Below are 288,358 nucleotides of genomic sequence, written 5' to 3' on the forward strand. Positions count from 1 at the left end.
GATGAGCTTGGAGGGTACTATGGTGTTGAATTCTGAGTTATAGTCAATGAACAGCATTCTTACATAGGTGTTCCTCTTGTCCAGATGGGATAGGGCAGTGTGCAGTGCGATGGCGATTGCATCGTCTGTGGATCTTTTGGGGCGGTAAGCAAATTGAAGTAGGTCTAGGGTGAGGTAGAGTAAGTAAGGTAGTAAGGAGATAGAGTAAGTAAGGTAGAGGAGATATGATCCTTGACTAGTCTCTCAAAGCACTTCATGATGACAGAAGTGAACGCTATGGGTTGAGGCGATCATTTAGCTCAGTTACCTTTGCTTTCTTGGGTACAGGAACAATGGTGGCCATCTTGAAGCATGTGGGGACAGCAGACTGGAATAGGGAGAGATTGAATATGTCCATAAACACTCCAGCCAGCTGGTCTGAGGACTTGGCTAGGGATGCTTCCTGGGCCAGCAGCCTTGCGAGGGTTAACATGCTTAAATGTCTTACTCACATCAGCCACGGAGAAGGAGAGCCCACAGTCCTTGGTAGCAGGCCACGTTGATGGCACTGTATTATCCTCAAAGCGGGAGAAGAAGGTGTTTAGCTTGTTCGGAACCAAGACGTCGGTGTCCGCGACATGGCTGGTTTTCCCTTTGTAATCCGTGATTGTCTGTAGACCCTGCCATTACGTCTCGTGTCTGAGCCATTGAATTGCGACTCCACTTTTTCTCTATATTGACGTTTTGCCTGTTTGATTGCCTTACGGAGGGAATAACTACACTGTTTGTATTCGGCCATATTCCCAGTCACCTTTCCAATGTCAAATGCGGTGGTTTGTGCTTTCAGTTTTGCGTCGTGTGAACAAAGGACTTGAGTTCCTCTATGTTATCACAATCACACCATGAGTAGTTAAGCATGAAACATGTACCCCCACCCTTCCTCTTCCCGGAGAGATATTTATTCCTGTCTGCACGATGAACTGAGAACCCAACTGGCTGTACGGACTCAGACAGTATATCCCGAGAGAGCCATGTTTCCGTGAAACAGAGTATGTTACATTCCCTGATGTCTCTATGGAAGGAAATTATCTCCTTGAGCTCGTCAACTTTATTATCCAGAGATTGAACATTAGCGAGTAATATACTCTGAAGCGGTGGGTGGTGTGCGCACGTCCTGAGTCGGACAAGAAGTCCACTCCGAATACCTCTTCTTCGCCGGTGGGGTTTTGAATCAGCCTCTGGAATCAGCCTCTGGAATCAGTTCAATTGCCCTGGGAGGTATGAACTAAGAATCTGATTCGGGAAAGTTGTATTCCTGGTCATAATGCTGGTAATGCTGGTGAGTGACTGTCGCTCTGATATCCAAAAGTTCTTCCCGGCTGTATGCAATAATACAAAACATCTGGGCTAATAATGTAAGAAATAACCAATAAAAAAATTCAATACTGCAAAGTTGCCTAGGGGCTAGAAGCACGGCTGCCCTATCTATGTGCGCCATTGTCTGTTTCTTCCTGCATGCTTACACCCATCGAAGTTCATATAGATTTTTTTAAACAGGATGTCATGTACTGAGGTCGCACCCAAATGGCTCTTATCTGTATGCCTAGACTTATGACTAAGTCACATAACACAATCCTGTATTAGCAAATAATACTAACATATAACAATGGACAATTCTCAGGGTCAAAACAGCATAGTAGTTAATTAATTACTAATTAAACAGCACAGTATAGTTAGTGGGGAACCATCAGGGCCTCTATGCCCTCGGAGATGGCATAGAGGATAGATACAAATCTGTATATATTTTTATATATTAATATAAATTGTAATTTTGTTTTAATTGACTTAACCTTTTTTTAATCTATCTTAATTGTAGTGATCTTCCTATTGAATTTCTTCAGTTTGTGTTGGAAAAAGAAGGGTTAATATCAAAGAGAAAAAAATATCCAATATTTTCTTTGCTAGTCTCTTGGTAGAAATAATCTAGCTGGGCTCAATGCTCATTGGCTAGGCCCTCAGGCTTTGAATAGAAGGCACCAGCCAACTTTTTTAAATTGTACCTTTATTTGACTAGGCACGTCAGTTAAGAAAAAAATATTATTTTCAATGAGGGCCTAGGAACAGTGGGTTAACTGCCTTGTTCAGGGACAGAACAACAGATTCTTACCTTGTCAGCTCTGGGATTTGATCTTGCAACCTTTCGGTTACTAGTTCAAAGCTCTAACCACTAGGCTACCTGCCGCCCCAACGTCATTGACATTGCCTTCAATTATAGCAGCATTTTGGAATGACAGTAGAATCAACCAATCACAAATTGTCTTGTAGGTGGAACAATTGTATGATACCTCAATGCCCTCTAGAAGGACGAAGTATACATCACTAATTCAGAGTCAATAGCGAGCCTTATCTTGTTTTCTCACGCTTGAGCCTAGCTAGCTGGCTAGCTTTTTGCAGTGAGTATATGTAACGATGGCGATGGCAACTGCAGAGAGAGTAATCGAGGACGATGTGGTGGCTAAATTGTTAGCGTTGCCCTTTTCAAGACTAACTTTTAATGAAAAGTTCAATCTTGTACAGACCGGGACACCAACTCCTGCATAACCTGATTTGGTGCAACAAAGAAAAAGGTTTTGAAAGGCATTTTCAAGTTAATAATTATGAGCGCTATCTGTGGATAACTGGCTGTGAACTGACAAAAAAGCTTTACTATTGGAATTGCCTACTCTTCAGCACCGATAACAGCTCAACCTGGACAACTGGTTTGAAAGATTTGACAAAGTCAGCACTTTGACACCACAACTCAACTTCACACCTGCGAGCCACAGTGAGTTTAAAAACACCTGGAGAAACAAGAGTAGACCTTTTTAACGAGCAGTGGCAGAGTGAGACACTTGCTCACAATGATAAAGTCAGGCACAACTGGCAGATTCTAAAGCGCCTTATTCATACGGTTGTGTTTTTAGGCAAGCGAGAATTAGCATTCAGAGGACATGTTGAGGGTAAAGAATCGGCTAATAAGGGAAACTACTTTGAAATACTGGATTTCTTGGCTGAGTATGACAGCATGTTAGACTGGCATTTGGCTACGGCTACCGTGTTCACAGGCACTTCCAGAAAAATCCCAAATGACCTGATACACGAGGTCGCGAATGTAGTGACAGATGTCATGAAGGAAGAATTGAAGAAAACCCCCTTGGTAACCATCGTAGCTGACGAGACGACAGACTTCAGAAATGTAGCCCAAATGTCTTATGTGTTGCGTTTCACTACCGATGGTGGCGTGGAGGACAAGGTTTTTCAAATTTGATGATGTAACAGGATAAACGGGCAGAAGCGGTTGCTGCCTGATTTATCAGCTTTTTAGAGGAGTTTAAACGCTGTGGCCAAAGTTGTGGCACAGTGTTAGGATGGGGCCACAGTCATGGCCTCTGGTATAAACGGAGTACAAGCCAAAGTGAAAGAAACTATCCCGCAAGCTCTGTTCATTCATTGCTTTGCGCACACTGACTATCTGGTGATGTCACAAGGTGCTGGTAAACTAAAAGAGAGTTTGACATGCAGTTCTGATTGTCCAGGGTGGACGACTTCTGCAACACCACAGAGAGAGGAAAAAGGAACATTCGATTCCATCTACGAGGACCCTGTGAGTGAGACCAGAGTTCCAAGGGGTTGCGGGACACATATGCAAGGAGACGTTAGGGCAGTGCCAACAGCTACACAGTGCGATCATCGACAACATTGTCACTCAGCTAAGGAACAGGCTCAATGACCATGACCATGTTCCTTGCCCTCCTTGACCCACAAAATCTCCCCAAAAACGCCAAACGTTCCAAACACTGCGTACTCAAGTCTCGAGGAAAGCTATGGCCCTGATTTTGATTTGCCGCGGCTTAAAACAGAACTCACCGCTATGTACTCAATGTCTGACTTCCAGGGTAAGAGCCCGGCTGATCTTCCCCACTTTCTCCAGCAGAAGAGACAAATTGATAGTTTGCACCAATTGTATTTGCTTACCTGTCTAGTTTTGACCACTACAGTGTCCACTGCATCATTAGAATTAACATTTTCTGCACTTAAAAGGATCAAGACATATTCCAGGAACACCACTGGACAGGCCCGACTTTCAGCCCTGGCTTTGATCTCAATCGAAAAAGAAGTTATTTTGGATTTAAAATCAAAAGACAAGCCATTACCCATTTCATAAAGAAGGACTTTAAAATATATAAATATATATTTACCCCCTTTTCTCCCCAATTTCGTGGTATCCAATTGTTAGTAGTTACTATCTTGTCTCATCGCTACACCTCCCCTACGGGCTCGGGAGAGACGAAGGTCGAAAGCCATGCGTCCTCCGAAACACAACCCAACCAAGCCGCACTGCTTCTTAACACAGCACGCATCCAACCCAGAAGCCAGCTGCACCAATGTGTTGGGGGAAACACCATGCACCATGATAGCATGGCTTAGGACCGTTTGACTCTGTCATCGAAGAATTGCTTTTCCTACAGAGGTCTGCAAAAGAAAGGTCTCAAGTCATGCTCTGTATACACAGGCATCCGAGTTCTCTATCTATATGTATGACGTCAGATCTTTTTCTGCAACTGAGGCTCCAATAGTCACAGTCACTGAGTATAGTCCACCACAGCTGTCTTGTAGCCTGGTCCCAGACCTGTTTGTACTGTTTTGTAGCCAGGTTCCAGACCTGTTTGTACTGTCTGGTAGCCTGGTCCCAGACCTGTTTGTGCTGTATTGCTCTCTGGTCCCAGGCCTGTTTGTTCTGTATTCTCCTCTGGTCCCAGATCTGTTTCTGCTGTCTTGCCAACTCCTATGGTCATTATTATTCAAGACAGCACAAACAGAATTAGGACCAGGACATTCACTCCTGGAAAACCAGTCTTCCAGACAATCACTGGGCTTTATTGAAAGCTATCCAAGCAAGCGCCTAGGCTGGGAGATGAACCAAACTCCACAAGGAATTCTCTTAAACACCTGGGTGGGAAAATCAGAAAAGATATGGTGGGGCTAGAATACCACGATCCCACAGGGGATTCCCTCCCTGTTTTATGCACTCTGAAAGACACGGCAGCTCTACAGGGACAGACAAACTATTGACTGTTCCGCTTGTAAACCATCATGACCTTAAGCTGTCTTTTAACAAGGCTCGTAGAATATCATTACCACACCAACGCATTACAAAGCCGTAGACGATTTGCCGACGGCTGTTCTGACTGCAGTACGTGTTCTATGACACAATGTAAACACGAGCAGAACGTCAAGCTGGAAATGTACAAAACATTAGGAACTTCTGCTCTTTCCATGACATAGATTGACCAGGTGAATCCAGGTGAAAGCTGCGATCCCATTTTTATATATATATTTTAAAAAAATGTATTGAATATTTAATACATACAATATACTTGCAGTGAAGCCACTCAACAGCTACATCACATTAGTCATTTAACAGCCTTTCATCGAGAGCGACACACCAGGGTCAACGCCCTGCTCAAGGGCATGTCGACAGATCACCAGCCCACCAAAACCTCCAGTCTCCAGTCTCCAAATATCCACTATTTCTAATGTGTCCATAATATTTGTGATTTCCTTATGGGCACTGTGATGATAGTTTGTAGAGTGAATTCCTTTACGGTCCATTGAGGTACTCAACACGGTGTTATAGTCTCCTACCATAATGATTAGATCATTTGTTGCCTGTAAGTTCAATAAATTGGAATAAATATTTTCAAAGAAGTATGGATCATCCTGATTTGGACCATATAGATTAATGAGCCAAATCTGTTTTTTCATCCACTTTCACATTAAAAAAAGATCCACCTTCCTTGAGAATCATTCCTGACTATTTGCACATTCAGATCAACATTTTGTAAATGAATATCATCACACCTTTTGAGTTCCTTTGTCCATGGCAGAAAATGATTTCACCACCACATTCCCTTTTCCCACACAACTTCATCTAAGCATGTAGAGTTTACTGTAAACACTATGTGTTATATTCCTTTTCTTTCAGCCACGTAAAGACAGATCTTCTTTTTTTATAATCTGCTAAACCAACTGTCTGATATTTAGAACAGGTTCTAGCAATATTTATTTTATTCCCTTGCCTGTTTGCCTGTGAGCCAATGCCACAGATGTTAGAAAATTTAGTCAAGATATTATGTGTGTAGTAAATCTGAGTAGGTTGATGTGTATGATATTGGATGAGATATAATGAGAGTGTGTATGATGTCTGGATAAGAGTACGACTATAATGTGTGATGTCCAAATCAATAATAACCCAGACAATTTCCATAGTTGGGTGTCTGTGTGTAACATGAAGTGAGTATAGCCTTAATATTCAAGATGATAACTGTAATCCACAACGCATCACCATCATAGTTGCGTCGTAATTACCTTTAACAGAACTTTCATAGAAAAACAAACACATCCCAACATTTCCATAGCAATTGATGTTTCACAAGATCTTGAAAGAGACCTTGCATTACTATAGAGATGGCTTCACTACAGTACAAATGTATCCCGTACAATATGTTATTATTCACCAATGTCCCTGTTCTTCCCCTTGCTAGTTGTAAGCATAGGTAAACATGTAGACGAAGACATAGAAAAGATAGATGAACAAAAAACACATTATAGAAAAGTTCTCGACAATAGAGAGAGAGGGGAGAGAAGAGAAGAGAGAAAGAGAGAGCGAGAGTAGAGAGAGAGAAGAGAGAGAGAGAGAGATCAAGTGGGTGTGTGTGTATGTAGAAGTCCGTATGTGCAAGTGAGCATGTAATTGAGTGTGTGTGTGTTCATATCAACTTCATAGTGTTCAGATATTTTTATATACTTTTTTTTTTTCAGGACCTCCCCATAGAATTTAGTACAGCCATGGTTCATGGAGCTGTCCATCTATAAAAAGTTTGTCCACAATGAGAAAGGCACGCTTACTCCTCTCCCTCTGTTGCCTCTGTATGGGGTACAGCCTCTACAGGGTACAGACGTTCGTTTTTTCTCCCGGGGAAATTGGTCATTGAGACCAAATTTGGTCCCTTTAATCTCCCTTCCCCTGCTTTTGATCAGCTCCTTTTGTTGGTTGTGTTCAAATTTTGCGATGATTGGTTGGGGATTCTTGGAAGTTTCAAGGCGGATTGCATGAACTCTCTGATCGACCCATCTGGATTACTGGATGCGTCCTGGGGAATCCCCCGAAAATATTAGATTTTCACGCATGCTACGGCCTTGTATGTCTAGTAGCAACTCCCTCATCACCCTGTTTTCCCTGAGCAGACAATCCATGTTGGAATCAAGGGTCTTTACCTTAGCTGTGAGTGCCTTGTTCTCTCCTTGGAGCGTGAGAATTCACTCCAAATTCCCCCTCAGCCCTGCTACCTCCTCACACAACTTTTGAAGTGTTGCTGGAATCCAGCAGGAGCACTAGCCTCTACTTCAACGGTAAGTAAATCGTCCGTGTCTGTAGATGAATCTGTCTTTCTTCTTTTTTTTGTCGGGTTAGAGTTCTTTTGTGAGTCAGATCGTTCCACGATGGAGCATGTCGATTTCCCTCTCCAGGTTGTCTCTGAACCGCAACCAGTTGTTTACAAATGTTTTTAAAGCTGTGTCTTTCCCACGACGACCGAAGGTGTAATCATGAGTTGGAAAATGCGCAATCCCACTTCAATACAAAGTTGCTTTCGCTGTTTTGTTTGTAATTAACAGGCCGCTCGCGTTTCAGCGATCATTGCCTTTACTTGCCGACTATAAAATAAAAGTGTGCAAACGGTAGAAAACAGGAGCGATATACCCAACTCAACACGAGGCTGATCTACGGTCGAGACTATCCTACCAACGGGACATTATAAACTGTCATATCTTATGTTTCACCGAGTCGTGGCTGAACGACATGGATAATACATGGATAATATAGAGCTGGCTGGGTTTTCTGTGTAGATGAAGGGGAGGAGACAGGTTAATGAAGGGATTTTAAGCCTTGAGACAATTGAGACATGGATTGTGAAAGTGTGGCCCAACTGCGGGAAGCATTGGAGTCAACATGGGCCAGCCTCCCTGTGGAATGCTTTCGATATCTTGAAGAGTCCATGCCCTGAAAAGTTTAGGCTGTTCTGAGGGCAAAAGGGGGAGTCCAACTCAATATTAGGAAGGTGTTCCTAATGTTTGGTGTACTCAGTGAAAAGAGAAACAGTAAATTAACAAAACAATTTATTTAAACATTGAACAAATATCTCTTTAGTTGGGCCAGTTTCCAGTTCGAACTGGGCCAGTTTCCCAGACACATATTAAGCCTGATTCTAGAGTAAAAATCATGCCATTAAAAGTGTTTCTCACTCCAGGACTAGGCTGAATATGTGTCTGGGAAACTGGCCCTAAAGGCTTAATTACATTTCTTAGTTAAAAACCCAGTCTGCAGGGACAGTTTTGGGACCAAATCTTGTGTTGTCCATACTAAAAGCACATGGGACCACATTAATGCTTTTCCAGCCCTGCGGCCGTCTCCTTTCATAACATAATAATTAATCAATGAACCGTGAATCATAAAGTACGGAACATTGTTATGCAGAGCTTCTTTATTCTGTTACATCCTCAGCCGCATCCCAAATGGCACCCTATTGCCTATGTACTGCACTACTTTTGACCAGGGCCCATAGGTCTGGGGCGGCAGGTAGCCTAGTGGTTAGAGCGTTGGGTCAGTAACCGAAAGGTTGCTATATTGAATCCCCGAGCTGACAAGGTAAAAATCTGTCGTTCTGCCCCTGAACAAGGCAGTTAACCCACTGTTCCTAGGCCGTCATTGTAAATAAGAATTTGTTCTTAACTGACTTGCCTAGTTAAATAAATAAAATGTTTAAAAATATATAGGGAATAGGGTGCCGTTTGGAACACAGCCCTCGTCTTCAACACTTGAGGGTTTTATAGAATGCTTCACTTTCAAAAAGTAATAGCTCTCTCTTCTCTGCCTTGTGAGCCTCTCTTAGAACACAAATCCACTCCAAACGGTGTGTTCTGCAGTCCGCAACGCTTCCACCGTCTCTCAGATTAAGGCGGAGTGATACAAACAACTTGGCAACACTCTTCCTGACACTGCACTGATTTGCAAACTGATTACCATCAGGAAAAAATAGAACCAGCACCCAGGTCGGATCCGACGACGTGTCACTTTTTGGCTGAAAGAGATGTATAACATAGAGAGGGGGAGAGAGGGAGGGAACGAGGGAGGCGGAGGGGGAAGACAGGGACAGGGAAGAGGGGGAGGATGAAATGGAAAAGAAAGAGATATACAATAATACTGATTGGGACAGCACGAGCTGACAGGAGAAAATAATTGACAGGGTGATGTAGAAAGATCAAATCAAATCAAATTGTATTTCTCACATGCGCCGAATACAACAGGTGTAGACCTTACAGTGAAATGCTTACTTACAAGCCCTTAACCAACAATGTAGTTTTAAGAAAAATGTGTGTTAGGTAAAAAAAAAATAGATAAGTAAAAAATAAGAAATAAAAGTAACAAATAATTAGAGCACACGCACACGCACGCACACACACACGCACACACGCACACACACACAGGGCTGACATGAAGACAACAACATAGATAGGGCCTCTACTCCAGCCTCTCTGTCCCTGATCTGCCTCTCAGACCCCATGGTCAGCCAGGAGAGAGGCCTGGATAAGTGTGTGTGGGGGCGTGGGGGTGGCTGAATGGAGAGGGTGGTGGAGGCAGAGAGGAAAGAGGTCAGGAGGTGTGTGTGGCAGGGAGGCAAGACAGTCCGAAGGAGGAATATGTGCAAGATGCTTGGTTTTGTCTGACTCAGGTCTGGTCAGATCTAGGTGACCTTTGTGTGTCTGTGTGTGTCTGTGTGTGTGTGTGTGTGTGTGTGTGTGTGTGTGTGTGTGTGTGTGTGTGTGTGTGTGTATGTGTGTGTGTGTGTGTATGTCTGTGCATGTGTGTGTATGTGTGTGTGTGTGTGCGTGTGTAAAAGACTGTGTTTGCATCAACAATCTATTCTCCATTTTTATGTTTTCTCAATTATCATTTTGACTTCCTCTTGCACTGCATTATTACAGTACCTCCCTGAACTCTCTCTCTCCTAACCCTCACTCATTCCCACTGCCTCCCCTCCTTCCCCCTTCCTCTCCCCCTCCTCCTTCCCCTTGTTCAATCTCTGCACTGTCAGTTTGTGGCTAGCGCCTCTCGCTCAGCCATTGATCACAGTAGCAACAGCGTTGTGTGTGTGCTGGTCTAGAAAGCAGTGCAGGGGTGGTGTCTCCGCAGGGAGGGAGGGAGATCAAATACTTTAATTACACCAGACTTGTAGGTGGTGCCAGCTACAGGCACCAGTCATGTAACAAGGCCAGGTGGGGAGAGAAGACACTGAGGCACACACACAGACAGACAGACAGACAGACAGACAGACAGACAGACAGACAGACAGACAGACAGACAGACAGACAGACAGACAGACAGACAGACAGACAGACAGACAGACAGACAGACAGACAGACAGACAGACAGACAGACAGACAGACAGACAGACAGACAGACAGACAGACAGACAGACAGACAGACAGACAGACAGACAGACAGACAGACAGACAGACAGACAGACAGACAGACAGACAGACAGAGGGAAAAACATTTCACACACCAGACACTCTCTTACATGTGCACTGAGGTATAGAAGAAGGAAAATAAATAATTTACATACAGAATGGAAGATATTGATTACGCATGATTTTTCTATTGAATTAAATGGGGGGAGACACATTTCAAACATTTCTCAGAGTCATTGATATGCACACGAAAACACACACAGACACATGAACGCACATGTGCATACAAAAACAGGATTTACAAAACACAACCCAAGCATCACTGATTGTATACAGAAACCCTCTGATCCCCGAAGGCGTACATTGAATGTCAGAACAAAACCAGCTTCGATTGCTATAATGCTCTATATTCGTTCATTTGTATGATCTCCATTGCGTGGATCCTGCAGATAGCACCATCGAGTGTGGTGGGGGAAAAAGCTGACACAAGTGGTGTCGTGTTGTGATTGATGCCCCGTCTCATCCGGAGCCCAGTGCTGATTCAGAGCTCCTAGGCATCGTGGGAAGGGAATCTGTTCTCCACTCGACTGGGCCCAGTCACACCAGGGATCTCCTCCCTGTCACTCACCGCCCAATCGTGACCCAGGACAGTCCCACAGCAGCCAATCATCTGTGTTCCCATGCTAAGGCCTGTCAACTTGGCAACCCGAACCCAGCATAGCATGCAATAGGTCAAAGTGCGTCTGGAGATCAACAAAGAAGAACAGGTAGGATTGGCCCCAATTGAATCCATTCTTCCTTCCCCCTTCCTTGAAGTAAAGTGATTAGACATGATTTTACAGGTGAACATCAGGGCTCCAACACATTGTTTTTACCTGGCTACTTATTTCTAATCAGTGATTTCTTCATGAAAGAGAGGAAGGAAGGATGCCACTTTAAATCATTTGATCAAGGCACAACAAAGATGGATAGGTAACAGCATTGTGAGATCAACAAAGAATGATAGTCTCTATGTACAGAATAAAATAAATAACATAGGAATTCTCTTGAGACCCTATACTTGGAATGAATCTGTTGTAATTGTGCCAATCGCTTTGTTTCTTGGTTTCGGGCTTAATGAGAACAAATTAACTCCTTATTGAATTTCAGTTGATTATGAGAGATTGAATGCTTTTCTTCCTGGGAGAAAATGTATGCAGACAGGTAAAAATGTAAGGAAGGGGCATTCTAGTTGATTTTGTTTTATGAGCTCAATTAGTTTGACACTGTTCATACTGTACACACTGTCTTGGCAGAGAGAATGAAATAGGGAAGGTAATTGGACTGATAAGTGAAATAAGAAGTGTAAAGAGATGACTTGATTATGCTGGTCTTTCATCATGTCTCTTTTTGCTTTGAATCTCTCCTTTATCTGCCTCAATGTCCTGTTACTCATCGTCTCAGTGAAACACATCAGCCTTCCTGCACTTTTCTCCGGGCTCCCCCTGTAATAATGGATTCCTTTTTTATTTTCTTTAAAAGGTCTTTGATATTGCGGATCAATTTTTCAGAAGTGTTTTCTTTCATATGAAGACTTTTTTTCTCTCTCTCTCTCTTTCCCCTCTCTCGCCGCGAGTGTGTTTGGACCGAGCCCAAAGCAGGTTGGAAGGAGAGCAGTCAAAGAAATTATGGAGGAAATTAAGGGCAGGAAAAGAAGAGAGAGTGGGGGTCTTGGTGAGGAACAGATGGAGATGGAGGCAGAGAAAATAATAATAAATATTTATGTCCTGTATTGTTTCTGCATGGCAGAGTCTATATCATATTTGAATGCTGTACGTGCCACATCTCAACCATGAGAAATGTGTTGGCAAGGCGTTGTTACACTGCACCAATAAAGCACATTTGGGATGTGGAATGTGTGAGAGAAGGAGAGCGGGAGCCGCATTAGGGAGGAGAAGATGAAAATGAGGGAAAGGGAGAAGGAGAGAAAGAGGGAGAGAGAGAGAGAGAGAGAGAGAGAGCGAGAGAGAGAGAGAGAGAGCGAGAGAGAGAAAGAGAGAGAGAGAGAAGAGAGAGAGAGAGAGAGAGAGAGAGAGAGAGAGAGAGAAAGAGAGAGAGAGAGAGAGAGAGAGAGAGAGAGAGAGATAAAGGAGTATGAGGAAAACAACATGGAGACAGCCTGGTAGGATAAGCAAAGAAGAAAGAAAGCATAGAAGCCTACCAGAAATAGATACACACAGGTACTGCATAATGGGAAAGCGTGTGCGAGGTAGCATGAGAGCAAAACAGAGAGTGAGAGAGAGAACGAGAAAGACAGAGAGAGCGAGAGAGAGATAGACAGAATGAGAAGGAGAGAGGCAGAATGAGAGAGAGAGAGAATGAGAAAAAAAAGAGAGTCAGAGAGAGATATGTGTGTCCAGCGGATTGAAGGGCATGAAATAGAGAGGGAGTGTATTGGGGGGTTGGGGGGTGGCAGGGTGGGCCAGACAGGGTCCACAGAGCCAGAGAGAGGAGAGGGACAAGGCCCATTAACTCGGGAATAGTACACCTGACCAGGGGGCCCAGAGGAGGGTCCGGATCCCCAGCTTGAGGGTGTGTGAGAGGGTATGAGGATGCCTGGAGTCAGGAGTGTCTGGACGACACGAAATGACAAAGGATATGTATGTCTGTGTTAAAGTTAATGTTTTTCTCAGTCGCTTTGGTGCATTTTTCACATCATCCCTAACATGTGCAAAATAATAAGTGCATTTCTCAGAACAATTTGTACAAACTGCAATATACAATAGATATGTTTCTAATGCTAGTCAGTCACTAAAAATCCTTAGTACATCTCTCAAAAGTAAATATTCATGCCAATGATCATGTCAGTGTCATCGGAATGATAAGTCATTGAGTCATTGTTCACGAACAAGGTCGTCAAAATGTTTAGGCATGTTGTCAATGTAACTGTGTACTTTGACAGTATTACCTGATGTAAACTTAGGCTACAGTTTGGATGACAGTTACTGTATTGAAAATGCACAAGGCATATATCATATATCAATTTCAACAGTACTATTTACATATTACTGTATGTGGGTTATTGATTGAAAGAGACTGGACAACCCAAGGGGCACATAGGAATAAAAACTAAATTAGAAAGAAACACAGGAAACCACCCCTAAGGCTGTTGTGCTGTCTCTACACATCCAGACGTTCCTGTCGGCCCACATATTCTCATCCACATCACACCGGATATTTTCCCTTCCAATGCAACGTGGAAAGAATCTTTTGGAATGCCTTATCCATCCTCTGCAGGCGTCTACTGTGATGTCCTCACATGCTGCATCCATTGCAGCCAGCAGGGTCATCTGTGTGTGTGGCTGACGATCGTACACCTTCCACCTCCATGCTGAAAATAACTCCTCAATTGGGTTAAGGAATGGTGAATAAGGTGGGAGGAATTCTATGAGCATCCTCGGGTGGGTCACAAACCATTGCCTTATGATGTTTGTTCGATGGAAACTCACATTATCACAAATGACCACATACTTTGGCAAATCCTCTCTAAACAGACGCCTCTCATCATCAGGGATGAGAGCCCTGTAGAGAGTCTCTAAAAAGTTGAGTAGATGCTGGGTGTTGTATGGCCCTATAAGGGGGATATGGGTTAGGACACCATGCTCCGAAATAGCAGCACACATGGTGATATTTCCTCCCCGTTGGCCTGGCAAATCCACAGTAGCTCTGTGACCGATGATATTCCGACCCCGCCTTCTGCATTTGGTCAGGTTGAAGCCAGCCTCATCCACGTATACAAAGTTGTGAGAGGGTTCACTTGATTCCAACTCCATTATACGCTATATCCCAGAACACACAGTTGAATTTGTTTTGGTAAGGAAGAGTGACATAACATTTACATATATTGCATGTTCCTTCCACAGCAATGGAAATGTGTGCAGTTTATGCTTACTGTACTATGTATCACTATAAAATGTTGCTGTAAAGTAGTGACATAGATATATGTTTTACCTGTACATACTGGTACCGTAACTCCTTAACTCTGTCCTCATTCCTTTGGAATGGTACACGGTACAGCTGTTTCATACTCATCTGGTTTCTATGCAGCACCCTGTCGATGGTTGAGATGCTAACCGTATGGATATTTTCAAAGACATCGTTGTCTTCTATAATGGTCCTTTGTCATTTCCCTGAGTCTTGTGGCATTGTTTGCTCGGACCATGGTGCAAATAGCCTCCTCCTGTTGAGGTGTGAAAAGGCGTCCCCTGCCACCGGTTTGAGGTAATCTTGCAGTCCTATGTGGGGGAAAATGCAGTGATGCATCGCACACTTTCACATCGACAAAAACTATGCGAACACACATTTTACTGTAAAACATACAGGTGGGGGCATGTAAGGTGCAGTATGTATCTGTATAGAGTATATTTCTGTATTCTGTGAAATACAAGTGGACTACTGTAATATGAAGCATTGTAGGAAGTATACAGTATACTGCTTATATACAGTAACAGTGCACTGTACATTGGTGGACATACCTGTTCTCTCTTCGAAACGTTTGAACTATTGAGGACACGGTTGATCTCCCAATATTTGGCTGCACCCTTCGACCCGCCTCAGCCATTGTAAGGCCATGATTGACAACATGGTCTACAATAGTGGCCCTTATGTCATCAGATATGCGCCTATGTCCTCTTCTGCCTCTTCCTCTGTTTTGCCTTCCACCACGCATCCTTGCTCCTCTACTTCCTCCTCTTGGCTGTTGACCCTGTTCATTTCCTGGTCCATCCATTATTGGAAAATTGCAACTCTGTGTTGTGGTCTGTCTATATATGCTTGCCAATTGATTCTTCATGAGATGCACCTTTGAGCAATTCAGACAACTGGTTGATTGTTGGTTGAACTAACACTTTACATTTGTTCATGCGTGAGGGTCAATTTCACCTGCACGATTCATCAATTCAGGTTTTTGTACAAAAGGTCTAATAGAAATGTGTAAAACTATGCTTGACAGTTTATGACAAATAGTTCAACAATTTTGCATGTAACGGCTTATGCAAGGAACGAATGCCTAGATGTTTTGAGGGGTAAGACTATTCAACAGAGAACCATCTACTATATTTTGCTCAACATGACATGAGCAATTGATAATGTGGAAAAAAGCTGACACTTGTACATTATCAATTGCAATTTGTTCAAAGGAATAAGAAATTGCTTTAATGATGTGCACAAGTGACTAGATGATTTGGAATTTGTACAAGTAGTATCAAGAATTGCACATTTGATCAAAGAAATGCACCAAAGCGACTGAGAAAAACTGTAACCAGCACTGCGAACCAAAATCGTATGGTAATCTATGACGCAATACCAAACAGTAAACAGCACTGTATGTCCATTTGTTGTTTGCCAGCATGTGTGCTTGCGTGCATGCACACTCACAAACAATGAAGTGTGGTCCATGTCATAATATGCTGTATCGTTTCAGCCAAACCGGCTCCTCTCCCCAGCAGCCCACTATGATCTGGCATGGTGGTGCACTGGGCCGTATGCATGTCACTGCCTTAGTGCTACACTACAGCATTGATCAGTGGCTCATGACAGACAGACAGACAGACAGACAGACAGACAGACAGACAGACAGACAGACAGACAGACAGACAGACAGACAGACAGACAGACAGACAGACAGACAGACAGACAGACAGACAGACAGACAGACAGACAGACAGACAGACAGACAGACAGAGACAGAGACAGAGACAGAGACAGAGACAGAGACAGAGACAGAGACAGACAGACAGGCCTCGCTACTACTGCTGAGATGCAGCAGCCGCAGCAGCATCAGTGGAAGTGACTGCTGTGCTCCTCCTAAATAGGGCCCGACGGAGACGAAAACACCGGCTGCAGATTGAATCCCGCAGACGGACAGGGACGGAGAGGGAAAGTCAAAGAGGTTGTGCCAAAGTAGTTGGTGCTCTGACTGAGTGTGTTGAAAGGAGAGGAGGAGGAAGGCACAGAAGTGGCGAGGAGGCTGGCGAGGCTAGCATGTGACAAGCCAGGGGGAGAGAGAGCGAGGCAGACCCCCTGCCTTCAGTGTCATCTGTCGCCATAGGGAGGGGGAGAAGATAAGGAGGGAAAGAAAGATGGAGGGGGTAAAAGAGAGGAGAGGGAGGAGATAATTGAAGATGGGGAGAAAAGGCTCTATTGGGGAATGGAAGAGACTGAGGCAGCAATCTCAGGTTCAACACAAAGCGTCAGTACTTACTGTCAACTGGCACTATGATTTGACACTTCTGTGTTGAAGGAGAACTCAACTCAGAAGATGCTCTCTCTGTCTCTCTGCGTCTCTCTCTGGCAGCTATTGTAAAGCATATTGTGGTCTCACTCTCAACCAGCATCTTGTGTTTTTGTTGTTGTTATTTTACCATGAACACCACAACAACACCACAACAACACCATAACTTATCTACAGATACAATCCTGCAGCAACAGGAAATTTGAATTATTATAATGAATTGCCGTGCAGGAAAATTCTTAGCAACAAAAGAATGATCAAATGAAGACCCTACATCTTCAGGCGTATGGTGCATGACCGTCAATGCAGTGTTCTCAGATTAGTTGTAACAAACCTGTGCTTTCCTACAGGTCCCCAGAACCAGAATAGAAAAATACAGCTCTTTTGAATATGGAGATAAAGTTGAAATAATACAATTGATATGCATAATAATGTAGTGCAGACATTTTATCGAGTAGATATATTTTATTTGTATTTCTTCACTGAGGTTATCATCCGACATTTTTTGGACTATTTCCCATGGCAGCCAAATCGTAAACACCAGAGGACATTCAATAGTCGATAGGCTCCCAATCTGTAAAACAAAATACATTGTCTCACTTTCCCACTGACTCTCAGTGTGCATTACTCCGTCGCCACAAGTGCCTCATTTCAGACAGGGAAAGAAACCGATTTCATTACACCTGATAAAAGTGGCCCAAACAGAGCAGAACATCACAGGATCACATGTAGCAGAGTAGCATGTCCTCACCATTCACAACCATTCACAACCATTCACAACCATTCACAACCATTCACAACCATTGTCCTTCAAATGGCTTCCCAAATCAAGCTTTCTTCACCCTGCTCTTTCCCCTTTTGTTTGAGACCAGTGTTCATACAGTTTACGTAAGACAGACATTTATTCAGCTCATCATATTATTGTATTGCACATCGGCGGAGATGAACGGAGGGGGGGAGGCAGACTTATAACCCGAGGGTTGTATATTTGATTGGATTCTGTTCCAAGGTAAGGAGACTGATGTTTAGTCATAAGCCAGGTACTTAACCTGACGCTGCCTCTGTATGTATAAACACATGAAGAGGACGAAGAGAGAGAAAATCAATCGCTCTATATGCTTGGGGCCAAGGGTAGATGCATCGGCTTAACAAGTGAAAACCAATCTTGACATGTGGAGGTTATAACGGTGGGTAAACACGAAGCCCATCACTGCTAATAGAAGAATAAACGAGGGCACTTGTGTCATGGAAGGAATGTGTATTTTAAAAATAAAAAAGATGGCGTACAAAATCAAACCAACCCCCACCCAAAACAAAACCATGGCTCTGAAGCACAAATGAAAAACAAAAACAATAAAACAATAAATCCAGAAAGGGCAAACCTTTTAATAAGGAAAGACCTTACCAGTTAAGTTGATCGGTTCAGAAAAACTACCCAAAGGAAATCCACAAAAGCCCAAAAGGTATAGTAGGCTGTAGAAATAACTATCAAAAACATTGTCCTTTAAACCGAGTGGGATAATCCACCGAAAGGATAACTCTTCTACATACTTCAATACACGACAATTCTCACGAGTATATCATGATACACACTAGGCGTTCAAAGCCAACATTGGTCCCCATCTTCATGATGCTCTGCAACTGCTCGTACATGTCTAGGAAGGGACCAGGGCGGAGCCTACAGCCTAACACATCACGCAACTATGGAACTTTGGTTTACAAGGTCTTGTTGATTGATGCTCTCTCTCTCTCTCTCTCTCTCTCTCTCTCTCTCTCTCTCTCTCTCTGCTCACTTTTCTTTAGCTGGCTGAGAACTCCCTTAACTCAACTCGTGAGACGTTTTGTTCCATCCCTAAATGCTTCTCTCTGTCTGTCTCTGTCTGTCTCCTAGCAGGGTTTTTATTTCTGAACGTGTTGTGGCGTAGAACGAGGGTGGGCAGAGGGAGTGACGTATCTGGCGTATCTGCGAGAACACAGAACGGCCCACCATTTCACTCGCGCTTCATTATCAAGCCGATCGCACATCAAGATATTCCACGCGGGTGTCATGGTATGTCGCTTCACCTGAACTCTTGCTGTCACCACCGAACGGCAAAACACGAGGGACGTTTCAGTCTAGTTTCAAGGTGGAGACGAGGCAATCGGATATCAATTATTCACGCCGTTTTTTACCATAAACTCCCCTTGACTTTTCCGTTTTATTTGTGGTCTTTGTAGGTAATGAATAAATCAAGGTTTATTCATAGATTAATGATAGATTAAGGTTTGTCTGTCATTTAATCAATTAGAATGACGAAACAGACAAAAATACAGCAATGAATAAAACACACAAACCCTTTATGTGAACTACTTGCAAACAAACATACATCTCTGTGCTTCTACAGCAGCCTTCATGAATACATGAATACCTTTAAAACCTATTGCATTTCACGTAACAATACTCACTTAACAATATGTCTTATACCAGAGTAAATACAGGGTAATAACCTACACCATGACTCTTCAATAAGCTAGTAGCCTAAGTACACGTGGTTACAGTGTCACTCCCCACATTTGTCTATAAAGTGATGCCCATGTAAACTAAAGAGTTACCAAAAACACTCTCCGGTCTGAGAAAGAGCCAGTGGTTCAGTTTTTCAGTCAGGTTGTGAGAAACCCCTATAAGCCTACAAAGCTAAAGCTGACCGCATCAAGAGCTAAATCCCTAAGCATGCCGAGTGGAATAAACCATCCTCTAGCTAGCCTGGCAGACAGGCCCAGTGTAGTTGGTAGTGGAGCCATGGAGCCATCCAGTCTGCAGCAGGGGAGCCTTAGGAGAGAATGTCACACTGCTCCCTTCACTGTATGGCTCCTAACTGGGTGTGAATGAGCAAACATGGCTTCCTTTTAAAGGTGCCTACCCAGCATCCGACACCACCTGTTGTCTCCAGCCACAGGTGCATGTGGGGATTTGAAGTCAACGGGCCAAATGTTCAGGGTCGTATTCATTAAGGCACACTGTGGCAAAAGGTTTCAAAATGGTCTGTTTACTACCGTCCCATGCCTAGTGAATAAGACCTTGGTGATCAATCAGAGGCAGGATGGCCGATCAAGAGTAGTGTCCAGGGCCTTGACTTCATGAGTGTCTGGAGGCACCTAGGAGAATGCTATAATACTTCTCAGAGGCAATGAAACATGTTGATTAAAGTACAGTGCCTTGCGAAAGTATTCGGCCCCCTTGAACTTTGCGACCTTTTGCCACATTTCAGGCTTCAAACATAAAGATATAAAACTGTATTTTTTGTGAAGAATCAACAACAAGTGGGACACAATCATGAAGTGGAACGACATTTATTGGAAATTTCAAACTTTTTGAACAAATCACAAACTGAAACATTGGGCGTGCAAAATTATTCAGCCCCTTTACTTTCAGTGCAGCAAACTCTCTCTAGAAGTTCAGTGAGGATCTCTGAATGATCCAATGTTGACCTAAATGACTAATGATGATAAATACAATCCACCTGTGTGTAATCAAGTCTCCGTATAAATGCACCTGCACTGTGATAGTCTCAGAGGTCCGTTAAAAGCGCAGAGAGCATCATGAAGAACAAGTAACACACCAGGCAGGTCCGAGATACTGTTGTGAAGAAGTTTAAAGCCGGATTTGGATACAAAAAGATTTCCCAAGCTTTAAACATCCCAAGGAGCACTGTGCAAGCGATAATATTGAAATGGAAGGAGTATCAGACCACTGCAAATCTACCAAGACCTGGCCGTCCCTCTAAACTTTCAGCTCATACAAGGAGAAGACTGATCAGAGATGCAGCCAAGAGGCCCATGATCACTCTGGATGAACTGCAGAGATCTACAGCTGAGGTGGGAGACTCTGTCCATAGGACAACAATCAGTCGTATATTGCACAAATCTGGCCTTTATGGAAGAGTGGCAAGAAGAAAGCCATTTCTTAAAGATATCCATAAAAAGTGTCGTTTAAAGTTTGCCACAAGCCACCTGGGAGACACACCAAACATGTGGAAGAAGGTGCTCTGGTCAGATGAAACCAAAATGGAACTTTTGGCAACAATGCAAAACGTTATGTTTGGTGTAAAAGCAACACAGCTCATCACCCTGAACACACCATCCCCACTGTCAAACATGGTGGTGGCAGCATCATGGTTTGGGCCTGCTTGTCTTCAGCAGGGACAGGGAAGATGGTTAAAATTGATGGGAAGATGGATGGAGCCAAATACAGGACCATTCTGGAAGAAAACCTGATGGAGTCTGCAAAAGACCTGAGACTGGGACGGAGATTTGTCTTCCAACAAGACAATGATCCAAAACATAAAGCAAAATCTACAATGGAATGGTTCAAAAATAAACATATCCAGGTGTTAGAATGGTCAAGTCAAAGTCCAGACCTGAATCCAATCGAGAATCTGTGGAAAGAACTAAAAACTGCTGTTCACAAATGCTCTCCATCCAACCTCACTGAGCTCGAGCTGTTTTGCAAGGAGGAATGGGAAGAAAATTCAGTCTCTCGATGTGCAAAACTGATAGAGACATACCCCAAGCGACTTACAGCTGTAATCACAGTAAAAGGTGGCGCTACAAAGTATTAACTTAAGGGGGCTGAATAATTTTGCACGCCCAATTTTTCAGTTTCTGATTTGTTAAAAAAGTTTGAAATATCCAATAAATGTCGTTCCACTTCATGATTGTGTCCCACTTGTTGTTGATTCTTCACAAAAAAATACAGTTTTATATCTTTATGTTTGAAGCCTGAAATGTGGCAAAAGGTTGCAAAGTTCAAGGGGGCCGAATACTTTCGCAAGGCACTGTAAATAGTTGGAGAGTGGTAAAGGGAAATAGAAATGGGGAGAGTGGAAATATTTTATCTGCATTATTAAACAACCATCTTATAGGCATTCAGCGAGATATTCAATGCCGTGTGCATACAATTTATAATTCAAAATGTCTTCAATGGGGAAGGAAATATCAGCATTTCGATCACTGAGGGTGTTGTCATGGGGAATCAGCCTGGCCCTGTCACAGGCCACGAAAATATCTTGACTACAACAACCTTGAGAGTGCTTTTCTCACGACGTGCCAGTTTTATAGCCTCTTTTCACAGGGAGAAAGCAGAGACAAGGCTTTCACAGCTACCTAGCGCTAAGTGCCTATGTCTAAACACAGAGGGCAAGCCCCAGTCATTCACCCACAGACATACACATACTGTCACACCCTGACCTTAGAGAGCTTTTTATGTCTCTATTTTGGTTTGGTCAGGGTGTGATTTGGGTGGGCATTCTATGTTCTATTTTCTATGTTTTTGTATTCCTTTGTTTTGGCCGGGTATGGTTCTCAATCAGGGACAGCTGTCATTCGTTGTCTCCGATTGGGAATCATACTTAGGTAGCCTTTTCCCTTTGTTATTTGTGGGAAGTTGACTTGGTTAGTGGCACTATAGCCCTCTTAAGCTTCACGGTCGTTTTGTATTGTTTATTGTTTTGTTGGAGACATTAGAAATAAAGCAATGTACGCTCACCACGCCACACTTTGGTCTACTTCTTACGACGCCTGTGACACATACAGTACACGGACAAACACTCAAACAAACACAGCCATGTTTCTTTTCTCTGTGCCATCTTGGTTAAATAGCACAGAGCATCAAAATGCTTACTCGGTTTTGTTTCAGTCAAGACACAGGGTCATTCAACTTAAAAGGCACTGTCTTGGAGAGGTCACATCCACTGCTCGTCTGTAATGGAAGAGTTCTTTCTCTCCTTTTCCCTGCAAGGACTTTTAAAGGTCATGGTAACCATTCACACACCAATTTACATTGATAAGCTCTGCCTCTCTCTCCAAAGTTGTTTATCCACTGAGTGCGTGTGTCCCAAATGTCACCCTACTTATGGCAGGAGCGCTATTGGCCCTTTCATTTTTACATTTGTTTATTAATCTTTTTTTTAAATAAACGACTATCGCCCCCGTAGCACTCACTTCCGTCATCATGAAGTGTGAACAAATGAACATATTCTTATTCATTCCTTTACACTTGTGTGTAAAAGGTAATTGTGAAATTGTTAGATTACTTGTTAGATATTACTGCATGGTCGGAAACTAGAAGCACAAGCATTTCGCTACACTCTCATTAACATCTGCCAACCATGTGTATGTGACAAATAACATTTGATTTGATTTGAAGTCAGTTAAGAACAAATTCTTATTTATATTGACGGCCTAGGAACAGTGAGTTAACTGCCTTGTTCAGGGGCACAACGCTCTAACCACTAGCCCACCTGCCGCCCCTTTAAAGTGAATAGGGTGCCATTTGGGACAAAAGCAACGTTTCCCACAGAACCTGACTATAAATCACCTGGAGGTCGAATCAGGAGGCAAAGAAAAACCTGAATGTGTTTCTTCTTGAAAAAAAAAAGAAACCGCATTCTCACGCATAGCTATTTCTCTCTCTCTCTCGCTCTCGCTCTCTCTCTCTCTCTCTAGTTCTCCATGTACCTGATATACACGTTTGTTTTTTCTTCTCCAAAATCCATGTGCATTTGAAGTAGACCAAAGGCCATGTACATTTCCAAAACAATCAACCGGTGAATCCCAGTGGTCATTTGAAAATGCCGGTGAAATTAATATATTAAAAAAGAAGACAGAAATGAAAATTCTCTCTGACACGTATTTCAGATGTTCTCCGTATCCAAGCTGTGTTGCTGTTTGTTAAAGGAATAGACCAACGTTCCAAGGTTTAACAGAGAAAGTGTTTATAACGAGTGTCTTAACCTCCGATCTGCCAGGGATGATGCCGTACACACACGGCTGAGCAGCTCTGAGCTACACCTGGTGTGTGTGTGTGTGTGTGTGTGTGTGTGTGTGTGTGTGTGTTAGAGAGGGAGAAAAATCAACTCCTTGAATATTGGATTTCATTTTGAGGGTGAGAAAAAAGCAAGCCTTGCTCAAGCTCATTCTTTAAAGACCTAAAATCCACACGCATGAATCTTTTAGCAGTGGCTGTCTGTGTGATACGGGCCAAGGCGTAGGGGGAAGAGAGGACGATAAGGAGGGGGAGAGAGGAGAGGATGGCTCATGTGAGAGTGAGAGAGTGTCATTTCCCCAAATTTGAAAGCCTTATTCAAGGGACTTTGTCCCCCCATGTATCATGCACAGGAATGTGACATGTTATTTATATGTTTGGATATTTGTTTTGTACACACACACACACACACACACACACACACACACACACACACACACACACACACACACACACACACACACACACACACACACACACACACGTGGTGTGTGTGTGTGCATACCTGCATGCATGCTTGCGTGTGCGTGCAACCGTGCGTACACGTCTATTTCCAGTATATTTATGTATATCCATTGTATGTGTGTCTTATTACATTGTTTAATTGAGATTGAGATGCAAATTGTGAGCTGTGATGTTCAAGCTGCGTCAACATGACACACACACACATGACACTAATGAACATTGCAGTGGCTGACTGACAACCCTGTGCTTACCTTCAATACATTCAATTCTTCATGTCATGGAAGAAAATGAAACATCATGATTCTATGAACCATTCAGCTTACTAAGTCAGGAGAGAAGTGTATGTTGAGAAGGTGGCTACTTCCTATGCTTGCGTCCCAAATGGCACCCTATTCCCTATACAGTACATTCGGAAAGTATTCAGACCCCTTGAATTTTCCCACATATTTATTACCTTACAGCCTTATTCTAAAATGGATTACATTGTTCCCACCCCCCTCATCAATCTAAGCACAATACCTCATAATGACAAAGCAAAAACAAGTTTCTAGACATTTTTGCTCATTTATTGCAAATTAAAAACTGAAACATCACATTTACATAAAGAATTCAGACCCTTTACTCAGTACTTTGTTGAAGCATCTTTGGCAGCGATTACAGCCTCGAGTCTTCTTGGGTATGATGCCACAAGCTTGAGGAGGAGTGGCTTCAGTCTGGCCACTCCAAAATAAAGGCCTGATTGGTGGAGTGCTGCAGAGATGGTTGTCTTTCTGGAAGATTCTCCCATCTACACAGAGGAACTCTGGAGCTTTGTCAGTGACCATCATGTTCTTGGTCACCTCCCTGACCAAGGCCTTTCTCCCCCGATTTCTCAGTTTGGCCGGGCGGCCGGCTCTAGGAAGTCTTGACGGTTCCAAACTTCTTCCATTTAAGAATGACAGAGACCACTGTGTTCTTGGGAATCTTCAATGCTGCATAAATGTTTTGGTACCCCTCCCCAGATCTCTGCCTTGACACAATTGTGTCTCGGAGCTCTACGGACAATTACTTCGACCTCATGGCTTGGTTTTGCTTCGACATGCACTGTCAACTGAGAGACCCTACATAGACAGGTGTGTGCCTTTCCAAATCATGTCCAATCAATTGAATTTACCACAGGTGGACTCCAATCAAGTTGTAGAAACCTTTTTAATTTTATATTTTTTTCATTTAACCTTTATTTAACTAGGCAGGTCAGTTAAGAACAAATTCTTATTTACAATGATGGCCTAGCCCGGCCAAACCCAGACAACGCTGGGCCCTATGGGACTCCCAATCACGGCCGGATGTGATACAGCCTGGATTCGAACCAGGGACTGTAGTGACACCTCTTGCACTGAGATGCAGCACCTTAGACATGTCGAGGAAGATCAATGGAAACACGATAAACCCGAGCTCTATTTCGAGTCTCATAGCAAAGGGTCTGATTACTTATGTAAATAAATTATTTCTGTTTTTAATTTGCAAAAATGTCTAAAAACCGGGGTTTTCACTTTGTCATTATGGGGTATTGTGTGTAGATTGATGAATTGAAACATGTATTTTCTTCATTTTAGAATAAGGCTGTAACGTAAACAAAATGTGAAAAAGTCAGGGGGTCAGAATCATTTCCGAGAGCCCTGGTCAAAAGTAGTGCACTATAAAGGGAATAGGGTGCCATTTGGGACGTACCCTATAACTACGTGTCATACTTCTTACTTATGTGCCGTATAAGGATGCATAATACATTATTCTAAAAGGGACAATAACATGGTAATGAGTGTCACGCTGGTTTGCAAATCTGTTCACTTCAGAATGAAATGCTGGAACACTTTATAACAGGAACTCCTGGGCAGCAACCCTTGTCTCCTCATGACAACTCAACTGATAAGGACTGTCCTTTCTCAAAGCAATGGGCTATCAGACCTGGGTTGAAATACTATTTGAAATCTTTGCTTTCAGCTTGTCTGCAGTGCCAGGTCAGAATCTGAATCTGGGTGGGGTTTGCACTTATGAGACTTTTCTAGTTGTTCTATTGTGCTAGGCATGCTCAATCAAGCCCAGATAAAGTATTTAAGAGTACTGTTATTTATTCTCCCCAATTTCGATCTTGTCTCATTGCTGAAACTCCCCAATGGGCTTGGGAGAGGCGAAGGTGGAGTCATGTGTCCTCCGAAACATGACCCGCCTAACCGCGCTGCTTAACACCCGCCAGGTTAACCCGGAAGCCAGCTGCACCAATGTGTCAGAGGAAACACCGCTCAACTGGCGACTGGGTCAGCCTGCAGGCACCCGGCCCGCCACAAGGAGTCGCTGGAGCGCAATGAGCCAAGTAAAGCATCCCTGGCCAAACCCTCCCCTAACCCGGACAACGCTGGGCCAATTGTACACCGTCCTATGTCCTATGCCATGGCCTTTAGAATGATATTAAATCGTGTTTGAACCTCGGCCTGTTCTAGGAGCGATGATCTATATGGGAATGCGTGCCCAGGTACACAGACTAAACAGAGACTTTACTAAGAACATGGTGAACAGGGACTAAAGGACAGTGGTGCTTTATGTCGGACACAGAGAGCTATGAAAGGCAAGTCAAAGGAGAGGGAGAGAAAAGTCAAGAGAGCCATGGATAGATGAGAGGGGAGGGAGAGGGAGATGGAGAAGAGAGCGGGGAGGTGGGAGAGGGATAGGGAGGAAGAGAGAGAGGGAGAGGGAGGGGGAAGAGAGAGGGAGAGAGAGATAGAGAGGGGGAGAGGGAGAGGGAGAGAGAGGGGGTAGAGAGAGAGAGGGAGGGAGAGGGAGAGAGAGAGGGGAAAAGAGGGAGAGGGAGAGAGTGTATGGAAACTACTCGGCATCCATAAGGTGCAACAGAGGGTAGTACGTACGGCCCAGTACATCACTGGGGCTGAGCTCCCTGCCATCCAGGACCTATATACTAGGCGGTGTCAGAGGAAGGCCCAAAAATGGACTAAGACTCCAGTCATCCATGTTCTCTCTGCTGCTGCACGGCAAGTGGTACCAGAGCGCCAAGTCTAGGTCCAAAAGCCATAAGACCGCTGAACAATTAATCAAATGGCCACCCAGACTATTTACATTGACATCCTCTGCTGCTACTCGCTGTTTATTATCTATGCATAGTCACTTCACCCCTACCTACAGTACATGTACAGATTATCTCGACTAACCTGTACCCCGCACATTGACTGTATATATCCTTGTTATTGTTATTCTATTGTGTTACTTTTTTTTGTGTTACTTTTGTTTATTTTGTATATATTTTCTTAACTATTTCTTGACCTGCATGGTTGGTTAAGAGCTTGCAAGTAAGCATTTCACGTTAAGATATACGCCTGTTGTATTCGCCGCACTTGACAAATACAATTTGATTTGATTTGAGTGAGAGTGAGAGGGAGTGAGTGAGAAAGAGAGCGATAGAAAGGGAGGGAGAGTGAGAGAGAGCGGTTGGGTGGGTGGGAGAGAGAGAGAGAGAGAGAGAGAGAGAGAGAGAGGGGAGGGAGAGGGGAGGGAGGGAGTAAGGTACTGAGAACGAGAGAACGAGAGAGCTATGGAGAGAGGACTAGAGGTAGAAAGTGTGAGAAAGAGGTAGAGAAAGAGAAAGAGGGAGATGCATGCAGAGTGACACTTCATTGATTGGCACTCCGGCAGAGCTGGGATGGTGGCCCACGTCAGCACTGAAGCGTTCGATTCAGAGTGCATCGACAAATGGGTCCGGGGTGCTCTGGGGAGGGGACATGTTTAATTAATGGCCAACTACTTCTCTGTTAGGAGATTAACCAAGAGCAGGGCCCAGGGGCGGGGCCACAGGGGTCCAGAATAAAACTCTGCTCTATCCATCCATCCGGTTGGGAAAAAGAGAGGGATGGGGAGGCACCGATCAATACATAAATTGAACTGGCGTGATAATGGTGATGACCACACCGCAATGCTAATGACAAAACCGAGTCGCTTAATGATTTCCCTGAGCGGCCAATCGGAGTGTGAAGGCGGGATGCGGTGCGCAACACGCTCGTGTCATGCTATTAAGTGGAACTTATCCGCACTACGACTCTCTAAAATGTATTGATGAACCATGATAAATGGGGTAAGAGACAGTGCAGGAAATGAATGACAGCATGAGGGTCTAAACAATCTGCTCCCGAGTGGCGCAGCGGTCTAACGCACTGCATGTCAGTGCAAGAGGTGTCACTACAGTCCCTGGTTTGAATCCAGGCTGTATCACATCTGTCTGTGATTGGGAGTCCCATAGGACGGCGCACAATTGGTCCGGGTTTGGCAGGGCTAGGCCGTCATTGTAAATAAGAATTGGTTCTTAACTGACTTGCCTAGTTACAAAAAGGTTATATTTGACAAATGATATGTTTTTATTCATCATACATTTCATTAGTCCATTGTTGACATACTCCCAAAATGTTTAGCTTGTCAGCAATCATGTTTTCAAGATGTGTAACTTTCAAAATACAGAAACCATCCCCGTCTGATGCATTATGCAGCATGAAACTCAGCATCAAACTTGATTGCTGGCAACAAAACCTTTTGGGACAACACTGGACTAGTAAAACAAATACCAAAAGGATCGTTTTTTTTTGGATGGAGTTTTCCTTTAACAGTGCAGATGCGGCAGAAAAAGACATTTTAAAAGCCACCCAGTCAACTCTCTAGTGGTCCTGAATCGGCTCAGGGATAAATGTCATGTGCAAGCATTCATTTGAGAGTTATCTCAACAATATCGAACCCTGAATGCCTCAACTGTGTCCAGAATGATTACGTTTCCACGACTCACACGCTCTCTCTCGTTCTCTTTTTTACTTCTCAATCCCCCCTTCCTCCCTCCTTCTCTTAATTACCAACCAAGCCCAGCCAACGCTTTGAGAAAATATGTATCAACCAAGATTGATGATACGCGGCGCTCGTACACTGGAGAGGGTCACATTCTCGCTGTGTTGTGGCTTCGCCAAAGATGGATACCTCTGCACTGTCTACACCCCATCTGATTATGCAGTACAAATAGCTGACTACTGTTACTCGGCATGGCGTTTTGTAACGATTTGCATATTAACACCTCCAACTTCACGGAAAACCTCAGCCAAACCCTGATGATTTCAATTTTTCTTTTGCATTTGATGATTTCCTTCCATACCTGGGATGAAATGCTCTTTGAAATCTTTGAAATACTTTGAGTGTTTTCTCTAGTCTGTCTATATTGCCAGATAGGCGGGGTTAGTAGTTTTAGGACTATTTTATTGGTCCATTAAGCCAGGCAAGTTCAATCGAGTACTAACCTAACGTAGCAGGCATAAAAAAAAAAACTCTTAAGCGTTCTTTCTTTCTGGCTGTTACGGGAGGTTCTCTTCTACACTGTCGAACCAATCCAGTAAATGTGGAGGAGGAGTTAACATGGAGAGTCGCCTTGTTAACATCCAAAAGCGGAAGTCGCATCACGGCCTCTTCTATTTCCCCGGAAAACCAGATGCATCCGGTCGTCGTCCGACGCCGCAGAGGGCGGTTGAGTCCAGATAGAGTATTTGAAATGATTTCAAAGAGGATTTGAAACTTCTCCGTCAGTCTCCGAGTAGACAAAGTCCTCGGACGTTTCTCCGTCTAGCTGGCCCCTTCTCCCTCGACACCGACAACTATTTAGCAATTCTCTTTCATTTCCCCATCAATCACAAGACTAACACTTCATAACTTCTTCTTTGGGGGGGAAAGATGTTTCTGTGCAGCTGTTGCCAAGCCTCACCAAGGGAGGACCATCAAAGAGTGAACCAGAGGAACAAAGAAACAATTGGGTTTGATGGTCTTTCACTATCAAATAAATTGAATTGATACTCGCATTTTTTTCTTACAACAATGTTTGTTCATTTCACAAAGAAGCTGTTCTGAGGTTCATGATGAAACATGGAAAGGCATTTGAAGTTAGACATCATGGTTCCAGGAGGAAGGTAGCCAGTCTATGTAAACATTCTCACTGTAATCACTCTGTTCTGCAGTGAAAGCCGATAAATATCCCGGCTGGCTATCCTAAGTCAAAATAATGTGCCATTCGGACCCATTTGTTATTGCACTGTGAATGTCAAAGAATAGCACAGGCTCTACTTGGGGTCGGAGTGACTTATGAATCGTTCGGAGATAACAAACTGCCATACAGTGTGTAGACCGAGCCGGGGTAGATAGCGATTCATCTCGACCCCACAATAGCATATCGTCTCACAATACGTAGCAGTATAGCAGTGTAGCATATTTCAGAGTGCCAGACTAGTAACTCTATATCTTATGCATGACGCCACCTTGTGCGATGCAATTTTCCGGGATGGAATAGTCTGTGCCCTGGTATGCCATGCACATCTAATCAACTCATTGTTCCTCAACTCTGGGGAGTGAACCCTGGAAGAGAGGAGTGCAAAAGAAGACCATTCTAAATGAGTTGCTGTGGAACAGACAGAGGGAGCAAGGGAGTGAATGAGAGAGAGAGCGAGAGAGAGAGAGAGAGAGAGAGAGATGGAGGGAAGATAGCGTTGACGTGGAGAGGGATGGGGGGACGGTGGGATCAACGGTAAGAGATGGCGGAATGAATTCCCAGACGAAATGAGAACGATTGATTTGGGAACGCAACAAAGGAAACAGGGATCAAATGAGGGAGAGAGAGACAGAAAGAGAGAGAGAGGAAAATAGTGTGAACAAGAACAACAGGGTGTCTGCATTAGATGGAGTAATTGGCAGACTGAGTGGGGGAAAAGGAGAGAGAGAGAGGAATAGAGAGAGAGAAAGACCTGCTAAAATGAGGATGACAACTCCCATCACATTCTATTCAGTGCATCAAAGGCACCATCAGGCTAAGTTTAAATGAGGACATCTCTTCTGCATGAAGGACATCTTTCCCCTAGACACCCACCCAGGCTTCCGCTCTGTCTTCCTTCCTCATTCACTCTAAGATTATCCCTTTGATTATGCACCACGACCCACATAACCTCCGTGGCATTTACAAGCGCCGCAATTAGAAACAAATGCATTTGTGAATTGACAGAAATAGGAATTACAGCAACAAATGGGAACATCCGTCTCTCTGTATGTTTCTCTCTGCGTCTCTCTTCCCCCCACGTTTTCTCTCGCTTTCAACCCCAGGCACAAACCAAGGTCGCTATCCTCATTAACTTACTGGCTTACTCCAGCTCACCTACAGCAATCCCCACCTTCAGCTGCTGCACTCATTACAGCCGAATCATCGGAGAGGAGAGAGAGAGAGAGAGAGAGAGAGAGAGAGAGAGAGAGAGAGAGAGAGAGAGAGAGAGAGAGAGAGAGAGAGAGAGATGGAGGTTTTAACCAAGCCCTTCCCTGCGTAGCTATTCAATTTGTCTCTGACTATTGCCAATGTGCTATTGTGAGAATGCTTGTTGGGAGATCTCCAGAACGAAACAACAAATTGACAATACTAGGGTTTCAAGCTCTAGTTAATTTAAAAAATGGTGCTATTGAATTGTGTTTGGTTGTCAACGCAAACAAAAATCTCCAACAATTAAAGTTCAAGAATAGCACTAAGTCAAAACTGTATATACACTTTAAATAAAGTTTGATTTGATTTAGTCCTGTTCTTTAACTTAGATTTTTGGTTAAGATGGAGACGTGAATCCAACATATCATTTATTAATTTGTAGAAAAACTGGCATTAAAGCCAAAATAAGTCAGTGGTACCGATGGAACTACCCAAGCAGAAGATACACCTCCTTCACATGGTGATATCTGGTTGCCTTGGCAGCCAAACACATTTCAATATCATATTTGAAATACAATAAATAACCTATTAACTTGTCGACAAGTTAACAAATAATGTGTTGAATTCATATCTCCAACTCATCCAGAAATAACAGCTAATGAATGGGATTAAACCAGTGGCTGAGATGGAACTATCCAAGCAGTAGATACATTTATTTTATATGTTGATATATGGTTGCATTGTCAACCAAACACAGTTCAATATTACGTTGTAATACAGTAAATAGCCTAAAGTTAAGGCTCTTACAAACTAATGTAACATTCAACCTTCAAATGAGCAACATCCATGGCCACATTTTGAGGTTACTGTAACTATAAACGTCTTCTTCTGTAATCATATAAAGCGTGCATGTTCAAAACAGTGTGCATAGTTTGTCACAGGTCAACGGAGATCTTCACAATAGCTATAATAATCTGTGAAGAATCCTGATGCACCATGTACCTGACTGTAATCTCAACTGCAATCCAGGTCATTTGGTTGTGCTATTAGGTGAAGCAAAGTGAAAACACACTCAGTTGTTGTATACATACACATCATGTCTGACGTTGTTTTCCCAGTTGAACTTTACTGTACAACTAAACAAAACGCCTGAGAGGTTTTTTCCCCATTTGGAATGTTCTGGCGCTGTCAGATGATTGAAAGCGCAGTGATTTGATTGGACGTTCGGCTTAACTTTTGGCTGTCCTGTTCGAGTGCGTGAATATAGGTTGTTTATCTCATTGATCAATGTCTCCACCAAATATTATCCAATTGTCCACGTCGAAATGGCGGAGTGTGCCCAGTGGGAAGTGAGCATGAAAGAAGAGGAAAGAGAAGGAAGCCGAGGAGATGTTAAGGAACGAGAGGCCGGGAAAGAAAGGGAGTGAGAGAGAAAGAGAGCAGGCAGACAGAAGGAAGGACAAAGAGAGGACAGAGTCAGAGAATCCATTAGGGAACAAGGGAGGAGCTGAGAGAGATGAGAGATGTGTGAGCAAGTTATAAGCCCGGGTGCTCAGTCCTTATAACTATAGCACTTGGCATGGTGTGATTTGATAGATATCTACTGCCCAACTCGTGTTATTCATCACTGCCATATTTCAACAGGCCTGGGGAGTGGCAATTCAGTGCAGAGGAGAAGTGTAAAGATTCCACTTTCAAGAACATTGACTAAATCCTAGCCTTAACTGATTTAACAGAGCTCTCGCTCTACAGCTTTCTGATGGCTGAGTCAGAGTTCAATAAGCTCTACAAGCACACCATTGATTAATGAGCGAGCTCGGTTTAAAGTGCAATGTCTATGGAAACCAAATAGTGGATCCTACTTTAGGAGAAAGTTATTTGATTTGAAATGAGCAGATAGAGCTATGAATCTTTCCACAGTCAATGTCATTATTCGTATGCTTTCCAGCCATTTATTCCTTTGGGAAAAATAGTTACTCAATTCTATTTGATTCTTAATATATGGAATGGACAGGGGTTTATAAATGGAACAAGGCCTTTTCTATGTATTGTTCATGGTAGGGTTTTACAAGAGGAACATGTTTGTGAGAGGAGATGATTGTGGACTTCAGGAAACAGCAGAGGGAACACCCCCCTATCCACATCGATGGAACAGTAGTGGAGAGGGTAGTAAGTTTTAAGTTCCTCGGCGTACACATCACAGACAAACTGAATTGGTCCACTCACACAGACAGCATCGTGAAGAAGGCGCAGCAGCACCTCTTCAACCTCAGGAGGCTGAAGAAATTCGGCTTGTCACCAAAAGCACTCACAAACTTCTACAGATGCACAATCGAGAGCATCCTGGCGGGCTGTATCACCGCCTGGTACGGCAACTGCTCCGCCCACAACCGTAAGGCTCTCCAGAGGGTAGTGAGGTCTGCACAACGCATCACCGGGGGCAAACTACCTGCCCTCCAGGACACCTACACCACTCGATGTTACAGGAAGGCCATAAAGATCATCAAGGACATCAACCACCCGAGCCACTGCCTGTTCACCCCGCTGTCATCCAGAAGGCGAGGTCAGTACAGGTGCATCAAAGCTGGGACCGAGAGACTGAAAAACAGCTTCTATCTCAAGGCCATCAGACTGTTAAACAGCCACCACTAACATTGAGTGGCTGCTGCCAACACACTGACACTGACACTGACTCAACTCCAGCCACTTTAATAATGGGAATTGATGGGAAATGATGTAAATATATCACTAGCCACTTTAAACAATGCTACCTTATATAATGTTACTTACCCTACATTATTCATCTCATATGCATACGTATATACTGTACTCTATATCATCGACTGCATCCTTATGTAATACATGTATCACTAGCCACTAACTATGCCACTTTGTTTACATACTCATCTCATATGTATATACTGTACTCAATACCATCTACTGTATCTTGCCTATGCTGCTCTGTACCATCACTCATTCATATATCCTTATGTACATATTCTTTATCCCCTTACACTGTGTATAAGACAGTAGTTTGGGAATTGTTAGTTAGATTACTTGTTGGTTATTACTGCATTGTCGGAACTAGAAGCACAAGCATTTCGCTACACTCGCATTAACATCTGCTAACCATGTGTATGTGACAAATAAAATTTTGATTTGATAAAAATTATTTGATTTGATTTGATTTGTTTTCTGGGACAACGCCAAGGACAGGAGTAGATGGATAGAGTGAGGCTCAGTGAGGCTTTTGGGCCAGAGGGGATGTAGAGGATTAAAGGGCTACTCATGAGACTCACCCAACCCATCCATGAGACTCACCCAACCCTTCCATGAGACTCACCCAACCCATCCACGAGACTCACCCAACCCATCCACGAGACTCACCCAACCCATCCACGAGACTCACCCAACCCATCCATGAGACTCACCCAACCCATCCATGAGACTCACCCAACCCATCCACGAGACTCACCCAACCCATCCACGAGACTCACCCAACCCATCCACGAGACTCACCCAACCCATCCATGAGACTCACCCAACCCATCCATGAGACTCACCCAACCCATCCATGAGACTCACCCAACCCATCCACGAGACTCACCCAACCCATCCATGAGACTCACCCAACCCATCCATGAGACTCACCCAACCCATCCATGAGACTCACCCAACCCATCCATGAGACTCACCCAACCCATCCACGAGACTCACCCAACCCATCCATGAGACTCACCCAACCCATCCATGAGACTCACCCAACCCATCCACGAGACTCACCCAACCCATCCACGAGACTCACCCAACCCATCCATGAGACTCACCCAAACCATCCATGAGACTCACCCAACCCATCCACGAGACTCACCCAACCCATCCACGAGACTCACCCAACCCATCCACGAGACTCACCCAACCCATCCATGAGACTCACCCAACCCATCAATGAGACTCACCCAATGAAAATAAAGGGGGGAAAAGGAGTCAAACAAGAATGAAGTAGGAGCATGAGATAAAGAGATATCTTCTCATTTTGAGCTCTGTGGCTATGTTTTATGCACTTGTCCAGTATGGTGTAGGATGAAGTTGCCCCCAGACGCTGATCTTGGGTCAGTTTAGCATTAGGATTGGTGGAGCAGATCTGATCCTAGATCTGCATCTAGGAGATACTTCAGTATAGTTTATGGTTACGTATGTGTGAGTGGGGGACAATGAAATACATAATGGTCTGGGAGTTAAACATGCTTGATTTGGATGTTAAAAACTTGTGTGGGTGCAGATCTAAGAAACAATGGAGCAATGTATTTTAGTTTTTTTAAAATGTTTTTCCGATTCCTACCATTGTAGCGTTTGGTTTGGAAAATAGAAATATGGCTAGCAAACAAAGTTAATAGGGAACTTCCTCTTCCTGGTTAGACCTACTCATGTAACATGGGATTCACCCGTCAGTGTGCTTGACAGGCTGCTGTCCACTGTCATGTGGGGCAGAACTTCTGAATTCCGACTGTCGCTGCACAATTCAAGGCTGCTAAATCTCTGCTTGCAATGTTAGTGGCCTGTGATTCTTGTAAAACAATGAGTGTAACCATAGTATCACATGTAGGGTTTACTAAAGAGCAAGGCAGAGAGAGAGAGAGAGAGAGAGAGAGAGAGAGAGAGAGAGAGAGAGAGAGAGAGAGAGAGAGAGAGAGAGACTGATATGGCTCACAAGAGAGCGAGAGAGAGAAAGAGAGAGATAGAGACAGAGAGAGAGAGAGAGAGAGAGAGAGACTGATATGGCTCACAAGAGAGTGAGAGAGAGAAAGAGAGAGATAGAGCCAGAAAAGAGCCGTTAAATTCTACAACCACCTAAAAGGAAGCGATTCACAAACCTTCCATAACAAAGCCATTACCTACAGAGAGATGAACCTGGAGAAGAGTCCCCTAAGCAAGCTGGTCCTGGGGCTCTGTTCACAAACACAAACACACCCTACAGAGCCCCAGGACAACAGCACAATTAGACCCAACCAAATCATGAGAAAACAAAAAGATAACTACTTAACACATTGGAAAGAATTAACAAAAAAACAGAGCAAACTAGAATGCTATTTGGCCCTACACAGAGAGTACACAATAGCAGAATACCTGACCACTGTGACTGACCCAAAATTAAGGAAAGCTTTGACTATGTACAGACTCAGTGAGCATAGCCTTGCTATTGAGAAAGGCCGCCGTAGGCAGACATGGCTCTCAAGAGAAGACAGGCTATGTGCTCACTGCCCACAAAATGAGGTGGAAACTGAGCTGCACTTCCTAACCTCCTGCCCAATGTATGACCATATTAGAGAGACATATTTCCCTCAGATTACACAGATCCACAAAGAATTTGAAAACAAATCCAATTTTGAAAAACTCCCCTATCTACTGGGTGAAATTCCACAGTGTGCCATCACAGCAGCAAGATTTGTGACCTGTTGCCACGAGAAAAGGGCAACCAGTGAAGAACAAACACCATTGTAAATACAACCCATATTTATGCTTATTTATTTTATCTTGTGTCCTTTAACCATTTGTACATTGTTACAACACTGTATATATATAATATGACATTTGTAATGTCTTTACTGTTTTGAAACTTCTGTATGTGTAATGTTTACTGTTAATTTTAGTTGTTTTTCACTTTATATATTCACTTTGTATGTAGTCTACCTCACTTGCTTTGGCAATGTTAACACATGTTTCCCATGCCAATAAAGCCCTTGAATTGAATTGAATTGAATTGACAGAGAGAAAGAGAGAAAGAGAGAGAGAGAGAGAGAGAGAGAGAGAGAGAGAGAGAGAGAGAGAGAGAGGCGGTAACTAGACATGATTAAACCCTATCATCTATTGCAGCTTGGTGCTTTGATCCGTCTTCAAGGCCGCACACTCCGGCTTTGCTCCCCTCGCATTAAAAGGTGACTAGTCTCTCCCCACCATGTTTCATCATAGATTTACCATACATAATTTACAGTAGCCCCAGGGGAATCATGGGATTAAACACACACATTTCTGGGTAAAAATAATCAGACAGAAGTCTTCAGACATATCACAAAATTAAGTACAAATGGGTATTAGGGTGGCCATTTTGGACACAAACGGGAAAGAAAACTCCTAAGACTCCTCCTTTTCGTTTTCTTTGCCTTCCCATCTTTCTTTCCTGATCTCCTCCTCCTTCCTTATACCCTCTCTTTCTATTTCCTTTACTTCCTCCTTCACTCCCTCCTCTATGCCTCCTTCAGTGGATCCTTTTTTCTCTGATTCGGATTCAGATTTTCAATTTCAAGGTGCTTTACAGGCATAACGTGTTGCCGGGGCAATCAGCAGAGAAACAATTGTACGCTTAAAGTGGTTGTAACGACATCAAATTGGGCCGTTGTAACAGCAGGCATGGTATCAAGGGTGAAAATGAACAAGATTAATACAGCGAATAAATGTTTCCTCTACATGTTGAGTAGGCCTCTCCTCTGGCTGTGGGGTGTAAGGGGAACCTCGGTGACACACAACCCCATTAGAGCCACAACAGGTGGGAATCTGTGGAAGATTTCTAAAAAGTTCAAGTCCTTTCACGTTCAACCACAACTCTCTCAATCTCTCTCTCTTTCCCAGTTTTTCTTCCCCCCTCCTCTTCACACTCAACAAGTGAGATAATCTCTTGCATGATTACCCCCTCTCTTTCTTTACTCTTTATCCTCTCTGGCCCTCCTTTTTCTGTTCACAGAGCAATGCCAACGATCTCTCTCTCTCTTTCTTCCCCCCTTCCTCCTCTCTCTTTTCGTCCCCTCCCACTCTCTGTGTCTGTCTCATCCGTCCTCTCTCTTTCTCCCTATCTGTCTCTCTGTTCCTCCCTCTCTATTCTCTGTCTCACTCTAGCCCTCTAGGGACATCTGGTTTCAGGGGGCAATCTCAACGGGACCCAAGGATTTTTCTCACTCTCTCCCTACCTCTTTCTCTCCCTCATCCCTCTCTCTATCCCCCGCTCCCTCCCTCTCACCGTAGGGCTCTGAGGGACAGTGCATTACAAGCATGTGTTGGTCCCCTATGCCATGACAATTAATGCGGGGGGGTTAATGGGGAGAGAGAGAGGGAAAGAGAGCCCGCATTTCAATACATTACCATACTAAACAGGCTGGCGGCGGTGCGTCTTATGCCCAGGCCCTGGCATAGACACAGACACAGACACACAGAGAGAGAGAGAGAGAGAGAGAGAGAGAGAGAGAGAGAGAGAGAGAGAGAGAGAGAGACTGTTAGCGCCATGCACAGCAGACACTTGAAGGAAAACTTCCCTGGTGAGTCTCATTCTAACCTCATCAGATGGGGTGTTTGGATAAGGGCTGAGTCCCAAATGGCACCCTATTGCCTATATAGTGCACTATAGTGAACTACTTTTGACCAGGGCCCATAGGGCTCTCTATAGGCAATAGGGTGCCATTTGGGACTCAGATAAGCTGCAGCACTGAATTCTGATCAACCCGGGTTTGACTCAACGTGCCAAAATGCGTGGATAAATTACATTACTGCATATGCCTTTATAATCGGTTAATTGGCAGTGAAATTATCGTCACTTAGGCTTTCAATTGTTCAATGTTATTAACTTTTGCTCACACACGCATACACACACACACACACAAACACACACACACACACACACACACACACACACACACACACACACACACACACACACACACACACACACACACACACACACACACACACACACACACACACACACACACACTACACATGTCTGGCAAAATGCAGAATGCAGAAGCCAAGTGCTAACTGGGGAGTGGGATTCCCAACGTATAACAAACTTTTGGTGATATATAATTAAACATTCTTCAGCTCCATTGCCATCCTAAAAAAACAGAATGACAACTCCAGGGAGCTTTGGAAGAATTAGGGTAATAGGCTTTGTCAAATTGAGTCAAAATGCTATTTTTTTTTGTCAACATCTTCTCAGGTGTGTCTTTTATAAAAACTAAAACAATGGAATACAAACAAACAGCAACTTTTGACAGGTTTATAAATAAATGCAGAGCCTGTGTACAGCAGCCTGGTTGAATTACTGATTACTATCATGAATTCCATTAACGGGGTATTGACACTGCATATCTCTCTATCAAATCTGTTCCATATATAGTCAATGTCTTTCTATGCTAATGAAGAACCAGCTTCGTATCCTGCGGCATTTCAATGCAAATGTCTAGAAGTGTAGCTATGTGGGCAAACTTTTGAGAAAATACCATACTGTCGGTCTACATTGTGTTCCATAAACAGATTAATATAGAATGTGAGCCCACAGTGTGTTATACTCAAATGCTGGCAAATATGAATATGGTAATAACACCATGCAAAAGCGAGAACAAGTTGTGTACTAATGTATAGCCTAACTCCCTTAAAAGTATTGTGTAAGGTGTTTTGGAGCAGGCTATGGACTCATGGGTCATTATTAGAGTAGGTAACAGCGTTCCAGGGTAGGGTATGTAACTTTCTAAATGTAATTCATTACAGTTACTTGATACCTGTCCAAAATTGTAATCAGTAATATAACTTGTGCGTGAACCAAATTCAGTTACTTTTACTTTCGCCTTAAGAGGCATTCGAAGAGAAAAATGAATATTATCAATTGAATGACATCTAATGCAGGATAAATGGCTGGCTTTAAATGGATGTTGCATTTTACTTTATGGGTTATGTAGGCTTCTTCTAACCCATTGCTTTCTACTTCAATACAGATGGTAATACGATTAGGATCTATCTTTACATTAAAAACCCTAAATCTGTCAGATTTCCAGTCATTCCAAATGATTTAATACCCCTTAATCGTCAAGAACAGGACTTGGAATTATGGAAATAGAGATTAGCCAAATTGTTTTACCTGAGTATAACCCAAAAAACGAAGGACTTATTAGCCTGCTCTTTTGTTTATGATATTGTTGTTTTGGAGGACTGATTGGGCTCATTGATTCGAGTTCAAAAATAAATTCTGCTCTTATGGAATGGCGTGCTTTGAGCACTACTGAAAAGTGCTATTTGCATGTGAAAAATGAATACCATATGTTGCATTTTCTATAGACCTATTGTTTACCTGTTTTTATCAGCACGAATTAGATTGAGCAATAAAAGCCCCACTTCTGGTCTTCTTTAATGAAACTCGTTTTTGACTGTATTTTTAGCACAATACCAAGGAGGAGTTCAGAACGGAGGAACTCTCTCAAACTTGTATTCCAACCCACAGGCCTGTTCAACGTCTAGTTTTCATTTACATTTAGTTGAGTTGTCAACTCTAGCGCGATTTCAACGTTAAATCAACAGAACATGTCACCCTTTCATTGGATTTAGGTGAAAAGTTGGGTGAAAGAAATATGAAATTCCCTTTTACGTTGATGACTTTTTGCAAATCCAATCAGTTTCCCACGTTGTTTCAACGTCCTCATATTGATTTATGTTGCTGAAATTACGTAGAAACTACTTTGATTCAACCAGTTATTGCCCAGTGGGATAGGCTGAGTGGGATCCGCACTACGCAGCTGCTGCAAGATCACATTTTTCACTGTCTGTCCACTGGTCGCAAAAAAAAAAAGATTGATGGGCTGCTTAAACTTATTCAAAACAAACATTATTGGGTTAAAATACACATATAGGCTAAATCTGTGAACAGTCATCCACAATAACCACAATCCGTAAGGCGCAAAAAGCTAAATGAGAAAGCAGCAGTGTGATTCACATAATTGCGCTAAGTAGATATTAATAATAAGTTATATCCGTATCGCCCGTAGGCTATACACCACTGCTGTCGTCCTTACCTCCAAGCGTTTATTAAAGTTGGAAGTATAATCTTTGAAGACAGACAACAGTCGCACCATTGGAAGACAGACGCATTTGCTGTGTCATCATAGTGGTCTCTGACTTGTGGTCAGACTCCCTAAGGCGGAACAAACTTAAACTTGCGCCTTTTTTCAATGCTGATTTGAATGTAATTGAGAAAAAAGGAAAGTGTCATACATTTGTTTTCCCCGCAGACATATTTTCTGAATTTAAAAGTAATCATCTAGTTTTTCAAATGTATCTGTAATCGGATGACAATATGTTTGCTGGTAACATAATGGCTTACAGTTAAAATGTTTTGTAATCAGTTACATGTAACCGATTACACTCCCCACCGCTGCAGAGTTCATAGGGGAGCCTCCCCCTTCCTGGTTAGGCTTACTCTCATTGTAAGAGATTCCCCAGTAGGGAAACGCCGCTGTTCACTGCCCAGGTGCTTAATTTTCGAAATCCGATTCTGTCGCTGTCCACTTCAAGGGTGCTGAATTTCCAAATTCCAATTATGCCGCTGTCCACTTCAATGGTGCTGAATCTGAATCTCCGTTATTACAGCTTGTTGGGTGACTGTGACTCATTTAATTTGACTTTCAATGGGATATATGATGTGTATGGAATATCAGGTGTTGCATGCTTCAACACTGCAGAGCAGGTAGTCTGTCATCACGTTGTACCCATATGCTACTATGGTGTTAATCCCAGTCATCTCACACACATATGGTGTGTAGTCATGTGCATAAACTCTACTTAATGCAGTTTTTGTTTCTAGAAGAGTAGGCCTAGTGATATTCCAAAACGCTCATGTGGACTCAATTGCATGGTCTTCCAAAAAGTGCAGTTACAGTGATCAAAATGGTTTGCTTTTCCATAATACGAGTTCACTGGTCTATTCAGTTTTCACTGTAGGATGTCTCCTATTGTAAGGTATTGGAACTCCATCCAATCTCTGGTCATGTGGGCAACCCCTGGGCACAAGCCCAACAAAACAACCCGAATAGAACATTCACCCTTATTCACCCTTTATCCAATAGCCTATAATTCAGATACTCTCCACGCACTTATTCCTCATAGCTCCACCTATCGCGCTCTCACTCTACCTCGGTCCCTGTACTACGGTTATTATGTCTGTCCCCTGTGGTCCACTGTTTCTCCGAGTACTGCAGCAACACTAAGCTTGCTATAAATCACATTGCATTATCACCGCGCCGTTTTCGCCTCGCGCGTTTACCCGCCTACCATGCACCTCGGATTGGCCAGCCCGCCTACTTTCCCACCCTCTCCGAAAGTGGCTGCAGTGCAATTGTTGCTCCCGCCCCTTCCTTGGTGGCGATGATTGGAAGAAAGGAGTCCTCATTGAACTGTCAATCATGCCTTTTCTTGTGCGCTTCGCATTTATTGTTTCTCGGAGCGATGCATTGAGTGCGGGGCGACAAGACGCGTTGCATACCGACAGAGATCGAGGAGAGTAGCCTAATTACGGGACGAATTGTCTACTACAGAACGCATATATTGTATCCATTAGTTTGCAATGTTCTGTCGAATATTTGGCAGAAAGCAGTTGAGTATTTACCTTCGTGTTCAGGTGCGCATTTGAGCACATTTTCTCTCCAAACCATTGAAAACAACATTAATTCAGTGTCTGGAATATTTGCGGATATTTTGCACCAGGATTTTGTGTCATTTGGTATTCCCTCTACGTCTACGAAAACATCAACAACCCCTTCTTTGGTTAAGGGGTGGGGGGGGGTCATCAACGAGAAAAGTCAAGGGGATAGACTCATGTTTTTGTTCAGTCACATGTAAAAGCAGTCGGTTATTGCTGTTGGACATAAATAAAGCACACGAGGTAAATCGTTTCACATTTTACCTGCAAAGGCTCCATAGAAGAGGACTACAACGGTATTCTACTACGAAAACAACATCGAAATATCTATCGAAACATCAAAACATGAGCTGCCCAGTCTTACGAAACGTGTTCGCTGGTTTGCTCCTCGCTTTGCTGTCGAAAGGTACGTTCTAGTACGCTACTTTGATTTGATGTTGCCGCTGGATTGGATCCATACATGCATCTTCCCCTTCATTCCCACTGATACGGTGCTGTAGGTGAATACTAATGCCGAGGCTTCGTGATGGGGGTCTACCTGCTTATGAATCATGCGTGTGTGTGTGTGTGTGTGTGCTACAGTGCACACTCGGTTTTCATTTGCTCACAGTTTGGAGAGAGAGAGAGAGAGAGAGATATAGGGAGCGATAGGGAGCGCGCGCGAGGGAGACAGAGGTGTGAGTGGATGAAACAGTGAGTGTGCGTTAGCATGTGGTAGGTATAGGCTACAGCCTTTGCGCAGCGCACGGCTCAATCTTCAGCTTGCTTGTAGCCTACGAGTGGTGCATGTTAACATATTTCACTTCAGAATTCGAGACACCCCATTCCCATCCTCTCTGGTCTATCAGAAGGCGGGCGCATTCCAATACGTGACATGATTGATCTGGTGGTAACCCGCGCACATGACGTTCGTAGTATGGCGCTAAACTGCTACATAATTTCCGATGCAGTACAAGCAGTTGAGAAGAGTGTAGCAAAAAAACAAACATTTTCTGCAAGGTTGAGGGATAATAATAGACAGCGAAATAGATCTTGGGGCATCCCAACACGTATAGGGCACTCTGTACAGTGTACCCTAGTAACCTTCACTACTTCCCCCACCGCCGTGGCTAGTTATTTATCCACCACATTGTCTGTTGCTTTTAACGTTCTCTCACCGGGCAAAGATAATTGCAAGATAATTAAGGTCATCGCCTGTACATCCGGATGACTCATAGGGATTTAAGTATGCTTCGTTATTAATTCCACAAAGAACGTAGGCGCGTCAGAAATTGGACAATGGTTTATTCTGTATGTTGTACAATGTGCACCGCAGAGGAAGGGAAACTTGGGCATCACAAAAGTGCCAAGTCATATGGAGCGCCTGAAGATCAATAGCATTGCAATATAAGTTACAGCCCTAATGCTTTTTCATTTCCTACCGTGAACGATATTATAACCATCTTGCAGATTTGTTTTATCTCAATCCACGCACTGTTGATGTTGTTGTAGATTCTCTTATGCCCCCCGCGCTCCTTCCAACATCTGGTGCGCCCCTTGCGCACGTGCATGACGCAAACCACATATTAAACCACATTAAACCACACATCACACATGCGTGCCTCGATAACTCTCCCTCATTACCTTTGGGAAATCATTCATTAAATAAATAACCTGGCCTTAATAACAATAATTGATGTGTCAGTGTAATAAGATGCTAGGTTAACTGCTCACAGATGCAGGCAGGGCTGGTGTAGATTCCTACTCCCATGTTCCTTTCCGGGCAGGAGTAGTGGAGTACCCAGCTGGTTATGGTGGGATTCGAGTAGGGCCTAGGCTACACCAGGAATGGGGCAGATGGACAGCCCTGCAGGACACAAACACCAAACAGAACAGCATGAAACCATCTGATTATAGCTCCTTATTGGGTTAACAATACCAATTCACAGCCTCCTTTTAAGATTCTAAGGACAGATGACCTTTTTTTGAACGGATTGAACTAAAATGGCATTTTACAAACCTGCCAAATCCACATGTTTGAGCACTAAACTGTACCGTTGATGAATGTAGCCCAGAGAGGCCATATTCTTACTTTAAGTGTGTAGCACATTAAAAGCTACGGTTTGCAGTTGACTGAGAATACTGTATAATCAGCGTCATCTTTGTTCTGTGTGGTACATTGACACTAATAGTATGAAGTTGACTGAGAGTATATCATTGCCATCTTTAGAAAATGATGTAGCCAGGTTCCCGGCTGCTGCTACCGCCACACACCCACTCATGTGGAGGCATGCATGAATGATGAGGGAGGAAGGATGGAACACAGCCATTCAAAGCCTGGTCAGCTCCCTGTTAAATCATGCAAGGTGCCCCGAAGACGTGAGCGTGTGTAGCACTCATTGGAGTGTGTCAGATGGAGTTCCCACTCCCAAATTGAACCCTTAAATCAAATCAAATCTTAGTCCCTATAGTGGTTACAACCTATGCGCTTGTGTAGATCTGCGAGGATTGAATGGGTTTAAGCAAAGTATGGAAACGTACTCTTATAGCTTGTCAGGGAGCTAGGAAGGGTCCATATTGCTTAGACCTATGCAGTCCTCTCGGATCTAGACAAATGCACAGGGTATAAGGGCTAGGGGGGCGATTTTTGGATTGGGCATATCATTCTCATCTCCGTTGCTATTTGAGTCATTTATAAATCAAGTTTGCACTGCTTGATTGAAGCTACATCCATTTAGTCATTGATCAGCACTCCTGTTAGGCTGCTATGGTCATTAGCTACTATGAAGTGTCAATCCTCAAGTTGCTTTCTGCTGACCTGTGCAGTGACGTTCAAAGTTGCAGCTGTTGCATCTCTAAGCACAATGCCTAGTGAGCATTCTGAGGAGCACCTATGTGCTATGGACCTTTCGGCGTAATGGCTTTGGCTGTATTGTACCGAGAGATGCTAAGTCATTAGTTTCCATCCTGAGACAGAGTGATAACCAAGGTCATATTCATTATGGCACACGGTAGCAAAACGTCATGCAGTGGAACATGAAAACAAATGCTTCTTATTGGACAAGTTCAGGTAGTTCCTCTCTGTTTCAGTCTGTTTTCTATCCATTTGGTGCCTAGTGAATTCTATGCGGTCATTGCCCCCATAGCAAAACGTTTTACAATGGAACACAATTAAAAACTTCTCATTGGACAAGTTCAGGTCATCTCTCCCTGTTTCAGTCAATTTTCTAATGTTTGGTGCCTAATTAATAGGACCCGGTTCTCCTAAACCTTTCTCGTCTACGTCTGAGATTTTCTCAATGAAAGCTAACTAAGCCTGAGAATAGAACTACACGCCCCCACACCAAATTAAACCATTTAGACTCCACAAAGAGGATCGCTGTGGTGACACACCTGCGGTAAGTACCTTATTATGAGGTTCATGTTAGCATGTACTTTACTGGTAATGATAAATATGCTGCGGTGCTGCTGAAGATGATATTTCATGGTCTAGGAATAGGAGATGCTAATTTACGACCTCATGATGTAAGTACACCAGTACCACAAGCTAGCATCTGCACAAAGACATAGCATCTGCTTCTATACAGATTCCCATTCTAACACATGCTCTTACACAGTAAAACATTCTATCCAATTACATAGAGCTTAAGTCAAGGTCACATATCAGTCAAGGTCACATATCAGCATAACCTGGCATTTGACCTTTGGTCTTTACCTTGGTAGCAGACCAAGCGCAATCAAAAGTCCTCTAATCCATTTGGTGCACGACATAAACCTCTCTCTACTTTTCCACATTGCAATTTTGGATCCCTCTCAGACACGTCATCCTTAACCTTTGAAAATACTCTCCGGTACATCACTGAAGCCATTTCCAGTCATTTTCAACAACCCAACAGATGCTTCGAGCTACAAACTAATCCAAACTAGCATCCAGAGGACAAAAGGTTGCCATAATGAATCAAAGGGTACAGGTGCGGGAAGTGTTTACGGGGCGTATCGGGCTCGGGGAAAAACAGGCAGGTCGCTGCGTCGCCCGTGATCCCTCTTGTTACAGCGACATATGGGGAGGGGGGGGGACAAGTGGGGTCAAGGCGCGTGGCACATCGTGGCACATGTTGATGGCATGGCCCCCCTGTTTGTGCTCGGTCAAATCACCGGCTTTGGCTGGGAGATGAAGAGCTGCAGACGCGTCTGTGTGCCAGCACCAACAGATGCCTCGAGCTCCTAATCTGGAGGGGCCTCTCTTCCCCTCTTTCCTGCCTCCTTCCTCCCTCCCCTTCCCCCGCCTCCCCCACGTTTGAAAGCCACCATTTCTGTGCCGTCGTTGTTCTCCAAGTCTGGCTTGCATATGCTCCTCTTTTTTGGAGCCTGTATTTTTTTGGCCTTTTCCTCGGTTCTTCTTCATCTGTTGCCAGACACCATTGGATGTGAAACTGAGAAGCCCGGGGTTTGAGTCTCATGGAGTTGCTCTTTTGGAGAGGAAAATAGAGACGCTGGATGCTGAGGGAAGTATATATAGCAGTGACCTGACAGAAAACAAGTGGGCTGTGTGATATTTCACATTTTCAATTCGATTTTTACAAGGCCCTTTTTACAGTTGTATGGGGGGAATGTGAGACTGTATACTGGGGTTTGTGCTATGGATGATGTGCTTCCACCATATCGCTCATGCTGGATGGAGAATTGATAGATAGCCTTGTGTGGTTTGAACTAAATCGGGAAGTGTTGCTATGGAGAGGGGCACCATGGAGAGAATGGCCCCAAGCGTTTCTGTGGAATCTTCCACTATTCCACCCCCGCCTATTACTGACCTTATCTTGGCTTAAACATGACTGGCATTAGGGGCTATTGCATCCAAATCTACGTCCAAATATGTTTCTGTGGGTTTCTTGGATTGTTTTCAACAGGGTAAGGGTGGTGAGATGCTGGCCTCTGGGATGGTGCTGTAATGTTAGTGGCTTTCAGGCTGGAACAGTGACATGAGGTCATGGGGTCAAACTCTAGATGGGCACTCTGAGTGTGGAGAGGAGCGAGAGGGGGGAGAGGGGCGATGGTTGATGGCCAGTGCTCTGTCACCTCAACGCCCTTGAGATTTCCTGCGTCGAGTTTTGATAAACACTTCACTGGTCTCCCATATTGGTTCTAGTGAGGCAATTATACATAAGTGTCAGTTCCATAAATAATGATTACAGCCAGGCTTGTTTGTAATTATAATCACAGTTACTATATATGGAGTTCAATGTAATGGACATGAACCAGGATCACGTTCAATGTGGGACAGTTTTTTTTTTACTGTGTTAAATTATAGTAATACACTGTAAAACTTCTCTTCTCTCTCACCCCGCCTCCTTGTCCTATTCCCAGCTCAACCCCGGCGGCCAGCGCTGCCCTGTGCATGAATATGTGCATGAGCAATGGGCCCTCAACATAATAGCAATGAAAAAAGGCCTATGTTTTATTTAAAGCAGGAAGAGAAACATAATTCAAGTGGCAGCAGAATGTATGTAGAGGTAGAGAGAAGTGGGAGGCCCATATACTGTATACCATATACCCCCCCCACACACACACACACACACAGCCTTTATAGGGCCACCCACAAGATGAATTTAAACAATTCCCCCAGTGAAGGTGCGAACAGTAAATCAATGAAGCCCATCGGAGCCAGGAGCACCCAGCCTTGAGGGGTAGAGAGGAACATCTATATATTCATACATCTTTGTGCACATAAATAACTTTCATTGATCTCTTATCAATACAGGCATATAGGGAAAATCGAATATGTCTCTGGCACAGGCTAAATCCTGGCTCTGAGGCTTTAGCCTGGGCATGTAGATTGAGCTATCTGGAAAGAAGGAGAGAGATAGAGACAGGGAGAGACAGAGAGAGACAGAGAGAGGGAGAGATTTTACCCCCCTCTGTATCTTGTCTTTTTGTGTGAGGGCGTTAGCATCGTTAGAAACACAGTTCAGATTAGAGCAGCCGCTGCTTCTTTCTCCTGTGGGAGCTGTGAGGGACCCGGGTCCTGCTTCTCTCCCTGTCCTCATTACCAGAGACAAGAAGCTTCGCTGGCAAATCAATGGAAGAGGCTTAGGAAACTAATGCAGCCTGGTCCATGCCTGATGGGACTGTGGATGTGTGTGTGTGTTTGTGTAGGGGGTTATGTGTTTGTGTGTGTGTGTGCATGCATGCAAGCGTGGGTGCATCTTTTTGTCTGTGTATGTGTGTGTGTGTGTGTGTGTGTTTGCAGACGTGTGATTGTCTTGTGTTTGGCTATGTGAAGGAGTGTGTTAATTTGTACAACAGCACAGGGGAGACAAACATTAGTTTCCACCCTGCTGCTCTATTGTGGTCTGTTAGAGCACTCTCCATGCACCCGGTTAACCACGGTAATATTTACCACTGGGATATGATACTGCAGAAGCCCTAGAATTACTTTGAGATAACATTATATTTATCATCTGAATCCAGTTTGGTAAAATACTAATAGGGTAACATGGGGTATGATGCTCCCCACCTTGCAGATTTATTTTGTTATTTAATAAAAAATAAAAACATTTAAGAAAGGGTTATTTGACCAGCTACCGGGTTAAGATGCCCCCATGGGGTCTCACAGAAGTGTCCCTATTTTGCACGTACAGTAAATTCTCTTCTTTTTTAAACCTTTTTTACCTTCTCCTGACACTCCATTATGTACAGTTAAACTAAATTCATATTCATTTGAATAAGGCAAGATTGTAAATCCCAGCAGTCTCTAAAATGAAATTCAAGAGCAAATGGTTTTCAATAGTTTGTAATATTTATACATTTTTGGGAATATAACAGATTAAATATTGATTAAACACACGCACATGTGCACACACACACACACACACACACACACACACACACACACACACACACACACACACACACACACACACACACACAGCTCGAACCAGACTGGTTGCTTGTGGATGGATAATTCTGGGTGCCCCTTCATAAAACCGTAAAACCAGTCTGTGCCTGACAACCGCCTTTCTTTGTTGAACGTGTTTTGAATTCCCATCCTCTCGGGTCAAAGGCAAGTTTTTGGGCTCAGTGAAGACTGGTAACCCACTCAAAAGGCTGAGGCCTGGGGTTTTGACTTACTTGTCTCAGTGGCACTTCAGGGTTTTGGGTGGCATAATAAAAGCCCAGGACTCTGCCCTGACCATCTTCAATAGAATTTAGGCCACAATCAAGCACATCTTTGTCAGATAAATTCTTGTAAACTCTCATCTGAAAATAAAAAAATGAAAGGAACAGAAGATGGGCATGTGGGGGGTCCCCTAAATATATATATTTTTTATATTTTCTGCAATTCTACACAGTTTCACATTACTTATCATGCCTCTCTTGCGTAGTATTTTGAGGGGTATTTTGAAAAACACAGTATAAGTGATTTAAAAAAAAAAAATTTTTTAAACAGCTAACTTCCTGTATTTCAACAAAAAAAAATCATGAGTCAGAGAGAAGATTTTGCAGTTTTAAAATTATATTCTACACATTTTGTCATGAGTCGGAGAGAAAATTGTACAATTTTAAAGCAAATTTCTTGCAATTCTCCACATTTTGCCATGGGGTACAAAGAAAAATGTGCTGTTTTATAGCTCATCTCATGCTATTCTTTACAATTTGCCATGAGGATGAGAGAACATTTGGCAGTTTTAAAGATAATTTCCTGCTACTCTACATGTTCCCATGAGGCTGAGGGAAAATGTTGCACTTTTAAACTGTTCAGTGAAAATCTCATTTTTAAAAGTTCATATTATGTTAACTCATACTCAAATAATGTTGTTGACTCGTCTACTTGTATTTTGTGGCCAAAGCATACATTGGAGAGAAAAAAACACTTCAAAAACCCAACCTCAAACTTCTATCTCAAACAGACTTAACATTAATATTTCCTCATAGAGGATGAGCTGGCCAATCAGCGGTGTACTTGCATTAATATTTTTAATGACTGGTAAATGCCCAGACCATTCTGTTGTTGGGGTACACCCACACCATTCCAACACAGAAAAGCTGATTTTTAACATACTTAATTTTGGGATGGAAACTATTATACTCATATTGTAATTAATTATTGGTCAGATTTAATAGAAATCTGGAAACACTGGACATTTACTTTAAAGGTAGACTTTGGGCAAAATACAATAATAACATCTTTAAACTGTATAAATGATCAATGCACCATTATACCTGGTAATGTAATGCTTAAAAAATGAATGAATAAGATATTTGGCGACAGAAATGCAATTTCTTTCTGCCCTCTACAGCTTCCGTCCAAAAACAAATCTTGTTGAAATTACATCAACACATATTGGAGGAGTTACTGGTTAGCTACAAGTGGCTAGCTTAGCTAATGAAGAAGCTACGTCAGTCACGGCGTGCATGACAAGAATGACACATCGATGCATCACCAAAGGCACACTCCATTGCTGTTTGAAAATTGAGAAAGAGGAGGAGTTGGACCGTTTTCGTACCCAAAGTCAACCGTAATTACCTGCAATTTTACACATGTTACCATTGCTTATGACATATTCATATGCTATCTGTGGTGCTGTTCTGAATTTTGGGGGGGGACATGTCCTTATATCTCCTGTGGCAATTTTGTCTATGCAATGTATCCAGAGGAGGGAAACTACTGTAGCTGTCCTCCGGCTACACCATAGTGTTACCCTAGAGGGTGTTGTTGAGGCTACTGTAGCTGTCCTCCGGCTACACCATAGTGCTACCCTAGAGGGTGTTGTTGAGGCTACTGTAGCTGTCCTCCGGCTACACCATAGTGTTACCCTAGAGGGTGTTGTTGAGGCTACTGTAGCTGTCCTCCGGCTACACCATAGTGCTACCCTAGAGGGTGTTGTTGAGGCTACTGTAGACTTTCATTGCACACCCGTGTGTCTTAATCAGTTCATTGGTGAGATGTGAATATATTTAGTACAGTTTTACCAAAAAATATAACTTTTTGAATGTTTCACCATTTTTATTTTTATGACATTAACTTAGTAGGATGGTCCTCCCCTTTCCTCCTCTGAGGAGCCTCCACTGTTCCACTCTAACAACATCTTAACCTGCTTTCAGAAATACTATCTGTTTTTAAAGCACTCAGCTTGTCAGAAGCTGTTTTCATGCTACAGCATAGTCTTATCCCTCGCACTCGCACTCGCACATCCTTACATCTCTTGTGTGGTTGACAGTGCAACTACAGGCTGCAACTAATGCTAAAATATCCTGCCGTAACAAATACTGTCTGTCAAGTGCTCAACTTGTCAGAAGTTGTTTTTAGCCCACACACATCCCACGGCAACCCTAGTGTTGTTTACAACTATGGGCCGGGATGCAACGAATGCTAAATCACGGTGTCATGTTGTGGTTTTTAGTCCCTCACTGCCTCTCCTGGTCTATCGGGGCTGGAGGTTTCTGGGTCGGAGGAGGGGAGGAGAGGAGGGGAGGAGAGGAGGGAAGGAGAGGAGGGAAGGTAGGTGGGAGAGAGGAATGGATGCCGAACGGGAGGGAAGGAAATAAATAAAGCAGAGAAAAACAGATCGATGAAAATTTCAGCAGCTCGTACACTCCTCCTCTAGCCAAAAGATGGAGAATGAGAGGGGCGGAGAGAGGGAGACAGAGGGAGAGAGGTAATGGGGAAAATGTGTGGGAGAGAGGGAACCAGATAGAGGGAGTGGGAGAGAGGGAACCAGATAGAGGGAGTGGGAGAGAGAGAGTGCCAGAGAGAGAGAGAGAGAGCAAGAGACGGAGAGAGAAGGGTGAATAGCGACACGGGGAGTCAGCCGTTGAGAATGAGAGACACATGTTGCTGAGATGTGATCAACTGATACGTTCCATTCATTGCCCTCCTGCTGCTCATTTCATAGTGATTAAAGACACAGGCTGAGCATTATACACTATGTATACAAAAGTATGTGGACACGCCTTAAAATGAGTGGATTCGGCTATTTGAGCCACACACATTGCTGACGCACGTAAAATCGAGCACACGGCCATATAATCTCCATAGACTCACATTGGCAGTAGAATGGCCTTACTGAAGAGCTCAGGGACTTTCACTGTGGCACCGTCATAGGGTTAGGGTTTCCAACAAGTCAGTTCGTCAAATGTCTCGCCTGCTATAGCTGCCCTGGTCAACTGTAAGTGCTGTTATTTATTGTGAAGTGGAAATGTCTAGGAGCAACAATGGCTTAGCCGCGAAGTGGTTGACCACACAAACTCAGAGAACGGGACCTCCGAGTGATGAAGCATGTATGGTGTCCTCGGTTGCAACACCCACTACTGAGCTCCAAACTGTTTCTGGAAGCAATGTCAGCACAAGAACTGTTTGTCAGGATCTTCATGAAATGAGTTTCCATGGTTGAGAAGCTGCACACAAGCCTAATATCACCATGTGAAATGCCAAGTGTCGGCTGGAGTGGTGTAAAGCACGCTGCCATTGGACTCTGGAGCAGTGGAAACACATTCTCTGGAGTAATGAATCACGCTTCACCATCTGGCAATCCGACGGACGAATCTGGGTATGGCGGATACCAGGAGAACACTAACTGCCCCAATATATAGTGCCAACTGTAAAGTTTGGTGAAGGAGGAATAATGGTCTGGGGCTGTTTTTCATGGTTTGAAATTTCCCTTCCACATTCTAGATGATTCTATGCTTCCAACTTTGTGGCAACAGTTTGGGGAAGGCCCTTTCCTGTTTCAGCATGACAATGGCCACGTGCACAAAGCAAGGTCCATACAGAAATGGCTTGTCAAGATCGGTGTGGAAAAACTTGACTGGCCTGCACAGAGCCCTGACCTCAACCCCATCGCACACCTTTGGGATGAATTGGAACGCCGACTGCAAGCCAGGCCTAATTGCCCAACATCAGTGCCCGACCTCACTAATGCTCTTGTGGCTGAATGGAAGCAAGTCCCCGCAGCAATGTTCCAACATCTAGTGGAAAGCATTCCCAGAAGATTGGAGGCTGTTATAGCACCAAATGGTTGACCAACTCCATGTTAATGCCCATGCTTTTGGAATGAGATGTTATACTATGTACTGTTTAATTCAAAGGGAGTGAGTGGGAGGTAGGGGGAAGGAGCGAGAGAGATAGAGGGTATATGAAAGTGGACAGGCCGGAGAGAATAAGAGTTATGAAAATATGATTGAAGAAGGGTGCATAGAGAGAGGGAGCGGGAGAAAGAGAGACAGATGGCAAGAGGGAGGAAAGGGGGAGGAGGAGGAGAAGGCTGGATGCAAAAAGCCGCAACAGACAGTGATCGAGATGGATTGATTTGCGGGACAGACGATTCGATTAAATAGTAAATGGCAGTTTTAATCCCTGCCAATAAAAAATGAGTCTCGGCGAGTGGGCGTTGTGAAACTGTTTCAGGGTCAGTTGCAGTGTGATATTGCGGCGGTAAGGATTTGGCGCTAATGTGATATTCTACTCATTAGGGATTCGTTCCAGGGAGGCACATACCTCAAATAATTCTAATAAGATGCTCTTACAGTCTGGGTGCCACTGCACACTGCATGACAATAAGTGGTTAGGAGCTTGGTGAGACCACCAATGGCCAAATAAGGCCACCACATACCCTGTGAAATATCCCTTTTTAAATTGCCTGTGTATAGGAAATAGTGGGTTGTGTCAGTGTGTTAGCAGTGTGGCTGTGGGCCTCGTACCATTTCGGGAAACAATAGAATTGGTAAGGCAATTCCGCCTGATGCCCAGTGGTAGGTGGTGGTGGCACAGTGCAATCCCCCCTACTCACCATCGCTGTGCCACATCTCTGCCACCATGAAGAGACTCACGGCAATTTTGCTGTCATTTAGGGCTGGCATGTGGTCGGCTGTTCCAGCTGTGAAGGTGCCAGTGGGATTTTCTGGTAATAAAGAGTCCATGTTAGCAGCGCGCATCTGACAGTAAAGACTCAGTTAGGCAGGATTTTCACCGCAAATTTCACCGTGACAGCTCCCTAACGACACTTACAGGAGCTGTTTTACACCGGTATGAAACGATTCCTCTCCCTCTATTACCAGTGGGTATTTCATTAATAGGTATGAAAAAATCTCGGCATGTGTCTGATCTGATATTCCGACACTAATTCATTTGGAATGAGATGACGGGTCAGAAATAAATGATTTATTGTTTTGTGATATTTCCCATAATTTGGTTTAAAGCGAGGTTGCACTGAGTGATATTTCCCATAATTTGGTTTAAAGCGAGGTTGCACTGAGTGATATTTCCCATAATTTGGTTTCAAGTAAGATTGCACTGAGTGATTTGGGTGGCAATAGTCCTGTAATTGGGTTAAGATGGAGATTGGGCCAGGTTATTGTGTGGTGATATTTCTAACTAATTGGATGTGGTGTGAGATACCACAGTAGCTAAACGTCTGTGTTGTCTTGCCAGTTCAGTAATGCATGTTAGAGTGAGATTCCATTAGTGTATTGTGTGGTGGGGAGGGTAGAGGAGGGGTATTCTACCAGGATGTTGTGTATTGTGTGGTGGGGAGGGTAGAGGAGGGGTATTCCACCAGGATGTTGTGGATTGTGTGGTGGGGAGGGTAGAGGAGGGGTATTCTACCAGGATGTTGTGTATTGTGTGGTGGGGAGGGTAGAGGAGGGGTATTCTACCAGGATGTTGTGGATTGCCGCATGCGGAGAATTCCAATCACACATAGTCTTTTGACAGTATTGTCTTCTAGGGTTCTGGTTGTTTTGAAAATGTCAGCCTCGATCCAAAGAAGATGCCTTAGTCTGTGTGTGAGGAAAATCCCCTAATTATAGAATAAGCCATAGCTAGCCTATATATCACATATAGCTTCTGATTACTCTTCATTAGTTAAACTGTGTATATGCATAATTGATAAATGAGGCTTACAATTCCTAAGATTTACAGTACATTCCAGAAATAAAGAAATTCATAAGTAATGCAGTTATTTCAACATGCAAATGATAACTTCAGTTGGAGCGTAACACGTTCTCCCCGAGCTTATTTGACATCCATGAATTATAGATGCAGTATAGATTGAAGCATATTCTAATACACCCTAACCCTAACTAACACAATCAAGAAAGTTGATTTTCCCTGAAGTCTGATGATCTGCTTCTCAGCAAACCTGGGTTAAATGATCTATTTAAAAAAATATATATAGTTTGATATCTGTGTTTGACCTTGTCTTTCTCAATAGAACCAATAAAACTGTCCCAAAACTTCAAACCCGCCCATTTAACACTCTGGGCAGGCTAAAACAAACGAGAAAAAAATAAATAATTGTGAACATTTCAAATAGTATTTAAATCCAAGTCTGCTTTGCTGTGAAATCACAGTGTCAGAGCGACGTAACATCACACTATTTCACAGAGCACTGGCTGTATCGACACAACCTTTATATGGTCAGCAGACCCCCGATTCCCATTAAAAATAATGAAGGTGTCGGAAAAGGGCAATTAGCTGCTTAATGTCAGGCAACACGACTCTAATACGAGATAGTTTTGCTGACAAGTCAATATCTGCTCCAAAAAAAAACATCATCCACGGTAAAGAGACGGATTCTGTGGTGAAAGTTTTTCGTTACTGTTGAGAACCTCACATTAGGCCCAGACTAGAGGGAACTAGGTGACATGAATGCAGAACTTACAGCTCAATATGACACAGTGCTTTAATAAAGACAAACTCAAGACTTCTGAAGACCCAGACTAGTGAAGATGCAAAGAGATCTGTATCTATAGAATGCGCAAGATGAACAGCACTGTTAACCAGCAGTGTAAAAAAGAAAAACCCACTGTGTGCATTACTTATGATGTTGATATGCACCCATAGGTGTAACATGATGCGTCTGTGAATGCTCTTTTCACTTTGACAGCTGAGATAAACATGGATCTGTATACCAGACAGAGCCTCTTAAATCAGACAAGACAAATGTGGCTACAGTTCAGGTGTGTTCTCAATCAGCCAGACTGGATTGATCTTCTCTGGAATCAATCATGATCTAGTCGCATCGACAGAAAGATGCCCTTAAGATTTCTGTAAAGAAAGAAAAACCAAGATGGTGGTACACTGATTTCGGAGTGGAAACGTTTCAGCCTAGTATTGTCGTTTCAGTAATGTTTCAGCTCACCAAGTGTTTATGAGGTAAAACTTGGAAGGGATTCAGTTAGTGCCATTGATTTTGTCATAATTGTATTTTACAAGTCCTAGTTGGTTTTGGTGGGATTAGTTTGAGGGTTTATCATGGTGTGTGAGTACACTTGCCTGTGGGTTCAATTAATACAGACGGTTATTTCACTCAGACTTTATCGATAATACGCTATTAAACGCATTCTGCAAGACGTGTCAGATAACATGTAAAGGATTTAATACAGTTTCCACTACCTTCCATGAATTCCTTCTTCATACTGGTATCACTCTCCACTAATATTTCTCATTTGCATCCATGCCAATGTCAATGTTACATTATCTCAGTTTCGGCACAATATAATACTTGAGTGAATTCCATGTTCCATGTGTAGGCTGTTTAGTAAGTAAGTAGCATTGCGTTGGCGTAGAGCACTGTTTTGCTATTCCTGTGGTGTTCTGCGTCATTGTGTGGAGAACCTTCAGCCTCTGTGAGAGCCCAGTCACTGAACCTACCACCTCTTGCAGTAGCATTCCTCCCACCCTCTGCTCTGAGATCTCTTTCACAGACACACACACATGCCATCTGTTTGCCTTTTCCTGGGCAGACCTGGGTCCATTGGGACATACTGTGCCTTGCAAAAGTATTCTCCCCCTTGGTGTTTTTCCTATTTTTACAACCTGTAATTTAAGTGGATTTTTATTTGGATTTCATGTAATGGACATACTCAAAATTGTCCAAATTGGTGAAGTGAAATTGAAAAAATTAGTTTTTTCAAAAGAAAAAACCAACAACAACTGAAAAGTGGTGCATGCATATGTATTCACCCCCTTTGCTATGAAGCCCTTAAATAAGATCTGGTGCAACCAACTACCTTCAGAAGTCACATAACTGGGTAAATAAAGTCTACTAGTGTGCAATCTAAGTGTCACATGATCTGTCACATGATCTCAGTATATATACACCTGTTCTGAAAGGCCCCTGAGTCTGCAACACCACTAAAAGCAAGGGTCACCACCAAGCAAGTGGCACTATGAAGACCAAGGAGCTCTCCAAATAGGTCAGGGACAAAGTTGTGGAGAAGTACAGATCAGGGTTGGGTTATAAAAAATATCTGAAACTTTGAGCATCCCACAGAGCACCATTAAATCCATTATTAATTTTTTTTAAAGAATATGGCACCACAACAAACCTGCCAAGAGACGGCTGCCCACCAAAACTCACGAACCAGGCAAGGAGGGCATTAATCAGAGAGGCAACAAAGAGACCAAAGATAACCCTGAAGGAGCTGCAAAGCTACACAGCGGAGATTAGAGTATCTGTCCATAAGACCACTTTAAGTCGTACACTCCAAAGAGCTGGGCTTTACAGAAGAGTGTCCAGAAAAAAGAAGCAATCATGTTTGGTGTTTGCCAAAAGGCATGTGGGAGACTCCCCAAACATATGGAAGAAGGTATTCTGGTCAGATAAGAAAAAAATGGAGATTTTTGGCCATCAAGGAAAACACTATGTCTGGTGCAAACCCAACACCTCTCATCATCACGAGAACACAAACCCCACAGTGAAGCATGGTAGGGGCAGCATCATGCTGTGGGGATGTTTTTCATCGGCAGGGACTGGGAAACTGGTCAGAATTGAAGGAATGATGGATGGCGCTCAATACAGGGAAATTCTTGAGGGAAACCTGTTTCAGTCTTCCAGAGATGTGAGACCTGGACAGAGGTTGACTTTCCAGCAGGACAATGACCCTAAGCATACTGCTAAAGCAACACTCAACTGGGTTAAGGGGAAACATTTAAATGTCTTGGAATGGCCTAGTCAAAGCCCAGACCTCAATCCAATTGGGAATCTGTGGAATGACTTAAAGGTTGCTGTACACCAGCGGAACCCATCCAACTTGAAGGAGCTGGAGCAGATTTGCCTTGAAGAATGGGCAAAAATCCCAGTGGCTAGATGTGCAAAGCTTATAGAGACATACCCCAAGAGACTTGCAGCTGTAATTGGTGCAAAAGGTGGCTCTACAAAGTATTGACTTTCAGGGGAGGGGGGTTCTGCAGCTTTTACTGTTTAAAAAAAAAAATCATATTTGTTTCACAATAAAAAATATTTTGCATCTTCAAAGTGGTAGGTATGTTGTGTAAATCAAATGATATACAAATCCCCCAAAATCCATTTCAATTCCAGGTTGTAAGGCAACAAATTAGGGAAAATGCCAAGAAGGGGGGGGGGTGAATATTTTCGAAGGCCACTGTACGCTAGTGCCGGGGTACGGTCCTGTAGGCGTGATCCCGCACCTCTAGCCCAGTCGCCCACCCTCCCCTCACCGCTAGACCCTCACACACCATAATAAGACCTCTGCGGTGCCGCTTCACAGCAAGGTTAATGGGAATGCCACAAATATTAATAACACCATTATTACCCCACTAGTCCGCCCCTGTTTGAATATGATAGTTTGTAAGAGAGCTTCTTAAAGGGCTGTGACTACAGTAGCAGGTTGTGCTCACTAATGGTCTTCAGGATGGCACTGGTCCTTTGCCCTTCACATACCCACCAGCCACACACACACACACACACACACACACACACACACACACACACACACACGCACAAAAGCCGGGTGTCAAGCACACCTGTCGAGGTCAAGCTAGGGCTGTCTGTAGCTAACAGCAGATTGCTAACGATAAAGCATCAGCCCCTGTAGGCCAGCCGGCGGCTCTACAGCTCAGAAAATGAAATAAAGTCTCTGACCTCCTGGCTAATTAGTGACGATACATCTGGATGTGAGAGAGAGTGGGAGCTAGGCTCTTATTGGCTCTGATTGCTGGCGCTCCTCAAACTCAACACAAACTCATCTGAGTCATCACCGGGTCAAATTAAAACTTCCATTTCATCCAAGTTTCCAGTTTTTTTTAGTGTGTTGTTATTTGTTACTGAATAAGAAACCACATCAACTGGATTTTAATAATCCAAGCCTGTCTTAGTCAACTGGGGCTGTGTTCATCAAGCGTCTCTGAGTCGGAGTGCTGATCTAGAACCAGGTCCCCCTTGTCCATACAGTATAATGTGATGATCTAAAAGTCAAAACTGATCCTAGATCAGTATCCCCACTCTGAGATGCTTTATGAATACAGGCCCTGCTGTATAAAACTAGGGACCTGAGTTGGCGTCTGTGTTGGCTGAAACCGGACTATCTATCTGTCCAACAGATGCACTAACCCCGGAATGGACCCTCCTTCCCCTCCTATCTCCCCCTCCGTACCGTCCTCTCTTCTCCCTACGCCTTGGCACGTATCACACAGACAGCCACTGCTAAAAGATTCATGCGTGTGGATTTTAGGTCTTTAAAGAACGAGCTTGAGCAAGGCTTGCTTTTTTCTCTCCCTCAAAATGAAATCCAATATTCAAGAAATTGATTTCTTTCTCTCTCTCTCTCTCTCTCTCTCTCTCTCTCTCTCTCTCTCTCTCTCTCTCAATTCAAATCAACTCAATTCGCTTTATTGGCATGACGTACCAATGTACATATTGCCAAAGCTTATTTAGGATATTTACAATATAAAAATGAGAATCAAAATTGTCAACGGGACAACAGTAACAACAATAACCAAGGGTCAAAATAACCATACATTCAACAATAACAATAAGCATACAGTAGAGGACATGTGCAGTTTGATTGGTCTGTCAGACACTGTCCCTCAACTTATGGCAGTCAGCAATGTAGTGCGCTGCCAACCCACAGCTCTCTGCGTCCTCCCCCAACAGGACGGGTAGCCTACTCTCATCAGAGAGGTCTTTGAAACCTTGAGTAAGGGTTTCAAATTTGGGGAAATGACACTCTTTAATTGTTATATATTTTTGACATTTTTTCAGGAAATGCAGCTCCGTCTCAGGTTCTGCTGTTGTGCAGTGGTTGCACAGCCTTTCCTCTACAGGGAGCCAGGTTTTCCGGTGTCTACCCTTCTCAATGGCAAGGCTGTGCTCACTGAGTCTGTACTTTGTCAAGGTTTTTCTAAGGTTTTGATCAGTAACCATGGTCAAATATTTAGCCACAGTGTACTGTCAATTTAGGGCCAGATAGCACTGCATTTTGCTTTGTGTTTGTGCTTGTGTTTCCCAATAAGCAATATAGTTTTGTTTTGACTGTGTTGTAATTTGGTTTATCCTGATTGATTGGATGTTCTGGTCCTGAGGCTTCAGTGTGTTAGTAGAACAGGTTTGTGAACTCAGCCCCAGGACCAGCTGGATGAGGGGACTCTTTTCTTTGCTCAGCTCTTGGCATTGCAGGGCTTGGTAGTGATATGAGAGGTGGTCACTGTATTTTAGATGTTTCCAAAACTTAATAGCCCATTTTTATTTTTTTTAAATGAATTTTATTTAAAATTTTACACCTTTTTCTCCCCAATTTCGTGGTATCCAATTGTTTTAGAAGCTACTATCTTGTCTCATCGCTACAACTCCTGTACGGGCTCGGGAGAGACGAAGGTTGAAAGTCATGCGTCCTCCGATACACAACCCAACCTAGCCACACTGCTTCTTAACACAGCGCGCATCCAACCCGGAAGCCAGCCGCACCAATGTGTCGGAGGAAACACTATGCACCTGGCAACCTTGGTTAGCGTGCACTGCGCCCGGCCCGCCACAGGGGTCACTGGTGCGTGATGAGACAAGGATATCCCTGCCGGCCAAGCCCTCCCTAACGATGCTAGGCCAATTGTGCGTCGTCCCACGGACATACCCGGTCGGCGGCCGGTTGTGACAGAGCCTGGGCACGAACCCAGGGTCTCTGGTGGTACAGCTGGCGCTGCAGTACAGCACCCTTAACCACTACGCCACCCGGGAGGCCCTAATAGCTCTTTTTGAGTTTTATTACTAGTGGATATTGGCCTAATTCTGCCCTGCATGCATTGTTTCTAGTTTTCCTCTGGACATGTAGGATAATCTTACAGAACTCTGCATGCAGGGTTTCAATAGGGTGTTTGTCCCATTTGATGAAATCTTGTTTTGCAAGTGGACCCCACACCTCACTGCCATAAAGTGCAATTGGTTCAATGACACATTCAATTGGTTTTAGCCAAATTTCAATAGGTATTTCAATTGGCTTTTTAATGGAGTTGAATGCCCTGCGTGCTTTCTCTCTCAGTTCATTCACTGCCTCATTAAGGTGTCCAGTTGAGCTTATTTTTAAACCTAAGTAATTGTAGTGTGTGCAGTACTCTATATATTGTACCAAAGAACTTTGCTCTAATTCACTGAGATCTGGATCTTCTCTGGAAAATAATTATTTTCTTTCATTTTTCTCTCTCTGTCATTGCTGTTGAAAGGAGAGGATCAAGGTGCAGCGTGGTGAGCGTACATTTTCTTTTATTAATCAAAATGACGCCGAACAAAACAATAAACACTTCAAAAACAAACCGTGAAGCTCAAAGGCTATGTGCCCTAAACAAAGTCAACTTCCCACAAACACAGGTGGGAAAAGGGCTACCTAAGTATGGTAACCAATCAGAGACAACGATAGACAGCTGTCCCTGATTGAGAACCCTACCCGGCCAAAACATAGAAATACAAATAATAGAACATAGAATACCCACCCGAAATCACACCCTGACCAAACCAAATAGAGACATAAAAAGGATCTCTAAGGTCAGGGCGTGACAGTACCCCCCCAAAGGTTCGGACTCCGGCTGCAAAACCTGAAGGAGGGTCTGGGTGGGCATCTATCCGCGGTGGCGGCTCAGGTGCGGGACGCAGGCCCCGCTCCTCCACTGGCTCACCCCACTTTGGTGGCAACTCTGGTGCAGGAACCCTCATCGACGACCCCGGACTGGGGACCCTCGTTGCGGGCCCCGGACTGGGCACCATCGCTGCGGGCCCCGGACTGGGCACCCTCGCTGCGGGCCCCGGACTGGGCACCCTCGCTGCGGGCCCCGGACTGGGCACCCTCGCTGCGGGCCCCGGATTGGGCACCCTCGCTGCGGGCCCCAGACTAGGCCCCCTCGCTGCGGGCCCCAAAACCTGAACCTATAGGGGAGGGTCTGGGTGGGCATCTAACTGTGATGGTGGCTCAGGTGCGGGACGCAGGCCCCGCAGGCCCCGCTCCTCCACTGGCTCACCCCACTTTGGTGGCACCTCCGGTGTAGGAACCCTCATTGCCGACCCCGGACTGGGGACCCTCGTTGCGGGCCCCGGACACACACACACACACACACTCTCTCTCTCTCTCTCTCTCTCTCTCTCTCTCTCTCTCTCTCTACCTATACTGCTGCATCTCTCTCTCTCTCTGCCTATGTGTTTAGTCTCTGTTTGCTTCGCCATGTTAGGCCAGCGTGGGGCCAGCGAGGGTTAATGGTCTCCTAAAGGCATGTTCCAGGCCAAGACAGTTAATTAGGAGGAGGTGATTGATGCCTGCCTGTGTGAAGTAAAGCATGGTGGGGGTATCTGCACTCCTGAGGCTTATGTATAGAGGTCACACTAATCAGAGCTTTGTTTAAACAACTGCCCACGATGTAGAGTAGTGGTTGGAGCCGCTGTATTACCGCATAATCAAGTTATGAAGAACAATCTTATCCTTGTATACCCTCCAGACATACTTGTGATGCACAAAAACTGTGCACGCTAGATTGTGAAAATGTTTTGAAGGACCTACTTCTGATAGTTCTAGTAAGCTAACAATACAACCTGTGTTATCATCATCATCATCTTTCTCAACCTGTTATTGCCAGTGCTAATTCCTGGTAACACATTCAGCTCTGTTCTGTGGTGTTGTGTTGGGGTACGGCTTGAGTCGTGGTGTTCTTTACCACAATTACATCCTCCAGTGAAGCAGACGAGGTAATCCCCTTTCCCACTGTCTCTGATTGTGTTTTATTGCACTCGTTTTCCATTTGGCCCCATCCCCCTTTCTGCTATCTGTTCAGTCATCTCCACACTTGGGAGAGAGATTCTCAAGTTCTCTCTCTCTCTCTCTCTCTCTGGGTGAACGCTGATTGCGGAGTGGACTGCACCACATGGACCTGTTTGGACTGCTGATTGAGAGACAGGGAGATTGTCTGGAGTGTGTGAGTGTATGTGTTGTGGAACTGTGGAACTCCATATCAAGCTATATCAAAATACAGCAAATGACTTCTTGTTTGCTATATGTGGCTACAGTGTCCATTTGTGTGTGTGTGTTTATGTTGGCTTGTGTTCGTAGGTGTATGTGTGTGTGTATGACAGGACAGGATTGATTGCCTGTGTGAGGCGTGTGTGTACCCTTAGGTAGCAGGAGGAGGTGGGGTGAAAATGTCAATGCAGGAGCAGGAGAACCTTTCTGACAGGACCATGAAGTTTCTCCTAGGTTCAGATCTAGGATCAGCTTCCCCTTGCCTAATCCTAACCTTAACCACAGTGGGGAATATGCAAAACTGTCTCCAGATCAGCGTCACACAGAGTCACAGCAGGGAACAGCCAATGAGCAGTCCCGGGGGGCTTCATTAGAGAGACACACACACACACACACACACAACCCCACACCATAATCTCTCTCAATGTCGTCTGCACCTCGGAGCCGGCTGCCAGTACGAGTCTGAAGGAATAAAATCATCACACCCACACAGCCAAAGGAAGAAGAACAACAAAGTTAGCGCTATTAACAAGTGTCTTCTAATTGGCTGTGAGTGCTGACAGACAGCCAAGGAGCGCCGTACAAGACGAGGAGCTTTTCTATAAATAAAATCCAACAGACTGGCTATGCCCCACAGTGCAGTGAGAGAAAGAGAGAGAGAACGAGTGATGAACATACACACACACCCATGCACGCACGCACACACACATACACACATATACGCACACATGATAGACAGACACAAACAAGTTCATAAATCAGAAGCTGAATAAATCGCAGGATCTTGGGGAGAGAGGATTATTATTTGTTTTGCCTCCTTCTTTCCTTCCTTTTGCTTGATCTTTCCCCAGCCTAAATGGGAAACGAGAGACTGAATAAAAAAATGCTTTTGATATCTCTTCCTCGCCGCACGATAAATACAATTGTCACAATCTGTCAACTGGCTGACTAGCCTCCCTCCCTCCAGTCATCCCCCCCACTCTCCAGATTGGAATCTGAAACCCATTTTCTTTGTTCCTCTCCTCACCAAGCCCAGGCCATGTCAGGTAGTCTTTACACGTCCCCCACTAACTCCTTCCTTCCCTCTCTCTCTCTCTCTCTCTCTCTCTCTCCCTCTCCATCTTTATCCCCTTGCCGTCTGCTGCGGACTCTGTTGAGAATTTGCCCAAATTACCTGTCATACTGGCAGCTACTTGTAAATAAGCCCGGGAAGTGTGTCGCTCTCCTCCTTCCCTTCCTCACTCTCCCTTCTCTCTCTCCACCGCCTTCTTTTCAATCCCTCATGTCTCCCTCCTCTCCCTCTGCTGCTTGTTTCTATCCCTCCCTCCATCCCTCTCTTCTTCTCTCCCCTAACAGCACGACTAACTGGAACGCCCAGGAAGTCTTTGCATTTCTTTCTCTGGGAGAGAATGAGTTTGTGCTGGCTCCACGGGAGATGTTTCAGGCAGGGAAACAGACCATTGACTACCTGTCATTTAGCCCTGCAGCATTAGAGAATTAGAAATGTATTTGGTCTGCTGGTCTGCAGCTCCTAACAGCTGGGGGAGGATGAATACAATGGAAGTAGTATGGGTGTATGGGACGTTTGATGTGTGTATGTACCAGGATTTATTTTATACACCTAGCTAAGTATGTCTGTGGATGACATGAGTAGGCGAGTAGCTATTTGTACTGGGATCTAGACATGTGTGTACTGTAGCAGTGTATGTGTGTGTGTGTGTGTGTGTGTGTGTGTGTGTGTGTGTGTGTGTGTGTGTGTGTGTGTGTGTGTGTGTGTGTGTGTGTCTGTGTCTGTGTCTGTGTCTGTGTCTGTGTATTCTGCCAGGTTTCTCATTGTGGGCGGGAGGTGTCTGTGGCAGGTCAGGGCCACGCTCTTAGTTCAATTTCTAGTTTGGAAGGTGTAATCATTTCTTTCCCAGGGGTTACAGCTACAAGGGCTGTGATTTGGAGTGAGGGAGGCAAGTGGATGAGCTTAGCTAAAACCTGTCCTGTTAACACTGTAAGGGTCCAGAGTCCACCCAGCGACCAGCCATCCTGTAAGATTTAACGAGTCTCCCCTTCCACCACCCCCCTCCCCATCCAAATCATAAGGCAATAGAGATGTGTCATCTTGATAAATGAGGAAGAGATCGTGGTTATTTCTGGCCTTTTTAAGGAGCCTTTGGGGAACAAACACTTCCTAATTCAAGGATGCCACATTTAAAATGTGACCCACTTCCTTCATCAAAGGCCCTCTCTCTCCGTCCATCGCCTTCCTCCATCCTCCTCCATCGTCACACTGATTTTAGGAGGACCGTCTGGGCTGAGCCGAAGCTGAAAACAACTGCCTTCGGCCAACAAACACCAGGCCTCATGGGTTCAAATACTATTTGTAATCTCTCAAATACTTGGAGTGCTAGTTGGGCGGAGTTTTCAGCAATTGGAACTTTTCTATTTGTTCAACCCGAACAGGCAAGTTTAATCAAGCACAGCCAAAATATTTCAAATGATTAGATATAGTATTTAAAACCAGGTTTGGCCGACAAACTTCTGTGAATCCTCCACCTTTCCACAATTGGAAACTCTGGCTGATTTTGAATTCTAAATGTTCAAGTTCAATTATCTGATCACTCATATTTCACGCTGTGCCAAGTCTTGTACTTCCGGCGCCGACAGAGATGGCCGCCTCGCTTCGCGTTCCTAGGAAACTATGCAGTTTTTTGTTTTTTTACGTGTTATTTCTTACACTAGTACCCCAGGTCATCTTAGGTTTCTTTACATACAGCCGACAAGAACTACTGAATATAAGATCAGCGTCAACTCACCATCAGTACGACCAAGAATACGTTTTTCGCGACGCGGATCCTGTGTCCTGCCTTACAACCAGTGTAACCGAGTGGATCACATGCAGCGACCAAAAAAAAAAACGACTCAGAAAAAGAGGGAAACGAAGCGGTCTTCTGGTCAGACTCCGGAGACGGGCACATCGTGCACCACTCCCTAGCATTCTTCTTGCCAATGTCCAGTCTATTGACAACAAGGTTGATGAAATCCGAGCAAGGGTAGCATTCCAGAGGGACATCAGAGACTGTAACGTTCTCTGCTTCACGGAAACATGGCTAACTGGAGAGACGCAATCCGAAGCGGTGCAGCCAGCGGGTTTCTCCACGCATCGCGCCGACAGAAACAAACATCTTTCTGGTAAGAAGAGGGGCGGGGGCGTATGTCTTATGGCCAACGTGACATGGTGTGATGAAAGAAACATACAGGAACTCAAATCCTTCTGTTCACCTGATTTAGAATTCCTCACAATCAAATGTAGACCGCATTATCTACCAAGAGAATTCTCTTCGATTATAATCACAGCCGTATATATCCCCCCCAAGCAGACACATCGATGGCTCTGAACGAACTTTATTTAACTCTCTGCAAACTGGAAACGATTTATCCGGAGGCTGCATTCATTGTAGCTGGGGATTTTAACAAGGCTAATCTGAAAACAAGACTCCCTAAATTTTATCAGCATATCGATTGCGCAACCAGGGGTGGAAAGACCCTGGATCATTGTTACTCTAACTTCCGCGACGCATATAAGGCCCTGCCCCGCCCCCTTTCGGAAAAGGTGACCACGACTCCATTTTGTTGATCCCTGCCTACAGACAGAAACTAAAACAAGAAGCTCCCACGCTGAGGTCTGTCCAACGCTGGTCCGACCAAGCTGACTCCACACTCCAAGACTGCTTCCATCACGTGGACTGGGAGATGTTTCGTATTGCGTCAGACAACAACATTGACGAATACGCTGATACGGTGTGCGAGTTCATTAGAACGTGCGTTGAAGATGTCGTTCCCATAGCAACGATTAAAACATTCCCTAACCAGAAACCGTGGATTGATGGCAGCATTCGTGTGAAACTGAAGGCACGAACCACTGCTTTTAATCAGGGCGAGGTGTCTGGTAACATGGCTGAATACAAACAGTGCAGCTATTCCCTCCGCAAGGCTATCAAACAAGCTAAGCGCCAGTACAGAGACAAAGTAGAATCTCAATTCAACGGCTCAGACACAAGAGGTATGTGGCAGGGTCTACAGTCAATCACGGACTACAGGAAGAAACCCAGCCCAGTCACGGACCAGGATGTCTTGCTCCCAGGCAGACTAAATAACTTTTTGCCCGCTTTGAGGACAATACAGTGCCACTGACACGGCCTGCAACGGAAACATGCGGTCTCTCCTTCACTGCAGCCGAAGTGAGTAAGACATTTAAACGTGTTAACCCTCGCAAGGCTGCAGGCCCAGACGGCATCCCCAGCCGCGCCCTCAGAGCATGCGCAGACCAGCTGGCCGGTGTGTTTACGGACATATTCAATCAATCCCTATACCAGTCTGCTGTTCCCACATGCTTCAAGAGGGCCACCATTGTTCCTGTTCCCAAGAAAGCTAAGGTAACTGAGCTAAACGACTACCGCCCGTAGCACTCACATCCGTCATCATGAAGTGCTTTGAGAGACTAGTCAAGGACCATATCACCTCCACCCTACCTGACACCCTTGACCCACTCCAATTTGCTTACCGCCCAAATAGGTCCACAGACGATGCAATCTCAACCACACTGCACACTGCCCTAACCCATCTGGACAAGAGGAATACCTATGTGAGAATGCTGTTCATCGACTACAGCTCGGCATTCAACACCATAGTACCCTCCAAGCTCGTCATCAAGCTCGAGACCCTGGGTCTCGACCCCGCCCTGTGCAACTGGGTACTGGACTTCCTGACGGGCCGCCCCCAGGTGGTGAGGGTAGGCAACAACATCTCCTCCCCGCTGATCCTCAACACTGGGGCCCCACAAGGGTGCGTTCTGAGCCCTCTCCTGTACTCCCTGTTCACCCACGACTGCGTGGCCATGCACGCCTCCAACTCAATCATCAAGTTTGCGGACGACACAACAGTGGTAGGCTTGATTACCAACAACGACGAGACGGCCTACAGGGAGGAGGTGAGGGCCCTCGGAGTGTGGTGCCAGGAAAATAACCTCACACTCAACGTCAACAAAACTAAGGAGATGATTGTGGACTTCAGGAAACAGCAGAGGGAACACCCCCCCATCCACATCGATGGAACAGTAGTGGAGAGGGTAGCAAGTTTTAAGTTCCTCGGCATACACATCACAGACAAACTGAATTGGTCCACTCACACAGACAGCATCGTGAGGAAGGCGCAGCAGCGCCTCTTCAACCTCAGGAGGCTGAAGAAATTCGGCTTGTCACCAAAAGCACTCACAAACTTCTACAGATGCACAATCGAGAGCATCCTGGCGGGCTGTATCACCGCCTGGTATGGCAACTGCACCGCCCTCAACCGTAAGGCTCTCCAGAGGGTAGTGAGGTCTGCACAACGCATCACCGGGGGCAAACTACCTGCCCTCCAGGACACCTACACCACCCGATGCTACAGGAAGGCAATAAAGATCATCAAGGACATCAACCACCCGAGCCACTGCCTGTTCACCCCGCTGCCATCCAGAAGGCGAGGTCAGTACAGGTGCATCAAAGCTGGGACCGAGAGACTGAAAAACAGCTTCTATCTCAAGGCCATCAGACTGTTAAACAGCCACCACTAACATTGAGTGGCTACTGCCAACACACTGTCAATGACACTGACTCTACTCCAGCCACTTTAATCATGGGAAATGATGTAAATATATCACTAGCCACTTTAAACAATGCTACCTTATATAATGTTACTTACCCTACATTGTTCATCTCATATGCATACGTTGATACTGTACTCTATATCATCGACTGCATCCTTATGTAATACATGTATCACTAGCCACTTTAACTATGCCACTTGGTTTACATACTTATCTCATATGTATATACTGTACTCGATATCATCTACTGTATCTTGCCTATGCTGCTCTGTACCATCACTCATTCATATATTCTTATGTACATATTCTTTATCCCCTTACACTGTGTATGACAGTAGTTTTTTTTGGAATTGTTAGTTAGATTACTTGCTCGTTATTACTGCATTGTCGGAACTAGAAGCACAAGCATTTCGCTACACTCGCATTAACATCTGCTAACCATGTGTATGTGACAAATAAAATTTGATTTGATTTGATTTGATTTGATTTTGTGTTCAGAATACCTACATTTCTTCATCAACTCTGCCTGATGGGCTAAGTGTGGGTACTGCAAGGGGGAGAAGTGCTGAAGGTTTGCGGAGATGATAGCACCTGTTAGCCAAAGCGAGCTCAATCATGGCAAGTCACGGATCAGCTCCCTGCATGATAGCCGTCGGCGCAGTGCAGAAAGGAAGGTATAAGGTAAGGTATGCACAGATGAGCTAGCTAACGCTAGGAGAGCTGGCACTACAGTAGGAAATGGCATGGTGTGTTGCTTCCTAATTGAAGTTAGCGCTAGCCTGCGGCTTCGGTAGCATGTGGCGAGAGAGGAGGAAAAAGAGAGGGAGCAAGGAGAAAAACAGGTGGAAGCAAGGGAAAAGAATCGTAACCTGGGGCATTTTATGTGGGTGTGTGTCCTTGTGGGTGTGATGTGTAAGCTTTCACATATTCACACTCCCTCACCTACACACTCGCATGCAATGTAGAGTCATATTGAGGCAGTTTGTGTGTGTGTGTGTGTGTGTGTGTGTGTGTGTGTGTGTGTGATGTGTGAAATTTCACACACACGTACACACTCTCCCTCACCTACACACAGTCTCTCACATATGTATAGTAGCCGAGGTAGCATTGCTCTAGAAGAAGACAAACAGTATAAATATTCTAGCCCTTAGCAGCTTTCATTAGCATACCTGTTGGTGGCAGCTAGGTACCTCTGGGCTATTACCATGTGTGTACTGCAGCTACTTTCATCCTCTCACTCTGCCCTCGAACACACATACAAACACACAGAGACAGACATGCACACAGTTTGCCCACTGGACTGTTTCTTACATGTGCAGCTTTGCTTTGCTTAGGATTTAAAAGTCAACGCAGCACTGGATTTAAAAGGCAACATGGGGTTGGAGGGATGCTGTTTATCCTTCAAAACACACACACACACACACAGATACACACCTGTGCAATGAGGTCAGTCGACCAGCCGATCCTATCTGATTTTGTTTTGCCTGGGCCGTTCTCAGATCTCTTTTTGGGGGCATGTGATATCTGCTTGTGCCCAGGTACCATGGGCATTAGTGCTGCTGTCCTTGTGGCTGCCAGTAGGGCCAGGCAGGCAGGGCCGGTGACAGGGGACTCTGGGCTCTGCAGCAGGCAGCTGAGTAGAGGAACCTTTGATCAGGGCCCGGCTCTGACTCCATCCACACAGCCTCACATTTACTCTGCTCTGGTCTGGCCACAGCACAGCCGGCTCTTTGTCATGGTGGGGGGGCATCAGGAAGATTGTCTTTAGCCTTCCCCCTCGCTAGCTTTTATGACCCAGACCCAGTGTCAGTCACAACCCGCCAAAAGCCTCTTTCAATCCTTGATCCTCACGCCGCTGGTTTTCGCCACAGAAAATAAACTGAAATATCCCCCAAATGCTTCCGATTAAATGTCATCCATGAAAATGGCATAAGGGAAAGAACAGGGGGGAGGAGAAAAACACTTAATCAGCGTGGCCTTGCCATTTCAGCGGAGGAATGAGGAACATGCTTTAGCTAATGAGGTCCCGTTGAAATTCCCTGCCATGCGATGTTGGCTTTTCATGGCTTGATTTCACATCCGTTTATCCGCCCCGAGCCGCAAATGGGCCCAGGAATGTATGCGTCATATAACGGCGACAGCTGCGCTATCAAAACAGGGAAGTGGGGGGTAGCAGACATTGGATGGGAAAAGAGATCATAAAGGAAGTGTATGGATTAGATCAATGTCAAGGCACTCTCCTCCCTGTGTGGAGTCAGTAGACTAGAGGTGTAACGGTAACCTGGTTTCAGAGCATTTCATATTATTCTGTAGGTAAATCCGAGACACTACTTTTAGGATAATACTGTATGACACGTTTTGTCCGTCATCCATTTCTTATGAATGGATGAATTACAATTTGTATGATATGTTACGATTTGCAAAATGTACAATATGTTACGTATTTGCGTAACATAAGATATGAAGCAAATTCCTGTTTGTGGATAACATTAGCTAGGTGGCAAATGCTAATGTTAGCTAGCTGGCTAAGCTAGGGGTTAGGGTTAAGGTTAGGGTTAGGTGAAGGGTTAGCTAAAATGGTTAATTTTACAGTTAGGGGAAGGGCCAGCTAACATGCTAAGTAGTTGCAAAGGAGAAAAAAATGTAGTAAGTACTTGAAAAGTTGCTAATTAGCATTTTTTAAAATGAGATTCGAACACGAAACCTTTGGGTTGCTAGACATTTGCATTATAAATAAATAAATAAAGGTAAAATAAATAAATACGTCCACCCACCCCGACCAACCGCCTTCCTTTAGTTTTTTTACCTTAAGTAACCTTCTGACCTATGTAACCATACCAAACGTAACATATCATACTAATTTGAGTGTCTTGGATTTACATGGACTATTTTATGTCTAGTCTATGAGACCAGGTTGGTAACAGAGATGGTGTAGTGATGCTCGCTCTTCAAAAAGTTTTGTTTGTGTCATTTATTTTCCACTTTTTTTGGAAGACGAGAAGTGTAATTGTTAGGGTGGATGTGACCAGCCTTGGCATCCTGTTTATGTTCACGCTCTGTTTCTTGGTGAATGCTTCTCCATTTTTTCCCTCTGTTCTTCAATGTACACAAGACACCGACACTAAGGCGGAGACAGGGAATGTATACAGCTTTCCATGGAGGTTGCATTGAGAAAGCTGATTGAATTCCCAAACCCATTTCCACTCCAAGACTATCTCGCCATTTCTTCATTCTCTTGCCAATTTCACTGTGTAACAAATCCAAAGCAAAAGATTGGAAGATTTGACCTTTTTTTTTTTTTTACTCAGTTATGGTAAAGATAAGCTTGTCGTTGTTTCGGCTGCAGGAGGAGAAACAAAAGTATGATTTGATTTGTTTTGCAAACTTCATTTGAAGTTTTATAAAGTGGACACGGACTGATATTGATTTCTGTAACGGTTCGTGGCCTTCTAAATGAGTGCATAATGCTTCCCCATGCTGCATTTACATTGGATTATTTGTGAATCCAGGAATAGGGATATTCATGTTGGCAGTGCAGTAAGACGTAGAGTAGATGGACATGCTCGGATTGGGACTGATTTAAAGGCTTTGAGCAAGAGGAACGTTAGCCTTTGGTTGAGTTGCCAACTAATGTGAATTCAATGTGAAATCAACAACATTATTTGCCATGTCATTGGATACAGGTTCAAATGTGGGTGAAAAAGAGATGAAATGTTGAGGACTTTTTGTAAATCCAAACAGTTTTCAATGTTGATTCGTTGATCTATTTTGGTTGAAATGACGTGGAAACAACATTGACTCAACCCGTTTTTGCCCAGTGGGACACTTCGTTAAGGGTATAACTGGTTGTGACAGCACTTTTAGTTAGCTAGCCTACAGTGGCGGTCGGTGCCGTTTAAGATGTGTGAGGACGATTATTATTTTTATGAGCGTGGCCTTACTTCTATTACAGCATATTGGATGACTGTCAGTCAAATTCCATTCACCCAGGTCAACGTAACGTAGATAGGTTTAGGCTACTACATGATACTAGAATATTTCCTATACCCATCATAAGATTGCTACAACCTAGCCAATGAATGAACGTTTACAACGTAGTTGCACAGGTCGAGAAAAATGTGAGTAATCAAGGTGACAGACATCGATACATTCAATACCGCCTTACACACTCTTGCCTGAATCTAGCTGTTCTGGGGTGTAATCATGAGTCCAAACAGAAGGAGAGTTTCTATTGGAAAATTCAGGTATGTCCATCCCGTTTACCTTGCTTCCGTTTAAGAAACGTTTTGCAACGGAATCAGCGGAATGAATACATCCCTGATCACCCGCACACACAGTTGACTTTCATAGCAACCAAATACAGCTTCATTACTTTGTTCGTTGTACAATTACTTCTCGGATCTACACACTCTCCTCCTCTCACCTTTTCTCTTCGCTTGTGGAATTCGGTGCACAACACAACAGCTGATCTGTGACCATGTCAAAAAACCTCTTCAAGCCAAACCTTCATACCATAACCGATAACCGCTAAACAGCCTATATCATTGTCACTGTAATAGCTAACGTCATAGTCAACATAGCTACTAGAACTAACACGTTAGTAAACCCACAATTCCTCTATTTTCTTTCTCTCGGCATTGTTGGGAAGGGCCTGACAGTAAAGATTACACTGTTCGTCCAAACATGTTGTTTACAAAGCATGTGACAAATACAATTTGATTTGACTTCAATCCAATCCATGTAATTTATTAGTTACACCGGTGGGCCCCAGTGGCAATAAATTCATAAAAACTAAAGCTTACCTTGACTAGGAAGAGTTGCAGTGTTGGCTAGCCTTAGCCAGTTAGCTAGCATTCTTCTCTATATGAGTCAGGTTGTTGAGTAGGCTAAATTAGCTGCAGCCATTAGCAAGCTAAGTAAATAAAAGGTAAACTAAGAACAAGAAAAAAATACAACTAAATATAGCTCTCTCTCTCTCTCTGCTGCTTCTCCTTAATTTGTTAAGAAATTAATTTGTTCAAAACTGTTCAACGATAGTCTTTCTCTCTCTTTGAGTCAACTACTCACCACACTTTATGCACTGCAGTGCTACAGTAGCTAGCTAGCTTATGCTTTCAGTACTAGATTCATTCTCTGATCCTTTGGATGGACAATATGTCAGTTCATGCTGCAAGAGTTCTGATAGGTTGGAGGACGTCTTCTGGAAGTTGTCGTAATTACTGTGTAAGTCTATAGGTTAGGCCGGAAAATAGCTGTCCTCCGGCTGTACCATGGTGCTAGCCTAAAGGGTCATGTTGAGGGTACTGTAGACCTTCGTTGCAAAACAGTGTGTTTTAGTCAGTTATTTGGTGACGTTGATATATTTAGTATAATTGTATGTAAAAATGTATGTTTCACAATTTAAAAAAAAAATGAAATTCACTGAGTAGGATGGTCCTCCCCTTCATCCTCTGAGGAGCCTCCACTGCTTGACATGAAGGATCACATCTTTTAGTCGGTCTGTTTTGGTCTCTCATATTTGTTTATGGGGCATCATATCTTTGATGATGTCCTACCTAGAACCGTAAAGAGTTATTTGGCTGGCCCTGTAGGAGAACCCTTTTTGGTTCCAGATAGAGGGTTCTACAGAGACAGCCAAACAACTCTTTACAAACCATTTCTTCTAAGAGTGTTCAGCTGCCAGGAGTAAGTGCAATGATTATCAGCCCTGCTTCTATTTTTTCCATTAGCTTAAATGATTAAATGACACACAAAAGCCATTCCATACAGTGTGATCTGATCCCTTTAGGATTAGCAATACGTTCTGTGGGAGACTGATGTGTGTCCACCTTACCCTGCCTGCCTGCCTGCCTGCCTGCCTGCCTGCCTGCCTGCCTGCCTGCCTGCCTGCCTGCCTGCCTGCCTGCCTGCCCTGCCTGCCTGCCTGCCTGCCTGCCTGCCTGCCTGCCTGCCTGCCTGCCTGCCTGCCTGCCTGCCTGCAGTGCTGAGGGGGCTGTCGATGTTCTGAGGAGAACGGCTCCTGTCCTGATGACTAGTCTCCAGTTTATTATTAGTAAGAAGTGAGTGGGTGGGAGAGCGAGATAAAGAGAGGGGAAGAGAGGAGATAGACAGAGTGGGGATAATAGGAGTGTTTGTCGGTGAGAGGGAGGGAGATGGAGATGGACACTAAAGTCATAGGGAGGGGAGGTGGAGAGGGAGGAGAGGGAGACCTGTAAATACAAGAAGTGTGAGAGGAACCACAAAGGGACAGGAAATAACATAGAAACTGAGAATGTAGAATCTGAAATGGAAGTAGGGAAGGATAATGATGAGAAGGTAGGAATGGTGGAGACAGAGACGTGTTCTGTATTGAGAGGATAGAGAGAGGGAGTGATACATTATTTGCTGGACAATTGATTTAGCGGGGAGGGAGAAAAAGGAGGGCGTCTGCGAATGAGAGAGAGAGAGAGAGATGGTGAGAAACAATGGATGATAAGAGGATGTTGACAGTAATGTTAGATATCTGAGTCATTGGTATTACCCCATTCACCGCGGTAGTTAACGGACCCAATGCATCTCCCTGACGTCGTAAACGGTTCATCTTGACAATGAAAACATCATCCATTTATATGTGTGACCTTAAAAGACTTGTGGAAGGCCTTCCGAATGGCGCAGCATCACTACAGCCTGTTTCACAACCAGCCGTGACCGGGAGTCCCATAGGGCGGCGCACAATTGGCCCAGCATTGTCCGGGTTGGGGGGGGTTGGCCGGGGGACTTTGCTTGTGGCGGCCCGGGCGCCTGCAGGCTGACTTCGGATGTCAGCCTGAACGGTGTTTCCTCCGACACATTGGTGCAGCTAGCTTCCGGGTTAAGCGAGCAGGTGTTAAGAAGCGTTAGCTTCCCAAGCCTGTTGGGGAGGTGCAGTGATGAGACAAGATCGTAATCATGAAATTTGGGAGAAAAAAGTGGTAAAAATGGCAAAAAATAATAAAACACTTGTGGTAATCCCTCAAGGGTCAGAGAGACTGATCTATTAGCTAAGTAATTGTTGGCCACAAATAATACTCATAGGAGAGGGAGAGAGAGAAAAAAATATGTATAGATTTACTGGAAGTTCTTCAGTGACAAATACTCACCATTACAAATGACTGCCTGGTGTGTTTCCCCCTCAAGTCACAAGGCTCTAGCAGAGGCAGACAGTTAGATACTGTGCTAAGAGGCAGACATGTTACCACAGGGGTTACAATTCTGCTTCATTCCCCCAGAGAGGACTTCGGTGTAACCTTGATCAAGGTGCACAGACTTCAGGCAGTCAGTAAACAACGACACGAGGCAGACATTTTGTGGAACAGAGGTCCCTCTCAATAAGGAAGTCAGCTAATCAACCTGACACATTATTATTACACAGATGGTAATCATGAGCATAAAGGACATAGAAGAAGACAAAGCGTTCCTAACTGAAAAGAGAAGTTATATATTTTTCCACTCAGACTGCCAGTCTGACGGTATCAGTCCTTGGCCTTGAGCTGTGTGTGTGTACGCGTACATGAATGTGTGCATGCGTGTGTGCTCTCTTTCACACACACACACACACACACACACACACACACACACACACACACACACACACACACACACACACACACACACACACACACACATACACACACACACTCTGAGGCCTGCAGCCATCCTTCAGGAGTCTGATATCTGATCGCCTGGATTGATCTGCCCAAGGAGAGCGTGACATTCAGCTCACATTCAGCTTGCCCAATGAGGCCACAGAGCAGTGAGTAGAGAGCTCCGATACAGGAAGTTCATTAAAGCCAGAATAATAACACACACAACAACAACACAAATAATTTAATCCAGCTGCTAGGTATCACATCGATTCCCAGCCCAGGATGTTCCTGCAGCGGAGCTCCCAAACTTCAGACTCTGGGGGGTTTCCCATTCAATGCTCCACATTGTGTCCTTCGGGAAATCTGTTCTGTCTCCAGACGAGACTGGGAGGCTTTTAGTAGGGCTCCAGGCAGCTCAGGTAGTGTCCTTGAATCCATTGATCTCTGAAGTATTTTTACTGTAAAGAGTACAGTATGTCTGCATTGACAAAAGACCACAAGTACAGTACATCTGTACTTCATGAACTTAAAGCACGTTATGAAATGCACGTCTTTCCTACACACGCCTATACTACGCACTTCTCAGTAGTTGGTATTCAGACTTACCTTATGCATGTGCATAATGAACTTTGCAGGCGGGGTTCCCTTGTGTGTGCTGAATACATTTAATTCAACCGCTGAAAACCCTCCCACTTGCTGGCCAACAGATTTTCTTGTGGAGTTTTCAGTCAATAGGGTTTTCAGTATGTTTATCCGTTTAAATACGGTGTACCTTTCATTAAAATTGTGTCTAATGACTCATTATAATACATTGAGAGAACGGGTTCTGAATGTAGGGATCGATGAAAAAAAGACATCTAAATATATGCATATTTGTCTCCATTTCAGCACCAACTGGTAGATGAAAAAAATACTGTGATCCTGTATATTATTTAGGCTAATTTTAGGGTTAGGAAAGTACAGTTGAACTCGGAAGTTTACATACACTTAGGTTGGAGTCATTAAAACTCCTTTTTCAACCACTCCACAAATGTCTTGTTAACAAACTATAGTTTGGCAAGTTGGTTAGGACATCTACTTTGTGCATGACACAAGTAATTGTTCCAACAATTGTTTACAGACAGATTATTTCACTTATAATTCACTGTATCACGATTCCAGTGGGTCAGAAGTTTACATACACTAAGTTGACTGTGCCTTTAAACAGCTTGGAAATTCCAGAAAATGATGTCATGGCTTTAGAAGCTTCTGATGGGCTAATTGACATCATTCGAGTCAATTGGAGGTGTACCTGTGGATGTATTTTAAGGCCTACCTTCAAACTCAGTGCCTCTTTGCTTGACATCATGGGAAAATCAAAAGAAATCAGCCAAGACCTCAGAAAAAACTTGTAGACCTCCACAAGTCTGGTTCATCATTGGGAGCAATTTTCACAGGCCTGAAGGTACCACGTTCATCTGTACAAACAATAGTACGCACGTAATAACACCATGGGACACTCAGCCGTCATACTGCTTGTCACATTCTGACCTTAGTTCTTTTATTATGTCTTTGTTTTAGTATGGTCAGGGTGTGAGTTGGGTGGGTTGTCTATGTTGGGGCGGCAGGGTAGCCTAGTGGTTAGAGCGGTGGACTAGCAACCAGAAGGTTGCAAGTACAAACCCCCGAGCTGACAAGGTACAAATCTGTCGTTCTGCCCCTGAACAGGCAGTTAACCCACTGTTCCTAGGCCGGCATTGAAAATAAGAAATTGTTCTTAACTGACTTGCCTAGTTAAATAAAGGTAAACTAAAAATGTTCCTTTTTCTATGTTTTGGGATTTCTGTGTTTGGCCTGGTATGGTTCTCAATCAGAGGCAGCTGTTTATCGTTGTCCCTGATTGAGAACCATATTTAGGTAGCCTGGTTTCACTTTTGAGTGGTGGGTGATTATTTCCGTGTTAGTGTTTGTACCAGACGGAACTGTTTCGTTTGTTTCACTTTGTTATTTTGTATTTTGTAGTGTTCAGTTTGACTTATTAAAATGGACGCTTACCACTCTGCAAATTGGTCCGACCTCTCTTACTCCTCATCAGAAGGACAGGATGAACGTTACACCGCTCAGGAAGGAGACGCGTTCTGTCTCCTAGAGATAAACATGAACCGTGCGCCAGGCTTCAAGTTTAACCTGCTACAGTACATGTGGCCTGAGTTCCATAATGATTCACGTAGGTTACATGTCCTAAACTGTTACACAAAGTTAGCCTAATATGATCCACTAATGCTAGCGACCCTCAGGAACAACTAGACGGACACAACAGAGGATAGAAAGGTAAAGGGAATGGAATGGAATGATTCAAAATGTAGGCTAAAAAAGTGACAGTTCTAGACGTGCGTGGGTATGTATCATTTAACGTGATACAAATTGTTAAATAAAATGGAGAAAAACATGGGAGCAACTCTGCTGGTTCAGCCCTACAGAGGCCTATGTCTGGGTCTCTATATTTCGTCCACACAAATTATGAGGGCATACAACAACAAATCAGAATAACGGCACAGCTATATATAGCCAACTTCACTGTGGAAAACGGGCCGCAATACATGACCAGTTTCACATTAGTCTCCAGGGATCATAGGGATTCGAGCTCCACCCCGAAGGAATAGCGGGTGAATCGCACGTTTTTCTTATGCTGAAGTTCAAGGTCAGAATAGAGAGAGAAGTGCATGAAAAGGGAATTACGTACCATTTACGTGCTCTTAACTTGGGTCAGAATTCCCCCCCTAGGTCAATAGCCGATGTGGAATCGCTAGCTAGTTAGCGTTAGTATCATCCATCGTGCAATGACTTTTGTGGAGCGATAAGAAATGCTTTGTGAGTGTTGGTTTGCAAAAAGTCCCTGGTTTGCACCCAGTGAGGGACGTAGACAGGACATATTCTGTTAGATGTTCTACTTCAACTATCGATATATGTCTTTCATTACAAAGGGAAGACGCAATGGGAAACGATTTGCACTCTCAATTGATGTCCATTCCTACCACTTGATGCATAAATAATAGTATCCACAACTGCCATTTGGGGGGAATGTTATTTCTATTCAATCCACAAGGACTCATGTTCAGATATCTACCTATGATAGGTAATTGTCTTCTGGCAAGGTCTTATCGACATTAATTCCATTAACCAAAGAATAGCTGGCACGAGTTATCGTAAGCTTCAGTGTTCGCAGAGTACTGCCAGAAGTCACACTGGGGCTTCCCATGGATCAAGATCAGGAACCTTGGCAGTGCAAGATCCCACAAGACATCATTAGCATTATCTCAACCCCAGTCTGCTGCAGGGAAAACCACCCACTGTCCCCGGAACATCTTCAATAATTCCCACTCAAGAATCCCTTACAAATGGGCAACTAGGCCTATAGGCTGGTGATCATTGGAGGACAAAATAAGTCGGCTGGAGAATCAGAGAATGAGCGCTGATCTAAGATCAGTCCCCCCGTCTTATTTATTGTGATCTGAAAGGAAAAACTGATCTGAGATCAGCACCCATACACTAAGACTTGTTGTCAACCTGGGTCCAAAAGCATTGAGATGTAGAGATAAGTGATCTAAGTCTAAGGGATAGTTTGTTTTGGAGACCCACCGGTACTTATATATGCAGCAGAATTTTCTTGCGTTCGGTTTCCTTCTCCACCGACAGGGCTTGTCGTGGTCCCCCACTGTGGATTTGGCTGGTCTGGCCGGCAGCCATGAGCATACGTAGCTGTTACGGCTGTCTTTGATCATCATCTGTCAGTGGAGAGTCTCACACTTAACAGCACCTGGTTGCCTCACTCCTCCACACACACCTACAGTTTAGCGCTCTGCAGTGACTCATCCTTCCAAACTCCTCTAGCGATGCCTCCACTCCAAATGTTCACTCAGCAAACAAGGGAGCCATCTTTTTGTAGTAGTTCCAGAGGGAAAAGTTGTTTCCGTGCATTTGACTATCATGGTAGTAATGCAGTAGATATATAAAGGTGGAGATATAGCAGGGATCTCCAGTGTAAGATATACCTAGTTAGAAATGTAATGACCTAGGTTACTAGTCCCCACCAATGCCCCAGTCCAAAATAATACACAACACACTCATGTCATTTCCATAAAGCAGAGTTAAAGAAATGGTCTATTCTGGAATGATAATATGTGAAATCGATTTAGTTTGCTGCTTTGAGAGAGAACCAATAATAGGATGTAGTGTATGAGATAATGAAACTCGCAGTGAGGCTGACTTTGCACAATAACATAAGGTATGAGAGTGCAGGAGCGGGTTCTGCTTTGCCCAGTCAGTGAGATTTCTATACGTTTTGTTCACCTCAGCGATTAATTCCCACACACCAAGGGCCCAGACCAACCGCTCGGGTTTTCTTTCTTAATGAATGGATTTATTTGGTTAGGTCACACTCCATTCCCAGGCAACCATTATATAGGCCACACACGAATGCAGCCATAATACTTTATATGCTCATTAAACATGTCGTCTATACATTGGCGTTGGTGTTGGTTGTTAACACATGCAGTGGTTGTACTATATCCAAGGTTTTCTGCACCAAAAGCACTTCCATTACTTTCCCTTTCCAATTTGTTATTGGTAAACACAGCAAAATTGCATGAGTCAACAGCTTTCATTGGAAGGTAATTTGCATGAATTGCTTTTTGAACCCATATCCTCCCTCTTACAGTATGTTTAAGTCTGCACCATCTGGCCCTTGGTTCACGCTGTATCAAACTGTATATCAAGCTCTATCAAACTCCTCGTCTTCATTCTCCCACCGAGAACTGATGAATGTAATGAATTTCCATCTCAATGCAGCGGCTGCAGTATTGCTATAGAGCAGGCGCCTGAAATTTAGAGCCAATTACATGATATACCAGGGCACATTCCAGCTGCTGCGCTCCGAGTAAATCTTCAGAACAATTTGGTGGATGGACCGGCATCTGTTTTCATCGCACTTCTCTGACACTTGTCTTTCAGGGGTAAAATGTTATGAGTGTTTTGTTTTCCCGTAAAATAGGCCTACAATGCAACGCTCGCTAACAAAACATAGCTAACATAGCTGATTTTCATCACGTCCTTGAAATGGGCGTCTGCCAACCCCGAGAGCGATAATAAGATGTAGAACGTGCCGGTGAATTGTTTCTCTCCCCTCGTTTCCATTATCATAATCTTCAAAGCTGCTTGTCTTGTTCATTTTGCTCATGACCCTGGCAAGTAGGTCACCGAGGTCCTGGAAATAACTGCAAATAAGAGTGTCATCATTAAGGATCCCAAGCGTGTAGGAGTGATAGGACTGCAGAGGCTTCAGATATAAAAGGACAGAGAGCGGCCGTGGTAATGATCTCAACCAAATTCATGCTGTGCATTCTAATATCTAACTAAACGCTTGCTGGTCTCGTTTGGCTAGGGATGGTATGGACAACCTGCATAATCGGACTGCGTTTTAATGTTACGGACACATGTAGGGCAAATGTTACTGCGTGTTATATCAATTCATATTTCTGGTTTCTATGTTATTTGTGAGAACATTTGTGCTTACGTATATTTAGTGGTATTAAAACGTACACCAAGGCATATATGAAAAGTAGAAACAAGGTTTACAGATGTTATGCCAACATTAGTGGTATGCATGAATGTTTACACATGCTACACAAGCCGATTTTATTAGCAACGAGGCTCTGGCGCTGCGCTGTAGATACAGTATCTTTGCCAAGCCTCAGGCTTCAATGGGCGGGCTGCGTTGTTGCACGCTCCGAAGCTCACAGAGCCTCAAGGTGAACTAAGAGCAGCCAAATGTGGCCTAGATACTGTACTGAACCCTCCTTGTTCCCTGCACCTAGATTTCCTGTTTTAACCATTTTTTAACACAAGCAAATTTAATACTCTCCCAAACGCCTATCAACTTCCCTTGGCAACTGGGGTAGGAGATGAAACACACTGATATGCGAAAGAGCAACACATGTCAAGTATAACATATAGCTTGGGTTGGATGAAAAATCTCCTGGGTGGAAAAGTGCCCATGTGTCTTGTGTGTCCTTTAGGGTCCTTGCCTGTACCGTTCGCAAGATTCATTGTATGACGTTTTGGGATTAAGGGACACAGTGGGAGAAATAACACTGTTGGCTCTATTTTTTGTTGTTTGTCATACGGCAGAGAGTGTACATTTATATTTCTCACTGCAGAAAGCAAATAGCAATAGAAATAAAAAGCACAGTGTCAATTCAGGTGTGGTGCCACATGGGCTCGGATATAAATGACCAGAAAAAAGAACGGAAAGTGGTCTACAGCATTTTTTCAGTTGATATAAGTGTAATTAAACTCAATATTCACACAGAGACTAAAGTAACCAGCGTGAAATCATCCCCACCTAGCAGTGTGTCTAAGCGCCTGTCAGCTCTGTGCGGCGTTAGTGAGGGTTAACACTGCCGTCGCCAAGGCTGAGGCTCCATTTCATCTGGGCGCCACGGCTACATGCCGTTCCACCGCCGTCCCTCGCTCCTCTCATCCAGACTTATTGTTTTATTCTGTCGTGTATTCGCTTCACGGACGGCCTAAACTAATGTGATTTAAGCCACTTACATTTTTCATAGTGCACATTAGCGGTTTAGTCGTGCCTGAGCGGACCAGGTTAAGAGCTTTCTTCAAGGGCACTGCCACCACACTGCCACGCTCACCCATCATAGGACCCTCTCAGTCCCTCTTTGTGGGGTGGCTCGTTTTTGCACTGGCACCCCTTGATAGGTGTCTCAAAACCCATTTACTGGTGTGGATGGCCTGGTTCCACTTCAAAAAGGGCATTTGTCTTGTCAGCACATGACTTTGATACTGCAGTAGACAGTATGTCATGTTCTATTCATTGTAGGGCCCCACAAAGGCTGAGCTATGGTGTGAGAATAGTTATAGTCCCATACAGTATGGTGAATTACATCATGTCAAATCCAACTTAGGTCACCTTTGAATTCAGTGCGGAACGCAGGCTGTCAAGGTAGTGTATAAAGGTCCATGTATTTCCACCCTGTAAATGAAGTAGGACTTTAACATATGCAAAACAACATGTCAAATCCAAGGATACAGTAGTGTATGAAAAATATATTTACATGCATATTGCAAAATGCACAATTGTAGAGGATAGACACTTCCAAGTGTCAAACAAGTCCACTTACCAGTAAAGAGGGAAGTATGTGTCGGCATTGAGTGCTTCATTCTGGTACTGCAGTGTGTGTGTGTATATGTTAGCAGCATAGCACAGCCCTGACAACAAGCAGCAGGCTAAGACAACCCACTCATTCAACACACTGAGTTGTTGTCTTCACTGGAGAAAGCCCAGCCTAACCCTCACTTCATATTCAGAATTACATCATATTTTACCTTAAAGTCATATCTGACCGAGGCAAACCAAACTGAAATTCGTTCATCAAGGGCATGGCATCGACATTCTCCATGTGGAATTGAACTAGCGTATACTGTATGTTAGTTAGAAGACTTTTGCTCTAAGCCATGCTAGAGTTACAGCTACAACACTTCGTCGTGCATATGCCATGAGTTTACTGGCCTTCCTCCTCCTTCCTCTCTCCCTCCTCCCTCTTGGTCCATCACCCCATCACGGTGTCAGAGATGGAGGAGAGTGTTCTGGCTATAGAAACTCACATCGATCCACTCCCCGTAGTCCACACCCAAGCCTGCTGACTCCTGGCAGAAAAGGGAGGGAGACAAAAAAAGAGAAGAACCCTCAGCTTTTTTTTCTCTCCACCCCTCTGCCCCATGTCGTGTACCCTGTTTCCCCCCTCTTCTTCCCGTTGCTTTCAGAGTTTCAATTCTCCCCTTCCCTTTCCTTATCCCGTATCAGACATGACTGCTCCTCCTTTCCACCTTGCTGTTCAGCATTTTTGCACAATCCAATTTTTCCAATTTCCCTTCCCATCTCTCTCATTCTCGTCTCTGTCTCATCCATCTCATCCATTATTTCTTGCATCTGCTCCCTCCTCTTCCCTCTGTGTGTCCCTCCACTCTCCCCTCCCCTGCTGAGGCCACCACCGCACACACACCTCCCTCCCTAGCTCTTCCCCCTGCCGTCTTGCAGCCCATGGAGAGGGCTCAGTCTCAGAGGATTAGAGGCAGTTGATCAGGCTCTCTGAAGCTCTGGTTCCAGGTTTGGGGCTGGTAGCAAGAGGATTTACACCAGGCACTTAATAAGACACCATGTTTGGGTCCTCAAATGAGCCTGATGTCTGCATCTTACTCACATGGAGCCCCTGAACTGCTGGGCCCATATTCCCAAAGCATCCCAGAGTAACAGTAGAGTTTGCCCATTAGTGTCACATTGGTATGAAGAGATTCGGGAGACAGGCGCAGGAATGCGTAATAGCGTTTTTTATTAAGCCCAAATTACGATGTGCCGTGTAAAGGCACGGGGATGAAGACCAAACAAACACTATACAAAACACAGGAAAATGCAAAACAAAAAGAAATGAAATGCAAAACAAAAGAGCGAGGAGTACCTCAAATAAATAACACACGCGCACAATGATTAACACACAGGACGAGACCCGCAATCATCTGCGCAATCCACAATGGCACGAAAGCCCAAAACACACAGCACAGGTACTCACACGCATCAACGGACATAGTAACAATATTCAACCGCCTAATGAAACCAAAGGGCACATATAAACAAATACAATCAGTGGGAATAGGGGCCAGGTGTGCGCAATGAAAGTTCCGGTGGGATCCGTGACAATTAGCTCATAATTAGATGGCTGGGGGTACCTAATCCTAGATCAGCAGTTTGGCCCCCACTCCTACTATGAGATGAGAATATGGGCCCTCATTCTACATCCAGAGCAGACCACAATCACCACATCTCAGACCAGAGGAGAAACTATGTATGCATGGCACACATCCTGACGTGTATTACATATTTCCCCATCAATACGAATTAATCATCAAACACACATTCTATTGGACTTGAAGGGCATATTCAACCCCCACCTTACCCTCCGCTGATTGCAGCTATTGCCTGGTGTTTAACCAGTCATATACAAGGATGTGATTTAATATACACTGTATATTCAGCTTTCCATATGCAGAGTGAGGAATGTTATATATTCAGGTTTTCCATCATGCAGGTTTTCCATCATCTAATTTATAGAGAGCGTTTTCATCAAAGCATGTGTGTCAGTCGGCTCCTAGATCAATGAGCACGATGTCTGGTGATGTAGATTGATATCGGAGGACAAGGGAATCTGTAACAATCCCCTAGTATGCATGTGTTTACATTGATGTACGCATGCGCCCGCACGACTCCATTACATTTCCCTGCAATTCAACGTTCAACGTCAACTCCGATGTCAGCAGTATCATTCAAATAAATGAATCACCATATTGCCATGTCTTCTTACTCAGAGAAGGGACTACCTATTGGCAAAACATGTTGTGTGTGTGCGCGTGTACGTGCACTGTGGACCTCCTATTTTATTTTCGTTTCCCTTTATCGACCTCTACTGCTGAAGAACACACAATGAGAAATGGAGCTTTTATGGAGTCAAAAAATCTCTGTTTATTTACAAAAACAAAGGTCTGTGTTCCTCATTAAAGCTCAAAACGAACTCTTAATGAGTTAATTGGCCTGTTACGGCGATTGCTCCTAGGGCAGACAGAATGGTTTGGCTGTCATTCATCGGAAATCTACAAACAGAGATAGGAAGTCTACAAACAGAGATAGAAGGTCTACAAACAGAGATAGGTCTACAAACAGAGATAGGAGGTCTACAAACAGAGATAGGAAGTCTACAAACAGAGATAGGGGGTCTACAAACAGAGATAGGAAGTCTACAAACAGAGATAGGAAGTCTACAAACAGAGGTAGGAGGTCTACAAACAGAGATAGGAGGTCTACAAACAGAGATAGGAGTTCTACAAACAGAGATAGGAGGTCTACAAACGGAGATAGGAGGTCTACAAACAGAGATAGGAGGTCTACAAACAGAGGTCTACAAACAGAGATAGGAGGTCTACAAACAGAGATAGGAGGTCTACAAACAGAGATAGGAGGTCTACAAACAGAGATAGGAGGTCTACAAACAGAGAAACTACAAACAGATAGGAGGTCTACAAACAGAGATAGGAGGTCTACAAACAGAGATAGGAGGTCTACAAACAGAGATAGGAGGTCTACAAACAGAGATAGGAGGTCTACAAACGGAGATAGGAGGTCTACAAACAGAGATAGGAGGTCTACAAACAGAGATAGGAGGTCTACAAACAGAGATAGGAGGTCTACAAACAGAGATAGGAAGTCTACAAACAGAGATAGGCGGATTCAATTATGCTGAGCCGCAGGGCACTGGTTTATAATCCGTGATGTGAACAGTCCAAAGTGGTGACGGTGGAGCGTTCTTCTCAAACCGGACAGTAATCTGCATCGCTCGGTTATATTGTCAACAAGGCAGCGTAGTGCATCGTTCTGAAACATGCAACATCTCGTTTCTATAAAACATATGTTTTAATTTTCAAACTAGTTTTCATTGGGAAGGTAGATAAAGAGTTTTTTATGTGAAAACCCAGAATCCTACTCATTAATCCGCCTGCTTAATTGCAGCATTTTTGTTTTGAGCCGACTTCACCGTGGGCTTTGAACGGGGCACCTGGCTCACGCCCGGGACGCAGTCCGGATCCAACGCAAATGCAATCAACTTTCACCGGGTTCAAAATCCCCCACCATGGGTAGGGCCAGATAAACCAACCACCTCATAGAGAGAGAGCATGGTGGTGTCTGAACCTATCAGAGGGATGGCATCAAAGCAGGGCTCTGCATCTGAACCAATCAGAGGTAGGGAAAAGAAGGGAGGCTTGTGTCTGAACCAATCAGACAGAGGGAAAAGGAGTCGGCGGACACAGAGAGCGGACACCATAGATATAGAATCAGGGTACATTGGCTTGTATGGGGATAGCTGTTCTAGTCATTATTTTTCTATGGCAGCCACTCAAAGTGATGAAATAAATGTTGGCAGATCATTGGCTCATCGTCAGCTTGCCATCCTAGTGTTGGACTGAAGCAATCTTTCAGTCTGCCCTCAATCTCACACTGGAACACAGGTTGAGAGGTGACCTTTAATTAGCACCATGGCTTTAATTAATCAGTTATGAGGGGAACCGTAATGAGAACCAACCAACAGACAATCCAATCGTGTTCATTATGCATCAAAAGGGAAGAAAAACTGATAAGAGGGACTACCTGGAGTTGTCCAGTAAGAAATGCGTATTTCTGTTTTCTATCGCAAAATGTGACCTAATGAATACAACCCAGCTCATCATAACAACCAGGAGTGGGAGGTGCTGCTGATTCTATTACCGCTAAAGGTAGAAGAGGAACAGAACACGTTTTTTATATTCCCCCTCCCATCCTTCAACCTTCTCTTGCAGTCTATGTAGCGAAGCACTGCGAGGAATTCTGATTGAAGAAGAGGGATGGGGATTGATAGAAACTCGGAGCTCTGACTTGGAAAGGCTTGAGAGAGGTGTGCGTGTGGGGAAGTTTATTGGAACCCGTACAGGGTGTGTCTCAGGTTCGCGCCAAGCGTTTATTTCGTTAGGATGATTTAGGAAGTTGCCTCGTTAGTGGAGAGGATCAACTGCTTGGCTCAACCTCACTCAGTCCCGACAGGACACAGCGGTAGGTATCTTCTCCAGACCTCTTTTCACAAACTAAGAATAAAACTGAAGTGTTATGTTCTAGTTTTCTCTCACCTTCAGATGCTCCAGTCACACTGTTGACGGAGTGAGAGTAAGATATTGTGCCGTGATGGACTGGCCTGTAGACTGCAGTATTCCACTGAGGCACTGAGGGAAAAAACAAAAATGGATAATACCTGCCAGGGGGTGTTGTGTCCTAATGCTCTGTTTTTAGTGTGTGTGTGTGTGCCAGTGTGCATTCCTGGGCGTTGCGGGGGCGTTAATGGTGTGTTCTCATTGGCAGTGGACCCTGGCAGATCTCCCTCTCAAGGCTAAAATGTTTACACTTGACTAAAAGCAGTCCGCCCACACACGCCTGGCGTTCTCATAAGTGGCTGGCTCTGTTATACAAGCCGCATTCAGATAATACTAGCGCCTCCCCGGGATCGCTTATTGGCACAGACAGAATGCACAGATCTGTTTTACAGGGAAAGTTTTGCAAATGGTGTTACAAGGCGCACAAATTATCTACGAAATCTACGAAGTTGCACTGTGTTTTGTTTAATTGACTGTGAACCTATTGCTATGTACACGGCTCTGTTCAGCAGACAAGCCAAACGAGTCTACCGGGGAAGTTAAAAGTAACAACAAATTAGCGAATTCACAGGCATGTCAGGGTTTTGGGTTGAGGATGATTGGGGAATGATGGACCTAATAGTTGAAACACAAGCCGTTGTGATGGTCTAACACTAGTGCTTCCTCATTATCACACCCAGGTGCACTGTGGGTAATGATTTATTATCTTGTACTCCATATTCTGCTTCCCCATATCAACAGTCTGTCTGTATCTATTTGAAAACCCCCAAACAGCTAATTAGAATGTATGCTCTAACACATTCTGCATCCTGTTGGATCCTATCACATTATTCGGTTGTGCAATTGCATAAATAAATGCGAGAAGAGTGCACTGCGATGTACTTGACAGTTTTATATATAGTGCCATGCTTTTGAGAGAAATTAGTTCTACCGCATGAGAGTGCTGAGGGGGGAAGAGAGAAAGAATGAGGGAAAGTAGAACATACCTCATGAGTCACTGCAGATTTCTTCCCCTTTTTTTATTTGTCTGTTTCCCCAGTCAGTGACTGTCCCTAGTCCCAAATGGCCCCCTATTCCCTATATAGTGCAGTACTTTTGACCATGGCCCATATGGCTCTGGTCAAAAGTAAAGCACAATACACGGAATAGGGTGCCCTTTGGGACTCCGCCCAGAGTCTCTCCTCTTCCCGTAAGGGGTCGGAAAGGGACCAGTGATGTGGAGTGTTGCTAGAGTCACAGATCACTGGGTTTAATTGTCCCTGATGGTTGGCACCGAGGGCCACTCTGTGAGGCTCGGCTTGGCCAGACTCAGCTTGGCTTGGTCAGTGTGTGTGTTTGTGTTTGTGTGTGTGTGTGTGGGGGGGTCTGTGTGTGAGAGAGCATGTTGTGTGTGTGGAGACTGTGTGTATGAGAGAGAGAGATATTGCAAGAGAGAGAGAGAACGGGGAGGGGGATTGAGAGAGATGGTGACATAAAGAGCCGTCTTTCCCACACGCTTCCCCCATCTTCTCTCATCCCATCAAATGAACATCACATTGCCACTCTCATAGCATCAAAACACATCTTGAATTATGGAAAGTTCAACTGTATTGGTCTGCTGACTTAAAGAGAAATCTTGTCACATTTGAAGTTAAGTTGACCCTAACCCTGCAAGTTGATTTGTGAAGTGCAATCACACTCTAGCACTCGCTCCGCAGCTGTCACTCATGTTGACAGTTTTTTCATATCCTCATACTGAGCGGCGGTCCAGCATGCATTTTTATGTTTCCATCAAATGTAAATGAGTTGCACTGACACCCCTGAACGACTGTGGAAAGTTTAACAAAAGCCCAGAGACCCTGCGGGGGAGGCTCTAACCAGAGCTTGCCCACTTTAGACAGCAGGGGCCAAAACCTCGGCCTCTGTTGCATGCTTTTGGGAAGCTGTAAGTGGGCCAAAGCTATTCAGATAATTAGCAAATGAAGTGGTTGCATAATGGAAGTCAGAGAGCTCGGTGGTTGTCGCCCCCCTCAGTAGCGACCTGATACTGACAGACATGCATTTAATAACAGTAATTAAGCATGTCTCCTTCATTCACTGTGACAGGGTTCATTCCCTCATAGCAAGTGTTGTTGTTGATTGTATGTTGAGCCCGTATCGTTGCTGAGCAGTGAGCACCATTCACACGGCTATAGGGTTGCATACCAATTTGTCACTGTAATACAGCTGGATACCTTTCTATTTAGGCCAATCATAGCCAGTGTTTTTGCTCTGAGCAATTCACCACCTGGCATCTCAGTCTAATATCTGTTGTTCCTCCATCAGCTTGCCTCGCACCGTGCCAGAGATTCATTGGAACATCTACCAAGCCCAAATGAGCACCATGGGACAGCGGGAAAGGGCGAGTAAACTATAAGAAAATTGACTTTCAAAGATTTCCCAGTCGATTCCATGTGCTGATATGGAACCTGGAATCGCTGGGCTTGTGTGGAATTGGATCAGTCACTTCGAATTGCTTGCTGCAATTCCCCAGGGAGCAACAAGCGACCGAGGACGGGTGGGCTTAGGAGTGATCAGCCAGGAAACAGGTAGCATCAGAGACAGCGGCTCTAACCTAACACCGGCTTTGATGGATGAGGCGCTAGCCTTTGCTAATGCTAACCCTTGGCAGTAGGCTAATGCTAGCCCTGCGTGTCCTCTGGCATGTCAGATTAGGAACGAGAACAAAAGGCGACACGGCTCCGGTTAAAGGAGGGAACACAGAGGAGGGAGCGACAACGCGGGTTGCTCTGCCCAAACCTCTCATAAATCCAGGTCTGCAGTAGATCAATGTCCCCGTCTGGTGGGTGCATGCGTAATAAGTCACCGCTGATCTGCGTGGCAGGTCTGCTAACATGCTTGAACGGGCCTAATTAAAAGGATCACTGTAAATCATTTCCGGGTGGACGACGCCTGCCGGACGAAGAAGCCCGTCCAACACGCTCTGACCTTTAGCCTGCCAGCCAAATCTCCATCTGCACTCGTCATGTAGACCCACTGGCCCACAGCGTTGTGGCATACAGTATGAAGTCTCTGACGGCTCTCCGTGCGAATGCCAGGGACAGCCAGGGAATGAGCATGAAGCGGTCTTTGTTCCTTGTAGCTTCCTGTGTGTGGCAAGACGTCAGAAGCACTAAAGCCATGCTGTCCCCCCAGAAGCCTTGGTAGCTCAGGGTTGAGGGCTGATATTGGTGGGATTTCATTTTGTGTGTAATATTGGTAGGAAAAAAACATTCCAGTCATTTCAGAAACACTTATCTCTTTAGAGGGATGGGGGGAAAAAAGGTGGTGCGGCTGCCACTGTTGTTCTACTCCCCTTTTCCCCCATCCCCACCAGAAGCACTTTGGAAAGGAATCAAACTGGAACAAAGAGGCAACAGGGACTAACAACAGAGTGAAATGAAATCTGCTGATCTAATCAGGATTCCACGCCTGAATCGAGTCGTGCTGGTCTATGCCGAGTTGCGTACCTCCGAGGCGGCCGTTGGTGGCTAACACTTTGGTGCTGACAACCAGACGACGATGGCTCGCCGACCCATCTCCCCCGTTAGAAAACGGATGGTTTAGGTGGTTTAGGGGCGAACTCCTTTCGGTAGTTTTTAATTATCCACTCATTAGGAACCGGTGGTAAAAGCAAACAGAACAGCCGGTGTGAGTTATTATCCAAATAACGAGTTGAATTTGGTAATTAAGTCCTGAGGTAGAGTGCAAATGAGCAAATCCAGCCGGAGTCTCGGAGGAGCTATGGCCACACCTGGCGGAGGCTAACCGCTAACCTTCTCCATCAAGCCACCGTGGAGCAAGAGCCCCCTATGGTGGCAGAACAGGCCTCCCACAGCTGCACAGTTGAGTGAAATCCAGGCACTGGAGGACCAATTTAGAGCCAAGATGGAGGGAGGAGGAGGAGGGGGTTTGGCAAATATAGCTTGCAGCGTGCATGAAACACTTGATAATGTCTTGCCAGACTCACTCAACTGATCTCATCATGAAATCCTGCTAGAGAAAATGAGCGCCCGGTGTGCGATGGCAAGGGCAGTGTGATGCCTTTAAAATATGCATCTGGTAACAAGGAGGGGAGGGAAATAAAGGACGAAACATCCACAGGTTGTCATCCTCCAGGGAAATCATGGCTCCTTCATGCAGTAAGGAGGGCCATCATTGGTTAAAGACCAACCCGGTGTGAACATGCCAGTGAAGCAAGCCTGGTTGCTTAGGCGAACAGGGGGCTTTGATTTTAATCTCCTTCAATGTCAGAAAGATTTTTGACAGTTGATGGGAGATATACGGTGGACTATGTACCATTTAACACTGCTGACACACTCCCTGATGCACCGTGGCTGTCTGACTTACACACTGACTCACCGGGAAGGCTGACTGACACAACGACTCACCTCTACAAGGAATCTCATTACAGGAAGAAGAGGGAGTAAGAGAAGAAACCTACAAGGTTTGCCCAGAGTGTTGTCCTGGATCCCAAAGCCAAAGAGGCAAGGAAGCAAAAAGAAAAGACAGACGGGAAAGAGGTCCTAGAGACCAGTCCTGCCTGAGAGAGATGAATGGAATGCGATAAAATCTAGAGCGGGCAACATCATCAATGGTAGGCAAGGCCTGGTCTCTATGGCGCAGAGGGGGTGTGTTTATCTTTCTCAGATCAATAGATCCCTACATTGATGCCCTGAAAGACACTATATGAGGTTTACTGGACAGCCGCCCTGGTGTCACTCCAACTGTTCCTACGTCTCCCTCTTTCTCTTTCTCCTACTTCCTCTCTCCTCTCACCCTTTCTCTTTATCAACTCTCTTCTCACCCACTTGACTTTCCACCTCTTTTTCTCTCTCCCTGTCTTCCCATCTCTTTCTCTCTCCCTTCTCTCTCTGTCTCTCCCACCATCTCTCTCTCTCTCTCAGTAGGCCAGCTGTATGACGGGCCAGGGGGGATAAGGGGTCGTCAGCTTCTCTCCAGATGGTTGGCTGAGCAACAGCTGCCAGAGGGCTGTGGAGGCGGGAGGCAGAGGCGAGGGTGTACCAGGAAGAATGATTACAATTTTGTGAGGCGCCCAGGTGAAAACGGGGAACACACACAAAATATAATCAGTTGTTCGAGTGTGCCGTAGTGTGGCTGGAGTGTTGCCTCAGTGATTCTGTAGTCTGCCAGAGTTAGTGTGTTGGCGTGTTGCTTCCAGCCTACAGTGGTGTAGAGGTGGATAGGGAATGGGACTTCTGGTTGGAGAGTGGCGTGTGTGTGTGTGTGTGTGTGTGTGTGTGTGTGTGTGTGTGTGTGTGTGTGTGTGTGTGTGTGTGTGTGTGGCTCCCAGAAGACATCCATGCCGTATGAGCCCGGAGCAAGGTATCTCACTGGGAGGTTAGTTTTGAATATGCAGATGTACCAGTGATCTAAAGTGTGAGCAATGTGATTGGTTCAGGTTAAGCAGACACCTTATGCAACAACTGTATTACAAATAGGGACGCCTACGTCCCCATAAAACCCCTGTCTCTACCAATTATGACTCATATGTCATATGATTTCCATCCAATTATGTGATGTAACCCTAATTACTCGCTCTGCCTGTGCCCCGAATGGCACGCTATTCCTTATATAGAGCACTAATTTTGACCAGGGCTCATAGGGCTCAGGTCAAAAGTAGTGCACTATATAGGAATAGGGTGCCATTCGGGATGCATCCATAGTCTGGTACCATATTCTTTTGGTCTAGCAGAGCTTGGTCACAGTGATGGCCTGTGTCTGGGTATTTATTGAGTGACTCAGAGAGAGGAGGGAGGGAGATGCTGGGTAGAAAATGGATAGTCACAATGGACCCCACTCAATAATAAAAAATACAAAAATTGCCTGGTGGCTGCAAAACTGTATGTCCCTGAAATTGGTAGGTTATTACGGTAATTCTCTCACTCTGTTCAGAACAGACATCTAACAGAATGCTCTATAGGCACTCTATCTTGTCTGGCAGCCTAAAGCATGGGACTTCTCAGCCGTTTAACACATGTGCACGCTCATGCACACACGCTCACATTCTCACACGCTCTCCTCTTTCACCCCATTCAACTCCCGACCCCCTCCGTCTCACCTATAATCTCACCCCCACCAAAATGTTTGCATTCGTGTCCAGCAAAAGGACTTACCTGGTAAGCCATTTTGTTGTATTTTTGTCATGGTTGTCCAGCACCCCTTCTAATTTTCTTTGTTTGCCGTAGTGCAGGCATACCTGAACCGGTTTGTTTGGTGTAGCGCAGGCATACCTGAACCGGTTTGTTTGGTGTAGCGCAGGCATACCTGAACCGGTTTGTTTGGTGTAGCGCAGGCATACCTGAACCGGTTTGTTTGCTGTAGCGCAGGCATACCTGAACCGGTTTGTTTGGTGTAGCGCAGGCATACCTGAACCGGTTTGTTTGATGTAGCGCAGGCATACCTGAACCGGTTTGTTTGCTGTAGCGCAGGCATACCTGAACCGGTTTGTTTGCTGTAGCGCAGGCATACCTGAACCGGTTTGTTTGGTGTAGCGCAGGCATACCTGAACCGGTTTGTTTGCTGTAGCGCAGGCATACCTGAAAGCGCAGGTACCTTGGTTTGTTTGCTGTAGCGCAGGCATACCTGAACCGGTTTGTTTGGTGTAGCGCAGGCATACCTGAACCGGTTTGTTTGGTGTCACTTCTCTCAAAACCCTCCCCCTCCTTCTATAGAACCTCCCCCCTCTTCAATTCCCCCATCAGCTCCCCCTATCTACTTCAAACAAGGCCTGTTTTCTTTCGCCGTTCGGTAGGAAAGGCAGAGTAGGCCATCGAAGGGCTCTGGGGGCCTTGTAAGGAGAGGAGGCGGATAAAGAAAGAGAGGGGTGGAGAGAGGGGAAGGAGAGATGGAGTGTCCCTGTGCATGACAATGAGGAGACCATTCAATTAGCGGCAGTTTACGGCCCCTGATGTTGATTACCCAAGACAGGCCGGTGAGCCCCAGCTTTTCACTGATTAAACGGAAGAGAGGAGCAGGGGGATGAGACAGAGACGCTGGAAGTATTGGTTCCAGGTATTAGAATCTCCTCCTGTTTAATAAACGAGGGAGGAGAAGGAGGATAGGAAAGAGAAAGGAGGTCACTGTGTTCTTGGAAGGCGAAAGGCTTGGAAGGCCCCCCCCTTGTGTACTGTCACCCTCAATGTTCAGGTAATTGGACCATATAAATGGGGGAAAAAGACCCTTTCTTTTCATTCTATTTCTCTGTATAGGACAGGTAGAGGGCAAGTGCATCCATATGGCAGTGTATGTTTTCGGAGCCTGTGTAGAAATAGAGGTTATTCCATGTAATTAATGATGTTTAGAGATGTGATTATGTGACGGTTCCCCTTGACGGGACGTGATCGGGAGAGACTACTTCCAATGTTCCGTGCCACTTAACCAAATATGTCACTGGATGACAGTCCGGGTATGTGACTGCGTCACAGCTGCTGGATCCTGATTCAAGAGGGACACAGCCCGCTGCTTTGTGACCGCCATTCATCAATGTGACACTCCTCTTATTTATGTAGCCCGCCTAATGAGTTATCTATCTATTCACTTTTAGATGTTAAGCCCCCCATATGGGGAACTTTGAGCGGTTCTGGACCAGCTCCGACTGACATTTTGGTGTACAAAGCGTTCTGTAAACGCCGTAAACCAATACCACTTTCTCTTGGTCACAGATGGACAACGTCACGTTGTGCTTAAAACTGAATTGTAACGAGTCTGCACCGATTTGAATGGTGTTTCTGCGGCGCTCATTGGACGTTTAGGAGAAAATCCCCTGTCGCCAGTTATATGAAATAGTGACAATATTGTACGGTCACTAAGTATGCTCATGCTTAATTTACAGTTGTAAGAAATGTGAAATCTTATAGTAAGTCATTTATAATTTGATTGTTACTCTATTTAGAAAGCAATTAAAAAAATATATATATATATATATATATATATATATATATTTTTACCAGAAAGGTGTGTTCCAGTCTTTTCTAAAACTATGCAACGTTAACAGTTATTGTTTGTTCCCATCTCGGGAAAAATGATTATGTTTGGGTATGTTTATTTAGGCAGAAACCAAAATGTTGCCCTACCATTCAACTTAAAGCTGCAATATTTCACTTTTGGGGGACCCGACCTGTAATCTCATTGAAAGCAAGTCTAAGAAGTGGTATATATGTTCTATGTGCGCCATTTCTATGCTTCCCGTTCTTAAGTTTCATTTTTGAGTATTTTACTTTCGTTTTTTTTACAACAGCTTTTAAAAACTGAAAATACATTTTTTTTTTGTTATGGAAAAAATACTGTAATTCACTGCAGTTTAGATGGTACAATGATCCTCTACATCATACTTGCTTGTGTTGTCACATGAACTGAAATGAGGCAAACTGTTAGAATCTTCGTCTTCTTCTTCTTCCAAGTATGGAGTATTAGTTGCCGTTCTTATTTAGGCTCTGCCAGTGAGTGCAGCGCTATCAGAAGCCCTAAAACACTGCCGGTTGGCAGTGTAAATACTAGAAAGCTGGAACACTGTTATCTCATTTAGAGATCTGCATAATAAGTTAAGAGACATCAAACAGAGGCAGGTAAAATCGGTCAGAGGTGTGTGTGTGTGGGTGGGTGTGTTCATACTTGTTTGTGTGTGTGTGTCTCCTCTCCTGTTTTCCTACCTATCACTCAAGGCGACACTGTCGTCAAAAGCCGAGCGGCATAATTGCAGGCACACAAAAAATAAACACTGACATTAGCTGGCAAAGGCCAGTCACTAGCAGAGTATGCTAAAAAGAAATGTGACAGACAGCTTGGACGTCAAGTATGGGGGAGTGAGGAAACAACGTAGGGAGGAAAGGAGGGAGGGTGTGAAGAAACAGAGAGGGGCCAGCACAAGCACACAGCGTTTTTAATCACATCATTCTCCAGCTCTGCCACAGCCTGCGTGTTGGAGTTGTTTGTTTCGCCTTTAATAATTCATCCAAAGCCACTGACCCACTCAATTAAATCCCAGACGATTCTGTCGGCAGCGCCTTCAACAATTCTTTCTTCCCTGAGAAAAAAGGGGAAGCAAATGAATAAATATTACAATTTCAATATTCAAACAGTTGCGGGGAAGGATAAACAAGCCGAGGGAATCGCTAAATATGATTGCCTCGGTAATTTAAGAAGGGAAGGCGAGAAAGGAGGAGAAGAAAGGAGGAGGAATGGTCGGGGGAAGGTGCTAGTCATATCTGAAATGCGTTCGCGACAAGATTACAGAGAAGAAAACAGAAGCGGATTAGAGAGGGGTGGGGTGGAGAGGCAGGGTGGAGGAGGAGAGGAGGGGCGAAATCAGATGAGGTCACAGAGGCTTGGGGCTGCAGACCGCTGTGCCCTCACTGCTGAGGGTCTGACAACTCTGGGGGAGGAAGATGTGTGCGTGTGTTTACTAAGATGTGTTTGTGTATGTGAGGTTGCATAGATGTGTACTGAACGTGCATAGGATAATGTATGTGTGTGTTTAAATATGTGTACTGTGTGTGTGTGTGTGTGTGTGTGTGTGTGTGTGTTCATGTGTACAAATGTGTCCAGATGTGTGTCTGCCTCTGCGCACATGCAGGCAGGCGTGTGTGTGAGTAGATATGAACCTTCTCACCAATCATCCCAACCCATCTTCCCAATCATCCTCACCCATCTCCCCTGTCCCTGATGGTGCTGGGCAGGTGCTCCAGTCTTGATGGGGGCCACATCCTTCTGCTCCCTGGGCTCTGAAGGCTGTATTTTGGTTCACTGCCTATGAACTCCTCATTCAGTCAAGGAGACACAGGCGATGGAAGAAGACTGTTGAGGTGTGAGTGAATGCGGGGGCGGGTATCCAAGGATAGTAAAACAAGGTAAATTCAGACAAGTGGGGACATTTCGCCGGTCCCCACAAGGAAAAAGGCCATTTTTGTCTCAGAGGTTAGGTTTAGGCTTACAATTAAGGTTAGGGTTATAATTAGGGTTAGGGGTTTGGGTGTTAGAACTAGGGTTAAGGTTCGGGTTAGGAAAAATATGATTTTGAATGGGAATAAATTGTTTGGTCCCCACAAAGATGGTAAAACAAATGTGTGTGTGCGTGAGTGTTTGTTTGTGTGTGTGTGAATATTGGCACTGGTAATGGCAAGGTAGGGGTAAGATCAATTGCACTGCCACCGAGGCTGGAACAAAGAGCTCCAGCCCTCTGTGTTGATGTGGTGGAAATTGCATCTTCAAGGAAACATGCTTGATGCGATTGTGTGATCAATAAAGAATAGGGGAGAGAAGGGGGCTCCTAGGGCTGGTGGGACTGTGGGGCTGGGGTTGAATGAGAATGGACATCACTCGGGCTGCTCCTCCCTAACCTTTCCTGATGTTCTAATAAAACATGTCACCTCACGGCAGAGGGCGAGCTGGGGTCTTAAATAGAGCCAGTGTTGGGGAGTAACTAATTACATGTAATCAGTTACATGTAATATGATTACATTTTTTTTTGTAAACAGTTATGTTACCAGAAAAAATATTGTAATCAGATTACAGTAACTTTTGAAAAACTAGATTAGTACTTTTAAATCCAGAAAAGATCTTTGCAAAAACATACATTATTACAGCTTTTTGTTTTCTCAATGACATTCAATTCAGCATTGAAAAAAGGTGCAAGTTTAAGTTTGTTGAGCAAGTCAGAGACCAGTATGTTGACACCCCAAATACATGCTGTTTTGGTTGTTGTTGTTTTTTTTCTTAGTGACATCATATTTTTTGGCTTTTAACCAGTTGCGACGAGCAAACCCGTATCCGGTGCCTCAAAGGCATTAGCATAACGCAACGGACATAAATACCCCTATAAACTTTTCCTATTCATGAAAATTGCAAATTAAATGAAATAAATATTCAAACACAAGCTTAGCCTTTTGTTAACAACACTGTCATCTCAGATTTTCAAAATATGCGTTACAGCCAACGCTAGACAAGCATTTGTGTAAGTTTATCATGGCATAATGCTATGCTAGGCTCTGCTGGCAGCAGGCAACATTTTCACGAAAATAAGAAAAGCAACCAAATTAAATCATTTACCTTTGAAGAACTTCAGATGCTTTCACTCAGGAGACTCCCAGTTAGATAGCAAATGTTCCTTTTTTCCAAAAATATTATTTTTGTAGGCGAAAAAGCTCCTGTTTCTTCACCATGCTTGGCTGAGAAACCGACCGAAAAATGCTACAACTATAACGCCAAACTTTTTTCAAAATTAGCTACATAATATCGACAGAAACACGGCAAACGTTGTTTAGGATCCATCCTCAAGGTGTTTTTAACAAATATATTCGATAATATATCCGTCGAGGCAGTTGGTTTCTCATAAGAAGCGATTGGAAAAATGGCTACCTCAGTATTTTACGCAAGCTTTTCTGCGGAAGACACCATGTGACCACATGCCATATATGGTCCTTTACAGCCATTCTTCAAGGGAAATGCCCAAAAAGACGTCACAATGCTGTAGACACCTTGGGGAAAACGTGGAAAACGTAAGCTCATTTGTAGCTCATTCACAGCCATATAAGGAGTCATTGGCATGAAGCGGTTTCAAAAAATGTGGCACTTCCCGGTTGGATTTTTATCTGGGTTTCACCTGTAACATCAGTTCTGTTGCACTCACAGACAATATCTTTGCAGTTTTGGAAACGTCAGTATCTTCGAGTATCTTTTCGTGACAAAATATCTTGTTTAAAACGGGAATGTTTTTCATCCAAAAATTAAAATAGCGCCCCCTAAATCCAACTGGTTAACTCTGATTTATCTAGCTATGTAAACTCATTTAGATATAGCATGATAAAATGAGCGTCCCAAGTTCCCATGAGATACTAAGAATTTGCACACTCACAGATACGGAGCCGCAGAAAGATCCAGTCATGGATAAGGAGATTCTCCCTATTAATACAATAGTCAAAGGTTTATTATTTGGTCCCATATTACTTGTTGGATGCATTTGCAGTTAATTTTGATTGTGTTTCAGATTATTTTGTGCCCAATAGAAATTAATGGTAAACATACTCAGCAAAAAAATAAATGTAATCTCACTGTCAACTGCGTTTATTTTCAGCAAACTTAACCTGTGTAAATATTTGTATGAACATAACAAGATTCAACAACTGAGACATAAATTGCCCTCACCCTCCGATCCAACAGGTCCCAGACGTGCTCAATGGGATTGAGATGCGGGCTCTTCGCTGGCCATGGCAGAACACTGACATTCCTGTCTTGTAGGATATCATGCACAGAACGAGCAGTATGGCTGATGGCATTGTCATGCTGGAGGGTCATGTCAGGATGAGCCTGCAGGATGGGTACCACATGAGGGAGGAGGATGTCTTGCCTGCAAGCTCAGTCCAATGATGCTGTGACACACCGCCCCAGACCATGATGGACCCTCCACCTCCAAATTGATCCCGCTCCAGAGTTCAGGCCTCGGTGTAACGCTCATTCCTTTGACGATAAAAGCGAATCAAACGATCACCCCTGGTGAGACAAAACCGCGACTCGTCAGTGAAGAGTACTTTTGCCAGTCTTTCTGGTCCAGCGACGGTGGGTTTGTGATCATCGGCGACATTGTTGCCGGTGATGTCTGGTGAGGACCTGCCTTACAACAGGCCTACAAGTCCTCAGTCCAGCCTCTCTCAGCCTATTGCGGACTGTCTGAGCACTGATGGAGGGATTGTGTGTTCCTGATGTAACTCGGACAGTTGTTGTTGTTGCCATCCTGTACCTGTCCCGCAGGTGTGATGTTCGGATGTACCGATCCTGTGCAGGTGTTGTTACACTTGGTCTGCCACTGCGAGGATGATCAGCTGTCCGTCCTGTCTCCCTGTAGCACTGTCTTAGGCGTCTCACAGTACAGACATTGCAATTCATTGCCCTGGCCACATCTGCTGACCTCATTCCTCCTTGCAGCATGCCTAAGGCACGTTCACGCAGATGAGCAGGGACCCTGGGAATCTTTCTTTTGGTGTTTTTCAGAGTCAGTAGAAAGGCCTCTTTAGTGTCCTACGTTTTCATAACTGTGACCTTAATTGCCTACTGTCTGTAAGCTGTTCGTGTCTTAATGACTGTTCCACAGCTGCATGTTCATTAATTGCTTATGGTTCATTGAACAAGCATGGGAAACAGTGTTTAAACCCTTTACAATGAAGATCTGTGAAGTTATTCAAATTTTTACAAATTATCTTGGAAAGACAGGGTCCTGAAAAAGGAATGTTTCTTTTTTTTGCTGAATTTATGTATTGTGTCATTTTGGAGTCATTTTTATTATAAATAAGAATATAATATGTATAATATATATAATATGTCTACTATATGTGGACGCTACCATGAGTCCGGATAATTCTGAATGAATCATGAATAATGATGAGTGAGAAAGTTACAGAGGGTCAAATATCATACACCTAACCTCCCCTGGTATAATGTTATAAAACCAGTGGAGTGTACAGACGAGCAGGGTGACATCAGGAGAACTTGGGAAGGTTGAACTTGTGGGCTGCAGCTTTCTGGATAAGTTGCAGGGGTTTGATGGCATAAGTGGGGAGCAGCCAACATCAAGTGGCAGTCGTCCAGACAGGAGATGACAAGTGCCTGGATAAGGACCTGCGCCACCTCCTGTGTGCGGTAGGGTCATACTCTACAGATGTTGTAGAGCAGTGGATCCCAAACTTTGATGCAGACTTGCAAAGAAAAAGCCATATCTCAGACTGGCTAATAAAAAGAAAAGATTAACCTTTCTAGCGTAGGGGTTACGCTAGCGGAACTCCTCGAATACATTCCACTGAAAAGGGAGCGTGTGAAATTCAAAAATATTTTTTAGAAATATGTAACTTTCACACATTAACAAGTCCAATACAGCAAATGAAAGATAAACATCTTGTTAATCTACCCATCGTGTCCAATTTCAAAAATGCTTTACAGCTAAAGCACAACAGATTATGTTAGATCACCGCCAAGTCGAAAAAACACACAGCCATTTTTCCAGCAAAAGATAGAGTCACAAAAAGCAGAATATAGATAATATAGATAACATTAATCACTAACCTTTGATGATCTTCATCAGATGACACTCATAGGACATCATCTTACACAATACATGTATGTTTTGTTCGATATTGTGCATATTTAGATCCAAAAATCGCCTTACGTGCAGTAATGTTTTGATTCCAAAACATCTGGTGATTTTGCAGAAATACTCATAATAAACATACTAGTGTTATTCACAGAATTAAAGATAGACTTCTCCTTAATGCAACTGCTGTGTCAGATTTTTTAAAAACTTTACGGAAAAAGCATAATCTGAGATCGACGCTCAGAGCCCAAAACAGCCAGAGGAATATCCGGCATTTTGGAATCAACAAAGTTAGCAACAACACCATAAATATTCACTTACCTTTGATGATCTTCATCAGAAGGCACTCCCAGGAATACCAGTTTGACAATTAATGACTGATTTGTTCCATAAAGTAATGTAAAGTTATGTCCAAATAGCCACTTGTTGTTAGCGTGTTCAGCCCAGTAATCCACCTTCATGAGGCGCAGGCACTTCATCCAGACAAAAACTCGAAAAGTTCTGTTACAGTCCTTTAGAAACATGTCAAACGATGTATGGAATCAATCGTTCAGATGTTTTAACATAAAACATCAATAATATTCCAACAGGATAATTCCTTTGTCTTCAGAAAAAGCATTGGAACGCGAGGTAACTCTGTCGGGAGCACGCGTCATGAGACCAAGGCTCTCTGCCAGACCACTGACTCAAAGAGGTCTCATGAGCCCCTCCTTTATAGTAGAATCCTCATTCAAGTTTCAAAAGACGGTTGACATCGAGTGGAAGCCCTAGGAAGTGCAACCTCATCCATATCTCAATGTGTATTTGGTAGGCCAACATTTGAAAAACTACAAACCTAAGCTGTCCCACTTCCTGGTGGATTTTTCTCAGGTTTTCACCTGCCATATGAGTTCTATTATACTCACAGACATCATTCAAACAGTTTTAGAAACGTCAGAGTGTTTTCTACCCAATACTAATAATAATATGCATATATTAGCATCTGGGACAAAATAGGAGGCAGTTCACTCTGGGCACGCTATTCATCCAAAAGTGAAAAAAGGTGCAATTTCATTGGCTGTTGGCGAGGGGTTCCGCTAGCTGAACGGGTTTCTAGACAGGTTAACAGGACATTGCAAAAGGGTTTTCTAATGATCAATTAGCCTTTTAAAATGATAAACTTGGATTAGCTAACACAACGTGCCATTGGAACACAGGAGTGATGCTTGCTGATAATAGGTCTCTGTACACCTATATAGATATTCCATTACAGATCTGCCGTTTCCAGCTACAATAGTCATTTATAACATTAACAATGTCTACACTGTATTTCTGATCAATTTGATGTTATTTTAATGGACCAAAAATGTGCTTTTCTTTAAAAAACAATGACATTTCTAAGTGACTCCAAACTTTTGAACGACAGGTGCAGGTGTAGTACTGCTGGTAGTAGCAGTACTACCAGAAGAGCTGGTATGTGTCTCTATGGACGCAGGCCTTACTTTTTTTAACCATTTATCCATTTTTGAGCAAACAGAATGAGCAGCAGCTACGTTTGCCTACATACGGACTGTTAGTGGAATTCCCACGAGAGAGTAACGGTTAATGTGATTGGATGTTAATTATTTGACTAGGCTACCTGTATTTGACACTGTGTTGTTATTTCACTGAACACTAGATGGTTTAACTTTATTTTTAGCAGTGAAATGAGGTTACTCAGGCGAGAAAAAAAACTCACCCAAATGTATAGCCCCGTTGGAAAACATAATGAATCACATTTTTATTTGGCGTACCCCCGACGGCATTGCGCGTACCCCTGGGGACCCCAATTTGGAAATACCTGTGGTAGAGCACGAATCTGCAAGAGGGAGTCACTGCTTTGATGTTAGCAGAGAACAACAGGGTGTTGTCCAGGGTCAAGCCAAGGTTCTTTGCACTCTGGGAGGGGGACACCGGGGAGTTGTCAACCATGATTGAGATGTCTTGGAGTGGGCAGGCTTTCCCCGGGAGGAAGAGCAGCTCTGTCTTGTCAAGGTTGAGCTTGAGGTGGTGGGATATCTGCCAGGCATGCATAGATGCGTATCGTTACCTGGGTGTCAGAAGGGGGGAAGGAGAAAAGTACAGTATTTGAGTGTCATCCGCATAGCATTGATAAGAGCGACCATGTGAGGATATGATGGAGCCGAGTGACTTGGTGTACAGAGAGAAGAGGAGAGGGCCTAGAACTGAGCCCTTGGGGACACCAGAAGTGAGAGTACGTGGTGCAGACACAGATCCTCTCCACATACAAACATACACACACACACATAGTATTCACTCAATTGGAAATGTTTACATACGCTCATTCATAAGCCTTCTCTCTCTCTAACACACACAAGCCCACACACACGCATGCACGCACACCCACCCACACACACACACACATACGCGCAAGTCCAGCAATGCGGCATAGGTCTTTATTTTTTTTCTTCCCTCTCCCCGCACTGGTTGTTTCCATGGCAACAAACTCCAGTTTCTGGCGCTGAAAAGTGGAAACTGACAAGAAGTGTGAGCAGCCTCTAGGGGGCAGGCGGTGGGGGAGTGAAGAAGGGAGGAGAGGGGGATGAGGTACAGAGGGAGGAAAGGGAGGGATGAAGGGGGAACGCAAAGGAGCAGGTGTGGGCAGAATAGTGATCAACCTGCTCTTTTTTTCCATCATCCTTCCATCCCTTGTTTATTTAAATTAGCCTGGGAGTGCTGATTGGCATGAAAACCTTTGTTGCCATGTAATTGGGGGTTGGCTTGAGGGCCCGAAGAGACCTGTCATGTAGGTCAGGGGTGCATGAAGGAGGAGCCATACTGCTGATAATTACTCCCCTCTCTATCCAGTCAAATTCCCCTCCAAAAGAAACCAGACTGTTCTATCCTACCTGTAAGAGCCTGGAGTTCCAACTAACACATCACTGGATGTGTTAGTTGGTGGAGGTGGCTTGAAAAATAATCAAGGCGCACTGCTGCATAACCCTGACACAGTGAAAAGAGAGGCCATGTAAGTGCCTGCTGCAAATCCTTCAGTCACGCAGAATTATCTCCCTTAAGCATTGAGAAACACATTATAAATGCAGCTCCATTCAACTGCTGCCTGATTGCCTCCCACAAGGAGAGATTTCTGGGTTGGAATGTCTGGTTTGTCTGGGCTGTGGAACGGCTCACCTGCTTGGAACGGCCCACAGCTCCGGTGATACGTTGGGTGTGTTAGCCACTGTCTGCAGCCCCCTGGTGTGTCCTGCTTGACTGAGTTAGTAGCCTACATTCTCTCTTTCCTTCTCCATCACCCACTTCTCCTGCTCCTCTTCCTTTCTACCCCTAAATGACACTCGATCCACTGGGCACAGACGTCAGTTCAACGACTAGGTAGGATTTACATTTGTCTGAGTAGTCAACTAACATCACTTCAATGTGAAATCAATGAAAAATGTCAGCATGTCATTGGATTCAGTTAAAAAGTTGGGTGAAAAAAAGACGAAATTCCATTTATGTTGATGACTTTTTGCAAATCCAATCAGTTTTCGAAGTTGATTCTAAAGTCGTCACATTTAGTCTTTGGTTGAAATCACATGGAAACAATGTTAATTCAACCAGTTTTGGTCCAGTGGGTAGAGATTCCTGACTGTGTGACTGTACGACACATCAGAGTTCTCTCTTTTTCCCTCTCTCTCTCCGTTGCCTCAGGTTAACCCCTGCCGCCCTCTGTTCTTTCTCTCTTCCCCTTCCCTCCCTCTCTCTTGTCTCCTGCTGTTTCCTCTCCCTTCTTGCTCTCCCCTTGTCAGTTCTCTTTTCTCCCCCACAAAACTTTGAGGCCAAACTTTAAAAAAAATAGAAGTGATTGACATATCAAGGGGAAATCCCAAAGCACTTAACTTGAATTGAAGCAAAACGTATAGGCATTTTAAGAGATGTGTCAGTCAAAACATCTCTGGGTTTTCTCCTCCCAATTGATTTCCATCTGCACATACTTTTCAGTCAGCTCATGAGATGAGGGAAGGGGCTGTAATGAATGATGCCGATGTTTCTAAGGGATGAACTGGAACAATGCATCGGTGACACAGCAAGAATGTTTGGAATGCCTGTTGAACTCTGACAGTTTCACTAACCACTCAGGATTGTGTATGGGACTGCAAAGGATTGTTGTGAGCCCAAGGTTGTGAGAAAAAAAGGCTTATCTCCCTTTACATTTATTTCCAACTCCATTACACTGTAAAGCGCGAAGCACTCACAACCTTACTCTGCTCAACGCTTATTCCGCCCCATAAAAAGCTGCATGAATACCAGCTTTTCTTATATATTGTGAATGAGCCACTATGCATATACTATGAGGGTGACAGGGTCAAGACCTTTGCACTTTGCCCTCTCTGGGTTGAAGCCACTCTGACAGTCAGAGCAGAGCTGCTTTGAAATGCTGAACTCATCTCTGTGAACCTCCATGATGCCTCTGACCCAGTTCTTTCTTTAATTGAGCTTTTCCTCTTTTTTGGGGGTTGGTTCTTAGTTCTCCCATGAGTCAGTGTTTCTCTCCTTTATCTGTTTTCTCTCCATTTCTTTTTGGCTACAGTTTTCCATCCTTTTCTATCTCTCTCTCTCTCTCTTTCTCTGTCTCATTGTCTTTTTTCTCTTTTTAACCTCTGTCTCATTCTCTTCTTCACATTCTTTTTTCTTTCTTCCTCTGTCTCTCTCTATCTCTCTCTCTCTCTTGCTCTCTCTCTCTCTCTCTCTGTCTCTCTCTCTCTCTCTCTCTCACTTTGTCTCCCTCACTCTACATTTCTGTCTGTATTTCGCTTTCTCCCTCTGTCTTTTTTTACTTTCCTTCCACCTCTCCTTAACTGCCCTCCCTCTCTTTCCTCTGCCCTCCCTCTCTTTTCTTTCTATTCATCTTTGTTTCCCCTTGACGGGACTCAGACAACCCCAATTCTTCTGGCCCTCCATTCCCTGTCCCTCCATTCCCTGTCCTGCTTCCAGGCCTTCCGCAGGGGTGAACAAATCGGATGATCAATTCACCCCCCTTCTTCCCCTCTTCTCTCCATTCCCCTTTACCTCTAAAACACACACCCCTGAGCAGCACAGAGATCACTCTCGCCAGCATTCTGCCAACCAATTAACACACCATCCCTCACCTGCCCCCCCCCCCCCACACACACACAAACCCACACACACACTTGCCTTCTCACCTTCCTTCCCACTGACCATGTACCCATCCACTCTCCTCTTCCTCTTCCTCCTACAACACTCTCCCTGCTTAGCGTCCCAGCTGCCATCACCTCCAATTACTCACAACACCAAAGTCTGCTCCCCTGCTGGTTCCCCTCCTGATTGTCTTCCACCTCCACCTCCCACCTCCTCCTCTCTTCCACCACCTCTCTTTCCGCTTTCCTCGCACACACTTTTACAATTATCACCCCTGCCCTCCATTTTGTTTTCTCCAATTCCCCCCCGTTACTGGAGATACTGTATTTCATCCTCCCTCCCTCACCCTCTCCCTCCTTTCCCACCAAATCCCCTGAAGTGCGTTCTGTGTTCCCTGGTCTCCCACACGCCTTCCTCTCAGCTTCAATGAAGGTCATTCTCACAGAAACACCCATTTCTCATTACCTCGATTTCTTCCCCCATTCCCCCCTTTTCCTCCTTTTCTCTCATTGATCATATAAGAGTCATGTCACAGCACTCCCATTTAATACATATGTGAAGCATATCAAAGCATTCTTCTTCTCTTCTATTGGCCTACCTCTGCTACTCCCCATGCCTCTCATTGTTGTATGAGGAAAGAACACTAGTTCACTAATGGTCTGCCTTATTTGGTTCCCATATTGATATACAGCCCCATGCTGTACAGGATATCAGATCTGACTAACTGCCTTGTTAGACATCTTGTGTGTGTACTGTAATGGGTTTCATTAGTTCATTGTGGCCAAATCCCCGAGCTCGCAAGGATCAAATCCCCTGAGCAAGACAGTTAACTCACTGTTCCCCGGGTGCCGAAGACATGGATGTCGATTATGGAAGCCACCCGCACCTCTCTGATTCAGAGGGGTTGGGTTAAATGCGGAAGACACATTTCAGTTGAATGCGTTCAGTTGTACAACTGACTAGGTATCCCCCTTTCCCTTTCCCTAGTAGGCTTGATCAGCACCAACAACGAGACAGCCTATAGGGAGGAGGTGAGGGCACTCGGAGTGTGGTGTCAGGAAAACAACCTCTCACTCAACGTCAACAAACAAAGGAGATGATCGTGGACTTCAGGAAACAGCAGAGAGAGCACCCCCCTATCCACATTTACTGGACAGCAAGGTAGAAGGTAGAACATTTTAAGTTCCTCGGCGTACACATCTCGGGCAAACTGAAATGGTCCACCCACACAGACAGCATGGTGAAGAAGGTGCAACAGCTCCTCTTCAACCTCAGTAGGCTGAAGAAATTTGGCTTGTCACCTTAAACCCTCACAAACTTTTACAGATGCACAGTTGAGAGCATCCTGTCGGGCTGTTTCATCGTCTTGTATGGCAACTGCACCGCCCACAACTGCAAGGCTCTCCAGAGGGTGGTGAAGGTCTGCACAAAGCATCACCAGGGGCAAAATTCCAGAGTGGCACATGTAATCTCCTTGCTCTCAGGACGGGCTCTGGCCTGGGCCACGGCCATCTGGGAGCAGCAATCAGACATTTGTTTCAATTGACAAAGCTTCACCCAGGATTTGAGGACGGTTTTCGATCACCCCATCATTGGCAGGAACGCTGCTGCATGACTCATTGCGCTTTGGCAGGGCAGCCGGAGCGTAGCTGATTACGCCATTGACTTTTGGACGCTCGCCACTGAGAGCGGTTGGAATATAGAGGCACTTCACTCAGTCATTCTGAACTCAGCAAGGTTCTCAAGGATGAATTTCTTCCTGGGACAACCCTGGCACTCTGGAGGAGCTTATAGTTCTGGCTACCCGGATTGATGACCAGCTTCGGGAACGTTGTCATGAGAGGACAGAAGGGTCCCGAGTTGGTGCCAGTGTTTCGGGCCCCGCTGATGGACTCGATTCTTCATTTGTTCCACTGCCGTATGTTGGGCCTACATGTCCTCAATTCGGCTATTGTTCTCCTTCATATCCTTCAGAGGAGCCGATGCAATTGCGAGGCACCAGACTTTCCACTCTGGAGAGTCAGATACAGTCTCCTGCGGCCGATGCGGTACGCACCTTGCTTGAAGCCAACCTGCGGTGGGACAATGGACAGTTTGATATTCCTGATGTTTTCTGGATCGCACATTAGCTAGCTAACAGAGGCTGCCACTCACTAAGCTGGACACTCCGTTGTCAGTCACTGCGCTGGATGGTCAACGCCTAGGGTCTGGGAAGGTGAAGCAACTCACCATGCCTATTCAGCTACGAGTTCTGGATGACCATGTGGAGCTTATCCAGTTACATCTGGTGGAGTCTCCTGAGCTTCCCCTGGTTCTTGGACATCCATGGCTTTCCACCCATAATCCTCAAATTGACTGGCCTTCTGGAAGAGTTCTGGGATGGAATCCTTCATGCCAGTTCACCTGCCAGCAACTCTCTCCACACCTTTCCAGTCCGATCCTCCTGTTCCTCTGGCTGTGAATGACTAGCCTGATCTTTCCCGTGTTGCTCGGGATGACTGGGACGTGGGTCAGGTCTTCAGCAAACAAAGTGCCAGCAAACTACCTCCTCACAGGCCCTACGATTGTGCCATCAACCTCCTGTTCTTTGTTGGGAAGAAGGATGTGGGATGTACCGATTTACCTGGATTTAAATAACATTACCATCAAGAACCGTTACTCCCTTCCTCTTATGTCATCAGCTTTTGAGAGACTCCAGGGAGCTACAATTTTCTCTAAATTGGATTTACGGAACCCATACAATCTGGTGCGCATCAGACAGGGAGACAAGTGGAAGACAGCGTTCAACACTCCTAATGGACATTATGAGTACCGGGTCATGCCATTTGGACTTACTAAGGCTCCAGCCATATTCCAGGCCCTGGTAAATGATGTGCTGCGTGACTTCCTCCACCAGTTCGTGTTTGTATACCTGGATGACATCCTCATCTTCTCAAGTCCATGGTTGAACATGTCCAACAAGTCCACCAGGTTCTCCAAAGACTTGTTTGTGAATCCCAAAAAGTGTGAGTTTCACATTCCTCAGATCTCCTTCCTGGGGTACATCATGTCTCCCAAAAGGTAGGAGCGGTGGTCTACGGGCCGTGACCCAGCACGGTCAAGCAAGTTCAGCTGTTTTTAGGTTTCGCTAATTTGCTGTGGCGGCGTCAACGCTCACCAAGGGCTCGGCATGTATGCTGGACCTCTGCGTTCCAGGACCTGAAACATTGGTTTTCTTCTGTACCCATTCTTGTTCATGCGGATCCTTCTCTTCCCTTTGTGGTAGAGGTGGATGCCTCTGATGTTGGCATGGGGGCGGTTCTGTCTCAGTGCTCGGCGAAAGACTTAAAGCTTCATCCCTGTGCCTTCTTCTCCAGGCGCCTCACTCCAGCGGAGAGGAACTATGATGTCGGCAATCGGGAGCTTCTTGCGGTCAAACTGGCTTTGGAGGAGTGGTGGCACTGGTTGGAGGGCTCAGAACATCCCTTTACCGTTTGGACTGACCACAAGAACCTGGCCTACATCCAGGAGGCTAAACGCCTCAACCGCCTTCACTCGGTTCAGATTCACGTTATATTACCGTCCGGGGTCTAAGAACATGAAGCCAGATGCCCTTTCTCGCCAGTTCCCCAGCTCTAGTTCTAGTCGCTCATCCTCGTGCCGGTGTCCTGGGGTATAGAGACTGTAGTGAGGGAGGTGCAAGATAGAGAGGCAGTTCCAGACAGCTGTCCCCCTAACAGACTTCTTGTTCCTCTATAGGGGCACGGTCCAAGGTCCAAGGTACTTCAGTGGGCTCACTGGCTGGAGTTTTTGAGGAGGTTTTGGTGGCCCTCGGCGGAGGAGGACACTCTGACTTTGTGGCTGCCTGTCCGACATGTGCCCGGAACAAGACTCCTCGTCAGCAGCCTCTGGGTCGCCAACACCTCGACTCTGGTCCCATCTCTCTATGGATTTAATCACGTGCCTTCCATCCTCAGAAGGACACACCGTCATCCTGGTCATTGTGGAAAGCTTTTCCAAGGCGGCACATTTTAGTCCTCTGCCTAAGCTTCCATCTGCCCGTGAGACTGCTCAGCTAGTCATTCAGCATGTTTTCCGTCTTCACGGACTTCCTCTGAACATTGTCTCCGATCGGGGCCCCCAGTTTGCCTCCAGATTTTGGAGGGCATTCTGTACTCTTCTGGGCTCATCAGCCAGTCTGTCCTCGGGTTATCACCCACAGTCCAACGGTCAAACTGAGCGGGTGAACCAGGAATCTGGAGACGGTGTTGTGACGCCTTACGGTGCTGTGTGTCCGCCAACCCCGCCCCTTGGAGTCAGCACCTTCCTTGGATGGAGTATGCACACAACACTCTCCAGTGTTCTTCCACTGGTCTGTCACATTTCCAGGTGTTGTACGGTTACTAGTCCCTCCTGTTTCCAGATCAGGAGATTGAAATGACGGTTCCTTCATCTCAACACACCATCTCTCGTTGCCGCAGGACCTGGAAGAGGGCTCGTTCGGCGCTCCTGAGGGCCTCAGCTCAGGTTCAACGACAGGCCAACCGTCATCGCTGCCTGAGTCCCTTCCTGCGTCCAGGCCAGATGGTCTGGTGTCTACTAGGGAACTGCCTCTACACGTGGAATCTAGGAAGTTTGCTCACTGGTACCATTCAAGGTTCTATGGCGCATCAATCCAGTGGCCTATCATCCTCGTCTTCCCTGGTCCATGAGGGTTCATCCTAACTTCCACATCTCCAGACTCAAGCCTGTGGTGTTCAGGCCTCTGGTTCCGGCCACTCAGCCTCCATCTCCACCTTGCATGATAGCAGGACAGCCAGCCTCCACCTTGCGACGCATCCTCTCCAGTCATCAGTTCCGGCAAGGGACTCAGTATCTCATGGACTGGGGGGGTTACAGGCCTGAGGAACATTCCTGGGTTCCGGCCCGGAACATTTTGGACCCCGGATTCGAGACTTCCGTCAACATTCAGCTACCCCTGGTGGAAGGTTCCTGGAGGGGGGGGGGGCAGGTTTTCTTCCTTTGGTGTACTACCTGAGGTTGCCACTGGAGAGCACCCGTGGGTTACTTCTAGAATCCAGGTGACCCTGATTGGGCTTATTGGGATCACCTGCTGGATGACTATTTAGGTGGTTCCTCTGTGGACTGGACCAGTTGCTCAGGTCTCATGTTTTGTTCAGTGTTCTCGTGTGCCCTTGTTTTGTTGTTTTGCTATGATTTCCTTAAGTAAATATTCTGGATTTACCCTTACCTCTGCCTGCTGTGTTTCTCTGCACCTGGGTCCGAGTTCATACTAGCACTATTGTCACACATCCCATATGGAAATACTGTATTTTTATACCATCTATTGCATCTTGCCTATGCCGCTCGGTCATCACTCATCCATATATTTATATGTATTTATTCTTATTCCATCCCTTTATTTAGATTTGTGTGCATTAGGTAGTTGTTGTGGAAGTGTTAATTACTTGTTAGATATTACTGCACTGTCAGAACTAGAAGCACAAGCATTTCGCTACACTCGCAATAACATCTGCTAACCATGTGTATGCGACCAAAGAAATTTGATTTGATTTGAAATAGTTTTGTTATATTTCAGTCTCCTATGATGTATATCAAGTGTAATATTGGGATACAAACTCAAAATTGAATAAATGTCAACTCTATATCTGACATGGTACAGGTGCTTTCTTTTTTTAAGCCCATAGCCATGTGTGTGAGGTGTATACTTTTGTTTCAATGTAGATTTGTTTAAGACTACCAAGAAACACTCTGAGTGACCCTGATTTAGCCCACTGCAGTAAAAGGTCTGGAAGGAGGTGTGGTGTATTCAGTTGCTGTTTAATGTACTCTGTCTCTATACTGAGCTTGTTTTATGTGGGGGCTGGCCTGGGAAGTGTGTCTAGGCACTAGGCAGAGGATTTTGGGGCATCGCCTGTTTGTGTGTGTGTGTGTGTGTGTGTGTGTGTGTGTGTGTGTGTGTGTGTGTGTGTGTGTGTGTGTGTATGTGTGTGTGTGCGCATGTTAGAGAGTGAGAAGGCTTATGAACATTTCCAAGTGAGAGAATACTGTGTGTGTTTGTGTTTGTGTATAATGGGTTTCATTTGTTCATCGTGGTCATGCATGGGTTAAGGTCCTGCTTGGTACTGTGTTGTGTGCCATGCTGTTTGGCAGTTTGATATACTCAGTATACTCAATACACTGGGTGTGTTTTATGTGGGGGCTGGCCTGGGAACTGTTTCTAGGGTATAGGCAGTACTCATTTGATCCAAGGCATCCCTCCCCCACAAGCTCTTCTTGCTTCTTTTCCAAGGTCCTCGCTTAACAGCCTTGTCTCTCTCCAGGTTTTCGTCTTGTGTCTTAAAAAACAAAAAGTCAGGAATCGAATGGCTGGTCTAGACACATTCTCTATAGGTGGCTTCCAGGGCACAATCCGGTGTTTTCCCTTTCCCTCGTCTGCTCTCGCTTGTTTAACCTGATGGCCGAGGCCAGCGTTGGTGATCTCTCACTCTGCTAAATGGGGATATCAACCCTGAGGTCACTAGAGTGGCTTCCTAACTGCTTCCTCGGACTGTCCTGCCTCCCCTTTGCAGTTCGATCATTTCTCTAATTGAAAGGTGTCTTTAAAGCTTGAGGGGGCCCATGGGCTCTGAGGTACAGGGTTATGTCAACCTTTCAGAGCAGTAAACATTAGAGAAGTGAAGAAGCTGGTATAGAACTGGATAAAACACTGTAGAACTGTACGCGTGTACACTCTTAGAAAAAAGGGTTCCAAAGGGGTTCTTCTGCTGTCCCCATAGGAGAACCCTTTTTGGTTCCAGGTAGAACTCCTATGGGTTCAATGTAGAACTCTCTATGAAAAGGGTTCTACATGGAAGCCCAAAAGGGGTTTTATCTGGGAACGAATGTGTTCTACCTGGAACCAAAAAGGGTTCGTCAAAGGGATCTAGATGGCACCTTTTTTTTCTAAGAGTGCAGGGATGGAGAGTACTGTAGTGTAGTGCGAAGGACTATCCACAGATCGGACCGGTATCCAGACCCATTTTCAGATGTGGTTCACCAATCACTACTCCTGTTCAAAGCTCATCAGAAAACGAGTCGTGTTCAGCATCCTTAGTAACCCCTTTAGACAGGCTCTGTCAGGTTGCGTTTACCCAGAAGAACCATTCATTTGTCACATCCGTCAGTGGTGTTTTTGACCTCTAATCCCCACTGTGCGCCCGCATTCCCCAGTGTGACTCACTCCTCACCTCAATTTGCTGCTCCACATCAGCAGGCCGAGGCATCAAAGTTTCTTTCACAGGCCGTCGCGTCCTTCTTCTTTCCCCTTCTTCCCTCGTTTCAGAAGTTCCCTTTGAAGTAAAAGTTTACTCTGTAACGTTTTACGAGCAACTTATTTCCCAGCCGTTTCCTTGATTTCCTATTGATTTCCTTCTGCCTTGCTTGGCTGGATAAGGAGAACAAGGAAAAGAAGGGGAAGAAGAAGACGAAGAAGAAGAAGGAAAGAGAGGGAGGGAGGGGAGGAGGACGGGTCGATGCTGGTGTGACCTCCCGCGGGGTTATCGGGCGGGTTGTCATTAACCCATTATGATTTGCCAGACGGACAGAAATAGTGAAATACCAATTGTATTTTTGATTTTTTTCCAAAGAGCACCCAATGTTCAGATTTTCATGCAATTTACTTTGCTCTTTTTGCCGTATTGAATTTGCAAATGTGGTGACCGCAATATGTCACCTATTATTCTCAATCATTGCGAGGCGTCAATAGGCCTTTACGGGAGCACTGCCTTTGTAGATGCTAAAGTTAAAATGTCTGGATCCAACGTATGACTGCAGAAATGGAGATCAACTGAGAAAGACTCTGCCTATTACATCAGTAAGATCCCTACTAGTTCCCCGTTGTGCCTTTTGTTTCTGACCTGTGTGGAATCAACAGGCTCTTTGTACCAAAGCATGGTTGGGAAAGTATGGCATGGGAAGTTACCAACCCCAAGGAGACAAACCCCAGACACACCTCATGTAACAGCATTTACTTGACATTACACCACAGTTACATCACGGTTGGGATGTAAATAGGAGGAGAATGAATATTAAGCAGCTTTTGGAATTCTGGCCCTAATAGGAATGTCATTGAATAGCAAGAAACTACGCAATTCCATACCTTTAATCATGAAGTATTGTAGACCTCAACCATACTGTCCACAGATGTAATATGTCTCCTGTAGCACCCTGGGTAGTAGTTTGTGTCTCGGCCCTGCATTCCTAAAGCGTAGCCCGTCCTCGCTCGTCCTCCATGGCTTTGGCCAAGCGTGCAAATGGCAAATGGACGATGCAGAGTGCACCCCGGCGGGACCCTCTCTGGCCATGTCTTATTCATGAGCCATGGTTCTGAGGTGCTGGCTGGCCCTCGATGCATGGTCACACACTGTGACTAAAACATGTGCCGGGCCTGCACAGGAGACTCCCACGGCTCCTGCCCCCCCCGTGACAATTCTCTTTATGCCCTGCTGCACTTCCCATCCTGCAAGGAAAATTAGAATAGTAATAGCTGACCGTAACGGCGCGACATGTAATCCAATGTCCAATCTAACATCTAAAAGGAGGCAATCTCCACTAATCATTGCTTCTAGCTGTTCTAGTCATGCAGTCAGAATATGGTAATTTGATGACTAGACGTGTGTGTGTTTCTTTGCGTGCGCGTGTGTTTGAGTGTGCCTGCGTGCGTGTAAGTGTGTGCATACAGGTATGCATGTGTTTTATTACTTCTGTACGTGCGTGCATGGGATGTCAAAGCAGAAGCTGGGAGTGGGATATAGCAGTCACTGGTCAGAGACATGGAGTCAGAATTCAGACCGACCAGCAACCTGCTGGTCAATCATAAAGGGCAGAGAGTGACGCTAAGTGACCAGGCGGGCAGACTAGCTGAGCTGCTGCCAAGGTCATTACATACCTTCATGGTTTCTTACAGAGATCTTCTACTACTCTACTCACCAGGCAAATATTACACCAACTCCCTCTCTCTCTCTCTCTCTCTCTCTCTCTCTCTCATTCAGTAGAAATGAGGGGAATGTGAAGTAAAGTGAAGAGTCTCCAATCCCTGTTAAAAAGCCACCGCCACCGAATGAATAGAGATTTATTGAGCGGTGGGGACGTCTCGGTTGAAAGTCACAAGTAATTGAACCTTCTGGAATCAGTGTCTGCATGGGGTTTTCACCCAAAGAACACGCAGGGAAGACCTTTAGATGATCCACGGGTGTTTCACAAACCAGACCGTTGGCTGACTCAAAGGCTCTAAAGTCACAGCAGATGCTGAGGTATCTTGAGGTATCATCTACTCCCTATAGGTGTGAGTTGAGTCGAAGTATCTCACCTTTTTAACGGCTGCATCCTTTTAAGATCCACCGTTGAGGATCAATTGATCAATTACATTTTAACGAGACACTCTCAGTCGGGTTTAAATGTTCCATCCATCATTGCCATTGCTCTCTTTCTTTCCTCCCCCACTCTGTTGCTATCCATCTCGCTCCTAACTGGGCTGGGGGGAGGGGAAACTATCCCCTGATTAAAATTGTATTAAAAAGCTATTTAACTGACTTTACTTTCACCTCAAATGCCCTTAGACGTGAACTGATACAACTTCATCCTCAATGCAGGGAGTGTCTCACTCTTGTGGTTATGATGTCACTCAATCCTTCCGCAGACTTTGCTTATTTGTCTGCACTTTTATCCTACTTCTTTCACCAAAGATCAATAGGATTACACTGAAACAGGGTTGTTCTGTAAACACAACACACATCCAATGCTCTAAATGCATATCTACTACTATCACATTGACAAGACCATGCCATTTGCTGCTCCGCAATGGTCCAAACCAGCGCCACAACCCGTGGAATCACTACTAATCCACTTATTGTATATAATCATTGAATCATCCACATATCCAGCCATCTGTCCTGGAGATGATATCATTGGCTTGGCCCTCCCAGCAGTTCTGCTTACCCTTCGCTGTGACCTCAGTGATTGGCTGTGAGGAGTCAGTGCTGAGACCTACACTGGGCTACAGTACAGTAAATCACAGGCCTAATGAAAGCCCTGGGGTGGTGAACGACAGGCTTTCTAATTGAATAGATTATTCCCTTAATGGGGCCCATGTGGGACCTGCCCCTCTGAGGATAATCTGTGGTCTGAATGTGTGTGCCGCCAGTAGACTCGGGAGTAGGAACTGTCTAGCACTCCTACGTGTGTGTGTGTGTGTGTGTGTGTGTGTGTGTGTACGCATTTGTGCCTGTGTGGACATGTTTCCTTCACGCACACTCATGTGTTTGTGTCTTCCTGTTTATCTCCGGGCTTCGCCATTTCTCCTTAATGACCAGTGACCTGCTGGGAGCGGCGGGTGAAGAAGGCATCGTGACTAACAGCCTGGACACTGTCAGAGCAGACAGACGGGCTCGTGCCAAAGCCCTGTCTCTAGCCAAGGCCGTAGCTACAGTGTCACCACTATCACAGCCCCGGCCTCAATCATCAATCTGCACAGCAAACCCCATAATGACACAGCAAAAACTGAAATATCACATTTACGTAAGTATTCGGACCCTTCACTCAGTACTTTGTTGAAGCACCTTTGGCAGCGATTACAGCACCAAGGCTTTTTGGGTATGATGCTACAAGTTTGGCACTTGTAGCATCATGTATTTGTGGAGTTTCTCCCATTCTTCTCTGCAGATCCTCTTAAACTCTGTCAGATTGGATGGGGAGAGTCGCTGCACAGCTATTTTCAGATCTCTCCAGAGATGTAAGTCCGGGCTCTGGCTTGTCCACTCAAGGACATCCAGAGACTTGTACCGAAGACACCCCTGTATTGTCTTGGCTGTGTGCTTAGGGTCGCTGTCCTGTTAGAAGGCGAACCTTCGCCCCAGTCTGAGGTCCAGAGCGGGTTTTCTCTGTACTTTGTTCATCTTTCCCTCGAGCCTGACTAGTATCCCAGTCCCTGCCACTGAAAAACAACCCCACAGCATGATGCTACCACCACCATGCTTCACCATAGGGACATTGCCAGGTGTCCTCCAGACATGGGGCTTGGCATTCAAGCCAAAGAGTTCAATCTTGGTTTCATCAGTCCAGAGAATCTTGTTTATCATGGTCTGAGAGTCCTTTAAGTGCCTTTTGGCAAACTCCAAGCGGGCTGTCATGTGCCTTTTACTGAGGAGTGGCTTCTGTCTGGCCACTCTACCATAAAGGCCTGATTGGTGGAGTGCTGCAGGGATGGTTGTCCTTCTTGAAGGTTTTCCCATCTCCACAGAGAAACTCTGGACCTTTGTCAGAGTGACCATCGGGTTCTTAGTCCCCTCCCTGACCAAGGCCCTTCTCCCCCAATTGCTCAGTTTGGCCGGGCGGCCATCTCTAGGAAGAGCCTTGGTGGTTCTAAACTTTTTCCATTTAAGAATGATGGAGGCCTCTGTGTTCCTGTGGACCTGCGCTGTGTTCTTGATTGCTGTGGAAATGTTTTGGTACCCTTCTCCAGATCTGTGCCTCAACACATTCCTGTCTACGGACAATTCCTTCAACCTCATGGCTTGGTTTTTGCTCTGACATGCACTGTAAACTGTGGGACCTTATACAGACAGGTGTGTGCCTTTCCAAATCATGTCCAATGAATGGAATTTACCACAGGTGGACTCCAATCAAGTTGTAGAAACATCTCAAGGATGATCAATGGAAACAAGACGCACCTGAGCTCAATTTTGAGTCTCAGAGCTAAAGGTCTGAATACTTATGTAAATAAGGTATTTCTGTTTATTTTTTTTTACATTTGCAAAAATGTGTCATTATTGGGTATTGTGTGTAGATTGATGAGGGGGAAAAAGTAATTTAATCCATTTTAGAATAAGGCTGTAACTTAACAAAATGTGGAAAAAGTCCAGGGGTCTGAATACTTTCTGAATGCTCTGTATGTTGCTGTGGGTGCCGGGTGTTTCATGATGAATAGATGTGAAAGTATAGGTGAAGGGATATGGATGGGTGTGAGTGTAATTGCATGCATATATGTGTACTGCATGTCATGTGAGTATAGTGTGTAAAATATGTGTGGGTGAATATTTTTCCTATGTGTGGGAGTAAATGTCTCCATGTGTACAGTAGGGTACAAAATGATTGACACCGTTGATAAAGATGTGCAAAAATGATGGTTTAAAATGAATAATTATAATACTGAGCTATATTGTATGCTCAGAAAAAATTGGTAAATTATATAATTTTTTACCAACAAGTAATATTCCTTTTCTGAATAATGTAAGGGTTGTAATGGGTTTCTGGAGACGGAGACTTTCATTTTGATGTGTGCTTGGGGTTATTTTCTTGCTGTAAAATCCACTTGCGGCCAAGTTTCAGCCTCCTGGCAGAGGCAACCAGGTTTTTTTGGCTAAAATACACTGGTACTGGGTAAAGTCCATCATGCTGTTGACCTTAACAAGGGCCCCAGGACCAGTGAAAGCAAAATAGCCCCATAACATCAAAGATCCACCTCCATATTTTACAGTAGATATGGAGTTATATTCTGCTTATGCATTCTCATTTCGAAACCAAACCTACTGTCTGTGTGCGTGGCCAAACAGCTATATTTTCATGTTGTTCAACAAATGTAAATGCATCGAGTTTGCTAAACAGCACTGGTACTTGGATTGGAACTGGTGCTTTACATGAAAATACAGAAAGAAAGAGAGAGAGAGGGTGCATGTTTTTACCCAGGATTCAGTGCCTTGCAAAAGTATTCATCCCCCTTGGCGTTTTTCCTATTTTGTTGCATTACAACCTGCAATTTAAATAGATTTTTAAATTGACAATTTTTTTCATGTAATGGTCATAGAAAAAATAGTCCAAATTGGTGAAGTGAAATTAAAATGAAAATGAAAAAAATAAAAAGCGGAAAACTGGAGCCTGTGTCTTCACCCCCTTTTCTATGAAGCCCCTAAATAAGATCGGGTGCAACCAATTACCTTCAGAAGTCACATAATTAGTTCAATAAAGTCCACCTGTGTGCAATCTCAGTGTCACATGATCTGTCACATGATCTCAGTATATATACACATGTTCTGAAAGGCCCCAGAGTCTGCAACACCACTAAGCAAGGGGCACCACCAAGCAAGCGGCACCCTGAAGACCAAGGAGCTCTCCAAACAGGTCAGGGACAAAGTTGTGGAGAAGTACAGATCAGGGTTGGGTTATAAAAAAATATCTGAAACTTTGAACATCCCACGGAGCACCATTAAATCCATTATTAAAAAATGAAAAGAATATGGCACCACAACAAACCAGCCAAGAGACGGCTGCCCACCAAAACTCACAGACCAGGCAAGGAGGGCATTAGTCAGAGAGGCAACAAAGAGACCAAAGATAACCCTGAAGGAGCTGCAAAGCTCCACAGCGGAGATTAGACCACTTTAAGCCATACACTCCACAGAGCTGGGCTTTACGGAAAGAGTGGCCAGAAAAAAAGCCATTGCTTAAAGATAAAAATAAGCAAACACGTTTGGTGTTCGCCAAAAGGCATGTGGGAGACTCCCCAAATATATGGAAGAAGGTACTCTGGTCAGATGAGACTAAAATGTTGCTTTTTAGCCATCAAGGAAAACACTATGTCTGGCGTAAACCCAACACCTCTCATCATCCCGAGAACACCAACCCCACAGTGAAGCATGGTGATAGCAGCATTATGCTGCGGGGATGTTTTTCATAGGCAGGGACTGGGAAACTGGTCAGAATTGAAGGAATGATGGATGGTGCTAAATACAGGGACATTCTTGAGGGAAACCTGTTTCAGTCTTCCAGAGATTTGAGACTGGGACGGAGGTTCACCTTCCAGCAGGACAATGACCCTAAGCATACTGCTGAAGCAACACTTTAGAGGGGGAAACATTTAAATGTCTTGGAATGTCCTAGTCAAAGCCCAGACCTCAATCCAATTGAGAATCTGTGGTATGACTTGAAGATTGCTGTACACCAGCGGAACCCATCCAACTTGAAGGAGCTGGAGCGGTTTTGCCTTGAAGAATGGGCAAAAGCCACAGTGGCTAGATGTGCCAAGCTTATAGAGACATACCCCAAGAGACTTGTAGCTGTAATTGATGCAAAGGGTGGCTCTACAAAGTTTTGACTTTTGGGGGGGGTGAATAGTTATGCACGCTCAAGTTAATTTTTTTTTGTCTTATTTCTTGTTTGTTTCACATCTTCAGAATGGTAGGCATGTTGTCTAAATCAAATGATACAAACCCCCCAAAAATCCATTTTAATTCCAGGTTGTAAGGCAACAAAATAGGAAAAATACCAAGGGGGTGAATACCTTCGCAAGCCCCTGTAGATCCTCTAGATGATTAAACATGTGTGCCATAATTCATTGTCAACAAGCACACATACTTCCAGAAAAAAAAAAATAATAATAACACCCTCCTACCATTATTAAGTAACGATTAGGTTACCTAATAAGGGTAGGATTTAGGTAGAGTAGACTGCACCAGACAACACAACAATGCATACAAATAGCATACTGGAATGCGAATTCCCAAAGTAATTTGAGAGGTTCCTGAAGTTAACAAGTTAAGGACACTGACAGATTGTGTTCTGTGTCATGTGCACGACAGTATACGTGTTGATTATGTTTTTGATTAGTAAAGGGAGTTGAACAAGTTTTCAGTTAAAAAAAATCTTATTTCTTGTTTGTTTCACAATATAAAAGAATTTGCATCTTCAAAGTGGTAGGCATGTTGTGTAAGTCCAATGATACAAACCCCCCCCCCCAAAAATACATTTTAATTCCAGGTTATAAGGCAACAAAATAGGAAAAATGCCAAGGGGGGTGAATACTTTCGCAATTCCCTGTAAATCACAGACAGCAGTGATACAGGATTATGTTGTCAAGAAAAAAGTAGAGATGAGGGGAAGAGGGGTTGTATGGGACAAGTTGGGAGCTATTTACACTGTATTGTTTGAAAAAGAAGAGGATAGAAAATGCTGCCCCTACAGCAAAGATGACTAGATGACTTGAAAAAGCACATCAATTTTTCTGTGCAGGTGAAAAAAAAGGCTGAAGGGACTTATGGCAGAATGGAGGCAAGAAAAGGAGAGAGATTAAAGAGAAAAAAAGTGTTTTTGGAAGCAGGAGACGAAGTAGCAAAAGATAAGGATGTTTCCAAATCAAACCAAATGTTATTCGTCACATGCTTCGTAGACAACAGGTGTAGACTAACAGTGAAATGGTGACTTACGGGCCCTTACCAACAATGTAGAATGAAAGAAAATAGAGAAATAATAGAAAAATAAAACACATACTTATTAAAGTAAAACGATATACACAATGAGTAAGGATAACTTGGCTATATACACGGGGTACCAGGACTGAGTCGATGTACAGGGGTACAAGGTAATTGAGGTAGATATGTACATATAACTAGGAAGAAAGTGACAGATGATGAACAGTGACAGCAGTGTACAGTATGTGATGAGTCAACGAATGTGTGCAGAAAGGGTTAATGCAGATAGTCCAGGTAGCTATTTGGTTAATAATTGAACTATTTTGGAGTCTCATGGCTTGGGTTAGAAGATATTCAGGGTCGTCTTGTTGGTTCCAAATTTGGTGCATCGGTATCACTTACCGTGCGGTAGCAGAGAGAACAGCCTATGACATGTGTGGCTGGAGTCTTTGACCATCTTTAGGGCCTTCCTCTGACACTGTCTGGCATCGAGGTCCTAGATGGCGGGGCGCTCTAAAGCAGTGATGTAAAGGGCAGTACGTACTACCCTCTGTAGCGCCTTGCGGTCAGATGCCAAGGAATTGCCATACCAAGCGGTGATGCAGCCAATCAAGATGCTCAATGATGCAGCTGTAGAACTTTCTAAGGATCTGAGGGCCCATGCCAAATTCTTTCAGCCTCCTGAGGGGGAATAGGCATTGTCGTTCCATCTTCATGACTGTTGGTGTGTGAACCATGATCTATCCTTAGTGATGGGGACACCGAGGAACTTCAAGAAAATCAGAGAGGAGAAGCATGAGAGAGGGAAGGAGAGAGGAACTAGAGGGAGAGAAGGAGAGATGAACTAGAGGGAGAGAAGGAGAGAGGAACTAGAGGGAGAGAAGGAGAGAGGAACTAGAGGGAGAGAAGGAGAGAGGAACTAGAGGGAGGGAAGGAGAGAGGAACTTGAAGGAGAGAGGAACTAGAGGGAGGGAAGGAGAGAGGAACTAGAGGGAGAGAAGGAGAGAGGAACTAGAGGGAGACAAGGAGAGAGGAACTAGAGGGAGTGAAGGAGAGAGGAACTAGAGGGAGACAAGGAGAGAACGAGAGTCTATCTCAGATTAGTGGTTGCAGGATCCAATCAATTATTAATGCCATGCAGATTAGAGTTGACAAACGATGCAATGGTGGCTGTCTATTCCCTCGCCATTTTACCCTGCCTTCCGGAAAGAAGATGGAGATGGATAAGAGAGGGAACGGGGACGAGAGGGAGAGATGAGTGGAACCATTTGAGTTTGTTGTTGTTTGTTTGTTTACTTCACTGGGAAGAGACAGAGTGAGTGAAACTGGGAAGTAAACAACAGGGGGACTGGGACCAATAGGACACTTAATTTGGGGCACTGAGGGGGAGGGAGTAGTAGCGTATTTGCCCCTAGACACTGATCCAACTTCAGTTTCACGTTTTCCCCTAATGGTTAAGATATGAATTGGGGAAGGGTAAGATGATCCTAGATCTGTGCCAGAGGACATATTCCTCCTGGAGCGGTGGATAGAACCTTGAAAGGTATGATGAGAGTCATGTTGTTTGAGGATTAGTAAGTTTGTGTATGTGTGTGTGTGTGTGTGTGTGTGTGTGTGTGTGTGCGTGCGTGCGTGCGTGCGTGCGTGCGTGCGTGCGTGCGTGCGTGCGTGTGTGCGTGTGTTTTTACCGCTTCATTAAAAGGATCAGCTCTCAGGTATAAAAACAGCTGGATGCCCTTGAGTCAAGCAATTAACCAATAGCAACACTGGTGATATAAAAAGACAACAATAGACACAAATATAATGTACAATCTAAACACAATTTGTGTATTTATAAATCCAGTAAATCACGCTGTTCATAAATCGGAAATATGAATAATCCTGTAATTGTGTGTCAGAATGTCTTAAATATACCTAGGGCACAGATTAGATGCAATCTATAAACAACATCCTTCCCGTAGGCTAATGTACCATTCTCAATGTACAGTAAGCATACTGTACAATGCTGACAATGCTCCAGGGTTAAGAGAGGATAACCCAATGTACTCTACATGTCCTGCCTGAGCTCAGCAGTACAGTACACTAGCTCAAGTGAAAGTCCCATAGCCCAAACAGACAGATTTCACAGAGACCTCGGACTGGATCTTATTGGGAATTATCTCTAGCTTCTCTGCTATAGCCTACTCTCAGGTGCTCGGCCACCCACGCCGTACTGTACGACTCATTTTAGGTATCAGACCACTCAGACCAAGGGAGGTGTGAATAAGGCATAACATTCTGAATTGTGTGTCAAATGAACACAAAAAAAAAGAGTGAAAGGAGGAGGGATAAAAACACAAAAAAAAAACACATATCACTCTGGATGTTTAATTAGGTGTGTGGCAGATGCATGTTAGAGCAGTTTTAGGTCTGCGAGGTTACATGAACAGGGCTTTGCGATTAGCCAGATATCCAGTGATGGATAAATGGTGGGATTTCATGGCGAGGGGAAATGGTTAAAGAGAATAGAAACGGAGAGAGCAGGGAGAGAGGAAGAAGAGCACGAGAGAGAGAGAGAGCGAAAGAGAGAGACGCTTAGCTGAAGGAAGAACAGTCCCATTTGAATGTAGTAAGCTGGGGCCATTGCGTTTGAAAAGGCAGAATCAAACGATGGTAGAGGCGCTCATCTTTATCCCAACTGGAGCCCTGAAGCCAGCATGGCTGCCTGCCTCACCATCTCTGGCTGCAAAGTGCCCAAAATTAATTAGCATGCCACTGGAGAGGGGAACGGGAGATGAGGACAAGTCCCTACTGGGAGAGCAGGAGAGGGAACTAAAGGGGAGGGGGAGAGGAGAGGAGCGAAGGCAGAGAGGAAAGAGCAGGAGAGGAGAGGTGAGTGAGAGCGAGAGGAAGAGAGAAAAAGAGAAGGATGAGGGAGAGAGAGAGAGAAGAGAGTGGGAAAGAGGAGGGGAATGAAGAGGGGACTCGAGCTGGAGAGATAGAGAGTCAGATAGAGACAGAAAGGAGTGAAGGGGAGAGGAGCAGAGAAGAGAGGAGGGTTCTGTGTGGCAGAGCTAGGGCTTTGAGCCTGTTGGAGACTGACTAAAGATCTGGATTTGTGTGACATGTCTGTACAACATCTCCATCAAAGACTTCCTGTCTGTCTCTCTCTCACTGTGTCTTTGTTTCTGGCCATGGGAATCCATACATCCCTACTCTCTCTGTGTCTGTCTATTCACTCTTTCTTTTTCACCCTCCCCCTTTCCCCCAATCCTATTCCCACGATCTCTTTTGTCCTTTTTTCCTTCGCTTTTCTCCTCCGGCTCTGACTCAAGACTTTCTGGGGGGCTGAGAGGTGGTGGGCTGAGAGGTGGTGGGCTGAGAGGTGGTGGGCTGAGAGGTGGCGGGCTGAGAGGTGGCAGGCTGAGAGGTGGCGGGCTGAGAGGTGGCGGGCTGAGAGGTGGTGGGCTGAGAGGTGGGGGCTGAGAGAGAGCTATGTAGGAACTTGTGTGCTCGGATAAGCTGGGGAATTAGAGGGTGGAGATCAGTAGTGGTGTCAGTGATGAGTTCAGAGAGGAAGAGAGGAACTGGAGGCCTCCCTGTCTTCCTGGAAACACTCTGTGAACTTGGAACACACACACACTTGCACTCAAACTCATGCACACACACACACGTATGCATGCATGTGCACAAACACACTCTCTCTCACACTCACACACACACACACACACACACACACACACACACACACACACACACACACACACACACACACACACACACACACACACACACACACACACACACACACACACACAAACACAAATCCACCTGGCAGGGAGTAGGATACATTTACATTCAACACCAGTAAGCCCCCTTTTGGTACCATGGAAGGACTTGAACTCAGTGAAGGTCCCTCCATAAAAAGATGTCCGAAAATTGCTTTGGGGATAATACATGGAACTACGGCATATAAAAGATGTGAGAAGGGGCTGAAGAGGTATGAAAATGAAAGTAATGAGCTTCGACTCTGATATTTCTTTCATCTCATCACGAAATGAAAAGTTATTTCATTCAGCTTGCGTTGGAAACTACGTGAACCAGGCAACCAGGCATTTTTTGTATTTTAGATACTTGTACGGGAACATTTAGGAGGCTGGTACTAACGTTGGATTTGTGTTTTTTCCAGGTCAAGTCAAGTTGAAGGCTGTTGTGGAACAATGTTAGAATGCGTAAATAAATAGCTTACAAGTACCTGTGTAACACTTCACTATAATGTGGTTGTAATGCATTGTAATGCTTGTTATAGGTAGCTATGATCCTGGATGGGGAGGTTACCTTTGCATTTACCTTTACAAATTAGACTTAGAAAGAATAGCTATGATAATGGCAGTTTATAATGGTTTGTCTTTTTGCAAATTATCTAGACTAGATATAAGATAAAAGAACACACATCATCTGGGGGATTCAAGATCCTATTGTCACTCTTTGGCTTTGACAATGAAGTCGGGCAGTTTCAGTGTGTTCTGTTATTCATATTTCAATGACACATGTCTCACAAGTATGCCATGTTTGATGCCTCTGCATCCTTTAGTGTGCTGTGAGCTGTAACGTGTATGCACGCGGACAGCAGCTGTCAACGGGTGCGTCTGCCTGTGTGTATGGGTGTGTGTGTGTGTACATTTCTGCGTCTGAGTCTGTGTCAGTGTGTGTAGTACAGTCGTGGCCAGAAAGCTTTGAGAATGACACAAACGTTAATTTTCACAAAGTCTGCTGCCTCAGTTTGTATGATGGCAATTTGCATATAATCCAGAATGTTATGAAGAGTGATCAGATGAATTGCAGTTAATTGCACAGTCCCTCTTTGCCATGCAAATGAACAGAATCCCCCAAAAACATTTCCACTGCATTTCAGCCCTGCCACAAAAGGACCAGTTGACATCATGTCAGTGATTCTTTCGCTAACACAGGTGTGAGTGTTGACGAGGACAAGGCTGGAGATCACTCTGTCATGCTGATTGAGTTCTAATAACAGACTGGAAGCTTCAAAAGGAGGGTGGTGCTTGGAATCTTTGTTCTTCCTCTGTCAAACATAGTTACCTGCAAGGAAACACGTGCCGTCATCAATGCTTTGCACAAAAAGGGCTTCACAGGCAAGGATATTGCTGCCAGTAAGACTGCACCAAAATCAACCATTTATCGGATCATCAAGAACTTCAAGGAGATTGGTTCAATTGTTGTGAAGAAAGCTTTAGGGTGCCCAAGAATGTCCAGCAAGCGCCAGGACCGTCTCCTAAAGTTGATTCAGCTGCGGGATCGGGGCACCACCAGTACAGAGCTTGCTCAGGAATGGCAGCAGGCAGGTGTGAGTGCATCTGCACGCATAGTGAGGCGAAGACTTTTGGAGGATGGCCTGGTGTCAAGAAGGGCAGCAAAGAAGGCAAGAAGGACAGACTGATATTCTGCAAAAGGTACAGAGATTGGCCTGCTGAGGACCGGAGTAAAGTCATTTTCCGATGGTTTGGGGCATCCGGAATAAAAGCTTGTCCAGAGAAGAAAAGGTGAGCGCTACCATCAGTCCTGTGTCAAATCAAATCAAATCAAATGTTATTTGTCACATACACATGGTTAGCAGATGTTAATGCGAGTGTAGCGAAATGCTTGTGCTTCTAGTTCCGACAATGCAGTAATAACCAACAAGTAATCTAGCTAACAATTCCAAAACTACTACCTTATAGACACAAGTGTAAGGGGATAAAGAATATGTACATAAAGATATATGAATGAGTGATGGTACAGAGCGGCATAGGCAAGATACAGTAGATGGTATTGAGTGCAGTATATACATATGAGATGAGTATGTAAACAAAGTGGCATAGTTAAAGTGGCTAGTGATACATGTATTACATAAGGATGCAGTAGATGATATAGAGTACAGTATATACGTATACATATGAGATGAATAATGTAGGGTATATAAACATTATATTAGGTAGCATTTTTTAAAGTGGCTAGTGATATATTTTACATCATTTCCCATCAATTCCCATTATTAAAGTGGCTGGAGTTGAGTCAGTGTGTTGGCAGCAGCCACTCAATGTTAGTGGTGGCTGTTTAACAGTCTGATGGCCTTGAGATAGAAGCTGTTTTTCAGTCTCTCGGTCCCAGCTTTGATGCACCTGTACTGACCTCGCCTTCTGGATGATAGCGGGGTGAACAGGCAGTGGCTCGGGTGGTTGCTGTCCTTGATGATCTTTATGGCCTTCCTGTGACATCGGGTGGTGTAGGTGTCCTGGGGGGCAGGTAGATTGCCCCCGGTGATGCGTTGTGCAGACCTCACTACCCTCTGGAGAGCCTTACGGTTGTGGGCGGAGCAGTTGCCGTACCAGGCGGTGATACAGCCCGACAGGATGCTCTCGATTGTGCATCTGTAGAAGTTTGTGAGTGTTTTGGTGACAAGCCGAATTTCTTCAGCCTCCTGAGGTTGAAGAGGCGCTGCTACGCCTTCTTCACGATGCTGTCTGTGTGGGTGGACCAATTCAGTTTGTCTGTGATGTGTACGCCGAGGAACTTAAAACTTACTACCCTCTCCACTACTGTTCCATCGATGTGGATAGGGGGGGTGTTCCCTCTGCTGTTTCCTGAAGTCCACAATCATCTCCTTAGTTTTGTTGACGTTGAGTGTGAGGTTATTTTCCTGACACCACACTCCGAGGGCCCTCACCTCCTCCCTGTAGGCCGTCTCGTCGTTGTTGGTAATCAAGCCTACCACTGTTGTGTCGTCCGCAAACTTGATGATTGAGTTGGAGGCGTGCGTGGCCACGCAGTCGTGGGTGAACATGGAGTACAGGAGAGGGCTCAGAACGCACCCTTGTGGGGCCCCAGTGTTGAGGATCAGCGGGGTGGAGATGTTGTTGCCTACCCTCACCACCTGGGGGGCCCGTCAGGAAGTCCAGTACCCAGTTGCACAGGGCGGGGTCGAGACCCAGGGTCTCGAGCTTGATGACGAGCTTGGAGGGCACTATGGTGTTAAATGCCGAGCTGTAGTCGATGAACAGCATTCTCACATAGGTATTCCTCTTGTCCAGATGGGTTAGGGCAGTGTGCAGTGTGGTTGAGATTGCATCATCTGTGGACCTATTTGGGCGGTAAGCAAATTGGAGTGGGTCTAGGGTGTCAGGTAGGGTGGAGGTGATATGGTCCTTGACTAGTCTCTCAAAGCACTTCATGATGACGGAAGTGAGTGCTACGGGGCAGTAGTCGTTTAGCTCAGTTACCTTAGCTTTCTTGGGAATAGGAACAATGGTGGCCCTCTTGAAGCATGTGGGATCAACAGACTGGGATAGGGATTGATTGAATATGTCCGTAAACACACCAGCCAGCTGGTCTGCGCATGCTCTGAGGGCGCGGCTGGGGATGCCGTCTGGGCCTGCATGCCAACAGTAAAGCATCCTGAGACCAATCATGTGTGGGGTTGCTTCTCAGCCAAGGGAGTGGGCTCACTCACAATTTTGCCTTAGAACACAGCCATGAATAAAGAATGGTACCAACACATCCTCCGAGAGCAACTTCTCCCAACCATCCAGGAACATGCCATCAGTCAGGATGTGGCCCTGAAGTTAATTGACAGCATGCCAGGATGGATTGCAGAGGTCTTGAAAAAGAAGGGTCAACACTGCAAATATTGACTCTTTGCATCAACTTCATGTAATTGTCAATAAAAGCCTTTGACACTTATGAAATGCTTGTAATTATACTTCAGTATTCCATAGTAACATCTGACAAAAATATCTAAAGACACTGAAGCAGCAAACTTTCTGGAAATTAATATTTGTGTCATTCTCAAAACTTTTGGCCACAGCTGTACACTGCTGGCAGAGCAGTTTGCTACTTATTTACAGATCATTCTCATATTAACACATACAATGCCTCCAGAAAGTATTCATACCCCACATTTTTCCCCACATTTTGTTGTGTTACAGCCTGAATTCAAAATGGATTCCATCTTTTTTTCCTACACACGATACCCCATAATGACAAAGTGAAAACATGTTTTTACATTGGTATGGCACATTTTTTGAAAATGAAATACATAAATATCTATTTGACCTAAGTATTCACAACCGTGAGTCAATACATGTTAAGATCACCTTTGACAGAGGTTACAGCTGTGAGTCTTTCTGGGGAAGTCTCTAAGAACTTTGCACACCTGGAATGTTCAATATTTGCACATTATTTTTTTTTTTATTCTTCTAGCTCTGTCAAGTTGGTTGTTGATCAAGGCATTAATCCAAACCAAACAGCTCGGAGGAGACAGACAGCCCGCTAAATGACATCTGGTGGCTTGGATTTGTTTACGATTTTAACATTCACCAAAGAGATTAATAACCGATTTAAGAAACATCGTAATATGATCAGCCATTTTTAGGTCTTGCCATAGATTTTCAAGACGATTTAAGTCAAAACTGGTAAGCAACTCAAGTGGATATTTGGCCTTGTGTTTTAGGTCATGGTCCTGCTGAAAGGTGAATTTGTCTCTCAGTATTTGGTGGAAAGCAGACTGTTAACCAGGTTTTCTTCTAGGATTTTGCCTGTGCTTAGCTCTATTCCGTTTCTTTTCATCCCCCAAAAAAACTCCCTAGTCGTTGTCGATTACAAGCATACCCATAACATGATACAGCCACCACCACGCTTGAAAATATGAAGAGTGGTACACGGTGATGTGTTGTGTTGGATTTGCCCCAAACATAACACTTTGTATTCAGGACATGAAGTTCATTTCTTTGCCAATTCTTTTTACAGTTTTACTTTAGTGCCTTATTGCAAACAGGATGCATGTTTTGGAATATTTTTTATTCTGTACAGGCTTCCTTCTTTTAACTCTGTCATTCATGTTAGTATTGTGGAGTAACTACAATGTTGTTCTCTGTAACCATCCAAAGTGTAATTAATAACTTCACCATGCTCAAAGGGATATTCAATGTCTGCTTTTATTTTTACCCATCTACCAATAGGTGCCCTTCCTTGCAAAGCATTGGAAAACCTTCTTGGTCTTTGTGGTTGAATCTGTGTTTGAAATGTACTGCTCAACTGAGGGACCTAACAGATAATTGTATGTGTGGAGTACAGAGATGCGAAAATCATTCAAAAATCATGTTAAGCACTATTATTGCAGTCCATGCAACTTATTATGTGACTTTTTAAGCAAACCTTTACCCCTGAACTTATTTAGGCTTGCCATAACAGAGGGGTTGAGTACTTATTGACTCAAAACATTTCAGATTTTCATTTGTAATACATTTTTGACATTATGCGGTATTGTGTGTAGGCATGTGATGCAAAATCTCAATATAATCCATTTTAAATTCAAGCTGTAACACAACAACATGTGGAAGAAGTCAAGGGGTGTGAATACTTTTCGAAGGCACTGTACTATTGGGAGTAGAGAGCCAGAGATAATTCTCTGAGCCGTGCACGCCGACAAGGCATTAATCCAAACCAAACAGCTCGGAGGAGACAGACAGACCGCTAATAACATCTGGTGGCTTGGATTTGTTTACGATTTTAACATTCACCAAAGAGATTAAATAACCGATTCAAGAAACATCATCATAATATGCACATTATTAGGACACGTTCCAAAGAAATTTGAATTCGGGAAGAGAAACAGACCTACAAAACTGACATTTGAAGATAAATGAAAGACAAATTAATGAATACTATATTTGATTACTTATGACATATTTCATTGCCTCGGCTAGGTTGCTAAAACCCCCTTAGCCCCCAGGGGGAAAAACAACAGCTTTATCTAGCATCATCTGTGGCAAATCCATCAATGGAATGTTTCCCACTCCCTCAGGTGACAATCCACAAGGTCCTGTTGAGACCGAGGCTGTTCTTATACGGGCACCATACTTGCCTGTTCCCTCGTCATCCAGACAATGAGACGTTAATATAACTTGGGTCCAAAAAGACAGGGGCTAGTAATACTGGCTTTATTCCAAGTCCTTAGCTATTTCTCCCTACACAAGACCCTCTCACGCTCTCAGCCTGGCTCGGTGAAAAGTGTAAATATTAAATGGCTCTCCATCGATTGCGTTCTAGTGCTCCTCGCTTGCCTCCTTCTCAGAAGAAATACCAAGATTCGTCATCATAGAGACTGGCGGTGGCTGTTTTAACGAGAGGGTTTGTTTCACTCAGAGGGCCTCTTTTCTCAGCGAGATGGAGAGAGAGTGTGTGTGTGTGTGTGTGTGTGTGTGTGTGTGTGTGTGTGTGTGTGTGTGTGTGTGTGTGTGTGTGTGTCGCGCCGGCAAACATGCGAGCTTGCCGAGGGAATGAGGCTTCTGTGTAAGCGAGCTAGCAGCTTGCTGCGACGACAAACGAGATGATCGGGTTTCATCCCAGCCACACAATGGAGGAACTCTGTTTCCTTCTGCTGTGTTGAGAGAGAGAGAGAGAGAGAGATCCTTAGCTTCTGTTGCTTCCACATGGAAAGAAGGGGGTGTACGGGGTCCAAATTAGGTCCTGCTGAGACCAAGGATATCCTAGTATGGACACCGTATAATTGTGTAATGGCTAAATAATTGAGACGGTAAGAGGGAGGGAAAGTACGTCAGAGCGGGGCGCAATTGAGGTCAAGAGAGCACTGTATGAAAGCCAGAGCTGGGTAGCCGACCACACAAGTGTTTGTGGAAGGTGAGTGCGTGTCATACAGGCTCTCCAAAGCACCCTGCTCTGGCCAAACATAGCTAACACAAAAGCACTGCCAGAGTGGCTAGGCTAACAGACCAACAGTGGTAACATAACAATGGCAGAACCGTTGTGTTCAAGCATTAAAATGTACGGAGATCTGCATGCACAGTACAGATGAATCCAAGTCACCTATGTGCACACAAATGCACAGATGCACACACACACACACACACACACACACACACACACACACACACACACACATCCCCGATACCTGCCAGCCTGCCAGTGCAGTGCACTATACCCCCCTCCCGTCCTCCTCCCTCCGTCTTCCCCAGGGGCTCCTTCCTAAGCTGATTAGCTGATTTCTGCTCCCCGAGGTAATTCTATTTTGTTCCTAGCGCAAGTGGTGCTGATGCCGTGAATGATCCTGACAGCACTGACTCCTGGGCTCTTGCCCCTTTCTCCGGCAATTCCCCTCGGTTCCCTTCCTCTACCTCACCTCTCCACCCTTTCTCCCTCCTTCTCCTCAATTCTCTCAACTCTCCTCACGGAGGAGCATGACTCTGCAACTCCTGGCTGTGCAACCTGCTGCTCTAAGAACAACACCTCAACACACACACACACACACACACACACACACACACACACACACACACACACACACACACACACACACACACACACACACACACACACACACACACACACACACACACATATACACTCACACCCAATACATGCACATGCAGGGTGCAACTTTCACTGGGGACGGACGGACCAGGTGACTGGGGTCATGTCCCCCCACATTCTGAAATTGCACTTTTGTGCCCCCACCAGTTTTATCATTGCAATGTGATACTATAAGTGCAACAGTGTGCTTTAGGACCAAGCGGACGCCAAAGAACGGTCGGGTAGACTGTTTGGGGTTTTCAGCCTCTGAATTTAGAACCGCATGGACAACACAGAGCGGGCGGACAGGCTGTGTGAAAGGCAACGCTTCTGGAAGGCTGGCTGCACCAGCATAGGAGAGTTGAACAGAGACAGCTGCTGTCAGTGTGTTGTGCTCATTTTCCGAGTTGTAACAGTAAGCAGAGCAGAAACTGGCTACACTTTAGTCGATTGATATAGCTGGCAAGGTATCTGCTGTTTAACTTAACAGAAAAAAAACTAAACGAGTGTTTATTCCCAGTGCTAAGCTATTAGCTATTGTAACTGACATCTAATCATAGCTAATGTTTCATCCTTTCTCGACTTAGGTGAATTAATTAACTAGCTAGTAGCTAACTTACCACAGCCAGTTCAGCTCTAGCTACAGTATCTGTCAGATAGTAATAACAGCTATATCACTATCTATCAGCTGTTGTTTGCATGAAAAGGTTTTGTAGCCTTTGTTTTGTCCCATTTCAATAGAAGTAAATGAACTTGGCTAGCTTCCGCCAGTTGATGTATCGTTAGAGAGCTGTCCAAAAGTTGCTATTATTTTTTGCCTCAATCACACTAGACCTGAATCAAATGATGAAACCAGCAGACAAATTGAAGGCGGATATTCTGACGTTTTTTCAGTGCAACGTGAGTTTTTAATATTCAGCATAAAAATGTAACGTTATTGATCTGTCAGCTTCCCTAGCTAATTCCCTACGTTTCAAACAAACACAGTATTAAACAGCTCTACAGGCTTCATGGTGCCCAACATTATGCTCAGCAAGTCTAAGCAGGATCAGATGGTGACCGGTGTCCCAGCAGGGTCAGACAGCCAGGGAAAACCAGTCTACAGAGCTCAGGTGGATTTTGCAGTATATTAACAATATCAGTGAATGATACAAAGTTCCATCTGGAATTGATGGGTAGACCTACAGTAGCTACAGGACAGCATCTTAACGCTACGCAGATCTGGGATCTGGGAATAATGGTCATTTCAACGATTGAACCATTGATTCTATTCTTGGATCATTTAATGTATAAATGTACAACTAGGTGATTCTTTGTCATGCTTCATCTTAGCAGCCGGGGAAGATCTGTGACGGAGCTGCGGTGAATCTTTGCAGATAGAACGAGACAGATGCTTCTCGAAGATTGAACCTATTTTAAGGCCGCCTGACAAACCTCCGAAGTTGATTTCCAAACCGTATTAAGGGTTGATACCGGCTTTTCCCCAACATGTCAAACAAAAATGTGAGGAAGACCTGGTAGAAGCTGTTGATGATGAAGAATGGATGTGTTTGAATGCCCAGTCATGTTCATATCATCTCAGACATACATCACTGTAGTTTAAGACCATCCATAGAACATCCTATATGCCAGTGAAACATAAATGTAATTCCTCTGCTGGAGGTGTAAAACACTTATCTCAACACGTCTACAGATTCTCCCCGTTTTTGTTTGCCTTGAAATGTTGATAATAGAGACTGTTATCAGAAGAAGCTGTGTAACCAAGCATTTGAAGCGGCTAAGATATGCATTGCCATTTATTGGAAGGTTGGTTATCCTCCCACAATGCCACAGTGTTGGATGTCAGAAATGTCAAGTCATCTATCGCTGGATTTGATTTATTACAAGATTAAAGGTACACTGGGCAACTCTCATAAGGCCTGGATGCCTTATATGGAATACAGCACAACAAAATAAGTCTATGTTGAAAACATGCCCACGTCAGAGGAGATACCTTTGGCAATCCCTAGCTGTTGGTCTGCTCAGTACTGGCCCTGGGGTTCTGCCGTCCTTTGGGTTGTCCCTCTGGCCTTGGCCTAACACACCTGAAAACAATAATGAATGTTTCACTAAGACCCTAAAGCTGAGTGGGGTGTGTTGAGTTGGGGTGCTACAGGGCCGTGGACCTCTAGGGACAGGGCAGGGTGATCCAACTATATTGTAAGCAAGTAAAAATAGCTCTACAGTACTATTAGGCCTATGATATGAATTATACTGAACGAAAATATGAATGCAATATGCAACAATTTCAAAGGTTTGCTGAGTTACAGTTCATAAAATGAAATAAGTCAATTGTTCATTTGTTCATTTGTTAGGCTATTGGTTGAAGGTGCAACACAATGTTAATTATTAATAACCTTTGATCTAGTTCAGGCTTATCAATCACTTAAACATTTAATCATTTAATAATGACATCTTACCTTGATAACGCTGGGCCGTGTTTACTTACTTTTTGTTGTTCTTAATAGACACAACATATTGGATTGTGTAGAAATGCAAGAAATTAGTTTTAGATGGTCAAAAATATGCCCCCCCCCTCCTAGTTACTCTGATAAATGTTGTGTCTTCCTGGTCCCGTTAAGTAGTTGTTAAGAGAAAGGAAACGTCATGGTAACTTGTTTTATGTTTTTAATTAGTGCTGCAGCTTGAGACTAACTTCTAATTGGCTAATTTCCTTCATTCCAGTCATCACAATTAACTAGCCTAATTATACTGTATGTTTGAGAATATCTAAAATATTTGCATACTCAAGACGAAATATGTCATTATCGAGCAGAAAATGAACAGGGAGCAAAATTTGTAAGCTTAGTCTGTTGTGAACGGCTTTAGGGCTCATGCGTGAAAAAACTAAACAAAAGCCAAATTAGATATTTTAGCCAAGCACTAAATTGAATTCAGATTTTGTTAAAAATGTAATTTGCTAATGAATTTTCAGCACTTTATCTATGCCATGTCGATTGTTGGAAACCAGTGTGTGTGTATATATTTCATAATCCGTCTAGTGTGAAACTTGGATCACGCAACTCTTAATTCCATACCAGCTACTATTCTGCAGATGCTATTGCTATAAAGATAGAATGAGAGAGATGTAGGGCTTTGGTCCAATGCAGCAGCAAACTATCAAAGCACATCATGGATCTATTCTGGTCACAGACAACAATTCTGGTCACAGACAACAATTCTGGTCACAGACAACAATTATGACCAAAGACAACAATTCTGGTCACAGACAACAATTATGACCAAAGACAACAATTCTGGTCACAGACAACAATTATGACCAAAGACAACAATTCTGGTCACAGACAACAATTCTGGTCACAGACAACAATTCTGATCAAGGACAACAATTCTGGTCACAGACAACAATTATGACCAAAGACAACAATTCTGGTCACAGACAACAATTCTGGTCACAGACAACAATTCTGGTCACAGACAACAATTCTGGTCACAGACAACAATTATGACCAAAGACAACAATTCTGGTCACAGACAACAATTCTGGTGACAGACAACAATTATGACCAAAGACAACAATTCTGGTCACAGACAACAATTCTGGTCACAGACAACAATTATGACCAAAGACAACAATTCTGACCATAGACAACAATTCTGACCACAGAGAACAATTTTGGTGACAGACAACAATTCTGACCATAGACAACAATTCTGACCATAGACAACAATTCTGATCAAGGACAACAATTCTGATCACAGACAACAATTATGACCAAAGACAACAATTCTGACCATAGACAACAATTCTGACCACAGAGAACAATTTTGACCACAGACAACAATTCTGACCATAGACAACAATTCTGATCAAGGACAACAATTCTGATCACAGACAACAATTCTGGCCACAGACATTTCTGGACACAGGCAACATTTCTGGCCATTTCTCGCATCTATTGAACAGATGTTAGATGTTGTCAATCGCTCAATGTGCTTAATTGCTTTTTTTAGGGAATTGGATTATCAACACTGTCAATTTCCCACTCTAAAGCTACAACTCTCTTTTGTGTATTTGTAATCAGTGTAGATTTTCTGTCGTTTTAATTAATGCAACTGCTGTCGGATGTCTGAGTATTAGAAAGCACACAAGTAACATGTGGCATGTGTTTGAAGGGTTGAAAAGAGCTTGAGAACTTGAAGTACTCAGCTCTGTACAAGAAAAAAGAAATGTCCCTTGTTCAGGACCCTGTCTAATTCTTAAAAATCTAAATAACTTCACAGATCATTGTTTCCCATGCTTGTTCAATGAACCATAAACAATTAATGAACACACACCTGTGGAACGGTCGTTAAGACACTAACAGGTTACAGACTGTAGGCAATTAAGGTCACAATTATGAAAACTTAGGACACTAAAGAGGCCTTTCTACTGACTCTGAAAAACACCAAAAGAAAGATGCCCAGGGTCCCTGCTCATCTGCGTGAACGTGCCTTAGGCATGCTGCAAGGAGGCATGAGGGGCAATAAATTGCAATGTCCATACTGTGAGACGCCTAAGACAGCACTTCAGGGAGACAGGACAGACAGCTGATCATCCTCGCAGTGGCAGGCCACGTGTAACAACACCTGCACAGGATCGGTACACCTGCGGGACAGGTAAAGGATGGCAGCAACAACTGCGTTACACCAGGAACGCACAATCCCTCCATCAGTGTTCAGACTGTCTGCAATAGGCTGAGAGAGGCTGGACTGAGGGCTTGTAGGCCTGTTGTATAAGACAGGTCCTCACCAGACATCACCGGCAACAACGTTGCCTATGGGCACAAAACCACCATCGCTGGACCAGACAGGACTGGCAAAAAGTGCTCTTCACTGACGAGTCGCGGTTTTGTCTCACCAGGGGTGATGGTCGGATTTGTGTTTATCGTCGAAGGAATGAGCGTTACACCAAGGTCTGTACTCTGGAGCCAGATAGATTTGGAGGTGGAGGGTCCGTCATGGTCTGGGGCGGTGTGTCACAGCATCATTGGACTGAGCTTGTTGTCATTGTAGGCATTCTCAACACTGTGTGTAACAGAGAAGACATCCACCTCCCTCATGTGGTACCTTCCTGCAGGCTCATCCTGACATGACCCTCCAGCATGACAATACCACCAGCCATACTGCTTGTTCTGCACGTGATTTCCTGCAAGACAGGAATGTCAGTGTTCTGCCATGGCCAGCGAAGAGCCCGGATCTCAATCCCATTGAGCACATCTGGGACCTGTTGGATCGGAGGGTGAGGGCTTGGGCCATTCGCTCCATAAATGTCTGGGAACTTGCAAGTGCCTTGGTGGAAGAGTGGGGTAACATCTCACAGCAAGAACGGGCAAATCTGGTGCAGTCCATGAGGAAGAGATGCACTGCAGTACTTAATGCAGCTGGTGGCCACACCAGATACTGACTGTTACTTTTGACTTTGAGCCCCCCTTTGTTCAGGGACACATTATTCCATTTCTGTTAGTCACATGTCTGTGGAACTTGTTCAGTTTATATCTCAGTTGTTGAATCTTGTTATGTTCATACAAATATTTACACATGTTAAGTTTGCTGAAAAGAAACGCAGTTGACAGTGAGAGGACGTTTCTACTTTTGCTGAATTTATAGTGGTGTATGTGAATCTGTAAGATCAGAGATACGTTGGCGGCTAGCACTTCTGTTTTGCCTAGGGCGACATAATGCTTATACAGCCTCAACTCCGAAGGATTAGGTTGAAATACATACATTTTCCAGATAGGAAGAGAACTGTGTCTACACAGCCCACATTTACATTATGATTTAATTTTTTATTTAACCTTTATTTAACTAGGCGTGTCAGTTAAAAAAAATCTTATTTACAATGACGGCCTACCCCTGGCCAAACCCTCACCTAACCCGGACGACACTGTGCCAATTGTGCACCGCCCTATGGGACACCCAATCAAGGCCGGTTATGATACAGCCCGGAAATCGAACCCTGGTCTGTAGTGACGCCTCTTAGACCACTGCGCCACTCAGGATCCAAAAGATGTCTGGCTGTACGATATTCCAGACATACCGGTGGAGAGTTTTTTAAATCCCTAACTTGTCAAGGGAAACAGGCTTTACAGCCAGACATCTTGTCAGTGAGAAGGACTATTTTAGGCCTTTACGTTGATGGCAGCACTTCACCCACAAATCTGTCAAATTACCTGTGTTAAGGGTTTATTGACAGTACTCCACTTGGTCTTCGAAATGGGGCTGGTGCATGGTGGGAGTGTGGTTGTCTGGGGGAGGGAAGTAACAGTTTAACTACCCTATCGATTTCAATGTGCTAAGGGGTTTCGGCTCCAGTCCAAGGAAAATGGGGGTAAAATACCGCTCTGGAAGCGTCTTCCCAGGAGTTAACACTTGGTTTTTCTCCGGAGGATTCAATGGTAAAGATCTGTGGCCGCCTATTGAAGTCGTACCACTCTGCAGATTGAGAGCTGTATGGCTGTGTGCACTCTGCAGATTGAGAGCTGTATGGCTGTGTGCACTCTGCAGTGCTCTATGGGCTGTTGTGTGGGGAGGGATTAGAGAGAGGGAGGGAGGGATGGAAGGGGAGGGATGGAGGTAGGGAAGGGTGGGGGAGTGGATGAAGAAGTGTGGATGCAGCACATGTACAGTCGAAAAGGGGCAGATGTCAACTCTTTTGGCTGAGGCCAGAGAATCACCACGAGTCTGATCTAATAGTAAAATCAAGCTGACGGTTTCGATGGTGGCTCTTTTAGGATATTCTGGCAGTTGCTGAAAACAATTTGTCGAGGAATTGCGTTCTGAAGACAACACTTTGTCTGACCTTCAGAATCTGTAACCGAAATGACCACTGACATTTTAAAGAGATCAAGGCACAAAGAATGAGCTTGAATACAATGTCTTCTCCACATCTGATGATTCATACATGTTCATACATTCAGTCATTCATACATTCATTCATTCATATTCATGTATACCCATAATTGTCCTACTAAATGATTCAGCCTTCAGATTAAATAAACACCTTGGCAAAAACATGATGCAGCACAAATTCAAAATCATCTATTCACTACAACTTCCCTGACGTTTCTTAGATTTCCCTGTCAGCTAAAATCCTGCCCACATCCATTTCAACCTAGTCATTCGGGAGAGCAGGCTACCTGTATCCATCTTGTTGTGCCGTGTGAGAGGTGTCCAGGTGGTGCTCGTCTGCTGCCCATCACTCTTAGCTGCTGCTCTCGCCATGCTGGGGCCTGACAGGTGGTGGAGGAGTGGTGGAGCCGGTAGGAGGCTGGTGAGATTGGCTGTCAGGGCGTGAGAGGGTGGAAAGGAAAGTGGGGGGGGGGGCTGGGTCTTTTGGGGGGAGCATGGGGCAGATAGCTAGGAGCCTGGCTGTCAGGGGCATGAGGGGTGGGGAGGAGAAAACCAGTCGCTGAGGTAAGAGCTGGGCCAGCCAGAGTTAATGGGATCAGACGGGGAAGAAAAGGGATCTATCTGGCGGTTAATGTTTAATCCTCTCCCGCCCCGGGCTCCAACCATCTGATAATCCTTGGGCTGCCTCTCTTCATCATCAAGGTGTCGGAGAGAAGTGCCTCTGTAAATATTTAATTGGCTGCAGCATGCCACTGTTAATTATGCAGGTTTGCCTTTTCTCCATCTCTTCTCTCCTCCAGCTTTCCTATTCCGTCCTCGCTGCCTTCCGTTGCGTCCATCGGTCTCTCTCAGAAAGGAAGCTTTCTCCCTGTGTCTCCACTCAAATGTCTGTCTTCTCTATCTATTCTACCACTGCTGCTCTCTCTCGACATCTCCCTTTGTAGACAACCCCTCGCCGGAGTCGCCCCTCTCGCTCTGAGTGACTACCTCTTTATTTTTTTCTGCTCCATCTCTCGCTCTTTTTGCCTCGCTCCTTCTCCCTTTTCAATTTGTCCCTCCCTTTTCAAACCGAGCTTCTGTTCAACTGATTATTGTCGCGTAATTCATTATTCATACCGTTGCCTGTTATCCTCCTTGACGCCCCATGCTTTCAAAACTTTTCTTTCTCCCAACGTTTTTCTTTGATCGTCAAGGGCAACGGGAAATAGATGTAGACTGAACAGACTCTCTACAGGCTAATGCGCTGACTGGCGCTTCAATCGGATGACGGTTCATAAGTTCTTGCTCCGCCAGCAAGTGCAATTACAAAGGGGTGCATGTAAAAGTCAACAGAATACAAATCATGTAATGAATGTCTCGTGGGGCCTGTGGAAAATGGCCCTGGGGCGTTTTCAGAGATGACACACAAAGCAGGAGGAGCGCGTCGGAAGAAAGCACAGAGTGTCTTTGGATGGACATGGAGGACTATGGGCCAGGTTGAGTGTTTGGTGTTCAAGTGTTTTCTATAGTCTTAGTGCAAAAAATAGTAGCTACTATTGTCTAGGGAGCCTTAAACAGGGTGGAAAATAATGGTATAAAGTATTCAGAAAGAAAGAATGGTTTAGCTCAGGTTGTGTATATTCTCCTCTGAGAGTTGCATTGTCTAACAGGTGAAAACCTTTTAACTTGGGAAAGGGAATATTAAATCTGGTCCTCAGGCTGTGTTTAGTCCTGATGAGGACATATGCTGTGGACTATGGATGTTTGGACAGAGAGATGGGTGTGAGCGTGTGTGTGTGTGTGTGTGTGTGCGCGTGCGTGCGTGTGAGTATGTGTGTGCATCTGTGCTTCTGTGTGTGCGCACGCGTGTGTCTGTATGAGTGTGGGCTTGCGTCCATGTGTGTGTGTGTGTGTGTGTGCGGTGCTGATCGAATGCCATAAAGATGGGTCACTTCAAGGACGAGAGTCACCCGGGATTGTCCCTATCTGTAGTAGACATGGTGCTGGGCGAAATTCAATATGCAGACAGACTGACACTCTCATGCACCATGGAGGAATCCTGCAATCCTGCACCTGAGAGGGAGAAAAACTACTGCACTTAATCTTCCAACACAATACCACAAGGTTGTTTGTCTGTTTACCCTCAGTTCATAGTGTACAGTTCTGTATGCTGGCTCTATGCTTTTCCTCTCAACTCAATTCAAGGGCTTTATTGGCATGGGAAACATGTGTTTACATTGCCAAAGCAGGTGAGGTAGATAATATATAAAGTGAATATATAAAGTGAAATAAACAATACAAATTAACAGTAAACATTACACATAGAGAAGTTTCAAAACAATAAAGTCATTACAAATGTCATAGTCAAAGCTTTCCTTAATCTCTCTCTCTCTACCTGTACTGCTGTATCTCTCTCTCTCTACCTATACTGCTGCATCTCTCTCTCTCTCTACCTGTACTGCTCTATCTCTCTCTCTCTCTCTCTCTCTCTACCTGTACTGCTGCATCTCTCTCTCTCTCTACCTGTACTGCTGCATCTCTCTCTCTCTCTCTCTCTCTCTCTCTCCTGTACTGCTGCATCTCTCTCTCTCTCTCTCTCTCTCTACCTGTACTGCTGCATCTCTCTCTCTCTCTCTCTCTCTCTCTACCTGTACTGCTGCATCTCTCTCTCTCTACCTGTACTGCTGCATCTCTCTCTCTCTCTCTACCTGTACTGCTCTCTCTCTCTCTCTCTACTGTGCACTGCTCTCTCTCTCTCTCTCTCTACCTGTACTGCTGCATCTCTCTCTCTCTACCTGTACTGTTGCATCTCTCTCTCTCTCTCTACCTGTACTGCTGCATCTCTCTCTCTCTCTCTACCAGTCTCTCTGTCTCTTTCTACCTGTACTGCTGCATCTCTCTCTCTTTCTCTCTCTCTCTCTCTACCTGTCTGCTGCATCTCTCTCTCTCTACCAGTACTGTTGCATCTCTCTCTCTCTCTCTACCTGTACTGCTGCATCTCTCTCTCTCTCTCTCTTTCTCTCTCTCTCTCTCTCTCTCTCTACCTGTACTGCTGCATCTCTCTCTCTCTCTCTCTCTTTCTCTCTCTCTCTCTCTCTCTTTCTACCTGTACTGCTGCATCTCTCTCAAATTCAAATTCCAATTCAAGCTGCTTTATTGGCATGAAAAACATTGTGTCAATATTGCCAAAGCAACAATGTATGCAATATACATTGTAACAAAATGATAAATGATAGCAAATAATAATATAAAATGGTAGTAAATAATAATACAAAATTAAATACAAAAATAATAACAATAAAATGGGAACAGTCATTCGTAGAAATGTAATAAATATAAAATCAAATGGAAAATGAAACTATAACTAAATAACGGTCATCTTCTCCTTTATGTCAGTACTACAACTACCATCATCAATACTACGACTACTACTACCATCACTAAACTGTTATAACTACCATTGCCACCCATATTTGCAATGATAAACAGCAATAATAACAACAATAATAGTAATAATAAGTAAGTTACTGCTTACTATGCAGATGTTATTATTCAGTGTCCCTCAGGCTATGGCAGGAAAATACATATTTGGCTGCAAGAGGAGCCATTGCTCCTTCGCCCAGGAGTATTTTTAGTTTTTCCTCTGGGTTCAATTTGTAAAAATTTGGAATAAATGTAGTCATTTCTGTGAATAATGAATCTCTTTGTGAGGAATATTTAGCACAGTAAAGGAGAAAGTGCATCTCTGTCTCTCCCCTATCATGCAGTGACCACATACAAGCTCTGTACTGCTGCACCCCTCTCTCTCTCTACCTGTACTGCTGCATCTCTCTCTCTCTACCTGTACTGCTGCATCTCTCTCTCTCTCTACCTGTACTGCTGCATCTCTCTCTCTCTCTCTCTACCTGTACTGCTGCATCTCTCTCTCTCTCTCTACCTGTACTGCTGCATCTCTCTCTCTCTCTCTACCTGTACTGCTGCATCTCTCTCTCTCTCTCTCTACCTGTACTGCTGCATCTCTCTCTCTCTCTACCTGTACTGCTGCATCTCTCTCTCTCTCTCTACCTGTACTGCTGCATCTCTCTCTCTCTCTCTCTACCTGTACTGCTGCTCTCTCTCTCTCTCTCTCTCTCTCTCTCTACCTGTACTGCTGCATCTCTCTCTCTCTCTCTCTACCTGTACTGCTGTATCTCTCTCTCTCTCTACCTGTACTGCTACATCTCTCTCTGTCTTTCTCTACCTGTACTGCTGCTCTCTCTCTCTCTCATCTCTCTCTCTCTACCTGTACTGCTGCATCTCTCTCTCTCTCTCTCTCTCTCTACCTGTACTGCTGCATCTCTCTCTCTCTCTCTACCTGTACTGCTGCATCTCTCTCTCTCTCTACCTGTACTGCTGCATCTCTCTACCTGTACTCTCATCTCTCTCTCTACCTGTACTGCTGCATCTCTCTCTCTCTCTCTGCTCTCTACCTGTACTGCTGTATCTCTCTCTCTCTACCTGTACTGCTGCATCTCTCTCTGTCTTTCTCTACCTGTACTGCTGCATCTCTCTCTCTCTCTCTACCTGTACTGCTGCTGCTCTCTCTCTCTCTCTACCTGTACTGCTGCATCTCTCTCTCTCTCTACCTGTACTGCTGCATCTCTCTCTCTCTCTCTACCTGTACTGCTGCATCTCTCTCTCTCTCTCTACCTGTACTGCTGCATCTCTCTCTCTCTCTCTACCTGTACTGCTGCATCTCTCTCTCTCTACCTGTACTGCTGCATCTCTCTCTCTCTGCATCTCTGTACCTGTACTGCTCTCTCTCTCTACCTGTACTCTCTCTCTCTCTCTCTACCTGTACTGCTGCTCTCTCTCTCTCTCTCTCTCTCTACCTGTACTGCTGCTGCTCTCTCTCTCTCTCTCTACCTGTACTGCTGCATCTCTCTCTCTCTCTCTCTCTCTACCTGTACTGCTGCATCTCTCTCTCTCTCTACCTGTACTGCTGCTCTCTCTCTCTCTCTCTCTCTCTCTACCTGTACTGCTGCATCTCTCTCTCTCTCTACCTGTACTGCTGCATCTCTCTCTCTCTCTACCTGTACTGCTGCTCTCTACCTGTACTGCTGCTCTCTCTCTCTACCTGTACTGCTGCTCTCTCTCTCTCTCTCTCTACCTGTACTGCTGCATCTCTCTCTCTCTCTCTCTACCTGTACTGCTGCATCTCTCTCTCTCTCTACCTGTACTGCTGCTCTCTCTCTCTCTCTCTCTCTACCTGTACTGCTGCTCTCTCTCTCTCTCTCTCTACCTGTACTGCTGCATCTCATCTCTCTCTCTACCTGTACTGCTGCATCTCTCTCTCTCTCTCTCTACCTGTACTGCTGCATCTCTCTCTCTCTCTACCTGTACTGCTGCATCTCTCTCTACCTGTACTCTGCATCTCTCTCTCTCTCTCTCTCTACCTGTACTGCTGCATCTCTCTCTCTCTCTGTACTCTGCTCTCTCTCTCTCTACCTGTACTGCTGCTATCTCTCTCTCTCTACCTGTACTCTCTCATCTCTCTCTCTACCTGTACTGCTGCATCTCTCTCTCTCTCTACCTGTACTGCTGCATCTCTCTCTCTACCTGTACTGCTGCATCTCTCTCTCTCTCTCTCTCTCTCTACCTGTACTGCTGCATCTCTCTCTCTCTCTCTCTACCTGTACTGCTGCATCTCTCTCTCTCTCTCTACCTGTACTGCTGCATCTCTCTCTCTCTCTACCTGTACTGCTGCATCTCTCTCTCTCTCTCTACCTGTACTGCTGCTCTCTCTCTCTCTCTCTCCTGTACTGCTGCATCTCTCTCTCTCTCTACCTGTACTGCTGCATCTCTCTCTCTCTCTACCTGTACTGCTGCATCTCTCTCTCTCTCTACCTGTACTGCTGCATCTCTCTCTCTCTCTCTACCTGTACTGCTGCATCTCTCTCTCTCTCTCTACCTGTACTGCTGCATCTCTCTCTCTCTCTACCTGTATCATCTCTCTCTCTCTCTACCTGTACTGCTGCATCTCTCTCTCTCTCTCTCTACCTGTACTGCTGCATCTCTCTCTCTCTCTACCTGTACTGCTGCATCTCTCTCTCTCTCTCTACCTGTACTGCTGCATCTCTCTCTCTCTCTCTACCTGCATCTCTCTCTCTCTCTACTGTACTGCTGCTCTCTCTCTCTACCTGTACTGCTGCATCTCTCTCTCTCTCTACCTGTACTGCTGCATCTCTCTCTCTCTACCTGTCTCTGCATCTCTCTCTCTCTCTACCTGTACTGCTGCATCTCTCTCTCTCTCTACCTGTACTGCTGCATCTCTCTCTCATCTGTCTCTGCATCTCTCTCTCTCTCTACCTGTACTGCTGCATCTCTCTCTCTCTCTCTCTACTGCTGCATCTCTCTCTCTCTCTACCTGACTGCTGCATCTCTACTCTCTCTCTCTCTCTCTCTACCTGTACTGCTCATCTCTCTCTCTCTCTCTCTACCTGTACTGCTGCATCTCTCTCTCTACCTGTCTGCTCATCTCTCTCTCTCTCTCTCTCTCTCTCTCTACCTGTACTGCTGCATCTCTCTCTCTCTCTCTCTCTCTCTCTACTGCTGCATCTCTCTCTCTCTCTCTACCTGTACTGCTGCATCTCTCTCTCTCTCTCTACCTGTACTGCTGCATCTCTCTCTCTCTCTACCTGTACTGCTGCATCTATCTCTCTCTCTACCTGTACTGCTGCATCTCTCTCTCTCTCTCTCTACCTGTACTGCTGCATCTCTCTCTCATCTCTCTCTCTCTCTACCTGTACTGCTGCATCTCTCTCTCTCTCTACCTGTACTGCTGCATCTCTCTCTCTCTCTACCTGTACTGCTGCATCTCTCTCTCTCTACCTGTACTGCTGCATCTCTCTCTCTCTCTCTCTACCTGTACTGCTGCATCTCTCTCTCTCTCTCTCTACCTGTACTGCTGCATCTCTCTCTCTCTACCTGTACTGCTGCATCTCTCTCTCTCTCTGCTACACCTGTACTGCTGCATCTCTCTCTCTACCTGTATGCTCTCTCTCTCTCTCTACCTGTACTGCTGCATCTCTCTCTCTCTCTCTGTACTCTCTCTCTCTCTCTCTACCTGTACTGCTGCATCTCTCTCTCTCTCTCTCTCTACCTGTACTGCTGCATCTGCTCTCTCTCTCTCCTACCTACTCTGCATCTCTCTCTACCTGTACTCTCATCTCTCTCTCTCCTGTACTGCTGCATCTCTCTCTCTCTCTCTACCTCTCTGCCTGTCTCTCTCTCTCTCTACCTGTACTGCTGCATCTCTCTCTCTCTACCTGTACTGCTGCATCTCTCTCTCTCTCTCTCTCTACCTGTACTGCTGCATCTCTCTCTCTCTCTACCTGTACTGCTCATCTCTCTCTCTCTCTCTCTCTCTCTACTCTCTACCTGTACTGCTGCATCTCTCTCTCTCTCTCTACCTGTACTGCTGCATCTCTCTCTCTCTACCTGTACTGCTGCACTCTCTCTCTCTAAAATCTCTCTCTCTCTCTCTCTACCTGTACTGCTGCATCTACCTCTCTCTCTCTCTACCTGTACTGCTGCATCTCTCTCTCTCTACCTGTACTACATCTCTCTCTCTTCTCTACCTGCATCTCTCTCTCTCTCTCTACCTGTACTGCTGCATCTCTCTCTCTCTCTCTCTACCTGTACTGCTGCATCTCTCTCTCTCTCTCTCTCTACCTGTACTGCTGCATCTCTCTCTCTCTCTCTCCTGTACTGCTGCATCTCTCTCTCCTCTACCTGCTGCATCTCTCTCTCTCTCTCTACCTGTACTGCTGCATCTCTCTCTCTCTCTCTCTACTGCTGCATCTCTCTCTCTCTCTCTACCTGTACTGCTGCATCTCTCTCTCTCTACCTGTACTGCTGCATCTCTCTCTCTCTCTACCTGTACTGCTGCATCTCTCTCTCTCTCTACCTGTACTGCTGTATCTCTCTCTCTCTACCTACATCTCTGCATCTCTCTCTCTCTACCTGTACTGCTGCATCTCTCTCTCTCTCTCTCTCTCCTCTCTACCTGTACTGCTGAATCTCTCTCTCTACCTGTACTGCTGCATCTCTCTCTCTCTCTACCTGTACTGCTGCATCTCTCTCTCTCTCTCTACCTGTACTGCTGCATCTCTCTCTCTCTCTACCTGTACTGCTGCTCTCTCTCTCTCTCTCTATCTCTCTCTCTCTCTACCTGTACTGCTGCATCTCTCTCTCTCTCTACCTGTACTGCTATCTCTCTCTCTCATCTCTCTCTCTCTCTACCTGTACTGCTGCATCTCTCTCTCTCTCTCTCTGTCTCTCATCTCTCTCTCTCTACCTGTACTGCTGCATCTCTCTCTCTCTACCTGTACTGCTGCATCTCTCTCTCTCTCTACCTGTACTGCTGCATCTCTCTCTCTCTGTCTCTCTCTCTCTCTACCTGTACTGCTGCATCTCTCTCTCTCTACCTGTACTGCTGCTCTCTCTCTCTCTACCTGTACTGCTGCATCTCTCTCTCTCTACCTGTACTGCTGCATCTCTCTCTCTCTCTACCTGTACTGCTGCATCTCTCTCTCTCTCTCTACCTGTACTGCTGCATCTCTCTCTCTCTACCTGTACTGCTGCATCTCTCTCTCTCTACCTGTACTGCATCTCTCTCTCTCTCTCTACCTCTACCTGTACTGCTGCATCTCTCTCTCTCTCTCTACCTGTACTGCTGCATCTCTCTCTCTCTCTCTACCTGTACTGCTGCATCTCTCTCTCTCTACCTGTACTGCTGCATCTCTCTCTCTCTCTACCTGTACTGCTGCTCTGCATCTCTCTCTCTCTCTACCTGTACTGCTGCATCTCTCTCTCTCTCTACCTGTACTGCTCTCATCTCTCTCTCTCTCTCTACCTCTACCTGCTGCTCTCTCTCTCTCTCTCTCTACCTGTACTGCTGCATCTCTCTCTCTCTCTCTACTGTACTGCATCTGTCTCTCTCTCTCTCTACCTGTACTGCTGCATCTCTCTCTCTCTCTACCTGTACTGCTGCATCTCTCTCTCTCTCTACCTGTACTGCTGCATCTCTCTCTCTCTCTCTACCTGTACTCTGCATCTCTCTCTCTCTCTCTACCTGTACTGCTGCTCTCTCTCTCTCTCTCTCTACCTGTACTGCTGCATCTCTCTCTCTCTCTACCTGTACTGCTGCTCTCTCTCTCTCTCTCTCTACCTGTACTGCTGCATCTCTCTCTCTCTCTCTCTACCTGTACTGCTACATCTCTCTCTCTCTCTACCTCTGCTGCATCTCTCTCTCTCTCTACCTGTACTGCTGCATCTCTCTCTCTCTCTCTCTGCTCTCTCTCTCTCTCTACCTGTACTGCTGCATCTCTCTCTCTCTCTCTCTCTACCTGTACTGCTGCATCTCTCTCTCTCTCTCTCTCTGCTCTCTCATCTCTCTCTCTCTACCTGTACTGCTGCATCTCTCTCTCTCTCTCTCTACCTGTACTGCTGCATCTCTCTCTCTCTACCTGTACTGCTGCATCATCTCTCTCTCTCTACCTGTACTGCTGGATCTCTCTCTCTCTACCTGTACTGCTGCATCTCTCTCTCTCTCTTCCTGTACTGATTCATATCTCTCTCTCTCTACCTGTACTGATTCATATCTCTCTCTCTCTTCCTGTACTGCTGCATATCTCTCTCTCTCTACCTGTACTGATTCATATCTCTCTCTCTCTACCTGTACTGCTGCATATCTCTCTCTCTCTCTCTCTACCTGTACTGCATCTCTGCTCTCTCTACCTGTACTGCTGCTCTCTCTCTCTACCTGTACTGCTGCATCTCTCTCTCTCTCTCTACCTGTACTGCTGCATCTCTCTCTCTCTCTCTACCTGTACTGCTGCATCTCTGCATCTCTCTCTCTCTTTCTCTACCTGTACTGCTGCATCTCTCTCTCTCTCTCTCTCTCTCTCTCTACCTGTACTGCTGCATCTCTCTCTCTCTCTCTACCTGTACTGCTGCATCTCTCTCTCTCTACCTGTACTGCTGCATCTCTCTCTCTCTCTACCTGTCTGCTGCATCTCTCTCTCTCTCTACCTGTACTGCTGCATCTCTCTCTCTCTCTACCTGTACTGCTGCATCTCTCTCTCTCTCTCTACCTGTACTGCTGCATCTCTCTCTCTCTCTACCTCTGCACCTCTCTCTCTCTCACCTGTACTGCTGCATCTCTCTCTCTACCTGTACTGCTGCATCTCTCTCTCTACCTGTACTGCTGCTCTCTCTCTCTCTCTACCTGTACTGCTGCATCTCTCTCTCTCTCTCTCTACCTGTACTGCTGCATCTCTCTCTCTACCTGTACTGCTGCATCTCTCTCTCTCTCTCTACCTGTACTGCTGCATCTCTCTCTCTCTACCTGTACTGCATCATCTCTCTCTCTCTACCTGTACTGCTGCATCTCTCTCTCTCTACCTGTACTGCTGCATCATCTCTCTCTCTCTCTACCTGTACTGCTGTACTCTGCATCTCTCTCTCTCTCTCTACCTGTACTGCTGCATCTCTCTCTCTCTACCTGTACTGCTGCATCTCTCTCTCTCTCTCTACCTGTACTGCTGCATCTCTCTCTCTCTACCTGTACTGCTGCATCATCTCTCTCTCTACCTGTACTGCTCATCTCTCTCTCTCTCTCTCTACCTGTACTGCTGCATCTCTCTCTCTCTCTCTCTCTCTCTCTCTCTACCTGTACTGCTGCTCTCTCTCTCTCTCTCTACCTGTACTGCTGCATCTCTCTCTCTCTCTCTCTCTCTACCTCTACTGCTGCATCTCTCTCTCTCTACCTGTACTGCTGCATCTCTCTCTCTCTCTCTCCTCTCTACCTCTCTCTCTGCTCTACCTCTCTCATCTCTCTCTCTACCTGTACTGCTGCATCTCTCTCTCTCTCTCTACCTGTACTGCTGCATCTCTCTCTCTCTCTACCTGTGCTGCATCTCTCTCTCTCTCTACCTCTCTGCATCTCTCTCTCTCTCTCTCTCTCTCTCTCTCTACCTGCATCTCTCTCTCTCTCTACCTGTACTGCTGCATCTCTCTCTCTCTACCTGTACTCTCTCTCTCTCTACCTGTACTGCTGCATCTCTCTCTCTCTACCTCTACTGTACTGCTGCATCTCTCTCTCTCTCTCTACCTGTACTGCTGCATCTCTCTCTCTCTCTCTCTCTCTCTCTACCTGCATCTCTCTCTCTACCTGTACTGCTGCATCTCTCTCTCTCTACCTGTACTGCTGCATCTCTCTCTCTCTCTCTCTCTCTCTCTCTCTCTCTACCTGTACTGCTGCATCTCTCTCTCTCTCCTGTACTGCTGCATCTCTCTCTCTCTCTACCTGTACTGCTGCATCTCTCTCTCTCTCTCTCTACCTGTCTCTGCTCTCTCTCTCTCTCTCTCTACCTGTACTGCTGCATCTCTCTCTCTCTCTCTACCTGTACTGCTGCATCTCTCTCTCTCTACCTGTACTGCTGCATCTCTCTCTCTCTCTACCTGTACTGCTCATCTCTCTCTCTACCTGTACTGCTGCATCTCTCTCTCTCTCTACCTGTACTGCTGCATCTCTCTCTCTCTCTCTCTACCTGTACTGCTGCATCTCTCTCTCTCTCTACTCTCTACTGCTGCATCTGCTGCATCTCTCTCTACCTCTACTGCATCTCTCTCTCTCTCTCTCTACCTGTACTGCTGCATCTCTCTCTCTCTCTACCTGTACTGCTGCATCTCTCTCTCTCTACCTGTACTGCTGCATCTCTCTCTCTCTCTCTACCTGTACTGCTCTCTCTCTCTCTACCTGTACTGCTGCATCTCTCTCTCTCTCTCTACCTCTCTCTCTCTCTCTCTCTACCTGTACTGCTGCATCTCTCTCTCTCTCTCTCTCTACCTGTACTGCTGCATCTCTCTCTCTCTCTACCTGTACTGCTCTCTCTCTCTCTCTCTACCTGTACTGCTGCATCTCTCTCTCTCTCTCTACCTGTACTGCTGCATCTCTCTCTCTCTCTCTACCTGTACTGCTGCATCTCTCTCTCTCTCTACCTGTACTGCTGCATCTCTCTCTCTCTACCTGTACTGCTGCATCTCTCTCTACCTCTACTGCTGCATCTCTCTCTCTCTACCTGTACTGCTGCATCTCTCTCTCTCTCTACCTGTACTGCTGCATCTCTCTCTCTCTCTCTACCTGTACTGCTGCATCTCTCTCTCTCTCTCTACCTGTACTGCTGCATCTCTCTCTCTACCTGTCTATCCTCTACTGCTGCATCTCTCTGCTGCTCTCTCTCTCTCTACCTGTACTGCTGCATCTCTCTCTCTCTACCTGTACTGCTGCATCTCTCTCTCTCTCTCTACTGCTGCATCTCTCTCTCTCTCTCTCTCTACCTCTGCTGCATCTCTCTCTACCTACCTGTACTGCTGCATCTCTCTCTCTCTCTCTCTCCTGTACTGCTGCATCTCTCTCTCTCTCTACCTGTACTGCTGCATCTCTCTCTCTCTCTCTACCTCTCTCTCTCTCTCTCTACCTGTACTGCTCTCTCTCTCTCTCTCTCTCCTGTACTGCTGCATCTCTCTCTCTCTCTCTCTCTCTCTGCTCTACCTGTACTCTCTCTCTCTCTCTACCTGTACTGCTGCATCTCTCTCTCTCTCTCTACTGCTGCTCTCTCTCTCTCTCTCTCTCTACCTGTACTGCTGCATCTCTCTCTCTCTCTACCTGTACTGTACTCATCTCTCTCTCTCTACCTGTACTGCTGCTGCATCTCTCTCTCTCTCTCTACCTGTACTGCTGCATCTCTCTCTCTCTCTCTACCTGTACTGCTGCATCTCTCTCTCTCTCTCTCTCTACCTGCTGCTCTCTCTCTCTCTCTCTCTGCTCTCTACCTCTCTACCTGCTGCATCTCTCTCTCTCTCTACCTGTACTGCTGCATCTCTCTCTCTCTCTCTCTCTCTCTCTCTCTCTCTCTCTCCTGTACTGCTCTCTCTCTCTCTCTCTCTCTCTCTCTCTGTCTCTCTCTCTACCTGTACTTCTGGATCTCTCTCTCTCTCTACCTGTACTGCTGCATCTCTCTCTCTCTACCTGTACTGCTGCATCTCTCTCTCTACCTGTACTGCTGCATCTCTCTCTCTTTCTCTACCTGTACTGCTGCATCTCTCTCTCTCTCTCTCTACCTGTACTGCTGCATCTCTCTCTCTCTCTCTACCTGTACTGCTGCATCTCTCTCTCTCTCTACCTCTACCTCTCTCTCTCTACCTGCTGCATCTCTCTCTCTCTCTCTCTACCTGTACTGCTGCATCTCTCTCTCTCTACCTGTACTGCTCTCTCTCTCTCTCTCTACCTGTACTGCTGCATCTCTCTCTCTACCTCTCTCTCTCTCTCTGCTCTCTCTCTCTCTCTACTGCTGTACTGCTCTCTCTCTCTCTCTCTCTGTACTCTCTCTCTCTCTCTCTCTACCTGTACTGCTGCATCTCTCTCTCTCTCTACCTGTACTCTGCTCTCTCTCTCTCTCTACCTGTACTGCTGCATCTCTCTCTCTCTCTCTACCTGTCTCTGCTCTCTCTCTCTCTACCTGTACTGCTGCATCTCTCTCTCTCTCTCTGTACTGCTGCATCTCTCTCTCTCTCTCCTGTACTGCTGCATCTCTCTCTCTCTCTCTCTCTCTACCTGTACTGCTGCATCTCTCTCTCTCTCTACCTGTACTGCTGCATCTCTCTCTCTCTCTACCTGTACTGCTGCATCTCTCTCTCTCTCTCTACCTCTACTGCTGCTCTCTCTCTCTCTCTCTACCTGTACTGCTGCATCTCTCTCTCTCTCTACCTGTACTGCTGCATCTCTCTCTCTCTCTACCTGTACTGCTGCATCTCTCTCTCTCTCTACCTGTACTGCTGCATCTCTCTCTCTCTCTACCTGTACTGCTGCATCTCTCTCTCTCTCTCTACCTGTACTGCTGCATCTCTCTCTCTCTCTCTACCTGTACTGCTGCATCTCTCTCTGCATCTCTCTCTCTCTCTCTACCTGTACTGCTGCATCTCTCTCTCTCTCTCTCTCTCTACCTGTACTGCTGCATCTCTCTCTCTCTCTCTACCTGTACTGCTGCATCTCTCTCTCTCTCTACCTGTACTGCTGTCTCTCTCTCTCTCTACCTGTACTGCTCTCTCTCTCTCTCTCTACCTACCTGCTGCTCATCTCTCTCTCTCTACCTGTACTGCTTCTCTCTCTCTCTCTCTCTCTCTACCTGTACTGCTGCATCTCTCTCTCTCTACTCTCTCTCTGCTACCTGTACTGCTGCATCTCTCTCTCTCTCTACCTGTACTGCTGCATCTCTCTCTCTCTCTACCTGTCTGCTGCATCTCTCTCTCTCTCTCTACCTGTACTGCTGCATCTCTCTCTCTCTCTACCTGTCTCTCTCTCTCTCTCTACCTGTACTGCTGCATCTCTCTCTCTCTACCTGTACTGCTGCATCTCTCTCTCTCTCTCTCTCTCTCTCTCTACCTGTACTGCTGCATCTGCTCTCTCTCTCTCTCTACCTGTACTGCTGCATCTCTCTCTCTCTCTACCTGTACTCTCATCTCTCTCTCTCTCTACCTGTACTGCTGCATCTCTCTCTCTCTCTCTACCTGTGCTGCATCTCTCTCTCTCTCTCTCTCTCTCTACCTGTACTGCTGCATCTCTCTCTCTCTACCTGCATCTCTCTCTCTCTCTCTCTCTCTCTCTCTCTCTCTCTCTACCTGTACTGCTGCATCTCTCTCTGTCTACCTGTACTGCTGCATCTCTCTCTCTCTCTACCTGTACTGCTGCATCTCTCTCTCTCTCTACCTGTACTGCTGCATCTCTCTCTCTCTCTCTCTACCTACTGCTGCTCTCTCTCTCTCTCTCTACCTGTACTGCTGCATCTCTCTCTCTCTCTCTACCTGTACTGCTGCATCTCTCTCTCTCTCTCTACTGCTCTCTCTCTCTCTCTCTACCTGTACTGCTGCATCTCTCTCTCTCTCTACCTCTCTCTCTCTCTCTACCTGCTGCATCTCTCTCTCTCTCTACCTGTACTGCTGCATCTCTCTCTCTCTCTACCTGTACTGCTGCATCTCTCTCTCTACCTGTACTGCTCTCTCTCTCTCTCTCTACCTCTCTACTGCTGCATCTCTCTCTCTCTCTCTCTACCTGTACTCTCTCTCTCTCTCTACCTGTACTGCTGCATCTCTCTCTCTACCTGTACTGCTGCATCTCTCTCTCTCTCTCTCCTGTACTGCTGCATCTCTCTCTCTCTCTACCTGTACTCTCTCTCTCTCTCTCTACCTGTACTGCTCTCTCTCTCTCTACCTGTACTGCTGCATCTCTCTCTCTCTCTACCTGTACTGCTGCATCTCTCTCTCTCTCTCTCTCTCTACCTGTACTGCTGCATCTCTCTCTCTCTCTCTCTCTACCTGTACTGCTGCATCTCTCTCTCTCTCTCTACCTGTACTGCTGCATCTCTCTCTCTCTCTACCTGTACTGCTGCATCTCTCTCTCTCTCTACCTGTACTGCTGCATCTCTCTCTCTCTCTCTCTCTACCTGTACTCTCATCTCTCTCTCTCTCTACCTGTACTGCTGTATCTCTCTCTCTCTCTACCTGTACTGCTGTACTGCTGCTCTCTCTCTCTCTCTACCTGTACTGCTGCATCTCTCTCTCTCTCTCTCTCTCTCTCTCTCTCTCTCTACCTGTACTGCTGCATCTCTCTCTCTCTCTACCTCTACCTGCTGCATCTCTCTCTCTCTCTCTACCTGTACTGCTGCATCTCTCTCTCTCTCTCTACCTGTACTGCTGCATCTCTCTCTCTCTCTCTCTCTCTCTCTCTACCTGTACTGCTGCTCTCTCTCTCTCTCTACCTGTACTGCTGCATCTCTCTCTCTCTCTCTCTGTACTGCTGCATCTCTCTCTACCTCTCTCTCTCTCTCCTCTCTCTCTCTCTCTCTACCTGTACTGCTGCATCTCTCTCTCTCTCTCTCTCTCTCTACCTGTCTGCTGCATCTCTCTCTCTCTCTCCTACTGTACTGCTGCATCTCTCTCTCTCTCTACCTGTACTGCTCTCATCTCTCTCTCATCTCTCTCTCTCTCTCTCTCTCTACCTGTACTGCTGCATCTCTCTCTCTCTCTACCTGTACTCTGCATCTCTCTCTCTCTCTACCTGTACTGCTGATACTCTCATCTCTCTCTCTCTACCTGTACTGCTGCATCTCTCTCTCTCTACCTGTACTGCTGCATCTCTCTCTCTCTCTACCTGTACTGCTGCATCTCTCTCTCTCTCTACCTGTACTGCTGCATCTCTCTCTCTCTCTCTCTACCTGTACTGCTGCATCTCTCTCTCTCTCTACCTGTACTGCTGCATCTCTCTCTCTCTCTCTCTCTACCTGTGCTCTCATCTCTCTCTCTCTCTACCTGTACTGCTATCTCTCTCTCTCTCTCTCTACTGCTGTACTGCATCTCTCTCTCTCTCTCTGTCTCTCTCTCTCTCTCTCTACCTGTACTGCTGCATCTCTCTCTCTCTCTACCTGTACTGCTGCATCTCTCTCTCTCTCTCCTCTCTCTGCATCTCTCTCTCTACCTCTGCTGCATCTCTCTCTCTCTCTCTACCTGTACTGCTGCATCTCTCTCTCTCTCTCTCTACTGCTGCATCTCTCTCTCTCTCTCTCTACCTGTACTGCTGCATCTCTCTCTCTCTCTACCTGTACTGCTGCTCTCTCTCTCTCTCTACCTGTACTGCTGCATCTCTCTCTCTCTACCTGTACTGCTGCATCTCTCTCTCTCTCTACCTGTACTGCTGCATCTCTCTCTCTCTCTACCTGTACTGCTGCATCTCTCTCTCTCTCTCTCTCTCTACCTGTACTGCTGCATCTCTCTCTCTCTACCTGTACTGCTGCATCTCTCTCTCTCTCTCTACCTGTACTGCTCATCTCTCTCTCTCTCTACCTGTACTGCTGCATCTCTCTCTCTCTCTCTACCTGTACTGCTGCTCTCTCTCTCTCTCTCTCTCTCTCTCTACCTGTACTGCTGCATCTCTCTCTCTCTCTCTCTCTCTCTACTCTGTACTGCTGCATCTCTCTCTCTCTCTCTGTCTGCTGCATCTCTCTCTCTCTCTCTCTCTGCTCTCTCTCTCTCTCTCTACCTGTACTGCTGCATCTCTCTCTCTCTCTCTCTACCTGTACTGCTGCATCTCTCTCTCTCTCTCTCTACCTGTACTGCTGCATCTCTCTCTCTCTCTACCTGTACTGCTGCATCTCTCTCTCTCTCTCTCTACCTGTACTGCTGCATCTCTCTCTCTCTCTACCTGTACTGCTGCATCTCTCTCTCTCTCTACCTGTACTGCTGCATCTCTCTCTCTCTCTACCTGTACTGCTGCATCTCTCTCTCTCTCTCTACCTGTACTGCTGCATCTCTCTCTCTCTCTCTCTCTCTCTACCTGTACTGCTGCACTCTCTCTCTCTCTCTCTACCTGTACTGCTGCATCTCTCTCTCTCTCTACCTGTACTGCTCATCTCTCTCTCTCTACCTGTACTGCTGCATCTCTCTCTCTCTCTCTACCTGTACTGCTGCATCTCTCTCTCTCTCTACCTGTACTCTCTCTGCATCTCTCTCTCTACCTGTACTCATCTCTCTCTCTCTCTACCTGTACTGCTGCATCTCTCTCTCTCTCTCTGCTGCTCTCTCTCTCTATCTCTCTCTCTCTCTCTCTACTGCTGCATCTCTCTCTCTCTCTCTACCTGTACTGCTGCATCTCTCTCTCTCTCTACCTGTACTGCTGCATCTCTCTCTCTCTCTCTCTCTCTCCTCTCTCATCTCTCTCTCTCTCTACCTGTACTGCTGCATCTCTCTCTCTCTCTACCTGTACTGCTGCATCTCTCTCTCTCTCTACCTGTACTGCTGCATCTCTCTCTCTCTCTCTCTACCTGTACTGCTGCATCTCTCTCTCTCTCTCTACCTGTACTGCTGCATCTCTCTCTCTCTCTACCTGTACTGCTGCATCTCTCTCTCTCTCTCTCTACCTGTACTGCTGCATCTCTCTCTCTCTCTACCTGCTGCATCTCTCTCTCTCTCTCTCTCTCTCTACCTGTACTGCTGCATCTCTCTCTCTCTCTACCTGTACTGCTGCATCTCTCTCTCTCTCTACCTGTACTGCTGCATCTCTCTCTCTCTCTACCTGTACTGCTGCATCTCTCTCTCTCTCTCTCTACCTGTACTGCTGCATCTCTCTCTCTCTCTACCTGTACTGCTGCATCTCATCTCTCTCTCTACCTGTACTGCTGCATCTCTCTCTCTCTACTCTACTCTGTACTGTACTGCATCTCTCTCTCTCTCTCTCTACCTGTACTGCTGCATCTCTCTCTCTCTCTACCTGTACTGCTGCATCTCTCTCTCTCTACCTACCTGTACTGCTGCTCTCTCTCTCTCTACCTGTACTGCTGCATCTCTCTCTCTCTCTACCTGTACTGCTGCATCTCTCTCTCTCTACCTGTACTGCTGCATCTCTCTCTCTCTACCTGTACTGCTGCATCTCTCTCTCTCTCTCTCCTGTACTGCTGCATCTCTCTCTCTCTCTCTCTCTCTCTCTCTCTACCTGTACTGCTGCATCTCTCTCTCTACCTGTACTGCTGCATCTCCTCTCTACTCTGCTCTCTCTCTCTCTCTACCTGTACTGCTGCATCTCTCTCTCTCTCTACCTGTCTGCTCATCTCTCTCTCTACCTGTCTGCTCATCTCTCTCTCTCTACCTGTACTGCTGCATCTCTCTCTCTCTCTCTACCTCTCTCTACCTCTCTACTGCTCTCTCTCTCTCTCTCTCTACCTGTACTGCTGCATCTCTCTCTCTCTCTACCTGTACTGCTGCATCTCTCTCTCTCTACCTGTACTGCTGCATCTCTCTCTCTCTACCTGTACTGCTGCATCTCTCTCTCTCTCTACCTGTACTGCTGCATCTCTCTCTCTCTCTCTACCTGTACTGCTCTCTCTCTCTCTCTCTACCTGTGCTGCTCTCTCTCTCTCTCTCTCTCTCTGTACCTCTACTGCTCTCTCTCTCTCTCTCTACCTGTACTGCTGCATCTCTCTCTCTCTACCTGTACTGCTGCATCTCTCTCTCTCTCTCTCTCTCTCTCTCTCTCTCTCTCTACCTGTACTGCTTCATCTCTCTCTCTCTCTGCTGCATCTCTCTCTCTCTACCTGTACTGCTGCATCTCTCTCTCTCTCTACCTGTACTGCTGCATCATCTCTCTCTCTCTCTCCTCTACTGCTGTACTCTCATCTCTCTCTCTCTACCTGTACTGCTGCATCTCTCTCTACCTGTACTGCTGCATCTCTCTCTCTCTCTCTCTCTACCTGTACTGCTGCATCTCTCTCTCTCTACCTCTACCTGCTGCATCTCTCTCTCTTTCTCTCTCTGCTGCATCTCTCTCTCTCTACCTGTACTGCTGCATCTCTCTCTCTCTCTACCTGTACTGCTGCATCTCTCTCTCTCTCTCTACCTGTACTGCTGCATCTCTCTCTCTCTCTCTACCTGTACTGCTGCATCTCTCTCTCTCTCTACCTGTACTGCTGCATCTCTCTCTCTCTCTACCTGTACTGCTGCATCTCTCTCTCTCTCTACCTGTACTGCTGCATCTCTCTCTCTACCTCTCTCTCTACCTGTACTGCTCATCTCTCTCTCTACCTCTACTGCTGCATCTCTCTCTCTCTCTCTACCTGTACTGCTGCATCTCTCTCTCTCTGTACTGCTGCATCTCTCTCTCTCTACCTGCTGCTGCATCTCTCTCTCTCTCTACCTGTACTGCTGCATCTCTCTCTCTCTACCTGTCTCTGCATCTCTCTCTCTCTCTACCTGTACTGCTGCTCTCTCTCTCTCTCTACCTGTACTGCTGCATCTCTCTCTCTCTCTCTACCTGTACTGCATCTCTCTCTCTCTCTACCTGTACTGCTGCATCTCTCTCTCTCTCTACCTGTACTGCTGCATCTCTCTCTCTCTCTCTCTCTCTCTACCTGTACTGCTGCATCTCTCTCTCTCTACCTGTACTGCTGCATCTCTCTCTCTCTCTACCTGTACTGCTGCATCTCTCTCTCTCTCTCTTCCTGTACTGCTTCATATCTCTCTCTCTCTACCTGTACTGCTTCATATCTCTCTCTCTCTACCTGTACTGCTGCATATCTCTCTCTCTCTACCTGTACTGCTGCATATCTCTCTCTCTCTACCTGTACTGCTTCATATCTCTCTCTCTCTACCTGTACTGATTCATATCTCTCTCTCTCTTCCTGTACTGATTCATATCTCTCTCTCTCTACCTGTACTGCTGCATCTCTCTCTCTCTCTACCTGTACTGCTGCATCTCTCTCTCTCTACCTGTACTGCTGCATCTCTCTCTCTCTCTACCTCTCTCTATCTCCTGTCTCTCTACCTGCATCTCTCTCTCTCTCTCTCTACCTGTACTGCTGCATCTCTCTCTCTCTCTCTACCTGTACTGCTGCATCTCTCTCTCTCTCTACCTGTACTGCTGCATCTCTCTCTCTCTACCTGTACTGCTGCATCTCTCTCTCTCTACCTCTGCTGCATCTCTCTCTCTCTCTCTCTACCTGTACTGCTGCATCTCTCTCTCTCTCTACCTGTACTGCTGCTCTCTCTCTCTCTCTCTACCTGTACTGCTGCATCTCTCTCTCTCTCTCTCTACCTGTACTGCTGCATCTCTCTCTCTCTACCTCTCTCTCTCTCTCTCTCCTCTCTACCTGTACTGCTGCATCTCTCTCTCTCTCTCTACCTGTACTGCTGCTCTATCTCTCTCTCTCTCTACCTGTACTGCTGCATCTCTCTCTCTCTCTCTACCTGTACTGCTGCATCTCTCTCTCTCTCTCTACCTGTACTGCTGCATCTCTCTCTCTCTACCTGTACTGCTGCATCTCTCTCTCTCTCTACTCTGTCTCTCTCTCTCTACCTGTACTGCTGCTCTCTCTCTCTCTCTCTCTACCTGTACTGCTGCATCTCTCTCTCTACTACCTGTACTGCTCATCTCTCTCTCTCTACCTGTACTGCTGCATCTCTCTCTCTCTCTCTCTACCTGTACTGCTGCATCTCTCTCTCTCTCTACCTGTACTGCTGCATCTCTCTCTCTCTACCTGTACTGCTGCATCTCTCTCTCTCTCTCTCTACCTGTACTGCTGCATCTCTCTCTCTCTACCTGTACTGCTGCATCTCTCTCTCTCTACCTGTACTGCTGCATCTCTCTCTCTCCTCTACCTGTACTGCTGCATCTGTCTCTCTCTCTCTCTCTACCTGTACTGCTGCATCTCTCTCTCTCTACCTGTACTGCTGCATCTCTCTCTCTCTCTCTCTACCTGTACTGCTGCATCTCTCTCTCTCTCTCTACCTGTACTGCTGCATCTCTCTCTCTCTCTACCTGTACTGCTGCATCTCTCTCTCTCTACCTGTACTGCTGCATCTCTCTCTCTCTCTCTCTCTACCTGTACTGCTGCATCTCTCTCTCTCTTCTCTACCTGTACTGCTGCATCTCTCTCTCTCTCTCTCTCTACCTGTGCTGCTGCACCTGTACTGCTGCATCTCTCTCTCTCTCTACCTGTACTGCTGCATCTCTCTCTCTCTCTCTCTCTCTACCTGTACTGCTGCATCTCTCTCTCTCTCTACCTGTACTGCTGCATCTCTCTCTCTCTCCTGTACTGCTCTCTCTCTCTCTCTACCTGTACTGCTGCATCTCTCTCTCTCTACCTGTACTGCTGCATCTCTCTCTCTCTCTCTACCTGTACTGCTGCATCTCTCTCTCTCTCTCTCTCTCTCTACCTGTACTGCTGCATCTCTCTCTCTCTCTCTACCTGTACTGCTGCATCTCTCTCTCTCTCTCTACCTCTCTCTCTACCTGTACTGCTGCATCTCTCTCTCTCTCTACCTGTACTGCTGCATCTCTCTCTCTCTCTACCTGTACTGCTGCATCTCTCTCTCTCTACCTGTCTCTGCATCTCTCTCTCTACCTGTACTGCTGCATCTCTCTCTCTCTCTACCTGTACTGCTGCATCTCTCTCTCTCTCTCTACCTGTACTGCTGCATCTCTCTCTCTCTGCTCTCTACCTGTACTGCTGCATCTCTCTCTCTCTCTCTACCTGTACTGCTCTCTCTCTCTCTACCTGTACTGCTGCATCTCTCTCTCTCTACCTGTACTGCTGCATCTCTCTCTCTCTCTACCTGTACTGCTGCATCTCTCTCTCTCTCTACCTGTACTGCTGCTCTCTCTCTCTCTCTCTCCTGTACTCTGCTCTCTCTCTCTCTCTCTCTACCTGTACTGCTGCATCTCTCTCTCTCTACCTGTACTGCTGCATATCTCTCTCTCTCTCTCTACCTGTACTGCTGCATCTCTCTCTCTCTCTACCTGTACTGCTGCATCTCTCTCTCTCTCTCTCTCTCTCTCTCTCTACCTGTCTCTCTCTCTACCTGTACTGCTGCATCTCTCTCTCTCTCTACCTGTACTGCTGCATCTCTCTCTCTCTACCTGTACTGCTGCATCTCTCTCTCTCTCTCTACCTGTACTGCTGCATCTCTCTCTCTCTCTCTCTACCTGTACTGCTGCATCTCTCTCTCTCTACCTCTCATCTCTCTCTCTCTACCTGTACTGTACTCTCTCTCTCTCTCTCTCTCTACCTGTACTGCTGCATCTCTCTCTCTCTCTCTACCTGTACTGCTGCATCTCTCTCTCTCTCTCTGTACTGCTGTATCTCTCTCTCTCTCTCTACCTGTACTGCTCATCTCTCTCTCTCTACCTGTACTGCTGCATCTCTCTCTCTCTCTACCTCTCTACTGCTGCATCTCTCTCTCTCTCCTGTACTGCTGCATCTCTCTCTCTCTCTCTACCTGTACTGCTGCATCTCTCTCTCTCTACCTGTACTGCTGCATCTCTCTCTCTCTCTACCTGCTGCATCTCTCTCTCTCTCTCTACCTGTACTGCTGCATCTCTCTCTCTCTACCTGTACTGCTGCATCTCTCTCTCTCTCTACCTGTACTGCTGCATCTCTCTCTCTCTGTACTGCTCTCTCTCTCTCTACCTGTACTGCTGCATCTCTCTCTCTCTCTCTCTGTACTGCTGCTCTCTCTCTCTCTCTCTACCTGTACTGCTGCATCTCTCTCTCTCTACCTGTACTCATCTCTCTCTCTCTACCTGTACTGCTGCATCTCTCTCTCTCTCTACCTGTACTGCTGCATCTCTCTCTCTCTCTACCTGTACTGCTGCATCTCTCTCTCTCTCTACCTGTACTGCTGCATCTCTCTCTCTCTACCTACCTACTGCTGCATCTCTCTCTCTCTCTACCTGTACTGCTGCATCTCTCTCTCTCTACCTGTACTCTCTCTCTCTCTCTCTCTCTCTACCTCTACTGCTCTCTCTCTCTCTCTCTCTCTCTACCTGTACTGCTGCATCTCTCTCTCTCTCTCTACCTGTACTGCTGCATCTCTCTCTCTCTACCTGTACTGCTGCATCTCTCTCTCTCTCTACTGCTGCATCTCTCTCTCTCTACTGCTGCTCTCTCTCTCTCTCTCTCTACCTGTACTGCTGCATCTCTCTCTCTCTACCTGTACTGCTGCATCTCTCTCTCTCTCTCTCTCTCTACCTGTACTGCTGCATCTCTCTCTCTCTCTACCTGTACTGCTGCATCTCTCTCTCTCTACCTGTACTGCTGCATCTCTCTCTCTCTCTCTCTACCTGTACTGCTGCATCTCTCTCTCTCTCTACCTGTACTGCTGCATCTCTCTCTCTCTCTCTACCTGTACTGCTGCTCTCTCTCTCTCTCTACCTGTACTGCTGCATCTCTCTCTCTCTCTCTCTACCTGTACTGCTGCATCTCTCTCTCTCTCTACCTGTACTGCTGCATCTCTCTCTCTCTACCTGTACTGCTGCATCTCTCTCTCTCTCTCTACCTGTACTGCTCTCTCTCTCTCTACCTGTATGCTGCATCTCTCTCTCTCTCTACCTGTACTGCTGCATCTCTCTCTCTCTCTACCTGTACTGCTGCATCTCTCTCTCTCTCTACCTGTACTGCTGCATCTCTCTCTCTCTACCTGTACTGCTGCATCTCTCTCTCTCTCTACCTGTACTGCTGCATCTCTCTCTCTCTACCTGTACTGCTGCATCTCTCTCTACTCTGCATCTCTCTCTCTCTCTCTCTACCTGTACTGCTGCATCTCTCTCTCTCTCTCTCTCTACCTGTACTGCTGCATCTCTCTCTCTACCTGTACTCTGCATCTCTCTCTCTCTCTACCTGTACTGCTGCATCTCTCTCTCTCTCTACCTGTACCTGTACTCTCTCTCTCTCTACCTGTATCTCTCTCTCTCTCTACCTGTACTGCTTCATCTCTCTCTCTCTCTACCTGTACTGCTGCATCTCTCTCTCTCTACCTGTACTGCTGCATCTCTCTCTCTCTCTCTACCTGTACTGCTGCATCTCTCTCTCTCTCTACCTGTACTGCTGCATCTCTCTCTCTCTCTCTACCTGTACTGCTGCATCTCTCTCTCTCTCTCTCTCTACCTGTACTGCTGCATCTCTCTCTCTCTCTCTCTACCTGTACTGCTGCATCTCTCTCTCTACCTGTACTGCTGCATCTCTCTCTCTCTCTCTACCTGTACTGCTGCATCTCTCTCTCTCTCTACCTGTACTGCTGCATCTCTCTCTCTCTACCTGTACTGCTGCATCTCTCTCTCTCTACCTGTACTGCTGCATCTCTCTCTCTCTACCTGTACTGCTGCATCTCTCTCTCTCTCTACCTGTACTGCTGCATCTCTCTCTCTCTCTCTCTCTACCTGTACTGCTGCATCTCTCTCTCTCTACCTGTACTGCTGCATCTCTCTCTACCTGTACTGCTGCATCTCTCTCTCTCTACCTGTACTGCTGCATCTCTCTCTCTCTCTACTGCATCTCTCTCTCTCTACCTGTACTGCTCTCTCTCTCTCTACCTGTACTGCTGCATCTCTCTCTCTCTCTCTACCTGTACTGCTGCATCTCTCTCTCTCTCTCTCTCTACCTGTACTGCTGCATCTCTCTCTCTTTCTCTACCTGTACTGCTGCATCTCTCTCTCTACCTGTACTGCTGCATCTCTCTCTACCTGTACTGCTGCATCTCTCTCTCTCTCTACCTGTACTGCTGCATCTCTCTCTCTCTACCTGTACTGCTGCATCTCTCTCTCTCTCTCTCTCTCTCTCTACCTGTACTGCTGCATCTCTCTCTCTCTCTCTCTCTGCATCTCTCTCTCTCTCTACCTGTACTGCTGCATCTCTCTCTCTCTCTCTCTACCTGTTCTCTGCTGCATCTCTCATCTCTCTCTCTCTACCTGTACTGCTGCATCTCTCTCTCTCTCTCTCTCTACCTGTACTGCTGCATCTCTCTCTCTCTCTCTACCTGTACTGCTCTCTCTCTCTCTACCTGTACTGCTGCATCTCTCTCTCTCTCTACCTGTACTGCTCTCTCTCTCTCTCTCTCTCTACCTGTACTGCTGCATCTCTCTCTCTCTACCTCTACTGCTGCTCTCTCTCTCTCTACTCTCTGTACTGCTGCATCTCTCTCTCTCTCTCTACCTGCACTCTCTCTCTCTCTCTCTACCTGTACTGCTGCATCTCTCTCTCTCTCTACCTGTACTGCTGCATCTCTCTCTCTCTCTCTCTCTACCTGTACTGCTGCATCTCTCTCTCTCTCTCTCTACCTGTACTGCTGCATCTCTCTCTCTCTCTACCTGTACTGCTGCTCTCTCTCTCTCTCTCTACCTGTACTGCTGCATCTCTCTCTCTCTCTCTACCTGTACTGCTGCATCTCTCTCTCTCTACCTGTACTGCTGCATCTCTCTCTCTCTCTCTACCTCTACTGCTGTACTCTCTCTCTCTCTCTCTCTCTCTACCTGTACTGCTGTATCTCTCTCTCTCTCTCTCTCTCTACCTGTACTGCTGTATCTCTCTCTCTCTCTACCTGTACTGCTGCATCTCTCTCTCTCTATACCTGTACTGCTGTATCTCTCTCTCTCTCTCTACCTGTACTGCTGTATCTCTCTCTCTCTCTCTCTACCTGTACTGCTGTATCTCTCTCTCTCTCTCTACCTGTACTGCTGTATCATCTCTCTCTCTCTACCTGTACTGCTGCATCTCTCTCTCTCTCTCTCTACCTGTACTGCTGTATCTCTCTCTCTCTCTACCTGTACTGCTGCATCTCTCTCTCTCTCTATCTGTACTGCTGCATCTCAATTCAATTCAATTCAATTCAAGGGCTTTATTGGCATGGGAAACATGTGTTGACATTGCCAAAGCAAGTGAGGTAGACAACATACAAAGTGAATATATAAAGTGAAAAACAACAAAAATTAACAGTAAACATTACACATACAGAAGTTTCAAAACAGTAAAGACATTACAAATGTCATATTATATATATATACAGTGTTTTAACAATGTACAAATGGTTAAAGGACACAAGATAAAAATAAATAAGCATAAATATGGGTGTATTTACAATGGTGTTTGTTCTTCACTGGTTGCCCTTTTCTCGTGGCAACAGGTCACAAATCTTGCTGCTGTGATGGCACACTGTGGAATTTCACCCAGTAGATATGGGAGTTTTTCAAAATTGGATTTGTTTTCGAATTCTTTGTGGATCTGTGTAATCTGAGGGAAATATGTCTCTCTAATATGGTCATACATTGGGCAGGAGGTTAGGAAGTGCAGCTCAGTTTCCACCTCATTTTGTGGGCAGTGAGCACATAGCCTGTCTTCTCTTGAGAGCCATGTCTGCCTACGGCGGCCTTTCTCAATAGCAAGGCTATGCTCACTGATTCTGTACATAGTCAAAGCTTTCCTTAATTTTGGGTCAGTCACAGTGGTCAGGTATTCTGCCGCTGTGTACTCTCTGTGTAGTGCCAAATAGCATTCTAGTTTGCTCTGTTTTTTTGTTAATTCTTTCTAATGTGTCAAGTAATTATCTTTTTGTTTTCTCATGATTTGGTTGGGTCTAATTGTGCTGTTGTCCTGGGGCTCTGTAGGGTGTGTTTGTGTTTGTGAACAGAGCCCCAGGACCAGCTTGCTTAGGGGACTCTTCTCCAGGTTCATCTCTCTGTAGGTGATGGCTTTGTTATGGAAGGTTTGGGAATCGCTTCCTTTTAGGTGGTTGTGGAATTTAATGGTTCTTTTCTGGATTTTGATAATTAGTGGGTATCGGCCTAATTCAGCTCTGCATGCATTATTTGGTGCTTTACGTTGTACACGGAGGATACTTTTGCAGAATGCTGCATGCAGGTAGCCTAGTGGTTAGAGCATTGGGCCAGTAACTGGAAGGTTGCTGGATAGAATCCCTGAGCTGACAAGGTAAAAAGCTGTCGTTCTAGGCAGTTAACCCACTGTTCCCCGGGCGTCGAAGACGTGGATGTTGATTGTGGCAGCCCCCCGCACCTCTCTGATTCAGAGGGGTTGGGTTAAATGCAGAAGACACATTTAAGTTGAATGCATTCAGTTGTACTGTACAACTGACTAGGTATTCCCCTTTCAATTTGGTATTTTTCCCATTTTGTGAATTCTTGGTTGGTGAGCGGACCCCAGGCCTCACAACCACAAAGGGCAATGGGCTTTGAAACTGATTCAATAATTTTTTACCAGATCCTAATTGGTATGCCGAATTTTATGTTCCTTTTGATGGCATAGAAGGCCCTTCTTGCTTTGTCTCTCAGATCATTCACAGCTTTGTGGAAGTTACCTGTGACGCTGATGTTTAGTCCGAGGTATGTATAATTGTTTTATGTGCTCTAGGGCAATGATGTCTACATGGAATTTGTATTTGTGGTCCTGGCAACTGGACCTTTTTTGGAACACCATTATTTTTGTCTTACTGAGATTTACTGTCAGGGTCCAGGTCTGACAGAATCTTTGCAGAAGATCTACGTGCTGCTTTAGGCCCTCCTTGGTTGGGGACAGATGCACCAGATCATCAGCAAAGAGTAGACATTTGACTTCCGATTGTAGTAGGGTGAGGCCGGATGCTGCAGACTGTTGTAGTGCCCTCACCAATTCGTTGATATATATGTTGAAAAGGGTGGGGCTTAAGCTGCATCCCTGTCTCACCCCACATTTTATTTGCCAAATTTAACCACACACTTGTTGTTTGAGTACATAGATTTTATAATGTTGTATGTTTTTCCCCCAACACCTATTTTCATCAATGCATATAGCCGAAACCTCATGCCAAATTGAGTCAAAAGCTTTTTTTGAAATCATCAAAGCATGAGAAGAGTTTACCTTTGTTTTTGTTGGTTTGTTTCTTTGTCAATTAGGGTGTGCAGGGTGAATACGTGGTCTGTCGTATGGTCATTTAGTAAAAAGCCAATTTGACATTTGCTCAGTACGTTGTTTTCACTGAGAAAATGTACAAGTCTGCTGTTAATGATAATGCAGAAGATTTTCCCAAGGTGGCTGTTGATGCAAATCCCACAGTAGTTACTGAGGTCAAATTTGTCTCCACTTTTGTGGATTGGGGTGATCAGTCCTTGGTTCCAAATATTGGGGAAGATGCCAGAGCTAACAATGATGTTAAAGAGTTAAAGTATAGTCAATTGGAATTTGTGGTCTGTATATTTTATCATTTCATTTAGGATACCATCAACACCACAGACATTTATGTTTGGAGGGTTTGTATTTTGTCCTGTAGTTTATTAAATGTAATTGGAGAATCCAGTGGGATCTGGTAGTCTTTAGTAGTTGATTCTACGATTTGTAGATCATATATATGTTTTTGCTGCATGTTCTTTGTTATAGGGCCAAAAAGATTGGAGAAGTGGTTTATCCATGCGTCTCAGTTTTGGATAGATAACTCTTGTTGTTGTTGTTGTTTGATTAGTGTTTTCCAATTTTTCCAGAAGTGGTTAGTCTATGGATTCTTCAATTACATTGAGCTGATTTCTGACGTGCTGTTCCTTCTTTTTACGAAGTTATTTCTGTATCATTTTAGTGATTCACCATACTGAAGGAGTAGGCTCAAGTTTTCTGGGTCTCTATGTTTTTGGTAAGATTGGTTTGATGAAACCTAAGAGAAACCTTAGATTTGATAAGGGAATCTGAGAGGTCAAATATACTGTTTAGGTTTTCTACTGCTGAGTTTATACAGTGCCTTGCGAAAGTATTCGGCCCCCTTGAACTTTGCGACCTTTTGCCACATTTCAGGCTTCAAACATAAAGATATAAAACTGTATTTTTTTGTGAAGAATCAACAACAAGTGGGACACAATCATGAAGTGGAACGACATTTATTGGATATTTCAAACTTTTTTAACAAATCAAAAACTGAAAAATTGGGCGTGCAAAATTATCCAGCCCCCTTAAGTTAATACTTTGTAGCGCCACCTTTTGCTGCGATTACAGCTGTAAGTCGCTTGGGGTATGTCTCTATCAGTTTTGCACATCGAGAGACTGAAGTTTTTTCCCATTCCTCCTTGCAAAACAGCTCGAGCTCAGTGAGGTTGGATGGAGAGCATTTGTGAACAGCAGTTTTCAGTTCTTTCCACAGATTCTCGATTGGATTCAGGTCTGGACTTTGACTTGGCCATTCTAACACCTGGATATGTTTATTTTTGAACCATTCCATTGTAGATTTTGCTTTATGTTTTGGATCATTGTCTTGTTGGAAGACAAATCTCCGTCCCAGTCTCAGGTCTTTTGCAGACTCCATCAGGTTTTCTTCCAGAATGGTCCTGTATTTGGCTCCATCCATCTTCCAAACAAATTTAACCATCTTCCCTGTCCCTGCTGAAGAAAAGCAGGCCCAAACCATGATGCTGCCACCACCATGTTTGACAGTGGGGATGGTGTGTTCAGGGTGATGAGCTGTGTTGCTTTTACGCCAAACATAACGTTTTGCATTGTTGCCAAAAAGTTCAATTTTGGTTTCATCTGACCAGAGCACCTTCTTCCACATGTTTGGTGTGTCTCCCAGGTGGCTTGTGGCAAACTTTAAACGACACTTTTTATGGATATCTTTAAGAAATGGCTTTCTTCTTGCCACTCTTCCATAAAGGACAGATTTGTGCAATATACGACTGATTGTTGTCCTATGGACAGAGTCTCCCACCTCAGCTGTAGATCTCTGCAGTTCATCTAGAGTGATCATGGGCCTCTTGGCTGCATCTCTGATCAGTCTTCTCCTTGTATGAGCTGAAATTTAGAGGGACGGCCAGGTCTTGGTAGATTTGCAGTGGTCTGATACTCCTTCCATTTCAATATTATCGCTTGCACAGTGCTCCTTGGGATGTTTAAAGCTTGGAAAATCTTTTTGTATCCGGCTTTAAACTTCTTCACAACAGTATCTCGGACCTGCCTGGTGTGTTCCTTGTTCTTCATGATGCTCTCTGCGCTTTTAACGGACCTCTGAGACTATCACAGTGCAGGTGCATTGATACGGAGACTTGATTACACACAGGTGGATTGTATTTATCATCATTAGTCATTTAGGTCAACATTGGATCATTCAGAGATCCTCACTGAACTTCTGGAGAGAGTTTGCTGCACTGAAAGTAAAGGGGCTGAATAATTTTCCACGCCCAATTTTTCAGTTTTTGATTTGTTAAAAAAGTTTGAAATATCCAATAAATGTCTTTCCACTTCATGATTGTGTCCCACTTGTTGTTGATTCTTCACAAAAAAATACAGTTTTATGTCTTTATGTTTGAAGCCTGAAATGTGGCAAAAGGTCGCAAAGTTCAAGGGGGCCGAATACTTTCGCAAGGCACTGTACCTTCACTATAACAGCGAACTGATTTGTCCAGGGATTGAATTTGTTGTTACCTAATTGTTTTTTGGTAAGTTTCCACACTACTTTCCTTCCATCTATAGCATTTCTTAATATTATTCAGTTCCTTTGGCTTTGATGCCTCATGATTGCATATTGCTGTGTTCAAGTAGACTGTGATTTTGCTTGTGATCTGATTGGGGGATCAGTGGGCAGACTGTGAAAGCTCCGAGAGACTCTGGGTTGAGATCAGTGATGAAGTAGTCTACGGTATTACTACCAAGAGATGAGCTATAGGTGTACCTACCATACAAGTCCCCTCAAAGCCTACCATTGACTATGTACACACCCAGCGAGCGACAGAGCAGCAGGAGTTGTGACCCGTTTCTGTTGGTTATGTTGTCGTAGTTGTGCCTACTCTCTCGCTCACCTTCTCTATCTCTCTACCTGGACTGCTGCTTCTCTCTCTCCGTCTCTCTCCCTGTGTTATTAATGCTGAAGTGTGGCGGGCATGTGCAGTCTAGCAGGTGTTTTCACGCTCTGTCGTCATCTGTCCTTCGTCCACCCCATCAACCCTTACACCCCCCCTTCTCGACTGTGTAGTTTTTTAATTGACAGGACCCTGACTCCGCACATCCAACTGTCCAGTGGTGAGACACCACAATCGCACACGCCCCTTTAGCTCCTCGTCTTCGATGCGATGCCCTTCACCCCCCTACCAAGGTCAAAGCGGCAGCCTTTATGCACAGCGCACGCTCTAAGTGAGTGACAGAGGGGACAGGGGTTGTGATGGCGTGTATGCATGAGTGAGTGTGTTTCTGTGTGTCGATAACTGACTCAGTTGCTGTGTGTTTCTGTTTGTAAATATACACATGCCTGTGGGTGGGTGTGACTGAGTAAGTGTGGGCTGTGTGTGTTGACCTGGTTAACACTGTGTGCAGTGAGGGAGGGTAAAGGCAGGGTGATACAGGTTTTAGAATCAAGGTGACAATTGAGCTGTAAAAATGGGAATTGAGTGGGGAATAGGGAATAGCAGCCCTCTGGTGTGTAACCTTCTACATGTTGTTTTCAGGCTTCAGCTTATGCATACATCATTTGTGTGTGTGTGTGTGTGTGTCTACGTACGTCTGTGTGCTCCAGCATGTGTCCCACCTGCCTTTGAGCTGAGCCCTGGTACTGAATTAAATGAACCTAAATAAAAACCTAGTAAACAATGCAGTGCACTAAGAAAGAACAACTGAGGACGCACTGTAATATAGCCTACTGTGCAGTGTGGCACGTGCACAAAGCATGGTATAGGATACAGTATATCCAAGGTAGTTTCATAGAAATCCCTAGCACAATCCTGTGTTAGTGGGCGTGATTGTAAAAACAAACCAGACCCTCATGTACGTTCTGATGACCTCACTTACACAAATCTCACAAAACTCTGTTTTGGAATATACTGACTTTATGACCAAAGTGATTCTACTTGCACTTTTGTGTTTCTGACTAACATCGATGCCACATAGGCAGTTTTCAACCAGAAACACTTTGCGTTCAGTTGGCCTTTAACAAACACCTACCGATGATGACATTTCCTAGGCCTTGGTTATACAATACATTGGACACAATAACTAATGTCTCCCCTCCCCCATCCAGTGAGAGGTAGTGATGCTGATGCAGCCAGTGTGTTCTTCCTTCCTGGGTTTCTTGGCCAGCCTAGATAGCACAGCAGCAAGCAGCACGCTAATGTGATTATGGCTTTTAGCGGAGGATTTTCATGGACATTCTCCATCCCTCTCCATCCTTCAAGGCGCCATTAGTTCTCACTGTGGGATGGCCTGTCCTTGCTGGTGGCTGACACACTTAAAGCAAATGCGCACATACTGGGGACACACACACACTATACGCACACACAATAACTGTCTCGAAGGACCATGGAAATTGGTGGATCTTCAGACACACACACACACACTCATATTCAACTTAATACAACGACTCTGTTTAGACTTTGTATTCATTTCAATACTTTGGAACAATACATCTCTTAATTTCCCATTGCCATTGACCGTCATTTCCATCCATAATTAGGTTCACCTTCTTCTTTTTTTTTAGCTATTTGTTTATGAGATCGTGACGCGAATCGGAATGCCTGCCCCTTTTCATTACGCCGTGCAATCAAGCCATGATTCCACCAAGAGCCCGTGTTGAAATGAAAAGCGTGAGCAATTGGCCATGAGATGCTGCACTGCTTACGACTGTCACGTTTCAGACCCCCTCTCTGCCTGGAATTACACTTGCCAAGCTTAGCGCGTATTGTCTTAGCGCACCTCTTTGCATTAATCAGACAAACCTCCGGGTGCTTCTTAACTCCTGACCGCACAGCGTTTCTTCTCATAACTCGCTGTTTATTAAACCTTAGAGGCAAGGCGGTGGCGGCAGCAGCAGCACCGGCATAGAGATATTATGGACACGTTAGGGAGGGGGGATTGGTTGACGATCTAGGAAGGACTCAGACAGGGTTTTGTCTAGAAGGGATTTCGCTTTTGTCAAAGTGGACTTTTCGTAGCAGGTTTAGGAGATCTTACGCGGCAGGTTAGGAGAATTAACGTTGCAGGTTAGGAGAATTAGGTTTAAGGTTAAGAAAAGGGTTAGGGTTAGCTAAAATGCGAAAAAAAAACAAAAAACTTTTGAGGTCAAATGTAGACATGACCCTCAGACAGTGAGGGAGCTGGTGTCATGCAGAGTATAGACCTGCCTCAGTATATCACTGCTAAGATAGCACTGTATGGCTGCTGTTAGCTTCGTTTGCAGAGTCAGTTGATGCATATTTCCAAAATATAATTGAAGGAGAGGAAGCTTCAGCAGTACTGTAGCCTCGTCATTTTGAAAACATGAGCATTTATGTCCGCTTGTTCTCATGTTGTCTTTTTGGTCTCATCTCCTTTGCTCCTTCTATGCTGTGTGCAACTTTATCATTTACACACACACACACACCAAGCCCCTCCCCCTGTCACTCACAACAACAAAGATGAGAGATCAGTTCTTCCTCTCTGACAAGCAGTTTCAGCTGAGAAGGGTGCAATTGCGTCCAGAAGACAGGCAGTCCCGCTCATAAAGGTATACATATATAGGTAGGAGCTACCCGAACCCCATTTATGGTGAGTTTGGACATTTACAAGCGAATGTGAATGAGAGACATTGTGTAAATGAACAGTACTAGCTCTGGAGCAGCATACACCCTGTGTCTGTGAGGAGTCTGGAGTCGCTAGGGCAACCTGCCTGCCTGCTCTGTGAGAAGATGGGGGAGGAGCAGACTGGCCAAGAACCAAGAGGAGAAAAAAAATGCAAGAAAGTCTAAAAATAGCAGTGACAGCACAGATAACTCATCCAAAGGGGCTTTGACTTCTCGAACACAGCAGAAAGCCAACACGATATGATGCCCTGTCACCTTATTAATTCAGCCACTTAGATAACTAGCAAGTTAAACTTAGGGATCGTGTTATTGCAGAATGCTTGGTTTTTCATACAGCAAAACAAATATGACAGGCATCAGAAATATCTTGCTGCGTTTTGTAAACGCAGATCTCAAATGCTTTCTCATTGGAGTTTCTGCTGGGCATCAGAACTGATTTCTCCACTTGGATGAGAATTCACAAACGGGCATTCTATCAGCAGACAGTGTTCTGACTGACGTGTAGCTACTTTTCTCTGCTACTTTTATAGGTGTAGCTAGCCTACTTTTCTCCAGTAAAATGCAAGACTTGAACAAAAACATTAGGAAATGTAGCTGGCTACATTCTTTCTATGATATATACAGTACGACTGCCATGCATAGTTTTTTTGCCTACTTGTGTGGCTGCCAGCCAAATAGCGTTGCACTTCTGTTGTCATCTAACGAAAATGAGGCTATTTTCTGCTGAAGGTGTTGCACTAATGTATTTTCTGTGAACGAAAATTGTGGTTGCAAGTCCCTGATCACTCTGTTGAAGCAACAAACAACAAAACCACGGTTGACTCTCAATATAAAACGCGACCCCTGTCAATACACAGCCGGACACACCTGCTTCATCTTCTAACGTATTGCACAAATTGACTGCAGGTATATACTTAAAAAGTAGTTACAAATATTCAAATACCGTCAATACCGGTATTGAAAAAACATCCTGTGGCTATTTCCAAATAAATACCGGAGTATGCGGTATATGGTATATACGGTATACCGCCCAAGTCTAATTCCTTCATCTGCAGGAAAACCTCTTTATACTTCTATTGGTACATTGTTTTGCTAGGACTCTGGTACACAGCAGGCTGGATAGGTAGCTAGGACACCGGTAGACAGTGTCCTTTGCCTCCACCTGTCAGGCACTGCTTTCCCACAGTTCTGTTAACGACGGCGAGGGCAGGTCTTCGGCAATTGGCAGTAATCACACACTATTGTTTCAACTCTGTATTTGCATTTGAGGTTTGGTCTAACAGAATCGGTCGTATGGACACCGAAACACATTGAGTCATTATTTTACTGTAATAGAGGAGAAATGAACCTTTCTATTGATACCCTTTTTAGGTAGAGCAGGCACTACTAAAACAGGAGTATCAATGAACATTGATTCTGGAAAAGGAATGCTCAGGTTGTCACGCGGGGCATTGCGGTACTATGTGTCCCACTAGTAACATTGTAGCCAAAGACTTACACTAGCTGTCTAGTCTGTGTTTTATAATTGTGCTAAAATCATCAAACACTATCATATAGGAACATATAGGAACTATCACATAGGAATTGGAAACTCGTTCCCATTCTGAACAAAGTGGACAAGCTAGCATGCTGTCCAAACAGTTGGAGACGGACAGAAGGGGGTGTTCATAACAATTCAACTGCTCCATCTTGTCATCTAGCAAATAGAGCCAAGTTGGCTAAACTTGGAAGTATAAAGATTAGCTGGCTACTCACTAGCACGTGGGCTTGTGCTTGAGAGATTGATTATGAGACCTGTGTTCATTTCCTAGAAATTTAGTCAGTATTAGTGAATGTGTATTAACCATGGTTCTGGTTAAATTTGTAACGAAACTGGCATTTTCATAAACACACGATGCCCAACACGTATCAACCCCAGTTTTCCATTTAGTTTCTTTCCTGTGGTAGTGTGTGTTTGCGTGCGTTTGTGTGACTGTCTTGGTGTGTGTGTGCGTGTGTCTATTTGCAGGCAGGGTGAGCCTCACTGTACACATCCCTCCTGTTGCCGTTTGTGTCCCTTCATTTCACGCTCTGACGTCCCTGCGTGAATCCTCCTCTTCCCCTGGCTCATTATCAACACTGTTCAATGAGACACACACACACACACACACACATGGGGTGGGGGGACAAATCATTATTCAAATAATACAGGGGGTCAGTGCGTACGCTACAACACCTTTGTTTGTATATTTATGACAAATAACTAAGTAAACCACCAAACACATCCAGCCTGACCTGGATCAATGAGGTACTCAGCACCGCGGCGGCTGAGATGCCAACCAGGGGATTTGGGGATTGAGAATGCGAATGGACCGTCTGTTGTTGTTACAACGGCATCATGCTCACCCTCCTCCCTCTCTTCTCTCATCTTCCTTGGCAGGGCCAAGTGTGCACGGAGCCGAATTCGGCCCCCTGCCCGACAACATTACAGTGCTGGAAGGAGAGAGCATCATTCTGAGGTAACTCTTTGATCCTACACCTGCACCTACTAATTACATGTTGAAGTTGTTCGTTTTTCTTCACCTGTCATCATGCCGACAGGTTAATTGCCAATCCAATGTCATACAAACCCCATGAGGTATACCCCAACTAGGTTGAACAATGTTCCTCAGCAAAACTGCCATCTTGTCAATATCCTGGACTTCGAGGCCTTCATAAAAGCCTACTGTCTATCAACATTTGAACTCTTTAACCCGCGGACAGGTGTCATTCCAAATCTGGTCGCCATCGCTGTCATCTCATATCGCCTAGCCCCAGAACCATAGACTGCCACAGGCTCCTGTAGTTGATATATGATGCCTTTCATACTTACAGGCTCATCTATTCATTGCATGGGCGATTAAAGGTAATATCACTGGCATAGATGAGGCTTATTCACTGGAGACCGTGTGATCTACCTCACAGAGAATTATTATTATTATTTTTTTTTACCCTGGCCACATCAATTAAACATAAGCGCTCAGGCTTATCCTCTCCTGGCCTGGTCCCCAGCTGAAGCTTCTAAGGACATCTAGTGGTGAAGGACAGTACTGTAGTCATAATGTCACAAAACATTTCTAGTTCAGAAACTGTGAAAATTACATTCCAAAGTCAAAATAATATTTATATTCATACATACGTATAGACTGAGTGTAAAAAACATTAGGAACGCCTGCTCTTTCCATGACAGACTGACCAGGTGAATCCAGGTGAAAGCTATGACCCCTATCTGCTTCAATCAGTGTAGATGAAGGGGGAGAGACAGGTTACAGAAGGATTTTAAAGCCTTGGGACAATTGAGACATGGTTTGTTTATGTGTGCCATTCAGAAGGTGAATGGGCAACATAAAATGTTGAAATGCCTTTGAACGAGGTATGGTAGTAGGTGCCAGGCTGACCGATTTGAGTGTGTCAAGAACTGCAACGCTGCTGGGTTTTTCATCCTAAACAATTTCCTGTGTGTATCAAGAATGGTCCGCCACATTGTTTACATCAAAAGTTAGGTAGCAGCAGTAACTACCACTATCAGCCCTTCTCTCCCCCTCACCAATGTCTCTCCTAGCTCTTCATCTGCTTCCTCCAAAACACAACTATATTTTACCCAGGTGTATTGCCCTCGTAGTTTCAATGAAGAAACATACTGTATTTTTTTATGAACCTTGTGCTAGGTATGTATTAAAAACCTTACATTACGAGACCTGGCTAGTGGTTTGTTTACGAATGCTAGTGCTGACTCTTTGTGGTGATAATATTGAATTGCATATACTAATTGCAACAGGATGATCAAAATGTCATTTGAAATTAATTCAAATTGAACCTTTAAAATATTCCTTTCCGCACTCACTCATGATAGTGACATTTGCGACCTGACCAAATTCATATAGAAATTTGAGTTATAGATCTGTCGTCGTCTTTGAAAGCAAGTCTAAGAAGCGGTAGATCTGGTATATGTGCGCTATTTCTATGCTTGCTGTTCTTATGTTTAGTCGTTTCAGCATCTTTTGCTTTTGGTTTTGTACACTAATGTCAAAAGGCTGAAAATACAATATTTTTGGTTATTTAAAATATATTTCACAGCAGTTCAGATGGTACAATGATTCTCTACACGGCTTGTTTTGTCACATAAACTGAAATTAGGCGAACTACTAGAATCTTAGCAACCAGAAAACAAGTAATTTCTGCATATTGAAACTTTAAGGCCTACCTTCATTACAAGGGTAGGGCTTGCACTAATCCATCTCATGACGCATGTACAGTAGCTGTAAAAGTCAAATCTGGTATCCATCAACATGGTTAGCCTCATTAATTGTCTAATGAAAAAGATGGTAACACTTCTTAAAGGGTCCTTATTACAGTGTAATTACATATGTAATTACACATGTAATTACACTGTAACATGTATTCTAAACAATTGTAATCATTCATAGTTACCCTGTAACTGGTGGTAATTGCAGCCTGTAATTACAGAGGTGTAACAACGAATGCTTGTTACCATGCTTGTTTCTAATTTCAAAGTTTACAATAACATCCGACTCACCAAATTTCAGCCTGCACAAACCACATGATAAGTGTTAGTGAATTGAAAACCGACCACCTCAGTGACCCAACTCTGCAATAAAGGGCTCTGGAATTTGATGCCCAGTCCCAATAGCAAAAAAAAAAAAACGGATTAAAAAAAGGTTCACATAAAAAAAAAGAGCTTGCACAGATCAAGTTAACTTTTGAGTCAGTGTTGTAGTACTCGAGACAGTCTTGAGACCACATTTTGAGTGTCTCGATCTTGTCTCATTGTCGGATGTCAGTCTGAGGGTCAAGAGCGCTCTGGAGAAGGTTTTCATCAAAGATCTCTCTGTACTTTGCTCTGTTCATCTTTCCCTCGTTCTTGACTCACAGTCCCTGATGCTGAAAAACATCCCCACAGCATGATTCTGCCACCACCACCACCATGCTAGTGATGGTGCCAGGTTTCCTCCAGACGTGACACTATGCATTCAGGCTAAAGAGTTCAATCTTGGTTTCATCAGACCAGAGAATTGTGTTTCTCATGGTCTGAGAATCCTTTAGGTGCCTTTTGGCAAACTCCAAGCGGGCTGTCATGTGCCTTTTAGTGAGGAGTGGTTTCCATCTGGCCACTCTACCATAAATACCTGATTGGTAGAGATGGTGCAGAGATGGCTGTCCTTCTGGAATGTTCTCCCATCTCCACGGCGCAACTCTGGAGCTCTGTCAAAGTGACAACCAGGTTCTTGGTCACCTCCCTGACCAAGGCCCTTCTCCCCTGATTGCTCAGTTTGGTCAGACGGCCAGCTCTAGGAAGAGTCTTGGTGGTTCAAAACTTTTTCCATTTAAGAATGATGGAGGCCACTGTGTTCTTGGGGACCTTGAATGCTGCAGAAATGTTTTGGTACCCTTCCCCAGATCTGTGCCTCGACACAATCCTTTTTGCTCTAACATGCATTGTCGACAGTGGGATCCTTATATAGACAGGTGTGTGCCTTTCCAACTCATGTCCAATCAATTGAATTTACCACAGGTGGACTCCAATCAAGTTGTAGAAACATCTCAAGGATGATCAATGGAAACAAGATGCACCTGAGCTCAATTTCGAGTCTCATAGCAAAAGGTCGGAATACTTATGTAAATAAGTTATTTCTGTTTTTAATTTTGAATAAATGTGCAAAAATTCATAAACTGCTTTCACTTTGTCCTTTTGGGGTATTGTGTGTAGATTGAGGAGGATTATTATTATTTTTTATCCATTTGAGAATAAGGTTGTAACGTAAACAAATGTGAAAAAAGGGAAGGGGCCTGAATGCTTTCCGAATGCACTGTGTTATCGCCATGTTTGCACAGTGGCGAACCTATCGGACCTAGGCCTTCAGTGTGTGACTGAAGTAATGATGCTGAAAAGACAGCAACAGCTATACCAGCGCACTCATGTAGGAGAGTAAACTTTTTTGTAAAACACAGAGGGCCAGTGGTGTAGTGGAGGCTATATGTAAGTACAAGCCTTATACCACTTTCCTTTCAGTATATTCCCTTCTTAATCCTCACTGATGCGTATCAAATTAGTGGAGTGGAGATATACGATTGATCAATTATGTAGTACAATAGTGAAATGATGCACAAAGTAGCCTGCACAATCGCAAAGCATGTAAAGTATATTCACATGCGCTGTGCATGTGCGGGCATTCCAACGCACACAGCTCTCAACTGGTTATGAAATGGAGCAGCTCACAGAAGAATGTCATCGGTAGTGGGTAGGGTAGGTAGGAAAGCCGGTTCAATGTATGATATCTACCAGAAAATGCTAACTAAGGCAACAAGGGGTATGCAAACCAGGTATTGAAAATGTTTGGTCCGAAGTCTTGGTTAGTCGGCTATTTGTTTTTCCACTCACATGGTACAGGTGTCTTTTTTTAAGCCCATAACCATGTGTGTGAGGTGTATACTTTTGTTTGAAAGTAGATTTGTTTAAGACTACCAAGAATCACTCTCTTTTCGAAGGTCGAGAGCCATGTGTCCTCCGAAACACAACCCAGCCTGCTTCTTGACACAACGCACATCCAACCCGGAAGCCAGCCGCACCAATGTGTCGTAGGAAACACCGTACACCTGGCGACCTGGTCAGCGTGCACTGTGCCCGGCCCGCCGCAGGAGTCACTAGTGCGCAATGAGACAAGGATATCCCTGCCGGCCAACCCCTCCCTAACGACGCTGGCACAATTGTGCACCGCCCCATGGGCCTCCCGGTCACAGCCGGCTGCGACAGCGCCTGGGCTCGAACCCAGAATCTCTGGTGGCACAGTCTTAGACCACTGCGCCACCCGGGAGGCCAAACTACCATTCAAACTACCACCCGGGAGGCCAAACTACCATTACCAGTGACCTATTGGCCTTTGAGAAGGCAGAAATAGCCACATGTTTTTTTGTAAAATCGGTCCCACCCATTACAAGTCAAAATGTGATTGGTTGATTGCGCTGTCACTCCGAAATGTTGCCCTAACACAGTTGAATGGCAGATGCCTTCTGTCTAGCTTCTGATGGCCTAACCAATGGCTGACTTATCTAGCTAGATTTCCCCAGAGACCACAAAAGAAAAATCCTGATTGGATCTTTTATCTCTTCAGTGTTAACCCTTCCCAACAAAAACTGAAGAGATTAAATCTGAACATAATTAAAAATAATAATATAATTCAAATCATAATTATTATTTTATAAGAAGGCCCTCATTGTTCCCCACTGTGTTTGGGTTAGTAATAATTTGTAGAGTGGCTCAATTTGCCCTCAGCATGCTTTTTTTTAAACCATTCGAAAAGTCTAAAGATGGTTAACTTAATTAACCTATTGTGACCATTGACTCAGTGACTGAAAATATTTCTGCTTTTGGAGATTTCTTTCTAAAAACCCAGTGTGGTGTCACTCCGTGCATATGTACGCGGTTCTATGGACATAATTAACAACCTCGAGACAATGCACAATATCATTGAGGAGACGCTTATGGCTTGCTCTGATGTTGAATCCCTGTGTACAAATATCCCCCACCACCCAGCCTGTCTTAGTCATCGACCCACTGGTACACTCACTAGCACTAACTGTATTGTTGAACTTGCTCAGATTGTTCTGACTAAGACATTTGTCATATTGGAAAATGACATATTCATTGACCAGAAGGGAACTGCTATGGGTAGTAAAATGGCACCAAATTATGCCAATCTGTATGTGGGGTTGTTTGAGAGGAACGTGATTTTCAGCCCTAACAATCCATTCTTGCACCATATCAGACTCTGGAAACAAATCAAATCAAATTGTATGAGTCACATGCTCCGAATACAACAGGTGTTGACCTTACAGTGAAATGCTTGCTTACCAGCCCCTAACCAACAATGCAGTTTAAAAAATATGAATAAGAATAAGAAATAAAAAGAACACGTAATTAAAGAGCAGCAGTAAAATAACAATTATCGAGACTATATACAGAGGGTACCGGTACAGAGTCAATGTGCGCAGGCACTGGTTAATCGAGGTAATTGAGGTAATATGTACATGTAGGTAGAGTTATTAAAGTGACTATGCATAGATAATAACAGAGAGTAGCAGCGGTGTAAAGAGGGGGAGGAGGGGGGGACAATGCAAATAGTCTGGGTAGCCATTTGATTAGATGTTCAGGAGTCATGTCTTGGGGTAGAAGCTGTTTAGAAGCCTCATGGACCTAGACTTGGCGCTCTGGTACCGCTTGCCATGCTGAGGCAGAGAGAACAGTCTATGACTAGGGTGGCTGGAGTATTTGACCATTTTTAGGGCCTTCCTCTGAGAACTGGTATAGAGGTCCTGCATGGCAGGAAGCTTGGCCCCAGTGATGTACTGTACTCTGTACTGCCTTACGGTCGGATGCCCGGGCAGTTGCCATACCAGGCAGTGATGAAACCAGTCAGGATGCTCTCAATGTTGCAGCTGGAGAACATATTGAGGATCTGAGGACCCATGACAAATCTTTTCAGTCTCCTGAGGGGGAATAGGTTTTGTCGTGCTCTCTTCACAACTGTCTTGGTGTGCTTGGAGCATGTTAATTTGTTGGTGAGGACCTTGGACGCTCTCAACCACAGCCCCTTTGATGAGAATGGGGGAATGCTTGGTCCTCCTTTTCCTGTAGTCCACAATCATCTCCTTTGTCTTGATCATGTTGAGGGAGAGGTTGTTATCCTGGCACCACACGGCCAGGTCTCTAACCTCCTCCCTTATAGGCTGTCTCGTTGTTGTCGGTGATCAGGCATACCACTGTTGTGTCACCTGCAAACTTAATGATGGTGTTGGAGTCGTGCCTGGCCGTGCAGTCATGAGTAAACAGAGAGTACAGGCGGGGACTGAGGGGTCCCTGTGTTGAGGATCAGCGTGTCGGATTTGTTGTGACCTACCCTTACAACCTGGGGGCGGCCCATCAGGAAGTCTAGGATCCAGTTGCAGAGGGAGGTGTTTAGTCCCAGGGTCCTTAGTGCCCTCAAAGCTAATCAATAAGCTATGGTGTTGAACGCTGAGCTGTAGTCAATGAATTCTCACATAGGTGTTATTTTTGTCCAGGTGGGAAAGGGCAGTGTGGAGTGCAATAGAGATAGCGTCATCTGTAGATCTGTATGCAAATTGGAGTGGAGAATAGTTTAGCTCGTCTGGTAGGCTTGTGTCACTGGGCAGCTCTTAGCTGGGCTTACCCTTGTAGTCTGTAATGGTTTACAAGCCCTGCCACATCCGACAAACATCAGAGTCGGTGTAGTACGATTCAATCCTAGTCCTGTATTGACGCTTTGTCTGTTTGATGATTCGTCGGAGGGCATAGCGGGATTTCTAATAAGCTTCCGGGTTAGAGTCCCTCTCCTTGAAAGCGGCAGCTCTAGCCTTTAGCTCAGTGCGGATGTAACCTGTAAATCCATGGCTTCTGGTTGGGGTATGTACATACGGTCACTGTGGGGACGATGTCATCGATATACTTATTGATTAAGCCAATGACTGATGTGGTGTACTCCTCAATGCCATCGGAGGAATCCCAGAACATATTCCTGTCTGTACTAGCAAAACAGTCCTGTAGCTTAGCATCTGTTTCATCTGACCACTTTTTTATTGACCGAGTCACTGGTTCTTCCTGCTTTAATTTGATTTGGAAACAGGAATCAGGAAGATAGAATTATGGTCAGATTTGCCAAATGGAGGGTGAGGGAGAGCTGATAGAAATTTGGTAAAACAGATTTAAGTTTCCCTGCATTAAAGTCCCCAGTCACTAGGAGCAGCGCCTCTGGATGAGCGTTTTCCTGTTTGCTTATGGCGAAATACAGCTCATTGAATGCGGTCTTAGTGCCAGCATTGGTCTGTGGTGGTATGTAGACAGCTATTAAAAATACAGATGAAAACTCTCTAGGTAGATAGTGTGGTCTACAGTTTATCATGAGATACTCTACCTCCAGGCAAGCAAAACCTTGAGACTTCCTTAGATATCGTGCACCAGCTGTTGTTTACAAATAAACATAGTCCGCCCCCTCTTGCCTTACCAGACGCCGCTGTTCTATCCTGCCTAGCTAACATGCAATCATTGGAAAATAAAATCGATGACCTACGAGGAAGATTAAACTGCCAACAGGACATTAATACAAACAGCCAGCTGTATGTTGATAATGTCATCGTTCATCCACGACTCGGTGAAGCATGAAATATTACAGTTTTTAATGTCCCGTTGGTAGTTTAATCTTCGTCGTAGGTCGTCGATTTTATTTTCCAATGATTGCATGTTAGCTAGGAGAACGGATGGCAATGGGGGTTTATTCAATCGCCTAAGAATCCTCAGACTGCAGCCCAACCTCTGTCCTCTTTTTTTCCCGTCTTCTCTTCACGCAAATGACAGGGATTTGGGCCTTCAAACGCTTCATTGATGACGTATTTGTTCTATTACAGAGCACAGCAGGAGAACTTCATCAATTCCACTCCTTAATCAATACAAGCAGTAAACCTTTGAAATTCACCCTCACCTTTGATGCGAATGAAATACGTTTTCTTTACATTTTGATTAAGAGGGAGGGGATGGTTTTAGCACGGATCTATACAAGAAGCCGACAGACAGGAATTCCCTGTTATGAGGAGACAGCTTCCACCCTACACCCCTAAAAAAAGAGCCTCCCCGTTAGCCAATACAGTTGCACACGCAGGATTTGTAGAACACAGAGTGACTATGACAAACAAGCCGACTGTCTGGATTAGCATTTCAGACAGCAGGGTTACCCAGAGGAATGGCTGCAAGACGCAAGGGAACGTTATAAAAATATGACCAAGGATGACAGCCTCACGCCCAAACCTCCCCGCCCTCCTGACCAACGTGTTAAATGCTTCCTTCAATACTCCCCACTTGGTAAACAGTTTGACCACATTATTAAAAAGCCCTAGCACATATTGAACACTGATCCACAACTGGGGAAAAAAGGTGAAAGCCTCCACAGGTCGTCTTCAGACGCTCCCCCAACATCAGTGGTGAGGTCTGATCTTCCTCCAGTGGCACGTGATACCATTCTAGACAATGTGCCAGACGGTGTGCCAGACTTTAGATGTGGCGGATGTACCCAGTGTAACTTTACGAACAAATGCACAATGTTCAATCACCCTATTACGGGCAAGGCCATTAAGATACAAAAAATGTGATATACCTGATCATGTGTATTTGTGGTCTATGCTATGTAGGAAAAACAAAACGAGCTCTGAAAACAAGGATAGCAGAACACAGGAGTCATATCAGGACCCTTGATCAGAGAAACCTTGTGGCTGCGCATTTCATGCAGGCTCGTCACAACATTAGCTATTTGAGACACATTGGCATCGAACATGTTAAAAGTTCTAGTTTTGAGGAGAATTGTAATTAGAGAATTGTATTAGATTCACCATTTGTGTACCACGTCTCCTAGAGTTTACATTAATATGTCACTTTGATTTGTCTTGCCTTCCAGGTTACCCACTAGGTCATTTTGTAAATATATATTATTTTCTGGAACTACTACGTGTACCCATCTCATTGTTATTAAATGATTAGAGATACACAACTTTTTTTTGCACCCACCATGCGTCATGTCCGCAAATGGTCACATGAGGTGAAATGTGTATATTTTGGGACATGAGCACTCAGTTAGTTTGACCTGACCAAGATCCGTTTCGGATCAAAACGTTGTCAATAAATCAGTGAATTGGGAGATTTAACAGCGTGCGGGCCATCTTGTTCTATAACTATACACATCATCCTGGAGCCGCCACCTCCCGCTACTAATTTTACTTTCCATGCAGGCAATTGTTTTGCGATGCTTCTTTGGGAAATCTGTCAACTTTCATTTTCAAAAATAGATTTGTCCTCGGTCGTATTTTGAGCAGGGGAAAACAACTACACTACGTTAGCTAGCTTATCTAGCTAGCCTTTTACAGCCGCAATGGAACAGCAGTTGTTTTCAAACGCATCGGATGTTCTTTGGGGTTCCAGGGTTCACTTCTGCTCCTCCTCAAAAATGTCTATGCTATCTTTGTTCATACATAAGCACATACAGACTCACCTCAATATATGTATAGTATGTTCCGTAGTTTCCCTGGCGCCGTGTGGTCACCTAGGCAGAGAGCTCTGTAAATATTGTACTTATGTACTTTTTTGTTGTTTTTTGGAGGGGGAGAGGGTTGACTGTTGTGGGGGTTGATCACTTACTGTACATCTTGTGGTCTTGAGTCTCAGAGTTGCAGAATTGGGATCAAAAGTCATATTTTTGTCTTATAGTTAGCTAGTTAACTGGCTGTTTGGATTCAAATAATGCAGCCCCGGCTTTATAGCTTCATCTATCGAGAAGAATTAAAACAAGTACTGGATGCTGTGGCCAGAGATGGCAGAAGAGGCTCGGGGACTGTTCTTAACCACTGCCAAGATGTGGTGGCTTTTTGTGCACTTTTCAGCAGCCGTAGCATAACCCAGGCAATGGAGGACCAGTACTTACAGAAGAGCGGGTCATATGGAGGAAAAGCAGATGCGGTGCACTGAAAAAGCGCTCCGGGCCTGTTTGTCAGACTGTCTTTGTTTCTCTCTGTCTGTTCTACTGATGCCCCCTCCCTCCTCTGAAGCTACACTGCCTTTCCAATCCAAACTGCCTCAACTCCCAGCCTTTCATCCCATGCCAAATAGAGACATTCAATATCCATCTCTACCATCTAAATTTAAATGTGTTGTTTCTTTGTTTTAATTGTTATACGCTTGGAGATTATTTTCTGTAATGAAAAGCGCTATTCAAGTGAAATAAATGATTATTAATAAATTATCTGGGTCTTGTCTCATCCCCTGTTTCCCCCCCCCCTCCATCTCAAAGGTGTAAAATCGACGAGGAGGTGACCCACAAGGCGTGGTTGAACCGCTCAAACATCCTGTTTGCGGGGACAGACAAGTGGTCGCTGGACAGACGGGTGTCGCTGGTCAACAGTAACACTAGTGACTTCTCCATCCAGATAGAGAGGGTGGAGGTGGCTGACGAGGGGTTGTACACATGCAGCTTCCAGGCCAGCAACAAGCCCCGCATAGCCCACGTCTTCCTCATTGTCCAAGGTGAGTCTCCCTGGTGGGGGGGGGAACAGCATGTTTCTGGACAAGAACAGCATAACGAGTTAGGATTTGGTGACAACAGCCAGGGGGAAACCGAAAAAGCATGACTTTATCTTTCTCTTTGTCCATTGACTGTTTACAGGGTAAGTATGCAAATATTTAGATGTATTAGCCCTTTAATTGCTATATTTGAATGTGTTTACAGTACTTATTGTACTTGGTTCTGTAATGGGCACGTACCACTTTATTTACGGGATTATTTATTCACCTCCAGGTTTTAGTCCAGCAATTGTAAACACAGCTTTACTTTTACTTTACAAAAAAATGTAAAGTGACCCAAGGCCTTTGTTAGTGTTGTGCAGTGGATGGAGCCTTGGACTGAGCAAAGAAGGCAGCCAACCGAGTCCTTAGAAACTGTGCCTCGAGCCAATACATTAGCACTGATGCAAGTTTACCTCAGAACTGAGAAGGGTGGGTAGATCCTGGGGTAAGTGGGTAAGACGATATGGGCGGCTATACAGTAGGCTGTCCAACTGCCTGACTGAATAATTGACAGTGCAGGACCAGATCTGGGCCTATCGTCAAGGCAACGGTGGAGTGAGTGAGAGTTTGACTGATCCTGAGTGACGTGATTTATTGGCGCCCGGCTGCTCGGCTGATGGATTGCAGACCTTTTCTCCCTGCATGTGTCAATTGTTATGTATATTGTACCTTGTGTACTAGCATATCACAGTAATACAAGACCGGCGGAATAAAAATGAAAAATATTAGGGTATATATCAACAGCCAACACACACACACACATACACACACACATACACACACACACACATGCTGCTGTAGAGATGGAGAGAGAGAGAGCAAGCTGGGCACGTTTCAGCAGTCTAGTGACTGTGTGTGTGTGTGTGTGTGTGTGTGTGTGTGTGTGTGTGTGTGTGTGTGTGTGTGTGTGTGTGTGTGTGTGTGTGTGTGTGTGTGTGTGTGTGTGTGTGAATACAGTACTTGCATGCGTGTGTGTCTGTATATAGGCAGGGTGCAGGCAGGATTACCCAGAAGGCTAAGCCAGCCACTCTCCAACAGACTGTTCACACAGTGCAGGCGCCAAGGAGAAGCATTTATCCGCAGGGCAAATGGGCACACAGATGACCATGTTTCCCTAGTTTCCAAGTCGCCTCCAATTTCAGTCTTAACCGCGATATCACACAATATAATTACACCCCAGAGTCACTGCATCAAACTGTGATGGCCATGGTGGGGTAGCGATGGCTCCAATCTTTGCTTTATCGCAAGCGTATTTTCGCCTGGCCAGAGTTAAAAATGGGATCCTGTAGTTAGATGCTTCGCAGAAAAACAGCCTCATGGCCAAGCTCATTAAAAGCAACGATAATGGGCCATTTAAATTCAAGGGCCATCTAGTTATCTATCTAACTATATGCATAGTGCCTGCTCTGGAATGGCAATTTAGAGCAAAACAGCATTTGATGGTGGTCATGCTGTGAAAAGGAAAAAACAAAGCAACTACCAAACAGAGAAACTTCTAGACCTTGAGTGAAGATTTCCATCCCTATATTCAACACCAAAGTGAAGAACATTCTATAGCTTTGTCTTGTTATAATAGTAGTCAGAGAATCCGTGTTTGTCATTAGTAGTATTTTTCTTTTGGTGACCCCTTGCTTTTATGCTTGTCATTTCAGTTTTATACCTTGTTTATACCTTGCAAACAGTGAGGGGAGGGCAGCTTAGGTCTAGTTCCACTTTTTTGTCAAGTCATGACTGTCAACAAAACCCAACTCTTTCGTCTTGCAGTGCCAGCCAGAATCGTCAACATCTCCCAAGACGTGTCAGTGAACGAGGGGGGCAACGTATACCTCTTCTGTCTGGCGGTGGGACGACCTGAACCCACTGTCACCTGGAAGGAGAACAAATGTAAGACGCCTGTCTCTGTCTCCTGTCGTAGTACCCAGTCCTCATGTCTCCTCTCCCAGTTGTCTGTCCCTTTACCAGTCTCTGTCTCCTGTCACAGTACCCAGTCCTCATGTCTCCTCTCCTAGTTGTCTGTCCCTTTACCAGTCTCTGTCTCCTGTCGTAGTACCCAGTCCTCATGTCTCCTCTCCCAGTTGTCTGTCCCTTTACCAGTCTCTGTCTCCTGTCGTAGTACCCGGTCCTCATGTCTCCTCTCCCAGTTGTCTGTCCCTTTACCAGTCTCTGTCTCCTGTCGTAGTACCCGGTCCTCATGTCTCCTCTCCCAGTTGTCTGTCCCTTTACCAGTCTCTGTCTCCTGTCGTAGTACCCAGTCCTCATGTCTCCTCTCCCAGTTGTCTGTCCCTTTACCAGTCTCTGTCCCCTGTCGTAGTACCCGGTCCTCATGTCTCCTCTCCCAGTTGTCTGTCCCTTTACCAGTCTCTGTCTCCTGTCGTAGTACCCAGTCCTCATGTCTCCTCTCCCAGTTGCCCCTCCCTTTCCCAGTCTCTGTGTCGTGTCCTTTGTCCGCTGTCGTAGTTGTACTAACTAGTCCCTGTTCCCAGTCCCTTGTTTCTGTCCGCTGCCTGTCCCCTGTTTCTGTCCTTGGTTTCTGTCATCGTCCCCTACCCTCTGTCCCAGTCCCTTTAAGTGTCCCATGTCCACTGTCTCCTGTCTCTGTCACCTGCCCGTGTTACCATTTCCATCACACCCAAGCTGTGGCTGCTAGTTCCCTCTCATACACACCACACACCCACCCACACACACCCACCCACACATCACATCACACATAATTATCCACAAATAATGCATGCCAGCCACAATCATCAGCATCTGTCACCATCCTCACTGTCACCGCCTTCACCATGTCAACAATGCTAAAAATGATGTTTGTCATTAGAACACTATTTATACATTGGTTTCGAGGGTGGTCGTGATAAAACGTCTAACAAGCTAAGTCATATCCATTTAGATTTGTTCGTGAAATGATTCCTATCCTATTACCATGTCCGCCACCGTCAATGGTAAGCTTTTAAATGATTTATTTCATGCTGATGCATCTCATAGAATGTGTTGAGCATGTTGAGGTTACCCTGCTAGGCGTTAGATAGGTTTAGCACGGTGTTACACTGTGTTACAGTGACCTGCTGGGGGTGCAACAGCTTGGAAGTAGCTGGGAGTCCTGCTCCATCTTCTCTCTATGGCCTGATAACACACACACACGCACACACACACACACGCACCACACACACACACGCACCACACGCACGCACACACACACACACACACACACACACACACACACGCATGCACGCACGCACACACACACACGCACACGCACGCACACACACACACACGCGCGCACGCGCACACCCTTAAAGTACATTACAGCCACTTGCTGTGCTTGTCTGCAGATGTACAGCAGTTCTTCCTTGTCATCACTATACTCCCCCTCCCTCGTTCCCTCACACACACCCCTTCAGTTTGCAGTGTGAGATATGGCGGCATTGTTATTCTGTGGGAGTCACTGCAGCGAAGCCATGGGCTGCTGGGGGAGTGGTGATGGGGATGAGAGAGGGAGGGGAAAGAGAAGCCTAGAGAAACAGTGAGAAGCTGCGAACCATCTGTCCCTCTATTCAGACACTGCAGTGGGTGGGAGACAAAGTGGTAGTGGGGTGTCCCGCCTGGGTGGAGGGAGTCGGGACACACACCGTCAAGACAATGCACCTGTCACTCTATTCAGACACTGCATCGGTGGATAGATTACAGTGGGACCCCTACATAGGTGTAGACACACACAACGTTAAGACAGTCCTCTGCACCTGGCATGGTGGCCCCGCGGGGGCATCTTTCCCCTGGTCACCAGGGCCCTTATTCATTAGAGCTGGCAACAGAAATAGTTTTAAAACATTTTGCAACGGAAAACAACAGGTAGTCCCTCCCTGTGTCAGTCCATTTTCTTCCAATGGAAGCCTAATGAATACAACCCAGACGTGTAAACACTGCTCCTAGTACTGTTCCTGCCCACTTTATCTCTCACTGATACCATCTCAATCCCCATTCACACTCTTTCACAGACATCACCTGAACCCCCATTAAATCTGAGACATCAAGCTCTTATCATTGGACATCTCATCCATTAGATAAGATGCGCACACACACACACACACATACATTAACACAGACAAATGCCCTCACTCACACACTCTTCACTTAATCGCCAAACAGCACACCACATCGATGCTCTCTGGCCCACCCACTCCATCGCATCAGACTCCATTCACTATGGTCTCAGTCAAACAAACAATGCCTGCCAGATGCTCGACTACTGCTGATGGAGCTAGAAGGAACCAGACCACCTTTGCGACAGAAACACTCCACTGCAATATAACTCGTATAACTGAGTCTGACTGCTCAGTGCTCATAAAGTGTCAACGTCCTATAGGGAAATGGACTACAGTTTCACTGCAGGGCAGATCTAAACTTTGACCTATTTCCTTTCAACCCTCCGTCTGGCTTCCTCTTTTCCCCGCAGGTCTATTCTAAGTGTTTGGTTGGTGGTGGGAGTCCAGGCCTGCGTCTGAAATGGCACCCCCACACATCTCCGTCGACGCTGGCTGAGCACCCACCTCTGCCCCCGGGGAAGAAGGGAAAGAAGCCAGAGATCCAAATCCCTGAGACACAACCAGGGCTGCAGAAGACATATTTAAAGAGACTTGCCTAATATATTATAGCTTCTAGAAAGGAGAGAGAGAGCGAGAGAGAGAGAGAGAGAGCGAGAGAGAGAGAGAGGGAGAGGGAAAGAGAGGGAGAGGGAAAGATAAAGAATGCAGACGAGAGAGACAGAGAGAAAGGAAATGAGAAAAGAGAAAGAGAGAGAAGGCGAGAAAGAGGAAGACAAAAATGAACAGAGAAAGAGAGAAACGGAGAGACAAAAAAAGACAAAGAGAACGAGTGTTCTAACGGACGTCCATTATTGACAGCAACCCTGAAGCAATGCCTTGCTCAAGAGTAGGGGATTAAACATGCAACCTTTCAGTTGCTGTATGGTGGCAGGTAGCCTCGCGGTTAGATCATTGGTCCAGTAACTAAAAGAGTGCTTGTTAGAATCCCCAGCCAGGTGAAACAATCTGTCAATCTGCCCTTGAGCAAGGCACTTAACCCTAATTGCTCCAGGGTCACTGTCAATAGTGGCTAATCCCTGGCCATGACCTGACTCTTAGGGGGAGTGGGATAAGCAGAGAACACATTTCCATTTCATACTTGTACATGTGTGAAACAGGAGAAATATAAGCAGCCCATATTTGATATAGTGCACTACTTTTAATCAGAGCCCTAGAGGAGTCCTCTGGGTCCTGGACAAAGTGATGCATTAAATAAGGAATAGGGAACTGTTTAGGAGGCCTTTTGCCTTTTTTTAATCCGTCATTGTAACTAAGAATTTGTTCTTATCTGACTTGCCTAGTTAAATAAAGATCAAATAAAAAAAATGCAGATTTTTTATTTATTTTAAAATCTGAGTCAGCCCTAGGTCTTCCTCCAGTAGTGTCTGTGTAAGCATCTGATGGAGCTGTACTATTTTACAGGCCATTGTGAGAGCTATGAAAATTCACTGAAAATTCACTGACTGATTCCCTGATATGATCTCGCTGTGGAGGAACGGTCAGCGATAAGTCAGAGAGAAGCAGGGAATGAAGGGAGGGGTAAGGAGGATGCTGTGCTCTGACATATTACATCATACAGCTGCTGAGAATTAAACTAGTCACAAAAGTGCACATGAAATACCCCGACCGGACTTCCCTTTCTCTTTATTTAGATTTCGACCAAATTAGATTTTATTTATTTAGATTTCTTTTTGTATTTTTCTCTCTCTCTCTCTCTCTCCCTCTCTCTCTCTCTCCCTCCCTCCTTTCTAGAAGCCGTCTATAATATATTAGGCCAGTCTCTTTAAATATGTCTTCGGCAGCCTTGGTTGTGTCTCAGTGATTTGGATCTCTGGCTTCTGTCCCTTCCCTTGCCTTCCCTTCTTCCTCAGGGGCAGAGTGGGTGCTCAGCCAGCGTCGTCGGAGATGTCACAAGGGAGCCAAATGTATTAGGCTAATGTTATGAGTGAATAACATTGCTGTAAACCCCCAGCGCGTCTCGCCCCCGCTGCCACTACTCGCTACAGGGTGGCGGGCGGCAGGCTGTACCGCCACTGCAGCAGCTGCAGATAATCATCTCCAGCTCAGTAGCCGCAGCTAATAATCCCCCAGTATAATCTTCAATTGGAACCTCCGCGCTAATCTCTGACAGGAATTATCGCTACCGTTTAGAGTGTCTTGCGTCAGTTGTTACCCGGGTGCAGGCACATGTGTGTATGGGGGGGGGTTTCTCGACAACACTGTGTGTGTGTGTGTGTGTGTGTGTGTGTGTGTGTGTGTGTGTGTGTGTGTGTGTGTGTGTGTGTGTGTGTGTGTGTGTGTGTGTGTGTGTGTGTGTGTGTGTGTGTGTGTGTGCGCGTGTGTGTACGCATGTGCGTGTGTGTGTATGTGTGTGTGTGGAGGCCAGTGGTCCACTGACTGGCTGGCTTTTTACATTTTTGTATTATGATAACTGAGCAGCAATTTAAGCTGTGGATTTCCTTGTTAGCAGACAGATTATGTACCAAGTCGTGTTCCACAGCCTGGCTTCTTTAATGGGGAAAATAGGAAGCTTAATGGTGTTGGAGCTTGGAGGCTGCCAGACAGACAGCTGGCTTTGTGGAGACACACAAAGGGGCAACGTTTCCTCAACGTTCCCTCTCGTCGCTGTCCTTCTAATAACACCTCTGCATCCATTCCCTTACGCGGATGAAGCCAATATATTCTAGCCTGCCGGCCTCTTTGACTCGGTAAAGACTTTTGCCGTCACATCGCCAGAGGAAAACGAGGGCTGCTGAAGTGAGCGACAGACTAATTTGCTTGTCAGGGCACTAGGGAGTTTTGTCAACGCCACATAACAGCCCCATATTGTTCTTACTGCATAGTGACGCACACACTGTTACCCCTGTCGAGTTTGGTGTGGCCAACGTTTAGAAATAAATACCTACTTATTTCTGTTGAGGCTTTGTGAAGTAGTGATGTAACATTGTTGTCAAGCCTCAGTCCCTAGCTTCACTATCTGCTTATTTGTTGCTCACGGACATTCAGTAACTCCAACACAGATCTAGGATCAGCTTCCACCTCCTCCAATCCTAACCTGGCAAAACCCCCAAACTGACCATAAATCAGCATCTAGGGCAACTTTATTTTACACCTGGGTCATGTTCATTAGGCACCAAATGGAAGGAATATAATTTGATCTCTGAGAAATTAAGCTAATTGATTGGCCCTTTTAATTTATAGGATTCATATCATTTTCAATAAATATAGTACCTAACATCCAATTTGGACCATAATTATTTCTAACAATGAGTAAGACATGAGGAATCATCCACAGACCAGTCACCCACAGACCTACCACACCCCGCACCAATCCCAACCCAACAACAAGTAGTACGGAGCTGCGCTTGGAGTATTGCTTCTTCAACCTTTGTGAATCTGTTGATGGTTTTATTCCCCTGTTCAGAGAAAATAGCTTGTATTCTTTACCATAAATTATTGTGAAGAACCAAGTTTTTCCCACTTGATGCTGCTGTTCCTGCTGCTGCCACATTTCATCTCGTCATGAGCAAAAGCTATTGGTTTTCTACCCAAAGTTGAAAAGACAATATTGTGATCCATTTGTGACCGACCAGCTCGATTCGGTCTTAAGTAGCAACACATGGTGTTTTTTCCATAGGATAAAAGTCGAAACTCAGAGCAAGCACAATGGTATGTCATACACTACAGTTTCTGAATAACACTTTGTGACATCGGCTGACGTAAAAAGGGCTTTATAAATACATTTGATTGATTGAATGGGAAAGTAATGCTGCTTTGAAAGTTGATAAACTTGTAACCCCACTTTTGAGAAAATAGCCCTTGAATGTTTTTGTACACGTACTGGAAAGTTCTTTGTCAGCACCCATTCAGTATTGTTCACACCCTCTTAAGCCTTAGCCCCACCCATCTCTTTAAGGATTCACATACATGACATCGGCAGCCTGGTGGTCCAAAATAGCATAACTGGTGTATTTTAACACCAATAAACCCATTAGTTTAAAAATGTATTTACTAACCAGGCAACTTAAAGCAACTTTCTTAGCAATACTTTGGTTCATTTCTAGCTTGTTAGCTAGCAAGCTAATGTTAAATTACAAGACAATAAACTCACATCACGCTCATTATTTACAAGTTAACGGCAAGCAAATTACAGAAAATAGCTTATGGTTGTGAGTGTGACAAAATAAAAGCAGGGCATTCTACCAGAGAATTATTGAGTTTGGACACGTTGGCCTAACGTTATAATCTAATTTGACTTTAATGCAGGTCATGTTGTTCTTCACATTACCGTCACTGGTAAACACACACTGTATCAAATCAAATCAAAGTTTATTTGTCACATGCACAGAAAACAGAATGTGTAAACGGTACAGTGACATGGTACCTTGCATAGTGGAATATTTTGTTTAGACATGCAGCTAGCTAGCTACAAAATGAACCATAATCCCAACTCATAATGTTACGATGCTGCATCAACTTGCAGGTAGCTAACCAACTAGATTCAATGTTAGCTAACTAGCTAGCTAACGTTAGGCTATAACTAGCAATGCAAATGGCTCTGAGATACAAATAATATTACTACACAGGTCATACACGTAATGTTAGCTAGTGAGCCAGCCAGCTAACGTTAGCTAGCTGGCTAACAGTACGCTTTAACTTACAATGAAAATTACTTTCTGACTAAATTAAAAAAGAACAGTACCAGTCATAGGTTTAGACACACCTACTCATTCCAGGGTTTTTCTTTATTTTTACTATTTTCTACATTGTAGAATAATAGTGAAGACATACAAACTATGAAATAATACATATGGAATCATAAAGTAACCAAAAAAGTGCTAAACAAATCAAGAGATTCTTCATAGTAGCCACCCTTTGCCTTGATGACAGCTTTGCACATTCTCTCAACCAGCTTCATGAGGTGTTCACCTGGAATGCATTGCAATTAACAGGTGTGCCTTGTTAAAAGTTAATTTCTGTAATTTCTTTCCTTCTTAATGCGTTTGAGCCAATCAGTTGTGTTGTGACAAGGTAGTGGTGGTATACAGAAGATAGACCTATTTGGTAAAAGACCAAGACCATATTGTGGCAAGAACAGCTCAAGTAAGCAAAGAGAAATGACAGTCCATCCTTACATTAAGACTTAAGACATGAAGGTCAGTCTATCTGGAAAATATCTTTGGTCTGATGAGTCCAAATTTGATATTTTTGGTTCCAACCGCCATGTATTTGTGAGACGCAGAGTAGGTGAACGGATGATCTCCTCATGTGTGGTTCCTACCGTGAAGCATGGAGGAGGAGGTGTGGGGTTGCTTTGCTGGTGACACAGTCAGTGATTTATTTAGAATTCAAGGCGCACTTAACCAGCAGGGCTACTACAGCATTCGGAATCGATACGCCATCCCATCTGGTTTGCACTTAGTGGGACAACCATTTGTTTTTCAACAGGACAATGACCCAACACACCTCCATGCTGTAAGGGCTATTTTACAAAGAAGGAGAGTGAAAGAGTGCTGCATCGAATGACCTGGCCTTCACAATCACCCGACCTCAACCCAATTGAGATGGGTTGGGATGAGTTGGGCTGCAGAGTGAAGGAAAAGCAGCCAACAAGTGCTCAGCATATGTGGGAACTCCTTCAAGACTGTTGGAAAAGCATTCCAGGTGAAGCTGGATGAGAGAATGCCAAGAGTTTGCAAAGCTGTCATCAAGGCAAAGGGTGGCTACTTTGAATAATTTGTTTAACAGTTCGTTGGTTACTTCATGTTTCCATATGTGTTATTTTATAGTTTCGATGTCTTCACTGTTATTTTACATTGTAAAAAATAAAGAAAAACCCTTGAATGAGTAGTTGTGTCCAAAAGTTTGACTGGTACTGTATAATATCTGAAAATGAGCCTAGCTTGACGCTCTTGCCTGTAGTCATGGATGAACGCTTCTCCCTCTCTGTCACGGATGCCACGGTTGCACTTAGTTTAAAGAGGTATTTGTATTTATTAGGATCCCCATTACTTTTACTTCCTGGGGTCCAAACATATTAAAGCACTTACATTACATATTAAACAAATGATAAAACAGTACATCATATAACATTATCACACCACTTCATATCTACAATACAAAATGTTTAATACCACCATACAACAATATCACAATGTATGAGTTTGCATGTGTTTGTAACTGTGTGTGTGTCTCTTCACACTCCCCGTTGTTGAAATGGAATAATGTGTCGCTGAACAAAGGGGGGGTCAAAATCCAAAGTAACAGTCAGTTTCTGGTGTGGCCACCAGCTGCATTAAGTACTGAGGTGCATTTCCTCTTCATGGACTGCACCAGATTTGCCCGTTCTTGCTGTGAGATGTTACCCCACTCTTCCACCAAGGCACCTGCAAGTTCAGACATTTCTGTGGGGGAATTGCCCTAGCCCTCACCCTCCAGTCCAACAGGTCCCAGATGTGCTCAATGGGATTGAGATCCGGGCTCTTCGCTGGCCATGGCAGAACACTGACATTCCTGTCCTGCAGGAAATCATGCGCAGAACAAGCAGTATGGATGGTGGCATTGTCATGCTGGAGGGTCATGTCAGGATGAGCCTGCAGGAAGGGTACCACATGAGGGAGTTGGATGTCTTCCCTATAATGCACAATGTTGAGATTGCCTGCAATGACAACAAGCTCAGTCCAATGATGCTGTGACACACTGCCCCAGACCATGACGGACCCTCCACCTCCAAATCCATCCCGCTCCAGAGGACAGGCCTCGGTGTAACGCTCATTCCTTCGACGATAAACTCAAATCCGACCATCACCCCTGGTGAGACAAAACCGCGACTCGTCAGTGAAGAGCACTTTTTGCCAGTCCTGCCTAGTCCAGCGACGGTGGGTTTGTGTCCATAGTCGACGTTGTTGCCGGTGATGTCTGGTGAGGACCTGCCTTACAACAAGCCTACAAGCTCTCAGTCCAGCCTCTCTCAGCCTATTATGGAGTGTTACTGCTAGTGTTGTAACACGTGGTCTGCCACTACATGGACAATCAGCTGTCCGTCCTGTCTCCCTGTAGCGCTACCTTAGGCATCTCACAGTGCGGACATTGCAATTTATTGCCCTGGCCACATCTGCAGTCCTCATGCCTCCTTGCAGCATGCCTAAGGCACGTTCACGCAGATGAGCAGGGACAATGGGAATCTTTCTTTTTGTGTTTTTCAGAGTCAGTAGAAGGGCCTCTTTAGTGTCCTAAGTTTTCATAACTGTGACCTTAATTGCCTACCGTCTGTAAGATGTTAGTGTCTTAACGACCGTTACACAGGTGCATGTTCATTAATTGTTTATGGTTCATTGAACAAGTATTGGAAACAGTATTTAAACCCTTTACCATGAAGATCTGTGAAGTTATTTTGATTTTTATGAATTATCTTTGAAAGACAGGGTCCTGAAAAAGGGACGTTTCTTTTTTTTGCTGAGTTTAGTACTGTGCGCCTACCATAGCCTGTTCTAGACTTTGGGACTGTGAAGAGACCTCTGGTGGCATGTCTTGTGGGGTATGCGTGGGTGTCCAAGCTGTTTCCAAGTATTCTAATGTTAGCTCTCTGTGTATCATTGAGGGCCAGCCATGCTGCCCTGTTCTGAGCCAATTACAATTTTCCTAAATCCCTCTTTGTGGCAACTGACCACACGACTGAACATTAGTCTAGGTGCGACAAATCTAGGGCCTGTAGGACCTGCCTTGTTGATAGTGTTGTTAAGAAGGCAGAGCAGCCTTAGCTACTGTTGTATCAATATGTTTTGACCATGACAGTTTAAAATGCAGGTTTACTCCAAGCAGTTTAGTCACCTCAACTTGCTCAATTTCCACATTATTATTTACGAGATGTAGTTGAGGTTTAGAGTTTAGTGAATGATTTGTCCCAAATAAAATGCTTTTAGTTTTGGAAATATTTAGGACTAACATTTTCCTTTACTACCCATTCGGAAACTAACTGCAGCTCTTTGTTAAGTGTTGCAGTCATTTCAGTTGCTGTAGTAGCTGACGTGTATAGCGTTGACTTAACTCAAAGCCAGTGGCATGTCGTATATAAAGATAGAAAAAAGTAAGGGGCCTAAACAGCTACCCTGGGGAATTCCTGATTCTACCTGGATTATGTTTGAGAGGCTTCCATTAAAGAACACCTTCTGTGCTCTGTTAGACAAGTAACTATTTGTCCACATTATAATATGGGGTGTAAAGCCATAACACATACGTTTTTCCAGCAGCAGACGATAATGTCAAAAGCTGCACTGAAGTCTAACAAGACAGCCCCCACAATAATTTGATCATCAATTTCTCTCAGCCAAATCATCAGTCATGTGTGTAAGTGCTGTGCTTGTTGAGTGTCTTTCCCTATAAGCGTGCGGAAAGTCTGTTGTCAATTTGTTTACTCTGAAATAGCATTGTATCTGGTCATACACAATGTTTTCCAGAAGTTTACTAAGGGTTGGTAACAGACTGATTGGTCGGCTATTTGAGGGGCTTTACTATTCTTGGGTAGCAGAATTAGCTTCCCTCCAGGACTGAGGGCACACGCTAACCAGTAGGCTTAAATTGAAGATGTGGCCAATAGGAGTGGCAACATTGTCCGACTATTGTCCTCAGTAATTTTCCATCCAGATTGTCACACCCCTGTCGCTTGTCATTGTTGATAGACAACACCATTTTTTTCACCTCTTCCACACTGACTTTATGGAATTCAGAAGTACAATTCTTGTCTTTCATAATTTGGTCAGATATACTTGGATGTGTACTGTCAGTGTTTGTTGCTGGCATGTCATACATAAGTTTACTTATCTTGCCAAATGAAAATTAATTTAAGTAGTTGGCAACATAGTGGGTTTTGTGATGAATGAGCCATCTGACTCAATGAATGATGGCGCCGAGTTTGCCTTTTTACTGTAGACAGGGGTTTCTTTTTTCAACCTAATTCGCATATTTGCAATCAAACTCTAGAATCTCCTTAGCTATCATACTCTGCTTCCACCGGGCATTCCACTGATTTCAAAACTCTGTTCTCCAGAAAGTGGAGCGCAACACTATTGCAGTTATTTGTGTGTGGTGGCAGTATTAGCAACAGTGGCATCTAGCGGACAAAAATGGATACTTTCACACTAATTGATTTAATCGACCTTGACGTACATTTCAGCCTGTGATGACCTCTAAACGCTATCATTTGACCCTGTCCTTTGTCCAATCAGATGGTCTAATGAGTGAGGGGGAGTTCCTGGACATAACAGAGATCAAGCGGCATCAGGCGGAGGAGTTTGAGTGCATCACTAACAACGGAGTGACGCAGCCCGACATACGCAAGGTCAAGGTCACCGTCAACTGTGAGTGTCCCGACAAACCACAAAACACATGCATGCACTCACAGACACACACACAGACAGACAACGAAACAATCACAGACACAGACATCCCACACATGGTATACCTCTCATAAGATAATACTATACTGAACAAAAATATAAACGCAACATGCAACAATTTAAAATATTTTGCAGAGTTACAGTTCAGATGAGGAAATCAGTCAATTGAATGAACTTCATTAGGTCCTAGTCTGTGGATTTCACATGACTGGTTACAGATACCGTTAAAAACAAATGGGCCTCAAAATGGGCCTCAGGATCTCGTCATGGAATTTTTGTGCATTCAAATTGCCAATCGATAAAATGCAATTGTATTCGTTGTCCGTAGATTATGCCTGCGCATACAATAACCCCACTGCGTCCATGGGGCACTCTGTTCGCAATGTTGACATCAACAAACCACTCTCCAAGAGTGTGCAAAGGGTGGCTATTTGAAGTATCTCAAATATAAAATATATTTTGATTTGTTTAACACTTTTTTTGGTTTCTACATGATTCCATATGTGTTATTTCAATGTTTTGATGTCGTCGCTATTATTCTGCAACGTAGAAAATATTTTTTTAAATACAGAAAAACCCTTGAATGAGTAGGTGTTCTAAAACGTTTGTATGTCTTAATCATTTTATATGCCGTATATTTATCAACCTCAACCTTTCTCGACCTTGAAGGTCACTAAGCCTTTCTTTGTCTGAGCTTAACTTTTAATCACTATCGTTGTGTACATACGTTAAAGATTTCTCTCACTTCTCCCTCCTTCTTCCTTGTTCAGACCCTCCCATGATCACAGACGTGAAGAACATGCCAGCCCAGCTGGGAAAGACGGCCATTTTGCGCTGTGAGGCAATGGCAGTACCCACAGCCTCCTTTGAGTGGTACAGAGACGACCGCAGGTAAGAAATATACCTCCTCCTTCTCCTCCTTTTCCTTCACTTTTTCTCTAATAGGACTGTTTTGCTAGCACAGACTGGAATTTTGTTCCGGTATTCATCCAATGGCGTTGAGGAGTATACCACCTCAGTCACCGGCTTCATCAATAAGTGCATCGATATCCAACCAGAAGCCATGGATTACAGGCAACATCTGCACTGAGCTAAAGGCTAGAGCTGCCGCTTTCAAGGAGCGGGACACTAATCTGGACGCTTATAAGAAATCCCACTATGCCCTCAGACAAAACATCAAACAGGCAAAGCGTCAATACAGGACTAAGATTGAATCCTACTACATCAGCTCTGATGCTCGTCGGATGTGGCGCGAGCCTACCAGATGGGCCTTTTATGCTCGCTTCGAAGCAAGCAACAGTGAAGCATGCATGAGAGCACCAGCTGTTCCAGACGACTGTGTGATCACTCTCTCCGTAGCTGATGTGAGCAAGACCTTAAAACTGGTCAACATGACTTGCTGCATCAACGCCTGGTATAAAAACTGCTCGGCATCCGACCGTAAGGCGCTACAGAGGGTAGTGCGTACGGCCCAGTACATCACTGGGGCCAAGCTTCCTGCCATCCACGACCTATATACTAGGCGGTGTCAGAGGAAGGCCCAAAAAAGTCTAGGTCCAAAGTTTAGGTCCAAAAGGCTCCTACCCCAAGCCATAAGACTATTTGCATTGACCCCCCCCCCACACCCCTTTGTTTTTACACTGCTGCTACTCGCTGTTTATTATCTATGCATAGTCACTTTACACCTACCTACATGTACAAATGACCTAGTAAATATTTTCTTAACTCTATTTTCTTAAATCTGCATTGCTGGTTAAGGGCTTGTAAGTAAGCATTTCACGGTTGTATTTGGCGCATGTGACAAATGCAAATTGATTTGATTTAATAGGTTTAGGTCGATTTATTTCCTGTACTGCTAACACATCCTTTCAGATATAAACAAAGTTATTTCTCTCCATCTGTCGCTCTCTCATCCCCTCACTCTACCCCTCTCTATCTATCTACCTCCCCCCGCTCTCTTCATCCCACCCTCTCTCTCCATCTGTCGCTCTCTCATCCCCCCACTCTACCCCTCTCTATCTACCTCCCCCGCATCCCCCCTTTCTACCCCTCTCTATCTATCTACCTCCCCCGCTCTCTTCGTCCCACCCTCTCTCTCCATCTGTCACTCTCTCATCCCCCTCTCTACCCCTCTCTATCTATCTATCTCCCCCGCTCTCTTCGTCCCACCTTCTCTCTCCATCTGTCACTCTCTCATCCCCCCTCTCTATCTATCTACCTCCCCCGCATCCCCCTCTCTACCCCTCTCTATCTACCTCCCCTGCTCTCTTTGTCCCGCCCTCTCTCTCCATCTGTCGCTCTCTCATCCCCCTCTACCCCACTCTATCTATCTACCTCCCCCGCTCTCTTTGTCCCACCCTCTCTCTCCATCTGTCGCTCTCTCATCCCCCCACTCTACCCCTCTCTATCTATCTATCTCCCCCACTCTCTTCGTCCCACCCTCTCTCTCCATCTGTCGCTCTCTCATCCCCCTCTCTACCCCTCTCTATCTATCTATCTTCCCCCGCTCTCTTCGTCCCACCCTCTCTCTCCATCTGTCGCTCTCTCATCCCCCCTCTCTACCCCTCTCTATATATCTACTTCCCCCCGCTCTCTCTCTCCATCTTACCCACCTTTCTCCCTCTCTCTCTCTGTATCAGGCCGGTAGAGAGCGATAACACTCTGAGGATCAAGAACGAGAAGACGCGCTCACTGCTTCTCTTTACCAACGTGACGGACAAACACTTTGGCAACTACACTTGTTTTGCCTCCAACAGGCTGGGAGCCTCCAACGCCAGCATGCTGCTCTTCCGTGAGTCTCTTTAAGCATTCACACACACACATACGTAAGCATGCATGCGTAAACACAGATAGCCACATGCAGACACACACACATGCATACATACCGCAGGAGGTTGGTGACACCTGAATTGGGGAGGACAGGCTTTTGGTAATGGCTGAAAAAGAATAAGTGGAATGGTATCAAATATGGAAACCATGTGTTTGATATGATTCCACTCGCTCAATTCCGGACATTATTATGAGCCGTCCTCCCCTCAGCAGCCTCCTGTGATGCATACACACACAAACTCACATACTATACTGCACATACACATGCACGCACACACGCTTCCATACATGTGTCTAAGCTCATTCTACTTCACTCAATCACACAAGTGTGCACACATACTTAGAGAAGGAAACCAATGCAAACACACACATAGTCACACACTGCATTGCCCCATCCCCATTTCTCTTCCTCTCCCTGCTCACGGTGCTGGATTTTCTCATTTCCCTCCCTCCTTCCCCAATCCCTCCTTCCATCTTGCCATCTCTATATTCGCCGCCCCATTACACCAAATAGCTTTTCTCCTCCATTTCTCCCTCTGTTCTGTCCTGTTCTGTTACCCCAGGAAGTTGTCGTTTCTCTCCTTCTCTCTCCTCCCGTCTTGCATTAGCCCTCCCCAGTGAGCGATTTCCAACACTGTGTTCTCTCGCTCCCTCTATCCCTCCCTCTCTCCCGCCTTCCACGCTCTCGCATTACCATCTTAAGTGAGCCCCTTCATCTCCTCCCTTTCTCTTCTTTCATTCCCTTGTTCTGCCGTTTCCTCGGCAAGTCTCCCTCCAATGACTCACCCCCAGTCAGTCTCATACATCCTTCTGCGCCGCCCTCCTCCATTCCCTCCTCTGTCGGCCTCTGTGTCTTATCTCGCCATCATCTGTCTTTCTCCTCTTCTTTTTTCACCTAATCTTACCCCTTCATCATTAGAAAAAGCTGGGTCTGAACCGTCTGTACGAATGGGACACAGACCGAAAATCGAACCACTCTGACTAATATCAGATCGCTTCGGGGATGGTTTTACACTCTGTCCCTGTCATTGCAGACTTCATTCCTATCCCAAAATGTTTTACCTCTTTTTACTTGTAGCTTATGTTTTCTCTGGTTGTTACCTTTTCCCTTACGAATTGTTCTCCACTCTTATTTCCCTCGCTTTCCTCTCTTCTTCCGGTGCCTGTCTTTCTCTCCCGGGCCCCTTGATGCAGGGCCAGGAGCCGTGTACGGGCGAGGCGTGGCCGTCAACGTGGGGGTGAGTGCGGGTGTTGGCTTTTGGCTTTGCCTCTCTGTCTCTCTCCTGATGAAGGTCTAAGAGCTTTTCCCGGAAGTCCCATCCCGCCTGCGGAAGGAAGAAGGAATTTATTTAATTACGAACCCATCACTGTGAAACAAAAATAATATGCATTATTCCAGGAGCCATTGACGCATCGCATCTCACACCCACACCAACTCCCCCCTCGCTACCTATATTGCCACAATCACCATACCACTCTCTCTCTTCATCCTGTTTCCAATGAGGGTCACCATGGTGATGTCTATAATGTGTTTAGTAAGAATGATAATTGTGATGATGATGAAAACAGATATTTAACACCAGGATAATACTATTACAAATCTAAATCATGACCGATCTACAATAATGTTTACTATTTACGGTTGGAACTAATCTATAATGAAAATGATTCGTTATTCTGATGAGGGTCACGTGACCTTCTTGAAAGCTGTCCATTGGTCCATTGCTCCTGTGACATTTGACCCTATGATCATACAAGTACCATTTTATTCCGTTTTTAACCATGTGGCAGTGTATATGACGCGGCTGCTGCGAATGATGTCAAAACACACATGAAGGGTGGGCCGTGGGAGTTCTATAAAGCCTTTGCCCTTCTAGTGCATCCCTTTGGGATCTCAACCAAGAAGAAGCATGTGAGGAGACCCACTTCACCCCCCCCCCCCTCCATCCACCCCCCACCCCTCTTTAAAAAAAACTCGTCCTCTGCCCACCCCCTCCCCCCATCGATAAGGTGGTTTGTGCTCCGTCCCGTGTGTAAATATAATGCAGTACAGAGGCCATGCCGTTACTAGAGGCAGTCTATCCACACCCAACCCTCCTTGGTTGGTGGCTAATGTAGTGGCTAATAAAATCTAAAATATCCTGCAAAAAACTACATTTACCCATCAGCATCTATTACAGTTTTTGTAACCAGGAAGGGACTGTAGAAATAACAATCGTGTCTCCTGCTTTGAAGGCGTTGACCAGTCATCCTCCTTCCTTGTCGCTTGTTGATAGCATGTACCGGTTAGAGATGTTTCTGTCGTGAAACCTCCCTCCCCCCCCCTCCCCTGTCCATTTTACTCTGCAAGGTTAAACTGCTATAACTTTTTTGGTGTTGATAATAATACTGATGATGTTATTAAGTATTTAAATAAATATGAAAAGTAATTCCATGTGAGATAAAAAAGAATACATACTACTCCAGAGCTGACGAGCCATGTGTGCTAAAAATATTTTGTACTCAATCCCTCGGAGAAATCACACTCATTGAACTGAACGACAAAAGACGAAGTTGTAAAGGTTTTCAAGTTGTGCTCTTTTTTGCCATGACAAGGATTTTAAAAACACATCGAAGCTGATCCCGAGGGAGTCTTTTCATCCGAGAGAGTCCGCAGTCAATGAAATGTAATATTGTTTGTATACGTGTATGTATTTAAACCTTTGTTTTCATGCTGTTAACTGTATAAAGCACATTACACATATTCAACCAGCTTTCATAGCGTGTCACTCTCCAGACAGACCAGCTCAATAGATCAATTATTCAAAGCGATGCATGTAAAGCAGCGTCCCTGTAAGTCAGTCAGCCCCCGTATGGCAGGACAGGCGCACCAGGAGATAAAGATGTAATTAGCCACTACCTGTGGCTGGATAAGTGACGGGGCCTACACTCCCCGCCTCCCCCCATGTCCTTCCCGCCAGCCATGGACAAGCCCCATAAATCACGTTCAACCCTGGCCCCTGACAGGATCCTCCTCAAGGACACCCTCGTCCCTGTAAAGCAGACGCAAACCACCACACCTGGGCCCTGATTGAACCCCCACACAGGGCTCAATTATCCAGCCACTTTACCTGCACAGATCAACCACCGAGACGTGCACTGTGAGGCTCGATGACACCCCAACCACCCAACCGCTGTTTCTCTGTCACGTCCTGCTGTGTCTATGTCTATATGCAAACTCCCCCATAGTGAACCAACCTGCATGGAGAGATGGGCTCACACTAGCAACTCTCTGACTACCCACAATTCCTGTGACCTTACAGGAATATGCAGCATCTGTATTCAGTATTCTGCGAATAGCTGTCATCTTTTTTTTTTTGTTCGATTTAATTTTAACCAGCAACATACCTGCTAACTCGAATATATAGGAGAGGCATCCAATCCGGCTAAGCGGTGCTATGATATTTAACGGCGCCCCTAACAATCTATTCAAGAATGGAACTGTTTTAGTAACACTATTGTATGAAGTGTGCTAATGTATGAAGAGATGTGAAGCCCTAGCGAGAGTGAATGTCCCCTTTAGCAGGAGGCTAGTCAATGAAAACCTGTTTGTCTCACTGAATACAGTGTGAGACGTGTTCTGTTGATGCCCGTTGCTCTATGCAATGTAGTCAGTCATTGGTATGTCTGAAGGGAAACACACAGACCCACTTGTGTTCGTCTTGTTTTGCTCAGACTCACAGGGCATTGATGGGTATCGATTTTCAAGCACAAGAGCAGGTTGTTTTGGTCGGTGATTCTGTTTTTCCTTCTTTGTCGCTTTCAATCCCCCTCTCTCACTCACGCTGTCTTTCTGTCTGTCTTCTCTCTTTCCCGTACTCTGTCCCGTGTCAGCACCCAGCTCAATTTTGTCAGTGGAATAAACCTCTGCATGTACATACTCTGTCCTTGAAGAAAAAAAACGAAATGAAAATAAGGCAAAACATACTGTCATGTTTCTCAATGTGGGTTTGAAAAAAAAGCATGTAAATGTTCGTTTTGGGGAGATTTTGAAAAACAAAAAGCTGTATCTTGTGTAAAGGCTTTAGGCTGGGGGAAAGGCTGGGGGATATGCTTTTAAATTCATGCAATGGAGGGCGAAATGTATGGTGGGCATTTGTAATTACCCCAAATAAGTTTGAGGGTCTCCATGAGTGCTTCATCAATGTGAAACTTAATCAGAGGACTGGAAATGGGAAAAGGAAGGATGCAGCGAATTCACTTCCTCGGTGGGTGTGAGAGGACCTCCACACACTGTGGGAAGAAGCCCAGACTGGTACAGACAATGGTCTGAGGCAGAGGGAGATGGGATGACTCTGACCAGACAGTGAACTCTCCGTGGGGGAGAACGGAAAAGACAAGGCAGACGCTTGATAGGATAGCAGCTCAAGATAGAATTCCTAAAAATGGCCACTGCGTCGTTCCTCCTGAGGGAGGACATACCACGGCGTTGTCTATGGTTACACCATGTAATATTAATGGCGTTAGCACTGCAATGATCACGAACACTGTCTGTGTACAGGCAGCATTTCATGACTCTATCTGCTAGCCTATCAATGAGCGTTTACACTTTATTGATATGGTGTGGTGTCAAATAGCTTGACCTGTAATTACAGCACAGAGACATGCTGTATGATTCTAATGGATGTAAGTGGTGTAATTACATGTAGTTCATCACCCCCAATAAATGGGGGCGGTGCTAGTTCTACGGGCGCCACTCGAGCATTGCTAAAGCAGCACTTTTTGGCTTATGTTGATGTACATAATATAAACTATCTTGCTTCATTCATATATGAGATTATTTCAATGTTTTGAAGACAATTATAACCATATTTGGGTGGTGTATTTTTTTTATTTATGAATGACAAGTCTAGCGGTATATGAAAATACAGTGGTAGAGTAGCAGTAGAAGCTAGATAACTGTACATTCAGTCTCCGTTTGAGTGTACTCGTTTTTTAAGTTGTGTATCTGTGTTAGATCTTGAATCACCATAAGCACTATATTCCAGTCCCGCCACATTAAACAGTTCCTTTACAGACTTTCAGTTCCAAATGCAAATGGTTAATCGATACATTGGACTGGATCGCTTGAAATAGAGCAATTTCTCCCCAGGCTCACTTTACCAGGGCCCAAAGACTGAATTGTCAAGTGTCTATATTAAGGCCTTAGAATAGAGAGCATAATTTATCATGCCTTGATACAAGACACCCCTAATTGCGCATTGATTTTCTCCCCATCTCCGAAAACATTTTGGCCGAGCTATATTGTCAACGAAGGTAACTATTTGTTTAGAGAACATACAATGAAGAATGAGTCGTTTGTTTTATTTTCCTGTCAGTTGACAGTAGCTCGTCAAGGCGCATTTTGTTCTTTTTGTTCTTTCTGATAATGAGATGTCTAACAATTGTCTGTATAATGGCACCTTATAGTACATTATATTTTATTATTGTACTCAATTAAATAAATGATTGATACCAAATGTTAATTTTGGAAATGTCAGTACCTATCGATACTGTGTATCTAGAGACTTATGTCTGACAAACACAGCCGACTCTTTGGTAGGAGTAGAGTCTAGAACGATAGGATGTACAATAGAACAAGACGAGATAAAGGGGAATAGAACCGTAGCCATGATAGTATTTGGTCAATATTCAACTAACATGATAAATTATCAGAAATATGTCAGATTTTCAGTACCGGTACTATGTATCTGTAATACATAAGAAGATGTGTCTTATTGAGGGACAGACTCATTGATATATAAATGATATCCTTAGTACCAGCCAGGTCTCTCCAGCTTTTGTCCTTCACACCATAGTCCACTAGCTAGATAACAATGTGTTATCCTAATGAGCTATTGTTCACCAGCTAATCTAAAGGCCTGTTAAATTCCTATGAGCAGAGTCAACGCTGTGAGTGTATATCAGCTCCAGTAGATTTCCATTAGCTGTACTAATGAGTGCATCCATACACAGCATGCTGGACTGAGGTGAGCTACATGATGAAAATAGGTCGTTATTGGGTTAACATGCTGACTACATGTTGCCAAGCAGAGGAAGTGATATTTGCCTTGACTCACTGAAGGATCAACTTGGAAGTTGAATGAGGTAGCTAGGTACTATATAGTAAGTTGGTAGTAGTTGAATTGATAGATACACAAGGACAGAATATATAGGGAAAAAAAGATAGATAGAGTTATGTAGAGAGGTGTATATTTTGTTAGTTTATCGTTTCTATTCTGAATTCTAATTAGGATATATTATTATTCATGTAAAACATTGACAGTGTTTGTTTGTGTGGATAGTGGGTTAAAGTAATACTTGCGAGCCACAGAGGCAAGAGCAGCAGTCACTCACTCCCACCTCCATCCACACAAACCGGCAGGGACTACAGATGGTTGCTTGTCAATCACCCTCTCCTTTCTAAGAGTGTAGCTAGTGGCTAATTAACAGTGTAGCAGTGTTGGTCCATCTACAGCTGGAACAACAAGAGAGTCTGCACACTACTAGGCAACAATGGAGGTGCCCACCAGCCAGCCTCCTTAGTCATTAGAAGCCTGCCTAACATCTCCAACACTGAGTGCCCCTTTACTTGGCCTTTGTGAGTCACCAGCACAAATCTGACATTTTGCCTGTCAATCAACTGGGTAAATATTGGTTGCCATGGCGAAAACTGACAATGGAACTATCTATTTTTCTTGACGAATGACATCATCAAGTGATGTTCTGGCTTGTGTTCATAGGATAAAATGGGAGAGAACCTGTGTGGTTTGACTAAGTCGCAAACTGTCTGAAACTGTCCTATTAATGTGAGGTGTATAGATTTGAATTTATGACACAATATAAGATTGGGTTGTCATGACACTGTTGTTTCACCAGAACAATTTTGAAACTTCTGAAAAACTATGACAATCAGGTAATAACAATTAACAAAGACAAATTTCATTTTTGTCAGTGCGAAAACTAATAACAAATATTAGGTTGTTTTAGCAATCCAGTGGATGAGTCTACTCTAGAATGCTTGGTTAGTGTTTGCGGACATCGTATGGAGATGTCATGCCCATCTCTCTCTCTCGTTGCACCTCTGGCCCACTTCCTCCTCCCTCCTCCTTTCCCTCAATGTGGAGAAAACCTTCCACCTGTGCCCCCCTATGCCAATCCCACTGCCCTGCTGCCTTGCCACCTCTCTGTATGCCAGGTTCCAACCCTGGTAAATCTGTGATATTGATTTGTGAGTGTGTGTGTCCGTGTGTGTGTGTGTGTGGATTATCTGACCTTCACATGGCAGGCATGTTGGTTTCAATCTACCCCTGGACCTCAACATTATTATTTCTGTCTGTGTTGACTTTTCAAGATTGCATCGATATAACTTACTGAACAAAACAGAGGAACACAAACAGCATCGTCTTCCATCTTGACATATTTCTGTGCGGTGAAGCGATGATGATTATGACGACTCTTTTGATTCATTTGATCTCTGTTCTGTCTCTGTTTTTGTCCTTTCTAAGTGTGTGGACAATTTTTCCCCCCAAATCTATAGAAGTGGAGTTAAAAAAATAAAATATATCAGAGGGAGAAAAATCAATAAAATATGTTGTTTTTAACAGAACTCTGTGTGAGTGTTTGATTGTTGTCGTTGTTTAATGTGATATGTTGTTGCCTTCTCAGCCCCTGTGGTTGGAAAGCGGGGTTAGGTGAGCTGAGTTTCCTGAGTTTGGTTCCAGCAACAGAGTCAAACCTTTCACATTTGCTTGATGCCACTACAAAGTTGTACATTGGCTTTTTGAACAGGAGTAAATCACGAGGATATTTCAATGGAGAGGAAAAGAGTCAGCTGAACGTCCAACATCTAGTAATACATCATCAAAATGACCTTATAGAATTCTGTCAATTATTTACACACTTTCAAAGAGAGTAAAGATCACTGAGAGATGGATGGAAACTGCAGTTTACCAATACATGTCAGAAACAGTTGCCAAATGTTATGCTAATGTTTCTGTTGAGGTGCACAGAGTAGGTCAGTCCCCACTTGTCTTGTTTATGGGACGGGGAACACATTTCATCCAGTGAAAGGGCTATAAGAGGCTATTTGTTTCCATTTCTGTCAAGTTGTTGTTCTGCTTCTGGCTGTGAGTGGTGCAGGTTCGGGGGTCAGCTTTTGGGTGAGGTCAAAGCTGTGGTAAAACTAAGTGGACACTGGAGTCAACTAAAGTAAACACAAAGTAAACTCGGAGTGTCGTTTTTAAATGCTTTACCCTAAACATTAGACTGATGACGATGAGTCGCACCACTCATATTCTAAAGTATCCTATACATGGATTATGACATACTGCACTATTCTCTTATTCACCAGAACCAGTGTAAACCATACAAAACCTGCTCTTCTACATATTCTTCTACAAAAACGTTCATAATAAAAATAAACCAAACTTTTCGTACTCAAAACTAATTTCAGCTTAGATGGTTTGAAATGAGAGAGAATCTCAAATGTTGACATTTTATTCTTCACACATAAACCACTTTGTTGTTAAGTAATTAGCTAACTGACATCCTGTTCAATGAGCACCTTATCATTGTGAAATAGACTGATGGTTTTGCTTTGTTTGTTTCTGTACACTGCATTTTGCTTACTGTTGCATTGCGGTTTGTGCAGACACCAAGAGCGAGGCCTATTTGTCTGCTAAGACAGGCTCGTGTCGCCTTTGACGTAACAGGCGCTGAGATGTGTCTTGTTTTGGACCATGGCCTATTAATGAACATTGGAACATAATGAAGCAAAGAAAAAACAAGCTGACATCTCATTGTCTTTGGAGGGAAGCTTGACATTCAAAGCCACTGTTCGAACAGTCCTTTCACCACTGGAGTTTGTAATGAGAAACAAACGCATGACAAATATCCTGGACCTGTGTGTGCTTCTGTTGATAGCAGGCCCAATACCAGGTTAGTGTCTTCCAATCATACTAGGCTACCAATATTCTCACAAACAAATAGATTTTTTCTATGTTCATGATTTTTCAGCATATTCAGTGTCATAATTAATATCTATTATACAACATCCCTAAGCATATTACAGTACATATACATTTACCTAATTTCATGAATTCTGCCTTTCTGTTTTGGCTTCAAGTCTTGCAATATCAAGACTCCTGTTGACAACACTAATGCTCTAATTACTTTCAGGGGTGCATAGAGTCGTGAGTTGTTTGTTTGTCAAGATAAGAGGACTAAATCTCATTAGTCAGGGAGAAAGTCACTCCAACTCACTCATTTTGACTTTAATAAAAATACTGTGATCATCTCCAAATACACCTCAACATTGTGGGCAAGCTTTGTGGCAAATGCCGTTGAACTGAAGGTCTTGCTGTTTTATTTGTCAAAATGAAATATTCTGTCGTACCTTGATGAAGAGGCATTCACTGACTGTGTCCTCACTCAGCCCCATTAAGGATGGTAACAGCAGAGGGGTTAAAGGTGAGGCAGTGGCCCCCTTCACTCACTGTAATGCGGGGTCAGAGTGCCAACCTGTCCTGCCGTTTCGAGGCCACGTCCTACGGGGTGGATTGGTTCAAGATAGAGGGGGGCGAAAAGATCCCCGTCCCAGATTCAGCTGGGCAGACGTCCCTGGTGATTACCGAGGTGTCCGTGGAGGATGCCGGTGTGTATTACTGCGAGGTCAACGTCCTACACAGAGATTCAGAGCGAGGGGGCGGCACAAAGCTCATTGTCCTGGGTAAGACAGAAGCAAATTAGCCTGGTTCCAAATCTGTTTGTGCTGTCTTGACAACTCATATGGCCATTGCTTGGCATGACAATGACCATAGGATTAAGCTTTTTTTTATTTTGTATTATATGGGACCAGGCTAAGAACCAGCTCTAATAAAAAATGTATACATCCGCCTTTATTCTTGGAATGTCTTCTTGTAACTCATTAGAGTTTCCCATCATTTCTTCTGTCTTTGTTGGTGTTGCTGTTGTTGTCATTGTTGTAATTGTCTCTCATTTGTATCCTTTGAGAATCTGTTTGAACCCAAACGGTTTGCAGGGAGGTTATTACATTTAAACCAGTGGGCTATGCATCACCATAAAGAGGCCTAACCAAGCTCAAATCTCTAAAAATTCTAGTCACATGGAAATTTCCTTTCAGTTCATCTTTTTGCCTGAGTGGATTCGTGACAAATCCAGATATAATCACCATGGTACAATGCATTGTGGATTCTATTGATCTTTGCAGGGAATTGAAACTCACCACAGAACAAGGCAAAGAGGGATCGTGAAATGATTATGTGCAAACCCCTCATGCGATAGAGAAGGTTCCTCTCAGGGTTTCTCCAGTGGGGTGCACGTTGCAAAGTCCTGCACCATTTACAGAACCATGAGTGTGTTGTTTGGCCACAACTGTATTACCAACATGGTCTGAATAGAATATGTTGAAATAGTGAAATATGACATACAGTATAAAAATGGTTCAACGTCAACAATCTGACATATTTCTAACGAGCGGCTGGTAGCCTAGTGTATAAGAGCTTTGACCCAGTAACCGAAAGGTTGCTGCTTTGAATCCCTGAGCCGACTAAAAATCTGACGCCGTAAATCACTCTGGATAAGAGTGTCTGCTAAATTACTAAAATGTAAATGTCATGAGATAGATGGTATTGCATCACCCCCTTCCCATGTCTCCTCCTACCCCTACTAGCACCCCCCTCTGTGCCTCAACTCCTCCTCCAGGTCCCCTCGGACCCCCAGACGGACCAATGGGCTCTCCTCTGCGTCACCGGTGGGTTCTACCCACACCACCTCACCCTAAGCTGGACACACCAGAGTGGAGAAGATAGCCCCCACCACTTTGTTGGCCGCAACTGCACCATTCACCCTGACTACCATGACGTCAACCAATCACACAGCCTAATTCCAAAGATCTCAACTCCTAATTGGATGGGAGAGTGTTTACAGGTGACGGACAGCTCCAGAACGGAAGTGTATGTAATCAGTGTGCTGTCCCTCCCCCCGCGGGGGTCTGTGGATGCTGGGATCTTCTACACCTGTAGTGTGCAGGATCACCCTGCGCTGGACTCCCCCCTGTTTGCCTCCTTCACCTGGGGTGAGCTTTAGTTAACACTACTGAGAGGCTGTATATTTCACTGGGCTATTTCTCACATGGCTCAAATGTTTTTATACATCTGTGCTTCCACTACACACAGCTTCAATCAGTCACGGGCCTTCAACGACTGCACATTGAATTCACCCTCAGGTCTGTCGTCATCGTGTGAGGTCCATAACTGTATAACTTAACAGTCATGTTTGCATTGTCTTTTTTTTTGTCTACGCTCACAGACGCAGCCCCCAATGAGGTGATTGGATGCTTGAATATCCTTAAGGTCTGTGTCCTCTGTGGAGTGACTGTGGTGTTTTCCATTGCAAGTAAGTACTATGTGGTTACACTCACAGGATCATGGGGAAATGGAGTCATGTAAATAATTGTATGGCCCATGTCTTGAGCATCAGTCAATTGGGTTGTTTTTGGATTTCGTCTTTTTCTCCACAGCACTGACAAGTTTGTGTGAGAGAAAAAAAAGACCTCGTGTGTCCCATGTACTGTAAGTACACACACACACACAAGCATGCATACATTCTGTTTTACAGCTCTATCTGTTCAGCTATCCATCATTGTGAGAAAAAGTCAACACTGACACACAATCCGTATTTGTCCAAATGAATGTCTTTCAGCAAATAAAGGGAGCAAACAAAGGACATCTGAGAGAAAGAAAACAAAGGATCTGAACACACCAAGAGCATCCGATTTTCCGTAAATAATAGGCTACCCACGACAGCTTCTACACAGATCTTTACTGCATGATACATTTCCTGATCAGATGGCACACTTTTTATGACAAAGAGTATGCTGGGTTTTAACTGAGGGACTTTTTTTGGGGGTGGGGGGGGTGGACCAGTAGTTTTGTCTATAAGCACATGCCACAGCGCTGTTTTAAAAAAAAAAAACTAGCTCCACACTCTCTCACTTGTCCTCACATGATGTATATTCTACCCAGCTCACACGTTCTGTAACATCCCCAAATCATAATGCAAAAACTGATGCTATGTGAAACTTTAGGTCTATTGTTGCGTGTTGAACGGAAGCCATTTTGCAATCGTGTCAAGTGCCACTGTGCTGCTGAATGCTTTTAGTAGTCATAGTGTACTCTAGTGTCAAAATGAATGTCTCATGGATGGTATGCAACAATCAACTCAACCTCTGTTGGAGGTATAAGCCCTGAATAACCGGATGGAATCAAGTCAAAGCACTTCCTGGTGTGAAAGTATCGAACCTATGGGTTTACGCTGGTGGTGTGGGCTTTCCTTGCACGTGTATAGTATACATGCACCACCCGTGATACCTTATCAGAGACTATAGTCTCTGTGTAAATATTGGAGATGCTCATCAATTATCATGAGTTACACTGTATTGGGAAGTACGTCTGAAGGGATGGTCATCATGTTAAACAGGTTATGACTCCAAAACAACCTGATTATGTTCAAGTATTCCATTGCCAACCTTTTTTGCCTGTAATTGTGTAACCAATTCAATGCTGGTCAACTATTATCATATTATTGTTCCTGTAATTGTGTAACCAATTCAATACTGGTCCACTATTATCGTATTATTGTTCCTGTAATTGTGTAACCAATTCAATACTGGTCCACTATTATCGTATTATTGTTCCTGTAATTGTGTAACCAATTCAATACTGGTCCACTATTATCGTATTATTGTTCCTGTAATTATGTAACCAATTCAATACTGGTCCACTATTATCGTATTATTGTTCCTGTAATTGTGTAACCAATTCAATACTGGTCCACTATTATCGTATTATTGTTCCTGTAATTCACAAAATGAACACGCTTTTATTTCAACATCAATGTCTTTATTTGGTCCCACAATCGAACAACGAAGGCCCCACAATCAAACAATGAAGGTCCCACAATCAAACAATGAAGGCCCCACAATCAAACAACGAAGGTCCCACAATCAAACAATGAAGGTCCCACAATCAAACAATGAAGGTCCCACATGTTAGAGGTGCATACAAAATGGGACAGTGAGTCCACATTCATTTCACAAAGCCAATAATATAAATCTATGGACACAATGAATCACAAGTACACACAAAATCCCTCACTTACGCATGTGTGCTCATGCATGCACAAAAACACATTCGCACATGCACCCCCCCACACACACACAGACACACACACCAACTCTGCTCAGTGCTCAAATTCATTGTTCCTTTTCAACATTGTTTCCTTTTCAGCGATACGACTGTGATACTTGTTTAAGGTGCTTATCTTTCAGTGCTGAGAGATGTTGTTCTGATGTGTCTCTCAGATGTTAGAGCTGTTGTTCTCTACGGTTCACCATAACCGCTCCTAGTTGTGTAAATGGGCTTCAACCTTGTGAAATACAATTATAATCAATGATCATTTTCTGTTCTGTTTGCCAATCTTGTCAGGCAACCCAATACAACAAATGTATTCTCAAACTTATTTCACGCACTGTCACAGTAGGTGTGTACTTATAATATATAATTGGCAATGACTGTACTTGATTCCAGCTAACTGCAGCTAGACAGTAACTCCCTAATGTGAGCCCTTGTTTTGTGTCTCTCAGGAGGAAGGCAGGCTCCGTGTCTACCATATCCTATCTCTACTCTAAGTTGGAAGTTTGCCCGCCAATGATCAAACAGAGACACAGATACAGTAAAATGTGAAAACATAAACATCAGAGCACTCATATCCTGCCACTAGACATGTGGAGCACAACATCTCATTTCAGTTAATACAGGCCTTATTCAATTAACTTCAGATAGCATTCATCTCTACTTGTTTGGGTCCCTTATCTTTCTGAGGCTCGCTCACTCGTTCCATTCCAAGGGGACCAGTGGATGTGACAGCCACAGAACATACACTTGGCCAGCCTGATTCTGGCCCCCTGCAACATACTCCCTAGGGTCCCTCTGACAGCTGAGGAGGAGAAGTAGAATATGAAGGGGTCCAAGCAGGCGTTGAAGGTGCTGCAGAGCAAGGCCATGTCTCTCCAGTCTGGGTTCTTCCTGGTTATAAAGCCCACAATGTGGGAGACGTTGTAGGGGCCGAAGCAGAAGGCAAACACCAGCAGTGTCCCCAGAGCCAGGCCGATAGCACGGAGGCGTCTGCGACGACCGATGTGGGGCAGGCCGGAGAGTATGCGGATGAAGTTGATGTAGCAGAAGCTGCAGATGAGGAAAGGTACACAGAATAGAACCAGGCAGAGCTCCAGACGCACAGGCAGGAGGATCGCCAGTTGCTTCTCGCTGAAGTCCTCATAGCACACATTCCTGGAAGACACAATGTTGTCGCCGTCACTAATGAGCACGTTGGAGACGTTGGAGAATTCATAGCTGTTGGAAGAGTTGGTTGTGGAACTGAGGGAGTCTTGCGGTGGGTTGTAGTAGGGCATGATGACGACGATGCTCAGGTGGAGGACGGAGAAGACCCAGATAAATACACTGGCCACCACGGCATACAGGGGCCGGCGCTTCAGCGAGTGTTGGATGGGGAAGGCCACGCCCAGGTAGCGCTCCACACTGACCGCTGTCAGGAATAAGGTGCTGACGTAGATAGTCATGTAGAAGAAGAAGCCAGATAAAGGACAGAGGATGTAGGGTAGACTCCAGGTCATATCGTTCGTGACTTCCTGCATCTTGAAGGGCAGGAAGAGCAGGAAGAGGAGGTCCGAGATGGTCAGGTTGAGGAGCAGGATGTCGATGGGCGTGGGTTTTTGCCTTACCTTCTTGCTGAAGGTGTAGAAGGCCACAGCGTTGGCTGGGAGGCCCGTCAAAAAGGTGACAAGGTAGACAGACAGACACAACGCAGTATGGCACTCCTGCATGGTAGCCTCGGCGGTGGGTACAGTCACTGGAAGGCACAGGGAGCAAGATCTGTCACATCATCTCAGTGCAGTATGGGGGGGATGAAAACGTTGCAGCGCAAGGGGCTTGATCTGTCAGACAGTCTGAGGCTTCAGAGGCGAAGGCTGCTTTTTGGGTCAACAGCCTGGAACAAACCCGGTTAGACAGCGTGGTTTTCCTGTCTCTGACAATAAACCAACTCATCGTCTCTTCAAGGGCTCCAAGACTCTGATGGCAAGAGAGGATAGAAAGAGATTACAACATGCCACATTACGGTTTCTTACGGCTTTTTGTTACTCACTACTCACCCCTTTTAAGTTTGCCAAGTGGAGGGTGTAATTGAAACAACATCCGTGTGCGCAATAATCAAAATAAAATACTAGCAGATGAAATAGAGTTCAGATTCATGTGAATTTCATGCTAAATAACTACAATAAAAACCAAACACTCGGAGAGGCAATATGGTCAGTGTCTATTGGGAACTGACTGTATACCACTCAGGATGTGTGTGTCTGGCACATGGTTCTGTATACAAACAGTCTCAAACACAACATTATTGCTTCCTGTTTCCTCATTCTAATACTGTCTTATCATTAGATGGACACCTGTTCTTCTTGTACACTCAAACACAGAACAGCTTGTAAACATATGGGTCCTTACGTCCACAAACGGGGGACGCGTGGTCTTAGCTGCTACCATTCTTTATCCTAGTTAGTATAACAGTGTTTTAATTTCCTGTCCTGAAACGTCTCCAATAGGTCAACAATGACATCATCAAAGGAAAGTCATAAACACAACACTCACAATTAGGAAAAAGCTATAACTCATTCTACCACAACCAGGGACCAAGTAGCCCTTAGTATAGTCTTGTTCACCAGCCTCGTGCCGTGAGGCTGTCGCTACTCTGGTCAAGCATTCAAGAGAGTTATCATAGCGTGTCTGCACTGAACTGAGCTAAGAAAAACAAATACTAAGATATTATTATATTATTATATATTATTATTTTATCTTACCCTCCATGTACTTACAGCATCAAATAAAGGACAGTATAATAAGGCATGTAGGTAAGACATGAGCGTAGGAGACAATTAAACCAACATTACTTCCTTGTATTGACCAATGACTAGCTAATATACTGTACGCATGGGAAATTCCACACACACACTTTTACTGGCCGATTTGATGACAGTGGAGGATTGCCAGCAAGTCAAACAACTCACTGACCTTTATACGAACTCTTCACATTGTTTTGTACTTTTTCTACCATAGATAGCTACGGTATTCCGTTCCACTGTGACCGGGACTAACCGCTAGAGCACTGACTCTGCACCTTACCACACACATGCTTACACATAAGCTCAAACTCACACACATACAGTACCACTCAAGGGTTTTGTCTTTATTTTCACTGTTTCTACATTGTAGATTAATAGTGTACACATAGAAATTGTGAAATAACACATAGTAACGTAGTAACCACACGTAGTAACCAAATAAAAGTGTTAAACAAATCACAATATGTGACTCACCACCTGGATTCAGTCTTATGTAGCAACATTTGAATTTCTGTTTTTTTTTACATTGGATAAAAGTAGAGAGCTACAAAATGGTGTATCATTTGCAGCATGTTGGAGGAACAATGGGAAAGTAATTCTGCTTTGAAAGTTGATACACTTGTAAACTCCCTTTTGAGAAAAGGGACTTGTTTCGGTACCTACTAGAGAGCTCTCCTTTGTCTCCACCCATTCAACATTGTTCACGCCCTCAAATCAAATTGTACTTGTCACATACACATGGTTAGCAGATGTTAATGCGTGTGTAGCGAAATGCTTGGGCTTCCAGGTCCGACAATGCAGAAATAACCAACGAGTAATCTAACCTAACAATTTCGCAACAACTACCTTATACACACAAGTGTAAAGGGATGAAGAATATGTACATAAAGATATATGAATGAGTGATGGTACAGAACGGCATAGGTAAGATGCAGTAGATGGTATCAAGTACAGTATATACAGTGGGGCAAAAAAGTATTTAGTCAGCCACCAATTGTGCAAGTTCTCCTACTTAAAAAGATGAGAGGCCTGTAATTTTCATCATAGGCAGACTTCAACTATGACAGACAAAATGAGAGAAAAAAAATCCAGAAAATCACATTGTAGGATTTCCAGTACCCAGTCGCACAGGGCTGGGGCGAGACCCAGGGTCTCGAGCTTGATGATAAGTTTGGAGGGTATTATGGTGTTAAATGCTAAGTTGTAGTCGATGAACAGCATTCTCACGTAGGTATTCCTCTTGTCCAGATGGGTTAGGGCAGTGTGCAGTGTGGTTGCGATTGCGTCATCTGTAGAGCTATTGGGGCGGTAAGCAAATTGGAGTGGGTCTAGGGTGTCGGGTAGGGTGGAGGTGATATGGTCCTTGACTAGTCCCTCAAATCACTTCATGATGATGGAAGTGAGTGCTATGGGGCGGTAGTCATTTAGCTCAGTTACCTTAGCTTTCTTGGGAACAGGAACAATGGTGGCCCTCTTGAAGCATCTGGGAACAGCAGACTGGGATAAGACCATTTCAAGGACAGCTTTTTTCCATCTACGTAACATTGCAAAAATCAGAGACTTTCTGTCCAAAAATGATGCAGAAAAATTAATCCATGCTTTTGTCACTTCTAGGTTAGACTACTGCAATGCTCTACTTTCCGGCTCCCCGGATAAAGCACTAAATAAACTTCAGTTAGTGCTAAATACGGCTGCTAGAATCCTGGCTAGAACCGAAAAATTTGATCACATTACTCCATTGCTAGCCTCCCTTCACTGGCTTCCTGTCAAAGCAAGGGCTGATTTCAAGGTTTTACTGCTAACCTACAAAGCATTACATGGGCTTGCTCCTACCCATCTCTCTGATTTGGTCCTGCCGTACATACCTACACGTACGCTACGGTCACAAGACGCAGGCCTCCTAATTGTCCCTAGAATTTCTAAACAAACAGCTGGAGGCAGGGCTTTCTCCTTTAGAGCTCAATTTTTATGGAACGGTCTGCCTACCCATGTCAGAGACGCAAACTCGGTCTCAACCTTTAAGTCTTTACTGAAGACTCATCTCTTTAGTGGGTCATATGATTGAGTGTAGTCTGGCCCAGGAGCGGGAAGGTGAACGGAAAGGCTCTGGAGCAACGAACCACCCTTGCTGTCTCTGCCTGGCCGGTTCCCCTCTTTCCACTGGGATTCTCTGCCTCTAACCCTATTAGAGGGGCTGAGTCACTGGCTTACTGGGGCTCTCTCATACCGTCCCTGGGAGGGGTGTGTCACCTGAGTAGGTTGAGTCACTGATGTGATCATCCTGTCTGGGTTGGCGCCCCCCTTGGGTTGTGCCGTGGCGGAGATCTTTGTGGGCTATACTCAACCTTGTCTCAGGATGGTAAGTTGGTGGTTGAAGATATCCCTCTAGTGGTGTGGGGGCTGTGCTTTGGCAAAGTGGGTGGGATTATATCCTTCCTGTTTGGCCCTGTCTGGGGTGTCCTCGGATGGGGCCACAGTGTCTCCTGACCCCTCCTGTCTCAGCCTCCAGTATTTATGCTGCAGTAGTTTATGTGTCGGGGGGCTATGGTCAGTTTGTTATATCTGGAGTACTTCTCCTGTCCTATTCGGTGTCCTGTGTGAATTTAAGTGTGCTCTCTCTAATTCTCTCTTTCTCTCTATCTTTCTCTCTCTCGGAGGACCTGAGCCCTAGGACCATGCCTCAGGACTACCTGACATGATGACTCCTTGCTGTCCCCAGTCCACCTGGCCGTGCTGCTGCTCCAGTTTCAACTGTTCTGTTATAATCTCCACCCGGCACAGCCAGAAGAGGACTGGCCACCCCACATAGCCTGGTTCCTCTCTAGGTTTCTTCCTAGGTTTTGGCCTTTCTAGGGAGTTTTTCCTAGCCATCGTGCTTCTACACCTGCATTGCTTGCTGTTTGGGGTTTCTGGGTTTCTGTACAGCACTTTGAGATATCAGCTGATGTACGAATGGCTATATAAATACATTTGATTTGATTGCCTTGCGGAGGGAATAGCTACACTGTTTTTATTCGGTCATGTTTCCGGTCACCTTGCCCTGGTTAAAAGCAGTGGTTCGCGCTTTCAGTTTCACACGAATGCTGCCATCAATCCACGGTTTCTGGTTTGGGAATGTTTTAATAGTTGCTGTGGGTACGACATCGCCGATGCACTTGCTAATAAACTCGCTAACCGAATCAGAGTATTCGTCAATGTTGTTGTTTGACGCAATGCGGAACATATCCCAATCCACGTGATCGAAGCAATCTTGAAGCGTGTAATCAGATTGGTCGGACCAGCGTTGAACAGACCTGAGCGCAGGAGCTTCCTGTTTTAGTCTCTGTCTATAGGCAGGGAGCAACAAAATGGAGTCGTGGTCAGCTTTTCCGAAAGGAGGGCGGGGGAGGGCCTTATATGCGTCGCTGAAGTTAGAATAACAATGATCTAGGGTTTTACCAGCCCTGGTAGCACAATCGATATGCTGATAGAATTTAGGGAGTCTGAAAAGACTCCCTAAGCATTAGCCCCACCCATCTCTTTAAGGATTCATATAAGGTCAGGTGCTAAGGACTAAAAGTTGTAGTAGCCTACGATAAGGAAAAATTCCAGGTAAACAGAAAGGGTCCAGATAAAAAATATGTTATAAATATTAGATGATGCTTACCCAGACACACTTGTCTAAATTGATGGGTCATGTGAAAGAAATGCTATAACCACCAGCCACATCCAGTTGTGGAAAAAGTTGTCATACTTGAGTAAAAGTATAAATCATTTCAAATTCATTATATTAAACCAGACGGCACAATTGTATTAAAAAAAATAATGTATTGACGGATAGCCAGAGGCACAATGTATTTAAGTATCAAAAGTAAAAGTAAAAATATAAACCATTTCAACTTCCTTATATTAAGCAACCTAGACGGCACAATGTTATTGTTTTTTAATCGATGGATAGCCAGGGGCACACTCAGACATCATTTACAAACGAAGCATTTGTGTTTAGTGAGTCTGCCAGATCAGAGGCAATATGGATGACCAGGGATGTTCTCTTGATAAGTGTTTGAATTGGCAATTTTCCTGTCAAAATGTAAAGAGTACTTTTGGGTGTCAAGTCAAATGTATGGAGTTAAAAGCACATTTGTTTCTATACGATTGTAGTGAAGTAAAAGTTATAAAAAATATAAATAGTAAAGTAATGTACAGATACCATAAAAAGTAGTACTTTAAAGTACTGTTACACCACTGCCCAAATACATTAGCATACTTTATATACTGTTACACATGCACTTATCACATAGTAGGCCATGCAACCTGAGTTGAAACCTGAGTGAGGTGCACATGTACAGTACATAAACAGATGCATGGCGCCATATATTTAAGTGGAGGACACTTGATACGGTCACATGATATTGTTGTGGTGTGTCACAAAAGTGGATGGTCTCTACAGAAGGTGTAAACAGTACAGCCAAATGGTAGCAATATCAGAAATAGATAGTGTTAACATAAATTAAATATACAGTATGAACAAGAACAATATCAATAACGATATCAGTGATAGACGAGGTAGTTTTTGCATACAAACAGGGGTAAAGTGGCTGAACAGCAGGATATTTTTTTAAAAGTTGCAGCAACGTATGGCGTGTGTTAGGAGAGAGTCATGTGAATAGAGGCACTGCAGATAGTGCTGATGACTGGTCCGTCCAAACCACGCACGAACAAGGGAATCTATATTCGGGGAGCCTGTTTCTGTCCTGCTATTGACTTGCAGTGCAGTTCATGTGATGTCCATAGCCTCTTTGTCGCAAAACTCCCCGAACTTGTTAAAAAGATAGTTTGTCTAGTTGTGTCCAGTCCAGGTGGTGCTTTTACAGGTAGACCATCTATGGGAGGAAGGATGTCAGCGTTGGGCAGCAGCCGAATCCTGGTCCAGACAGTCTGAATGCTTCTCGGTGACAACACCAGACTCCAGAGCATCAAAGCTGTAAAACAGGAAATAACAAAAAATGAGAAGACATTACAACCTTGCATAACATCAATTCACCTCCCAAGTTTAGATAAGAATGACCTCATACAAAGAAAACATTATTTTACCTGAAGTGCTGGCAGTGGCCTGAAGTACAGAGTCAGGTGTTGTTGTCAGCCATAGCTTTCCACCAGCACCGTACCATCCTAGGAGCAGCAGGTAGCCTAGTGATTAGAGCGTTGGGCCAGTAACCGAAAGGTTGCTAGATCGAATCCTCGAGCTGACAATGTAACAATCTGTCGGTCTGCCCCTGAACAAAGCAGCTAACCCACTGTTCCTAGGCCTTCATTGTAAATAAGAATTTGTTCTTAACTGACTTGCCTAGTTAAATAAGGTTCAAATTTAAAAATCCTGTCACAGTGATGTCTTTCACAACACCAGCAATCTCAGACAAAGTGTTCACTCTGGTCTTTCTGAAGTGCTGCTTGATCAAATCAAATCAAATGTATTTATATAGCCCTTCGTACATCAGCTGATATCTCAAAGTGCTGTACAGAAACCCAGCCTAAAACCCCAAACGGCAAGCAATGCAGGTGTAGAAGCACAGTGGCTAGGAAAAACTCCTTAGAACGGCCAAAACCTAGGAAGAAACCTAGAGAGGAACCAGGCTATGAGGGGTGGCCAGTCCTCTTCTGGCTGTGCCAAGTGGAGATTATAACAGAACATGGCCAAGATGTTCAAATGTTCATAAATGACCAGCATGGTCAAATAATAATAATCACAGTAGTTGTCGAAGGTACTGAAAGTCAGCACCTCAGGAGTAAATGTCAGTTGGCTTTTCATAGCCGATCATTAAGAGTATCTCTACCACTTCTGCTGTCTCTAGAGAGTTGAAAACAGCAGGTCTGGGCCAGATAGCACTTCCGGTGAACAGGTCAGGATTCCATAGCCACAGGCAGAACAGTTGAAACTGGAGCAGCAGCATGGCCAGGTGGACTGGGGACAGCAAGGAGTCATCATGCCAGGTAGTCCTGAGGCATGGTCCTAGGCCTCAGGTCCTCCGAGAGAGAGAATGAAAGAGAGAAAGAGAGTTAATTAGAGAATCCATACTTAAATTCACACAGGACACCGGATAAGACAGGAGAAGTACTGCAGATATAACAAACTGACCCTAGCCCCCAGACACATAAACTACTGCAGCATAAATACTGGAGGCTGAGACAAGAGGGGTCAGGAGACACTGTGGCCCCATCCGATGATACCCCCGGACAGGGCCAAACAGGAAGGATATAACCCCACCCACTTTGCCAAAGCACAGACCCCACACCACTAGAGGGATATCTTCAACCACCAACTTACCATCCTGAAACAAGGCAGAGTATAGCCCACAAAGATCTCCGCCACGGCACACCCCAAGGGGGGGCGCCAACCCAGACAGGAAGGTAACATCAGTGACTCAACCCACTCAAGTGACGCACCCCTCCTAGGGACGGCATGAAAGAGCACCAGTAAGCCAGTGACTCAGCCCCTATAATAGGGTTAGAGGCAAAGAATCCCAGTGGAAAGAGGGGAACCAGCCAGGCAGAGACAGCAAGGGCGGTTCGTTGCTCCAGAGCCTTTCCGTTCAACTTCACACTCCTGGGCCAGACTACACTCAATCATATGACCCACTGAAGAGATGAGTCTTCAGTAAAGACTTAAAGGTTGAGACCGAGTCTGTGTCTCTCATATGGGGAGGCAGACCATTCCATAAAAATGGAGCTCTATAGGAGAAAGCCCTGCCTTCAGCTGTTTGCTTAGAAATTCTAGGGACAATTAGGAGGCCTGCGTCTTGTGACCGTAGCTTACGTGTAGGTATGTACGGCAGGATCAAATCAGAGAGATAGGTAGGAGCAAGCCCATGTAATGCTTTGTAGGTTAGCAGTAGAACCTTGAAATCAGCCCTTGCCTTATCAGGAAGCCAGTGTAGGGAGGCTAGCACTGGAGTAATATAATCAATTTTTTTGGTTCTAGTCAGGATTCTAGCAGCTGTATTTAGCACTAATTGAAGTTTATTTAGTGCTTTATCCGGGTAGCCGGAAAGTAGAGCATTGTAGTAGTCTAACCTAGAAGTAACAAAAGCATGGATTAATTTTTCTGCATCATTTTTGGTCAGAAAGTTTCTGATTTTTGCAATATTACGTAGATGGGAAAAAGCCTTGTCCTTGAAACAGTCTTGATATGTTCGTCAAAAGAGAGATCAGGGTCCAGAGTAACGCCGAGGTCCTTCACAGTTTTCTTTGAGACGGTTGTACAACCATTAAGATTAATTGTCAGATTCAACAGAAGATCTCTTTGTTTCTTGGGACCTAGAACAAGCATCTCTGTTTTGTCAGAGTTTAAAAGTAGAAAGTTTGCAGCCATCCACTTCCTTATGTCTGAAAAACAGGCTTCTAGCGAGGGCCATTTTGGGGCTTCATCATGTTTCATTGAAATGTATAGCTGTGTGTCATCCGCATAGCAGTGAAAGTTAACATTATGTTTTCAAATGACATCCCCAAGAGGTAAAATATATAGTGAAAACAATAGCGGCCCTAAAATGGAACCTTGAGGAACACCGAAATGTACAGTTGATTTGTCAGAGGACAAACCATTCACAGAGACAAACTGATATCTTTCCGCCAGATAAGATCTAAACCAGGCCAGAACTTGTCCGTGTAGACCAAATTGGGTTTCCAATCTCTCCAAAAGAATGTGGTGATCGTTGGTATCAAAAGCAGCACTAAGGTCTAGGAGCACGAGGACAGATGCAGAGCCTCGGTCTGATGCCATTAAAAGGTAATTTACCACCTTCACAAGTCCTTTCTTGGTGCTATGATGGGGTCTGAAACCAGACTGAAGCATTTTGTATACATTGTTTGTCTTTAGGAAGGCAGCGAGTTGCTGCGCAACAGCTTTTTCTAAACATTTTGAGAGGAATGGAAGATTCGATATAGGCCGATAGTTTTTTATATTTTCTGGGTCAAGGTTTGGCTTTTTCAAGAGAGGCTTTATTACTGCCACTTTTAGTGAGTTTGGTACACATCCGGTGGATAGAGAGCCGTTTATTATGTTCAACATAGGAGAGCCAAGCACAGGAAGCAGCTCTTTCAGTAGTTTAGTTGGAATAGGGTCCAGTATGCAGCTTGAAGGTTTAGAGGCCATGATTATTTTCATCATTGTGTCAAGAGATGTAGTACTAAAACACTTGACTGTCTCTCTTGATCCTAGGTCCTGGCAGAGTTGTGCAGACTCAGGACAACTGAGCTTGATGAGGCCGAAGCACCAGTCAGTGGCAAATCTGATGTGGCCTGTGATCAGGAAATGAAGGTCCAGATTGTGGTGGAGCTTGTGCATGGTCCACCAGTCACGATACCAGAGCACAAACTTGTTCTTGTTTTGATCACTGCAGTTATCACAATTCAGGTCCACATGGGTTTTCCCAACTCCATAGTTGGTGAAGAAACAATGCATATAGTTGATGACTGCACTGCTTGGGCCAACTCTCTTTTTGATGACTGTATGACTGGTGGATTAGAGTCAGGCGTGTTCTACTGATTAATGTTGAATTCCAGATACAGACATTTTAGCATTATTATACAAGAGATGCGAAATGGCATTCTGAGATAACATCACTACACACAGTAATGTTATGCTATTGTAACTAGCCAGCCATCCAACATCAGCTGGCTAGCTAACAACCAGCTTTAAATAGCAATACAAACCGATTGTCATAGCTAGCTAAAGTTCATCAATAAGTTCAATGTTAGCTAGCTAACATTAGGCTATAACTAGAAATGCGAAATGGCATTCTGAGGAAACATCACTGACATTACACACACTTCATACACATAAATTAATGTTAGCTAGCAAGCCAGCCACCTAACCTCAGCTAACATTAGCTAGCTAACAGCAAGCTTTAACTTGGGCTCCTTTGTTTAGACATGTCACGTTAACGGTAGCTAGCTAGCTAAAAAATGTACGATATTCCCAATCCATAAAGCAACGTTACTAGCAATACAAACCGATTGTCATGGCAAGCTAAAGTTTACCAAATAATGTTAGGTTCATTGTTAGTTAGCAAGCCATCCATCGAACTCCAGCTGGCTAGCTAACAGTACGCTTTAGCTTGCAATGAAAACAACTTTCTGACAAAATTAGAAACTTTTAATATCTAAATCTGTAGCTAGATTCTTACCTGTATACATGGATGAAAGATTCACGGCAGACTTCAACTCCTTTTATAAAACTTCCTGTGTTGTTTCCGTTTAGTTTGCACAGCTTGTTTGGCCCGTTTTGCTCCACTGATTTCAAAATGTGTTATTTTCAGAGTGAGAGAGAGTCAGCATTGCATGGCACGATTGTCATCCAGAAAGTAGTCCACCACAACTTTTTCCCACTGACCTTAGTCGATAGCACCTGATAAATTCATGGCAGCAATGTTATTGAGAGCAGTAGCAACATATTTGCAGTTCTCCATGGCTAGCATAATATCATTTGAAAAAACTGAAGTAGAAAGGATTATCTACGCATTACAAGCAGCTCATTTCATAGACACAAGATGCAACAACGTAGACCAATCCAAACTCATCTCTTGGCATGTCCAGCCCACTCATTATCTCAGCCAATCATGTCTAGCGGGAAGGTTGCCCTCTTTTTCTGTGGCTAAACCAACTAGACTCGTAACGTAACAATTTTATTCGTATTTACAGATGATATAGAAGTTTGAAATTAAGGCACATGAAAGTTCACATGTTCGAGAAGTCATTTCTGCATTTTGATTAAAAAAATACAAATAAAAAAAACGTTCAAAAGGCTCTCCTGTGAAGTCGTGACTTGCAACATACTCCTAGTTTCCCGAATCAGGTCACATATATCTAATATTTGAGATTCTTCAAAGTAGCCACCCTTTGCCTTGATGACAGCTTTGAACACTCTTGTCTTGGCATTCTCTCAACCAGCTTCATGAGGTAGTCACCTGAAATGCTTTTCCAGCAGTCTTGAAGGAGTTTCCACATATGCTGAGCACTTGTTGGCTGCTTTTCCTTCACTTTGCGGTCCAACTCATCCCAAACTATCTCAATTGGGTTGAGGAGTCTCTTCTTATTATTGGTGTCCTTAAGTAGTGGCTTCTTTGCAGCAATTTGACCACGAAGGCCTGATTCATGCAGTCTCCTCTGAAAAGTTGATGTTGAGATGTGTCTGTTATTTGAACTCTGTGAAGCTTTTATTTGGGTTGCAATTTCTGAGGCGGGAGAAATTGCAACCCAAATAAAAGCTTCACAGAGTTCAAATAACAGACACATCTCAACATCAACTTTTCAGAGGAGACTGCATGAATCAGGCCTTCATGGTCAAATTGCTGCAAAGAAGCCACTACTTAAGGACACCAATAATAAGAACAGACTTGATTGGTCCAAGAAACACGAGCAATAGACAGTAGACCAGTGGAAATCTGTACTTTGGTATGATGAGTCCAAATTTGAGATTTATGGTTCCTGCAGCCGAGGTAACTCTGGGTCTTCTTTTCCTGTGGCGGTCCTCATGAGAGCCAGTTTCATCAAAGTGTTTGATGGCTTTTGTGACTGCGCTTGAAGCAACTTTCAAAGTTCTTGAAATGTTCTGCATTGACTGACCTTCATGTCTTTAAGTAACGATGGACTGTTTATTTCTCTTTGCTTATTGGAGCTGTTCTTGACATAATACGGATTTGGTCTTTTACCAAATAGGGTTATCATCTGTATTCAAACCCTACCTTGTCACAACACAACTGATTGGCTCCAACGCATTAAGAAGGAAAAAATTCCACAAATTAACTTTTAACAAGGCACACCTGTTAATTGAAATGCATTCCAGGTGATTACCTCATGAAGCTGTTTGAGATAATGCCAAGAGTATGCAAAGCTGTCATCAAGGCAAATGGTCGCTACTTTGAAGAATCTGAAATATAAAATATATTTTGATTTGTTTAACACATGATTCCATGTGTGTTATTTCATAGTTTTGATGTCTTCACTATTATTCTACAATGTAGAAAATAGTAAAAAATAAAGAAAAACCCTTGAATGAGTAAGTGTGTCCAAACTTTTGACTGATATTGTACATAGCTGTGGGAAGTATGGGTGCTGAGGGTGCCCCCTAAAAAAATCAGAATAAAACAATTTAAAGATAAAATATATTTAAAAAATCTCAGCACCCTCTCCCCAAAACTTTACTTCCCACGGCTACTCACACGTGCACACACACGCAAATACTATTTATTATTACTGCACATTTATTTATTTATTATTGGTATTGCGTATCTATTGCACAATTTCCCAGTCTTGTAAATATCCAACTTCAATTCGTTTGAGTGCCTTCTGTATTATATTTTTGCTACTATACTATTTTTTACTTAATTGAGTTTTTATTTTTACTGCCCTTTGCGTTCACTTACTTATTTTGTCTATTGATGTTGCATTGTCGAGAGGTGAACTGTGTGAACTGTGAACTGTGTACTCCATGTAGGCTTACAATATATCATGTGTATAAGATGGAAAAACTAATTTAACTTGAATTTATTGTAGATACTTTTTGAAGTAGCCAAAATAGAAATAAAGAGAAATAAAGCTCACCTCATTCCACCATGGATATCCTGCCAGGTGCGAAAATTGAGTCTGGATCTTCTTTACTTTATTCCTCCCTCTGTAGCTCCGACCTCCTATCGACTACAGCCAGCCACGCTGTTTACAGCATAATCGAAACATCCAGCGCAGGTAATGGCAAATTATTATTAGATAGACACCGCTGCTATCTATCGCCAGCGTTCTCCAAACATGGTCTCCGTGGTAACACTGTCCTGCGATAGAAGCTGGACGGTCTTCGAGCTAAGGGCTTTGAGGAACCGGCCTGTCTGCTCTATCGGTTAATAGATGTAGACTTATCTGGCCTTGACTGTGCCGACCTCTTGATTAAGAGAGAAAGAGAGGAGGGAGGGAACAGTGCATGAGGGAGAAAGGTGACTCCGGTCTATTATAAGCAGTCTATAACAGCTACTCCCTAGCTACCATACATACACCTGTATGACTAACTAAACATTGACTGTGGTGGTACGAGGTCATTCTTTCATTCTGTAGGCTGTGGAAAATCCCGCAACAGAATAATGCCCACTCATACTGACAAATGTGGTCAAAATATGTATTTAGTTATCCTACTTGTGTATCATATTTGTCAGTATGATTGGTGGTGAGGCATTTCTTAACAAAAAGGGAAACACAAAAATGCACTATCATTATTATGGAAGGTGAATGGTTTCCTTACCGGATCTGGTTGCAAAATAGAGGAAAAGTACCCAATCGGGTTGCCAATAAAGGAAAAAGTGGTCAATTTAAAAAGGTCATTGTAGATAATGTATAGTAAGCACACAGATGAGAGCAACTGGTTTCAACCCAGGTTTGGTCCTAAACTGAAGAAGAGCATCATGAAAAAAACATTGACTATTTAAATTAAAATGTTTCTCCCTATAAAGTAAGCTAAAAGTCCACCTTTTGGAGAGAAATAATTGTCGTGGCCAAACGTTTTGAGAATGACACAAATATACATTTCATAAGTGTCAAAGGCTTTTATTGACAATTACATGAAGTTGATGCAAAGAGTCAATATTTGCAGTGTTGACACTTCTTTTTCAAGACCTCTGCAATCGGTCCTGGCATGCTGTCAATTAACTTCTGGGCCACATCCTGACTGATGGCAGCCCATTCTTGCATAATCAATGCTTGGAGTTTGTCAGAATTTGTGGGGTTTTGTTTGTCCACCCGCCTCTTGAGGATTGACCACAAGTTCTCAATGGGATTAAGGTCTGGGGAGTTTCCTGGCATGGACCCAAAATATCAATGTTTTGTTCCCCGAGCCACTTAGTGATCACTTTTGCCTTATGGCAAGGTGCTCCATCATGCTGGAAAAGGCATTGTTTGTCACCAAACTGTTCCTGGATGGTTGGGAGAAGTTGCTCTCGGAGGATGTGTTGGTACCATTCTTTATTCATGGCTGTGTTCTTAGGCAAAATTGTGAGTGAGCCCACTCCCTTGGCTGAGAAGCAACCCCACACTTGAATGGTCTCAGGATGCTTTACTGTTGGCATGACACAGGACTGATGGTAGCGCTCACCTTGTCTTCTCCGGACAAGATTTTTTCCGGATGCCCCAAACAATCTGAAAGGGGATTCATCAGAGAAAATGACTTTACCCCGGTCCTCAGCAGTCCAATCCCTGTACCTTTTGCAGAATATCAGTCCTTCCCTGATGTTTTTCCTGGAGAGAAGTGGCTTCTTTGCTGCCCTTCTTGACACCAGGCCATCCTCCAAAAGTCTTTGCCTCACTGTGTGTGCAGATGCACCCTCACTGTGTGTGCAGATGCACTCACACCTATCTGCTGCCATTCCTGAGCAAGCGCTGTACTGGTGGTGTCCCGATCCCGCAGCTGAATCAACTTTAGGAGATGGTCCTGGCGCTTGCTGGACTTTCTTGGGCGCCCTGAAGCCTTCTTCACAACAATTGAACCGCTCTCCTTGAAATTCTTGATGATCCGATAAATGGTTGATTTAGGTGCAGTCTTACTGGCAGCAATATCCTTGCCTGTGAAGCCCATTTTGTACAAAGCAATGATGACGGCACGTGTTTCCTTCCAGGTAACCATGGTTGACAGAGAAAGAACAATGATTCCAAGCACCACCCTCCTTTTGAAGCTTCCAGTCTGTTATTCGAACTCAATCAGCATGACAGAGTGATCTCCAGCCTTGTCAACACTCACACCTGTGTTAACGAGAGAATCACTGACATGATGTCAGCTGGTCCTTTTGTGGCAGGGATGAAATGCAGTGGAAAAGTTTTGGGGGGATTTAGTTCATTTGCATGGCAAATAGGGACTTTGCAATTAATTGCAATTCATCTGATCACTCTTCATAACATTCTGGAGTATATGCAAATTGCCATCATACAAACTGAGGCAGCAGACTTTGTGAAAATTAATATTTGTGTCATTCTCAAAACTTTTGGCCACGACTGTACATTGGTGCGAGACACTAATTCAAGTGAGCAGATTATTTTAAACATATCACATTATAGCGTTTATTGTTTGCACACAATGTGTCAAATGTGGAGTTCATGCTGACCTTTTGGTCTGCCTCCTTAGAATTTACTGTTATACAGTAGTCACAGCTTTGTATACTCCCCCTCAAGCCGATACCACAACGGCCCTCGAAGAACTTCACTGCACTTTATGCAAACTGGAAACCACATATCCTGAGGCCGCATTTACTGAAGCTGGGGATTTTAACAAAGCAAATTTGAGGAAAACTCTACTGAAGTTCTATAAACACATTGACTGTAGTACTCACGCTGCTAAAACACTCGACCTCTACTACACCAACTTCCGAGATGCCAATGCCCTCCCTCAAAAAGGAAGGAGAGGAAAAAAAGGAAAAAGGAAGTACCCGTGCTGAGGACTATTCAACGCTGGTCTGACCAATCGGAATCCATGCTTCAAGATTGTTTTGATCACGCGGACTAGGATATGTCTCTGAGAATAACATTGACAAATACACGGATAAGGTGACTGAGTTTATCCATGGCAAGGTGACAGGGAATATGGCAGAATATAAACAGTGTAGTTATTCCCTCCGTAAGGCAATCAGATAGACAAAACGTCAGTATTGAGACAAAGTGGAGTCGCAATTCAACGGCTCAGACACAAGACAATCATGGACTACAAAGGGAAAACCAGCCACACCGCGGACACAGAGGTCTTGTATCCGGGCAAGCTAAACATCTTCTTCGCCCACTTTGAGGATAACACAGTGCCACCAACGCAGCCTGCTACCAAAGACTGTGGGCTCTCCTTCTGACGTGAGTAAGACATTGAAGCGTGTCAACCCTCGCAAGGCTGCTGTCCCAGACGGCATCCCTAACCGTGTCCTCAGAGCATGTGCAGAGTGTTTACGGACATATTCAATCTCTCCCTATCCCAATATGCTGTCCACACTTGCTTCAAGATGTCCACCATTGTTCCTGTACCCAAGAAATCAAAGGTAACTTAACTAAATGACTATCGCCCCGTAGCACTCACTTCTGTAATCATGAAGTGCTTTGAGAGGCTAGTTAAGGATCACATTACCTCTACCTTATTTATTTTACCAGGCAAGTCAGTTAAGAACAAATTCTTATTTTCAATGACGTCCTTGGAACAGTGGGTTAACTGACCTGTTCAGAGGCAAAAGAACATTATCAGCTCGGGGATTTAATCTTGCAACCTTTCGGTTAGTAGCCCAATGCTCTAACCACTAGGCTACCTGCCGCCCCACCTTAACTGACACCCTAGACCCACTCCAATTTGCTTACCGCCCCAATAGATCCACAGACGATGCAATCGCCATCGCACTGCACACTGCCCTATCCCATCTGGACAAGAGGAATACCTATGTAAGAATGATGCTCATTGACTATAGCTCAGCCTTCAACACCATAGCACCCTCCAAGCTCATTATTAAGCTCAGGGCCCTGGGTCTGAACACCGCCCTGTGCGACTGGGTCCTGGACTTCCTGATGGGCCGCCACCTGGTGTGGAAGGTAGGAAACAAAACCTCCACTTCGCTGATCCTCAACACAGGGGCCCCACAAAGGTGTGTGCTCAGTCCCCTCCTGTACAAAGGAGCTGATCGTGGACTTCAGGAAACAGCAGAGGGAGCATGCTCCTATCCGCATCAACGGGACAGCAGTGGAGCAGGTGGAAAAGTTCAAGTTCCTCGGCGTACACGTCACTGACGATCTGAAATGGTCCATCCACGCAGACAGTGTGGTGAAGAAGGCGAAGCAGCAACTCTTCAACCTCAGGAGGCTGAGGAAATTTGGCTTGGCACCTAAAACCCTCACAAACATTTACAGATGCACAATTGAAAGCATCCTTTTGGGCTGTATCACCGCCTGGTACGGAAACTACACCGCCTGCAACTGCAAGGCTCTCCAGAGGGTGGTGCGGTCTGCCCAACTTATCACTGGGGGCAAACTACCTGTCCTCTAGGACACCTACAGCACCAAATGTCACAGGAAGGCCAAAAATATCATCAAGGATAACAACCACCTGAGCCATCGTGAATCGTGAATCGTGAATCGTGAATAATGATGAGTCGCACAAATATCAAACCCCCAGGACACCATTACAATAGTGAATATGTAACTTTCTCACTCATCATTATTCAAGATTCATTCAGAACAACCAAAAATGTGTGACAGTCCCAATACCTTTGGAGCTCACATTAAATAAATGTATGATACCCCTGTTTTACATTGTTTTGATGACTGACTGGAAGAACCCTTCAGTGGTATTAAGAAATCACAAAAACCAACAGCTACATTAGACACGGATTGGGACAATCAGAGTGTATTACGCAAGTTTGCGTATCCCATTAAGTGAAACATTTTCAGAAGGGGCATCAATTAAAATCCAGAAGTATGATGCAAAAAGAGATTTGAATGTCATCACTACAAAAAAAGTCATAGAAAATAAAGGGGAACAGAAATAATATAAAACCTTCAAATGATCATAAATACCCACATACAAATGCACACTACACATCCTTCCAAGTCAAGGTAAGCTTTTGGTTTTATTAATTTATTGCCACTGCCCGCGTTGTAACTGTTAAACTGCTTTCTGACAGTACACTGTACTGCATGATTGTAGCGGGTTTACTAACGCGTTAGTTCTAGTAGCTATGTTGACAATGTGTAGGCTGTGTGTAGCGGTTAGCAGTCATGATATGAAGGTTTGGTTTGGAAAGGGTTTTTAGCCTGGTCACAGACAGCTGATGTGTTGTGCACTGAAGTCCACAAGCGAAGGGAAAAGGTGAGAAGAGGAGAGAGCATAGATAGTTGCGAGAAGGAATTATATGTACACCGATCAAAATGATCAGGCTTTCTTTATATGGCTGCTATGAAAGTGAACTGTTTGTGTGTAATCAGGGGTGTATTCATTCTGCTGATTCTGTTGAAAAATGTTTCTTAAACGGAAGCAAATGGGATGAAAAGGGGATAAACATACCTGAATTTGTCCAATAGACACTAATTTGCAACTGTTGGACCAATGATTACACCCTACATAGGTCAGCTAGATGCAGGCAAGAGTGTGCAAGGCGGCAATGAATGTGTGACAATTCTCTCAACCTATGCACCTAGGTTGTAAACTTTCCTTCATAGGCTAGGTTGTAGCAACCTCATGATGGGTATAGGTACAATTTCAGTATCATGTAGTAACCTAAACCTATCGATGTTACATTGAGCTGGGTGAATGGAATATGAATAACAGTCATTTGACCACAACTGATTCATGTATAGGCTACTTATAAAGACAGATAGCATAGTCCTCAGTCTTTTTCATAAGAACCTAAGTACAATAAACACATTGCACAGGCTGATATTTAGCTAACTTATGTAGCAAGCAAGTAGCAAGTGAAGCATATGGCTTGACTACACACTATAACAGGGGTGTTAAACTCATTCCATGGAGGAGCTAGAATCGGAAAGTTTTTGTTTAAGGCCTAGACAACCGGGTGAGGGGAGTTCTTTACCAATTAGTGACCTTAATTCATCAATCAAGTACACCGTAAACCTGCAGAACCTTGGCCCTCTGTGGAATGAGTTTGACACATGTTGTCATTGGAGCTTGGTGTGCTGTCCTTCTGAGTTCTGGTGCAGAACAACACAGGGCAGTAGAGAGCCTTACTCCAGAAGTACAACCCCTGCACCCTCTCCAACAGGTTCTTCAGGAAGAGGTGGAAGGTACACCTGAGGGCCGACGAGGAGAAGTAGAAGATGATGGGGTCCAGGCTGGCGTTGATGGTACTGGACAAGAGTGCGGCCATCCGCCAATTGGGACTCTCCCAGTTAACAAAGCCCACTAAGTGTGACAGGTTGTAGGGCGCGAAGCAGACAATGAACACCAGCAGGGTGGCCAGCGACAGACCGATGGCCCGCAGACGTTTCTTGGGGTTGATGCTGGGCAGCTGAGAGAGGATTCGGATGAAGTTGATGTAGCAGAAGCAGCAGATGAAGAAAGGTACACAGAATAGAACCAGGAAGAGCTCCAGGCGGACAGGTATCAGGACCCGCAGCTGCATCTGGGTGAAATTCGAGTAACACATGTTCCCTTCCTGGGTGGCATTGGAATCGACTAAATTTTGAATGATGTAGACGATACTGACGTGCGCCATGGAGATCACCCAGAAGGCGATGCTAGCCACCGTGGTGTACAAAGACCGTCTTATGAGTTTGTACTTGATGGGAAAGGCCACCCCCAAGTAGCGTTCAACGCTGATGGCAGTCAGAAAGAAGGTGCTGTTGTAGATGGTGGCGTAGAAGACTAAGCTGGTCAATGGACACAGGAAGACGGGCATGTTCCATACATTGTCGTCCGCCGCCTCTTTCATCTTGAAGGGCAGGAAGAGCAGAAAGAGGAGGTCCGAGACGGTCAGGTTGAGGAGCAGGATGTCGATGGGCGTGGCTTTCTGCCTCACCTTCTTTCCAAAGGTGTAGAAGGCCACACCATTGGCAGGGAGTCCAATCAGGAAGGTGATGATGTAGACCGCCAGCACCAGGCTGCTGTGGCTGTGTCTATCCCCGGATTCATTCCCAGACAGCATTCTGCAAAAGAGGAAGGAAACAGACAATGAGCTGATGTTTGCGTTAGCTAATGCAGGTACTCAATTTGGGGTCAATTCAGGATATGCATAGTTAGTCAATAAGGGTGTGAAGCAATTCAAGAGAAACTGAGTCACTGTCACTAGTTTGTTTACAGAAATTCACAGGAAGGATGGATACAATGGGTGTGATGCAATTGGTTAACAAAGCCATGTGTAACAAGAGTTTCTTTGAGTCTGTGGTTGTCTTTGGCAAGTCAGCGGTCTAATGCACTGCATCTCAGTGCTTGAGGCATCACTACAGACACCCTGGTTCGAATCCAGGCTGTATCACAGCCAGCCTTGATGGGGAGTCCCATAGGGCAGCGCACAATTGGCCCAGAGTCGCCCGGGTTTGGCCGGTGTAGGCCGTCATTGTAAATAAGAATTTGTTGGCTGGCTTGCCTAGTAACTGGCCTTTAACTGGCTTGCCTAGTTAAATACAAGTTAAATAAAAAATAAATGGTTGGACTGTCTACAGAAGACAAATGGGGGTATACAGAGCAAACGTCAATGTCATTATGTTCCTCAAGCAGGTGACTTGTTAGCCAACTCTGCCCCCTTTCCAAACTAGCAAGACCTCGTCTCCGTAGGCACAGTGCATTGGAGTGAAGCCATTAATTGTGGCAAACGAGGTACCCATCACAACAATAAAGGGAGCGGTCTGTTTGTGCTTCACAGTCTTGAGTATCCCAGATGCCTCTCGGCTAATCCCAGTGTTAATACCCAGCGCACGCATGAACCCCTAAGCTTCCTTCTATTCATGGTGGAGCAAACTAACAACATAATACTCCCATCATGACACAAGTGTTCAGTGGCTGGTAAGCCATGAGGATGGTAGAAGAATTTCTACAGAGTAAGGGGTTATTTGGTTCCCAATGACACTTCCACAAAGTATCTGTTGAAATGATGGTCACATATTTTGGGGCTAGCAGTGTTATCAAGGTTGACCTCTGGCAATGTTAAAATTGTGAACAGAATATGAATTCAGAAGAAGGTAAATATATTTTCTGCTTTTCCATTCTTTCCTGCTCACTCCAGTTCAACAATTTGATGACAAGTGCATGTCAATTTGGTAATATTATGTCAATGTCGATTACATGGGGAAGAATGTAACCAAGGGAAACAATTACTTGTGAGAACTGGATCCTATTTTTCTAACCGACCTTGGGCAATACTGATTAACAGACCATCAACACGGTCATCTACTTCTCATTATCTTTCCCAACACTGATTCAACACTTACTATTTTTGTAATCAATTTGTGCTAAAACGCACCCTTGGAGGAAAGGGTATAGTTATTAAAAACTGGGTCATGTGAACTTCAATTGTTTATAGAAGCCCAAGTTCTCCAGAAGGGTATATGGTCTCTAAATTACAATAATTGACAACATACACCTAGAAGGAAAGAGGTAGCCGGCTTTTCTTGAGAAACCACCACGCACGGGACATGTGGCTGTAAATGTAATTGTTTGAGGTTCCACGAGGTTTCTCGTTCATTTGACAGCTGATTTCTTTCATAAGATAGGATAAGAAAAGTAACACGGCACTCGGTGTAGTGTACAGAGCGAGATTTGGTCGAGCGCGCTTGTGCAGTGGTCACCAACCCTGGTTTGGGGGAGAACTACTGTGTCCACAAGCTTTTTTCCTTATTTAACAAATCAGCTACTCATCAAGACCTTGATTAGTTGAATAAGGTGTGTTAGCACAGGGTTGGAACAGAGAGAGTTTCACCTGATCAGTGATGATAAACAATGCTCACCTTGACAGAACCCAACACTTTAAACACAGCCCATCATTACAGGAGTACTACTGTACAGCAATAGAGATGTTGCTCAAATGACAACATTTTACGGAGAGTGATTGGCGAGACAGAGACGCCCATTTGGATAGCAGCCATCAGACTGGAACATCACACACTCATTCCCAAAGGACAAAAAAAACTCAGTAACCGTGCCAATTTAGACAGAGTGTAGTACAAACACAGAACATACCTATACCATCTCATTACTGAAATGTATTTATTTATATTCCAGTTACATGGTATTTCATATTTACCTTAGATCTAATACATTTCAAAAGGCTTGCAGGTATTTTGTCATATAAAAGCATTGTCTGTCTACTTTGCCAACATTTACATAAAAGCTCCTGATAATAGCACAAGAAGCGTGATATCAAAAGAGTTCCACTGTACATACCTCAGTCAGCAAACACACACACACACAAACACACACACAGGCACGTCTCCTGGTCAAATGGTGAGTAAGCTTGGCTCCAAATAAACTGTGCGGTTAATGGTAAAGTCTCTATTTAACGTACTTGATGTCACATACCTCAGTTCGTGCTAAACAGGAAAGAAAATGGACCTGTTCCTTTTTTTGGGGGTGGGGGGGGGGGACTCTCCACAACAGATGATCTTTCTGTAAATACTCAAACTATCAAAAAACTCAACTGCAACTCTGTTGATATGCAACAGCTTACTCAGATTACAGTTCGGGTTTATGTTTAGGGTTAGAGTTAGGATGTGAGGCCTGGCAGATGAGGCTCAGGTTATGGATTATGTGTTAGGTGTGTAGTCACAGTAAGGTTTCAAATTGGGTTTAGTATTAGGGTTATGGATAAATAGCTGAATACCATCTATTGTTAAATACACTAATAACCTAAAAAATACAATCCTCTCGCCCAACCTTTTACATGGATCACTCAGCATGTGGAGAATGTTAATTACATTTGGGAAATATCAAACTCTCTGATTTACTGTCCCCTCTAGTTCATGTCAACATAGCCTATCTGATTGTTTTCACACAATAACTCACACAAACCATGTGAAATCACAACTCGCCATTGAGTTTATTACGCTGTCGTTTTTGCTAAGTTTTTACAGACTTTTTTGACTCTTCAGCATAAAAATTCAAACATCCTTTTACAAAAAAATGGCTAAAACGATGTGCTATTTGAGTACGATGTTGAGTACAATGCCAACTGAACATGTGAGGTAGTTGAGTCTAATTTGGGGGAAATTCTGCAGTGTGGAATAAAAGGACATTTCTGCTTGGTGCTCGAGCAAGGAGTTCATGTGTAGACTCAAACTGTATGATGGAATTAATGACTGAATAGTGAGTGGATACGGTCAATTACAATGCATCATCCCTAGTAACTAGACCGTTACTATAAACCAAAAACAAACTGTTCATGAGAAACTTTAGTTGCAGTTACAACTGGCAAGACGTTAGTTCCCATTTATAGAGCAAAGCAACCATACAATTGTCTATATGTGCCTTGAATGGTTATACTTGCGTCAGATTTGAGGTACGATGGACAAAGAAGTGGGTCAAAGTTCATTCAAAAGGAAACTGTTTCAACACTTCATTTCTTGGTACATCTACTGCAACATGCTTGTTCACCATTTTCCACGGAACCAAGCCAACCATGTCAACAACAACAAAAAATGATAAGGCCAATTCATTTCCTTGATGGCCCCATTATTAGCCAAATAACGTCCCAAAAAATCAAAAACAATTAGATGGGCCCGCTGGGCTAAAGATGGACGAGCCCATATGGCATTTGCCAGAGCAATATGGCCAAACCAGTCGATCTCTGCTATTGAGTATCACTAACTCTGTTGATCTGCTGCTTAGAATAACTTCATAAATAAATTCATAAATATTCAATAAATACATTTCCTTCTTAGTAAGGAACCTCTGATGAACATGTGCTGTGTGTCCGGTCTGTCTTTCACATACAACACACACATGCACAAACACACGAACAGGCACACGCATACACTGTTGAAAAGCAAGTCTCATATTACACAGATTAACATAGAGCCAAGATAAGAGGGATTCATACTCCATCGGCAGTGAGGAACTATTTGTTTACATCCCAACTATACTAAGTATAAGTCCCAAATAGCACCCTATTCCCTGCAGTACATACACAGTGCCGTGAAAAAAGGCAAGTCCTCCAGGTCCCGAGGCAGCAAAGCATCCCCAAACCATCACACTACCACCGCCATGCTTGACCGTTGGTATGAGGGACCCATGTCATCCAAAAAAAGCTTTTGACTCATCTGTCCATAGAACATTCTTCCAATAGTCTTGATGATCGCCCAGCTGCTTCCAGGTGCATCTTGGCAAACTTAAGTAAACCTTTTGGATGAGAAGGGTTCCCATTATGTCTAGCAAAAAAACACTGCATTCCACAGTAAGAACCTCATGCCAACGGTCAAGCATTGTTGTGGTAGTGTGATGGTTTGGGGATGCTTTGCTGCCTCGGGACCTGGACGACTTGCCTTCATATATAGAAGGAGCCCCTTATCTAACATTAGGTTTTGGTTGAAGATCTAATAACATTCAGTATCAAAATATGTGAAAATTGAGAAAATCAAAATACTTTTTCACAGCTCTGTAGTTAGTGCACTACTTTTGACAAGAGGGTTATGGCCCCTGGTTAAAAGTAGTGCACTACATAGGGAAAATTGTGCCATTTGGAATACAGGCTATGTTTATGTGTGTGCCACCGATCGAGGCTCCAATCTAACACTAATTGTATAGATTGTATAGTGAAAAGCCAGGTTTAATACATGTGTCATACTTTTGACATAATGACACAGCATTTCACAGCAGTGACAGAGGTCCTCTATCTAGCAGGGCATTTAGAGCACCCTGGTGGTACTGATAAAGGTAAGATTGGGGGGGTTGGGGTATCAGGGGAACGCTGGGCCCCCATGGTAATGATGGTAGACACACACCGTGTCAGATGAAAAGCTGCCATCTCGGAGGGTGTTTAATCAGGGACTGTCATGACGAGCGCCTCCCTGACATTTGTGCTTACAGTGCGTGTGTGTGTCGGGCGAGCTGATAGATGAAGCCATGTGATAATTAGAATGGTTTGTTCTTAGTCTCTCCCCATAATTACCCGGAAACCTCAGCGTGGTTCGTGTGCGGCCCGAGCAAGTCAAGAGCTGTTTATCAAACCGGTACGGTCTGACTGGCTGGCGTCTCGTGCTCGGCAATGCACCGCGGTCAACTGTCAACAGTGGCTGATTCACGCATCGAATGCCACGTGGTGTTCTCTCGCCAGACCTGGGTATACAATGTGACTCTTGTGTCTGTCTCTGTGACCCTCCTGCGATATGAAAAGATTGCAGCTGTGATGACTCTGTCACCCTCAAGAGACCTCAGGTTAATGTGTTATCCTCAGCAGCAACAATTCTAAGATATATTCTAAGATATTTAAGTATGAGTCTGAATATATGTTATGTCTCAATTCTTGACATTGTCATTTTCACAATTGTCATTCTGCTGTTTCGAGGCCCTTGACAAATGAAGGCGCATTTACCGTCAACTCTAAGACAAGATGGTTGAACAATGGTTGAATTCCTTTTCATGCCTCTCAAGGACTTACTGTGGTAGAGCCATAGGAACACATGTTTTATTTATACGGGTAAAGCACTTCTGAGCCAACAGGATGTTACAGTAGCAGGACAATGGATGGGGGAGGTCACACATTAGCTCAGCTGCTTATCGTTTAAGATGTGTTTTTTCTTATGGCCTCATAACAGCTGATAGGCCTGTGCCCAACCCCTCCCTGGTAATAAATAAATGCACAACGGTAATACATAAATAGAACACATGTAAATCTATTTCTTTAAAAGGGCAATCTGCAGTTGCTTCATCCATTTTTGGATGTATAAGTTAATGATACTGTAAGTTGATGGTTGAAGAATATAAATACCTTGTGAGCTTAGTTCAACTCTCGTACCATCAGAGCCGACAAATATACGTTTGTTTAACTCCAACGTTTGCAAACAAAGTCAATGTAAACAAACACTGCATATAGCATCAAAACTTGGTTATAACGATCATTTTACGTCGTGGATGATCAGTCTTGCATCCATTGCTCTGTCTCTGACCATGAGAGTGGTTACATTTCTCCAGCCCCGTCCCTCAGCTTTTTGCCGGAACAGGGGTGGGGAGGACGCTTTATAATTGTTTCGATTGCTGATGGCCACTTTAAGATAAGACCTGATGACCAGAAGAAAGAAAACTCAACCAGAACTCTATTTCTATGCTGGTGGTACAGTATGGTCACAAATGGTTCGCAATTTTTTTTATTTGATAAATAAATGTTTGTTTTTTTACAAATAAACAAAAACACAGCAGGAAAGCAACGATTGAAAACACAAGCCTATTTTTTGTTTGTTGATCTGATTTATATTTGATTTGTTGACCATTCATGTTCGTATTTCAGTGGATGCTCTTCTGCTACAGTATGTCTGGCCTTATAAAAATAACCCTCTGTGCATCAACACAAGAACAAGTGGCAGTTGTAGGATGTTGACGTTTTCTGTAGCGAGCAAATAGGCCTTGCATGCATTCTCTGGGGTTTCTGTTTTCTCTGTTGTGGTTTAAATCAATATCTGACTGTGATCATTTTTAGACGAGCTAAACATGACTGTGGGTTTCCTTGTTGCTATTCACCAGTTTTATCTGTGTTCAGTATATTTATTGAATTGCAGCCAGTTTTCTTTGCCGATGGCTCACGTCTATTGTTTTAATTTTGTGGTATTGAACAAGCAGTGTCGTAAAATCCTATCTAATGGAAAAGACCTTAGAGGCAAAGGAAATGGTTCTAATCGATGAGGCCCCTGAAGTCTCTCTTGCATGTTTGGCTCCCCCTAGTGGAGTCACAATACATAAAAACTCCTGTCTGATTTTGCTGCTCAAAATGTTTATTGCAGACAGACTGATGTGATAGTCAACTCCAGACATTGTTGAAATTATGGTTGTGTTCCAAATGGCACCCTATTGCCTTTATAGTACACTCATTTTGACCAGGACCCATAGGGCTCTGGTCAAGTTTCTCTCACAAAATAGGGAATATGATGCCATTTGGAATACAACCTATGTTGCTACTGGGCTTCAGCCAATACATTTGCATGCAGATGCACATCCTGTGCAGACAAACACGCCTATGTTCCAGCCAGTCCTTGCAAAGAGAGACATGCGTTAAAAATGGAATTGAAATAGAAAATAACAGATAGGTGTTCAAAATGAGAAGGATTTAAGTCTTACTTCGGGCCTCATCCTCATGGAGCATTGGACTAGTAACCGAAAGGTTGCAAGTTCAAATCCCCGAGCTGACAAGGTACAAATCCGTCATTCTGCCCCTGAACAGGCAGTTAACCCACTGTTCCTAGGCCGTCATTGAAAATAAGAATTTGTTCTTAACTGACTTGCCTAGTTAAATAAAGGTGAAAACATTTTTTTTTTTAAATGGACCCATATCTTCTGGTGGTGTCAGTGGTGTTTTTCTTAGCACCGATGGAAACGAAGAGGAGACTTACAACCATGTAGGTTATATCTGTGCAGTGAGTGAATACCTCTAAAACGGATGCTTTCTTTCTTCCCTGTGGTAATCACTGATCAGTACAAGAGTGGATACGTGAAAACATGCTTCAATTAATGTGTCAGATCAGTGATTTCCTCATGGAGAGAAATACGAATACATTTGAAGGGTATTTTAATAGGTCCATTGACTGTCCTGTGTGTGAGACACCCTCTAGGGTTTATACTACCTGTGGCGTTGGAAGCCATGGTAGATCCCCAGAAAAACCACCACCAAAACCACAGCAAGGGTTACACACACGATGAGCAGCACTGGCTCGTCTGGGTCAGGAGGGCTGGGTGGAGCCACTGTGTGATAAAGACGAGACATACACACCAGTAAGTAATTTAATCACAACAAAAATGCTGATTTTACACATCCATTCCTGTTGCCTTGTTTCGTACGCTAATTTATTGCCCTAATGTGAAGCATAAACAATTAAAATTTGCTGCAGCAAACACAGTAAATCATGGAAGGAGAGGAAAACAACCACGTTCAATGTACATGCAAATTGCGTTCTGGAAAGAAGCAGTATCAGCATGTACAGTCGGCAATGGAGTCTTCCTACGTGACATATTCCTATCATTTTGGAATAACAGACAGTCATTTAGCTTTGGAGGATAACTATAATATGATTTCTACCATTCCTCAACAGTACAAAGTCCTTCTACCTTAGCAGTTGTGGAGCAGGGCTGTATTTGATGTACTCACAAGTGGGAGCTGTGCTGAGGGACTGATCGAGCAGCAAGCCAGGAGCTCCTAATTCCTCCATAACAAGCTGAGGAAACAGACATACATTTCACTAATGTGGAAAATCAACAACTCCCTAAGGGAGTCTGCATACTCGGCAAAAGAATAACAGTATTTTATTAAATTCAACGTGTCTTACTCACCGAGTGTCAGCACATACAAAACAGGGTTCAAAAGGTCAACTCGTTTCTCTAAAGGACTTTCTCCTGTTCTTAGTCCCGAATGCAGAGATCAACATATCTTCCTCATTGTTATTGCTCTAAGATACGGCTTCAGATTCAGTGGGCTTATTCCCTCTTTCAACCATGACTCATCCAATAGATTCTGCCATGGAATCATGTGCCCAAATTTACAGTAGGAATACAGTAATAGGTTTCACAGTAAGGAAAATCTCTGCTGTGGAGCAAAATTACAGTATTCGTCTGGCAACTCTGGTGCTGGTAATTTTACAGCGCAGATTCTTCAACTTAAAAACTGTTTAGTAAATACAATATTCTGGGAATATTTGTAACAGCTGAAGATGATCAGAATGCCTGGCGGCCAAGATGATCTCAAAATCAATTAAGATTATACCAGTAGGCAGTTAAGATTTATACCAGTAGGTAACATTATATCAAAATGAATGTCATATAATACACTGACATACAGTATTTTCCTGTAAATAAACTCCTCCCAATGATCGACATTCACAAGACACCACGTGGGGCAATCAAAACCCTTTATTATCATCAATAAAACATACTGGTCATGAAAAGCATGTTCAATGGAGACCCCTAATCTTTAAAAACCTCAAGTCAAGTAAAGGAACTGGATGGGGAAGAGAGGGGGCTTCCAATCTAGAAACAACCCCAAGCCCAGGGTTCCCCAACTGGTCCCCAAACTGGTGGCCCTCTATTCTGTATTCTCATGGAACATTTATTTTAATATAAAACAGCCTCCCTGAGTCACAAAGACACATATCGCAATGGCAGTGCCAACATATTTACCACGTACCAGAAAAACAAAAACATGAAATGCACATTTTGTTCTAAAGAAAACTAAGATTCCTTCCAAAAGAGATCACTTGTAATGTGCCAATCCCCCACACAAAAGAACATTGTAGTCCCAGAGCAAATTGTTTTGCTTTGCTGAGTCGGGGAAAATGTTGCAGCTCAGCAGCTTCTTTGTGCTGACCTCCTCCACGCATGGCCGCTATTATTTTCCGAGTCATTTAAGTCGCATAAAAGCGCTTAATTAATAAGCGGCCCATCCATTTGTGGGGTCTCCTTCATAGTTAGTTGCGCATTGCTTCCGAAGCCCAGGCGCCGAAGCGAATCCCCTTAATTGAGTGGTGTCAAGAGAAGCATCTGTAAACAGAAAGTCACCACATAAATACTTCCATGGAAATATTAAATAAAGCAAGTCGCAGAGGGGTTTTTATTTCCTTCAGAATTTTCACACAGTAGTTCCCAGGGGCCAAGTCCATTCAATCAATTGGAATCCATCCAGCAAGGGTTCTCTTTTCCTGTCCTTGTTACTGTTTATTCTAGTCACAAGGAGCAACACACACACAGACATGAATGGAAACAAGTCCTCTTTGTTGTGGCAGTGCCTCATTCTCTCTCTGAACACGCTGAATGGGAGAGGCCACATACACACGGCCTGGAGATTCTCGCCATCAATAAGGCCTTTTTCTCATTCCTACTATTTGGTTGTATGGAGCTTCAGAAAGGACACATCAGTGTGTGTTTTCCAGTGACTCATTGTCGGTACTGTTGAAAATCAACAGATAGCATACACTTGACAGGCAGGGGGAGTCGACTGCGGGAAGTGTGTGTGATAGAGTGTGAGTGGGTGGGGGTGTGTGTGTGTGCACGTGCACACGTGTGTTTTTTCTTGGTCTCCATTGCTTTACAGTAGGGCTCCCATAGTCATCCATGCTTGTGTTTCTCCTCTTGTCAGTTGCTGGTGTGTGTGTGTCCGTTGGCATCACTCAGTGTCTCGGCCTCCCTTGGTGGGTCTGCTGTCGGAGAGAAAGAACAAGACCTTAATTATATACAAGTCGTGTTCAACATAGCCACTGACACACTGGTACGGTAGAGACAGACAAACATCCAGCTAAACTACCCTGGCTGTATCCCTGCCAAATACTCTTGTCATTACTCCAGCAGAAAGATACCAGTCGCTCAACAGGAAGTGCAGGCCCCGCTATAAAAGCTGCTTGGCATGCTTCCCTGTGGCTCGGGTTGCAAAGGGAGGGTATATAACTGGAAGCTTTTGAAGTTTCAACGATGTTATGTCATTTATCACAAGACATCTAGAGGCTCTTTTGGGTACTTCACATTTTCACAGGTGTCTAATTATCTCTGGCCCTCTGCGTGGCCTCATCACATGTCAAATATTTAAAATAATCAAATAAGATTTTTTTAAACATTTTTTTAATCTAAATAAATTACCAAGCTGTAAAACGTTATCCTAAATATAAACCATCAACTTAGTGACTTAGTGAATACCACTGTTATGAAATATCCTTTATATATTTATTTGACCGTGTCAATATGTTCTTGTTGTTAATGTGTTGGCGCCAAACTGGTGAAAAGAAAGTCAATAGTTGGAAGAGTTCATTTTACATAATGCCATAGTTGATTAGGTGCTTTTCTCATGAATTAGGCCATTTTCTCTTGTACCATGTGGTCTGTTCACTAGAAACTCATGGGCAATATGGACACAGATATAAAAAAAAATATATACTATATATGAACACATCTTTTTAAAGTTATTCATGGATAAATAACCAAAGTTACCATAGAAGGCCTGTTAATTACCAACATCACAGATTACAGTAACTTGAGTAAATTACCAGTAGTTTTGCAACTCTACCCGCGACACACATATTCTAGACATATTATAGGGGCGGCAGGTAGCCTAGTAGTTGGGCCAGTAACCGTAAAGGTTGCTGGATCGAATCCCCGAGCTGACACGGTCAAAATGTGTCATTCTGACCCTGAACTAAACTACCACTGTTCCCCGGTAGGCCGTCACTGTAAATAACAAGTTGATCTTAACTGACTTATATAGTTAAATAAATAAAGTTAATAGGGCTCCATTTGGGACGCGGACTAACTGAGAATGAGAGGTGGGGAAACCTAAGAAACTAAGTACACAGAGAATGACATAATGAGACAGACATAATGATCACACATCTGAGACAGAGAGCCGTGTGGTGATTAATGAAACATGAAATGGCTTAATCAACATATATCAAACATATGGGAACGGTTGGCTCTGATATCAAACACTACTTTGGTGCTTACCTGGCGTGGGTGGGCAAGGTTCCTGTGGGCATGTTGAGTACCTTGGCCGTGCCTGTGTGTGTTATCAGCGTGCACGTGGTGGCCATTTCCTGAGTGCAGGTTGGCCGGCATGGTAGCGTCGGGATGTCTGTGGGGCGGGTGGGCTTTGGGGTGTGTCTGTGTGGTGTGTATGTTGACTGGGGGCCTGAGAGGGCCATCGGGGCCCCGGTTTGGAGACTGGTGCTGGGTGCGTTCTCTGGGAATAGTCTGAAACTGAGCCAGAGGGATCACGGGAGGGGGCGTGGGGGGCCGCTGGCGCCCAGGGTTAGGGCCTCGAGCTTGGGTGTTGAGCAGGGCGGCCTGTGTCTGTTGGTTACGGTTGTGAAAAGGGTTAGGGGTCGTCAGTGTGTGCATCTCCAGGGCCGTCTGAGTGAGGCTACTGGGGTTCTGTGTAACAGGCTGTGATATTGCACCCCAACCTTGTGTTGCTGTCTGTCTCTGGTCTTGTGTGGGCTGCGGTATCATATGTGTGTTTCCCCTACCATACTGAATCCCGATTTGTGTCTGTGGGATGTGATTTGGATTTGTTAGAGCTTGAGTGTTGATTGTGGTGCCTCGGGGCATGTTGGTTATTAGTCCCTGTGGAGCGCCTGGTCCCTGTTTTTGCGGCTGGGGGTTGTGGTGGCTATGTGAGGCATTTTGTTGCCTGGGGCCAGTCTGGCTTTGAGAAGCGGTCTGAGCTGTGATCTGGGACTGAGCTCTGACATCCTGCCGGGCTCTCTGCCTTGGTGTATCGCGTACATGGGAACTGATATGCGACTGTGTGTGGCTTGGAGCCCCAGGCTGATTGTTCGTCCCATGAGTGTGGGGGAGGTTCTGGGCCTGTCTGCCCGCCGTCGGTGCAGCCTTCCTGGGTGTAGATTGGCTCTGTGGGGGGTTCAGAGTCTGTGCTCCTGGCCCACTCCTTCGGGCGTGTGGTTGAAATCGTCTAGCCTGGGACGGAGACTCTGTGCTATCAGAGGTGTAGCTGCTGTCGGGGGAAGCATGTACCCTTCTGGGGGAGTTGTTGGGGTACGCCGGGGTGCCCCTCAGATGGTCCCAAGGCATTTGTTGGTGGTGTGAGCTGGCACTTGGTGTGGCATGACTGGCATCCCGTGGCACAGAACTGGCCGCTGCTGGGTCGGAGTGTCTAGGCTGGGTATCAGTAGCCTGGTCCCTCTGGCAGGCCTGTGTGTTGGCGTTTCGCTGGAGAGTGTGACTTCGACCACCGTGTGTGTAACCAGTAGGAACAGGACCAGTAGAGACTTGAGGACCCGTGTCTAAGTTACTGTGGTCAACCTGTGAAGGACCACCAGGATATGACAAGCCAAGTTGCATCCTGGGATTGGAGTATGACTGTCCAGTCTGTGTGACCGTTTGTGGGTTGTTATTTTGAACTTGAGGAGCACTAACACTGTTGGCTACATTGATGGCACTCCACTGCATTGTACTGTCCTGTGGGCTTGTAAATTGTTGCTGTGACTGTTGGTTGGGATGTTGACCATTAGTTGGATAGGAATTGAGATTGACGTGAACCGTGGGTAGCTGTGCGTTGCTATTTTGCTGGTTGTGTGGCAGTGTGTTAAGGTTAACACCGACCTGAGTAGAACCCGCTTGTATGAGAATGTTTGGATTGTTCGGGTGGTTTTGAGTCATCTGTGGGAGGGTGTCGAGTGTGATGGCATTCTGAGGTGCAGCAGTGCGTGTGAAAGTGTTGTGGTCCTGCGTGGTGGCATTTTGTGGAAATGAATTGGCATTCTGAAGTTGGGCATTGTGTGGGAACCCATTGCTGTTGGCATGGCCATTGTGTTGAAGTGTGTTAGTGTCGCGTGGCGGTGTGTGTGTGCTTTCGCGGCCATCGGGTGGGACAGAGTGCTGGCCACCTAAAGTCCGGGTACCAGGTGGAGGGGGCTCTGGAGGCTGAAAAGGAGAGAGAAAGAGAAGAGCAAGAAAGAAATGGGTTAATTGATGAAATAAAGTGCTTTCAGAATGATAATATTTTGGGGAAAAGATGAGTGTCTTACTGTAAGCATGAGGTCTGGGTGTCCCTTTTGTCCTGTGGCCTCCGGTCTTCGGTCAACTGCGATAAGCAACATTGTCACATACAGTATTCAAACATCGTATACACAGGTCAACGTGAATGTTTAGACAGACAGACAGACAGACAGACTCTCACTCACCTTTCCTCCAGCGCACCAGGAGTACGATGGCCATGATGATTAAGATCAGAGCGACCACACAGCCAATCACTATGCCAGCCACTGCCCCTGCACTGAGGCATGTGCCTGAGACAGAGGGAAACAGGGAAGGAAGGTGGGGGGGGGAGAGAGACAGGGACAGAAAGAGTGGGAGGGAGGTGGAGACAGAAATTAATAATGATAATGTGTCACGGACACAGAGCCCAGACAGACAAATAGACGAGGTTTCAGAAAGAGAATGATGAAGTGATGTCAGGGGAAGAGAGGTGAGAGAGAACGAGTGGTGGAAATAAAGGGAAGAACAGTGCAGACAGCTGAAAGTCATAGAAAAAGAGTTTGATTCCCATTGCGAGAGCATTTGGATGAATCAATCTTTCGCTGATGAGCTAGGCTGTGCCAAAATATTCCCCTCTCTTCACTCAAAGATGGATGCCGCTGCGCCGTCCAAAACGAAACAGTCACCAGAATGAGTCACGGCAGTGGTCAAGGCCAGTGTTCGTCCCGCATAACTCACCCACGATGGCCAGGCCCGTCCCCTGCTCCGACGTGGCGCCCGTGATGGCGTTGCTAGCCACGCACTTGTATTGGCCGCTCTGGTTGGTGGAGAAGGTCTGGAGGCTGAACACGCCACTGTCTGGTTGTCCAGACGCCACGGGTTCATTGTTGTATTGCCAGGAGAAAGTGGCAGGGGGCAGGGAGTCGGACACGCAGGTGAGACGGATCGTCTGGCCTAGCACTGCATCCGCTCCTCCCACACAGTCTACCGGAGAATCATTGCTCAGCACGGGGGTGTCGGGACCATCTGGAGGTGGAGGGGAGGAGGGGGAGGAGGAACATCAACAGACAGACTCAAAGACAAAGCATGTGGCTCACAGACTATCACAGTAAAGTTTCACCTCAAAATGAATGGGGACAATATTACAGAGGTTGGGTATGACTAGTAGCTTCGCGAGTTGCATGATACCGGAAGCTCATGTGGCTCGCGAGGCTTTATGAGTAGTGCTATTATTGCTGATGAGAATTAGCCCTGTAGCCTATTTAGTAATGCACTTATGTGGCTAACTGGTAGTGACATTACTTGGTGTAATGTAGTTGAACAACTAGCTCATATTATTAGCATTTTTTGACTGCTGGGTCAGGTACATTAGGCACCAAACAGAAGAAAACAGACTAAAACAAGGAAAGACTACTCTGACTTCTCAAAAGTGCCCTAATTAACAGAACCCCGGACACTAGATAGTTACTCACAGTCAGAGCCGGACCACTGCATCTGGGGCCACAGTTTTCCCTGCAATTCTACACTTTTTGCCATGGGGCAGAGAGAAAATTGTGCAGTCTTATAGCTAACCTCATGCTACTCTGTGACCACAGAGAGTCGGGACACCCGTTTAACGTCCCATCCGAAAGACGGCACCCTACACAGGGCAATGTCCCCAATCACTGCCCCGGGGCATTGAGCTATTATTATACTGAACAAAAATGTAAACGCAACATGTAAAATGTTGGTCCCATGTTTCATTAGCTGAAATAAATAAAAGTACATTTCCCATTTGCACAAAAAAACATATTTCTCTAAAATGTTGAGCACAAATTGGTTACATCCCTGTTAGTGAACATGTCTCCTTTGCCAAATAATCCATTCACCCAACAGGTGTGGAATATCAAGAAGCTGATCGTTACACAGGTACACTTTCTGCTGGAGACAATAAAAGGCCACTGTAAAATATGCAGTTTTGTCACACAACACAATTCCATAGATGTCTCAAGTTTTGAGGGAGCATGCAATTGGCATGCAGAATGCAGGAATGTCCACCAGAGCTGTTGCCAGAGAATTTGAGGTTCATTTCTCTACCATAAGCCGCTTACAACGTCATTTTAGGGAATTTGGCAGTACGTTCAACTGGCCTCACAACCGCAGACCACGTGTAACCACGGCAGCCCAGGACCTCCACATCTGGCTACTTCACCTGAGGGATCGTCTGACACCAGCCACCCAGACAGCTGATGAAACTGAGGAGTATTTCTGTCTGTAATAATGACCTTTTGTGGGGAGAAATGTATTCTGATTGGCTGGGCCTGACTCTCCAGTGGGTGGGCCTATGCCCTCTCAGGCCCACACATGGCTGCACCCGTGCCCAGTCATGTGAAAACCATAGATTAGGGCCTAATGAATTAATTTCAATTGACTGATTTCCTTAAATGAACTGTAACTCAGTAAAATTGTTGAATTTGTTGCAGGTTGCTTTAAAATTTTTGTTCAGTATATTTATTTTTACCAGAGGAAAGAGTGCCTCCTACTGGCACTCCAACACCACTTCCAGCCACATCTGATCTCCAATCCAGGGACTGACCAGGACCGACCCTTCTTAGCTTCAGAGGCAATCCAGCAGTGGGGGGAGGTTTAGAGAAAATTGTGCAGTTATATAGCTAATCTCATGCTATTCTACACACTTTGCCGTTATGAGGCTGAGAGAAAATTTTGCAGTTTTAAAGCTAATTTACGGTTAATTTACAATCCTACACATTTTTCCATGACTTATCAAGTGTTCATATGCCATCTAATCACCCCTGGATTACCCCTGCATGCCAAGTCTGGAATCCAACCCTGTTCACTGGCCCTGCTCACTGTGTGGCTTATGTTATTAGCATTAGCAGCTGGGCCTGCAATGACTCACAGTAAACTGTGAGGGTCTTTGAGGCGGTCTGAGCACTGACAAGGTTAGCGACGGTGCAGGAGTAGACCCCGGCATCTTCCCTCCTGGCTGGGTTGATCACCAGGTCGCCCCCTTTGATAGTGACCCTGGAGTTCGAGGTGAGAACAGAGCCCCCTTTACCCCACATCACACTGGTCTCTGTCCCCTTGGTCCAGGTACAGCGCACAGACACATTGCCCCCCTCCAGAGCCACTGACGGCACAAACATAGTCACGCCATCCACTGCATCTAGGGTGGGGAGAGAAGATAAGCAAGGGAGATTATAGACTGGTCCCAAATCGGTTAGTGTTGTCTTGATAACTCCTATGGTCATTGACTACTCTTATGGTCATGCCAACTCCTATGGTAATTGTTACCTCCTATAGTCATTATCATGCCACAAACTATTCTTGGACCAGGCTAGTGAATACTGGAGTAGTAGACTGATTGGGAGATACACACAGGGAGAGCTTTTGAATGAGCCATTATTGGGCTTTCACAGTGTGACCACAGACAGAGTGGGATTCAATTCAAGCTTCAAAATATGCTGAAAAATAGAGGGACACTTAGTGTTTTCTGCCTAAACTAATTTTGTTTAATGAAAATAATGGAGGGCTGGGAGAAGAAGCAACATCCAGACATGGGAGCAGATGGTAAATAAAGGGGCAGATGGCAAAAGTGGCTTTCAAGATACCAATAAGTGTTAGGCCTGGACTGAGAATATACAGATAGAAGTGCTATCTGTGGCTAAAAATAACAGTAATAACAAACACTAACAGGTCTGGGCAAACAAGTGGCTATAATCACATTACACTTCATGCTCGATTTTCCACCACTGCTATTCACTTCTGTAATTCTCCTTCCCATCCTCCTCCTTTCACTCCCCCACTACATCCCTCCTTCCTTCCCATCCTCCTCCTTTCTCTCCCCCACTACATCCCTCCTTCCTTCCCATCCTCCTCCTTTCACTCCCCCACTACATCCCTCCTTCCTTCCCATCCTCCTCCTTTCTCTCCCCCACTACATCCCTCCTTCCTTCCCATCCTCCTCCTTTCTCTCCCCCACTACATCCCTCCTTCCTTCCCATCCTCCTCCTTTCTCTCCCCACTACATCCCTCCTTCCTTCCCATCCTCCTCCTTTCTCTCCCCCACTACATCCCTCCTTCCTTCCCATCCTCCTCCTTTCTCCCCCACTACATCCCTCCCTCCCTCCCTCCTTTCTCTCCCCCACTACATCCCTCCTTCCTTCCCTCCTTTCTCTCCCCCCACTACATCCCTCCTTCCTTCCCTCCCTCCTCCTTTCTCTCCCCCACTACATCCCTCCTTCCTTTCCTCCCTCCTTCCCATCCTCCTCCTTTCACTCCCCCACTACATCCCTCCTTCCTTCCCTCCCTCCCTCCTTTCTCTCCCCCACTACATCCCTCCTTCCTTCCCTTCCTCCCTCCTTTCTCTCCCCCACTACATCCCTCCTTCCTTCCCATCCTCCTCCTTTCACTCCCCCACTACATCCCTCCTTCCTTCCCTCCCTCCTCCTTTCTCTCCCCCACTACATCCCTCCTTCCTTTCCTCCCTCCTTCCCATCCTCCTCCTTTCACTCCCCCACTACATCCCTCCTTCCTTCCCTCCCTCCCTCCTTTCTCTCCCCCACTACATCCCTCCTTCCTTCCCTTCCTCCCTCCTTTTCTCCCCCACTACATCCCTCCTTCCTTCCCATCCTCCTCCTTTCACTCCCCCACTACATCCCTCCTTCCTTCCCTCCCTCCCTCCTTTCTCTCCCCCACTACATCCCTCCTTCCCTCCCATCCTCCTCCTTTCTCTCCCCCACTACATCCCTCCTTCCTTCCCTTCCTCCCTCCTTTCTCTACCCCACTACATCCCTCCTTCCTTCCCTTCCTCCCTCCTTTCTCTCCCCCACTACATCCCTCCTTCCTTCCCTCCCTCCCTCCCTCCTTTCTCTCCCCCACTACATCCCTCCTTCCTTCCCTTCCTCCCTCCTTTCTCTCCCCCACTACATCCCTCCTTCCTTCCCTTCCTCCCTCCTTTCTCTCCCCCACTACATCCCTCCTTCCTTCCCTCCCTCCCCTCCCTCCTTTCTCTCCCCCACTACATCCCTCCTTCCTTCCCTCCCTCCCTCCTTTCTCTCCCCCACTACATCCCTCCTTCCTTCCCTTCCTCCCTCCTTTCTCTCCCCCACTACATCCCTCCTTCCTTCCCTTCCTCCCTCCTTTCTCTCCCCCACTACATCCCTCCTTCCTTCCCTCCCTCCCTCCTTTCTCTCCCCCACTACATCCCTCCTTCCTTTCCTCCCTCCTTCCCATCCTCCTCCTTTCTCTCCCCCACTACATCCCTCCTTCCTTTCCTCCTTCCTTCCCTCCCTCCCTCCTTTCTCTCCCCCACTACATCCCTCCTTCCTTTCCTCCTTCCTTCCCTCCCTCCCTCCTTTCTCTCCCCCACTACATCCCTCCCTCCTTTCCTTCCTCCTTACCGAATACCCTGAGCTGTATAGACCTTGAGTTTTGGGCCAGGCCCGTGGTGGGCGAAGGGTCCACCTGCACTGTGTAGTTCCCCGCATCTCCCAGCTGGGCACTGCTGATACGGAGCTGGGTGGCTGTGATGGTGACCCTGCCCTGGTACTGGGTCACAGTGTTGAGCACCGCACTGCCCCCCACCCACAGCCCCAGGGGGGTCACCCCACCTGGGTACCCCCATGTGATGGAAAACACCTGGGACACTATGACCACCGTGAAGACCGCATCGGTGCCAGTCTGCACCAGGACTGGATCTGACTTAAACTGGATTGAGACCAGGTTCTGGGAGAGAGTGACAGATATGACTGGAATGTAGGAAAGGGGGGAGAAGAAAGGAATACAATGACTATCACTTATTTACCTGCTTAATTTCTTACAGTGATTATAACAAGTTATAACACAAGTATGAGAGTGTTTGAGGGGTATAGTTGGGGGAATTATCAAAACACTTTGTAAGCATATAAAAGGCCCCAAAGGTCTTCAGCAGATGAATTATACTAAATCAAATCAATATGCTCAGTCATGGTGGATTGACTTTACAAGGTGTGCATGAGAAGGACAAAAATTGAGATGAATTGCACCGAGGTTCCCTCATTGATCATTTGCAGTAAAACAACAGCAGACTTTTAAAGTAGCGGTGGATACTGGATAGAGAAAGTATGACTCAGAGGCTGTGTCCCAAATGGCACCCTGTTCCCTTTATAGTGCCCTACACAGGGTTCCGATCAAGGCCCACAGGGCTATGGTCAAAAGTAGTGCACTGTGTGGTGGAATAGGTAGGGTGCCATTTGGGAAACAGTCATGGAAGAGCTGATAAGCCTTTGGACATTGTGTGGTAAAATATCACACACCCTGATAAAGGTTGTTAAGCCAAAACTTTGGTTGAATAAATTCACAAGGAGAGATGAGTGTGTGACTTTATTTTTTATTTATGCGATAGAACACAAAGACTAAGAATGCAGCCGAGCTGGGGAGGAGTCATTGTTTCTGTCACCTTGGAATTTCACAAAAATGTAGAGCTACTAGTCCAACCTCTCCCACATTTTAAAAACACACACATCAGCATTCTTTCCACGGGCACACCCTTTTGGTCAGCTTTAGGTTAGGGTACTCAATTAAGTCAACATTGAAGCTCCTGTCAGAAAATTGAGGGAGGAGAGATGCCTTACCTGCCAATGACAGAACTACAGGAAGCAGGTGTAAGTTCATCACATAGTCAGGAAAGCCTATGGAAGATTTGTTTAAGACTAATTAAAACGCAGAAAGAAAGAAACCCAGGCTGTGTTCTTTTGAAAACACAAATAGGACATGCTAGTAGCTTAGCGTGCTAGCATTCTAAACCTGACAGAGTACATAAGATTAATCTATTGTGAATAAACTCACTTTCACTTAATTCAAAACATGTCTTGAAAGATTTTCAATGTCAATACTTACGACAGACTTTTCTCTTTTCTCTCATGTTTCATTTGTAAAAGCCATAAGCAGACTTTTGGCAAAACCAGTTTGTTTAAGTGTGAAAGGTTTCACTTACGGTTTTCTCCACGCTCACCTGTCTCCGCCGGTGTATTCATTAGGCCACACCTTAGTAAAACCTCTTGCAATGGAAAATGTTGCGTAATAAAATCGCAGTTTCTTATAGGACGAATTCAGATAGGTCCATCTCTGTTTCACCCCTTTTCTTCTGTTTGGTTCTTAGTGAATACACCCTTGTCTTGCAGACACACCTGTCCTCTTAAAGGGATCATTCACCTCAATTACTTGAAAGCAGCATTGTGAGCCTATGGGCCAAGAGAGCACGCAATCCATACTGGGTTTGTTTATTAGGGCACACCAGCTACAAACATTACTAGCTGATGACAATTGAAGTGAACAAACACCAGTTAGTTTCCATTCAAAATCACAACCATATCCTGCTGTCCTTTCTCAGTTAACACTTGTGGGAATAGTTGTGGCAAAACCTACAAAAAAGTATAATTCAAGAGCAAGTTTTACCTGTGTTGAATACTTAACACATGTTCCACTTATAAATGTGGGGAGCTGAATTTCTTTTGAGGTGATTGCATTGTGAAAATACGAATGTGCTAGTGCTTCCCTTTAGCAGAGACAGGGAATGATCAAACTCGCAAACGCATATTGTAGCCTTGTAACGTAGGCCGTGTGGAAAATGTATTTAACTATTAAAGCTCAAAATGAAAAAATATAATTAAAACAGACATTGTATAAAAAGCTTAAGTTCTATCAATCCTAGCTATTTAAAAACATCCAGAGAAATTAGCTCCCAATAAAGTGAACTAAAGTACAAAGGGCATTTTTTTCCCCTTCGTTTTTTTTCTGTTACTTGGTGGAACTAGGCTATACAGTAATGTTGACCTATGGTCAACATGCATTGTAGTTCCTTGAGAAAGATACATTCAGTAACAACAACTATACGTGAGAGCTCGAAGTGGAAAGTAGACGGGAGTGAAAGGAGCATGCACATGTACACATCCCAATGAAGACAAAGCAAGGGCGTAACACAAAGCATTGTGACGTTTATAGGTGCATCAGTGAATGTAACACAGCAAAGTGACACGGTATTCTTCCTGAATAAATGAAAGAATGGAGCTCTTGATTGGGCCTAGAAGCCAAGTCTTACTTATTGTTTCTGTGCATTCTTTCTGCGCCAATCTACTGGTAGTAGATCACTTCAGGCCCGTAGCTACATAGGACACAGAGGTCCAGACCACTCTAACTTATTTTTGTTTTTTTTCTAAAAACCAGTTATCTAAACTTCTAGTAATCATGTCGAAATCACCGATCGGGCATGCAGGGCATGTGCCCAGGGGCCCTGACCTCCAGCGGGCCCCCATTGATTTTGCTAGTCACTCTCACTCAGATATCATATTAAACATGGCGTAAGTCAGCAAAATGTGTTGAATTTCAGAAAATGTTCTTTTAAAACGGCAAAAAATGCCTCCCCAGCCCATGGCAAATGTGTTGAAGATATTGAAGAAATGGAGACAATCTCTAACATCCAAAGCATGGACACCGAGACAGAGGGACAGGGACAGCGGGTGACATGCATATCCATAGATAGTTTAACCTGACATCAAGCCCTCTAGACTGAGGCAACCAGAAAATGTCATTTCCTAGAGAAAATGTAAGCTTGCGCTTCTTGCATTATTTATGGTTGTGAAATAAGTTGTAGTGGGTGTAAAATAAAGCTTGTAGGCTTACTATTATCCCTAGTAGGGGTAGTGTTGATGACTTCAGTAGTAATGGTACTGATGGTAGTAATAGGGTTGCCATAGGCATATGGGTTAGTTAGTGCGCTTGCTGAAATCAAGAACACTAATGCCCTACTTATTACATTTGCCTCTCGCTGGCACCTGTAGCACCAACACCAAAATCTATGACAAAGGGAACATCATAAGAGCAAGCTGATAAACTGTGGAAGAGAAAATGTACCATTTAGCCGACCATTTAGCCGACTGTTCATAAAAACGTCAATATTCAGACCACTAGGGGTCAGTGTTTTTAGACAGGGGATCATGTAGACCTCCCACTGTAGTAGTAGGGTCTTGATGCTGCCTCCTCTGTGAAGCGTATCAATTATATTATGCCAGACCATATACAACAGACCCTGGCCAACCTTAGTGGGCTTATCTCAACACGGCTAGAAGTCCCAACGGAAATGTTTTTTTTTTAATTTTTTTAAATGTATTTAACTAGGCAAGTCAGTTAAGAACAAATTCTTAATTATAATGACGGCCTATCCCGGCCAAACCCTAACCCGGGCGACGCTGGGCCAATTGTGCGCCGCCATATGGGACTCCAAATCACGGTGGGATGTGATACAGCCTGGAATCAAACCAGGGTCTCTAGTGACGCCTCTAGACCGCTGCGCCACTCAGGAGCCCAGTGAAATACCCAGATAGCTGCTCAGTTAGTGGCAGTAGTCCCTGCCCAGCTCCCTGGACATACACTACATGTTCAAAAGTATGTGGACGTTGAACGTCTCATTCCAATATCATGGGCATTAATATGGAGCTGGTCCCCCATTTGCTGCTTTAACATCCTCCACTCTTCTGGGAAGGCTTTCCACTAGACGTTGGAACATTGCTGCGTGGACTTGCTTCACTTCAGCCACAAGAGTATTACTGAGGTCAGGCACTGATGTTGGGCGATTAGGCCTGGCTCGCAGTCGGCATTCCAATTCATCCCAAAGGTGTTTGATGGGGTTGAGTTCAGGGCTCTGTGCCCTAGACACAGTTGGCACTATGCATTTGGGCTGGTAGCGTTTTCCTGGCATTCGCCAAACTGAGACTTTTCCGTCGGACAGCCAGATGGTGAAGCATGATTCAACACTCCAGAGAACGTATTTCCCATTTCCGGCCATGGAAGCCCATTTCATGAAGCTCCTGACAAACAGTTCTTATGATAACGTTGCTTCTAGAGGTAGTTTGGAACTAGTGAGTGTTGCAACAGAGGACAGATGTTTTTTTTACGCGCTACATGCTTCAGCACTTGGCGGTCCCGTTCTGTGAGCTTCTGTGGCCTACCACTTCGCGGCAGAGCCGCTGTTGCTCCTAGAAGTTTCCATTTCCCAATAACAGTACTTACAGTTGACCGAGGCAGCTCTACCAAGGCAGAAATTTGACAAACTGACTTGTTGGAACGGTGCCACATCCTATGACGGTACCACATTGAAAGTCACTGAGCTCTTCAGTGACCATTCTACTGCCAATGATATTGCATGGATGCGTGCTGGATTTTATACACCTGTCAGCAACGGGTGTGGCTGCAATAGACAGATCCACTCACTGGAAGGGGTTTACACATACTTTTGTATAAATAGTGTAGTCCCATGGTCGAAGTGTGACAGGAGACAACCTGAAAGCAAGCCAATTAAAGTTTGACAGTTTAACAAGTTTCCCCTGTCTCATGGCTAGAACTTCCACCAAAAGGCACAGTAAGGCGAATGTGGTAAAAATGCGGCAACTAAGGCAGGAAGACAAGTTGACCAGCATGCTGCACAACAGGCATCAGCGGAGGTCTTGACCATGGCCATTTGTCCCGTCAGTGAGGTCCTTGTCCGATCCTCAACAAGCCTCACTGGCCACTGAGATCAGTGCCCCGCGACACACCAAACACCAAATGTTGTCCGTTTCCCATACTTGGCAGCAGACGTGTCAGAACTGGTTAAGACTGTGGATAAAGATTTGGATTTGGACTTTTCCAATTCGAGAGGCCCCAGCCACACCTGACGAGCTTCAGGATAACTTAAACCATGTTGACATTGCCATGGTTTCTTTGAATGATATACTTCTATTCAGGGAGAATGAGAAACTTTCAGAGACCCAATTAAGGGCATTGGCCCTTTGTGAGGAACTCTGCAGTTCTCATTCCCTGTCTACCAATGCAGAGGACACATACCAACTCCACCTAGACACGAGGTTATTAGCATTCTGGTCTTCTCATTCTTAACAGAGAATGCAAACGAGTCTACTTTGGGAGCAATAAACTCTGAAACCAGCAGTATATTTGTGAACAATCTGTTGTCCCACATGGAGGATTGATCTTCCTCTGGTATACCTTCTTTGTACTCTGTGAGATCGGTGATGGACTCTAATGATGGACATTCACTTCCGGCGCCGACAGAGATGGCCGCCTCGCTTCGCGTTCCTAGGAAACTATGCAGTTTTTAAAAAAAAATGTATGTGTTATTTCTTACATTGGTACCCCAGGTCATCTTAGGTTTCATTACATACAGTCGAGAAGAACTACTGAACATAAGAGCAGCGTCAACTCACCATCAGTATGACCAAGAATATGACTTTCGCGAAGCGGATCCTGTGTTCTGCCTTTCACCCAGGACAACGGAATGGATCCCAGCCGGCGACCCCAAAAAACGACTTTGAAAAAGGGGAAAACGAAGCGGTCTTCTGGTCAGACTCCGGAGACGGGCACAACGTTCTTTGCTTCACAGAAACATGGCACACTGGAGAGACGCTATCGGAGACGGTGCAGCCAGCTGGTTTCTCCACGCATCAGGCCCTGCCCCGCCCTCCTTTCGGAAAAGCTGACCACGACTCCATTTTGTTGATCCTTGCCTACAGACAGAAACTAAAACAAGAAGCTCCCGCTTTGAGGTCTGTTCAACGCTGGTCCGACCAATCTGATTCCACACTCCAAGACTGCTTCCATCACGTGGACTGGGATATGTTCCGTATTGCGTCAGACAACAACATTGACGAATACGCTGATTCGGTGAGCGAGTTCATTAGAACGTGAGTTGAAGATGTCGTTTTTTTGCCCGCTTTGAGGACAATACAGTGCCACTGACACTGCCCGCAACTAAAACATGCAGACTCTCCTTCACTGCAGCCGACGTGAGGAAAACATTTAAACGTGTCAACCCTCGCAAGGCTGCAGGCCCAGACGGCATCCCCAGCCGGGCCCTCAGAGCATGCGCAGACCAGCTGGCTGGTGTGTTTACGGACATATTTAATCAATCCCTATCCCAGTCTGTTGTTCCCACATGCTTCAAGAGGGCCACCATTGTTCCTGTTCCCAAGAAAGCTAAGGTAACTGAGCTAAACGACTACCGCCCCGTAGCACTCACTTTCATCATCATGAAGTGCTTTGAGAGACTAGTCAAGGACCATGTCACCTCCACCCTACCTGACACCCTAGACCCACTCCAATTTGCTTACCGCCCAAATAGGTCCACAGACGATGCAATCTCAACCACACTGCACACTGCCCTAACCCATCTGGACAAGAGGAATACCTATGTGAGAATGCTGTTCATCGACTACAGCTCGGCATTTAACACCATAGTGCCCTCCAAGCTCGTCATCAAGCTCGAGACCCTGGGTCTCGACCCCGCCCTGTGCAACTGGGTACTGGACTTCCTGACGGGCCGCCCCCAGGTGGTGAGGGTAGGCAACAACATCTCCACCCCGCTGATCCTCAACACTGGGGCCCCACAAGGGTGCGTTCTGAGCCCTCTCCTGTACTCCCTGTTCACCCACGACTGCGTGGCCACGCACGCCTCCAACTCAATCATCAAGTTTGCGGACGACACAACAGTGGTAGGCTTGATTACCAACAACGACGAGACGGCCTACAGGGAGGAGGTGAGGGCCCTCGGAGTGTGGTGTCAGGAAAATAACCACACACTCAACGTCAACAAAACTAAGGAGATGATTGTGGACTTCAGGAAACAGCAGAGGGAACACCCCCCTATCCACATCGATGGAACAGTAGTGGAGAGGGTAGTAAGTTTTAAGTTCCTCGGCGTACACATCACAGACTAACTGAATTGGTCCACCCACACAGGCAGCATTGTGAAGAAGGCAAAGCAGCGCCTCTTCAACCTCAGGAGGCTGAAGAAATTCGGCTTGTCACCAAAAGCACTCACAAACTTCTACAGATGCACAATCGAGAGCATCCTGTCGGGCTGTATCACCGCCTGGTACGGCAACTGCTCCGCCCACAACCGTAAGGCTCTCCAGAGGGTAGTGAGGTCTGCACAACGCATCACCGGGGGCAAACTACCTGCCCTCCAGGACACCTACACCACCCGATGTCACAGGAAGGCCATAAAGATCATCAAGGACAACAACCACCCGAGCCACTGCCTGTTCACCCCGCTATCATCCAGAAGGCGAGGTCAGTACAGGTGCATCAAAGCTGGGACCGAGAGACTGAAAACAGCTTCTATCTCAAGGCCATCAGACTGTTAAACAGCCACCACTAACATTGAGTGGCTGCTGCCAACACACTGACTCAACTCCAGCCACTTTAATAATGGCAATTGATGGGAAATGATGTCAAATATATCACTAGCCACTTTAAACAATGCTACCTAATATAATGTTTACATACCCTACATTATTCATCTCATATGTATACGTATATACTGTACTCTATATCATCTACTGCATCCTTATGTAATACATGTATCACTAGCCACTTTAACTATGCCACATTGTTTACATACTCATCTCATATGTATATACTGCACTCAATACCATCTACTGTATCTTGCCTATGCCGCTCTATACCATCACTCATTCATATATCTTTATGTACACATTCTTTATCCCCTTACACTTGTGTCTATAAGGTAGTAGTTTTGGAATTGTTAGCTAGATTACTTGTTGGTTATTACTGCATTGTCGGAACTAGAAGCACAAGCATTTCGCTAAACTCGCACGAACATCTGCTAACCATGTGTATGTGACAAATAAAATTTGATTTGATGATATCACTATTAGTGCTAGAACTGGGTCCTCTTGGAGTCTCCCTATTATGTCGCATCACTGTAAGTTTCAGGCTAAGGCTGTGAGTGCAGTAACCGAGATGCTCATTAGTTCCACTACAGAGTCCAATTTATTTATTAGTGACCAGTCATACTCTGTCAGCTGCACTGTCCGTTCAACATGGAGAGGAGTCGGACTTATTTGAATGTTTATCCATTAACTGCAAAGACTTAAGAAATCTCTCCCCAAACTTGTCAGTGCTGACCAGATTGAGGCTGTGATCTCAGAGACCGGTCTTGACCTCCAGACCAGGCCCAAGTTCCCCAAGGGTTGGTTCCACTCTGCTGCTGCTAGCTTTTATAACAATGTGAGTGTCAAGGTGGACAAGTTCATCTTTCCCATTGACACTATTGATCTCAGACTAAGTCAGGGATTCAGATCATTCCCTGCTCACAAACAGTGGTTTGGGTTCCATGTTCTGCAGCGTTGGAAAGGTGTTCAACCGTGATGCCTCTGTTGAGATATACATCACAGCACCACTGAACAACTCCCCTGTGTTACATCTGAATGAGACAAGATGTGTGTCTGATCACACAGTGGGCTCAGAGAGTGTTGAAGACCAGGATAAATCTATCCTGAGTTGCACCTCTTCCACCATGCCCATAATCCCATACGACCAGCCAATATCCCCATTACTAGCCTCACAGTTAAGCCAGAGAAATCTAGTGTTGGATGTTTTGACAGCACAATGAGTAGAGAGAGCCTGGACAAGGAGCTGAAAGCTATCCAGAGCACCTCCTCATTTGCAAGTATCACTGATTTTCCCACATCTAAGGGAACACCCTCCCTCACGGACAGAACCCGTCGGGTCATTAAAGCACTGTAGAAAGGAGCTAGAAGTGGCACAACCAGCCTTGTCTCCCAGTCAGAGGTGTTAGATAAGGTCACCAGGGCAGTATGTTGGCAGCATGGGAGGATGCAGCTGAGTGAAAGCTTCAGGCCCTTCTCTCCACAGGCATCCGCCGGCCATTCATAGACCACCTGGTGGAGCAGATCTGCATCTTCCTTCTGCAGGACAGCACCCCAGTGTCTTCAGTGGCCTATAGATCTAAGTCTGATTCTGCTCTCCTGAGCAGAAGGCAGATAGGTGAGCTCCAGAAGGAGCCATAGGCAGAGAGATAGTCTATGCCTTCACAGAGCAGTCTGACTAGAAGCTAGCTAAGTTAACATTGTTTTGTTCTTTTGGGGTTTTTTCTGCCTGCAAACACACGCTGGATGATTCAGAATCCATTGAAGAGCTTGAACGATTCATTGATGAGAGATACGTACAAACTCAAAGTAACATGTCACTGGTTTCAGAGGATTCAAGCATTGTTAAGGACAACCAACAAACCCAAAATCAACAAAACAAACCAAAACCAGGTTGGCCAAGCGGTATCAACGATGGAACCTAACCATCCCTTAGTAAGAGTGGAGAGTGGGGAGAGGTTTACTGATATGGATGTTGACTTGTTAAAATCCATCAATGAAAGGCTTGCCAAACTTGATATCTTGGATATATACGAGAGGACATCAATAGAATTCAGTCTAGAATTCAGCCAACGTCAGATGGATGATCTGAGGAAAGAGAACACGGCGCTGAAAGGTACTGTAGACTCTGTTCATGGCAAGGTGGAGGTGGTGCAAAGGGAGAACAAACAACTTAAAGAAACCCTGCTTGATGTAAAGTGTCCATCAATGTGGGACAATCTAATATTCTCAGGGATACCGAAGAATGACAACAGCAGAGGCTGTGAGGACACAGTCCGAGACTTTATGTCAACTCAACTGAAACTGCCCACTGATGTTGTGCGTAATGTCACTTTCTCCAGAGTCCATAGAATGGGCAAGGCCTCTGGGAATAGCCCATGGGCTATTATTGCATGTTTTGACAAATTTAAGCAAAAGGAAATGACAAAGAGCAGGGGCAGAGAACTCAGAAACACTGATTTTGGAATGAATGATCACTTCCCCACCGAGATCAATGAAAGGAGAAAAAAATGTATCCCATCATGAAGGAAAAGTGTAGCCTGAATCAATGAGTCTCCATGGTGATGGAGAGACTTTACATCAACTGGCAACTGTATCAGGACTCTAGAGTAACTCCCTGGCTATTTTAATGTAATGTTCAAATCTGAGTTTGTGTTGTAGTGTACAACTTCAACTATAATGAATACATGCTCTATTGATCTCCACTATAATGAATGCATGCTCTATTGATCTCCACTATAATGAATGCATGCTCTATTGATCTCCACTATAATGAATGCATGCTCTATTGATCTCCACTATAATGAATGCATGCTCTATTGATCTCCACTATAATGAATGCATGCTCTATTGATCTCCACTATAATGAATGCATGCTCTATTGATCTCCACTATAATGAATGCATGCTCTATTGATCTTCACTATAATGAATGCATGCTCTATTGATCTCCACTATAATGAATGCATGCTCTATTGATCTTCACTTGATAAGGAAAGGGCTGCATATAGCTCAGGTTAATGTATGTAGCCTTCCTAACAAAATACATGAGGTTTTTAACTTGGTCAACATAAATAATATTCATATTTTGGCTTTGACCGAAATGCATCTGTAAATGATGGGCAAATGAACATTCAAGGATATTGTCTACTGAGAAGGGACAGGAATAGGAATGGTGGGGGTATAGCTCTGTACATTCAGAATCATATACCTTTTAAGAGAAGGTATAACCTTAATGTATGTCAAATAGAGGCACTATGGGCTCAGGTACATCCGCCTCACCAGGCACCCATATTGGTAGGATGTGTGTATAGACCTCCTACCTCTTAGGTGTCCTATCTGGATGAGTGATGGGTTTGACCAGGCCACAGATAGCAACAGAGATGTATTTATCTTGGGTGATTTTAATATAAATTGGAGGGATCATAATAATTAGAATAGAACTAAATTGATGAGATATGCCGAGAACTGTGGTTTGAAACAAATGGTTAATGATACTACTAGATAATCAACTAGATTGGGTCATCGTTCAGACACGTGCATTGATCTGATCTTCTGTAATATACCATTGCAATGCTTAAAAGCCAGATCAATACCAGTGGGCTGGACAGACCATAATATTGTGTCCATAACCATGAACACCGAGGTTCCAAAGAAACCCCCAAGGATTGTGGTCAAGATAAATTTTTAAACATTTAATCATGAGCTATTTCAAAATGATTTGGCTGCTGTACCCTGGGAGCTGATTTATCTAGAGGATGATTTAAATCACACTACAGAATGTTTTATTGATTTGCTCACTGAGGTAATGGACCATCATGCCCCAGTAAGAAAGAGTACAGTTGGGGCTCGTCCGTCTCCATGAATTGATGATGAACTGGGTGAGGCTTTTCTCAAAGAAATATTGCAAAGTCTTGCAAGTCTTAGCAGCCAAATCAGAACTAGAAATTGATGAACAGAATTATAGAACATTACGTAATTATGCAGTTAAATTGAATCGTAGGGACCAAAAAATATTTTACAACAACGCTTTTATTGATTGTAAACATTATTCTTATTTAAGAGGTATGGAATACAGTTAAGGGCTTACTTGGTACATTTATCTCATCATGCCCATCTAGTGTGGAGGTTGGCGGGAGAACAATAAGAAAACCAGCTGATATTGCCAATCATTTTGCAGATTTTCTTTAGAAAGAAAATGTATTTACTGAGCAATAATGTAAACACACATTCTTCCAAACAAGCTACTGTCCAATGGATTGATGGTCATATTATGAGCAACAAGACCTGCTCTTTTAGTCTACAAATGGTGTCAGTAGAGGAAGTGTTAAACCTATTGAAGTCATTACCCAATGGTAAATCTACATGGACAATTTTTTACTTTGCTATGGTGCTCCCCAGATTGCAGCTCCACTAAAATACATAATCAATTGGTCACTGGAAAAGGCGATGTTTGCAAATGTATGGAAGCATGCTAAACTGTGTCCTATTCCGAAAGACAGCAAAGAACCCATTACTCCTGCCAAGTCAACCAATTAGTCTACTCCCTTCACTCAGTAAGATATTGGAGGGTATTGTGAGTAGACAAATATGGGAGTACATGGAAAAGAATGATCTGATTACAGCCAATCAGCATGCTTATCACAAAAACCATTCCATTACCACTGCATTGGTTGACATGACTGACCAGTGGTTTAATGCTATGGATAATGGCAGGTTTGTTGGTGTACTATTTTTAGATTTTAGTGCAGGATTTGATTTAGTGGATCATGAAATAATTTTGACAAAATTAATGCATTATGGTTTTAAGGAGGTAGCATTGAATTGGGTACAGTCATATCTAACTGACAGGAAACAGTCCACCTATATCAATGGTTCATTTTCTTCCCCTCGTGCTTTAAACTTTGGAGTACCGCAAGGCAGCTGCCTTCTTTATTTAATATATACCAATGACCTTCCTTATACCTTATCTGAAACTCAAGCTACTATATTTGCAGATGATACTACAATTTATACAGCAAGACAATCGGTTCAACAGGTGCAGCAAGCTTTACAAGGAGATTTGGAGCATATCAGGGAGTGGGTTCGCTGGAACAAACTTGTTTTAAACACCAAGAAAACCAAAGTTATGTTGGTCTGTTCCACTAGGAAAAGAATAAATATATATTTTTAGACTGTTATTTATCTGGTCAAAATGTTACTGTATTATGTCTGTTTGTATCAGTGTGTTATATGTGAAAATGTGTTCGTATTATAAATTGTATTTTAATGTTTAAGGACTCTTGGAAGAGTCCAAGTGAGGATTAAAAAAGATTCAAATCAAATCTCTTAAATCCTTTCTAGAGCACTTGCTCAAAGACCTCCTTTCTCCTCATGATCCCAACCAGAGCGAGCGATCCAGTGGTTCCAGGGTTCAGGCCGTCGCCAAACCTAGCCTCCCCACAGCCTCCCCACAGCCTCCCCACAGCCTCCCCACAGCCTCCCCACAGCCTCCCCACAGCCTCCCCACAGCCAAACCAGAGACAACTGTGAAGAGCAAGAAGATGTCCTTTCTTCAAAGAAAAAGGTAGTGTACATTTCCTTTGATTATCCAGAATTAGTTCACATTGTGTGCATGTAATCCGTATGGGTAACTGATGAAGTCAAGAGAAAATGTCAATTCCGGAAAATAGCAGAATAAATTGTCAGGTTATATTATATGTTAATTGTCTTCCTCTGTTTACATGTAAACAATCAGAGTGGCAACAACGTGGATCCATGCCCCTGCTGTTGCTGTGGACTATAACAGTGAATATCAGTATTGACCTCTCTCTCTTTGTGGCAATATTCTCTACATGCACATACAATAGGGACATTATTCAAAATGTCTTACCATCCTGTGGTGTTGGTGATGTTTAATGAAATGAATACTGAAAATAACAAAAGAGTGGTAGTGTTAATATTTATTTCAAACCCTAAAGCAATTACCACCTTCATCTGATCATCTGTCCAGGTGCAATGCATACAGTATTTGCTTGACTGATATTCCAAAGAAATGTTCTGGTTTTCATTCTCCAGGGCTACGACACAACAGATGACACCAGCACTTGAAGAGAGTTTTTCCCGTGTGTATCAAAAATGGTCCACCACCCAAAGGACATCCAGCCGACTTGAAACAACTGTAAACTCTCCTTCCAGACTCATATCAAACATCTCCAATCGAAAATCAAATCTAGAGTCGGCTTTCTATTCCGCAACAAAGCCTCCTTCACTCACGCCGCCAAACTTACCCTAGTAAAACTGACTATCCTACCGATCCTCGACTTCGGCGATGTCATCTACAAAATTGCTTCCAACACTCTACTCAGCAAACTGGATGCAGTTTATCACAGTGCCATCCATTTTGTCACTAAAGCACCTTATACCACCCACCACTGCGACCTGTATGCTCTAGTCGGCTGGCCCTCGCTACATATTCGTCGCCAGACCCACTGGCTCCAGGTCATCTACAAGTCCATGCTAGGTAAAGCTCCGCCTTATCTCAGTTCACTGGTCACGATGGCAACACCCACCCGTAGCACGCGCTCCAGCAGGTGTATCTCACTGATCATCCCTAAAGCCAACACCTCATTTGGCCGCCTTTCGTTCCAGTTCTCTGCTGCCTGTGACTGGAACGAATTGCAAAAATCGCTGAAGTTGGAGACTTTTATCTCCCTCACCAACTTCAAACATCTGCTATCTGAGCAGCTAACCGATCGCTGCAGCTGTACATAGTCTATCGGTAAATAGCCCACCCATTTTTACCTACCTCATCCCCATACTGTTTTTATTTATTTACTTTTCTGCTCTTTTGCACATCAATATCTCTACCTGTACATGACCATCTGATCATTTATCACTCCAGTGTTAATCTGCAAAATTGTAATTATTCGCCTACCTCCTCATGCCTTTTGCACACAATGTATATAGACTCCCCTTTTTTTCTACTGTGTTATTGACTTGTTAATTGTTTACTCCATGTGTAACTCTGTGTTGTCTGTTCACACTGCTATGCTTTATCTTGGCCAGGTCGCAGTTGCAAATGAGAACTTGTTCTCAACTAGCCTACCTGGTTAAATAAAGGTGAAATAAAATAAAATAAAATAAAATAAAAAAAACTAAGGGAAGCATTGGAGTCAATATGGGCCAGCATCCCTTTGGAACACTTTCGACACATTCTAGTCCATGCCCGAACTAATTATGGCTGTTCTGAGGGCAAAGGTTAGAGGGGGGGATCCGTATTAAGGTGTTCCTAAAGTTTATCGTTTATAGCCGGTGTCACGTCTTGGACCCTACCATTTATTTGTCAGTGTCTTATGGATGCATTTGGATATGCATGCACATGGAGGTGTGTACGAGGATGGACATGTGTCTAGGCGGGTGGATGTGTGTCTGCTTGTCCGCGCGCATGGACATGGGCTCAGTAGGCCCGAGGGTAACGTGGCTCCTTACTTAGGTGTCTGAACATCTTTGACAATATAGATAATTGTTTGAGAGTGGATCTCTATGTATTCGAAGGGATGCTGTTGTTATGAATGTGACTTGGGTCTCTACTCTTTATTCAGCATTGATGTTGACTGATATGTATGAATTTCAACATCTTTCCTGCAACAACAACAAGTACCCTATCGTCATCCTTGAGTAATGATTCCACAATAGAAAATAACTAAAGTAAAGGTCAACCAGTAGAATACTACTTGAGTAAAAGTCTAAAAGGTATTTGGTTTTAAATATACTTAAGTTCCTTAGGAATGTAGTGAAGTAAAAAGTCAACAGTCAAAAAAGTACAGATACCCCAAAAACCTACTGAAGTAATACTTTCAAGTATTTTTACTTAAGTACCTTACAACACTGGCAATTAATGTAGGAATGATAATTGAAAACAGCGAGTATCTTGAAAATACTGTTTCATCCAATGTAGGGTTCTAGCAGAAGTCTGGAATTGTTTCCTTTTTGAAGGACATTTATGTGCCTGGCACAGTATCCATACAAAGATGAATTAAAATGCATGAATATTCAGTCAGGAGTACAAGCTGGAACAAGGGAGTAGGAGTTACAGTAGGAGTTACTCCCTTTTACTCCCCTAGCACCTGCCATACTGGATTGTGAAAAGGGAAGAACTGGTTCAACATTTACATACAGTATCTATTTTAAGTGCCGGTATGCAGTGAGTTTGTCCTTCAACCAGGAAATATTAGGCAAGAAAACAAAAACACATCAAGCTGACCTGACTTTTGTATTACTGAATAACCTGGATGCCGCTGCTTCTGTTTTAGTTGTCATGTTTGGCATGACAACAAGTTGAAAGGAGTGCCACAACGGAATCACTGGCACCCAGGAAAGTGTTACAATCAACAGTAACCGTGAGCTCAAGGTTTGACTAGCCAACTGAGCACTGGAATTTGGCCATGTTTAGAATGTCTGATAATATCAGGTACAAAATAATGAACGGAAGAGATTGACAGGAAAGGGATACAGTATTACGTAATATAGGACGCCGCCACAGAAATAGACTCCGTGTCTCATTGTACAGTAGTACAGAACTGTACAGAGAGGGTTCAAATGTTTCATGAAAGGTTTGCATATTTTGATAGCGATTCAAACCTTCGGTAAACTAAACGGCGCAGAGTCAAGAGAGTTAAGAGACGGAAGAGCAGCTACTGCTGTGGATACATTCTCTTGTGAGTAGAATACTCCTCCTTTGCTCTTTCTCCTTTTGCTTTCCAACCTATTTTGTTCTTATCTACAATGCCTTCGGAAAGTTTTCAGAACCTTTGACTTTTTCCACATTTTGTTACATTCCAGACAGGGTTGGGTAAGTTACTTTCTAAATGAAATCTGTTACAGTTACAAGTTACCTGCCCAGAATTGTAATCAGTAACGTAACTTTTGCATTACCCAAACTCAGCAACGTAATCTGATTACATTCCATTACTTTTAGATTACTTTGCCCTTAAGAGACATTAGAAGAAGACAAAAATGTATGTCACCAATTGAACAACATCTATTGCAGGATAAATCAATGTTAAAGTTTATATACCTTTCCATATATGGATGCTACATTTTACTTTATGGGTTGGGTATGTAGGCTTCTTCTAACCCATCCCTTTCTACTACATATAATAATACCATTAAATGATATCTTTACATTAAGAACCAAAGTCTATCAGAATTTCAGTCATTCCAATAAATGTTATACCCCTTGATCTTCAAGAATAGGACTTGTAAATATGGTATAGACTAGCCAAATTGTTTTCCCTGAGCATGACCCCAAATGTAAGGACTTATTAGCCAGCCCTACTCTGTTGTTTATGATTTTGTTGTCATGGAGGACTGATTGGGCTCCTTGATTCGAGATGAAAAATAAATGCTGCGCTCATGGAATTGCATGCTTTGCCAAGAGTGTGCAAAACTGTCATCAATGCAAAGGGTGGCTACTTTGAAGAATCTAAAATCTAAAATATATTTTGATTTGTTTAACACTTTTTTGGTTACTACATTATTCCTTATTTGTTATGTCATAGTGTTGATGTCTTCACAATTATTCTACAATGTCGAATCAAGTAAAAATAATGAAATACCTTTGAATGAGTAGGTGTGTCCTGACTTTTGAAGGCTACTGTATGTATAATTTATAAATCCAAGAATGGATGTAGCAACTACAGATTGCCCCTTTAAGTATATCAAAAGTGTGCAAGTTTGAGCATGTGTCTATTAGGCCTATGGATATTTTTGTTTTTATCAGCATGAATTAGACTGGGCAATAAAAGCCCCACTTTTATTCCATAGGCTGGGATCCGCACTATGCAGCTGTTGTAAGAGCGCATTTTTCAATGGCTGTCCACTGGTTTCAAAAACATGGATTGATAGGCCATTTAAACTTCTTGAATTCAACCATTATTGAGTTCAAATACACATTTAGATTTGTGAACAGCCATCCACAACAACCACAAGGCGCAAATAGCAAAGTGAGAGAGCAGCAGTGTGATGCCCATCAATGCGCTATGTAGATATCAATAATAAGTGATATCCGTATCGTCGTAGACTACACCACTACTGTTAACTTTACCTCCAAGCGTTTATTCAAATTGGATAACCTTTGGATGCCGACAGCAGTCACACCATTGGAAGACATAGCTTGGACTATAGCCTACAAACGCCAATTCCTGCTCATTTCCCGCGGTCCATCAAACACATTTGATGTAGCACCATATTGGTCTGATCAGACTCGCTCAGGTGGAACAAACTTAAACTTGCACCATTTTTCAATGCTGATTTAAATATCATTGAGAAAACGTAAAAGTGTCAAAGATTTTTTTTGCGCAAACATCCTTTCTAAATGTAAAAGTAATCATCTAGCTTTTCAAAAGTATCGGTAGTCTGATTACAGTTCCGTTTTTTTGCACATGTAATCCACTACTCCCCAACCCTGATTACAGTTCCGTTTTTTTGCACATGTAATCCACTACTCCCCAACCCTGATTACAGCCTTATTCTAAAATGGATTAAATACAGAAGAAAATCCTCAGCAATGTACACACAATACCCCATAATGACAAAGCAAAAACAAGTTTTTAGATATGTTTGCAAATTTACATAATATTCAAACCCGTTGCTATGAGACTCGAAATTGAGCTCAGGTGCGTCCTGTTCCCATTGATCATCCTTGAGATGTTTCTACAACTTGATTGGAGTCCACCTGTGGTAAATTCAATTGATTGGACATGCTTTGGAAAGGCGCACACCTGTCTATATAAAGGTCCCATAGTTGACCGTGCATGTCAGAGAAAAAAATGAGTTGTGTCGAGGCACAGATCTAGGGAAGGGTACCAAAACATTTCTGCAGCATTCAAGGTCCCCAAGAACACAGTGGCCTCCATCATTCTTAAATGGAAAAAGTTTGGAACCACCAAGACTCTTCCTAAAGCTGGCCACCTGGCCAAATTGAGCAATTAGGGGAGAAGGGCCTTGGTCAGGGAGGTGACCATGAACCCGATAGTCTGATATAGCTCTAGAGTTCCTCTGTGGAGATGGGAGAACCTTCCAGAAGGACAACCATCTCTGCAGCACTCCACCAATCAGGCCTTTATGGTAGAGTGGCCAAATAGAAGCCACTCCTCAGTAAAAGGCACTTGGAGTTTGCCAAAAGGCACAGAAACAAGATTCTCTGGTCTGATTAAACCAAGACAAAATCTTTGGCCTGAATGCCAAAGTGTCACGTTCTGAGGAAATCTGGCATCATCCCTAAGGTGAAGCATGGTGATGGCAGAATCATGCTGTGGGGATGTTTTTCAGTGACTGGGAGACTAGTCAGTATTGAGGGAAAGATGAACGGAGCAAAGTACAGAGACATCTTTAATGAACTCCTGAGTGCTCTGGAGCAGGTTCTCAGACTGGGGTGAAGGTTCACCTTCCAACAGGACAACAGCCCTAAGCACACAGCCAAGACAATGCAGGAGTGGCTTCGGGACAAGTCCCTGAATGTCCTTGAGTGGCCCAGCCAGGGCCTGGATTTGTACCCGATCGAAATCTCTGGAGAGACCTGAAAATAGCTGTGCCGCAAAGGTCCCCATCCAACCTGATAGATATTGAGATGATCTGCAGAGAAGAATGGGAGAAACTCCCCAAATAGAGGTGTACCAAGTTGTAGCATCATACACAAGACGATTCGAGGCTGTAATCACTGCCAAAGGTGCTTCAACAAAGTACTGAGTAAAGGGTCTGAATACTTATGTACATTTTATATATCCGTTTTTTATAAATTTGCAAAGATATCTAAAAACCTGTTTTTGCCTTGTCAATATGGGGTATTGTGTGTGGATTGATGGGGGGGGGGGGCAATTTAATACATTTTAGAATAAGGCTGTAACATATCAATGTGTAAAAAGTCAAGGGGTCTGAATACTTTGCGAAGGCACTGTAAATGGAAAGTGCGGACTATGTCAAAAACTGCTCTAGATGCGTAGTATTGTTTTATATCTTGGTCGCCAAAGAACCATCTTTAAGGGAAAAAATGATGTCAAGCCCGTTGAAACACATTTGATGTATTGTTAGGTCCTAATTATTAGAATAAGAACTGGACGGACACTGTAAAACTTAAACCAGGTTTATTAATCCCAGAGGATCGAACAGCTGAATCGACAAAAACACGTTTCCTCCTGTGGTAGTATACATACCCCACTTTGGGTGGAGTTTCCTCCTTATAGCAAAACATTGTATGTTTACCGCTAGGCAGAAAGTTAAGTGACATGGGCAATAAACGGTTCCTCCCCTTATAAGTACTGCCACATGTGACCGTTTTCCCTGTATTTAACCCCTCCCAAGCTTAATTATGGCACCCCTCATGTCTCTATTCTAACTAATGCTTAATAATATAACTAATGATTAAGAATAGTTCAAGCTCAGAAATCCAAACCCATAAGTATATAGCTAACAATAATATACAGTGGGGCAAAAAAGTATTTAGTCAGCCACCAATTGTGCAAGTTCTCCCACTTAAAAAGAAGAGAGAGGCCTGTAATTTTCATCATAGGTACACATCAACTATGACAGACAAAATGGAGAAAAGAAATCCAGAAAATCACATTGTAGGATTTTTTATGAATTTATTTGCAAATTATGGTGGAAAATAAGTATTTGGTCAATAACAAAAGTTTATCTCAATACTTTGTTATATACCCTTTTTTGGCAATGACAGAGGTCAAACGTTTTCTGTAAGTCTTCACAAGTTTTTCACACACTGTTGCTGGTATTTTGGCCCATTCCTCCATGCAGATCTCCTCTAGAGCAGTGATGTTTTGGGGCTGTTGCTGGGCAACATGGACTTTCAACTCCCTCCAAAGATTTTCTATGGGGTTGAGATCTGGAGACTGGCTAGGCCACTCCAGGACCTTGAAATGCTTCTTACGAAGCCACTCCTTTGTTGCCCGGGCGGTGTGTTTGGGATCATTGTCATGCTGAAAGACCCAGCCACGTTTCATCTTCAATGCCCTTGCTGATGGAAGGAGGTTTTCATTCAAAATCTCACGATACATGGCCCAATTCATTCTTTCCTTTACACGGATCAGTCGTCCTGGTCCCTTTGCAGAAAAACAGCCCCAAAGCATGATGTTTCCACCCCCATGCTTCACAGTAGGTATGGTGTTCTTTGGATGCAACTCAGCATTCTTTGTCCTCCAAACACGACGAGTTGAGTTTTTACCAAAACGTTATATTTTGGTTTCATCTGACCATATGACAGACATTCTCCCAATCTTCTTCTGGATCATCCAAATGCTCTCTAGCAAACCTCAGATGGGCCTGGACATGTACTGGCTTAAGCAGGGGGACACGTCTGGCACTGCAGGATTTGAGTCCCTGGCGGCGCAGTGTGTTACTGATGGTAGGCTTTGTTACTTTGGTCCCAGCTTTCTGCAGGTCATTCACTAGGTCCCCCCGTGTGGTTTTGGGATTTTTGCTCACCGTTCTTGTGATAATTTTGACCCCACGGGGTGAGATCTTGCGTGGAGCCCCAGATCGAGGGAGATTATCAGTGGTCTTGTATGTCTTCCATTTCCTAATAATTGCTCCCACAGTTGATTTCTTCAAACCAAGCTGCTTACCTATTGCAGATTCAGGCTTCCCAGCCTGGTGCAGGTCTACAATTTTGTTTCTGGTGTCCTTTGACAGCTCTTTGGTCTTGGCCATAGTGGAGTTTGGAGTGTGACTGTTTGAGGTTGTGGACAGGTGTCTTTTATACTGATAACAAGTTCAAACAGGTGCCATTAATACAGGTAACGAGTGGAGCCTCTTAAAGAAGGAGTTACAGGTCTGTGAGAGCCAGAAATCTTGCTTGTTTGTAGGTGACCAAATACTTATTTTCCACCATAATTTGCAAATACATTCATTAAAAATCCTACAATGTGATTTTCTGGATTTTTTTTCCTTCTCATTTTGTCTGTCATAGTTTAAGTGTACCTATGATGAAAATTACAAGCCTCTCTCATCTTTTTTAGTGGGAGAACTTGCACAATTGGTGGCTGACTAAATTCTTTTCTTGACCTACTGTAGTCATTTTTGTTGTTGTTTGATTTTTACAAATTAATCCATAGCATTTCACCATCAAATCCCCTCAAATACATTAGAGGGATATGCCTATGCCCCTGACAATGTGAGTGATAGAGTGCAAGTGTAAATGCTGTTACACACTCTTTCTCCTCAGCATTGCAAAATCTAAATCGCTCTGCAGATGTGATGGAAACATGGCATATCCTGGTCTGGCGTATTTGTCTGATCCTGGCCCTCTGTGAGTTTTTTTTTTCGTCAGTAAGATATTGCAGTGCAAAAATAACTTTATGGTACAGTAATGTGTACATAAGGCGTACAGTAATTCCTTGTCTATCTTTCCTCAGTGCCGTACCTCCACCAGTGCCTGTCAGTGCATTTCCAGAACAAGGATCTCCTTTATGTTGCTCTGGGCAGAGACCTGGTCCTGCAGACCCAGTTCCAGATTACACCAACAGAGAAGATCATCATGGTGATTTGGGACTACAAGACTGAGAAGGGTCAGGGACAGGTCAGGCTGGCCGAAAACCAAGATTCACCTGGCAATCCAATAGACCAGAGGGGGGCCTTACTTAGGGTGGAGAATATAAATTCATCTAACTATGGAGTCTACATCATCACTGTGACTAACCAGATGGGGTACGAGGAAGCAGCAAAGATACTTGTTAGAGAGAGTGGTGAGAAACAGTTACACCAATAATTCTGGTCACTATCTAGATTTAGTTTGGGTCATATACTGTGCAATCTAATAAAGTCCCATTACCTTGACATTATCCTCGGTCACAGGCTTTCACCTCACCTTCCGAACAATGTGAGTGAAGCCTCGGTACCGAGGCTGCCCTTATGTGCAGAACTACGTAAAGACGCAATAACCAATATCACTATATTTGGACTATTTGTTCTGCCTAACTTTTTCTTTCACTCCCTCTCGCCTAGTTGCTGCTCCTGTGGCGTCTCTGTCCCTCCAGTGTGAGGTGGCTAATGACAGGGCACAGTGGGACAGCCCAGTGGTTTCCTGGTTGGTGGATGGAGTAGAGGTCTCCAATCAGACAGCCAATCTCTCTGCAGATGGCAGGAACCTATACATGTCTGGAATGAAGGGCCACAACTACACATGTCTGGTCAACAGCAGCCTGGGGACTAGTGTTACACACTACATCACTGGTATACATGCATTATGATAATTTATTATGACTATTTTGAGTTTTTTCAGTCTTTCATGCTTCTTTGCTGTGGCCTAGATTCTCCTACACCATCCCAAAGTCACCAATCCTGTGAGACTTGGTGTGTTGTAATATTGGTCATCGTCATCATCATCATCATCGTCATCATCATAGTGATTCTAAAGAAATATGGATGTCTCTCCTGGTAAGATTACACAACATCTCCCTGGCTTGTCTTTTACAGTAATACATGAATAAACTACTGGTATTCTGTTTGGTACGTACACTTTTCACATTGCTGTGTGTTATTAACAGGAGATGCAAACAGCAGAGGACGAATGGGATTATATGACTTTAGGAGGTCCCTCGCGTTCCATTATCAGTCTTATGACATTTTGTTACACACTGAACGATCACACAAGTCTTTGGCACAGATGGGCACCTGCGGAGATGGTATGATATGAGAAGTTTAAATGTAATATTCTATTGCAGTATGTCACTCTACCAGACACCAATGATCATTCCTATTAAGAGCAGTGGCCCTATTCCGCATCAATAAAATATATTGATATGCCTTTTTATCAAATTAAATTGTATTTGTCACATGTTTAGCAGATGTTATTGTGGGTATAGTGAAATGCTTGTTATTGGTGAATTTGTGTGCTGATTTGTGGTATTTGATGCAGTGTCTACACATATATTTTGACTTATTATATCTTTGTATCTTTTTGTTAAGTACTGTATGCCATCACATTTACAAGTTAAAATTAAACCTAAACCTACTTTTGTGATGCCCATGTATGATATAAAGCAAATGGAAAAATGCACACTTTGCTACAAATTCAGCAAGAAAATAAACGTCCTCTCACTGTCAACTGCGTTTATTTTAAGTAAACTTAACATGTGTAAATATTTGTATGAACATAACAATATTCAACAACTGAGACATAAACTGAACAAGTTCCACAGACATGTGACTAACAGAAATGGAATAATATGTCCCTGAACAAAGGGGGGGGGGGGTCAAAATCAAAAGTAACAGTCAGTATCTAGTGTGGTCACCAGCTGCATTGAGTACTGCAGTGCATCTCCCCCTCATGGACTGCACCAGATTTGCCAGTACTTGCTGTGAGATGTTACCCCATGTTGGATTCTGTATTTTACATTATAGCCATTAGCATATATATGATTAAATATTATCTGATGTTGGTTGTGTGAGGTGTCTGCATTTGTGCACTGGAGCATCATTATGAGATTAAACAACTGCTTGCTACTTGCCTGTTTGTGTGTGACAAGAACTGAGTAACATGGTGTGACCTGCATGTTGCAAAACTGTAGATAACAGCCCAGCAGATGCTTTGTCCTTGTGTTTGTATGTAACAATATTGAGCACATGGTGTGACTTGCTGTATCTTACAAAGTTGTGATAGGGAGGGGTGGTCTGCACAAGGTTTAACTGAAATGGAAAAATACTGAACAACACAATAGCAGGAACTGAGCAACTGTTATAACTAGGGCGTGATACCAGAACAGTAGGAATCGACAGAGGGAGGACTCCAAGAAGCGCCAAGAGGCGGGGACCCGCCTGAGCGCCTGTGATAGGCTGGGCAAGTTTAAAACATGCCCAGCCTCTACTGTGATAGGCCAACAGATGGGTTGGAACTATGTCTATCACAGTATAAAGAATACTGTTTACATACATCTTGTCAGTTCCCTGTTCTGCCCTGCGTGGTATTACAGTGAGCCCGTATATACGAAAGTTGCATTTGCCATTTATTACTTAGCTAATAAAAAATACATAGTATACAATCGGTGACTCATTGTTATATTTATCCTGATACCAGATTTGAATTTACGCAACCCTAACACCCACTCTTCCACCAAGGCACCTGCAAGTTCCCAGACATTTATGGGGCGAATGGCCCTAGCCCTCACCCTCCGATCCAACAGGTCCCAGATGTGCTCAATGGGATTGAGATGCGGGCTCTTCGCTGGCCATGGCAGAACACTGACATTCCTGTCTTGCAGGAAATCCCGCACAGAACGAGCAGTTTGGCTGGTGGCATTGCCATGCTGGAGGGTCATGTTTTTTTAATTATTATTATTTTTCATTTCACCTTTATTTAACCAGGTAGGCAAGTTAAGAACAAGTTCTCATTTACAATTGCGACCTGGCCAAGATAAAGCAATGCAGTTAGACACAGAACCACACAGAGTTACACATGGAGTAAAACAAACATACAGTCAATAATACAGTAGAACCAAGTCTATATACGATGTGAGCAAATGAGGTGAGAAGGGAGGTAAAGGCAAAAAAAGGCCATGGTGGCAAAGTAAATACAATATAGCAAGTAAAACACTGGAATGGTAGATTTGCAGTGGAGGAATGTGCAAAGTAGAAATAAAAATAATGGGGTGCAAAGGAGCAAAATAAATAAAATAAATACAGTAGGGAAAGAGGTAGTTGTTTGGGCTAAATTATAGGTGAGCTATGTACAGGTGCAGTGATCTGTGAGCTACTCTGACAGCTGGTGCTTAAATTGGAGGCTATTTTGTAAATTACATCGCCGAAGTAGAGGATTGGTAGGATGGTCAGTTTTACAAGGTATGTTTGGCAGCATGAGTGAAAGATGCTTTGTTGCGAAATAGGAAGCCAATTCTAGATTTAACTTTGGATTGGAGATGTTTGATGTGGGTCTGGAAGAAGAGTTTACAGTCTAACCAGACACCTAGGTATTTTTAGTTGTCCACGTATTCTAAGTCAGAGCCGTCCAGAGTAGTGATGTTGGACAGGCAGGCAGGTGCAGGCAGCGATCGGTTGAAGAGCATGCATTTAGTTTTACTTGTATTTAAGAGCAATTGGAGGCCACGGAAGGAGAGTTGTATGGCATTGAAGCTTGCCTGGAGGGTAGTTAACACAGTGTCCAAAGAAGGGCCAGAAGTATACAGAATGGTGTCATCTGCGTAGAGGTGGATCAGAGACTCACCAGCAGCAAGAGCGACATCATTGATGTATACAAAGAAGAGAGCCGGTCCAAGAATTGAACCCTGTGGCACCCCCATAGAGACTGCGAGAGATCCGGACAACAGACCCTCCGATTTGACACACTGAACTCTGTCAGAGAAGTAGTTGGTGAACCAGGCGAGGCAATCATTTGAGAAACCAAGGCTGTCGAGTCTGCCGATGAGGATGTGGTGATTGACAGAGTCGAAAGCCTTGGCCAGATCAATGAATACGGCTGCACAGTAATGTTTCTTATCGATGGCGGTTAAGATATCGTTTAGGACCTAGAGTGTGGCTGAGGTGAACCCATGATCAGCTCTGAAACCAGATTGCATAGCAGAGAGGGTATGGTGAGATTCGAAATGGTCGGTAATCTGTTTGTTGACTTGGCTTTCGAAGACCTTAGAAAGGCAGGGTAGGATAGATATAGGTCTGTAGCAATTTGGGTCAAGAGTGTCCCCCCCTTTGAAGAGGGGGATGACCGCAGCTGCTTTCCAATCTTTGGGAATCTCAGACGACACAAAAGAGAGGTTGAACAGGCTAGTAATAGGGGTGGCAACAATTTCGGCAGATAATTTTAGAAAGAAAGGGTCCAGATTGTCTAGCCCGGCTGATTTGTAGGGGTCCAGATTTTGCAGCTCTTTCAGAACATCAGCTGACTGGATTTGGGAGAAGGAGAAATGGGGAAGGCTTGGGAGAGTTGCTGTGGGGGGTGCAGTGCTGTTGACCGGGGAAGGGGTAGCCAGGTGGAAAGCATGGCCAGCCGTAGAAAAATGCTTATTGAAATTCTCAATTATAGTCGATTTATCAGTGGTGACAGTGTTTCCCATCTTCAGTGCAGTGGGCAGCTGGGAGGAGGCGTTCTTATTCTCCATGGACTTTACAGTGTCCCAGAACTTTTTTGAGTTAGTGTTGCAAGAAGCATATTTCTGCTTGAAAAAGCTAGCTTTGACTTTTCTAACTGCTTGTGTATAATGGTTTATGCATATCACGGGGGCTGTTCGATGCTAATGCAGAACGCCATAGGATGTTTTTGTGTTGGTTAAGGGGAGTCAGGTCTGGGGAGAACCAAGGGCTATATCTGTTCCTGGTTCTAAATTTCTTGAATGGGGCATGCTTATTTAAGATGGTTAGGAAGGCATTTAAAAAGAAAAACAGGCATCCTCTACTGACGGGATGAGATCAATATCCTATCAGGATGAGCCTGCAGGAAGGGTACAACATGAGGGAGGAGGAGGTCTTCCCTGTAACGCACAGCGTTGAGATTGCCTGCAATGATAACAAGCTCAGTACGATGATGCTGTGACACACCGCTCCAGACCATGACGAACCCTCCACCTCCAAAGCAATCCCGCTCTAGAGTACAGGCCTCAGTGTAACGCTCATTCCTTCGATGATAAACGCGAATCCGAACATCACTCCTGGTGAGACAAAACCGCGACTCGTTAGTGAAAAGGACTTTTTGCCAGTCCTGTATGGTCCAGCGATGGTGGGTTTCTGCCCATAAGTGACGTTGTTGCCGGTGATGTCTGGTGAGGACCTGCCTTACAACAGGCCCACAAGCCCTCAGTCCAGCCTCTCTCAGGCTATTGTGGACAGTCTGAGCACTGATGGAGGGATTGTGCGTTCCTGGTGTAACTCGGCAGTTGTTGTTGCCATCCTGTACCTGTCCCGCAGGTGTGATGTTCAGATGTACCAATCTTGTGCAGGTGTTGTTAGGTGCACCTGGTCTGCCACTGCGAGGATGATCAGCTGTCCGTCCTGTCTCCCTGTAGCGCTATCTTAGGCGTCTCACAGTACGGACATTGCAATTTAGTGCCCCTCATGCCTCCTTGCAGCATGCCTAAGGCACGTTCACACAGATGAGCAGGGACCCTGGGCATCTTTCTTTTGGTATTTTTCAGAGTCAGTAGAAAGACCTCTTTAGTGTCCTAAGTTTTCACAACTGTGACCTTAATTGTCTACTGTCTGTAAGCTGTTAGTGTCTTAACGACCGGTCCACAAGTGCATGTTCATTAATTGTTTATGGTTCATTGAACAAGCATTGGAAACAGTGTTTAAACCCTTTACAATGAAGATCTGTGAAGTTATTTAGATTTTTACTAATTATTTTTGAAAGACAGGGTCCTGAAAAAGGGACATTTCTTTTTTTTGCTGAGTTTAGAAACACAGCAGTCTGGATGAGGGAGGGAAAGCATAGCACCAACTATTTCATGAACTAGCGCCATCCACTGGCTTGTTTTAGAACTTCCTCTATTCATAATATCATTCAGAGGCGCAACTTTAATTTTAGAAGTGGGGGGGACATTTAAAAAAAAAATTATCCAGTCGGATAAAAGATCCAAACAGCCTACCCGGCCGCTCGGAGGCGTCTGCATGGTCATAAAGCACACCGTTGCTTCATTTTGTATCACATCCCAATGATAAAACTGGGGGGAATAAAAATGCAATTTCAGAATGTGTGTGTGTGTGGGGGCGGGCATGTTGCGCCCCTGATTTAATTTATGGATGGTCATTCACAGAGGACGTGAATTGAAAATACTCTACCGTATTGTTAATTGTTGCTGCAAATGTTGATAAGATTTTTTTAACCAAATTAAAGTTGTACTCCAGTCACCTTTGCACCTGATTTACTTAACAATAGGCACTAGGGGGTCCAGGTACACTCATGACATGGCACAAGTGGGGGGTGGGCCTTTCTCCATTGTTCTCTATTGCTCCTCTATTGTTTCTGCAAGCAAGGGGGAAGGCCGACCATCAAACCAACTCCTTGAATAGCCTACTCCATCAAGTTTTTTTTACCCTGAAGTGTGTGTACATTACTGTATTCATACGTGGTATGTTGTTTTTCAACAGGAAATGTAAAAAATAAAAAAAAGAACTTGAATAATAATGAAAAAACACCACAAAACTACAAAGCACATTTTTGAACAAAGCATTCCAACATTGTTAACTTTTCCTTGAGAGAATGCTATTCTAATTTAATTTACTTTTCTATTTGCTTATTGTGTTCAAAACCTGGTGTCAAAGTATGTGTCCGGACAATATGATTTGTTGCATTGGCATTTGAGAGGGTGCTTGGACACAAATAGATGGAGGGGGAGGAGTGATTATCAATGTGATAATTTTACAACAGAATACAATAGAATCCACTTGTTTAAACACAGCTGAGTGTTGGCATGAATTGTACAGGAAAGGGAAAGAGGAAATTGCACAGCTTGAAAACAAGGTGACGTCTAAGTACCTAACTGGCTGGACCTCACACAGGGAAGGGCTGCAAGTACAAAGTCCTGCACCAGACTGCAATCTATCAGAGCAACTTTCAGTTCACTCCAGCCTCTTTCTTTGGGTTGTTTTTGATGGTTGACATTTTTCTGTTCTATTTGCGTAAGGATTTTTTAGTTTTTATATTATAAAACTGCATCCAAGCTTCCTGGCGTGCTGTGCCCTACCCCTAAAAAGTGGGCTTCCTTTTGAATGAATGCACTCCTGCCACTTCCATAATCTCTGACTCATAATCCATTGTACAGTTGGGAAGGTAAGTGAATTTTAAACAGCTGCTGACTTTGATCCAGTGCAAAGTCATTGTCTGTGCCTAAATATAGACCGGTTACTTAAGGCAAGCTTCTAAGTCAGACTTAGGAGTCAGACTTAGGAAGTGAAACAATGACCTCTTCTTTGGAAACTGGGTCTCTATCTGTCTCTTATCAGAGGGGT

The 288,358-nt window shown here is 44.6% G+C and overlaps 7 protein-coding genes across 13 annotated transcripts in view; 4 read left to right on the forward strand and 3 right to left on the reverse strand.

Moving 5' to 3' along the window:
• The first annotated feature begins 42,564 nt into the window (after positions 1-42,564).
• On the forward strand, positions 42,565-212,711 carry LOC112246081 (igLON family member 5). Its single transcript, XM_042312420.1, has 8 exons — positions 42,565-43,187; positions 178,045-178,123; positions 188,507-188,739; positions 190,543-190,662; positions 202,085-202,216; positions 203,026-203,146; positions 204,895-205,046; positions 206,279-212,711. The coding sequence occupies exons 1-8, from the start codon at positions 43,127-43,129 to the stop codon at positions 206,380-206,382; spliced, it is 1,002 nt and encodes a 333-aa protein (XP_042168354.1). The 5' UTR covers positions 42,565-43,126; the 3' UTR covers positions 206,383-212,711.
• Positions 212,712-214,299: 1,588 nt separating this feature from the next.
• LOC112246079 (tyrosine-protein phosphatase non-receptor type substrate 1-like) lies at positions 214,300-218,836 on the forward strand. The gene is made up of 3 exons (XM_024414347.2): positions 214,300-214,832; positions 215,796-216,200; positions 218,769-218,836. The coding sequence occupies exons 1-3, from the start codon at positions 214,550-214,552 to the stop codon at positions 218,834-218,836; spliced, it is 756 nt and encodes a 251-aa protein (XP_024270115.2). The 5' UTR covers positions 214,300-214,549.
• Positions 218,004-221,169, reverse strand: LOC112246154 (free fatty acid receptor 2). 2 transcript variants are annotated; one of them, XM_024414433.2, is made up of 2 exons: positions 221,076-221,169; positions 218,004-220,275 (listed from the first exon to the last, which is right to left on the reverse strand). In XM_024414433.2, the coding sequence occupies exon 2, from the start codon at positions 220,026-220,028 to the stop codon at positions 218,994-218,996; it is 1,035 nt and encodes a 344-aa protein (XP_024270201.1). In that variant the 5' UTR covers positions 220,029-220,275; positions 221,076-221,169; the 3' UTR covers positions 218,004-218,993. The 2 variants fall into 2 exon arrangements, with proteins under 2 accessions (XP_024270201.1, XP_024270200.1); XM_024414432.2 differs by having other exon boundaries at positions 221,061-221,169.
• Positions 221,170-238,138: 16,969 nt separating this feature from the next.
• On the reverse strand, positions 238,139-248,479 carry LOC112246066 (free fatty acid receptor 2-like). 2 transcript variants are annotated; one of them, XM_024414332.2, is made up of 4 exons: positions 248,050-248,479; positions 247,868-247,934; positions 247,347-247,464; positions 238,139-239,732 (listed from the first exon to the last, which is right to left on the reverse strand). In XM_024414332.2, exons 2-4 carry the CDS (start codon positions 247,926-247,928, stop codon positions 238,685-238,687), a joined length of 1,227 nt encoding a protein of 408 aa, XP_024270100.1. In that variant the 5' UTR covers positions 247,929-247,934; positions 248,050-248,479; the 3' UTR covers positions 238,139-238,684. The 2 variants fall into 2 exon arrangements, with proteins under 2 accessions (XP_024270100.1, XP_024270101.1); XM_024414333.2 differs by lacking the exons at positions 247,347-247,464; positions 247,868-247,934; positions 248,050-248,479 and adding an exon at positions 245,504-245,699.
• Positions 248,480-248,607: 128 nt separating this feature from the next.
• On the reverse strand, positions 248,608-260,299 carry LOC112246064 (mucin-6-like). Of its 4 annotated transcripts, none has more exons than XM_024414329.2 (9): positions 260,168-260,299; positions 259,806-259,862; positions 258,594-258,941; positions 256,091-256,357; positions 253,930-254,217; positions 253,398-253,502; positions 253,242-253,297; positions 251,200-253,137; positions 248,608-249,905 (listed from the first exon to the last, which is right to left on the reverse strand). In XM_024414329.2, exons 1-9 carry the CDS (start codon positions 260,205-260,207, stop codon positions 249,879-249,881), a joined length of 3,126 nt encoding a protein of 1,041 aa, XP_024270097.1. In that variant the 5' UTR covers positions 260,208-260,299; the 3' UTR covers positions 248,608-249,878. The 4 variants fall into 4 exon arrangements, with proteins under 4 accessions (XP_024270097.1, XP_024253810.1, XP_024270098.1 ...); XM_024398042.2 differs by having other exon boundaries at positions 248,608-249,908; positions 260,168-260,298; XM_024414330.2 differs by having other exon boundaries at positions 248,608-249,908; positions 260,071-260,175.
• Positions 260,300-274,622: 14,323 nt separating this feature from the next.
• LOC112246102 lies at positions 274,623-282,512 on the forward strand. Its single transcript, XM_024414375.2, has 6 exons — positions 274,623-275,112; positions 280,632-280,715; positions 280,822-281,151; positions 281,411-281,638; positions 281,716-281,842; positions 281,953-282,512. The coding sequence occupies exons 1-6, from the start codon at positions 275,001-275,003 to the stop codon at positions 281,987-281,989; spliced, it is 918 nt and encodes a 305-aa protein (XP_024270143.1). The 5' UTR covers positions 274,623-275,000; the 3' UTR covers positions 281,990-282,512.
• A 5,396-nt stretch (positions 282,513-287,908) lies between these two features.
• si:dkeyp-97a10.2 overlaps positions 287,909-288,358 on the forward strand; it is a 4,441-nt gene continuing 3,991 nt past the window's right edge. The window contains exon 1 of one of the 2 annotated variants that reach the window (XM_024398114.2): positions 287,909-288,179. The gene's annotated coding sequence lies outside the window, so the exon portion shown is untranslated. The remainder of the gene's footprint in view (positions 288,180-288,358) is intronic. The other variant, XM_024398120.2, reaches the window with a different exon arrangement.

This window comes from Oncorhynchus tshawytscha, linkage group LG03 (genome assembly GCF_018296145.1).
Source record: "Oncorhynchus tshawytscha isolate Ot180627B linkage group LG03, Otsh_v2.0, whole genome shotgun sequence".
Taxonomy (NCBI): Eukaryota; Metazoa; Chordata; class Actinopteri; order Salmoniformes; family Salmonidae; genus Oncorhynchus; species Oncorhynchus tshawytscha.

Coding starts and splice junctions, on each gene's coding strand:
- LOC112246079 (XM_024414347.2), top strand. CDS start 214,550: ATGGTAACAGCAGAGGGGTTAAAGGTGAGGCAGTGGCCCCCTTCACTC. Junction 214,833..215,795: donor CACAAAGCTCATTGTCCTGG/GTAAGACAGAAG, acceptor TACCCCTACTAG/CACCCCCCTCTGTGCCTCAA. Junction 216,201..218,768: donor GTTTGCCTCCTTCACCTGGG/GTGAGCTTTAGT, acceptor TGTGTCTCTCAG/GAGGAAGGCAGGCTCCGTGT.
- LOC112246102 (XM_024414375.2), top strand. CDS start 275,001: ATGAAAGGTTTGCATATTTTGATAGCGATTCAAACCTTCGGTAAACTA. Junction 280,716..280,821: donor TTGTCTGATCCTGGCCCTCT/GTGAGTTTTTTT, acceptor ATCTTTCCTCAG/TGCCGTACCTCCACCAGTGC. Junction 281,639..281,715: donor TGTTACACACTACATCACTG/GTATACATGCAT, acceptor GCTGTGGCCTAG/ATTCTCCTACACCATCCCAA.
- LOC112246066 (XM_024414332.2), bottom strand. CDS start 247,928: ATGGAGGAATTAGGAGCTCCTGGCTTGCTGCTCGATCAGTCCCTCAGC. Junction 247,465..247,867: donor CCTCAGCACAGCTCCCACTT/GTGAGTACATCA, acceptor TTTATCACACAG/TGGCTCCACCCAGCCCTCCT. Junction 239,733..247,346: donor CATGGCTTCCAACGCCACAG/GTAGTATAAACC, acceptor CCTCTTTTGCAG/AATGCTGTCTGGGAATGAAT.
- LOC112246081 (XM_042312420.1), top strand. CDS start 43,127: ATGAGCTGCCCAGTCTTACGAAACGTGTTCGCTGGTTTGCTCCTCGCT. Junction 203,147..204,894: donor TGGTACAGAGACGACCGCAG/GTAAGAAATATA, acceptor TCTCTGTATCAG/GCCGGTAGAGAGCGATAACA. Junction 205,047..206,278: donor CGCCAGCATGCTGCTCTTCC/GTGAGTCTCTTT, acceptor CCCTTGATGCAG/GGCCAGGAGCCGTGTACGGG.
- LOC112246154 (XM_024414433.2), bottom strand. CDS start 220,028: ATGCAGGAGTGCCATACTGCGTTGTGTCTGTCTGTCTACCTTGTCACC.
- LOC112246064 (XM_024398042.2), bottom strand. CDS start 260,207: ATGAATACACCGGCGGAGACAGGTGAGCGTGGAGAAAACC. Junction 259,863..260,167: donor AGGTGAGCGTGGAGAAAACC/GTAAGTGAAACC, acceptor AATCTTCCATAG/GCTTTCCTGACTATGTGATG. Junction 256,358..258,593: donor TATACAGCTCAGGGTATTCG/GTAAGGAGGAAG, acceptor TCCCCACCCTAG/ATGCAGTGGATGGCGTGACT.